General features: G+C 39.7%; 1 protein-coding gene across 40 annotated transcripts; it reads right to left on the bottom strand.

Annotated features, from left to right (window-relative positions):
* Positions 1-56,380: 56,380 nt before the first annotated feature.
* HUWE1 (HECT, UBA and WWE domain containing E3 ubiquitin protein ligase 1) lies at positions 56,381-228,121 on the bottom strand. Of its 40 annotated transcripts, none has more exons than XM_082717543.1 (86): positions 227,966-228,101; positions 227,659-227,766; positions 221,856-221,990; positions 205,226-205,319; positions 196,885-196,953; positions 190,764-190,862; positions 189,894-190,100; positions 188,569-188,721; positions 163,403-163,465; positions 161,471-161,548; positions 160,440-160,487; positions 160,287-160,355; positions 159,707-159,806; positions 158,285-158,385; positions 157,435-157,585; positions 157,172-157,299; positions 156,395-156,535; positions 156,077-156,182; positions 153,563-153,697; positions 152,958-153,059; positions 152,397-152,477; positions 136,676-136,782; positions 136,317-136,494; positions 134,629-134,720; positions 133,815-134,026; positions 127,864-127,921; positions 126,668-126,844; positions 123,319-123,564; positions 121,688-121,821; positions 120,829-120,923; positions 112,045-112,236; positions 110,456-110,672; positions 109,923-110,045; positions 108,740-108,977; positions 108,121-108,351; positions 106,296-106,418; positions 105,729-105,824; positions 105,130-105,399; positions 103,307-103,459; positions 101,761-101,888; positions 101,459-101,540; positions 100,505-100,681; positions 99,888-100,047; positions 99,241-99,599; positions 96,784-96,979; positions 94,693-94,860; positions 93,427-93,572; positions 92,941-93,007; positions 91,864-92,078; positions 88,263-88,474; positions 87,637-87,819; positions 84,379-84,551; positions 83,876-84,024; positions 83,047-83,122; positions 82,113-82,211; positions 81,391-81,524; positions 81,035-81,203; positions 79,471-79,699; positions 78,648-78,826; positions 78,277-78,366; positions 77,972-78,126; positions 76,630-76,675; positions 74,829-75,116; positions 73,568-73,859; positions 73,240-73,370; positions 72,513-72,727; positions 72,148-72,436; positions 71,907-72,009; positions 70,588-71,134; positions 69,235-69,841; positions 68,241-68,362; positions 67,977-68,133; positions 66,635-66,767; positions 66,135-66,337; positions 65,394-65,521; positions 63,982-64,078; positions 62,522-62,677; positions 61,834-62,079; positions 61,410-61,527; positions 60,628-60,768; positions 59,385-59,672; positions 59,166-59,271; positions 58,520-58,637; positions 58,033-58,214; positions 57,596-57,786; positions 56,381-57,007 (listed from the first exon to the last, which is right to left on the bottom strand). In XM_082717543.1, the coding sequence occupies exons 5-86, from the start codon at positions 196,927-196,929 to the stop codon at positions 56,905-56,907; spliced, it is 13,302 nt and encodes a 4,433-aa protein (XP_082573669.1). In that variant the 5' UTR covers positions 196,930-196,953; positions 205,226-205,319; positions 221,856-221,990; positions 227,659-227,766; positions 227,966-228,101; the 3' UTR covers positions 56,381-56,904. The 40 variants fall into 40 exon arrangements, with proteins under 40 accessions (XP_082573669.1, XP_082573633.1, XP_082573635.1 ...); XM_082717507.1 differs by lacking the exons at positions 227,659-227,766; positions 227,966-228,101 and adding exons at positions 204,105-204,263; positions 225,331-225,559; XM_082717509.1 differs by lacking the exons at positions 227,659-227,766; positions 227,966-228,101 and adding exons at positions 204,105-204,263; positions 225,095-225,271.
* Between the last annotated feature and the right edge of the window lie 60,237 nt (positions 228,122-288,358).

Here is a 288,358-nt window from a genome sequence, read left to right as displayed (position 1 = left end):
GGGTGGAGATGAGGATAGGAAGGAAGGGTAGACAAGGGAAGAAGAAATAAAAGAGCAGAGCCAACGGAAGGAGCTGCATGGCTTTAAATCTACCAGTGATTCTCACTGTTGGCCAGTCCTTGGGATCACCTGGGAGCTTCAGAAAACACTGATGCCTGGGACCCACCCCTAGAGACCTAATTTACCAGGCCTATAGGGTGGCCAGAGCAGCAGGTTCTTGAAGCTTCCCAGCTGGTTTTGAATCTCTAGCTGAGCCTGGGAACCATTGCCTAGGCAAAGCAATTTATCAGGCAGTGAGTCGGTTGAGGAGGCAGTGCTCGAAGCCTGGCTTATTAACATTAATAAGATCTAAGACCTCAAAGCCTGGCTTGATAATGGAATGTAAATAAGGTATTGAGATCTTAGCCCTAAATTCTATGGAAAGAAATGGACTAAAATGAAAGAGGTGATAATCCAGTTTCCTCAGTGCTGTTCATACTAGGCTTAGACTATTATGTTCAGTTATTGGGCTTTAACTTGAAGGGGAGACCAGCAATTTTCACACTGAATACCAGTAACCCCCTACAGAGTAATAGCATTCAGCAAACATTCACTGAGTACTTCCTTTGTGCAAGGTCTGTGCTGCAGGGAAGTGAGAGAAATGGAAAAATCACAATTCTTGTTCTCAAGAAATAGACTCACAGGCAATCCAGGCAAATACAAGACAATTAACACAATGTGCTGAGTGTCAGTGATGAATCTAAAGTGCTAGGGAACAGAGGGCAGAGAGAGGAGTCTTGGGGAGACTCGCAGAGGGGATCAGAGTGAGCTCTGTAGGAGTGCTGCCCGAGCTGAGTCTTGAAGGGTGAGTAGGAGTTGGTTGAGGGCATTGTTGGAGGTGGGGGCTGGGGAGAGCACATGCGAAGGCTTAGGCATAAGTGTGGCTGTGGAAGGGCAAACTGGTATTGTAGAAGCACCGGGAATAAATATGCGGTGGAACAGAAGCAGGGGATGAGGCTGGAAAAGTGGGCCTGTTCAGGTTTCACCCTGAAGGCATCAGGGAATCATCAAAGAGTGTGGGGGAGAACAACGAGGTCCTTATGGAGGAGAGGGCACCTAAATTAAGGCTTGAAAATGATAGAAACTCAACAGGCAGAGATGTGGGGTGGAGACTTCCCAAGCAGGGGTAGAGAGGAAGTGTGGAGGCAGGAATGAGCCTGATGTGTGTCAGGGCAGCAAGGGGACCAATAATCTGATACAAATGAATGAAACCATCTGGAGTGCTTTTTAAAAATATCCATGCCTGGGCACTGGAGCCCAGAACCCCCCAGAACCCCAGAGATTCTGATTTATGTGGTCTGGGAGTGGGACCCAGGCATCAGGCTTTTGTTCGGTTTTGTTTTTGAGATTTGTGTGGCTGTTTATTACACGGCAATGTTGACCAATACACTGTGTGAACCAGTAGATTACCCCCTTTCATTTTTTTAAAGCTTTTAATTTTAATTCCAGTATAGTTAACATACAGTGCTATATTAGTTTCAGGTGTATAATACAGTGATTCCGCAATTCTATACGCGGCTCAGTGCTCATCGTGTTAAGTGTGCTCTTTAATCCCCATCACCTATTTCCCTCATCCCTCCATCCACCTCCCCTCTGGTAACCATCGGTTTGTTCTCTGTAGTTAAGAGTCTGTTTCTTGGTCTCTATCTCTCTCTTCCCTTTGTTCATTTGTTTTGTTTCTTAAATTCCACATAGAATTGAAATAATAGGGTATTTGTCTTTCTTTGACTTATTTCACTTAGTATTATACTCTCTAGATCCATCCATGTTGCAATGGCAAGGTTTCATTCTTTCTGCTGGCTGAATAATACATTCCATTATGTGTGTGGGGTGGGGGGGTATATATACCATTTCCTTATCCATTCGTCTATTGATGGACACTTGGGCTGCTTCCAGAATTTGACTATTGTAAATAATGCTGCTATAAACATAGGGGGTACATGTATCCCTTTGCATTAGTGTTTTTGTATTCTTTGGGTAAATACCCAGTAGTGCAATTACTGGATTGTAGGGTACTTCTATTTTTAACTTTTGAGGAACCTCCATACTCCATATTTCCACAGTGGGTGCACCAGTTTGCACTCCCACCCACAGTGCACAAGGGTTCCTTGTTCTCCACACTTTGCCAACACCTGTTGTTTTTGTGTGTGTGTTTTTTTAAAGATTTTATTTATTTATTTGAGAGAGAGACAGTGAGAGCATGAGCGAGGAGAAGGTCAGAGAGTGAAGCAGACTCCCCATGGAGCTGGGAGCCTGATGTGGGACTCGATCCCAGGACTCCAGGATCATGACCTGAGCCGAAGGCAGTCGTCCAACTAACTGAGCCACCCAGGCGTCCCATGTTTTTGTGTTTTTGATTTTAGCCATTCTGACATATGTGAAGTGATAGCTCACTGTAGTTTTGATTTGCATTTTCCTGAGGATAGGTGATAGGTGATGATGAGCATTTGTTCACGTGTCTGTTGGCCATCTGGACGTCTTTGGGAAATGTCTGTTCCTGTCCTCTGCCCATTTTTCAGTTGAATTATTTGTTTTTTTGGGTGTTGATTTGTGTAAGTTCTTTATATTTTTGGATACTATCATTTACTGGATATGTCATTTGCAAATATCTTCTCCCATTCAGTAAGTTGTCTTTTAGTTTTGTTGATTGTTTCCTTTGTTGTGCAGAAGTTTTTTATTTTGGTGTAGTCCCAATAGTTTATTTTTGCTTTTGTTTCCCTGCCTAAGGAGACATTTCTAGAAAGATGGTGCTATGGCTGATGTCAGAGAAACTACTGCCTATGTTCTCTTCCAGGATTTTTATGGTTTCAGGTCTCCCATTTAGGTCTTTAATCCATTTTGAATTTATTTTTGTGTATAGTGTAAGAAAGTGGTCCAGTATCATTCTTTTGCATGTTGCTGTCCAGTTTTCCCAACACCATTTATTGAAGACACTGTCTTTTTCCCATCGTATATTCTTGCCTCCTTTGTCAAAGATTAATGGACCATATAATTGTAGGTTTATTTTTGGGTTTTCCATTCTGTTCTACTGATCTATGTGTCTATTTTTGTGTGAGCACCATACTGTTTTCATTACTACAGCTTTGTAATAGAGCTTGAAGTCTGAAATTGTGATGCCTCCAGCTTTGTGGTTTTGTTTTGTTTTTTCCAAAATTGCTTTGGCTCTTGAGGGGGTCTTCTATATTGCCATACAAATGTGAGGATTGTTTGTTTTAGTCCTGTAAAAAATGCTGTTGGTATTTTGATAGGGATTGCTTTGGGTAGTACGGACATTTTTTTTTTTAAAGATTTATTTATTTATTTATTTATTTGACAGAGAGATCACAAGTAGGCAGAGAGGCATGCAGAGAGAGAGGAGGAAGCAGGCTCCCCGCCGAGGAGAGAGCCTGATGCCGGCTCAATCCCAGGACACTGGGACCACGACCTGAGCCAAAGGCAGAGGCTTTAACCCACTGAGCCACCCAGGCGCCCTTAGTATGGACATTTTAACAGTGTTTGTTCTTCCAAGCCATGAGCATGGAATGTCTTTTCATTTCTTTGTGTTGTCTTCGGTTTCTCTTACAGTTTTCAGAATATAGGTCTTTCACCACTTTGGTTAAGTATATTGCTAGGTATTTTATTACTTTTGGTGTAATTGTAACTGGGATTGCTTTCTTAATTTCTCTTTCTACTGCTTCATTTTGGTGTGTAGAAATTGGACATATTTCTGTGCCTTGGTCTTGTATCCTGTGACTTTACTTAATTCATTTATCAGTTCTAATAGTTTTTTCATGGAGTTTCTAGGGTTTTCTATATATAGTACCATGTCATCTGCAAAGGTGGTTTTTTTTTTTTTTCAGTATTTGTTAAAAGGTCTTTCAGGTGATCCTACTATACAGCTGGGCTTGAGAACCGTAAGGGAGCTGTTCAGTATACGAATGGAAAGTGGGCTAAAGCCAGATAACAGAGACGATAAATAAGCTAATGTTTATTGAATGGTAACTGTGTGCCAGGAACTTTATGTGTATTAATCTACTAAATCCTTAGTAGAGCCCAAGAAACCTGGGTGGCTCTCAGCTTTGCCACGTCTACCTGCATGGCCTTGGACAAATTATTTAACCTCAACTGCCTGGTCCGTAAAACATCGTGAAGATGAATGTTTGTAAAGCTCTTAATACACTAAATAGGCTTTCAACAAATTTCAGTTTTCCCCTTCTCTTCTGCAAAAAAGAAAAGTATAGGTACTATTGTCCTTATGCTGCAGATGAGGAAATATTACTCTGACCAAAGTCTTATATACTAAAAGAAGTGTCAGTGTCAGGCAGTCTGCCTTCAAAGCATATCTTAGAAGGATTTGAATTTCAGGCCAAAGAACTTGGGTTTTCTTGTATAATCACCTTTATTAGTTTAGTGTATATCTGTCCAGAATATCTTTATGCATATACAAACAAGTACAAATGCATATTCCCCCCACTCTTATGAAAAAGGTAGCACACTAGATATTCAACATTGCATCTTGCTTTATTAACAAAATATCTTAGAAATCTTTACATATCACTACACAGACAGTTTCCTCATTCTTTTTTTGCAGGTTCTTAGCATTTGTGTGTGTTCATATACTATAATTTATTTAATCTTGGGTTGTTTCCAGTTTCTAACTATAAAAATGCTTTAATAAATAATCTTGTATGTGCATCATTTTGCATAGCCACGGAAATGGAATTACTGGGTCAAGGGGTATATGTGCATTTGTAATTTCAATAGATATTGCCAAATTGTCCTCCATAGGTCTTGTACTACTTAGCATTCCTACCTGCAGCATATGACAGTATGTTGGCACTTTTTTTATGAAATGAGTTTTACTAATTATTTTATTTTATTTTTTATTTTTTGGTGGTTTTTGCCAATTTTATATTTTTATTGTGTTATTTAAGTCACCATACAATACATCATTAGTTTTTTTTTAAAGATTTTATTTATTTATTTGACAGAGAGAAATCACAAGTAGATGGAGAGGCAGGCAGAGAGAGAGAGAGAGAGGGAAGCAGGCTCCCTGCTGAGCAGAGAGCCGGATGCGGGACTCGATCCCAGGACCCTGAGATCATGACCCGAGCCGAAGGCAGCGGCTTAACCCACTGAGCCACCCAGGCGCCCCTACATCATTATTTTTTGATGTAGTGTTCCAAGATTCATTGTTTACGTGTAACACCCAGTGCTCCATGCAATAGGTGACCTCCTTAATACCAACCACCAGGCACACCTATCCCCCCATCCCTTCCCTCTCACCTCTAAAATGCTCACTTTGTTTCTTGGAGTCCATAGTCTCTCATGGTTCATCTCTCCCACCAATTTCCCCTCCCCTTTCACTTTTCCTTTCCTTCTTCTAATGTCCTCCATGTTATTCCTTATGTCCTACAAGTAAGTGAAACCATATGATAATTGACTTTCTCTGCTTGACTTATTTCACTCAACATAATCTCCTCCAGTTCAACCCATGTTGATGTAAAACCTGGGTATTGCACATCCTTTCTGATGGCAGAGTAATATTCCATTGTATATATGGACCACATCTTCTTTATCCTTTTGCCTATTGAAAGGTATCTTGGCTCTTTCCAGTTTCACTATTGTGGGTATTGCTGCTATGAACATTGGGGTACATATGGCCCTTCTTTTCCCTACATCTCTATCTTTGGGGTAAATACCCAGAAGTGGAATTTCCAGGTCATAGGGAGGGTAGCTATATTTTTAATTTTTTGAGGAATCTCCACACTGTTCTCCAAAGTGGCTGCACCAACTTGCATTCCCACTGACAGTGTAAAAGGGTTCCCCTTTCTCCACATTGGTGTTTCTTGCCTTGTTGATTTTTGCCATTCTAACTGGTGTAAGGTGAGATCTCAATGTGGTTTTTATTTGAATCTCCCTGATGGCTAATGATGATGAAGATTTTTTCATGTGTCTGTTAGTCCATTTGTATGTCTTCATTAGGAGAAGTGTCTGTTCATTTCTTCTGCCCATTTTTTGACTTGATTATCTGTTTTGTGGGTCTTGAGTTTGAGAAGGTTTTTAATAGATCTTTGATATCAGCCCTTTGTCTATAGTGTCATTTGTGAATATCTTCTCCCATTCCATGTGTTGTTGCTTTGTTTTGTTGCCTGTTTCCTTTGCTGTGTAGAAACTTTTTATCTTGATGAAGTCAAAAGTTCATTTTCATTGTTGTTTCCCTTGCCTTTGGAGATGTATCTTTAAAGGAGTTGCTATGGCTGATGTCAAAGAGGTTACTGCCTATGTTCTCCTCTAGGATTTTGATAGCTTCCTGCCTCACATTGAGGTCATTTATTCATTTCAAGTTTATCTTTGTGTATGGTGTAGGAGAATGGTCCAGTTTCATTCTTCGTATATAGCTGTTCAATTTTCCCAGAACCATTTATTGAAGAGACTATCTTTTTTCCACTGGATATTTTTTCCTGATTTGTTGAAGATTATTTGACCAAGGAGTTGAGGGTTCATATCTGGACTCTCTACTCTGTTCCATTGGTCCATGTGTCTGTTTTTGTGCCAGTACCATGCTGTCTTGGAGATCATGGCTTTGTAATAGAGCTTGAAATCAGGCAATGTGATGCCCCCAGTTTTGTTTTTTCTTTTTCAACATTTTCTTGGAGATTTGGGGTCTTTTCTGGTTCCATACAGATTTTAGGATTGTTTGTTCCAGCACTTTGAAAAATGCTGATGGTATTTTGATCAGGATGATGTTGAAAATATAGATTGCTCTGGGCAGCACAGACATTTTAACAATGTTTATTTTATTTTATTTTATTTTAGAGAGAGAGCGTGGGGGAGGGAGAGGGAGAGAGAAAATCTTAAGCAGGCTCCACACCCAGCCCAGAGCCCAAGGCAGGGTTTAATCCCCGACCCTGAGATCATGACCTGAGCTGAAATCAAGAGTTGGACTTTTAACTGACTGAGCCACCCAGGCACCCCTTATTTTATTGTCTAAAATATCAAAATTATTAATGCATTTTAACTTATTTTTTACTAAGTAACTTTTTTTGAAGATTTTATTTATTCATTTGACAGATGGAGATCACAAGAAGGCAGAGAAGCAGGCAGAGAGAGGAGGAGGAAACATGCTCCCCGCTGAGCACAGAGCCGGATGCGGGGCTTGATCCCAGGACGCTGGGATCATGACCTGAGCCGAAGGCAGAGGCTTTAACCCACTGAGCCACCCAGGCACCCCTTACCAAGTAACTTTTAAAAAAGATTTTATTTATTTACTTATTTATTTATTTGAGAGAGAATAAGAGAGAGAATGAGAGGGGAGAAATCAAAGGGAGAAGCAGACTCCCCGCTGAGCAGGGAGCCTGATGAGGGACTCAGTCCTGGGACTCCAGGATCATGACCTGATCTGAAGGCAGCTGCTTAACCAATTGAGCTACCCAGGCGTCCCTACCAAGTAACTTTTTGAATCCTATTTCTTTTTTCTTCTTTCTTGTCTCTTTTTCTTCTTTTTATTTTTTTAAGATTTTATTCATTTATTTGATACAGAGAGAGATCACAAGCAGGCAGAGAGGCAGGCAGAGAAAAAGGGGGGAAGCAGGCTCCCCACCAAGCAGAGAGCCCCATGTGGGGCTCGATCCCAGGACCCTGAGATCATGACCTGAGCCGAGGGCAGAGGTTTAACCCACTGAGCCACTCAGGCGCCCTGCTGTCTCTTCTTTTTAAAAAGGATTTTTAAAAATTTATTTATTTGACAGAGATCACAAGTAGGCAGAGAGGCAGGCAGAGACAGAGAGAAGAGGAAGCAGACTCCCTGCAGAGCAGAGAGCCTGATGCGGGGCTCGATCCCAGGACCCTGAGATCATGACCCGAGCCGAAGGCAGAGAGAGTTTAACCCACTGAGCCACCCAGGTGCCCCTTAAAATCCTTTTTAAAGGGGCGCCTGGGTGGCTCAGTGGGTTAAGCCCTCTGCCTTCGGCTCGGGTTATGATCTTAGGGTCTTGGGATCGAGTGGGATTGAGCTCCACATCGGGCTCTCTGCTTAGCGGGGAGCATGCTTCCCTCTCACTCTCTGCCTGCCTCCCTGCCTACTTGTGATCTCTTGCTCTCTGTCAAATAAATAAACAAAATATTTTTTTAAAAATCCTTTAAAAAAGGATTTTAATTTTAAGTAATCTCTACATCGAACGTGGGGCTCATACTTACAACCCCGAGATCAAGAGTTGCATGCTCTATGGGCCAAGCCCATAGACAGATGCCCCTTAAAGGTCAATGAAATAGGAAAACTCCCAGTAGGACTGATCAAGGGGGGGGAGTGAAAACTCAAATTACTAACACCAGGAGTAGAAATTATGAGTAAAGGAAAAAAGAGTCTCCAGGTAAAAGTGAGGGAGAACAGAAGCCCTGATACCTCCAAAAGCCAGCTCTCGTAGTTTTGAGCTCTTTACAAAAACAGAAGAGGGAGCTATAGAGCCATAAAGTTAAAAAATTATCTTGAACCATGCTTCGCTTCTAAACATTCAAGAAATTAATTCCATTTAAGAGAATGGAGGTCAAATCCCATTTAAAGTTATTGTAAGAAGAAAGAGGATGAGGAGAAGATTAACATCCCTATAGGCAATAAGAGAATGTTAGAAAGACATACCCATAAAGCAAACGAAAACTCCATCTTAGTATTTATAAATGAGCCAAGAGATTAAGAAACGATACAAGATATGAAAGAATATCATAAATAAGAATGAGAAAGGGGCGCCTGGGTGGCTCAGTGGGTTAAAGCCTCTGCCTTTGGCTCAGGTCATGGTCCCAGGGTCCTGGGATCGAGCCCCACATCGGGCTTTCTGCTCGGCAGGGAGCCTGCTTCCTCCTCTCTCTCTCTCTCTCCCTCTCTCTCTCTCTGCCTACCTGTGATCTCTATCTGTCAAAACAAATAAATTAAAAAATCTTAAAAAAAAAGAATGAGAAAAATCCAGAAATGAGGAATTGAATTCAAGAAAGAATTAGAAACAAAATAAAATTATTTTTTTAAAAGATTTTATTTATTTGTCAGAGAGAGAGAGGGAGAGAGAGCAAGCACAGGCAGACAGAATGGCAGGCAGAGGCAGAGGGAGAAGCAGGCTCCCTGCTGAGCAAGGAGCCCGATGCGGAACTCGATCCCAGGACGCTGGGATCATGACCTGAACCGAAGGCAGTCGCTTAACCAACTGAGCCACCCAGGCGTCCCAATAAAATTATTTTTTAAAAAAGATTTTATTTATTCATTTGAGGAAGACAGAGGGAGCACAAGCAGGGGGAGAGGCAGGAGGGAGAGGGAGAAGCAGACTCCCCCCTGAGCTGGGAGCCCAATGAGGGGCTCGATCCCAATACCCTGAGATCATGACCTGAACCGAAGGCAGATACTTACCCATCTGAACCACCCAGGCGCTCCAACAAAACAAATTTATTTCAGAAATGACTAAACCAAAAGTTCCATCAGAGGAAAGAAACACAACAGATAATGGCTTAAGAGAAATACATGAAAAGGAGGAAAGTTTTATTTTGTTTTATTTTTAAGTAATCTCTTACACCAAACTGGGGCTCAAACCCACAACCCTGAGATCAAGAGTCACATGCTCCACTAACTGAGCCAGCAGGCTCTCCCCCACCCCACCTTCTTTTTAAAATTGAAAATGAGGAGTGCCACTTGGGTGGCTCTGTTGATTAAGGGTCTGACTTGGGCTCAGGTCATAATCCTAGGGTCTTGGGATCAAGCCCTGCATGAGGCTTCATGCTTAGTGGGGCATCTGCTTTAGATTCTCTTTCTCGGGCGCCTGGGTGGCTCAGTGGGTTAAGCCGCTGCCTTCGGCTCAGGTCATGATCTCAGAGTCCTGGGATCGAGTCCCGCATCGGGCTCTCTGCTCGGCAAAGAGCCTGCTTCCCTCTCTCTCTCTCTCTGGCTGCCTCTCCATCTACTTGTGATTTCTCTCTGTCAAATTAATAAATAAAATCTTAAAAAAAAAAAAGATTCTTTTTCTCGTTCTCTGCCCCTCTCCCAGCTTGTGAGTGATCTTTCTCTTAAATAAATACATCTTTGAAAAAATAAATTGAAAAGGAGACAAGTTTTTAAGATAAAAAATAAATTGAAAAGATGTTTGGTTTCAAGTTGGACATGTCAAGAACTGCAGGAAAAAAAAAAAAAAGCATCCTTACAAGAAGTATAGGAACAAACTGATGAATGTGCAAACTCATCAGAGAACTGAGGTCACAGGACAGATGGCTGTCCTGAAATCTGAAGAGAAACAAGTTGCCTGCAGGGAGACATAGGACCAGAGCTTTTGCTTACCTGACTAAGAAGCCACTAGATGCTGTATGAGCTAAAAGGAACATGAAGCTAGAAATTTAAAATTTTTTTCTTTTTAAAGATTTTATTTATTTAGTTGACACAGAGATCACAAGTAGGCAGAGAAGCAGGCAGAGAGGAGGAAGCAGGCTCCCTGCTGAGCAGAGAGCCCGACTCAAGGCTCGATCCCAGGACCCTGAGATCATGACCCGCACCAAAGGCAGAGGCTTAATCCACTGAGCCACCCAGGTGCTCCTGAAGCTAGAAATTTTGACAAATTGCTGGAGATCAGTTGGAAGGAGAATGTGAAGCTTGTGGGGTGAGTATGGGTTTTTACTTCAGGAGCTCCACTAGGGTCTCGCAGGAAGGATATAACGCAGAATTCAAAGGAATCTCCCTACCCCCAGAGCGGGAGGAGGGAGACAACAGCCACAAGACCAGACCACCTAGACTGTGTCCCTCACCTGTGGGGGGGCAATGTGAGGCTTCTAGGCTATTTGAAGATCCAAATAGCCTGGTATGAGAGCTTGTATTTCTTTGGGGAGATCTTTGTCCTAGAGTTTGTGGTCTGTGAACTCTTTGGGGTTCTATTACCCAGTATGTGAAGGCTTTGAGTACTTTGGGTCTACGTTTCTAGAGTATGAGCCCTCTGAGATATTGGGGGTTGCTGACCCACGGCATGAGGTTCTGGAGGTGTTTGGGAGTCTGTGTCATGAACGGAAGGTCACTGAGATGTTTGTACTTCTTTGTCACAGACTGTGAACTCCTGGGTATGTTTGGGGATCTGAGTTTCAGAATGTAAAGTCTCTAGGCTGTAGGTCAGGCTATGAGGCTTCTGAAACCTTTGGGGACTTGACCTCTCAATGTGTGACATCTCACACTTCCTAGTATGTGCAATCTCTGAGCTGGTTTACTTTTAACTGTAGCATGAATTCTGTGAGATCTTTGAGTCCATTTCCATTTTTGTGAGGTATTTGATACTGAGGATCAGCATCCCTCATTGTAAACATCCTTGAATGTTCTGTCCTTGAATTTAAGGCCATGTTACTATTCCAAGGTGTGTGACAGGTTTCTGAGCTGATTTAGCAACTATGTCCAAAATGCAAGATCATTGAGGTTTTTAGTGTCTCTCTGCAGGATAGTAAATGTACAAGTAACTTTGGGAATCTTTCTTACAAGTTCTGAAATCTCAAAGGCTGATGGAGGTATTTTATCATATGGTGATAGCTGTTTGGGTGTTCTGTGCATGAGGTTACGAGGTATCTGAGCTGCTTGTTGAGGGACTTTGTCCAAGTTGTGACAGCTTTAATCTATAGTCTAATCTGTAGAGTCTTTATACCATGGTGTGTGGTATCTGAGTTATTTGAGTCTTTGTTTCACAGAGTGAAATCTCTGAGCTCTTCTGTGGCCTGTGTCCCAGATGTGAGGTCTCTAAGTTGTTTGGTGCCCTGTTTTCTAGGTTGTGAATTCTTCAAGATGATTTGTTTATTTTCTGACTGGATACAAGGCCTCTGAGCTCCTTATGTTTCTACTATCCAGGATGTGGGGACTCTCAACCTTTGTGAGACTCTCCTTGATGCTAAGGATTTAATATGCTGTGGGTCTGTGTCCCTGAGTGTGGAGGCTCTGGCATTTTAAGGTTTTCATTCCTGATTACTGTTCGGAGGCATGTTTCAGGCCTCTGAGTTGATTTAATACATATATCCAGAATGTGAGGTCACTCAGCCTGTCTGGGTTTCTGTCTGAGATGATAGCACCCATGACAGTTTGTGGGTCTCTATCTCTACATGTGTGGTATCTCGTGCTGTTTGGGTGGTTTTATCATGGACTGAGATGTCTCTTCTGTAGGATCTTTTCCCAGGATGTATGGTCTCTGAACTCTTTGTAGGGTGGTGTCCCTAGGTGTTAAATTCTCTATTATGTCTTTGTGGATATGGGCCATGTACTGATAATCTTTGAGCTGATTTAAAGTTTCTTGTATGCATTCTTTCAGGGTTTCTGTGTCCCAAGGTGTAAAGTATTAAATTTGTTTGGGATCTGTGTCCATAGCATGAGTTGTATAGGCTTTTGGGGGTCTGTGCCCACCATAATGTGATGTATGAGCTTTTTGTGGGTCTGTGTTTTGGAGTATGTAGTTTTTAAGATGTTTAGGATCTGGTGTGTGGTGCCTCTGAGCTCTTTGAGGATTCATGCCTGGTGCGTGAGGAGTCTGAGGAGATTAGGTAGTCTCCTTCTAGGTTTTGAGGTCTCTGAGGTTTGGGCAGGTTTGTGTCAGGGTTTGAAGTCTCAAAACTTTTAGGGGGTATGTATCTAATGTATGAGATATCTACATTGTTTGCGGATATGTTACAGAGGATGAGATCTGTGCTATTGTGGGGTCTGTGTCCCAGGTTGTGAAATCCTTGTACTTTAGTGGGTGGTCTGTGTCCCAGGGTGTGAAGTCCCTGATTCTTTTGGAGATTTGTGTCCAATCTATGACGTACCTGAGTTTGGGGAGTTCTGTCCATGGTGGGAGGTTTCTGAGATTTTCACAGATCTGTGTCAGGATTTGAAGTCAGAATGAACTGGGGTGATGTGTCCATGGCAAGTTGTATCTCATATGTCTAGGTGTCTGTTTCATGGGTGCAAAGTCTCTAGAGTGTTTCACTCTCTGTTTTCTAGGGTGTAGTGATTATTATAGTTGGGGTACTAGAGAGAATGAGCTGAAACAACAGGAAGACATCTGAGAGTGAGACACATGAACTTAATATTGTACTCATTCCAGCCTGGGTAACAATGTCAAAGTTATTTCTATGGATGTGAATGGATGGGAAGATCACTGGAGGAAAGAAGGTCAGGAAAGTGAGAGACCAGGTCTCTATGTGAAGATGGAAGGTCACTTAAGGAGAAATGAAATCATCAATGTTCAAGGGACAGTTGACATTGGAGCTGAAATTCTAGAGATGTGAGGGTTGGTAGGTGACTTTGATAAATCAGGACTCTCATAACATGTGCATTAAAACTGAGGGGTTTTGGGGAGCACCTGGTTGGCTCAAGTTGGAAGACCATGAGACTCTTGATCTTGGGGTCATGAGTTCAAGCCCCACCTTGAGAGTAGAGATTTCTTAAATAAATATTTTTAAAAACTGAGGGGTTTGTGAGAAATTTTCCCCTATGGTGAAGAACAAGACAAAGATGTCCACTCTCACCACTTTTATTCAACATAGTACTGGAAGTCCTAGCCACCACAATCAGACGAGAAAAAGGAATAAAAGGTGTCAAAATTGGTTAGGAAGAAATAAAACTTTAATTATATTCAGATGACACGATACTATATATAGAAAACCCTAAAGACTCCACCAAAAAACTATTAGAACTGATAAATGAATTCAGTGAAGTCACAGGATACAAGACCAATGCACAGAAATCTGTTACATTTCTTCATGCTAATAATGAAGCAACAGAAAGAGAAAATAAGGGGCACCTTGGCTGGCTTATCAGTAGAGCACGTGACTCTTGATCTCAGGGTTGTGAGTTTGAGCCCCACATTCGATGTAGATATTGCTTGAAAATTAAAGAAAAATATTTTTAACGATTTTATTTATTTATTTGATGGAGATCACAAGTAGGCAGAGAGGCAGGCAGAGAGAGAAAGGGAGAAACAGACTCCCCACCCAGCAGAGAGCCCAATGCGGGGCTCAATCCCAGGACCCCAAGATCATGACCTGAGCCGAAGGCAGAGGCTTAACCCTCTGAGCCACCCAGGCACCCTGAAAATAAAAAAATCTTTAAAAAGGGGAAATTAAGGAAACAATTCCATTTCCAATTATACCAAAAATAATGAAATATCCAAGAATAAACTTAACCAAAGAGTTGGAAGACCTGTATTCTGAAAACTATAAGCACTGGAAGAACTAAACTCAGAATTAAGTCAAAGAGTTAAAAGTGGTTGTCTATAGGGATTCAGTATGGGGTGGGGAGGGGCAGGCAGAAGTCTTGCTTTTCACTCAAAGCCCCTTGGGATCATGGGACTTATTCCCATGCTTGTGAATTACTGTGATAAGTTTAAGTGTCAAAGGGTACAATCTTTCAGTTATAAGGTCAATAAGTTCCTGGGATCTAATGTACAGTGTGGTGACTATAGTTAACAATATTGTATTGTATACTGGAAAGTTGCTATGAGAATAGTGTCTTTTAAAAAAAAATTTATTTATTTGACAGAGATAGAGATCACAAATAAGCAGAAAGGCCAGCAGAGGGAGAGGGGGAAGTAGTTTCCCCACTGAGCAGAGAGCCTAATGCGGGGCTTGATCCCAGGACCCTGAGATCATGACCTGAGCTGAAGGCAGAGGCCCAACCCACTGAGCCACCCAGGTGCCCCGAGTATAGTGTCTTAATATCCTCACCATAACAACACAAGGACAACAGTAACAACAAAAAAAGTGGTAATTATGTGAGGTAAAAGAAGCATTAATTAACCTTATTGTGATAAGGTATATATGAATCAAACAGTACATATGTATCAAATCAATACATTGTATACTTTAAACTTATACAGTGTTACATGTCAATTATATCTCAATAAAGCTGGAAAAGGGTCGCCTGGGTGACTCTTGGTTTCAGCTCAGATTGTGATCTCAGAGTCTTGAGATCCAGTCCTGTGTCATTTTCCTGCTCTGCATGGAGTTTGCTTGAGTTTCTCTCCCCTCCCTCTGTTCCTCCCCCTGCACTCATTCTCTCTCTCTTTCTCTCTCAAATGAACAAATAAGCCTTTAAAAAAATAAAGCTGGAAAAAATGTCTGAAGGAAAACCCACTCTCCCAGGCCCCACCAGAGTGTTGGATCCACCCCCCATCCTTCCCTTTCTTCTTTTTTTCCTCCTCCTTCTTCCTTTTTGCTTTTTTTTTTAAAGTTTGTAATAAAATTATCATAAAGTGAGCAACTCAGGGGCAATTAGTACCTGATATTATATAGTCACTACCTCTATCTAGCTCCAAAACGTTTCCTTCATCCTCAAAAGTAAATCCTGTACCCATTAAGCAGTTTCTCCCTTATCCATCCCCTTGCTACTCCCAGACTCTGATAACCACTCATCTGTGTTCTATCTCGATGGATTTACCTGTTCTAGATTTCTATACAGTATGTGACCTTTTGTGTCAGTCTTCTTTCACATAATATAATGTTTTCAAGATTCATCCCCATTGTAGCATGTATCATGTACTTCATACCTTCTTATGACTGAATCATATTCCATTGTCTATTTATACCACATTTTGTTTATCCATTTGTCTGTTGATGGACATCTGGGCTGTTTTCCACCTTTTGGTGATTGTCAATAGTAATGCCGTGAACGTGTGTGTACATCTATTTGTTGAGTACTAGTTTTCAGTCCTTTTTTGGGTGTCTACCTAGGAGTGAAATTGATGGAATTGTGGTAGTTCTGTTTAGCTTTTTGAGGAACTTCCACACGGTTTCCACAGTGGTTGAACCATTTTTTATTTCTGTCAGCAGTGCACAAGGGTTCCAATTTCTCCACATCCTTGCCTTCACTTATTTTACTTGTTTGTATTATAGCCATCCTAGTGGGGATGGTACCTCACTGTGGGTTTGACTTGTATTTCCTTAAAGATGAATGCTGTTAAGGATCTTTTCATGTGCTTCCTGGCCATTTGTATACCTTCGGAGGAATATTTATTTAAGCTCTTTGCCCATTTTAACCAACTGAGCCACCCAGGCATCCCTCTCTTTGCCCATTTAAAAAATCAAATTGTTTTTGCTTTTGAATTGTAAGAGTTAGTTACATATTCTGAGTATATATTAGATATATGGTTAACAAATACTTTGCCCTGTTCTGTAGGTTGTCTTTTCATTGTCTTGTTAATGTCATTTGATGCACTCAAGTTTTTAATTTTGATGAACTACAATTTATCTATTTTGTCTTTTGTTTTCTGTACTTTTGGTATCATACCTAATACTTCTTTGTCAAACCTGAGATCATAAAAATTTCTAGAGCCTCTTCTTGGGGTGAGGCTTGGCTCATGGCTTTCAGGACCTAGAAAACCTCGACTTTGAGATGGACCTTGCTCCCCCTTATCTTCACTTTCTGACTCCTGCCTCACCCTGGCTCTGGGCCCCATGGAAGGAAGCCACTCTGCTGCCTGGGATCCTTGCCTGTATGCCCAATTGCCAACTGAACAAGACAACTCATGCCTGGGGACAACTTTCCACTGCCAAGATTTGGTTTGTGATCATCCATGCTGCTGCCTCTAGCTGAAGAACAGCTGCAGTGGATTGACCTAGAGTTGGTTGAAGGTATTTGCCTGGTAACACCCAGGACTAGTGTGAAACTCAAATTTTCCCAAATTCTCAAGAGCTCAGCACATTGGTTTTTCAGTAAATTAGTTCTCATCAGTTTGGTTCTAAGAGACTTGATGGTTTGGTGAATTGGCCACTTCATCTAGTTTTGTTTTTTTTTTTAAGTGTTGGGGCGCCTGGGTGACTCAGTCAGTTAAGTGTCTGCTTTGGGCTCAGGTCCTGATCTCAGGGTCCTGGGATGGAGCCTCTTGTCAGGTTCCCTGCTCAGCAGGGAATCTGCTGCTTCTTCTCCCTCTGCACCACCCCCATGCTCGTGCACTCTCTCTCTCAAATAAATAAATAAAAATCTTTAAAAAAAAGTAAAAATAAGGATACTTGGGTGGATCAGTCAGTTAAGCATCTGACTTCTGTACAGGTCATGATCCCAGGGCCCTGGGATCAAGTCCCACACTGGGCTCCTTGCAGGGAGCCTGCTTCTCCCTCTGCCTGCCACTCACCCTGCTCATGCTCTCTCTCTCTCTGATAAGTAAATAAATAAATAAAATCTTAAAAAAAATAAAAATAAAGTGTTATCTTTTGATAATAAAGAAGAAATAAGAATATAGACATGTATCGGGCACTTTGTTGGCTCAGTTGGTTAAGTAACTGACTCTTCGTTTCCCCTTAGCTCATGATCTCAGGGTTTTGAGATTGAGCCCCTTGTTGGGCTCCATGGTCAGTGTGGAGTGGTCAGGGGGAGATTCTCTCCCTCTCCCCCTGCTCACATTCTGTCTCTCAAATAAATAAATAAATTTTTTTTTTAAAAGAAGGGAATATAGACATGTATCTGCTTATTTTTGCAAAGAAGAAACACAGGAAGAACAAACCATAAATGAATGCAATTGTTCATCCCAGAGCCAGGGTGGGCATCTGGGCACTCTGAGAGGCCCTCCATTTTGGCCACTTTCAGGGCCAGGGGAAGGAGAGATTGCAGAGCAACCCTCCCTAGAGGGATTCTGGGCCTGTCCCCCAACCCAGGCCACCAGAGCCTTCTCAGCTGGACAAAACCTCCATGTTGCTGATCTGAGCTGGCATGGTTAAGGCACCAGCTCCCCAGGTGTGAGGTCCCTAGGAACCAAGGCTGGGTGCAGGGAGTGCATCCAGCATGGAACTGCCAGGTACAGGCTGGCCTGGTGCCCTGGATCTAACTGGTTCTGCGACTTCACCTTCAGTCAACTCTGTCCTGCCCTCTGTTAGGGCCATTAGCAGTGAGGCCCACAGTTGGGGACTGGGGGAGATTAGGGCCCACATCTAACACCAGGAGATCTTTTAATTCATCCAGTCAATTCCTTATTGAGCACCTTTATGTTCTAAGTGCTAGGGAAACCATGGGGAATAAAATAGGCCTAAACCTTAAAGTCCCAGGGAAGCTGCCATTTTGGCAGAGACAGCAAACAGTAAACAAGTCAGTACATTATGTCGAATGCCCTGGAGGAAATGAAGCAGGGAGGGTACTTATCAGTGATGATCAGAGAAGGCCTTTCTGAGGTGACCCATGAACTTAGACTGGAATTGTGACCTGAAGGAACCAGTTGTGCACTGATCTGGGGGAATGGGTATTCTAGGCACAGGGCAATGTAAAGGTTTTGAGTTGGAAATAAGCTTGGTTAGTGACTAGGATCCAGTAAGGGCAGAAATGCTTGGGGCTCAGGTTTTTGCCAGGCACACATTCCAGTTTGGCTCAATCGGTAACACAGAGGGAGAGGGAGAGGAGAGGCTCTCCTGAAGCTGGGCAGGTACAGATGGTGGTGGGAAGGGTCATGGGCATAGGAAGTAGGTATGGGCGTATGACATTTCAGTGACTCTGCTGGGGATGGGGTCAACATAGAATTAAGACTGAAGATGAATCAGGATTAGAATGGGGGGGGGGTCAGGGAGGGAATGTAGACAGGGAGGTAGAGTATTCCTAGACCCTTTGGGGGATACCTCACCTTCCTCACCTTTTCTTTCCTTCTTTCCTTCCCTGGGAGAAAGCCACCCCCTGCATCTGGGGAGAGCCTTGGGTACAGATGGCAGGTGCTTTTCACCCAGTGGATCACCTGTCTCCTGTAGTATGTCCTGAGGCTGCAAGATGGTGGCCTTGGTCTATGAGAGTGGGAGTGGAAAAAATTTTCGATCAGAGTCTTTTTCCTTGCTCTCTCGCTCTCTCCCCACCCTCTCTTTTCAATCAGAGGCCCAGACACATAGAAAGGAGACAGCACAGGCACAGCCCCTGAATCACCCAGAGACATCCATCTAGAGTAACCACGCATTACTCATACACACACATACACACAGCACGAACACAAATGTAAGCACACATACTCTGACATATAGCAACTGTAAAAACAGAGACACATGCAGACACAGTCACCCAGAGACACTGAGTATAGCGACTGTCAGTCTCTCACAAAGAGACACGTCACATAGAGACGCACATGCCATGCATAGACACAGCCCATGAACACAGACATGAGCAGAACCTACACAGGCTAACATACAATGATACCAAACCTGCCCTGTACAGACAGTCACACAGGTACACATTCACAAACAAAGGTACTGAGAAACAGAGGAGCATGCAGACTGAGGTCACACATACTGAGTCAGCCATAGAAATTCTCTTAAAACACATTGTCAGACACAGGCACACAGAAGAAGACATCATCATGCATAACCAATCATATCCAGTGTGTTTCTTATTGAGATATAGCAACCATCAGTGATCACTGCTTGGGTCTGTGATTTCATTAGGAGCTGGGCTGGAATGAATTAAATGAAGTAAGAGGGGGACACAGTTATGGAGCATAGAATTTATGGGTAAGTTGGGAAGTAAGGACATGAGAGAGGTGTGGAACAGTGAAAAGGTAATAGATAGAAGCAATAAATTCAAAGTGCTCATGGGGCTGAAGGGTGTCATGGTTAATTTTATAAGTCAGTTTGACTGGGCCACTGGTTGCTTCCTATTCCCATAACCTTATGCTCTGAAGGCCTAGAGGTCTTATTTCCAAAAGGCAGAATGCTTCCACCAGGAGGCACAATAATGAGTCCATTGAACCAGAAGTTGAGTCTGCCACCTGGACACTTTGGGCTTCTCATGCCTCTGAATCAACTGGTAAAGAAGGGAGTTACTGTGCTGGCTGGGATAACTGATCCTGACTACTCAGGGGAAACTGGACTGCTACTCCATGACAGAGATAAGGAAGAGTATTCTGCAATACAGAGATCCCTTAGGGCAGCTCTTAGTGTTACAGTGCCCTGATGATTAAGGTCAATGGAAGCACCCAATCAAGGTAGGACTACTAATGGCCCAGACCCTTCAGGAATGAAGGTTTGGGCCACCCCACCAGCAAAGGAGCACAACCAGCTGAGGTGCTTTCTGAGGGTAAGGGGAGGGAATATGGAATAGGTAGGTGAAGAAGGTAGCTACAAGCATGTGGCCAGTTACAGAAATGAGGACTGTAAGTTTGAGTATTTCCTCCTTATTTTGTGCTATGGACTGAATTTCTGTATCCCCTCAAAATACATATGTTGAAGTCTGTGAGATAGTAGAAAATATATACTGGTTTCTGTCCCTGGCTCCTGACACAGGCCTCCTGAAACCCTTGTAATTTCTTGGGTGATAGGAGGAGTGTCTTTTATTCCAATGAAGTGACTCTGGGTGGGGTCCTGATGGCTCCTGGATGAGGGCTGGTCACCAGAAAATCCAAACCATGATTAGAAACTTGGAATTTTCAGCCCCACCCCTTCGTTCACTTGAGAAGGGAAAAGGGATGAAAATGGAGTTAATGACCAACTGCGCCTACATGATGAAGCCCCCATAAAATCCCCAAAGTACAAGGTCTGGAGAGCTTCTGGATTGATGGACAAGGTGTGGAAGTATTGAGAAAGCGGCATATCTGTAGAGGACATGGAAGGTCAGTGCCTCTTCCCACCTACCTTGCTCTACACATCTCATCCATCTGGTAAATATAAGTAAATATTTCCCTGAGTTCTGTGAGCTACTCTAGCAAATCGAGCAGGTTGAGGATGTAGGGATTCTGGTGATGACCAAATGTGAGTTGCAGAAGACAATGTCTCAGATGGGTCAGAAAAGAAAGTTTGGGGACCTCTGTTTCAGCCATGATAAAGTAACAGGGATTAAATTTACTCTCCTGCCTTAAACAACTGAAAAACCAGATAAGTTGTATGAAACAATAGTCTCTAGACATTAGACAACAGGACACATGGGACCATGATCCCTGAGAGAAGGTAAACGATGAGTGAACCATATGACTGCCTGGAGAGAATTTCCACGTGTTTTGTGTGGCATGGTGGGGGAACTCAAAAGGAGTCTGGTGGTCTCTTTTAGTTTAGAAGACCTAGTAAGAGTTTGTGGAGATCACAACAGCTAGAATTCTCAAAACAGAGCCGAGTACTATGGAGAAGGAAGCTTCACAGAGAGAGAAAGCTCTGGAGATCTACAGAGGGCTCCTTTCAAGTCGTCAACCAAGTACTGATCAGCAAACCTATGTGAGGAAACTTCCTGAGGCCAGGAAAAGTCCACTGAAAAGGATCAGGAGGAACAATCCTCAGAGGTGGTAGTTCATCACCACACCAGTCTGAGTGGAAAAACCTATGAGGCACTGAATAGAGAACTTAGAAGGGTATTGCCTCAGTAGCAGATTAGCTCTAGACTATCAAATTAGCTCTGAAATAAAGACCATTCAGGTCTAGCTTTAAAAACTTAAAAGCAAACCTCAAAAGGATAACATTGATTAACTGTGCCCCAGAACACTCCCCTACCATCCCCCCCCCCAGTGTTTTAAGTACCCTCCCAAAAAAGTCAACATTCAACAAGGTAAAATTTACAATGTCTGGCATCCAAAAAAAGATTATCAGGCATGCAAAGCCAGAAAATACAACCCCTAATGAGAAGAAAAATAATCCCTAAAAAATGACAGATGATAGAACCAATAGACAAATAACATTAAAACAGCCATTATAAATATAATCCATATGCTCAAGAAGGTAGCAGAAAGCGTGAACATGGCCAAAATACCACACCCAAGGAAGGTCCTCCCCCACTCCCCAAAACTCAGAGCTGAGATCCAATCCTTGTTGGAGAGAATATGGCTGTGGCTCATTGAGTGGTGGAACTTGCTCAAAATCTACTTTTTGGAACTTGCCAGAAATCCACCCTCTAGGATGCCAAAGAAAGCTGTTCATGAGGAGCTGTACCATCAGAGGCACACTGCCACAAAACTGCCTGGGGGAAGGTGCCAGGGGAGGTCGTTGGTCACTCTGGGCACTGCTGGCTGCTGTGCATTGCAGGAACTGGAAAAAATGAGGAAGTTGTGAGTGCTTCAGAAGCCAGAAGCAAACTGCTGTTAACCCATCTGATGGTGGGTTTAAGATAGAAGCTGCTGGCCACTGGGTGCTTATGGTCACCATGCACTGCAGGAGCCAGGCACTGGAGAATCTAGGGATACCCTGGTGCTGGAGAAAGCTGTGTATGCTGCTGGAACCTGCTGAGTGGGCACAACAGAGTCAGGAAGCAGAACCATTTCCTTCTTGCAATGTTTCCAGTGCCCTCTACTGGCAAAACTTCAGTGCTAGCTGGCAAAGGAAAAATACTTAAACGGGCCAGATCCATTTTTCACAGAGCAGGCCTAGAGTGAATTTGAAGCCAAGATGAACAATCAGGTGGCAATCAAGGATGGATTAACAGTCCACCCCTTTGACTACTCAGCTTACATGTGTACCCCTCTACACGTATTTGAATTCTGATACAACAAAGCAATTTTATTTCTACCTATATATGGCTATCCTTCTCTTAAAGAGGAAGTTACCATTCTTTCCCCAAAATGAGACACACAGTCCCAAGGGTCACTGTATCCATTGTTGCCTATATTAATTATCCCTCAAATTTGGTCACAGTCCCACTGCTATTCTCATACTGGTAGACTAAATTGTAAGATTAACTTTCAACAACTATTTGTATATAAAATAAAAACGGGAAGGAGAGAGAAAAAGAAAATAGCTAGCATATAGAGATAAACACATAAATATAACGAGCAAAAAGAAAATAGGCAAAGCTAAAATAGCACTCATTTCTATAATTGATCATGAAGCTGTAATTCCCGTCTGTGGCTCTCCTCTTCTGCTATCAATTCCATATTTCCTCTGCCTTCTTCCAGCACCTCAGATGATCTTTTTTTAATCTGACAGAATGACCCAAACTTTCATTTCTTTTTTTTTTTTTTTAAGATTTTATTTATTTATTTGACAGAGAGATCACAAGTAGGCAGAGAGGCAGGCAGAGAGAGAGGAAGAAGCAGGCTCCCCGCTGAGCAGAGAGCCCGATGTGGGGCTCGATCCCAGGACCCTGGGATCATGACCTGAGCCGAAGGCAGCGGCTTTAACCCACTGAGCCACCCAGGCGCCCCAACTCAAACTTTCATTTCTAAAGGGTCTGAGTTCTCCATCATCCTGTCTATTGTGAGTTGCTTTACTTCTCCATGAACTTTTACTATTGGGCATGGTCGTACTAAGAGGCACCCCAGATAATCCTTTGAGTTGCAAGTATAGTCTTCCTTGCTTCCATTGTATAAGCAACCTGATTTCCCCTTGGTAATGAAAATCAATCATTCCAGCCAATGAATTAACTCTACCTCCACCCCCGCCCCGTGTTTATTTGCCTGTAGTTTCACTGTCATAGGAGTCCAAAATGTCTCAGCTTCCAATTCAGTAGAACTATTGTTGTGCCCCTGGTAGAGGCTCCTTTCATTGGCAAAGAATCATCAAAATTTAGGGGACAGTATCTCCACATGCACCCATGCCAATTTACAGAACCTTAGTCCTTTCCCATCAATGCCCTCACTTTAACAGTAGACACCCTGCAAGGCTGCAATTTCAATTTGCATTGTAATTTGGCCAATTGCATGAGACTCTGCAGTTGATTTTCAGTAATCTCAGCTCTCTGGCTACAGAAGATTAGGGTCTCCTTCAGGACACACCTAGATCTTAGGTCATTTATGTGGTGCTTGAGCTGGGAATTCAAATCTCTGAGCTCATCCTTTTCTTCCTCTACTTTGTCCAGCAATATTAGGAGCAACTGGCCAATACCATTCTATTTGTTTGTTCTCTAAAAATGTTTGAATGTATCATATACACTGTCACTGAGCTCTTTCTTATAAGAAGTTGATTAGAAGTATCCAATGGATATATTTTCTGTATCTCTATTGCCAGATCAGGCCATGTTCTATTAGTACTCTCTTTACACTGGAAATGGAGTCATTAGCATCTTTAAATTTAATCAGATTAGAGAGCCAACTCCAGAAACTCCAGAATCAATTTAGAAAACTCATCCTTAACATTCTGTTCATCTAACTCCAGTCCTGGCACCAAAATAGGTATTAGTCAGTGTTCTTCAGAGAGAACCAATAAGATATTCTTATATATAAAGAGATTTATTACAAGGAGTTGGCTCATGAGATTACGGAGGGTAAGAAGTCCCAAGATCTGCAGCCAGCAGAGATGGTGTAGCATATAGTATACAGTAGTATACTGTATACTGGTGTAGTATATAGTATAAAGTAACAGTACATAGTATAGAGAGTGAATGGTATAGTTCTAGTCCCAGTCCAAAGGCCTGAGAACCAGGAGAGCAAATGGTGTAGTTCGAGTCCGAGGCTGAGACTGAGGCTGAGGCTGAAGCAGGAGAAGACTGATGTCCTGGTTTAAAGACAGCCAGTCAGGCAGAGGAAGAGTGAATTCTCTCTCTCTCTCTCTCTTTTTTTTTTTTGCAAGAATAAGTGTTTATTGGATGAGACAGGAGAGATAAATAAGGAATCATGTTTCAAGCTTTTAAAGACCACCAAATAGTTCATTACCTCTCTGCAATTAAACCCGAGATTTGACATTTAGACAACAGTGACCATGCAGACCTACAGTCTATTAGAAACAATCAGATCTTTCAAAGAGTTTCTAGATATAGTACTACTTGGGCCTAGACTTGATTTCCCAAGTCTCTCCAGAACAGTTCTTTATGTCAGTAGATAACAAATCCCAGAGTACAAAAGCATTCTGCACATACATATAATGCACAATTTTATACATAGAAAACTAAGACATCTCGCTTGGTAAAGTTAGAACTAACTTTCAAGATGACTTTGTGAATAAGTAATTACATTAAGAAAGCAAGTGAATTCTCTTTTACTCGGCCTTTTTGTTCTGTTCAGGCCTTTAAAGGACTGGATGAAGCCCACTCACACTGGGGAGGCAATCTACTTTACTCAGTCTACCAATTCAAATCTTAATCTCATCCAGAAGTACTTTCACAGGCACGCCCAGAATAATATTTAATCAAATATCTGGGCATACCATGCCTCAGTCAGGTTGACAAATAAAATTAACCATCACAGCAACACAGATTTCCCAACTAGGAGAACTCAAAATTGCCATGATGGGAAGCAAAAATTCTGTGAGTGGGTTATTTGGTGTAATAGTGAGAGGTGCCATTCCTACTCTTCCTCCTTGATTTCAGGACCCATTTATACTGGTTATCGGAGATATTATATGGTGCTATCATATAATGGTCTCTGATTCAAAGTATATGCTCTATCCTATAAAACAGAATCTCACCTTTTCAGGGTGTTGTTTCTTAACTAGCATCATAACTGAGTCTTCAAAGGCATTCCACCTTTCAATTAGGCCAGCTGTTTCCAGATGATGTGGTATGTGGTAAGACCAGTTAATTTCATAGCCATGAACCTATGGCCACACCTCCTTTGCTGTGAAATGAGTTTCTGGATCAGATGCAATGCAATGCAAAAGAGTTCACTGATGGTGTTGGCACAAGCAATACGAATGGGAAAGGGAAACCATATCTAGAAAATGTGTCTATTCCTATGCAGATGAATCTCTGTCCTCCTTCATAATGGAAGAAGTCCAATATAATCAACCTGCCATCAGGTTGGTCCCCACAAGGAATAATGCCTTATCAGGGACTCGATTTTCATTTCTGTTTGGTGGCAGTTAGGCACTCAGAAACATCACTAACTACACCATGCTCATTAAAGGGAAGTCTATATTGTTGAGCCCAGGCATAGTTTCCATCTCCACCATTTTGTTCTGGGCTGCTATGGACTGAATTGTGTCCCTCAATATTTATATGTTGAAACCCTAACCTGCAGTTGTGATGGTATTTGGAGACGGAGCCTTTGGAAGATGATTAAGTCATGAGGGTGGAACCCTCATGTAGGATTAGTGTCCTTGTAAAAAGAGACATGAAAGAACCTTGTCTCTCTGTTACACGAGGACACAGCAAGAAGATGGCTGTGTGCACGGAGAGAGATCTCAGCAGGAACGAAATCTGCCCACGCTCAGATTTTGGAACTTCTCCAGCCTCCAGAAGTGTGAGAAATAAATTTCTGTTGTTTAAGCTACCCAGTCTATGATGTTTTGTTATTATAGCCTGAGAAGACTAGTACACAGGCCCATTGTTTCTTTTACCAAACACTGGAGTGGCTGGTAAAAGAAGTTGACTGATGTGCACAGAGCAAGTCTCCTCTGCAGTAAATGCCTTTTGGTGGGTATTCACATGGGATACACATATCCTCACTGTGTCCATTCAGATGTTCATCCACCTCTCTCATTCCTCGACTTCTTGGTCACTAATATTACAGTACTATCCTTTCCAACTCCCTGATCACATGCATCAGTGTAGATCCATACTTCTGGCTCTTTCTTGCTCCAGACGCAGTAGACAATGAAATATACTGCTTTGTGTTTGGCTCACTAGAGAGGATTTTCCTTCACCACTAACATTCACAGTCACCTCTGAGTAGAGCTGTAATGCACATCTCCACTTTCAAATGTTATCAACATATCATGCAGGCCCATATATAAACCAGGCTTGAGTCTTGTCTTTTTCAGTCAACTCATCAACTCATCATAAGAAATGTCCCGTGATACCATAGACATGGACTGAAGGAGAGGAGGCAGTATTACAGGATTTCAGGTGTCAAAAGAGTCTGAGCCACTTGCTCATACAATTTTCTTGGACCTTCCAGACTTGCTCAAGTTGTTGTTGTTGTTGTTGTTTTTATGCGATAATAAATTGCTGCTATGCATGTCTAACCATATGACTATGTGGGTCAGACAAAACAACCAAGTGGGAATCTCAAAATATATGGCCACCTGATATCTAATTACCGGTTAGGTGTTTGTTCTATGTCAAGGTCTAGTAGTATGCCAGAAGCTGTTTCTCAAAAGGAGAATAGTTATCTGCAAAAGAGGGTACAGACTTGCTCTAAAATCCTAGCGGCTTACACTGATTCTCTCATTGGTGCTTGCCAGAACCTTTATACAGCATTCTTATTTGTCAAGTGCCAGTGGATCTGCTGGATCATAAGGTCCCAGTTAAAGAGTAGCTTGTACTGAAGTCTGAATATGCCTAGCTTTGGCTAGTTCTGGTCCTATTGGAAACTGGAAACCTTGTGGGTTCAAAGTCGCACACTCAAATGTTGCTTCCAAAATCCAAAGAAGCCTACCAAGGTGTCTAAGTCTGTTTGGGCTACTATAACAAAACATCACAGACTGCATGATTTCTATACAACATATATTCCTCACACTTCTGAAGCCTGGAAGTCCAAGATCACAGCACTGGCATTTCTGATGAGTGGTAAGGACCTCCTTCCCCGACAGCTTTCTTCTCACTGTAACCTCATGTAGTAGAAGGTGGGATGGAGCTCTGTTGGGGTCATTCTTACCAACGCATCTAAGATACTTGATACTTCCTTTTCACCAGATCTAATCAGCCTTTCATCAATATTGAAGCCCAGTGTGATGTTTTATTGAGTGTCAAGATGGTTAGGATCTCTGCAGACTATACATGGCAGAGACCAGGAGATTTGGTGTATACCTGAAGCAACACTTTCAAGTTATTCTGTTGATCTTTTTTTTCTTTAAGTAACCTCTACTCCCAACATGGGGTTTAAACTCACAACCTTGAGATCAAGAGTTAAATTCTCTACCAACTGAGCCAGCTAGGTGCCCCCAAATTGTATTGGTGTTCTTGGCAGTTAAAGCAAATGGCATCTCGTAGTCCTTGAAGTTTATTTTTTAGAAAAAAAGCCATTGGCCAGGCCAATACCTGCATACCAAGTTCCAGGAATTAAGCGAATTGTTCCAGTAAATATACTGTATCTGGAACAGCATCTACAACTAGAATCACCACCTGATTGAATTCATGATAGTCTGCAGTCATTATCCAAGATTCAGCTGACTTCTGCATAGGGCATACTGGCAAGTTAAAGGGAAATATGGTAAATATCACTCTTTTTTTTTGTCTTTTATGATGACATTAATCTCTGCATTCTCCTGGGCATGTATTATCATTGGTTACTAACTTTGAAGATAGAAGAAGTTCACTTTCACTTAGCCCCCTTCTTAACATAATGCCCTTCATTATTATTAGTAAACTGATGTGGGGATTGTGCCAGTTTCTAAGTATATTTATTCCAATAATAAACTTAGGAACTGGGGAAATAACCACAAGGTGGGTTACTAGTCCAACTGGGCTCAATGGGAATAAGATCTGAGGTAAAATTCTATAATTTGGCCACCACTTTGTAAAGCAAAAGTAGAGCCCCCACTTTGACTGTTGGGTCACAGTGGCATTTTGGGTCCCCAGGAATTAATGTTAATTCAGAGCCAGTACCTAGGAATCCTCATAAAGTCTCGGTATTTCCTTTTCCTCAACGAGCACTCAATCTATTAAAAGGGCCACAGGTCCCTTTGGGGAAGGCTTGGAGGAAGATTTGCAATATGTTTTTGCAGCAATGATGCATGCTCCTTCCTCAAGGGAACCTGGTTTCCCCTTTAATCAAAGGTCTGTAGGTCTACAAATTGATCTCAGACTAGAAAAAGCAAGAGGCTGACTCTCCACTATGATGACTTGAGTCAGATTTCTGGTTACTAGATCTAGAACTTTCCTTATCATATAGATTAGCAATATTGCAGTAGACTATTCATTTATTTCATCCCTAGGGATATCGTGATTACTACCCTTTATGGTAGATGTCCCCATCTTGTCTTTTGCAGTTAAGTGTTGCCACTTGGCCTCAGCTTCTCTGGGAATCCGTCATCCTCATTGAAAACAGGGAGCCTTTTGTTTCCCTTGCCTTTGGAGACATGTCTTGAAAGAAGTTGCTGTGGTTGATGTCGAAGAGGTTACTGCCTATGTTCTCCTCTAGGATTTTTTTTTTAAGATTTTATTTATTTATTTGACAGACATAGATCACAAGTAGGCAGAGAGGCAGGCAGAGAGAGAGAGAGAGAGGAGGAAGCAGGCTCCCTGCCGAGCAGAGAGCCCGATGCGCGGCTCGATCCCAGGACCCTGGGATCATGACCCGAGCCGAAGGCAGAGGCCTTAACCCACTGAGCCACCCAGGCGCCCCTCCTCTAGGATTTTGATGGATTCCTGCTTCACATTGAGGTCTTTCATCCAGTTAGAGTTTATCTTTGTGTATGGTGTAAGAGAATGGTCCAGTTTCATTCTTCTGTATATAGTTGTCCAATTTTCCCAGCACCATTTATTGAAGAGACTGTCTTTCTTCCATTGGATATTCTCTTCTGCTTTGTTGAAGATTAGTCGACCATAGAGTTGAGAGTCCATATCTGGGCTCTTTATTCTGTTCCATTGGTCTATGTGTGTGGTTTTGTGCCAGTACCATGCTGTCTTGGAGATCACAGCTTTGTAATATAGCTTGAAATCAGGCAATGTGATGCCCCCAGATTTGTTTTTCTTTTTCAACATTTCCTTGGTGATTCGGGGTCTTTTCTGGTTCCATACAAATTTTAGGATTGTTTATTCCAGCACTTTGAAAAATGTTGATGGTATTTTGATCAGGATGGCATTAAAAGTATAGATTGCTCTGGGCAGCATAGACATTTTAATGATGTTTATTCTTCTGATCCATGAGCATGGAATGTTTTTTCCATCTTCTTTTGTCTTCTGTTGATGGGTGTTAAGGAGGGCACAGATTGCATGGAGCACTGGGTGTTATACACAAACCATGAATCATGGAACACTACATCAAAAACTAATGATGTACTGTATGGTGACTAAGATAACACAATAAAAAAATGTGTTCAACCATTGTTTGATGAACAGTATGTTTCCTGGTAGAAGATACTCCAGAACAGCCCCATGTCTTAACTCTTTTCTGTAAATGCTCGTAGAGGGACAGTGTTTCACACAATAGATGTATTGCTGCAAACTTATATCTGTAAATAAAATTTGAATAGTATTTAGCAAAAAAAAAAATAATAATAAAGAAAGAAAAAGAAAAAGAAAAAAAAAAAAGAAAAGAAAAGAAAACAGGGAGCCTGTCTTAGTGTGTTCAGGCAGCCCTAACAGAGTATAATAGACTGAGTGGTTTATAAGAAACAAATATTTACTTCTCTCAGTTCCAGAGGCTGGGAAGTCCAAGATCAAGGCACTTGCAAATTTAGTGTCTGTTGAGACCTGCTTCCTCGTTCATAGATGGCTGTCTTCTTACTGTGTCCTCACATGGTGGAAGGGGCAGAGCCTTTATCATAAAGGCACCGATTCCATTCTTGAGGGCTCCATCCTTGTGACCTAATCACCTCCCAAAGGCCCCACCTCCAAATACCATCACACTGGGGGTTATGTTTCAACATATGAATTGGGGGGACACATTCAGGATATAGCATCTAGCCCTGACCCCCCAAAACTCATGTCCTTCTCACATGCAAAATATACTCATTCCAGCCCAACAATCCCCAAAGTCTTGATTTGTTCCAGCATCATCTCTAAAATCTAAAATCTGAAATCTTTTTTTAAAAAGATTTTACTTATCTATTTGTCAGAGAGAGACACAGTGAGAGAGGGAACACAATCAGGGGGACTAGGAGAGGGAAAGCAGGCTTCCCACTGAGCAGGGAGCCCAATGCAGGGCTTGATCCCAGGACCCTTGGACCATGACCTGAGCTTAAGGCAGACACTTAATGACTGAGCCACACAGGCACCCCTAAAATCTAAAAACTTATCTAAGTATTATCTAAATCAGATGTCAACCACGAGAGACTGTGGACTCTGGGAAAAAAACTGAGGATTTCGAGGGGAAGGGATGGAGTGCCCGGGTGATGGGTATTGAGGAGGGTGCGTGTTGTGATAAGCACTGGATGTTATACACAACTAATGAATCATTGAACACTACATCAAAAGCTAATCATGTACTATACACTGGCTACCTGAACATAATTTAAAAAATAAGCTATGAGTGAGACTCAATATATGGTTCATCCTGAGGCAAATTGCTCTCCAGCTGTGAACCCAAGTCATGTACTTTCAAATAGAATGTCAGCACAGGCATAGGGCAGACATTCCCATTCCAAAAGGGAGAAATTGGAGAGAAGGAAAAAGTGATAGGGTCCAGGCAAGTCCAAACCCAAGGGGGCAAATTCCATTAGACCGTAAGGCTCTTTGGCTGGACATTCTACCCTGCAGGTCCGCTGGGATGGATGTCTCACGACTGGAGTCAGTGTGTCTCCAGACACACTGGAGAGAGGCACATGGTGGCAGGATTACACCACAGTTTTGCTGGTCATGGATTGGGCCCCTTAGGCTTTTAGGTAGCTGGCCCCCAAGCAGTGTCCCCAGGGTTCTTTTACTCTGGCTCTATCATCAGAGAAGCAGGCCTGATGATCTCTGGATTGCCATCAGTGTCATTCTTCTCCTGAGGTCATACCTGGCCTGCAAAGGGAAACAACCACAGAGGTTCCAAGGTGCAGGTGCTCCTCTCATTAATGGATTTCTTAATGTCTTAATGTGAAGGAGGTGTCTTCTGAGCCTTTTAATGGAACATGGTTGGGGATTGTGTACAGGTCATACATTATAAATTCTGTTCAGCATTCCTATCATCCTAAGCTTTTGTATTCCCTCTTCCATATCGTGCCAGGGCACCTCTGGCATCTCAGCTTCATTAATGTGGGCCATAAATAAGTTCCAGTTTCAGTCAACAAGGAAAGCTCTTAGACGCGGTTCCATGGTGTAAAGTTGAGCGCTCTGGACTCTGAAAGCTCTTAGAGCCACATTCAGCTATACGTACTGACACATTAAATCCAAAATTTCTGGTAAGTGTACCTATATCACTGAATTTTGCCTTCCTTCATCTAACACCCTTAGAATCTGCTTCTGCACAGATTTCCCAGGTTTCTGCCAATATATATTAGCAAAGTCTTACAATTCTTTTGGTATATAAGCTGTTTCTTCCTTGGTCATAGTGTGTACTTGTTCCCCTGGAACATGCTGAGATTTAAGTGAAGTTACAGTTCTATCAACAGTAGGGGGTGGTTATGTTTGGTCTTGAGGAGAATAATCATCTGCTTTCAAGGCATTTGGGCCAGGTGAGTTTATTACAGTGTTTTCAAGGAGAGAAAGGCTAAACTCAGACACTGAAGGGCAAGGTATTTCCATTAGTAAGGGAGGCTCAGAGTGACTTTGTAGTTTAAGACTGTCAATTTCATCTGGAGCCAAACTGATGTTACCATTTCAAGTTTGAGGATCCCATTCTTTACCAGACTTTTACCAACTTTCACATGAGAAACTTGTCAAGACTGTGAATTCAATTCAAAGACTGTCATTACAATTCAACAACCCATATGATTAAGTATTGTACTTGATTTTCAGCAACATTATCCCTGTAGCTACAATAAATAAGAACATCTTTTATGCATCATGAAAGCTCTCTTGTTCTTAGACTGTGGCTTGAGCTGAGAAATTAATGGACATAAGCTTGTCATTTTCTCTTTGTAAGTGCTCAGTACACTCAAAATAATCCATCTCACATCACAGTCTTTATAGCCATGATTATTGCCATAATGGTCAAGTGCAACAGCCTTTTAAGCTTCCAAGGACATGCTTCAGTTGGTATTTCAACACAGTCAACCATAGGTTGATTAATTGTGATGCCACCATATGCCATGGATTATAAGCATCCATTTCTCATTGGCAAAGACTGTGCTCAAGCACAGAGGTGTGAACAAATCAAACCAAAGGTCTCATTTCTTCAGGTCTATTTTCTGGGACCACTCTTTTTTTTTTTTTTAAGATTTTATTTATTTATTTGACAGAGATCACAAGTAGGCAGAGATGCAGGCAGAAAGAGAGGAAGGGAAGCAGGCTCCCTGCTGAGCAGAGAGCCCCATGTGGGGCTCCATCCCAGGACCCTGAGATCATGACCTGAGCCTAGGCGCCCCTCCTGGGATCACTCTTGGTGACAATTCTGTATCAGCCTGAGTCCTATCTGGAGAGAGGAATGACACAGTAATTTGAACAGAGAAGGTTAATATAAGGTATTACGTATGAGAGGGGATTGGAATAATGAAAGGTTGGCTAGGAAGATGTAAAGAGAAATCCAAAGAACATAGAAATAACAGATATAGGGACGCCTGGGTGGCTCAGTTAGTTAAGCAGCTGCCTTCGGCTCGGGTCATGATCCCGGCGTCCTGGGATCGAGTCCCACATCGGGCTCCTTGCTTGGCAGGGAGCCTGCCTCTCCCTCTGTCTCTGCCTGCCATTCTGTCTGCCTGTGCTTGCTCTCTCTCCCTCTCTCTCTGACAAATAAATAAATAAAATATTAAAAAAAAAAAGAGAAATAACAGATATAAGAAGTAGTCACTATCTCCAGGCTGAGATACAATGCTCTGGGGCTGACATGCAGATTTTGTTGGAGAAGCATGACCGTAGCTCATTGAATAGCAGAGAAATCACTGTGGTGCTACACTAGTGGAACTTTCTGGAAACCTTTTCTTTGGAACTTGCCAGAAATCTGCCTGCTGTGGGATTCACTGAGCACTATTGCTCTATGCTCTGAAGGAGCCAGGCCCTGGGAAGGCTGCAGGATCCAGAAGCACTCAGCTAGCCACCAAAGTGCCTGAGGGTGAGTGCTAGGGGGAGGGAAAAGCTACTAATCACCGGGTGCTATTGGCTGCCATGCACTGCAAGAACCAGGCCCTGGAAAAGTTGTGAGCACTGCAGGAGTCTGATACCAGAAAAAGCCATGCAGAAGGAGCCTGCCAAGCAAGCACGCAGGAATCAGGAAGGAAGCCTCTTTTCCTCTTGCAATATCTCTCCAGCCCCCTCTACTGAAAAATCTTCAGTGCCAGATGGCAAAGGAAAAAAAGTTAAAATATGCTCCACTATCACAGAGCAGGCAGAAAGGGTGAGTTTGAAGTTGAGAAGCAATAAATTGACAACCAGCACACCAGGGACCAAAGAATAAATCATAATAAAAATTAGAAAGTATTTTGAATGGAATTGAAATGAAAGCAATAATTTATCAAAATTTATGGAATGTAGCAAAATCAGTGCTTAAGAAATTTACAGTGTTAAATGCTTATATTAAAAAAGAATGGGTCTCAAACCAATGACCTCAGCTTAAGAAATTATGATAAAAAGAGGAAAGTAAACTCAAAATAAGTAGAAGAAAGGAAATAACAAAGATAAGAGCAGGAATCACTGAAGTAGAAAACAAAAACAATAGAGAAAATAAAAGAAACCAATAGCTGGCTCTTTGGGAGGATCAATAAAACTGATAAACCTCTAGCCAGAATAAGGAGGGAAAAGAGAGAGAAGACCCAGATGACTAATATCAGGAATAATATATGGGACAATGCTATAAATCCTACAGAAATTGACATAATAATAAAGGGATGTTATAAAGAGTTTTATGCCCACAAATTTGGCAATTTAGATAAGATCGACACATTCCTTAAAAGATACAAGCTATCAAACTCACTCCAAAAGAAATACAGCCTGAATAACTATATATCTTTAAATAAATTTATTTCATAGTTAAAAACATTTCCATAAAGAAAATTCAAGATAGCTTCACTGGGCATTCCATTTGACCAAACAGTTAGGGAAGAAATAATAGTGATTGTACACAAACTTTCCAGAAGATAGAAGTGGAATGTATTAATTTTCTATTGTTACGTACAAAACTACTATAAACTTAATGGCTTCAATCAATATTTATTTATTATTTCAGTTTCTGTATGTCAGAAGTCCAGCATGACATGACTGGACTCTCTGCTCAAGGTGTAACAAAGCTGTAATCAAGATGCTTGCCATGCTAAGTTCTTTTTTTTTTTTTTTAAGATTTTATTTATTTATTTGACAGACAGAGATCACAAGTAGGCAGAGAGGCAGGCAGAGAGAGAGGAGGAAGCAGGCTCCCTGCTGAGCAGAGAGCCCAATGCGGGGCTCGATCCCAGGATCCTGAGATCATGACCTGAACTGAAGGCAGCGGCTTAACCCACTGAGCCACCCAGGCGCCCCCATGCTAAGTTCTTATCTGGAGGAACTTATCTGGGGAAAAACGTTTCCAAGCTCATTCTTGTTGGCAAAATTGAGTTCTTTGCAGTTGTGGGACAGAGGATCCCACTTTCTTGTGGGCAATCAACCCTTGTCTCCTAGAGGTCACCCTGTCTTTTGCCATGTGCCCCCCCCCCCGGTCTTTGAGCCACAAACAGTGTGGCAGATGCTTCTAGTGCTTTGGATTTTGGACAGTTACATCTTCAAAATCCCTTCACAATAGTAACTGGATTCATGTTTAATTAAGTAAGTAGGAGAAGGTATGTGTATACCAGGGCTGAGAATCTTGGGGACCATCTTAGAATTCTACCTACCACAAGGAGGAAACACTTCCCAACATATTCCATGAGTTCAGCATTACTCTGATCCTGATATCTAAACCAGACAGAAATCTCAGCAAGTTATTTCATGGATATCAACAAACTGATAGTAAAATGTATAATGGAGAGGCAAAAGACCCAGAGCAGCCAACACAATATTGAAGGAGAACAGAGTAGGAAGGCTGATATAACCCAAGACTTACTATAAAACTACAGTATTTAATACAGTGTGGTATTGCCAAAAGAATAGACCTTGATCAATGGAACAGAAGAGAGAGCTCAGAAATATACCCACATAAATATAGCTAACTGATTTTTTTTTTTTAGCAGGAGGGGCAGAGAGAAAGAGAGAGAGAGAGAGAGAATCATAAGCAGGCTCCATGTCCAGCATGTAGCCCAACATGAGGGTTGATCCCACAATCTTGAGAACATGACCTGAGCTAAAGTCAAGAGTTGGACACTTACATGACTGAGCCACCCAGACACCCCAAGTCAACTGATCTTTGACAAAGGAGCAAATGTAATACAATGGGACAAAGATAATCTTTTCAACAAGTGCTGCCACCTGTCAGGATAGCTACTATTAAAAAAAAAGAAAAGGTGGGGGAAAACATGTCTGACTCAGTTAGGGGAGCATGTAACTCTTGGCTTCAGGGTCATAGGTTCAAGCCCACATTGGGTGTAGAGATAACTTAAAAAACAAACAAACAAAAGTGTTGGCGAGGATATGGAGAAATTAGAACACTTGCACACCTGTGGTGGGAACGCAAAATGGTGCGTCCACTACAGAAAACATTCTTGGGGTTCCTCAAAAAATTCTAAAAATAGAATTATCATATGATCCAGAAATTCTACTTTTGGTTATATATATAAAATAATTGAAGTCAGGATTTCAAATCAGATCTCAAAAGCACTCCTATGTTCATTGTAGCAATATTCACAATTGCGGAGATATGGAAATGACCTAAACATCGATTAATTAATGAACAGATAAAGAAAATGTGGTATACACATATTTTGGACTACTATTCAACCTTTAAAAAGAAGGAAATTCTGCAGTATGAGACAATGAGGATAAAACTTGATGACAAAATGCTCAGTGAAATAATCCAGTCACAGAAAGACAAATATTGCATGATTCCACCCATATGAAGTATCCAAAATAGTCAAATTCATAGAATCAAAGAATACGATGGTGGTTGTCAGGGGCTGGAGTAAGAGGGTAATGGGGAGTTACAAATCAATGGGCATAAAGCCTCAGTCAAATAAGATGAATAAACTCTAGAGAGTTGCTGTACAATACTGTACCTATATAGTCAACAATAACACATTGTGTATTTAAAAAGTTGTTAACAGGGTAGATCTCATGTAAGTGTTTGTATCTCTCTCTCTCTCTCTCTCTCACACACACACACACACACACACACAAATGGTGCTGAAACAACTGGACACCCACATGCCAAAAAAAAAAAAAGAATCTAGACACCAACTTTATGACCTTCACAAAAATTAATTCAGAAAGGGTCACAGTCCCAAATGTAAAATGCAAAACTATAAAACTAGAAGATACCAAAGGAGAAAATCAAGGTGATCTTGGAATTGGCAATGATCGGTGAAAGAAAGAATTGATTAGTTGGACTTTGTTAAAATTAAAAAAATTCTGCTCTGTGAAAGACACTGTCAGGAGAATAAAAAGACCCACCACAAACTGAGAGAAAATATTTGAAAATGGCATATTTGATTGGGGACTGTTATCCAAAATATATAAAGAATTCTTAAAACTCAATAGTAAGAAAATTAACTCCCAATATAAAAACGGGCCAAAAGTCTCAATGGACAGATATACAGGTGGAAAATAAGCATATGAAAAGATGCTCCACATGCTGTGTCATTAGAGAAATGCAAATGTAAACAATACTACTACATACCTATCAGAATCGCCAAAATTCAGACTGCTGACACCACTAAATGTTGATTAGGCTCTGGAGCAAAAGGAACTCTTATGCATTGCTGGTGGGAATGCAAAGTGGTACAGCCACTTTGGAAGACAGTTTGACAGTTCCTTATAAAACTAAACACATTTCTTACCATACCATCCATCAATCATGCTCCTTGGAATTTACCCAAAAGAATTATGTCCACACAAAAATCTGCACATGGGTATTTATAGCAACTTTATTTATAATTGCCAAAACTTGAAAGCAACCAAGATGCCCTTCAGTAGGTGAATGGATAAATAAACCATGGTGTATCGAGACAATGGAATATAATTCAGTGCTAAGTAGAAAGGAGTTCTCAATTCATGAAAAGGTATGGAATAACCTTAAGTGAACCTGATTTGAAAAGGCTATATATCATATGGTTCCAACTATATGACATTCCAGAAAAGGCAAAACTATGGAGACAGTAAAAAGATCAATGGTTGCCAGGGGTTGGGGGAAGGCAGGAAGGGATGAAGAGGCAGAGCACAGAGGATGTTTAGGGTACTAAAACTACTCTTTATGATTTATGTAATGGATAAATGTCCTTAAACATTTGTTCAAACCTATAGAATATACAGCACCACAAGTAAACTCTAAAGTAAACTATGGGATTTGGGTGATTATGATGTGTTAATGTAGGTTCATCAGTTGTAACAAATGTACCACTCTGGTGCAAGATTTTGATAATGGGGGAGTGTATGTATGTGTAGGGGCAGGGGGCATAGGGGAAGTATCTGTACCTTCTGCTCAATTTTATTTGAATCTACAACTACTGTAAAAATAAAGTCTTTGTAAAAACACAAAGATATGAGAAAAGAAAACTACAGATCAGATCCCTCATAAACATAGATACGTAAGTTTTAAACAGAATATGAGCAAATCAAATCCATCTCAATATATAAAAAGGATAATACATCATGACCATGTAGGGTTTAATTCTAAGAATACAAGTGTTGGTTTAACACTTGAAAACCAATCAATGTAATTCATCATATTAATGGACTAATAAAGAAAAACCATATGATCACTCAATCAACACTAGTAAAACATTTGACAAGATCCAACATCCATTTGTGATTTTAAAAAAGAAAAAACAAAATATAATTTCTTTGAAAATTAGGAATTTGGGGGCTTCTTCAACCTGATAAAAAGCATCTACATAAAAACTACATCTAATTTCATTCTTTTTTTTCCATCTAATTTCATTCTTTTTTTTTAACATGAATTCTTTTTTTGAAGATTTTTATTTATTTGAGAGAGAGCAAAAGAGTGACCGAGTGGGAGGGAGAAGCAGACTCCCCAAGGAGCAGGGAGCCGAGGGGCTTGATCACAGGACCCTGGGATCATGACCTGAGCTGAAGGCAGACAATTAACCAAATGATCCACCCAGGGACCCCATCTAATTTAATCCTTAAAGGTAAAAGACAAAGGTGCCTGTGTGGCTCAGTTTGTTGGGTGTCCCACTCTTGATTTCAGTTCAGGTCATGGTCTCAGGGTCGTGAGATTAAGCCTCGACTTGGGCTCTGCACTCATCAGGGGCTTAAGATTCTCTCTGCCCCTCTCTGCTTCCTTCTGTCTCAAGTAAATAAATCTTTTTTAAAAACCTGTTTTTATTTGCACACAACATGACTACCTATGTAGAAAATCCTATGAAATCTACAAAAACAAACCAAACCCATACTAGAACTAATAAATAAATTTAGCTAGATCATAGGACACATCTTTAATAGAAAAAATTAATTGTATTTCTATATACTGTGAATGGTCAGAAATTGAAGTAAAAAACACAATACCATGAAAAAGTGAAATATTGGGGGGTGGATTTAGCAAAAGATTTGCAAGAGCTTTACACTGAAAAGACTAAATATCACAGAGAGAAATTAAAGACAATCATAAATGGACAGATATATCATGTTAATGGATTGAAATACTCAATATTGCTGCGATGTCAGCTCTCATCAAATACATCTATAGATGCAATGAAATCCTAATCAAAATACCTGGAAGGTTTTTTCTTCTGGAGTGGGGAGGGTAAAAATTGACAAGCTTATTATAAAATTCATATGGAATGTTAAGTATCTAGAAAAGCCAAAATAATGTTATAAGAGGAGAACAAAGTTGGAGGGCCTAACACTACCTGATTTCAAGGCTTATCTGAAAACTATAGTAATCAAAACAGCATGGTATTGGAATCAAGATAGACAAATAGATCTCTGGAACAGTGTAGAGAGTCAAGGAATAGAAGAAGTTTAAACGGGGGCACCTGGGTGGCTCAGTGGGTTAAAGCCTCTGCCTTCAGCTCAGGTCATGATCCTGGGGTCCTGGAATCGAGCCCCACATTGGGCTCTCTGCTCAGCGGGAAGCCTGCTTCCCTTCCTCTCTCTCTGCCTACTTGTGATCTCTGTCTGTCAGATAAATAAAAAATCTTTTTTAAAAAAGAAGAAGCTCAAATGGCATAATGAAGGTGGATTACAACATGTGTAACTAATCACCCACTGATTTAAATAGTCTTTGTTCCTTTCCTGCAATATATTTATGCCCATGCAATTCTGTACATTGGCAAGTATGTCTGTAGTGTTAAAATGGTCAGTGTGGTCAAATCCTGGAATTGGCATTTGACTGAAGGTAGGGGCTTTTGGCCAGTTTGTTTTTTTCATAACTGCATATGCAGTGTCTTGTGCAGTGCCAGGTATCTAGGAGGTGCCTAATTAATTTTTTGTAAACTGATGAAACCCACAAGAGTCATACCTAGAGGCATGATCTCTAAAATGCTGGCAGAACCACAGCTATGCACTCTTGAAGATACAGCCCCATTTAAAAAATATTTATTTATATAAAAATTTATTTATATATATATAATATATATTTAATGTAAAATATATTTTATATATTTATACTTATATATATATTATTTATATAAAATATATATTTTATTCATCTTGGGGAGAGAGAGAGAGAACACGGAGAGGGAGAGGGAGAAGCAGATTCCCTGCTGAGCAGAGATCCTGGGATCATGACCTGAGCCAAAGGCAGAAACTCAACCAACTGAGCCACACAGGCTCCCTGAATGAGCTGATGTTTAGCCAGTGCTTCCTATGGGCCAGGTGCTGTGCTGAGCCCCAGCTAAGTATTGCTTTATTTTATGCTCCACCAAATATAAATGATTAGGATTTGTGTTTTGCAGATAAGAAAACTGAGAAAGAGGGAGGTTTGGTACTTTGTTCAAGGTCACCTAGCCAGTAAGTGCCAGAATTTGCACCCAGGCCAGTTTGTCTAATTTCAGAACCTATAGGCCTGACTACTATGCAAGAGTCACACAGAATCCCAGAGAGACCCAGGGATACACACGGACAATTTTTGGCCATAAGAAAGCTATTTCCAAACTCAGAGACAATCTCATGCAGTCATGTGTTCACACAGTTACACACACACACACACACACACACACACACACTCACACACATTCTCCCAGAAACACAGACATACTCAAGTGATGGCCCCTCTTCCATGTCAAATATGGACATTCCCACTGTTGAAAAAAGGAAACCACAGGACCAAAATGGAGTCATTTATGCTAGGCCAAGTCACCCAACTGGGGCTTAATCCCTAACCTAATTTTAGTTTCAACCTCCCCTCAGACATGTAGTCTTAACCAGCCAGTCAGGAATTTTCTGGTCAGCACCAATAAGATAATCTGTCCCATGGGCCCTCTCTAACTTCAAAAGGAAAATGAGGTAATCCACTTAATAAGACCCCTTTTCCCACAAAGGATGTCACCTCACCCCAAATAATCCCCTTTTTTCTTTACGACCTCCTTGTCCTGCTTTTAAAAACTTTCACCTTTCTGTAGCCCTCTGGAGCTCCTCTCTACTTGCTAGATGGGATGCTGCCTAATTCATGAATGGATTAATAAGGCCAATTAGATCTTTAAAATGTACCTGGTTGAACTTTTATTTAACAGAAATGGTGGCAGAATCAGGATCCAAAGAGAACTTCTGACAGCATTTGGGGACAATGAGAAACAGGTGCGGTGCCTGTGAACCCTTAAGTTCTCTGTGATTCTCCCTGTTTCCGAGGGCCATTGGTAAGTTTCTTTCAGTTCTGAGACCCCCTTTCTTAGTGTTGAGCTCCCAATATTAAGTGGCTTTCCACAGTTCCCTATTTTGCTTGAAAAACCTTAATCCTTTCCCTAATCCCCAGATTGCACTTTCGGAGCTGTTGTTGGTTACTAGGTTGAACTGGACTGGGTCTGGCTTAAAAACTAGACGAGGGTCCAGGATTGGACTGGGTCTGATTTAAGCTGAGCGGTCTGGTATGAGGCATCAGGTCAGTAAAATTTTATTTTATTTAAAATTTTATTTTAAATGAAATTTATTTTAAATAAATAAAATAAAAATTATTTTAAATAAAGCCTAGGGGCACCTGGGTGGCTCCGTCAGTTAAGCGTCTGACTTCGGTTGAGCCCCATGTCAGGCTCTGTGCTCAGCAGGAAGTCTGCTTCTCCCTCTTCCTCTGCCTCTCCCCCCGCTTGCTTTTTTCTCTGATAAATAAATTTTTAAAATCTTAAAAATACCCCACACAAATGTTGATGGGCATGGGTCAAGCATTTAAAGACTGTTGGAGCACTTGCCACCTCAAGAAAACTGCCAGAACAGGACAGAGTGACATTTGCCAACCTTAAGAAAATTTCTGTGCAACAAGAGCCCACAATTCCCAATCCCATGGCATGTCCCTCTTACGTACTGGTTTGGTTCTGAGAAGCCCAAGGTCTAGCTAAAAGAAATAAGATCCTTTAGGGGCGCCTGGGTGGCTCAGTGGGCTAAAGCCTCTGCCTTCGGCTCAGGTCATGATCCCAGGGTCCTGGGATCCAGCCCCGCATCGAGCCCCGCATCGGGCTCTCTGCTCAGCAGGGAGCCTGCTTCCTCCTCTCTCTCTTTCCGCCTCTCTGCCTACTTGTGATCTCTGTCTGTCAAATAAATAAATAAAAATCTTAAAAAAAAAAAAAAAGAAAGAAGATCCTTTAAATTCAAAGAGTTGAGTGCTCCACCTTCGGGAACACCTGCTTAGGTCTAAAAATTATAATCCCTGAGGTTGCAAATAGATACCTAGTAAAAGAGCAAGATCTTCCTAAAAGCTCTCTAGAATTACAACAGCCATTATGGGGAATGTTCCAATTAGACAAGACTGTTCATTTATGATGTGCCCTTGAAGGCAAGTGATCCCAAATTAAACACAGAGAATGAGATACCTATTTTAATTGGTAGGCAGAAGTTTCCAAAAGACTTTAAGATTCCAAAAGAGCTTCATTAAGAGATTCATCATAGAAGGGTAATGAAAAATTTAGGGCACAAGAGGATATGTAAAACAAAGCATGGTCAGACTGAAGTGACCCCCTTCTGCTCCCCTCTGTCCTTCTTTACTGGAGCACTCACATTTTACTAATTCACTGTCTGAACTGCCTATCCACTCTGTAGAGACTATTAAACAGTTATCCTTTAAAATAAAAACTACCTGAGGTTGCAGACCAACATCCTCAGTCATCTTTTACTTTGGTCAAAGACTGCATTAAGGACCATAGTTAAAGAATTTCCTAAACCTAGGGAGGAAACACCAAAGTTTTTTGAAGAATATTTAGTCATTATTGGAGCCCGTGACTCCAGGCTGCCAGATCCTCATCTGCTTGGACACACGTTGGCAGGACCTGGTAAAGCCCCAACATGGACACAGGAAGCAAGATGTCAAAATCCCGAGGATGACGTTCAAGATCCTCGACCTTCAACATCTCAGGGACCAAAAGAAGCTCACAAAAAGCACCTGAACCCTTACAAACCACTCCTAGGGTCTTCCTCACCCACACTGGTTTGGTCTACTATACAAACTTGCAAACAAAACAAAACAAAAACCCCAAGATGAATCTGTGGCAGACTTTAAATCCTGCTTAGAAGCCCTCCTTCTACAGCATTTGGGGTTCTGTACAATAAATAAGGTCACCCAATCTGCTCTAGCTGCTTTATTTGTAAACAGATTATCTCCTGAAATTGGTGGATTAACAAAAAGATAGAAAACAGGATGGGAGGCCACTGAACTGATCGAACTCATGACCACAGCTGAGCATTCTGGAAGAACCCTGGAATGAGACCACAAACAATAAGTTGCCAAGGTATTAGCCTTACAGTTACAACAGCTCCAAGGCCAGAGACCTAAAATAGCCCCTGGGCCTTGCAAACGGCACCATTTTAGGGGTTTAACATCAACACACTGGCTCAAGGATCTATGTCTCAGCTGTAATCACCTGGGACACTAGAAAAGAGATTGTCCTCAAAGGTTCTACAAAAATTTTATTTGACATGTCCTTGTATTTACTTCCCAAGGAGGGTCCCCATATGTGCTCCTCCCACAGTTGATGGGACATCGAGGGGTTCTCTGATAAATTATTACCAGTAATCCTCTTAAACAGTCAAGGGGGAATTAAAATTAAAAGTGATGTAAGATCTTGCCAAATTAGAGTTGATACCAGAGCTATGCTTTCTTTTTTTCTTTTTCTTTTCTTTTTTTTCCCCCAGAGCTACATTTTCTACCTTAAGCCTCACTGTCACAAGGACAAATCCCTTGGAGTAATAAGGAGGTTTCCATAGTGAGGGTATCTAATAAAATTCAGAGAGAGTTCATATTTCAACCAGTACAAATGACTCTGGGACCTTTCACTGAAAAAGATTCCTTTTTGGTACGATATACAGCCTTAGTCAACCTATTAGGTAGAGATCTCCTAAGTTAAAAAGGCTAATACATTTTTGCCTCCAATGGAGACCTCACCTTGGAATTTCCCGACCAACTCCAACCTGATCTTTTATATTCCTTACAATCTGTCCTTGATGTAGAAGAGGAAGAAGTCTAACAAAAGTCCCCTAATTTAATAGAGGTACCCCCAAATTTGTGGGCTACTTCTAATACTGACACTGGGAGAATAGAAAGTGCAGAGCCTATAAAAACTCAAATACAGGGGTGTCTGGGTGGCTCAATCAGTTAAGCATCTGCCTTCAGCACAGGTCATGATCCCAGGGTCTTGGGATTGAGTCCTGAATCAGGCTCCCTGCTCCACCGCGAGCCTGCTTCTCCCTCTCCCTCTGCCACTCCCCATGCTTGTGCTCTCTTTCTCTCTCAAATAAATAAATGAAATCTTAAAAAAAAAAACTCAAATAGACAAAACTAAGCCTCTTCCTAAATTGCCTCAATAGCCACTAAAGTCTGAGGCCAAATAAGGCTTTGCACCCACAGTGTAAGACCTACTCACTCAGGGGCTAATCATTCCCTGTATCAGCCTCTGTAACACGTCCACAGGGCCCTAAACCTAGTGGGTGGGGATAGTGATTTGTCCAGGATTTGAGAGCTATTAATAAGATAGTTATTCCCCAGTTTCATTCTTCTGCATGTGGCTTTCCAATTTTCCCAACACCGTTTGTTGAAGAGACTATCTTTTTTCCATCGGACATTCTTTCCTGCTTTGTCAAAGATTAGTTGACCATAGAGTTGAGCGTCCATTTCTGGGCTGTTCCATTCATCTCTGTTTCTGTTTTTGTGCCAGTATTTCCCAGTTGTCCCAACCTGAACACCTTTCTGTCCTAAGTCCCACCAGACTCAAAAGGCTCACTGCTGTAGACCTGCGTTCTTTCAGCAACCCAGGAGACCCCAAAAGCCACTATCTGTTTGCCTTTACTTGGAAGAGTCGACAATATACCTGGACAGTTATGCCTTAAGGACTCACTGAGGCCTCTTCTTATTTCTCCCAGGTGCTCCACCAGGATTTAAGGACCTTCCAATCCCCTAGGAAATCGAGCCTTTTATGATATGTGGATGATTTCTTGCTGTGCTCAATTATCAGAGGCATCCATAAAATATTCCATTTATTATGCTACAACAGTTAGCTGCAAAGGGACATAAAGTCTCTAAGGAAAAATGGCAATTGTCTTTAAATTCTGTTCATTACCTAGGTCATAATCTAAGCGCTGGGGGAATTCAGCTATTTCCAAAAAGAATTAAACTAACCCGGGGATTTCCTAAGCCTACAGGCAACAGCTTCATGGGTTTCTGGGCTTGACTGGCAATTGCAGACTGTGGGCTCCTAATTTTTCCCTGTTAGCTTCTCCACTGTACGAACTTACGAACATTTCTGTCCGGGAGCCCATTCCTTGGGAAGAGAAATGTGAGCAGGCCTTCAAAAGCCCAAAGTAAGTACTACAAGAACTGCCTACCTTAGGGCTACCTGACTACTCAAAAGTTTTCTCCTTATTTGTACAAGAAAGGGGTGGATAATCAAGCCCTGGGAATGCTCATGCAAGAATGTGGTAATGAACATATGCCTATTGCTTATTATAGCACATAACTTGGTTCACTTGCTTGTGCCTATTCCAGCAGTCTCTTTTTTATTTCTTTCAAGATTTTTATTTAAATTCTAATTCGTTAACTCTCCCAGTCTTAAGGCTATAGCCACAGATGCAAAGTTAATAGAAGCCTCCGCAGATCTAACTCTAGAAAATAGTGTCTATTTACAAACTCCTCATTGTGTCCCAAGTTTTCTTAACTGAATTGACTAAACCATCTTCTCTGCCAGCAGACAAACCTCCTGCCTTCTGCTTTCACTACCTCATCTACAGCTTAAAACACTGAAATATCCGTAATGCTGCAACATTACTACCCCTGCACAATGAAGGTGAGCCCCATGGCGATGAGGAGGTAACATCCCATTTCATGACACTTCGCCCTGACTCATGAGACACCCCTTTAACTCATCCTGATTTAATCTTGTCTGTTGACAGGTCGTACTGTAGACATGAACAAGGCAATCTCCAAGCTGGTTATACTATTGCTATCCAATATGAACTATTATCCAATATGAACTATCCAATATGAACTACTCAACCCAACGGGCAGAGCTCTGTGCCCTTACCAAGGCTTGCAAGTCATCAGGACAAACTGTACTGATGGCCAGCAATTTCTTTGGGGTTGTCCATGATTTGGGAATGCTATGGAAACAAAGGAGTTCTCTTACATCCTCTGGGACCCCAGTCAAAAACGGATAGCAAGTAAATGACCTTCTTACTGATATTTGCTACCTTCTGAAATTGCTGTCATTAAAATGGAGGCTCACACTAAAAGGACTGAACCTGAGTATCAGGGGAATGCCCTGGCTGACTCCCATGCAAAGGCTATTTCAGTCCATGCTCCTTCTGCCAGACTCTTTCCAGGCATGCCCTCCATGCCAGACTTTTGCCATCCTGATTTCCTTACAACATGGCAGCAGTTAGAAGCAAAGAATTTAAGATGGGCAAACAATGGTTGTAAATTAAATGAACAGTCAGAGCTATGGGAAACCCCAGATGGCTACTTGGTTCTTCCCAGCTCCCTGGCAAACCCCATTTTTCAGTTTTTACATTCCTTCACCTACTGTGGTGCATTTGAGATAATTCAAATCATAAATAGACACCAGCGGGGAGATTTCTGTGAAATTGCAAAAAAAAAAAAATTTACCACCAATGTCTTATTTGTCAGGTCCATAATCTTGGAAAAACTGTTTTTGTTCCCTTACTCTGGACCCTTTGAACACCTGCAGCAGGATGTCATTCAACAGTCACTTAGTATGATGTATCAATATGTTCTTGTTACTTTATGTATGTTTTTCAAATGGACCGAAGTGTTCCCTGGCCCAGTGCTGATGCCCTCACAGTGGCAAAGAAACTATTAAATGCATTTTCCACTTGGGTTATACTTTCCATGATCTCCAGTGATGGAGGCCCCCACTTTGTTGGGCCAACCATAAAGCTTTAACACAGAACCCCACAAACCTCTTGGAATTATCACTGTCCTATTACCCTCAATCATCAGGCAAGGTCGGGAGAACTAATGAGATCCTCAAACTTAAAATCTCTAAACTTGCTGGAACTAGCAGACTCTCTTGGCCTTAGGTACCATCTTTGGTCTTGCTGATCCTTCATAGTACCCCCTTTGGAAATCATAAACTCATTCCATACGAGCTAGTCACCAGTAGACCAATGTCTGTTGACACAAACCTGCTGATCCCTTAGCTCAAATGAGTATGATCAGCTACTGTAAGTTCTTAATGTCTTATGTTCAAGCCTATCAACAGGTTCAAGAAGCTTTCCCATATTCCAATTCAAAGGATCCTATTAGTTTACAGCATTGTGACTGTGTAATCTGGAACTGTCATCAGAGTAATACAGCCACTCAACCTCACTGGAAAGGCCCTTACTAAGTGCTCCTGACCACTGGCACTGCTGCAGAACTAGAAGGCATTGAGCCTTGGGTACACATCTCACAGCTACACCTGACAGCTAATCCTGGGCAGACACTGGAGGTCTCCAATTCAAACTGACAAGAAAGAGAAGTAGCTGACATTGGGGTAGATTGCTCCTGCTCAAGATAACAAATTGAAAAATAAGGAAAAACAAGCAAACAAACAAGCAAAAAAAGAAAAATGAGTGCGCGCGAGAGAGACAGAGAGAGGTAGATCAGATCAGACCTCATCTTTAAAACATGAAGCCCTTTCTCCTTTATTCCCTTTCCTTTATTGGCATTGGCCTGGAAACATAATGCCTTTCCCTGTATCTCCTAGGTCATTGCTAAGAGGACGGAAGCCTTTCAGATTGCTGTATTTGTCATCCAACATAGCAATCTACCTATGATGTTAGAGACCCCCTCATCCTCCCTGTGACCAGTTTCTCCTCCTAACGTCCCTTCAACTACAGTCGACTTCTCCCCACCCTTAGAAGTCTCTTACTGAGTTCAACTCTTATGGCCAGAACACCCAGTGCCTTGTTTTTACATCTCTCTAATTATAACTGTACATACCCAATTTGACAAAACTACCTACATAATTCTTAGTCCATTTGCACTCCCACATTCCCATGATTATCTAGATCAGATCTGCCCTCTACTCAGTGAGATCTCCCCAGCAGCACCCATCTTTGCTAGGCATTTAGAAGGACTATTTCAGGCTCAGGGATTCTGTTTCCATATGCACTGAAAACCTGACTGACCACTGGCTTGAATGAATAAGTGTAGCATTCCTGTGTATTAACAGGGCCAGCCTGATGGGAATGGTCTGTGCCCTGACAGGGTTTGTCCTTGTCTGTTTCATTCTTCATAGGTCTGTGAATGCCTAGATGGCCAGTACATAACCTGGCAATGCCTTTTAGGTTATCTACCGGTGCTCCTAACTTTCCCCAAAGGAACTAAGACACCTCATTGGTCAATTCCCCTGTATTTACAATCATTGAGTTAGAAAGGACTTCCCAGGAGCCTCTCATGACTCAGAATTCACTGAACCAGGGCCCCACTTCCCTGGCTAGGAATAAATGTAAATGAAGATATGATCACAAACTCCTCCTTAACTCTTCAAGGTATTGCAGATTCTGTTGCTAAGACAATTGTCGCCCCCGAAAGATCCGTAGGCTCTCTGGCCAAAGTAGTTCTTAATAATAAGGGTAGGCCTTGACTATCTTTTAGCTGGGTAAGGAGATGATTGTGCTATGGCCAACACCACCTGCTGAACTTGGATTAACACTTCTGGGGAAGTTGACAGCTTATAAAGGAGACTCCTTTAGCAGGATCTTTTTTGACTTCTTTGATTTTGATTGGTTTGCATCTTGGGGACCATCGCTCCAAAGTGCATTCCAAACACTGGAAATTATTCTGGTCATTATAATCACCATAATCTCCCTGTTGCATTATATTCTTTCAAGAGCTGTAAATGTGTGTTAGTAGCGCTCACCACCAAGCAAACGATCTCCCTAGGACTGGAGTGTCAGAAAAGGAACTAAGAGAATGAGCAACTTAAAGATTGTGACCCTGAAACCATGATTTGTGAATATCACAAAGGTTAAAGCCTGTGGATACCACACAAAAAGAGCAAGAAAAACAGCAAGACCTTTAGAGTGGTAGCTGGGAGTAGTGCTAATGCCTTCAATTTTGATCACATCTCTAAATTAAGACAAGAGTCTGATCAAAAGGGGGGGATTATTAAAAAGAAAATCACAGGTCCCACATGGGGTGAGTTATGTGAGATCAAGTCTCCAAGCTTGGGTTTAATCCCAAACCTGATTGTAGTTTCAACCTCTTCCAGACATGTAGTCTTAACCAGCCAGTCAGGAAATTTCTGGTCAGCACTAATAAATTAATCTGTCCCATTTGGGTCCTTCCTCTCTATCCGCAAAAGGAAAATGAGGTAATCCACTTAATAAGGCTCCTTTTCCCACAAAGGATGTCACCTCACCCCAGATAATCTATGACCTCCTTGTCCTGACTTCAAAGAACATTTCCCTTTCTGTAGCCCTTTGGAGCCCCCTTCTAATTGCAAGATGGGACGCTGTCTGATTCATGAATGGATTAATAAGGCCAATTAAGATCTTTAAAATTTATTCAGTTAGTTTTCGTTATTGAACAACACAATCACCATAACTCAAGGCAGCAGATCCGGGCCACACGGGGTCACACAGTCACACACCCACTTCTGGAACCACAGACGCACAGGTAACCCCCACAAACCCATTCGGTTATGCACAGTCAGCAATGCACATAGTCATCCGATCACTTGCAGTAGGACTGCACACAATCTCCCCAGCACCGAACAATGCCTCTTCCCCTAGGTAGCGCAGTGACACAAACCCAGATTCAAAGCCACTGATTTTCCAGGAAGTGGAGCGGGGAGGCCGTTCCGGGGTGGGGTCTCAAGCTTAGTCATTTCTGGCAGGCCTTGGGGTTGCAGGGCAGAGCAAGCCTGGGCTCCACGTCCCGTTCTGCTATTGGCTGGAGGCCCGTGCCGGGGTGGGGCTTGCCCCCAGCCTTCTCCCTCAGCGGCTGAGGAGCCAGTCGGCTTGGGGAGGGTAACCAACTCGGGGACGGTGCCTAACCGTCCTGGTTTGCCGGGGAGGTGGGACTTGCAGCACTAAAACCCGGGAAGTTCACGGCAAACCATGAGGAGCTGGGCGAGGCTTCTCTGCAGTGGGCATGTCGGGCGGGATGGGACGTCTCCAGTTCCTAAGTGTCGCTCTCGGCCCGCAAGAACGACACGGAGACACGCGTGGAGGCAAACTTCTTTAATGGCTTCTTTTTATCTTCTTCCCCCTCTGGCGCAGCACAGCACGCAGCTCCTGCCGCCCCCTCGGGCGCCGCCGCCGCCTCCAGGGCCGCGCACCGCCCCTCCGCCGCCGCCGCCATGGTCCGGGCTGCGGCCCCCTCCAGCCGGCGCGGCTCGGCGCCGCCTGGCTCCCGGCGGGCCCCGCCTCTACAAGTACATTCAAGCATATATACACCGGCAGCTTAGCCCGCCTAGCCAATCACCGCAGTGCTCATGCACCTCCCGCGTGAGTGGACCTAAATGAACAGCCAATCATATTCAGTCCCTTACAGCTCTTATAGTAGGCCTCCTGTACTGGCTCCCGACACCTAAGGCTTGCGTCTGGGAGGGGAAGGAGCGGGGTGTGCCCACTAGAAATAGGCTACTTATTTTCAGTTGTAGAAATACTCGCCCAGGGTGAAAAACAGACAAGGAAATCACCACCACCACCACCACCACCATCATCATCATCCAGAGGAGGCTCTGGCTCATCTTAGGCCCTCATTCCCCCTTTCCCTTTAACAATGCTTTGTTTCACCCAAGCCTACAGTAAACCCATTAAGGACTCTTTTCAAAGTGCCCTCCGTAACTTGTGAACTGCCTGAAAAGAGAGCCTCCGCAGCCTCCTTAGGCTTCCTGGGACTCCCTGCTGGCCCCTCGCATCTACTCTTCACAAGCAGTAGAGAGGTCTGCGTCCCATCTCTTCTGTGCAATGCCCTTTGGTAGTTCCCACCTTACTCAGAGTAGAAGCCCGAGATCTGACTCCTGCTTATCTCTCTGACCTCAACAACCAAGGACACTTACCTCTCTAGAACCACACTGGTCCTCCTTCTGGATGCCATGCGAATTCCCACTTTGGAGCCCTTACACTAGCTGTTCCCTCTGCCTGGAACACTATTCCTTGAGATCTTCTGATGACTTATACCCTCCCTTCTTCCAAGCCCACCTTCTAAGCTTAAATATCATCTTTTCAGAGAGGCCATCCTTTGGCCACCCCCAGTTAAAATAACCTCCCCTTCAACTCTCTTTTTCTGTGTATTTTTCTTTTTCTTCTTTTTTTTAAAAAGATATTTTATTTATTTATTTGAGAGAGAGACAGTGAGAGAGAGTATGAGCGAGGAAAAGGTCAGAGAGAGAAGCAGACTCCCCATGGAGCTGGGAGCCTGATGTGGGACTCGATTCTGGGACTCCAGGATCATTACCTGAGCCGAAAGCAGTCGCTTAACCAACTGAGCCACCCAGGCACCCTCTGTGTATTTTTCTTCAGAAAAGAGAATATGTCACTCACTCCCTGACATATTTATTGTCTGCCTTCCCCCAGAAAAATGTCAGCTTCTTAGTGGCAGGAATTTATATTGTCTGATGTGTTCACCCGTGCCTCCCTAGCCTGACACAGTACATGCTCAACAAATGTTCATTCAATGAACAAAGCCAGATGATATGAGTGTAATAAGGAGTGGTAGAGACTGTGGGACCTGTGAAAATATGTTCACCTCAGACCATTCACATTCACACACACCCACACACATCCTCATACATATACCAGGTTGTTGTCTGCAAGCCAAAGAGTTTGGGCTGCCAGTTTCCATCTGAATTTATAAATAGTAAAAAGCATTAACAGGAATATAGGATACATGCCAGTTAGCACCTTACTGTGTATGGTTCCTCATAGTGTCAGTGTCCCAGCAACCAAAGATCAGGAGCATGAACCTGCCCTGAGTCAAGAAAGTTGGCAGTGAGGGGGAACACACAGCATGGGGGACTGTGGGGTATTGCAGTAAAAGTTGTATCATAGGATTTGAGCTTGTTAAGTGATTTGGGGACAATTCAAAGTGAAGTTTTACTCTAGATTGAATACTATCCAGAAGTGGGGGTAATTTTGTGATTGGGTATGCTAACACATCTTCCCTATAGAGAGGACAGACTAGGATAGGGGATGTTCAGTTAATTTCTGTGGTTTAGACAGTGTCTCTGATGTTTTGTCTGTGTTCAGACATGATTTTGAGGTGGTCTCAATTTTGTCTTAATCCACCACAGTTACAGAGTGACCTTCTCTGATGTTGATACTCTGTGAAATTGTTTATGTTCAACAGAAGAACACCAAAGCCTAACTGAATGCTAGACCAGCTCCCAGAAGTCAGCGGCTGCTTTTCTCTTTTTCAGTAGACATTACAAAACTACACATCAGAAAAGTGGTGCCAATTTCTCAGCAGTGCCTATTTCTTCACATTCTCTGATACCTGTGCTCACAGACACACACATTTTAATCCCAGTTAGTTATATTAGTTTTAGGTGTTATATTGGTTATATTATATTTAGGTGTTATATTAGTTTTAGGTGTACAATATAGTGATTCAAAATTCCGTACATCACCTGGCTCTCTTCACAAGTGCACTCCTTAATCCCCATCACTTGTTTAAACTATCCCCACACCTTCCCTCTGGTAACCATCATATATTTCAATTTGGTAAGTGGTTTCCACTGGGCTTTTAATGGATTTTTGATTATTACAGAGGTAATAATTATCACAGAGGTAAGCATTTTTATATACTTATTGTTCATTTATATTTCTTCTTTTGTGAATCATCTTTTCATATCGTTGCATGTTTTTCTGTTGGGGAGTTTGTTTCTTAGTGATTCATAAGTTTAAAAAATATATATATATATTTAAAAAATATATGTATATACATATAAAGTATTAACCCATTGCCTGTTAGGGACATTTTCCCCCCTGGAATTATCATTGTTTTTTTTAATTATGTTCACGGTGTTGCCAACATTTTAGTAGTCAAATGTATCATTATGATATATATTCCATTATGATGTCTTTGTAGATTTTAGCCTAAGGTTTTCTATATCCCAGATCAGTTATTATTTGCCCATATCCTCATTTTGTGCTTTAAAATATCAGTTCATAGTTTTCACTCTTGAATTTATTTCGTGTGAAGTGCAGGGCAAAATTTATATTTATATTTTATAAATTTAAAATTTTATAAATTCGTATTTTTTTACCCTCCCAATACTCAGGCAAGTTTCCTAACCTTAACATTGACAAAACTATTCTTTCCACAACTAACTCTTGGTGCCTCATTTTTTTTTTTTTACAGACCACAACATGCTGAATATTCACCTCACCGCTAAGGCCATTCTGTCAGGTCTATTTGAACTCCCATCTTGTTTAGCATGTCAGTTTGTCTCCCACAGTCTCAAAGCCAGCTATACTTGCATTTTTATGCAAATGTACATCTCTTCATTTGTCTTTTATGCTTCTCATGAGTTTCCATTCATTTTTCTTTCACGAGTCCTAAACACTCCTTCTTAAGGCCATTCTTTGGTATTTTGTTACTGTTGTGAAGATAATCTATTTCCTGTTCGTTTTCTAACTGGTTATTGCTTGTATTTGAGAACATGTTTAATCTTGCTACCCCTGCCTGCTAAGTCTCTGTGTACCCATGCCCCCATAGTTTCCTAACACCTGCCTCCTTCTCTTCACACAGAGCCTTCTCAGTATTGTCAGTCCATGTAAGTGCTCAATGGAATTTTGCTTATTAGGGGTGATAATTATTTCTCCAGCCTAGACAGACACATATCTCAAAGAACCATACATTCCAGTTATTCAGTTTATCCCTGTGGCCCAGCATAATTATTAATAGTACCCTTTTTATTCTTAAATTTTCCAACTTTGGATGATAAATTACATGGTCACTCTAATAAAAAAAGGGACTATTTTAATAAGGAGGTAACCCATGGTAATCATAATGATCAGTGGAGGGAATTACTTGAGGGCATAAAGGGACATGTTCAATCATGTCATGCAAGCAGCCTTCATGTAGAATTAGGCCTGTTATTGATTCCCCTGCTACCTACCTCAAATTTATTGTGAAATTTAATAAGTCATATATCTCAAAGATTATGAAATGTCATTGTTATAAAGTATCATAGTATACAGCATTATAAGAAACGCCCATGTGTCTAGCACCACCCAACCTAAGAAATAAACATTACCAAGGTAGTTGAAACTGTGTGATTACCTCTTCCAAACTGCATCTGCTTGTCTACCACAGATTATCCTGAACATTGTGCAGTACTCTGTCATACTCATGCATGGATTTTCACTCTTCATACATATGGACGGTTTTTCATGCTATTGATACATACATGCTATATGTTTTGTTTTGTGACTAGATTCTAAGCAGGCCTTGTCTTTGAGATTATGCATGTTGATATACATTTTTACTGCTACACAGGATTCCATTGTATTATTTATTCACACTTGTTGGGACAATGTCTACATGAGTTTTTTTTTTTTCATTGTAACCAGTCCTCTTGCTGGCCTCTTTTAAGTGCTACTAACTTTTGGTTCTCTTTGGCTAGCAGTTTCTCCTCAGTAGTTGTACCTTATTTTCTACTTTACTGAAGTGATTAGAACTGACATACGAGTGTTATTAGTGGTAATTGGCCACCTTATGCTTCCTGTGTGATGTTGGCTGTTGGTCTGGGCCAACCTTACCAGGGTGGTGTCTTTAAGTTACCAGTAATAATTATTGTTAGCAAATGCCTTGCATCAATTGACAGAATTTTTCTTATTTGACTTTGAGGTGATGATTATTACACCATAGACACATCCCAAAGGCAAGTCATGCTTAGATACGTTAAATATTTGTAGGATGCCACTGAATTAGATTCACTTTTCTTCAGGGTTATTCCATCTGTGCTCCCAGCTTCCACACCCAACTCCTGAACCCTATGCCTCCCAAATTTAAATGTCAGAGGTTTCTTTCTACTTTGGTTTTTCGAGGAATCCATTCTTAAGCTTATCAATTGCACTGTATTTCTGCTTATTCATTTCAAAGCTCTGCTGGACTCCCAGCCTCATCTCAGGCCATCAACCTTTGCTCAAGCTGTGTCATCACCCTCCTCTCCTTAATCTTAACTCCCAGCCAGGATTCAACTCATGAGTGCCTGACAATGGAAAGCCTTCCCTGACCTTCCAGGCTAGGTCAAGGACTTCTGCTCTGGGAACCTAGGGACCCCTTCCCTCCATCTGTCACAGAACTACTCAGTCTCCTTCCCCCTTGACCAGAAATTCAATAGCAGGGACAGAGTCAGTTCATCTGTCTTCTCAGTTTTCAGCAGAATGAGGCACAGGCAAGTGTGAATATTTTAAAAAAGGGAGAAAATGTCTAGCAGCCATTTGCATCAGGACCAAGGGGATAAGGGGCTAGGTTAAGGAGAAAATCTTTACAAAATAGAGCCTCAGAAAATGAGAAAACACACACAAAGCAAGCATCACTTGGGGTTATTTTTCTAACTAAACCTTTATTATTTTCTTTGAAAGCTGGAACCATCAAAGTCCTTGGATCAGCTTTAACTGCTGGATGGAGTAAAAACCAAGAGACTACTCTACTGGGTGATCTGTGAACAGATCGGCAGATGATGAAACAAAACCAAAATGGATGGGAAGATTGTTCTGGAGAGCTGGTCCAATTACTTGCTTACTGAAATTTGTTAGAAAACCTAAAACATCAAATGAAATAAAAATTCTAAACTGAGCTCTACACTTGAGGCCGTTATAAAGGCTCATCACATAGAACTGTCGGTTGGGTTGAGTTCTCAGAATGTTTCTTACAACTTGCTGGTTTGTTCCCCTCAAGCAAGGTGATGCTTTGTCCTTGGCTGCAAATTTTAACACCATCACTGCCCTCAAGTGCAGATCCCATTCTAAAAAACAGGCTCCCCTCAATTCCTGGTGGTTGCCAATCTCTCCTGACAATGGGGAAACCGACTTTGAAGAAGGAAGACGCACCAGTGGTGGTGGCAAAGATGGTTTTCTGGAGAGTCCATTTGCATCTTTTCTCTAGATGTCTAGCATGTGTTCAAGAGTTATTTCCTTTAAGTTTGAAAAAAACTCCGTTGTGAAAAGTGAGTTATGAAGAGTGCTCTTTATTTGAAACCTCCACAACACAGACGCCAATCTTGTCTCGCATTGAATCATTAGCTGTGCACATCAACACATTCCAAGCACAAATTAAGAAATGCAAACAGAACAAAAAAATATATATATATATAATTTTTCCCCTATCCAAAGGTTTCAAGTCTCAATGCAGCAAATCCTTCTGAACACAGAATCTGAGGAGCACACTGTTCAAACAGCTGGGACCAATAGGTCCCTGCAAAGGCTATTGCCTTTTTAACACATGGGCTGGGGATCATGGACGGCATGGAACAGGGAAGAGGAAGTGAGGGAGAGGGAGAGAGAATGAGCAGGAGAGGGGGAATGGGTATGTGCTGGGGAAGATGGGGAAGCTGGGACACACACATGGTGAGTTGGTGGATTTCATTTATTGGTTTTTGACATTTTCTTTCTGGTTCTTTTTTGTTTTTCTTTCCCCCCAATTCCCAGGTCCAACATGGTAGAAAAACCCCACAGTGGTGGGCGGGGCCTTATTAGGCCAGCCCAAAGCCTTCAGAGCACTCCTGGATGGCCAATAGTAGCATGTGGCGGAGCTTCTCAAAGCTCTCATAGGCAGGCAGGTCCAGCTGATTAAAACTAGAGAAAGAAAAAAATATCAGTTTGTGACAAAAGATAGTCATGATCCCTATGTTCCCATGGTGCCCACTGACCTCTCCTCCCTGATGGAAACTTTTCCTCTCTTGCAGACTTGAAATCTTGTCCTAGGCCTCGTCCTCCCTCTTCTAATCTGGCCCCAATACTGCCCATCAGTTTCCCAAAGCATAAATCTGACTCTGTCAGTCCTTAAACACCATAGTCTCACTTATGGGTTAATGTGCAAGCTCCAAAGAGGCATTTGGAGTCACTGGTGATCCAACCTCTGGTGATCAACATCTTTAAGCATTCTGTTCCCTCTTAACTCCTTGTTCCAGCTCAGCCCTGGAGTACACTGTGCTCTCATGTGGCAGTGCTCACCCACAATGTCTCCCCAGCCTCACTGTGAATTTGGGCCAGCTTCTCATCTCAAATGTCACCTTTTCCACAAAACTACCAAATTATGCACTACTCCAGATCTAGTACAGCTGAGGCCAGATTGGGGTTCCTGCCCTTGGTTAGGGGTCTAGAAGCAACAAACAGGAAAGCTCAGTCTGAATGCTAAAAAGAAGAACAACCCCTTCTTCTTACCATGTGTGAGCTGAAGGCAGGCGATCTGTGGACCTGTCATCTCGATGGATCTGAAACTTCTGAATGCCATTCATGCCTTCAAGGGCAGCAAAGCCTTGCAAGGGCACCTTGGAAGTACCCGTGACAAACTGAAGGAACTTGGCACGGTCAGCTTGGTCAAAAGAACGCAATGCTCTCCAGAACCACTGGATCTATGGGAAAGGACACAAGAAGTCAGTGTGAGGGGGTTGGAATCTTGAATCTTAGGCAAGTCCAGTTCTTTCATTCCATAAGATGGGCAGGAACATCCCCTGAAAACACGTATTGGAAGGATGAAGAGTTAGGTGTAAGTACGCTGTCACCTATATCCCTTTGCCCCCTAACAGTGCTGAATTATGTGGTGTCATACCAACTAGCACTGCTTAGGGACATGGGGAAGGATGCCAGCAGCAGCTCACCTGAATAGAGTTGGACTGGTACTTGTGGTATTCAGTGTTGGATTTCAAATCATCAATGTCAATTGTGGGCAGTCCTGATATGAGGAGCTCTAACTCCTGCTCAGTGAAGATAGAAATGAGGCGCTTTGGAATGATTTCATAGAAGCCTTCTAAGAAAGCTGCCAGCTGTTTACGGATGGCTCCTGGGGAGAGAACCAACAAGCCATGAGGCGTCTAAACTCACACAACTGTTAAGAGGTCAGAGATCCTCAGTCTAGCTCTACAGCAACAAGGATACTGAATGGTTTGCCTGTTTCACCTAACACTGCTTCTGGCCCTTGAATGGAGGTGGATGAAGGGAAGTATTTTTTGGTCAGATGTTTGTAGACTCTTTGTGCCAGGCACTTGTGGCTGGCACAGGGAAAGAGAAAAAACAGTATCTGTGAAATGACTGAGACCTGACCTCTTCCGTATGAACGATAAAGAGTCTAAGGGACATTTCCCCTACCTGTCATCCTCATCTGGCACACCAGGTGTACATATTCCTTTTTATTCTCTTCTGTTACCAAGATATTGGCCCCATTGGGTTTGAGGTCACGAACTTCACAGACTCCAAACTCTTGGACCTAGAATACCCAAAATACCAATCATTCATGTCAGGCTTGGTCTAGGATGGGATTTATATAAATACCTAGGATTACTTGAACTCTTTGACATGTCCTGGGCAGAAAGACAAAAACAAGGTCATAAAAAAGTGTCCTTTATCATGAGCGCATAACTTTGCAATAGGGAAAAGCCATGGTTAACATGTGTAACATGACATAGCACAATCTTTACGGAAAACAATTTGGAGGAAGAGTAACCTTAAAAATTACTGTTTTTCACTTAAATCTGTTATAATGAGCTACTTTTGGGAATGAAGAATACTATACTGAACAGTTTAAAAAAAAATAAAAAGGAAACTAGGAAACACCCTGGATTGTTTTTACAAAATCCTGGTTTTTCTGTTTGTGATGTCTCATGCAAATATCCACTGCTCACTGCTAGATGGGGAATGGGGCATGAGACTTTATCCACTGCCAGTTCAAGGGTGGTCCCCCAATGGGTTTCCTGGACTAGATAAGATGTGCTGCAGTCAAGATTTCTCGACCTACCTCAGTGCTGAAGGTGAGGTCATAACCTAGTGTGGAGACATCATTTTCCAGCAGATAAACCAGGCCCTGGTAGAAGTGGTAATCTTCACTCTCCATATCCGTGTATCTAGAAAAACACAATTAGAGTCATAGGTTAGGGTGGAGGAGAGAAGTACGGGGGTGGGACACAAGAAAAGGACCTGTCAAGTGAGAATGTGGATCCTGTGCCACATTCCTCACCTGACAGACTTGCCCAAGATGTGTTTGTAGAAGGACCGAGTAAAATAGCACTCCAGGAGGCGGTTGTCATATACAGCTTTGGCCACAATGCGTCCAACAAACTTGAAGTAGCTGAGGTGGTTGGGGTTGCAGTGGGAAGATGGGTTGATGGTGTAGGTGACCCGATCACCGGGTGAGGTACGGAACAAGGCATACATAGGGTTAAACATCTCCCGAGAGATGATCATATACCACTCCCGCAGGAGCCCTCCAGCATCCTGCCCTTCTTCTCCTTCAAACACTATATACCTGCATAAGAGACCAGAAACAGATGTGCAGAAAGCCCAGCACAAATCCATTCATTTATGTAGCATGACCCGAGTGAGTGAGTGAGTGAGTGAAGCAGTGGCTGGGGAGTGCAGGATCAGAGAACAGAGGTGAATGCAGAGTACCAGGAAAGCCCAGAGGAACGGTGGGGATCTGGGACAAGAAAGCATCATAGAAAAGATATCCTGAATTATCACTAAAAGCTTATCAATATTCCAGAAAACAGCAACAGGAAAGGTACAGAGGCCAAATGAGGGCCTCACTTAGGGGAAGCAGGGAGAGGAGTTGACAAGTGGTGTCAGAGAGGCCTGAGCTCAGTCTGATGTCTGTAAGGATTTGGTGGTGGAGGAGCTGGGCCCAGTCTGTCTCAGAAGCCTGACTTCCTATGTGGTAACATGGATGGTGAGCCCATGCCATGAGGTAGAGGAGGAATCAGGTTCCTGAGCTCAGGAGCACCAAATTACACCAACAGGTTTATCATCTCACTGGCTTCCATGACACATATTATTATAAACTGCTGATCTCCTCTAGGCAGCTCAGAGTTACCAGTGAGTGATTACCAATTTCGTGAGGGGCCATTTATGCAAGTGTGGTCTCTCCCAAGCCTGAATAGCATTTGCTTAGCAGGCTTCCCATTCCTAGTATAACAGAAAACTCTCTGCGAAGTCATCGGGTCTATCTTTGTAAATTCCAAAGACTCTTCTCCCTGGGAATTGGTGGGTAGCTCAGCTCAAGGGCCAGCTAGCTAATAGAAGATCAGTCTCATGAGACCAGGCTGAGGAGAGCGGAGACAGCTCAGTGAGATTTTCTATACAGGGTTCCTATCTGGAATTCCTCTGGAGTTCCCCTGCACATCTGGCACTGGAGTAAGCCTTCACTACCACGTAGGAAGATCCTCCACCCTCCCATCCTGTCTTTTCTCGTTCTGGGCTCTTACAATCGATTCTTCATTTCTTCAGGGGATTTCCGGTGTAGTTCACGATAGGAGTCTTCAAACACATGATCACGGCGGACATGCACGGCCATGTCTTCTTTCCGGAGTCCCTCATCCAAACGTTCCAGCTCTTGGCGAAAATATCTTGGGAGGTAGGGAAGGAAGGAATATAGGATTGGGTGTGGCAGACCAAGTTTCTGTTTGCTTGATTAGAATGAAGACCTATAATGATGCTTCTCCCATCTTCTACTAAACATCTGCTCCCCAGGGGAAGGTGAAAAGTACTCAGTAGTTGGGATAAGTGGGTCATTCATTACCAACACCAAATTTTCCTATCTCTACTGCATAAAGTCCCACAGAGATTGTGGCACAGCAGGCAGTACGTGTAGGTGCACAGAAAAGACAAGGGTAAGGATGACGGGAGTGCTGTGGGGCCCCCACTGCCCCCAAGCCCTGCTGTAAGTGTATTGTGGCTACCCACACCTCTTGTATGACCCCAAAGAATGGAATGGAACTTTAGAAGTCATGTGATTAAAAAAGAAAGGACTGCATTTCTCTGATGAAGAATGGAGACAGAAATGGAGAAGGAGAGGGAGTATTTAGGTATGATGACGGTCAGTGGCACAGATGAACCTCCTCCCTCCTGCCTAGCACCATTCCAAGGGCTGCCACCAAGGGAAACTTCTTTTCCCTGGAAACACTCCTTCAGGAGGAATTTTGGCCTCTTTCTGGGAAGAGAGATACCACTTGAAAAGTTTCCAACCCATAGCCTCCAGGACACATACTTGCGCTTGACATCAAAGTCGAGGACACGAATGTAGTCTACCAGGACAGCAAAAGGCCCATCAGCAAGGTGGGTGGTGGACTGCCGTAGGATCTGGTTTAACACAGTGCGATGAGTCTCTGAGGGGAGGAAGGACACCAAGAATCAGCACATCTTGGCTCCCAGAAGGCTATATTACTGCCAACCAGACAGCAACTCTCTGTGTTTCAGGGAAAAAAGACCATGTGGCATAAAAGGCTTTTCAAACCCAGGCCCTATATCACTAGCTTCATTCTTTCCCTTTCTCTCTCCTCTCCCCACCACACACTTATTCATAACATGCACTCTCACCGCCTCTCCCCTATGAAAACAGCTATGAATAAAGTGTATGAAGTGACCCTGTAAAAAATGAAGCCTTCTTTTATGGGCCTAAGAGTTCCCTGTACCTGCAAAGCGAAGGAACTTCTGTGTGTCAGGGGGCAGGCTTGAGGAGATGTGCATAGACGAGGGCTCCCTGGAGAAGAATGGGTCAAGGGAGGAAGGAGTAGCTGGGGTCAGGGGGGCAGGGGAGAGTGGAGGTGGCTCGTCCTTGATGTGTGCCAGCTGGCTCTCACGGGTGTCTCTAATGGGAGGCTTGCTCTCCCGCTCTGTGGCATGGACCAGAAAGAAGGCCTCGACGGCAGGCTGTAGCACTGGGGGGTAGGAATGACAGGGAAACGTTATTTTACTTTAGAAACTTCAACATATAAACCTCTTTTTCTTCATAATCAAATTACAGAGGCACAATATGTTAGAAAAAATAATGAAAACTTATAGGAGAAATACAATGTAGCAAAGAAAAATGAAGCCACAGAGAAAGTCCGAGCTTCCCTGAAACTTAAAAAAGGCAACCAGTTATAAAGATTCCCCTGATCTAAAAAGTGAAAAGATACAGCTACTAAAAGAAAGAGCCAATCTTTTTTTGGATACTGAAGTGAGAGAAAAAACACCCCTCCTTTGAATTCTCATTACAGAGACATTGAGAGAGAGAGAGAGAGAGAGAGATATGATCTGGAAGGAAGAAAACTGAGTGGGCAGAAAGGGCCCGAGAGCAGATCAGCAGGGTGGGACCTTGGCCCAAAGGCCACAACTCACCTAGCACCGCATGTTGGTCATGGGATTCCTCTAGTTCCTTTAAACATTCTCCCAGCATGTCCCACAGTTCATCCAAGCTCAGCTGCTCACTGAGCAGGGGTAACTCAGGTGGCCTCTCCTCCTTTTCCTTCTCCCCTTGTGGGGTTCCATCTGAGCCTATAGGCCACAGAAAGGAGAGAGAGAAAGCTTTGAGGTTTTTCCTTTCATTTAGCTTTTTCCCAGATCAAATGTGCAGGCCATTAATCCAGATTTCCAATGCCAGATCAAGCAGACTGGCCCACTGGCTACTAAGTAATACTGAGCAGTATCTGAAAGCAAGCTCCAGTCCTACACTAGATGACATTTAAATTTAAATCAATTACAATTAATACAATAAAAATTTTGGTTCCACAGCTGCAGAAGCCACATTTTAAGTGCTCCATAGGCACATGTGGCCAGTGACTACTATAGACAGAGCTGGTTTACTCACTGCCTCATTAGCTTTCAAAGAATCTATGGATTATTAAATGATTTAATGCATTTCAAAAACGGATGTCCTGTGACAACCCTATTCCACAGAAATGTGTTTAGGAGGGCATCGGAAAGTATTCTACGTACAATTAACTTTTGAGAAATGCTGCTACTAATGCACCCGCAATGTGCCAGGTTCTGTTTTAAGTGCTATATATATGGGTGTGTGTTCACTTGTTCAATCTTAACTATGAACATCCCTGTTTTTTTTTTTTTTTTTTAAAGATTTTATTTATTTATTTGACAGAGAGAAATCACAAGTAGGCAGAGAGGCCGGCAGAGAGAGAGAGAGGAGGAAGCAGGCTCCCTGCTGAGCAGAGAGCCCGATGTGGGACTCGATCCCAGGACCCTGAGATCATGACCTGAGCCGAAGGCAGCGGCTTAACCACTGAGCCACCCAGGCGCCCTAAAAATTTTTTTTTTTTTTTTTACAGAGAGAAATCACAAGTAGACGGAGAGGCAGGCAGAGAGAGAGAGAGAGAGAGAGAGAGGGAAGCAGGCTCCCTGCTGAGCAGAGAGCCCGATGCGGGACTCGATCCCAGGACCCTGAGATCATGACCTGAGCCGAAGGCAGCGGCTTAACCCACTGAACCACCCAGGCGCCCAACATCCCTGTTTTAAACAAGGAAACTGAAGCTAAGAGAGGTTTGCTTCATGTCCCAGAGCTAGCAAATGGCAGAGCCACCACTCAAACATATGCTGTCTCCATGTCTAACATTATCACATCATAGTTTCTTTACTACAGGAATTGTAGTGTATGCTATAAATCTCCAGAAAGGGTGAGGTGGTGACAGTTAGTGATCTTGGTTGGTAAATGCCTAGTAACATTTACAAAAGCCAGCGTTCACTGAAACAAACTGGAAAACACTGAGCTCATGTATATAGAGAACAGGGGATGCAGCAGACTGGCTTTCTCTTCTGTTGTACTGGAAACAGGAAGTAGTACTGACCAATGGACTGAGTATCCTGAGCACTGGGAGATGGCTGGTCCACATCCATGGGTGACTCCTCCCTCCGGACAGAGGCCTCCGACTGGCTTGACTCCGACTGGATAAAAGGGAGACAAAGTCACATAAAAGGGTGCAACTCTGCTTTCCTCAGGGAGAGGCTAGAGGCTGGCTCTACCCATTCTCATACATCATAAGTTTGGAAAGCTTAGAAGATAAAGCTTCCTTTATCTGGTCAAAAAACTCTGTAGCTTTCTAGAACAAAAGAATGGCCTTCCCACCTCCTTTGCCGTCCTCCACCCTGAGCTAGTAAACTTTTCCAAAAAGCTCCCTGGATGCCTGCATTGCCTCCACTGTACTCCAGACCTATGTCCAGTTAGTTATGTCTAGTTAGACACCAGACCTGAAGACTTCTTCTGAGAATAGATTGCATGCGTGTGCGTGTGCGCGGCGCGCGCGCACACACACACACACACACACACACACACCCTCAGGTGAGCACACTGTAGGTTTGGCTCTCTGTTTCTGTTTGCTCAGAAAAGGAGAAATAAGGGACAACCTTTGATGGGTGGGAGTATTCACAAAGCCAACATCTGTCCTTTTGGGTATGGGAAAGATGGCGCAGAAAATACTCCAGAATAATAGTTGTTTTCCCTTTCTACTGTGTTGGGAGTCACAGCCCTCAAATTCTACGATGTTCTCAGCATGCTCAATGAAATCACACTGTGTTAAATAGAAGTAATATGCAAAGAAAAACCAGGCCTCAGGATACCTTTATTTCTTGGATCTTGGGAAGGTGACTTGCATGTTGCAAGGACAGGAAAACAATGAGAGTGCCACAGCATATAGACATGATGCTAGGCTTTTCCCGCAGCCACTCTGTGCTGGGATCCCAACAATGAGTTTGCTATCTAGGAACCTGAAGGTTTCTTCCTAAAAGTGCCTAAGTGCCTAGGTGCCATGATACCAAGAGAGTGTGGAGAACAGAAGCAGAGGCCAGGGTAGATAGACCAGCCATAGCCTAGAAGAGGCTGCATGGGATGTATACCAAGCCTGGGGGCATTACAAGGGCAGGATTCCTGATGTACTTGCATTATTCCATGAGACTGAAAAACCTTTATCCCACACCCCCTCAGAACCCAGACACTAAGCATTATGCAGTTTGCAAAAGCGCCACTGTTGACTGGATAGCTGGGAGTGGGGTATGATGGCCAAGCTTTAAGTCACATCAATCCAAAACAATGAACAAACAGTAGAGAAAACATCAATAAGAAAGTAACCCTGTTGTCCGGAAGCATTCATACAGCAAACTTAATGCAAAAGCATACAAGGTAAGGGCAGTGAAACCCCACTGATAATGTGGTGGGGAAGGGGAGAGAGACAAATGAATGAGGGGCCACAGGCATCATGCTAACCGTTGCTGCTTGTTGCTGTCTCCGCGCCCTTTGACCCTCACGTACCATTTGTATAATGGCATCAGCCTCAGCCTCCAGCTGCCGAACAGCTGCCTGGATGCTGCTAGCTGAGCCTAAACCGGAAGAACCTGGGAGAAAGAAAAAAAAAAAAAAAGGCAAGATATAAAAAGTAGAAATGAGGGAATGCCCAATATTCTCTCTCCCATCTCCTGGGCTGCCACAGGGCATCTTGCTGAAGTCTTTGAGCTTTAGCTCAGGCAGCTTCAGAGTGCTCTTCACCAGGCACTAAGAACTACCATTACAAGTAAGGGCAGGGGACATGGTGCTAGGCAGATGGATAGTGGCAGGTGTAGAGGGTTCTGTGGGACAGGAGAAAAAGAGATAGGATTTGGCAGGCCACAGCTGAGGCAACATGGCTGCAATGTTTTAGTCAGGAGTGATCAAAGAAGCAGAAAGGAGACACACTCAGTGCCTTAAATCTTGCTCAACAAAAGAGCTGCCCCCAGTTTCTTTGCCGGATTTCCACTCTCCCTTAATTCTCACTTGCCCTAATGAATTTCCTATGCAGAAAGCTTGAGTGACATATAGAACGCAGCCATCAACAGCCTAGGAAAGGATCATCACTTCCTTTGTTGAAAAGGTTAAGCAGGATGGAAACATGACATTAAGTCCTGCCCTCCAGGGACTCTTGAGTTTGCCACCACCAACCCTGCCCCTCAACTGGACACTCCAGTTTCATACCTAGCCTGCCTGTCTGCTTGGCTTTCTTGTTAGCTCGGCGTGTGTCGTCCCGGAGCTGGATGATGACCTGCAGTACCCTCAAGAAGAACTTCTGGGTAGACGTCTTGGATGTCAACATGGACATAGAAGGCAGCTGGAGCTCCCGGCCACCCAGAGGTCGCTTCTGAGATGCCACAATTACCACATTCTCAGCCATGTCAAACCTGGATGGTGTAGAGGTGGCTTGCGTATACTGACAGCATCAAAGCATAAACATCCAGAGCGAGCAGGGCTTTTTGGTGTCAACCAGAGGGTTAAAGAATCTCAGAAGGAAATCCCCAAAGTGGGAAAAAATAAGGTAAAGCATGTATAGGACAGATAAGAAAATCTGCCCAAAGAGGGGAAACAACACCGCCAACAACAACACCACCAACAACACCACCACCAGGAAACCAACAAGAGCCACCTTTTAGAATACCCCAGATTCCAGCCCCACAGCCAAATGGGTGGCAACCACCCACCTGCTCTGCATTTTGCCTTTTAGCTTGGTGGTCTGTGGCTGCTCCTCAGGCAGGCCATCAGGAGAGAGGGTCTCACACTGGGCTCGTCGCTGCTGTTCTAGGTTGTATTCCCGTAACTCAGCCAAAAGGGTACCTGGTCAGGCAGAGGAGCCAGCAAGTGTTCAGAGACTCCCCTAGTGAAGCAGCTGAAAGCCAAACTTTTCCAAGAAACCTGCCCAGGCTGTCTTCTTTGCTCAGCTGCAGAGAATCTGGAGTGAACAGGAATTCTGCTGTTCACCTTACTACGTATGTTCATGATCAGCCATTCAGAGACTAGCAATATACCCTGCCTCAGGAATCTGTTCAATCTACACAAAATGCAGCTCAGTGCAGAGGGGGAAAAGTATCAGTTTCTGAGGTGATCTCAAGCAAATTGCTTAAACTCCTCTCCAAGTTCACGAATCTATCTTGATAACGAGACTAACACTGACTAACCTCACAAGGCAGTTTTGAATATTAGGAGATAATAGCAGTAGAGTAGGTGGGACACTGCCTGGCCCATGGGTATTGAATGGTACGACTCAAGGAAATCAGAGACTGGCCAAATTCCTTCTGGAAGAACCTTATAGTTCTCATGTAACAAATACTCTGGGTTATACAGTCTAACCAATACCCATGTCACCTCTGCTCTAGGCACATTTGTGAGAAGGAGATAACTAAGCAGGTAGCTGAGATCTAGGGCGATCCATGATTGGGTTGGGGGTGGGAGAGAGCAAAGAGACTCTCTATGCTTAAAGAAAATCTGGCTCTACTCCTCAATTCAATCAGTTTATCACCCTGGGTTTTAGTTTTCTTCTTGATTAACAACAGGGAGACTGAAACTAGACAATTTACAAGTGTTTTTAGAACTTCTGTACCCTCACAACTGCACAAAGGCAGGGGATATCTACCACTTGGACTCTCAATTCTTGAGCCTAAGTGAAGTGCAGGTGTATCTCTGAGGTGGGAAGCTGCCTTAGCAGGCTTATCACAGGGCTCTTGTAAGTGCCCAGAATGGAGAAGCAAAAGAGCACTGCTGGTCCTATATGTACTCATTTTCCTTTACTAAGCACTGATTACAAGGCATGTGCCAGGCACTGGGAATGTAGAGAGAAGCCCAGCCCTGTTCTCCCTGAACAATAAGTAGAGGGAAACAGATGACAACCCAGTATTATCAGTGCTGCAACAGAGGAGAGGACAGGGGCTGTGCTATAGAAGCACAGAGGAGTTTGATTCAACCTGGAGATCCAGGAAGGCTTCCATAAAGATGTGACCCCTCATTGGAAAGCTTTAGAAAGACAAGATGCTTTACTCTGGTTATTACCTATCTGTTTACAAAGAGTATAACCCAGATGGCGAGCTCCATTCAGTAGCAGCTTGAGAACAGTGTCCCGGGTTGCAGGGTCCCCCCGAGAGAGCTGCAGTAACACATTTGCTGCATCCTCTAGACCTTCTTCAGAACAAGAGTGGGATGTCAACACCTGGGGGAAAGAAAAAGGGTAAGCCTCAACTTGAGTATGAAAACTTTATCTATTCCCATCCACCATTTTCCCCTCAATCTTAGGAATTCAGAAGAGCTTGGACTCACCTCCACAGAGAGCTGTAGCTGGTTTTCAGTGAGGCCAGAAGATACCATCTTAAAGTCTGCACTGCTGCTGCCCCCATCACCCATCTTTGCTGGAGATTTGCTGACCTTAGTAGTTGTAGAAGCTTTGAGGAATCAGATGGAACACTGTAAGCCTCTAATAAAACTCTCTGAAAAACAATCTGAGGAGTATGAAGTGGTGGGGGGGTGGGAGGTTGGGGTACTAGGTGGTGGGTATTATAGAGGGCACGGATTGCATGGAGCACTGGGTGTGGTGAAAAAATAATAAAAACTGTTATGCTGAAAATAAATAAATTTAATTAAAAAAAAAAAAAACTCACATGACAGAACCAGATAATCACTGAACTGTCCAGAGCTTCACTATGGTAAAGTAGTACAAATGAAAAGCCACCCACCAAAGCTAAATCCAAATGACCTGGGATGTCAAGGACTCTCATGACCTACCTTTTAAAGTGACAAAGAATCTCAAACATTTCTCAATTGTTTCCCTACCATCAGAGCCCCCTCTTCAAAACTTTTTTTCCAGTAATTCTTACCAGTCTGCTATAGGGCTCATTCCTTTTACTTCCTAGGATAGCCTGGCTATTCTACCCTTATTCACACGGTATCCTGTTGGCTCTTAAAACTTTTTCCTGAGATTGGTTCCCTCAACCAGGATGAAAAGGCTGGGAGTTCTTTGAAAATAGGGACTTTCTCTCTCTCTCTCCTCCTCCTTTTGGTGCTTAGCCTAGGGAAGCCACATTCAGTGAATGCCCGCTGGTCTTCAGGAGTGTCTGTGTGGGTAGGTGGATGAGTGTGGGGAAGAGAATGATGGAGAGAGAAAACTGGGACTGAGGGGGGCAAAAATGAACACATTTGGCTCTCGCAAACACAAACCAAGCCGAATGCTATCATTAGGGAGTAATACCTGGATGGGGGAGTGGAGGGTGAGGTGGGTGTCCATACCCCAAAGCTCCCAGCCTACATCCACACTTACTTGAAACAGTAGTGGTAGCAGTCGTGGGGGTAGTCACCGTGGTCGAAGCAGCTACGGCAATGGTGGATATAGCCGTGGCAGCAACCAGAGCTGGAGCAGAAGTGACAGGGGTGGTTGCAGCAGGGGGAGTGGGCGTGCTGGAGGCAGCAGTGGTAGTGGTGGTAGATGTGGTTGAGGTGGCAACAGTGGTGGAGGAAGCACTGCTGCCAGAATTAGCCTGTGTTTCCGATACTTTGTTTTCTGGGAGAGCAATTGAGATGAGAGAAAGGAGTCTGAGGAGTTTCTCAGTTAAGAGAGAACTCCGGCGGATGACTGGGTGTGACAACATGTTCATGAGCTGCCCCAGTGGAGAGGCCTCGAGGCTGTATGGGGAGGTTTCCCCCTCACCACCAGCGCTCACTGGCACTGACTTCACGGAGTTCTTGCCTTTCCGGCTGACATTCATGTTGTCCAGTTTTACCAATAAGTCCCAGAAGTCTGTGCAAATGCCACTGCTGGTGGACTGTGAAGAGCATGGGCTGCAGGCCTGCTTATTACTGCCCCTCTCCCGATCGCTCTCACAGTTTGTTTCTTTGGTCCGCTGCTGTGTAAAGTGGCTGGGAAATACCTGCCGGCAAAAGGAGGACAGGCTTGGTCTAAGGGTCTACACAGAAAATACATCTTCCTGACAAGGAGAGACAACTGATTCCTAGACACACCATTCTTCTGAATAGCTTTGGTGACATGGGAGAAAGATCATATACGAGTTTTATCTAACTGATGGTGAAGTGGCCTAGAGAAGAAAACAAGGGGTTTGTAGGGAGATGATTAGCTAACCTCTGAGCATCTGTCTCTGTACTTAAGAAATGGGGAGCATAATCATGCTCTATCAAAAAAACGGCCAAGATTAAAGGAGATAATGTATTTTTGCATAGTGCCTGGTACGAGGTAGACCCTCAAAAATGGCAGCAATGATTATTAAAAATAAGACTGAACAGGGGCACCTGGGTGGCTTAGTTGCTTAAGTGTCTGCCTTCGGCTGAGGTCATGATCCTGGAGTCCTGGGAGCGAGCCCCACATCAGGCTCCCTGCTCAGTGCGCCGTCTGCTTCTCCCTGTCCCCTCCCCCACTTGTGCTCTCTCTAATAAATAAAAACTTTTTTTTTTTTTTTTTTTTTTTTAAAAAGGAGCAGGTTCTAGGTCCAGGTCCATCACTTACTAGCCACATGACAAAGCCATTAAAAATTTCTGTACCCTAGCTTCTTCATTTGTAGAATGGGGATCATACAGACCACTGAGAGTTTTGATAACCAAATGCACAAAAATTATAAAAAGTGAAAGTAAGAACCCCAAGGGTTGGGTTCAAGCTCCTCACCTTGGCCAATTGAATGAGTGTGTCCAAAACATGTCTGCAGACAACAGGAGCAGCCTGGGGGTGGATGTGGACGGTGGAGCCACTGCTTGCATGCTTCTCAGTGTGTTTGCGACCCCCTGAACGCTGGATCTGGAATATATTAGTCCTGCAGCCTAGGGCTGCATCCATGGATACTGAGAGCCAGGAAAGCTGGTTGGAACTCTTAGACTCCATCTTGTGTAGCAGGTCCAGTGGCCGGTTCTCATGACTGCTCGACCCACAGCTTTTGCTTGACTTTTTGCCCTTCTCCTCACTTGAGGAGAGCTTCGGTGTTTCAATGCATAGCTCACTCTCACTGCTGCGCTGCAAAATGGAGAGCAGACTGCGGATGACCCAGTGGCGGGTCTGGGCATGGTAGCAGAGATTTCTCAGTACTCGGTGTAGACGGCTAGTATTAAGCTTTGGCTCATCCACGAAAAGCAGGACCAGGAGACAGGATAGGGCTTCATGGTCCAGAAGTAGCCGTCCTCGGAGGCGGAGGAGAGTGTCCACATTACTGCCAGAAGGCCTGGAACAGAGCATGGTTTCTAGGTAACACTTCAGCTAGAGCTTGGGGATTAGGTATAGCCCAAGGGAAGGGGAATGAGCTGCATACTTCCAAGGAGGCATAAGGGAAGAGTGTCTAGTCTAAGTGTTCTTAACAGTAAGAAGAGCTGCCCTCTTGTGTATCTACTGGGTACCAAGTACTCTATAATCCATACCAACTGGTATGGGGCTGCTGAAAAGACCAAAGAACTGTCCATTTTTGAGATGATGAACAAGAGGCTCAAACAGGTTGACTGATTGCCCTACAACAGTGTCCATATTAACAATTGGTGAAGTCAGACTACACTTAAGGTCTTAAAAAACAAACAATAATGCTTATTTCCTACCTTCTCTAGCCTATAAAGGATTTGCCTGCCTCACTGGGACTGATCACTCCCTTTATATTTTGGCATGCTGGGTGCAGTCTGCTTCAGCCTGGGTAGTAATGAACTCTTCTTCCACAGCCTAGATGTTACAAGCTCTCGGCAAGTGGCTTTCCTTACTATAACCACAGCTAGCACCTGCTGCCAGTCTGCCTTACTTTGTGATTATGGTCTATGGTAGCTACACCACCCCAAAGCTGTGTCTTTCTGAGGGGGAGTCCAAAGATCTGGCTCCCCTACTCATTCAAGGCAATATCCCAGAGAGATCATCCAGTCTCTCCACCTATAAATTAAGGAAGTTGGACTAGCGACAGAAGTGAGAGGTGGTATGGCAATAAAACAATAAAAAATAAATAAAAAAAAATAAGGTACCTGTTATGGCTGCTGCTACCCCCCATCTGGAAGGTGCCACCTCTCTGCACAGCAAGGCGAGTGTACTGGACTCCACGGTTGCCACTGAGGCGACTGGTGAAAGCTGGAAGGAAAGAAAAAGGAAAATGAAACTGGGGAGGTGGTTGGTGAGCTGGGTCCAATAAGAGAAAAGGGGAACAACAGAGCCTCATGTGGCCAAAACCAAACATTTCAGAGCCCTCCCACTTGCCTCCCTCTGTACCGGGGCTTCGGAGGATGGCAGAGAGTGCAGAGGTGCTGCTGTGGCCAAAGAGCCGCTCATGCATGAGTTGTCGCTGCCGGGCTTCCTGCTCTCGCCTCAGGGCTTGAGCCTCAGCAGCAATGTCAGGTGGCATCACAGCCAACACACTGTCCTCCATGTCCTCCAGGACACTACGGCGCAGGTCTGAGGGCAGGGTCTGGATGAAGGTCACAGGGTCCATGGGGGTGTCTGAACTGGCATTCTGTGCCAGTTCCCGTCGCTGCTGCTCAGCTCTCTGCTGTGCCAGCACCTACGGAGCAGAAGAGGTCAATGGGGGCATACCCATAGCTAGGCAGCCTAGCCCCACCAGCTCCCTGCTCACATACTTCCTCTTGGATGGCTGGAGGCAGGGCAGCCAGGAACTCAGGGCTCACTTCAGTCACACCAGGATTGCCCACCACTGCAGGAGCTGAACTATTTGCTGAAGGGGCAGTCCGAGTTGGTGGACGGATACCCAGCTGGTTCTGCAGGACTTCTCGGCGGATGTCATCAGGCAGAGCAGCCAGAAAAGAGGGGTCCACACCTTCGGGTAGACTGATACCTGAGGGGAGGCACAAAATGTGAAAGGACTCCCATTTCTACCAACGCTTAAAATGTACTCGGAGTAAAGAGACCCATGGCCTTATTTAACCTCAATGCATGCAAAGGACAGAGGACACAAAGAGGGCCCCTTCACCTTCCCTAGGCTCAGTAAAGCTCTTATTATGTGCCATAGTCTTCGTGTATGCTGTCACTGAATCTTCACCAAGACCCTACCACGTAGCTATTATCAACCCCCCTTAGTACTGATAAGGATCAGAGAAGTTAAGCAATGGTTCCAAGTTCTGAAGGTAGGTGACTACAGAGGGGGTAACCTGAGCTAAGATCTGTTTGACTCCAAAGCCTGGGCTCATTCCATCATGCAGCACCAGCACTCCCTTACTGCTGGACCTCCTCCCATAGGTATGCCACCTTCCATGTGGGTGGAACAATTTAACTGGCAGGAATTTCCACGCCAAAGGCTCCTAGAAGCCTACATAACCCTAGGATGGCCTAAGCACACATGGAGCTCACCTGCAAGGGGATCTTCTTCTTCACTGCTTGTTGAAGGGAGTGGCTCTTCTAGGATTCCCCGGGAATCTGCTCCAGAAATGGCCACAGCAGAATCTCTGGTGGAAGAACTCTCAGAGGATGCAGGGGGAGAGCTAAAGAAAATAATTTTCAGGTTGTTCTTGGTATTAATGTTTCCCCATTTATAAAATACTCCCATAACACCCCACTCTCATAGAAGCCAGGATGATTTCCCCAGTGCACCAAGCATGTGCAAGAGTTAACAAATATGCATGTGGCTTGAAATATCCACCAGCACATTCTGCTTTCCTCTTGTTCACACAATGCTTACCTGTCCTCAGGGGGCTGGGTAGGTTCCCCTGATGCATCGCCCCTGCCTTGCACTTCTGTCACAACAGGTGGGGCATCCCCAGGAGTGGAGCTGCCTGCTGTGGGTTGCTCAGAACTGCCAGCTGCTGAGGTGTCACCCACAGCCTCCTCCAGGGTACAGGAAGCTAGGCTACTGGTGTCCATAGGAGAGCCTTCCAGTTGACTGCTGACAGCTGTCAGTGCATCAGAATCTTCAGCTCTCTCTGGGGAAAGAGAGGCTAGGAGGAAGTCACATGGAGAGGTTAGATCTCTGCCTAGAAGAGGGGGCCGAATTAAGATGCAGCCAGATTAGACTTCTCACTTCTCTACTGTCTTGCTCGCCTGACATTCCCCTCAGTCTCATATACTTTATAAAGCTCAGCTCAATTCCTCAATTCCTCAAGATGTTCCTGGTATGCCTGTGAAACACCTTTCCCTAGGTACCCCAGGTAAGGAAGGGAGTCTGTCACTTTCAGATTCCATGCAGGCACCACTTGTACATGCATGTTGATTTTGTTTACCTAAAGAAGGGTCCTTGAAATAAAAAACTCTTATGCCTTAAAGTTTTTCCAGAGCCTATCACAGGCAGCATGGTGCAGAGCAGAAATAGCAAACAAGTCTCAATTTACCCTGTTGGAACACTGCTGTGAAGAATTTTGAGGCCCCACTGCAAACCACTGGGAAATAGGGGCATGAGATGAACAGTGTTTGCCAGGATGGGAGAGATGTGTGTGTGTGGGGGGGTGGGTGATGTGCTTGCCATGCCTAAAGGATGCTGAAGGAGAGCAAGCTTTAAAGTCACAGATCTGGATTTTTCTCAGCTCAATCACTTATTGAATGGTCTTGGGCTAATAATCTCATGTGGGTTTCAGTTTACTCACAGAGATAATACTATCTACTTTGGAGGGTTGTTTCTGTTTGGACGTTGGCCAGTCAGGAGTCCCAGGAAGGTTGCTTTTAAAGAAGTAACAGGCTTGCCATGATAGCCCAGGAAAAGTGATCACCTCAATAAACTGTTTGCATTATCACCTGTATCATTCGACACTCAGATACATGATCTTGAGTCCACAGAGAAGAAACCTCAACTTTAGCTAAGAAAGAAAATATGCAAGCTAAGATCCTACTCTCTGAGGACCCGAACTTCTACTATTTCTTTAAGGACAGTAAAAAACTCCAAAGATGTCCATTTTCCCTCCTGTTAAATCACCCTTCACTCCTTACCCAAACCTTGAAATTCTACTCACTTATAGTAGGAGCTGGGGACAACTCCATCTGAGTTGTTTCTGCTTCTCCACTTGGCCTTGTGGGACCCAATTCCTCTGACTCTACAGGCATCAATAGCTGTGCAGAGCTACCCCCTTCTCCAGCAGGGGATTGCAGCTCTTGAGCAATCTCTCCCAAGGCTGGTGGGGGTGGGAGTGTTTGTTGCTGTTGTGAAGGCTGCAGAGTGACAAGGGTGTCCTTGGACTCAGATGTAGCTGCATCAGTTGAAGATGGGGTTGTTGGGTAGCTGTCAGGCATAGGAGTCCCATCTTTCTCGGAAAGAATAACAATGCAGGTGTTAAAGGACAATCAGCCAAGAAACCAGGACGCCACTCAATCAGCACATGTGGCCTGACAAGTATCCCACCCCAGTCAGTAATGTATGAATATCTCCCCCCCCCCCTCGCCCCCAAGTGTTCCTCAGAACAGCTTGTGGATCATTTGGTATACCCAGGATGAGGGCTAAGGCACAGTGTTATCTTAGTCTCAAGAACTGAAGATATGAATCTTTACAGATCCTAAGAATTAAATCCTTTCTATGCCCTGGGTGGAAGGGGAAAGAGTTCAAAGTCACTTTATGATGATACTTGCCTCACCCTAAATATCACTTATTCCCTTCGACCTCCCTTTCCTTAAGAGTCCTGATTATCCCAGGAATATCTGTATCTCTGATGGAGGCAACAGTGCCAAGACTAAGTATGAATATGCCCACACCAGGGAAAGTAGTAAGTTGTATAGTTATCTTCTAATTGGGGCCTAAAATCCCTACCCCACAACAATACAACTTACTACCTCACCCCGGCATGAGCAGAATCCTCTAGCAAGGGTAGCAGACAAAAGGCCATTTTACCTGGTAACAGACCTTTTCAAAGACCTTTTGCTAGATTAAAGGCACCAGGACACCTACCACCCACTTTAAATGCTTAGAAAAAAAACAACAACAAAAAACTGTGTAGGCTTTAGTATCTCATTTTGCAATTCAAATGCCAAAGGAGACAAAAGGCACAGGGAAGCAGAAGAAAGTTCTGAAGAAATGGGGGTGGGGGACATGGACAAGTTATCAGAACCATGAAATAGCTGCTGACATTAAGATTAGAAGGAGGAATACAAAACATATAGTAGTAATACCAGTTAGCCCACAGATGCCAAAAACAGATTGCTCAGGATAACATCCCTAGACTTTTAGATTCCGAAGACTCACAAAGTTTATATAAAAAGGAGAAAATAGAAAGAGACTAACATAGGGTTACCAAACGTAGGTTAGTTTAGCCAAATAAGAAAGAATCCTGTCAATAACACTTAATAAAATATTTTGATACCAAAGAACTAAGAAGGACATAATCTCTATAAAAACCAGTTCTTTAAATTGAATAAATTCAGCTTTCTGAAAAACTCATTAAACCCTCTTTATTTTGTTCATTTCCACAGAGGGCTGGCATTTGGGAACCACCGCCATCAGATATTCTCATGAAGCACCACACCACGGTGGTCACCAAAGGCAATAGGACACATGGCCTTGCTACACATGCCAGAATGCAGCACAGCATGATCAGAGTGAGAACCTGAACAGAGCACGTTGGAGGGGAAGTGTACCACCGTGGGAAAGACAGTAGACTGTATAGTTATCTCCAAGATGGGGTATGACCCTAAAACTATACAATCTACTACCTCATCCCACAGAGCACCAGTGTTCATCTTCAGCCCACTCTGGGCCAGCTACTTGAAAGGGTCAGGAAAAAGAACGAACCAATTAGCAGGAACGTGAAAAAGGGGAAGAGTTACCTGAGAGGTTCTGTTCAGTGGAGTCATTGGTCTTAGATGCAGTACACTGGAAAGAGAGGGGACAGACCAATGTGGGACTTCCGTAAGCATGTAAGACAGTGGAAAACTGTAATAGCTACCCCTGCCCACATAAGCCACCTAGGAGTTCAAGAACCTGGATGAAAGATGAGCATTTTAAAGTGCAATATATCTCTAATACATACTTGTGCTGAAAGATGGCTTGGGAACAAGGGGAAATAGCCAGGAGGCTGACTGAATAATGAGCTGGGCTGGGCACAGAACGTGGCCTAAATACAACCATGAGACCAGCAAGAATTCCTTAAAGTTTCATCACTATGTATTTCCCTTCCTTGGCTCGTTTTGTTCACTCCAGCTTTGTTTGTTTGATTTTAAAGATTTTATTCATTCATCTACTTGAGAATGAAGAGAGAGAGCGCGTGAGTGGGGTTTGGGAAGGAAGGGGCACAGAAGTGGGAGGGAGAGGAACAAGCAGACTCCACCCTGAACCTTCCATCCTATGATCCTGAGACCATGACCTGAGCCAAAACCAAGAGCTGGATGCTTAATCGACTGAGCCACCCAGGCACCCCAACTGTCCACTCCAGCTTTTAAAATCACATGTCAGGCTTGCTTATTTTCTACCCATTTGTTATATCAAGTTTATTATCCTAACTGAGTATTTTTAAAATCCTTCATTTGATATCCTAACTGCCGAGTTTTATTATTTCTATATATTTCATATATTTTAAAGCCAGTATTATTCAACATCCCAGAAATTTCAAAAGAGGTAGTTTCTTTCTAAACCAAAGTCATGCTAGAGGTTTTGCAAATTGAAAATCAAGCCTTAGAAAATGACATGTGGTGCTGGGGTTTAGGGCATGAGTATTTCCTGACTGAAGCCTAAGCCTAACTTATCCAAATGATGGAATGGGGTCATCTTGGTAAGGAAGGTCTCCCCACACTTGGTCAGTCAATCCACTGAGTGAACTGCAACTGAATCACTAAGAGCATGGGCATAATCGAAATCATTCTTCTTGTCTAGTTGCAGTCACTGAAGGTAGAGACTACACAGTGTCACTGGTAAGTTAGGAGCCACTCTGGTTCTTGCTCCAGTTTTCCCCAGCAGAGACACTGGAGAAATAGTTTTTCCTCAGGGTTTGAAATTCTTTCCTCTAAAAAAAACCCCATGTGAATGTAGGGTGCATTTGGAAGGAATCATTTCTCAGGTTCAATGTGAACATCTCAGGATTCTTCAATCACTGGTGCTACGTATATGCCAAAACCATTTGAAAGTAAAGTATGACAGAGCCAAAGATGAATCCTTCCCGCCCTTGAAAATCACCTGTGCACCCTGATCCCTGTTTTCCTTATCTTCTTTGCTTTTGTCAGTTATCTTTGTTTCTTCCTCAGCCAGTTGTTTTCTGCGTTTTTCCCGCCTCTCTTCCAGCTCCTCATCCCTCAGGAATTCCAGGTGATTGACAATGGGCACTTTAACAACTGGATCAAAGAAGCAAAGATCAGAAGTTGCTCAGTGGAGGCAGCCAAGAGGCAGAGCCTGTGGCCAGAGAATGAGGGCAGCAATTCCCACGCACTCATTCCCAGCTGTGGAAGGCTCACTACTGCCCAGATAACCAAGCTGTCACATACCTGAAACACAGTCATGCATGCTCTCAGCATCGAGAACTTTGCATTCCTCTGTCCAGCGGGTCAAGGCTGTGGGGATGCTGGATAGGGTCCCTGTAGGGGCAAAAGAGTGAGATTCTTGGCCTGGTCCTATGTCACCTGATCCCCAAATCGCCACATTTCTCTAACAGGACCCAAAGTCTATCACAACATTTGGCACATCACCAGTGTCCAGAGATAGTAAAGATTTTGTTGACCTTGGCTAAACTATCAAGTGGTTCTGGATCCGATAAAATGTGGTTACTTTAGGCAGGGCAGATACTGTTCTGCCTTCCCTCAGCAAGAAAAAAGCAGAATGTAAAAACTGTACTCTTCCTTTCACCACACAAACTTGCCTGCTTGGCTGGTTGCTGTGCTCTGGTCATGGAAGAAGTCATCCAGCAGTTCATCATCAGATCTGGCAATGATGTGGACATCATCATTGCCTACCAGGAGGCGGGCTCGGCCACGGCTTTGTAGGGGAAGGCTGCTGCTCAGCTGAAGGATGTCAGCAGCAGCAGAAGGACCAAGCAACCTGTAGTGTGATGGTGGGGTACCATGGTCACTGTAATTCATAGGGGTCCTGCAATCTGTTATTGCGAGATCCTTTCTGTACCCTCTTGGAAATGCTTAACACTATTATGGACCTGATCATATTGAGTATAAATCTTTTTTTAAAAACTTTTATTTAGTAATCTCAACACCTGACATGGGGCTCTAACTCATGATCCCAAGATCAAGAACTGCCTGCTCCTCTGGGTGAGCTGGTCAGATACCCCACTAAGCATAAATCTTAGTTACTTTTCGAACTATCAGTCTGCCAACTTTATTTGGGCTGAGGTTGGATATTTGTTCCTGACAGAGTGTGTGTCATTGATAATACCATGCACCGCACCCTCTCTCTCTTGTGTACCCACTGTAGCCTGTACATTGACCATTATGATACCTATGTCCTTTTCTCTCACTCTGATATTGTTTCTTCCACTAAACTCTAAGACTGAGGGCAGAAATCTTGTCCTGTCTATATTGAAAGTGTTAAGTGCTTGGCACATGAGATGTTTCATCGATTGCTGAACATATGCATAGGAGGACACTTAAGCAAAAAGAGTTGTTACATAATTTAGTACTCCCCCAAAAGCTGCACATACAATCCTAAGAAATGGGACAAATGTAACTTACCTCTGGAGTATAAGAGGAGGGTTGGGCTGGCGATTCCCAGGGTAATGAACGTGAATGGTATGGCCTGTATTGGCCGTCAGCTGCCTTAGGGTCCTCTGACTGCGCCCGATGCCCTGGGTGAGACGCGTTGTGGAAGAGCCACTGCCCAGCGTCAGAGAACTGTGGTCTGCATGGCGTACCATCAGTGGGTGAGTGGTAGGGATATTTCCTGGGGATGGGGGGATGTCTGCTGCAAGGACAATATGTAAAGGGATCAGTGCCAAAAAAAATCTCTTCCATGGTTGTTCCAACAGAACCATGTCTCCTGGGCCTTACTTCCTCACACGGAAACCTGAGCTTTGTCCTTTCTCCCTCATTCCCACACCTCATTTATAATCACTGACACTACCATAGCTTATGCCACAATCTCTTATCTAGATATAGCAACAGTCTCCTAAATAGTACCTTCTCCCAATCCATTCTTCACACTATAGCCACAGTGATGCTTCTAGGCCCCTGAGAAACATGCTACTCCCTTCACCTAGAGGACTCCTATTCCCCTTCTTCACCTGCTCTTTTGTTCTTGGCCCAGATGTCACTTCCTCTGATTCTACAGATTGGCTTAATAATCCTTTTCTCTGGGCTTTCTTACCATACTACAACGTAATGCCTCCTAACTTGTAATTCCTAATAGACCATAAACTCCTTTCATGGAAAAGGACTGCTTTCTTTTTCACTGCTGTATCCTGAGTACCTAGGAAGCAGTAGGCACTCCTCAAATATTTAATTTGCTAAATGAAGGGAGGCTCAACAAACGGGAGACTGATGGAAATCACAAAAATGCAAAGAAAATCACAGAATAGAAGGCATCTTGAAAATTATGTAGTACAACCCATTTTTTTTTTCTTTTAGAACTTTTCATTTACAGGTGACAAACTGAGGCTCAAAGAGGTAAGAGACTACTTGGCCAAGACAACAGACCAGAACAGTTCAGTATTTTCTGCTATATCATGCTTGTGATTTGGGGTCAAGACCTGCCTTCTCAGGACAGCTTGATTCTAAGAGCTAGATGCTAAAAGCGAACTTTGTCGTTGATGGGGGAGAAGGAAAGAGATTCACTCTCTCCTCCGTAAAGATGCATCCTTGATGACCAGAGTGAATGTGCTCAAATATACTCCCCAATGCCAAGCTCAAAGGTGTTCATCCAAACTCTCAAGATCCAGGGTTACAGACATAAGAATTATTGATTGCCCTGTCACTGTAGCATGCACATGGGTGCCTGATGCAGTCAGCCTTGGTCTCATTTAAAAAAAAAAAATTCAAGCAAATCATCAAGTTGTCCAGGCTCTAAAATGGCTGCCTGTTTACTGAGGTGGAGAGAACAAAAGCAGCCTCTCACAATTCCTTCTTCTAAGTACACATTTATTGAGAGAGATGGATTCAGATATCCCTTGCCCCAGGAAGTCAGCATAGGAAAAGAAGTGCTGTATCAGATTGATAGCTGCTCTGGTTCACTGCTTGGCTTACCCTAGAGAAGGGTATACGAATCAAGAGGTAAAAACCCAGCTGAGCCCTTGTATCTTACTAGCACTGGAGAACATGTTGTCAAACTCAATGATGAGATCATCCTCCCGGTCAAAGCGCTCAAATCGGACCAAGGGAGAAGCGTTCATATCAGGGTAATCCTCATCCAATTCCATTTCAGAGCCATCGTCGTCATCGTCTTCATCTCCCTCTTCACCTTCATCATCCTCCTTAAGGGGAAAATAGGAGATGGAGAATTGCTGGAGGTAAGGGTTTTCTGAAGTCTGGTGTCATGGCCACATTTGCACATGAGGGAGGGAGGCGCTGAGGCTAGCAACCCAGACTGTTGGTTTTCTCCAGCTCTGTGTTCCCATGGAAGAGGTTGTCTGAACCAGCCCAAACACAGTCCCCCCTCACCTGATCATCTTCCTCATCTTCCTCCTCCTCCTCCTCTTCATCCTGACTATCATCCTCATCCTCGTTACTGCCACTGCTGTCCTCTTCCTGAGTGTGCTCCTCCTCATCCTCAGGGTCCAGGATATTCATGGAATCTAAAACAAAGGGAGCACATTGGAGGACTATACTGAGTAGCTAGCAAACAGGCTACTGTGCAGGCCGGCAGACTGAGTGGGAAGGCGATGGGGTATCTGACTCTAGGAGAGGAAGAACCAGATCTGGGGTGATGTACAGACTTAGTGAGCCAGCCCTGATTTCCTGAGAGTGCCAATCAATGCATCAACACGCTGAGCAGGGTGGCTGAATGTGGAGGCTGGCTATAGGGTGGTACTTCAGGAGCCATGGTCTAGGACTTGGCCAAGTCTGCTGGTGCCCCTTTGCCTTTCCAGTCCTACTTTGCTACTGACTGCATCCTGTTGGTTAAGAGGGAATCTGGAGCGATGATAGCAGGTGGGTGAGAAGAAAGCGAACCAAGTAAGAAGTGACAAACTTTTGGGCAAGCAGTAGTAACATGTTATTTGAAAAACTGGCTGAGGATAAAGTGGATGGTGTATGTCAGCGCATGCAGACAGATGCTTCCTTATTCTGCACATGTGGGCAGCTGCCTCCAGGAAAACCCTAGTGTAGTGTCTGTCAGACGTGCAGGGCAAGAAGGGAGGCCTTTCTGGCCTCGGCACTCTCACCTTCTCGGTTGGCCTGCAAGGTGGAAGCTTGGCTGAGGTTGGAAGGAGCTTCATCCATCAGCACGTCCTCTTGTGATTCATCCTCTCCACTTCTGCTCACTGAAGGTTACAGAGCAGAGCCTTCACTGAACAACAGAGGACTTCCCTTTCCAGATTGGGTGCGCCTAAAGTAGCTATGTACACCCAGCAGATATCCATTTTTTTTTTTTTTTTTGGATGAGGGAGAAGACCTAGGTTCTCTGCTGTTGACTAGCTAGGTGAGCTTGGCCAGTCACTTTACCTGTCTGAGTCTCAGTTTCCTCATCTGTAAAATGGGATGATCACATCTGCCCTGCCAATCCCACTAATTGTGAAACCACAGAGGATAATGGGTGTGAAAGTCTTGTCAAATTTAAAAATAGAGGTCTACTTCCATTTATCCTTTGATTTCCTTTATCAATAAAATAAAAACAAGTAACACATAGACCCTTGGAGCCAGGTGACAGTAGGGTACTTTCGCCATTTTCCCTTTGAGTTGTAAAAAGGGCCACCCTTAGGGAATGATCACTCTTTTTACACTACTGAGACTCAGAGGCGGAAAGCCCCTGGATTTTGCTGAAGAACTGAAAGGAAAGCATTTTCTCACCCTACAGCCTCTAAAGCCTCCTCTCTAGGCTTCCATGAATAACACTCTTGATGTGCCTCATGTATCATCTATATTGATGGCCACCCCCTCCACCTCCCCCACACAGGCAACGCTTCAGACCTGCCACCACAGGTCTGTAGATGGTTTGTGAATTTCTCATCTGTAAGACCATCAACATCAAGACAAGCAGCAATCTAGGCTGGCTATGAGCCCTTAGGCAGAGCTGAGCAAGCAGATGATGAGAAAAAGGGTCCTCCCAAGAGAGACTGAGGCAAAGGAAGAGGCTATACTCAGTTCTGGGGCTCTCACCTATAATTGTACTGTTCCCAGATCCGCCATCCCTCTCAAGCAACTCATCTATCAGGTCCTCCAGCTCATTCTCAACCTGGAGAGAAATAGAACATATATATGGATGCACACAAGTCTATCATTGAGCTAGCACGGAAACCCTAAAAAAAGCCAGCAAGGGAGTATATATTTCTAGGATAACATGTGACAGAACATGTTGCATAAACACCACACATTTGGTGCTAAGAGCACAGAAACTACTATGTGCTGCCAATCCGCACTCAGATTGTCCTTCAAATGGATTCATCCCAGTTATCTCAGATCTGGTTAGTTGTTTTACTATCCAGGAATACATGCAGATCTCCTCAGAGCTAGCAGCTTAGGACTGTAAGGCCCCATTTCTTACCACTGCTACTCGCTCCAGAAATTACATTGCCTTCTTTAGGGTCTTTAGAAAATAGCTGGTTTGAATGCTCCAGTGAGACCAGGTGCTATAGGCACAACAGTGATGTTAAGGAGTTTCCATTAATGGCCAGAGCCAAATAAATCAAATACCTTGGGCCCAAAGGGCTCAGGCCAGTTTTCTGCATCCACATTTCACCTGTGCTTAAGTTTTCCTCTTGGGATCTATTCTGTTTCATAGTACATGGATGGCATTCTGGCCCTGCCCCCACCCCTCATTTAATACAATTCAAACACATTTACTGATCTACTACTAAGAGTATCATCTGTGTTCCTCTGCAAAACAGACAGCATTGAGGCAAAGATCTAAAGTACTCACCCACCCACACCGCCTGGGGGTTTGGTTCATCGCCGCAATAGGGGTATGCTGGGTGATCTGCCTCCCTACCTGCATCTCTTGTGAACTGAGCACCTCAGGCTGCCCAGCAATCACCACTGAGTCGGTTTCAGCCTCCCCATCCATGATATCCCCATCTGCCACCTCTGTCTGAGTGACATCATGATCCTCCTCCTGCACTTCTGCTTCCCCAGGCTCGCCTGAAACAATCAACCAACCAGCAAAATAATCAAAGGGTGTCTATCTGCAGGGCACCATGAGGCAAGCATGAAGACAATAAGGTCCCTTCCCTGGGCAAGTTTACAAGTTCTCAGAGAATAAATGAATGGGTGACAAAGGAAAAGACAAGGCTACGTGTGAGGAGAGCCAAATAAGGCTGCAATTTGAAGGAATTCTTTGTGGGGCGGATTCCCACACCACTATGACAGATCTCTGGAAGGCCAGCAAGTTCCCAGGGAAACAACACCAAGCCAGAACAGTTGTGATGCAATGCACCCATAAAATAGCTATGCCCACCCAGCCAGCTCTTCAGTCCATTGGCTCTGATTCCCTACCTGGGTCCTGCTGGTTGCTATTGGAGTCCTGAGCAGCTCCTTGGGCATCCTGCTCAGACTTGCTCTTGCTAGAAGCACTCTTGCTGCCAAAAAGGCTACTGGGCTGGTTAACAATCCGGGAAAGTGTTTCCAAAGGCTTCAAAGCAGCGTTGACTGTGTTGGCCATGTTTGGACTGAGATAAAGGAAGATACAGAGATGGACTTAGCACAGAAACTCACACTAAGGAGGAACCAAGACTCATCAGAGTACAGCTGATTCCAGGGATGAGGCATGGAGGGTACAAGGTGAGTCTGGGACATCTTGTTGTGCCAGAGGCTTTAAAAAATTAATGGGGTCATCATTACCACAGGTCAAATTTGAAACACTGAAATATCAACAATAATGATGGCAATAGTATTACAGTAAATGTAAAAAGAATCTGCAGCCATAGGGATACAAACAGGCAGGATAAAGTCAGAAATCATCACTTTTCAGACAACAATGAAAGTGATCCAGGCAAAGATCACCAATAAATGCTAAAACTATGGAGTTAAAAATCCTCAGGGCATAGGATATTCATATAATCTTCATGTGAACTCAAAGAATCACCCCATAGAAAACTTATTAAGTACAAAGGGAAAAGCTAACCTTTAACTGTGATCAAACCTAGCATTACCAATAATGGACAAATTAGTATTATGTATCTCCTGGTGTGATGCACCAATAAGGGCAAACATCACCTATATACTATTCATGCAGGAAAGTTTAACCTAAACCTGAATATAAGGAAGCAATTAGACAAATCCAGATTATGGAATATTCTACATTTGTCTTTCTGGATCCTTCAAAACAGTCAAATGTCATAACAAGAGATATGGGAAAATCAAATGCAATTAGTGATGTTCATTGGATCCTGGACAAAAACCACTCTCCCCTCAAGGTGTAATACTTGGAATAATTGGGGATATCGGAGTACGAAATACATATTGAGTACTATTATATCAATGGTAAAATTTCTTAGATGTGATGATATTCTAGCCATGTAAAAGAATGTTTATTTTTAGGAGAAACATGCTAAAACATTCAGAGGTTAAAACATCATGTTGTCTGCAATGAACTTCAAATGATTCAGCTTCTAAATGGGGGAACTCAAACAGGACAGAAATGATAACCACTGGTTAATCCAGATGAGACATACGGTGCTCATTACACTCCTGAGTTTGAAATTTTTAAACGTTTTAAGAAAACTGATGAGGGGCACCTGGGTGGCTCAGTGGGTTAGGCCTCCGCCTTTGTCTCAGGTCGTGATCTCAGGGTCCTGGGATTGAGCCCCACATTGGGCTCTTTGCTCGGTGGGGAGCCTGCTTCCCCCTCTGTCTCTGCCTGCCTCTCTACCTATTTGTGATCTCTGTCTGTCAAATAAATAAATAAAATCTTAAAAAAAAGATTAATTTGTATCAAAACGACAAAGAAGTCAGTCTGAGGAGGCCCCATGGGCCAAAGATATAATGAGAAAGAATGACAGCAGTGGTCCAAATAATTCAATTACTGATTTAAAAAAATCAGTGAAAACAGAAAATTGAAAGCCAGAGAAAAGTTGCATTTGGGGTGGTGATTAAGTCTACTGATTACTCTAAAAATTGGTGACTTAAGAAAAAAAAAAAAAGTTTTTCCTGCCTTTTCAGTAGGAACTGTATTTCAGGGTAACCAGACCACAAAAATGCCAGCTAACAGTGTAGAAGGAATGACAGAATTGAGAAAGTTATCACTGATAATCCTCAAAGAAATTAGAACAGGAAAGGATTATCACTTACTGTTAAGATCATTAATTAGGTATATGGCTGACAGGAAACCAAACATTTATACAGTGCCAAAATACTAACATAGATTACTTTATAGTAAGAAGGTGGAAAATACAACAGTACAATGACAATTATCACTCTAGTAGTCAGTTTTGTCATGATTTTTTTTTAAAGATTTTATTTATTTATTTGTCAAAGAGAGAGTGAGCACAAGCAGACAGAGTGGAAGGCAGAGTCAGAGGGAGAAGCAGACTCCCTGCGGAGCAAGGAGCCCGATGCGGGACTCGATCCCAGGACGCTGGGATCATGACCTGAGCCGAAGGCAGCTGCTCAACCAACTGAGCCACCCAGGCGTCCCTGTCATGATTTTTGATAGTTCAAAGAGATGTGTTGCCCCATGATAGAATATGAGATATACATCACTTAAGATATAGCCTAACCAATAACTTTAAATTGCTCCATTAAGCTTCTAGCTCTATTTAGAAGTTTACAGAAAACAGGAAGTAAAGGAATTGCAATGGGCCAAATCTAGAAGGCAAGACATTCTGCAGGACGGCAGGCCTGACCACCTCAACAAGTTAGTGTCACTAACAGAAATAAAATGAAGATTAAAAAAATTAAGGTTCTGGGACGCCTGGGTGGCTCAGTTGGTTAAGCAGCTGCCTTCAGCTCAGGTCATGATCCCAACGTCCTGGGATCGAGTCCCACATCGGGCTCCTTGCTTGGCAGGGAGCCTGCTTCTCCCTCTGACTCTGCCTTCCACTCTGTCTGCCTATGCTTGCTCTCGCTCGCTCTCTCTCTGACAAATAAATAAATAAAATCTTAAAAAAAAAAAAAATTAAGGTTCTGTGTTAGAATAACAGAGATTCAGAGGACATAATCAGAAGTAATGCAAGATCTGTAACTAGATTCTGGTTTGCACAAAAATTTTTGAATATGGATTTGGGCATTATATATAAAGGATGAAAATTTACTTACACCGAAAGGTAGACATAGTAACTGAAAAAAACCAAAAAACCCCCCAACCCAACCCAGGTTACACAACAACATATGTAACATCATTTTAGTAAAAAATACATTTTGTATGCATGTGAAGAAAACCACTGAGAGATATGTGGTAGGTAACAGTGATATCTGAGTGGCTCATCTGTAGTTCTCATGATACACATATAATTTTACAATAATAGGTTATTTTTAATTAAGGTGGGGGAAGCTTGGGAAAAAAATTATTCATACAGTCTAACTCTGGAGTTTGCAGGACATGAGAAAACTAAGGCCTGAAGAAAGGCAAAGTGTCTTGCTTAACCACGATATTAAGAACTCAGGTTCCCACCTATATCCAAATCATTCCTATCACATTGGTGGCTCACTACTCATCTGACGAAGATACAGGAAATACAAACAAATGAAGAAATAAAAGCAGCATGACTAAAGAGAGGGCAAAAGCCTGCCACTGGGGTTCAGGAATAACTTTACCTAGACAGGTCCAGACTGTGAGGCACTCTTGCCAGGTCATTAACCAGTCCCTTCTTTAGGAAGAGTCGAATGATGTTGTTCATGCCATTGTGCTGGGTCTTGGCTGTGGCACTGCTGTAGAAGCTGGAGGTGGAGGGGCAGGACTCCATGATAGTACTGATGATACACATCACTGCCTGAAGCCTGGGAAAGAAGTGTGACACCTCTATCATATGAATACTGCCTGTTATTGGTGTCTTCACTAACTCACCTCAGATAACCCTCCTGTGCCCTCAGTATTTCCTTGTGGAAGTAACATTGAAAAAGGTGAGAGCTCACTCCCTGAGTGGTAGCACTTAGTTTTCTTTACACATAATTTAAAAAGTGAGACTGAATAGCCTGTTGAACATCAAGACCTCAGAAATATAATGAAAACATCCCTTTGTTTTTTTCTCTAAGCTGTATCCTCTTCCAAATGTAATCAATACTCTAGGTATCTGGAAGCACTAGAACTACTTGAGAGGACAAGAGGATATACAGTGCCAGTGGGACCAGAACTCTTGTTCAAGTGCAAGGAATCCCATGGACAAGGAATGCAGTAAGGGGATGCTATTGGTTACTAGCACTACATCAGGCATGGATTTTACCTGGCATGTTTCTCTGTACTCTCAGCCATAGCCAGTGCCCGTCCCAGGGCTGCCTTTACTTCATTCACAAGGGCCACTTGGGCATCTGTGCCACTCCCTGCAGCAGCCAGGCTTGCGAGGAATAAGCGGGCCAGGGCAGGTGTGTCCTTGTCTTCCGCATTTTGGGTATGTGGGAGGAGGTGGTCCAGAACAAAAGCTAGCACACTGCAGTCCTGAAAAGTCATTAACCATGACGTTTACTCACAAGCATAATTATGCCATATTATTTGCATATCAACAAGGTACATATACAGAGATTTGATCCTTCAAGTCATCCTGTCAATTATCAGGTCTACTTTACAGATGAGAAGACCAAGGGTTGAAGGTACATGCTAAGCGAGTAGCAAATCCAGATTTTATGCTTTTAAATCTCATTCATTTCTCATTACACAGTTTAAGCACCTTTACTTACATGTCACTTGGCATTTCTCAAACACTTTTATGTGTGATTATTTGGCAGAACTGTTCATAGTAAACCTATAGAACAGTTAAGCCAAGTTCAATATCTTCCCCGTCTGACAGATGGGTAATCTGAGGCCCAAAGAAACATGGCCTGCACAAAAAACTTAGCCCATGGAAAGGATTCAAATCCTGATTCATAATTGAGTGCTACAATTCCTTCAGTATTCTATTAAATTGTAATATTTACCGATACCTACAACATGCTAAGGAACGTGGGCTAAAAAGTGGCAGGAGTTCGAACAGTAGTCACAGATATGGATATGCAAACATATTTAATGAAGAGTTACATAAAATAGCAAAAAAGGTCCAACAAGGGAAGGAAACGGAGACTTGTTCCTTCTTTCTAACAATCATTTCTGCCCTGGTAATTCCTTACATTAGAAAGGAACTTAAAGTTCTGTTGTCATTCAAGCAGATTTTGGATCAAAATACATAAATGATTTCATAATTAGAAAGAGATGATGGTTGCACAAACACTTAATGTACTAAATGCAACTCAACTATACACTTAAATGCTTAATTTTATGTAAAATTTGCCTCAATAAAAAAAAAGCACTGAAGAATTGTAAAGTCTAGATAATTAAGTAAGGTAGCCTAGTTAAGATGGAACTTGTTAGAAATAAAAAATTCCCAGTAGTGAATACAATACAAAATTTTATAAATATGTTATGTGACATTATTACTAAAAACTGGAATAAAAGCTTTGCAATTTGGGAAAGCAGTGTGATGCAGTAAAGAGACTTGGATTTGTAATCAGAGACCTGGGTTCCAATTCTAATCCTGCTCCTCTGCAGCTGACCTTGAGCAAGCTAACCTTTCTGAGCCTTCTCTACTTCTCTGTTAAGGGTGGCAATACCAATCACCTTCCAGTCCTGAGGGAAGGATCATCAATAGCATTTATAAAGCACCTAGGAGTACCCAGTACCACAAGGTCACGTGACATGTATTAAACACATGCTCAATAAATTTACAATTAAATGTCTTATTCCACCAGTAACTACAACTGACGTAGTGATTAAAAACTTTCAAATAAAATGCCTAATGTATGTTTAATACACGTAACTCCACAAAAATACTTGTATCCAGAATATGTGAAGAATTCAATAGAAAACAAGAATACAAGACTTGGACACATCACAGGAGAATATCCAAATGGCCAATAAAGACAAGGATATTTTAACCACAATGCAATACCACTACAAATCCACTCGATCAGCTAAAATGAAAAATGAGAAAAATACCAAGTGTTGGCAAGGAGGTGAAACAACCTGAACTCCCATATACCATGCTTGGTGATATAATTGACACAACCACTCTGGAAACTTTTGGCACCATTTGCTAAAGCTAAAGAGACCAGCAATTCTATTTCTAGGCATATACCACCTAACAGAAACAACACTTGTACAGTTTGATCCTTGAACAGCATGGGTTTGAACTGTGTGGGCCCACTTATATGCACCTTTTTTTTTTTTTAAAGTGGAATAAATTTAAAAGTGTAAATATATTTCTTCTTACGATTTTCTTAATCATATTTTCTTTTCTCTAATACATATAGCCATACAAAGTACATGTTCACTGACTGTTTATGATATTGGGTAAGGCTTCTGGTCAACAGCAGGCTACCAGTAAAGTTTCTGAGGAGTCAAAAGTTATATGCGGATTTTCAACTGCATACATGGAGTGGGGGAAGGGTGTGTTGGCACCCTTAACACTTGTGTGTTGTTCAAGGGCCAACTGTGTATGTTCACCAAGACATGTTTAAGAATGGACTGTAGCAACACTACTTTTAATACCTCTAAATGGAAAACCACCTAATTGTCTCTCAGCACTGGAACGGATAAGATTGTGTTACATTTACACAAGGGAACTCTATATAGCGAATAAACTACAACCACACAGAAAAATCAATTTTGCGAACACATTAAACAAAAAAGAATCTAAACACAAAGGAGTATGTACTATAAGATTCCATGTATATGAAGTTGCAAAACTAACCTGTGGCAATAGAACTCAAGATAATGGTGACCTTATAGAAGCTTAAAGGGGAGGGGGAAATGTACAAAGGAATGAAGGGGTAAGCTTTTATGGAATTTGTAACATTTTAATTTGGGTAATGGTCACCTAAGAAAAAGTGACGAATTATTCAGGAACTGTGTATCTTTGTATGTATTTTAAAAACTTGGATTAAAGCCAAAATAGCTTAAAAAATGGCAGCTGCTTTCTTATTCTTTGCCTGCAACATTAATGTCCCCATTCTACTCTCAAAACCTTTACTACTTACTAACCATAAAGTTACAATATGACAACCCAAAACAAGATCCACTTTATGAAAAAAAATTCCCTGGGCACCCCTTTTACATATATGGAAACATCATCTAGTTTCTTAGAGTGCCCTCTCACTTGAAAAATAACTTAAAGATAATTCTGTATCAGGACACACAAAATATGACTTCATTTTTTTCCAAGCTCTGAAAGACATTTAGACTTTCCTTATATTCCATAGTACCAATACTATTAACCACATCAGGTGTCTTAGCACAGGTGCTGAGTACAATTGGAAGATAAACACCCATATTCTTGTTTATTTGGCTTATTCTACAGTCCCCTTAGATACCCTTATGCAGACAAACTACCTTTTCCCTTCAAACCATTTTCTTCTACTAACATAAAAAAAAATGGAAAATCATAAAACATCAAGTCCTTGATTTTGTTTTCTTCCAATTCTTGTCTATTTCTACCTTTAAAATATCTCTTCAACTCACCTATTTTTTCCTGCGACTTCACCAAGATGCTGTATTACCTAGATTGCTATCTAGATCAGATTTTTAACTGGTCTGACTCCAAACCTTGCCTTTTGTAGCTGCCATACTGCAGACCAAGTAGTTTTCTACAAAACAAATTAACAAATGGCACCAACTCACTCCCTGTAATGAGCCTGATAGCACCACATCACTGGAAAATGTCTAACTTCTTCATTGTATCTTAAGAGGCCTCTGCCTTGCAACACTGGGCTAGCATGCATAGGTTCCCAGCAAAGAGTGAGACACATCTGTATCCAAATGTTAACAGTATAAAGCCTCAGACGTACTGGAAATATTACCTCTTTAATCAGCTCAGACTGGCCCACAGTGTAGCTGTAGTTGGCAATCAGGGTAGCAATACCAACATAGGACCTCACCAACTCTGCCAGAAGACGAAGAATAGTGGAGGTGGGCATTAAAGGTTTGCTGCCTTTGCCTTTCTGCTTGCCTTCCTCAGAAGCCCGGTCCCCTTCTTTATCTTTCTTCCCATCCCGAGACTCCTCTGGAGTTGATGCTGTTGAGAAAGAGCCAAACTCTGGTTCAATTTCACATTGAAATATTGGCAAACATCAAGTCTCAAGTGCAAGGAGAATACTCCTCCTCCTCCACTTTAGGACAATGGTACAAACTGAAAGTCCCCCTCACAATGCAGCGGAAGGACAGATAGCTAAGATGACAGGTACAGCAGGGAGGCTATTCACGTATCTTCTGTCACTCCCCTTCTTTTACACATAGTTTTATGCTCCAGAAATACTGTATACTCCAAAGATGCCTTATACATCTTTTTACCTTTTCCTTCCCACATGTCTCCCTGGCATGCATTTACTTATCTAGCTTAGCTCAAAAGCTGATCTCCTCTATAAATGCTTTCCTGTCTCATCCAGGAATACTGAGAGGCTATTAATCACATGCCCTCTATATTTTATCCCAGCAGTTATATCAAGTACAATGTCTCCTTGCTTAGATCTCAAAGATCTTCTCTATCCAAGGAGCAGCAGCTCTCCTTAAAACTGCTTCCACATGACAATGCTAGAAGGCAAGAATCCACCACATAAACCTTAAGAGCTAGAATTGTGTCACTGGCACCAAAGCTCTATAAGCCAGCATGAAAGCCAACAAAAGAAATATATGGGGTGGTTTAAAGAGTACCTCTAAAGGATCGTACCATAGCAACCATTACTTGGTTATGTCAGTTTTATTAATTTTAACATATAGATACCTTTATTTACAGAATACTGAGCTCACCCTTGGGAAAAGTTCATTTAGATAAGTAAATGCGACAATTATGCCTATATTCCCATACCTCCTGCCCAAGACACCCAACCCAGTTTCTTTGTCCTCTCTAGAAATAAGAACAAGAGAAAGTAAACCATTACCTTCTCCTTGGGATGTCCCAGATGTGGATGTCTCAGTGGAGGCACCATCTGCAGCAAAGACCTGACTCTATAGAAGAATATTCATGAGCCATTATTAATTTCAAAGACAATTATCCCTAAATGGTAGGATCCCTTCCCAGGGTACTCATTGTAAATGCTACAGATTATCTTTAGCCGATCTTTTAACCACCTTTACCTGCTATATACTATAATCTGTGGGAATCAATCATTATAAACAGTGACTGGGAGATTGGGGAGCGAGGACAGGGAAAAATGAGAATGAAAAATCAATTTAAGGAAATGTTTCCAATCCAAACAGAGACAAATCCCAGGGACACCCTAAATTTATTTTCATTTTTAGGCAACAGATAATTGACAGGTATATCAAAATCAGTACCTTTGAAATTTCCCAAGCATAACCCTAAATATGGAGAACACATAGGTATTGGAAAGGGAAAAGGAAATAGGAGGTTGGAATTGACTTACATTAATGGAAAAACCTGACTGTGTATCAAAGTCACTGCTCTGACGAGTAAGTGACCGGTACTGCTGGTATACATCATCACCCATGTCTTGTAGGAGTTGGCCAACCTCTTGGGTCATACCCCCAGGTTTAGGGTCAGATTTCTCTGCTAGAAAAGCAAACAAAAACAAAACTCACCTGTAACTGTGCAACGTCAATGCCTATTTGGCAGCTTGGTCAATTTTGCTCCAACTTACCGTGACTATTTATATGGTGGTATTGCCAAGCTTTCACTTAAGAGGAGAAATGTAGTATAATCAAAAGAGCATGGATGAAAGGCTCATTCTTTCACTAACTAGTTTTGTGACCACAGGCAATCTACTTGGTCTGTTCAACTTTCCTCAGCTGTCATTGAGCTTAAATGAACATAGGCAGTATTATGCCTAATGTAACGGGGGTCAATAAATGTTTGCCCTGGTTATATAGCTAAATTATTTTTGGGGGTTGGGGAAGATAGGAGGTGGAGTAAAGGTTCTATGGTTGTAGAAGGAACAAGGAGCTCTTTACAGATCAGAGTGCTGAATGGATGAAAAGCATCAAAGACTCAGATTTTCTTGACATAGTAAAGACTATATTCATCAATTTTTGGCAATTCTGTGAGACCTATCAAAGAAATATGTCCCAAATAAAATCCAGAAGGATATGACTGAATGAAAGCTGAGATTCCAAGTAATTCATTCATGACTTTCCCAGTACTTACAAGGAGCACCTTAGCTAGGAATAAAGGTGGATTGAGATGGTGCTCTCAAAGGTCAGGAAGCCTAACTACACCTTCTAATACTGATCCCAGTTTTTTGGGAGATAAAGATGTTTTTGTTTCTGAGAATGAAAATATTAGAGACTCCTTGGTATTTATTTTTCTGTCCACAAGATACTATCTCCTCTTTAATCTTTTTTTATTCTTTCCTCTGTATGGGATGGACTCTTGTATGTCAGCATTCTCCTCATCTCCTCTTAAATGATAATTTAAGACTTACTTTAGAAACCACCTGTTCTAAGAAACTTTCCTACAGGCCCCAACCCCCACCAAGTCAGGTGCCTTGCTCTAGGATTCACCACTACTTTGCCATCTGTCATAATGTATGACCACTAGTTTTTTCAGAAAAGGACATATGTTTTATTCATCTTGATTCCCAGTACATGGGAACATAGTGAGCGCTCATTAAGACTAAGTTGGTTGAAATATCCAGGCAAAGTGCCCAGACTTCTGAGGTACGGTAGCTACATACCTTCCTCTGGAGCATGGTATGCAGCCAGGGCATTCAGCATATCATAGATCACCTCCTTGATAGTATCAGGAATGACAGGCAGAGGCGAGGGCTTCAAAGGGGTTGTCTTTACCAGCTGTACAGCATTAGGACCTTTAATTCTAAGATTCTCAAATTCATCATCTGAAGCTAAGCCAAAGTGAGACAGAGAAAAATCAGTCAACAGTGAACCAGTACCTACACTTGGTTGGGGATAAAGACTCAGAAGGGGGCTTGTATAACCTGTAAGCTTGGGACAGGTGGCCATTTACAAATAACGTTCAAGTAGCCTATTAGAAAATCTGGCTTTTACTTTCTCTAAATCTCACAGGATTTATTAGAGCAGTACAAAATAGTAAATAGAATACAGGCAAAAAAGAGTACGCCTTTTTTGCCTGGTGCCTAGATGGCTCAGTCGGTTAAGTGTCTGACTCTTGATTTTAGCTCAGGTCATGATCTCGGGGTCATGAGATTGAGCCTCACATAATCAGGCTCCATGCTCAGCTGGCAATCTGCTTCTCAGCACCACCCCCCACCCCCGCCATGCAAATGAACAAACAAATAAATCTTTAAAGAAAAAAAAAAGAATACAGTCTTTGTAATTGGGGAGACTTCGTTCTGAAATCTAGTTCTATTAGAGGATAATGGCCAAATTACTTCAATAAACCTGAATTAAAAAATTTTTTTTAATTCCTAAAATTTTAGGTTTAAATGAGATTGCACATGAGAAATGCTCAGCACAGAGAGCCAGGTACATATCTGAGGCTCCCAAGATAAAAGAGTCCCCTTCCCAACCTACTTTTTATTTTATTTTTTAAAATTTTTTTATTTTTTATTTTTAAAGATTTTTTTAAAATTTATTTATCAGAGAGAGAGGGAGAAAGCGAGCACAGGTAGACAGAATGGCAGGCAGAGGCAGAGGGAGAAGCAGGCTCCCTGCTGAGCAAGGAGCCCGATGTGGGACTCGATCCCAGGACGCTGGGATCACGACCTGAGCCGAAGGCAGCTGCTTAACCAACTGAGCCACCCAGGCACCCCTACCTTTTTTTTTTTTTAAAGATTTTATTTATTTATTTGTCAGAGAGAGAGTGAGAGCGAGCACAGGCAGACAGAGTGGAAGGCAGAGGCAGAGGGAGAAGCAGGCTCCCTGCGGAGCAAGGAGCCCGATGTGGGACTCGATCCCAGGACGCTGGGATCATGACCTGAGCCAAAGGCAGCTGCTTAACCAACTGAGCCACCCAGGCGTCCCCATCCCCTACCTTTTATTTTAAAAAGAAAACCCACAACCCTACAGAAAAGTTTAAAGGTTAGAATAAATAATACCCATACTTTTCATCTAGAATCAACATTTGTCTATCCATAAATATATTTACCTGCACTTAAGATTGGGGATATTTTCCTACATAACCACAATACCATCATAACACCCAAGACATTTAATAAAGATATAATTATCTGACTACACATAGTCAGTATTCAAATTTCTCTCAATCTCTTTATTGGGTCCAGAATCCCATCAAGGTCGGTAGTTCTTTCTAGTTTCCTTTTACCACCTAGAGTAATCTTGCATTTTTTTCCCTTTAGAACATTAACAGAACATTAATACTTTTGAAGAGTCTAGGTTGGCTGCCTTACAGAATATCTCACAATTTGCATTTAGTTGTTTCCTTGTAATTGAATATAGGTTGGACATTTTGAGCAAGAACACACTGATACTGCATACTCCCTACTGCATCAGGTGAGTCGTCACATGTCTACCTGTCCATCAATTACCACTCTCTCTGTAAACCATTCACAGTGTATAGAAGCTCTGTTGTCACACCAAGACAAATTCTTTGAAGGCAAGGACTAAACTGAATGAGACCTTGCTTTCTCTGGCAGGGGATTACCACAGGGCAAGTAAGAGGCTACTGAAGTACCTCTGAATTGGCCCACATGACCGATCAGTTAATGTCCCAACACTTGCCTACCAAAGAGGCTTTCCAAGTTACAGGTCTCTTCACAGAAAATCTCAGGGTTTATACTAGGCCATAGACTTCAATATCTCAAAGGCCAGGGTAAGGGGAAACTCACCAGTTCCTGACCCTCGAGGGGCTGGAAGGGCAATGCGGATACAGCAGTTGGCTACTTCTGTGAAAATGTCTGGATTGCGGCACGCAGCTGGCCCAAGGACACGAAGGATGTAGTTGATCTCCCGAGAACCAAGGCTGCCAGATACAACACCAGAGGTAGTGCTACCAGCTCCACTTGTAGCTGCTGAGCGAACCACCTTGTAAAGAGAAGAAACACTGCTGATAAGACCACTTTTCAAAAATACAATTGCATTCAAAAAAGAGTTACCAAGGTTTTTTAAATACTATCCAAACTCTGCCTCAAGACAGTAGATGACAGCTTTAGATTTTTGAGAAAAGATGCACTTGGTCTTTTAAGTCCCACTCCTTCCTGATTATAAAAAAAAGTTACAGTATTCAGCATATCCCAAAACTATCAATTATTACACCAGATGGCATGTGATCTTCATAGAAATTGGCAAATATATCTAGACCACTGATCATCCATATAAATTATAGCTCTCATATGTAAGTGCCAGCTCCTAGCCTTCCCAAATGCTGTCCCAATTTTAAGCCAGAATGGTTCAAATTCTAAAAATATGCAATACTGTATCTTGGTGTTTAAGAACAAAATTAGACGTTTTCTTTATGTCTCAATCATCAGTCTCAGATAGCCACAGGAAATATCAAACTATTTACAGACCGTTTGCTCTGATACTACAGGGCTTACACATCATACTTTTCGTCTTCTTATAAAAGGACTCATCAATCAATAGAAAAGACAGGAAAGAATAAAGAAAATAACTCCACTGTATTTTCCATTATTTATTCCTTTGTCAACTGTTCACAAACATCTTTTGGAATCTTAATGCTTTTCTTACCAAATCAGTCATGCTCTTTAAGTTTAACTTATTAACCCCTTTATCTTGCCTGTAAGGCTACAATAATAAACTCTCATTTTTTAAATACAAAGAAGTGTAATTTCATTATAAAGAATATGCTATAATTTATCCAGTCCTCTGCTGGACATCTGATCTCATTTCTAGTTATTACAACCAATTCTACAGTGAACAATCTATATGTACCTTGGCATACTTGACTTTAACTATCAAATAAATTCTTAGCCACAGAATTTCTAGGTCAAAGGATATCTTAAACTGACAGTACCAAATTGCCCTCCAATGTGGCTGCACTAATTTCCACTCCTACCAAAAGTAAGAGTATGCCTGGTTGTCCACACCCACACCTGCAATGGTTATTATCAAGCATTTACATTTCGCCAACTTGGTATGTTAAAACTGCCACTGATCTTCCTTTGCTCCCTACCCCCCCAAATACAATTAAGCTTAGAAAGTTCTCTCATCCAACAAGAACCTGATTTTTTTCCCCTAGCATTTTTCAAGTTTATAAACTTTAAACAATTTGCTTTTAAGTCAGAATTCTACCTGTATATAGCTGTTCATTCCCTCTTAGGCTTTTTCTTGCCCTTGGAATAATGTATATGCAGCTTTTAATAGCATTTTTTCTTTTGATTTTGCTCACATCAGATTAAATTTAAAAAGGCCGGTTAAAGAACTGAAGAATTTGAGATATATACTCATACACATGTGGAAGTATAAAGTGGTACCCCTTTCCTGGCAAGTTAAAAAATATTTATACATTTTGACCCGATTTCTAGGAATCCCTAAGAAAAACAAAGCTAAATGCAACAAAGCTATGCACAAAAATGCATATTGCAGCACTACTTATAAATGTGGTAATCAGTGTCCCAACAGAAAAAAATGGAAGTCAAGTAACATTCACATGACTGCTGACAAAGAATAAGGAGGAGGAAATAAGACATTTGTCTTCCCTACTTTTCCACTTTCTTAATGTTGTTGTTAAAAATACTTTCATTTTTTCTAATTGTTTTGTCATTTCTTCCACTGCTTTATATGTTTCCTAAAATGAACATATATGCCTCAGTTTTCTGATTTTACAATGGGTATCTATAAGGAGCTTATTAAAATGTCTGGTATATCATAAGTATTCCCAAAACTTTACTACTTTTACAACCCCAAAATACAGTGTTTGGAAAATAGGCTCATAGGTGAACACATGATAAATACTCCTATAATGTAATTAAGACATGAACTTGGTGGAAGGTATCCCATTCCTCATTAACAGTTTTTGGTTTGAAAAACCTATATATATATTGCCAGAGAGAACTTTACAGGTAAGATTTATTAACTATAGTAAATTTAAGGATAGAAAATGTTATGTTCTACTTTTTAAAAAATGTCATCCAATGGGACAATCTACCACACCTAAGCAAGCACCAGATCACATATTTGGTAAAGTTTGCCAGACAAAGCACATAGTCTATGTATCTAACTATATATATATCTTATGAAGAACCAGAAATGTATCTGTTCTGAGACCAAGGAGAACAAAGGTTTGATACAGAGCTAAAACAGCTTCTGCCACCACAAAGACTCACCTTTTCCATGGTATGACGGAGGGTGCAGGGGTCCTCAATGATGTGTCTTAAGAGAAGGGTGACCAAGGGAGTAAACCCATTGAAGCCTGAGCTCTGGGTCAAATTCAAGATCATGCGGGTACTCTTCAACTCTGCAAACATCATGGCATATTTGTGGTCTCGGGTGAGCCTCAGACAGAGGCGAAGGGTGGCATGCAAAGTGTCTGGGTCCACAGGGACTCCTAGCATGCTCACGCAGGCCCGGATTAAAACAGTCACCATATCTTCTGTCAGGCCTTGGATTAGGATCTCTCCAATTTTTGTTTCTTCCAGGCTTGTCTCCTTTTCAGTATTTGTACCTTCTAGGGCCAAAGGAGTATCTACAAATAAGAAAGTAAGAGTTCAGACAGTTTAACTTGACATTTCCTCCTCCATCTCTCCCTCAGAGCCAGGTCAAGCACCTGGGTCCTTATTAAGAGAAACATACAAAACACCAATTCCAAGACCAGATGAAAGGGCATATAAAAAGGACTGTTGATCTTTAAGTCATCAAACAATCTGATGGATAAGAAAATCACTCATGATGAAGCTGGCCAAAATTAAAGCCATAAAGACATGCTAAGCTTTATATAACATATCCTGAAAGACTCAAAACTAAAAGTCCATACCATTGGCTTTATTTTCTTTACGTTTGATATCCATTTCTTTGCTTTCTTCCAGTGTCTTCTCTAGCTCCTGTCCATTGCTATTTTTCGAGTTTTTATTTAGCCGTGGTACTCTCAGGAGAGTCAACATCACAGGGCGCCGGTTCCCTGTTTCCTCATTAACCTAGAATTTCAAGGAGACAAAGAATATCTCTACAAAAAAAAAAACCTGTAAGAGGGGTTTTGGAACTCCCAGGCAAAATCCTGTAATAGGAAGGAACCCTGGCAATTTTCCCATCCCTATCATTTACAGAGAGAAAAAGCCTAAGGTCCCCAGAAGGAAAGTAGCATACATAAGGCCATAAAACAAACTGGAAACTTTCCAACAGAGCAGATACCATCACTAACACTTAAAATCATTTCTGGATGGGACAGTATCAAACTGCCACAGACTGACTCATGGTCTCACTAATGACTTTAGGAAGACTCCATTCTCTGTAAATTACATCCAATTTAGTAGTGGTAACAGTGCTTCTTAGAACACATGAAGACTGCTGGTTCAGGAAGAAGCAAGCCAAAAAGCACACCCAGTACCTTCCCCTCGTTTCAGTAAAAGTTTATGGCACTGAGTAAGCATGTACCTGCACCATTGTAGTGAACTGGACTGTGTATCTTCTTCGGCCTGCAGTGAAACGCACACTTGTCTCTCCAGATTTCCAGGCAGAATCAATTGTGCTGTTGTTGCTTGCACTGTAACTACACCAACGCCCAGAGCGGTCATCAAACCAGCGCCAGTTGTTGTTGTTGGACTGTAGATACTAAATTTAAGAACACAAAGTTTAACTGTATTTCCTACAAGGTTCATTGTTAGAAGAAATAGTAACTTCATCTGTTCACTGCTAAACCTAACCCAGGAAAAAGAACTAACACCCAACATTTAATGAAATTTTGAGAGCCAAGAGAGAGATTTTTGTATGCATTAACCCTCAAGTTCCTAAGCCCCTTCAGTGGCACAAAACCCTCTATACCTTTGTTTTGCAATTCTCAGCTTTCCTTTTGTTTCCAATTGTTTTTCTACAAATAGGAAACATTCTGGATGGGCAGGAACAAAAATTTCTGTTTCTGAGAAGGCACTGAGATAATGTGACAGATACAGTTTTCATATAAAGATCCATGTGGCTTGGGGCACCTGGTGGTTTAGTCGTTTAAGTGCCTTACTCTTGGTCTGCTTAAGAGTCTCTCTCTGCCCCTCTTACAAAAAAAATAATAAATAAAATCTTTTTTTTTTTTTTTAAAGAGCATTTGGTTTTTGAAGGAATTGGTGTATAAAAGCCACTCTCTCTTCCTTTGGAGATAGCAAATTCCTTTAATATTTACTTCCAGGGTAGTTTTTGGGCCCTTTTGCAAGCAGCCCCATAGAAAAATAATTCTAAATGACCATGCAGAAGAGAAATCTAGAATTACTCTGATTCCTTAAGACATTTATGTCTTCATCAGGGAGCTTTCTCCTGATTCTTTACCACTCTCCCATATTCTCTCCTGGTCTATTCTTGCCTTGAGAAGCTAAGTAGTTTTACCAACCATGTATTATATACCTTAGTCATTTGGGCTCTTCTTTTAGAGGAGATGGCGGTCTTTTCATAGAAATCTATCAGGAGCAACACTGGGGTGATCCACCTAAAAAAGAAATAATTTACTCTAGGAAAGCTAGAAACTTGCATAATACAGAAAACTTACTTGATTTCACATTAGGGACCGCAACTATTTTCAAACCACAGGAAGTACTCAAGATTTGTCCTATACAGGCTCTAGGAAAGTGCCTGATTCAGGCCCTACACTTTAGGGCCCAAGTATAAGGGGAACACAAGTGAAACCAGGTGAGATAAAAGTCACTCACTTTGGGGTCTGGACCTCCTTTTGCTCCTTTGCAGCCTGTAGGCAGGGCTGAACTACTTCCAAGAGTTTGATTAGGACATTGAGGATGCCACTTGATTCAACCACCCAGGCACAAGGTAGCTTCAACTCCTAATTGATCAAAGAAAAAACATAAATCCCAACTTCTTTTCAGTATGAAGGATTAGCACAGTACTGGAAGAGCATTAAGATAACTAGATGAATTCAAATTCCACCTCCACCACCAACCAGCTGTGTGATCTGAGAGGAGTTACTTAAATTCTCTAGGCCTTCAGTGTCTAGACCCTCAGGGGTCACAGGAAATAATTATTTCTACCTCCAATGTTAATTATGGTGATTAAATGAAGTGTGTGTGTACGTTTGCTCACTCTCTCTAATGCCCAACACGGTGCCTGGTACATCAGCATCTACTTAATACAGAAGCTGTTATTAGTATCACTGATATCGTTAAGGATTGTCATCTAGGTTACACAGTCTTAATTATGTTGAAGTTAAAAAGCTTCTGTTATAGAGAACCTTTACATTCCAAGAAGATGGAATAATTAAATGCAGCAATGATTAGTACAGTTCCCCTATAGGGCCTACACTACAGTATTTCCTTTATAGGGGCTGCACTAGAAGAAATTTAAATGTCCAACAACAGGCAATTATTTAACTAAACTAGGGGACATCCCAAAGATGGAATGTATACATGGCTTGGGAAAACATTCATAATATAGTACTGAGAATACAGGATACAAAAGTTTCTAAATAGTCTAATTGTTTAAATGCACAGGAAAAGGATTAGAAGAAAATGTAAGACCAGTCCTCTGATTTTTAAAAGGGAGGGGATTCATAAGTGATTCTCTCCACATTATGTTACTGGGGACCCCAACAATCAGTACTTTGCAATCTTTCCCAGAAGTATCTGTTCACAAGTGCCATAGTAAGAATTAAGTTCAGGCTTTACTATTAAACATGAGCTACAAATGAAGAGTCACTTGTTCAAGGTCAGTTGCCTCCTAATTCTTGTATTGGCTGGAAAAAGAACATGTCCTGGCCAAACCACTCTTCTGCCTAAAATAATCTGGTGACTGACCAGGTATGAGGAAGAATCAGATTCTTTCTGATGCTTTATATCCAATTTCCACACCCGATCCCACTCCTTGGCTGCCAGTGAGGTTTCTTCAGAGAGGCCCAAATTATCCCATAACTATACTATGATGGTCATTCTAAAAACCTTTTAACTACCACTCCCCTAAATCCTCTATGACACAATTAATTAATAATTGTTCTGAGAAGTCTTTTCCTCATTATATCCAGAAGTGATGCATTAGCCCTTCTCCTGAACTCAGAGAAAATTATGTTATTTATGTAGCACAAAACATTGCATTTTATACTTAATTACATGTCTTACAGCCTATCAGAAACTGTGGGCTCATGAAATGCAGAGATCATGCCTTATATTTCCACTATCTTCAAGGTCTCAAATGGTACAGGTGTTATAATTCTTTAATGAATCACAGGAACCAAAAAAATCTAAATCTTACCTCAAAAAGCAGTGTTAAAAGCAAGATTCTAGTAGCCAAATTGGAGGCCTGGGGCAGGGTGGCCATCTGACTGATCCACTCTGACACAGTTTTTGTGTCACTTGTTGTCAGGGGAAGAGCAGCTTTGATCAATACATCAGCAGCTTCCCATACCTATAAAAGCAGAGAAATGGCCAAGTCAGGTAACTGTAGACAGAGTATAATAAGGTTTGTCTAAACATTTTCAAACTTGTAAAACACTCCCTCTATTCCCCAACACATGTGCTGAAGGAGGGTGAGTAAATAGTAAAACATTTACTATATGGACTTGTGTCTGTATCAAAAGATGTATGCTACGAAAGGAGCACCTCTAAAAGATGATTTCTTAGGCTAGATTACAAGAAGCTAAGAAGCTGGTAAATTAAAGGAAATTAATATTTAAAAAATTTCTAGGGAGAATAAATTTCTAATACATAGTCAACACCACAAAGCTTCTACCAACTTATACTTCCACCAGTAATCTTTTACTACATCTGTCCCAGAATTATCATTAAGAACAAAAATAAACCAGAATGTTAGAAATGTTGGTCTTGCTTTAATTTGCATGTTAAATTTCTTATAAATCTGACATAATTGCTCTTTCCTAAGTTTCAGTTTTCTTAAAATCATTTCTGTAAGCTCTTTATATAAAGATAACTAAACCTGGGTCTTATCTTGTATAGAAAAAAAGGTTTATCCAGTTTGCTTTTTTTTTTTTTAAAAAAGATTTTACTTATTCATTTGACAGACATAGAAGCAGGCTCCCTGCTGAGCAGAGAGCCCGATGTGGGGCTCGATCCCAGGACCCTGGGACCACGACCTGAGCCGAAGGCAGAGGCTTTAAACCTCACCACCCAGGTGCCCTGGCCTTTTACTTTTGTGACATTTCCATACACTAAAGTTATGCTTCCATACATCACTTTGATTTTTTCCTCTGCTTCTTGACTTCAAAAAATATGCCATAGATTTCAATGATTTAAAAACATGAACTGTAGGGGCGCCTGGGTCGCTCAGTCAGTTAAGCATCTGACTCTTGATTTTGGTCCTGAGACTGAGCCCTGCGTCGGGCTCTGTGCTCAGTGTGGAGTCTGCTTGAGATTCATTCTCTCCCCGCCTCCTTCTGCCTCTGCTCCTCATATGCATTCTCTAAATAAACAAAAATCTTAAAAAAAAAAAAACAAACCCATGGAGTAAAAAAAAAAATTAGTAATGTATACAATTAGTGTATATTAATTTCATAATGAGGAAAACAGTTTAAAAAAATACAAATACCAGAAATACCAGGTCACGGCTATTCATTATGATGAGAACTTTTTTTGCTGATGTGGTTGTTGCATAGGAGAGGGAAAATGAAACATTTATTCACTGTTAGTCCATGGGACCTAACTCGGCTCAAGAGTAAGAAACATTTGGGACATTTTAGATGAATTTCAGAACAGATGCCTAGAAAAAGAGAGCCTTGTTTCTTCCTTTCAAAGACATTTTTTATGAAGTAGCTTATTAACTTTTTGCAAGGAACATACAAGAAAGAGCAAGATTACCAAATCTAAAGAGTTCAAAGAGAATATATCTGTACTGGATTAAAACAAACCAAAACAAACATACAAAAAAAAAAAAAAGCTTCATTTAAAAAAAAATCAGAGTTTGATGACAGCAGAATAACCACTTTATGCACTTAAAAAAAAAAACTTTTAAACTATATTCAATAAAGCCAGCATGTACTACATCATTAGTTTTTGATATAGTGTTCAACAATTCATTAGTTGGATATAACACTCTCCTCTTCTGGCTCCTGGAGAACTGACCTGATTGACTACTTGCTTCAGAATCATGTCTCGATAGTCAGCTCCATTACGTTTGATCGCGGTCATGATCAGATCACAAACCCGGTACACTGTGTCTGGCAGCTCATCAAGAAGGTGAAAGCAACCTGGCAACATGGTATCTGTGAAAGTGTGGAGCTCATCTTGTTCCAATGGATCAGCATCCTGGAACTTCTCTAGACATTTTGCTTCTTCCTCTTCCTGCTTTTCCCGAGCTTTCCGTTCCTCCTCTTCCTTCCGACAAGCAACTTCCTGGAGGCAGGGAAAGAAATGATTGCATATGGAAGAGTTTAAGAAAAACAGGGAACACTCTAAGAATGCACTGCCCTACCATACTGAAAACCCACTACCTTCTTCTCAGGCAGGTGATACATTCTTCAAGGTGTGGTAATCATTCATGAGGGCAACCTCAGGTCAATACAGTTTATCAATGATGGAGGTAAGTGTTATCAGTAATGGCATAGTTGGGATGAATGAATATCTCCATGTCCTTCTTTAGATATTAATTCCTCAATTATCTTTCCATAAAAATACTAAGATTAATGTGTCAGACCCTTTTGGATGTCATGTTTCCTAGTTACCTCAGGTGACTCCGCTCTTTGATCCATTGGGATATCCTGTCCCAGAGACATGGCAATTGCTCTCATCATCTGGTCCTCTTCAGACATACTCAGATCCTACAGAGAAACAACAGGAAATCCAACAACAAAGCACATACCAACTTACAGGGAATCAGACATCCTGTGCTCCATATGTTGCTCTGTAACAGTCAAACCCAACTAGGCTTACTTGGCCATTATAGTAACAGAGAGGGAAAATCACAATGAAGTTAAGCATAGGAAGGTGGTTTCAATGTGACCACTTATTCTGCAGCTCAGAAAAGGGAGTTTCTTCTATTGCTTTCTGACTGGGTAATTTAACAGTTCTTCTACAAAAAAAAAAAAGTTCAGTAATTTGCACAGCTGGAAGATAGGAAGCTTCTGCTCTGATTACATTCTAGAACCAAGAGTTATCACAAAAATGAAAATATTGGCATGCAGAATTCTGAAAATGAAAAGTAGTTTTCAAAGGGAAGGCCAACAGAAGAAAAAAAACAGATCAGCAGCCAAACCAATGCCTACAAAATTAGATCCCCCAAGCCAACTTACCCTAACAACTCCTCCCATGATTGGGGGAGGGTGGGTTAGAAGGTACTCTGTGGCCTGCTCCATGGTGCTGGTGTTCAACAGGGCCTCCATGGCATGTTCCCTTGTGAAGCCCATGTCCATGAGCTACGAAAAGAATGCAGGATCTCAGAAATGTCAGTAAAAGAGAAATCCAAATGCATTTTAAAAAGGCAGAAACTGGGTGGCTCAGTGAGTTAAAGCGTCTGCCTTCGGCTCAGGTCATGATCCCGGGGTTCTGGGATTGAGCCCCGCGTCGGGGCTCTGCGCTCGGTGGGGAGCCTGCTTCCTCCTCTCTCTCTGCCTGCCTCTCTGCCTACTTGTAATCTCTGTCTGTCAAATAAATAAATAAAATCTTTAAAAAAAAAAAAAAAGGGCAGAAACCAGGTGCCTGGGTGGCTCAGCTGGTTAAGTGACTGTCTTCAGCGCCGGTCATGGTCCCGGAGTCCCAGGATTGAGTCCTGCATTGGTCTCCCAGCTCCATGGGGAGTCTGCTTCTCCCTCTGACCTTCTCCCCTCTCACGCTCTCTCTTAAGGTCTCTCTCAAATAAACACATAAAATCTTAAAAAAACCCTTTCAAGATGGAAAGGAGTTTTTCTAACTTCATATGAACTGAGAACTAAGCTCAAAGAGTTAGGTAAATGAACAATCCTTTCCATCTGGTGCTTCCACAATATTCGAACATTAGAGCTATACAATGGGGCAGGAAGCCAAGGTGAGTTTCAATTCTGTCCTCAAAGAAAATGGAGCTAGATGGTTATTATAATTAATAGGATCACCGTAATCCAAAGACTGAGATTTACACATAGAAGCAAAAATTGGGCCCCATTTTTCTGGAAAACAAACTGGAAACAGAACAAGAGCCTGAGAAACTGACCTAAGAATTTTATTACTAGGAAATAATCATGAGATGTACAGAAAGATCTGTACAAAAAGAAACTATACACGACAGTTTTACAAAACCAGATAAGAAAATTAACATCCAGTAATAAAATAACAAATTAAAAAAATATTTTCTTAATGATAGCACAATTCTATACTATATGTTAATTATGTAAAAATTAGGCATAAAACTAAGTGATGAGAAACTATCTTGTGTTGTTATAAATGACTTTTTAAAAATATTTTGTTGTATTTCCAGATTTTCTTAAAGGGAGCCTTTTATTGGTTATAATAAAAATGTGGCATGTATATGTAGAAGACATATTTGAAGACTACCCTAGATATAAAAAGAACATACATACACACACACAAATTACCAGGTTAAATGCTCTGTGAGACTGAAAGGTCAGGATCAAAGGGCCTCCCCCAACCTCCGCTTCTGGATTCCAATTTTCAAAATGTGGTTTATATATTTATTTGAAAAAACTAGTATGTTCTGTAGGTAAGGTTGCAGAGAGCTCTTGTTGGAGATACCCTTAATCCTTTCCTCTACAGAGAAATCAGAAAGTAGCTGAGGACAGTTCGCCTCCAAAGAACAAGACAGCCACAGCCTACTGAGTGGCTACTATACTATACTATAAAAGAGTTTTAATACTAAACAACATGCTTGGGAGGACACAAATCTTACACTGGTTAGCAGCACTGAAACCATACCTATACCTTGGCTTTTCAGGAGAAAAAAGAAAAGCTAAGAGGGAACAAATTTAAAGCTATCTCCTGGCTAAGAGGACCAAGCACTTTGTGGCACGTAAATTAGAAAACCCACAACCCACTTAGTGGCATGTGAACTTAGAATATACTTGTGGGTTTGTGTGGTTTTTATTGGCAGCAAAGTCTTGGCCATGGAGTGGGAACCTAGGACCCTACCTGTTGCAGTTGCTGCTGGTTGACTTGAGGTTCCCGGCGGGAGCCACCTTCCTCTTGCCCTGTGTCCTCTTCTCCTCGAGATCCCTCCTTCTCTTTGCTCAGTCTCTCACGAATCACAGGTTCTCCTCGGAGAATATGGCATAGGATGGCCAACATGGACTCAGCCATTCGCCCGCCATATACCTTTAGGGGTTTCCGGTTCCACAGGTTCTTGATGCAAGTAAAGGCTGCCTAGAAGTCATTTGAAAAGCTGTGTGAAGATCATTTTGTCTTAATTCAAAGTCACTGGAGGAATAAATCTAAGACCTATGGGACAGTCTTTCCCTGAAAGGTCAGTGTCAACAATAAAACCCTAGGTCAGTGCTGTGGAGGGCTAAAGAAGCACAGAGAAGGGGCATTTTAATCCAACCTAAAATATCAATCTCAAGTTTACAGTTCAAATATTTACACTATAGGAAATTCTCCAGTGGTCTATATCCCTTTCTGTAAGGTAGCCCTATCTGGGAGTAGGATCCAATGGTTCTCCAAGAATCAAGTTATTTCATTAAGGAGGACATAAAGGAGAGCTAACCAGTCAGCATGAGAAATCCCTCTTCGTTTCAGAATGCTTAATACTCACTTTCTGAGTTACCACAAGGAAGCGGAGGGCACTGAATTGTGGGAAGTTCTGGACACCTCCAGGCAATTTGGCAGGCAGCGAATGTGGAGATTCAAGCACCGTGGTGGGATTCACCATCTTCTCCACTAGCATTAGCCAGGCATCTAGGAATTCTCCTGTGCCATCAGGTAAATCTGAATGTTCTAATCCCTCAGCAACAGGAACTTTGCCTCCCATTGATAGGGCCCAATTGAAAGTTCTAAAATTCAAATAACAGAGAATATGGAGACAAAATATTAGTACTTTAGATGGGGGGCATTCAGAAGGTTCCCAGTATCTATACTGCCACTACACATCTCTCTTCTTGCAGTTACAGCTGATAATCTGTCCAATATTTATTAGCTTTATCTTTTTTGAGGGGAGGATTTATTTGAGATTTATTGGGGTATTACTGACATATAACAGATATAAGTTTAAGGTATACAATGTGATGATTTGATACACATATAGTATGCAAAATGATTACCACTTTTAGCTTTACTTTTTAAAGCCAAAATGAATAAACAAACAAAAAACCCAAAGTGGTTGTTACCAGAGGGGAGCATAGGGGATAGGGGGATAGTTGAAATAGGTAAAGGGGATTAAGAGGTACAAATTTAGTTATAAAATAAACAAATCATAGAAATGAAAAGTATAGCATAGGGAATAGAGATAATAATATTGTAGTAACTATATGGTAAAAGATGTAACTATACTTATTGTGATGAGCACTGCATAATGTACAAATTGTCAAATCACAATGTTGTACACCTGCAACAAGTATAACACTGTATGTCAACTATACTTCATGAAACAAGTGAAACTTTGCTTAGAATCTTTAGACCAAGAGAAGCAGAAAAATTATTGGAGAAACAAAAGGAAAGAGTAAGTCTACTAGAAAAATATGTACATCTGGCACTAAAAACCAGATGAAGAAAAGCAGAGACTCTTACAAACATCTCTAGGAAAGGCTGAATCCCACCCTCCAAGGAAGACTGAGACAAATATGGCTAATTCCCCGAATGTAAAAGGTTACAACTAATGGCTATCTTTTTGTGTATCCTGTGGTTACAGGACAGGTGATTTAGAAAGTGGTGCGCTGCTAAGGCACAAAGAAAGACCAAACTCCGAGAAATGCTTCTCTGTGAAGGAACTTGATTCTTACTCAAAAAGAGCATTGTGGCCTCCAGAGCAGAGAAATTTCTGTAGCATGAGGTGGTAGGGATACTTCCTCTCATCAAACAGCATTGGGGATGTAAAACCAACTGAACAGATGAAGAATGTCAGCCTGAAAGGGGGAAAAAGCAAAATTTTAGCTTTCTCTGAGGCAGTCACAGAAGCGCTGGGAAATTCATGTAGCTGCCTAGAGTAAAATTTAACATTGTACAAGTGACTGAGAGACTGACTGGAATTCAGGTGGGTGGCTGGCTAGTCTGGTTATTAAAACTTCTAAGGCAAAAAAGGTGACAGTCCTCACCTACTAAAAAATACAAGGTTACTGAAATACACTTTGATCATAAATGCTTAAAAAATCTCTATATTCTAGACTAAAAAGCACCAATATAAGTACATTAAACTGCATGTGGGCTACATATCTAGAGTTAACAGGGAACCTTTCAAGTCCTCTAGTTCAGTGGCTCACTCTCCATTGAAGTACAAAAGGAACCAATTAGATTCTGTATCTCAAGTAGAACTCACCTGAAGCGAGGAGTAGGTGTATATGGTGGAGGCTGCCAAGATAAGCCCTTTGTGAGGAGCTTAGTGAGGGCTGAGGCTGTGGATCGAGCAGCAGGTGTCGGTGCTGTGGTGGTGCTGGCAGCATGATGGCTCCTTCTCTGGCGGACAGGAGACCCCACACAAAGTTTAACAAGGAGTCCAAATAGTTCAGCAAGCGCTCGGCCTAATCTGGAGGATGCTGGAAACCAAAAGTCAGAATAAGGCATGAGAGTATGCTCAGAATGGTTTCATTATAACTAACCAACAACACCTGGGAAACACCTGGACTTATTTCTACATTTAATAATCCAAAAAGGATGTTCCACAGAGAATAAATGCCTCTTTTAAAGGCAGGAGACAGAGAAGTATACTGGAACTTGATACATAACAAATGTGAAAGACGAATAAGATAAACACGCTGTTTAAAGAGGTACAGAGTTAAAATCACCTTTGTAGAAAAAGCAACAGATCAATATGAATCAGTTAAGCAAATGATACATCTACTGGGTTACAGAATCACTTAAAATGCCCACAATACTTTAAAAACAGCAAAACTGTTAATAGAATTATCATATATATCGTCTGATCACAACATTAAATATATGATCCCCAAAGGAAAAAAGATCGCTAGGAAAAGCATAAAAATTTTATAAGTGGCTTTCTTAACATTAATTAATTTATAGAGAGACTATGTGCACGCACGAGTGGGAAGGGGCAGAAAGAGATAGAGAAGCCTGATGTGAGGAGCTTGATGTAGGGATTGATCTTACAATTCGAGCTGAAATCAAGAGTCAGACACTCAACCAACTGAGCCACCCAGGTGCCCCACCAAAGGCCATTTTCTGCTTGCTTTGGGGCAGAGCTCCAGATTCCCAGGAGTTAGGTCTTCACCTTCCTCTAAATTAAAGTGTCAGAAAGTGACAAATATCAAGGAACATACAAAACACGTTCTCCAAACAATGATACTACATTAAAGGGCAAAAGAAGACAAGGACATATCAGTGAACATCCTTAATGCAGTCTTATATCACGTTAATGTCTCCACAGAGCTGCCAAAATGACATTAGTAAAACATGAATCAGCCATGTCATTTGCCAGCTATATTTAATGAATAGAGAAAGGAAAAGAACACTGGGTGTAGTAGCCTAACAGGTAACAGGAAAGCAGAAGAGTTTAATACCACAGAAACCAAGAAGAGTGTTTTGAGGTGATGGGCCGACTATCATGCTGCAGACAAGTTAGAAGGGGACTGAAGAGTATCCAATGGACGTAGCAACAGGTCACCAGTGAGTTATTTCAGTGGAACGGTAAGAGCAGGAATCATTTGCAGTAGTTGAGGAATGAGTAGCAAGGAAGGAATTTTAAAACATGACTTTCAGGAAGTCAGTCTCTTATCCCTGTATCCCTAGCAGTTAGTACAGAGCCTATCATATAGATACCACCTGAAAATGAGCCACCAAGGTTTCCAAGTTCCTTAAAGGAAACAACAGAGCCATACCAACTGAATTTGTCTAAAACTGGTTAAGGCTCTGAAAGCCAGAAAAGGCAGTAGAATGAGGAAAATCACTCACCTGACAATAAAGGCTTGATTTGCTTGATTCTGGCAGCCATAGCAGGTGTGATTTTAGATTTGCCTTTAGAGTCTGAAGCAGTAGGTTCATCTGTCTCCATGGGAGCCAGTGTGTCACCATCAAGCCCAATGCCTTCTAATAAGCCCTGGGTAGAAGCATCCATACTTGCAGCTGTTCCATCCTGCTCACCATCTGTAGACATAAGAGACGAGCAATAAGACCATGTTGTGTCATCACTTACCTTGTTCCCTGTCCTGAACAGTCACAAGAAAGAGCTACAACATATGGTGCTTGTTACTCTTTAAATGTCCATAACTTCCTAAATCTGAAAAGGAAAAATCAAACCAAAATATAACTACTGATACCTTCCTCTCCTTTGAGACCTTCTAGTTAGCCAATACTAACATCTTCCAGCAAGAGCATATGAACTGTTTTAACCCAGGGCTACCTTGCAAAACTATAGGCACTATATGACATAGGGAGCACCATTCACATAGCTTACAGTGTGTACCCTGCCCCCCCCAACCCAATGCTGTCAAGGTGAATACCCTGTTAATATTTTATGGCTTGTCAATAATAAACTCAAATTAAACATCACAGATGGCCACTGGAGAAATATATTTTATGACATTTAAGATTTTTGTATATGAATGTGAGATACATCTATTTTTTTGGTGGACATATGCATGCTTTTATATCTAATAATCAGGTTAGACAAACCTTTAATAAAACACACCACACCAAGTGGTCTTTGTAATATTCTAAAAAAAAAAAACTATGTGGAAATGGAGTCATCTTTGTTAAATTAAATGTGTAAAAGAAATTGCTAGAAAAAATATATCCAGATTGTTAGGTGAAGCAATTCTTTGACACCAAATCTAATTTTGTTCATATTTCTTAGTAAATTACTTCTTTCCTTGATTCAAATTTATTGCATTTTGACTAAATCTGAGGTTCTAATTTTTGGTTTGGTCCATTTTCTCCAAATTTACATGGGCCAAAGGTTTGTGTTTATTTTACTGATTCTCTCTCCTCTCCCATAATAACCAGATGTTATATAAATCCTTTGTCTGGTCCTTAAGCATTTCCCCTATGTTTAATAACCCAAGTACAATTTTTAAGCATATCCTAACAGTTTTTACACATAGAATTGTCTTGTTTCCTTAATAGTTTATTAAATTTATTTCTTCCCTGATACAGAATATAAGGGAAAAACTTTCTAGAAAAGTTTTTATTAATTTTAAGTTTGTTGCATTAGAGTCTGAAAATTGTGTATAGTTTCTGCTTACTGCAATTTCCTACTTTACTGTGATATAACATAAAAGCCATTTTCTAAAATACCACTGTACAGGGGTGCCTTGCTGGCTCAGCTGGAAGAGCATGTGACTGTTGAGTTTGAGCTCATGCTGGGGGTAGAAATTACTTAATATATGTGCTGCTGAAGCAAGCACTGGGGGTAGAAATTACTTAAATAAAAAAATACCCACTGTACGAAGAGGAGCTTGGGAAGATGGCAGAGTAGGAGGACCCTGAGCTTACCCTGTCCTACATTTACAACTAGATAGCATTCACATCCAAGTCATTAAACTGAAGAGCTATCTGAAGCCTGGCAGAACAAACTCCACAACTAAATATAGGGAAGCAGCTGCATCTGAAAGTTTAGGAAGGTCAGTAAGACAAAGGGAGTCTGCCCACTGAAGGGAGGGAGCTGGGTGCACAGCAAGGACAGAGAAAAGGGCACTCACACCAGGAAGCTCGCATGGAGAGAGTAATTCCCATTACGTCTAGCTTTAAAAACCAGAGTGGCTGAATTCTGGGAGTTTATAAAGCCACTGGGACTTGGGAGTCTGGAGCTTTAAAAGTTGGAGGACTCAGCAATGGGCCAACTATCACTGGGTCACCACCCTTAGAGAGACAGCAGTCTGTATCAAGTAGTAACATGAAGGGCACCCGGGAGACAGATCTGTTCAGACTGATTTAGGAGCATGTTGGAGGATTTCTCTGAAAAGAAGAGAGCTGGTGGGAGCCATTCCCCACCCCCACCCCCGGCTCTAACACAGAGCAACTTGCAGGAAGTGAGGCTGTACAGACAACTGCTACCTAACTAGATAGCAGTGTGTCACAGCCAAGAGGTGTCCTGAGCACTCACCTACTCAGGGCAAATTCTGTTAAATTTGCACATACCCCACCTTGGCATCTCCCTAGCCACTTCGTGCTTTGAGGAACCTGGCATAGGACTAGTGGTCTAGTACACAATTTCCCAACACTGCCTTCCAGCTTTCAAGTTCACTAGTGGACACACCCTTCAAGAGCCAGCCTGCCTAGGTCCCACTAACACCACAGAGACCAAGAACAGCCCACAAAAGGCTGAGAGTGTCAGTGCAAATGGCTACATGAACAGGAAAGGAACTTAGACAAAACCCCAAGACATAAGCACCACATACATGATAATCTCCTGAAGTACTATGTTCTGGTGATCAGAGCACACTGCAGTCCAGGGAATTCTAGGACTGCTTCTTCATAAAGTCACTACTTTCAAGAGCAGAAGACAGAGCTGACTTTCTTAACACAGAGAAATGGACACAGAGAGGCAGACAAAATAGAGACAGAGAGAAATTTATCCCAAATGAAAGATTAGCATAAAGCCACAACCAAAAATCCAAGTGAAATGGCTATAAGAAACATGCCCGATAGAGAATTTAAGGCAATGATCATAAGGATACTCACTGGACTTGAGAAAAGAGTGGAAGGCATGAGTAAGACCCCTGACACAGAGGTAAGAAACAACATAGGAGACATAAAGCATTCAATAAATGCGATAAGAAACATGCTTGATGGAACAAACAACAGTATGGAAGAAGCAGAGGAATGAACTAGTGACCTAGAAGACAAGAGCAATGGAAAGTAATCAAGCTGAAAAAAAAAAAAAAACAGAGAAGACTTAGGCAATATGAAAATAGATTTAGAGAACTCAGCAAGGCCACCAAACATAACATCTATACTACAGGAGGCCCAGAAGAAGAGAGAGAGAAAGAGAGAAGGGGGCAGAAAAATTTATTTGAAGAAGTAATAGCTAGAAACTTCTCTAATGTGGGGAAAGAAACAGTCATTAAGATCCAGGAGGCACAGAGAACCCCCAACAAAATCAATAAAAGCATATCAACATCAAGACATACTGTAATTAAAATTGCAGAATATGATAAGAGAAAAAAAAATTAGAAGCAGCAAGATGAAAGTCATTAACTTACAAGGGAAAACCCAGAAGGCAAGCAGGAGATTTTTCAGCAGAAACTTGGCAAGCCAGAATGAAGTGGCATGATATAGTCAAAGTGCTGAATGGGAAAAATCTATAGCAGGAATACTCTATCCAGACAGGCTATCACTCAGTTTGAAGAAGAGATGAATAGTTTCCTAAACAAAAACTAAAGGAGTTCATGATCCCTAAACCAGCCCCCTAAAATATTAAAGAGGACTCTATGAGTGGAAAGACCAAAAGTGACAGTATCAAGGAACTCGCCAAAAAAGGGATATAAAATATAGTAACACATAGAAAATGTGGAAAGAAGAGAAGAATGCGTTCAAATTTAAAACAACCATCAACTTAATATAAACTGCTATATATAAAAGATGTTATATGCAAATAGAATGGTAACCATATTATCAAAAGCCACCTGTAAATATGCCAAGAATAAAGAGAAAGAAATCCAAATATATTACTAAAGAAAATCAGCAAACCACAAAAGAAAAGAAAGAGAAAAGAAAGGATCAGAGAAAATCTCCAGAATCAACCACAAAACCAGTAATAAAATGGCAATACCTACCTCCTTCTTACCTACCTATGTGTAATTACACATTAACTGTAAATGGACTAAACACTCCAATCAAAAGATAGGGTGACAGAATGGATAAAATAGGAAGACCCATCTATATGCTGCCTATAAGAGACTCATTTTAGACCTAAAGACAACTGCAAATGGAACACGAGGGGATGGAGAAATATTTATCATGCAAATGGCTATCAAAGGAAAGCTGGAGTAGCAATACTTATATTGGACAAAATAGACTTTAAAGCAAAGACTGTAACATGAGACAAACACAGATGCTACATAATAATAAAGGGGACAATTCAACAAGAAACTCTTAACAACTGTAAATACTTATGATATACCCACGTAAGAGCACCCAAATACACAGATAATTCCCAAAATAAAGGAACTGATCAATGGTAATATAATAATAGTAGGGGACTTTAAAACCCCACTCACATCAACGGTTCATCTAAACAGAAAATCAACAAGAAAACAATGGCTTTCAATGAAACACTGAATCAGATGGATTTAATGGATAGATTCTGAACATTCCATCCTAAAACGAAAGAGAATACACATTCTTTTCAATTATACATGGAACAGTTTATAGAATAGATCACATATTAGTCCAGAAAACTAGCCTGAATAAATTCAAGAAGGCTGAAGTCATACCATGTATATCTTTTCAGACCACAATGCTATTGACACTAGACGTCAACCACAGGATAAAATCTGGAAAGATCACAAATACATGGAGGTTAAAGAACATGCTACTCAACAACGAATAAGTCAACCAGGAAATCAAAGAAGAAATAAAAAAGTACATGGGAACGAATGACAACACAATGGTCCAAAATCTTTGGGATTCAGCAAAAGCAGTTCTAAGAGAGAAGTATATAGCAATACAAGCCTACCTCAAAAGCAAGAGAAGTCTCGAACAACCTAACCTCACACCAAAAAGAGCTAGAAAAAGAGCAAACAAGACCTAAAACCAGCAGAAGGAAGGAACTAATAAAGATCAGAATAGAAATTAATACTACAGAACTAAAACAACAGTTCAATGATACCATGAGTTAGATCTTTAATCCTATCAGACTTGTTAAAAAAAAGACTCAAATAAATAAAATCACAAATGAGAGAAGAGAAATAAACCCAAGAAATACAAAAAATCACGAGAAGATGAAAAACGCTATGCCAACAAACTGGACAACCCAGAAGAAGTGTATGAATTCCTAGAAACATATGAATTACCAAAACTGAAACAGAAGGAAACAGAAGATTTCTGATAACCAGCAAAGAAACTGAATAAGTAATCAAAAAACTCCCAACAAACAGGAGTCCAGGACTGGACGGTGCACAGTTGAATTCTACCAAACTTTTAAAGAAGAGTTAATACTTATTCTCCTCAAACTATTCTAAGATACAGAAAAAAGGGAAAACTTCCCAATTTATTCTATGAGGACAGCATTATCCTGATTCCAAACCAGACAAAAACTCTACTAAAAAAGAGAACTACATGCCAAAATCCTTGATGAATAGAGATGCAAAAATTCTCAATAAAATACTAGCAATCCAATTCAACAATACATTAAAAAAAAATCATTTGCCAGGATCAAATGGGATTTACTCCTGGGCTGCACGTGTGGTTCAACATTCACAAATTCAGTCAGTGTGATACATGAGATCAGTAAGAGAAGGTAAGAGCATATGATCATTTTAATAAATGAAGAAAAAGCACTTGACAAGTACAATACCCATTCATGATAACCCTCAAGGGGTACCTGTGTGACTCAGCTGTTTAACTGTCCGACTCTTGATTTCATCTCAGGTAATGAATTCCCGTCCTGAAAACAAGCCCTGAATTGGGCTCCATGCTGGGGGAAGGAAGGTATGCTTGAAGTTCTCTTCCTTTGCCCCACCCTGCAGCTCAGGCGCTCTCGAAATAAATAAATAAAGAATAAAGAATATCCCATGGGAAAAAGACCATCTCTTCAACAAATGCTAATGGGAAAACTGGACAACAATATGTAGAAGAATGAAACTGGACCATTTTCTTACACCATACACAAAAATAAATTCAAAATGGATTAAAGACCTAAATGTGAGACCTGAATATATAAAAATCCTAGAACAGAACACAGTAACCTCTATGACATCAGCCATAGCAATTTTTTTCCAGACAGATCTCTGAAGACAAGGGAAACAAAATAAAAATTAAACTATTGGGGCTGTATCAAAATAAAAAGCTTCTGCACAGTGAAGGAAATAATCAACAAAACTGAAAGGCAACCTACAGAACAGGTGAAGGTATTTGAAAATGACATGTCTGATAAAGGGTTAATATCCAAAATAATACAACTCAATACCCCCAAAACACATAATCCAACTATAAAATGGGCAGAAGACACTTCTCCAAAGAAGATATACAGATGGCCAAAAGATACAAGCAAAGGTGTTTATCTTTATTGACCAACAAAGAAATGCAAATCAAACAAATATACAAATAATAAACAAAAGGTGTTGTTGAGGATGTGCAGAAAAAGGAACACTCAAGCATTGCTGGTGGGAATATAAACTGGTGCAGCCAACTGTGGGGACCAGTATGGAGGTTCCTCAGAAAGTTAAAAAAAAGGTAAGATCCAGCAATTGCACTAGTAGGTATTTATCCAAAGAATACAAAAACACTAATTCAAAAGGATACATGTCCCCTATGTTTATAGCATCATTATTTACAACAGCCAAGATATGGACTGATAAATGGATAAAGAAGTGGTAGCATGTACATACAACGGAATATCATTCAACCATAATAAAGAATGAAATGTCATTTTCAAGGACAAGGATAGACCTAGAGAGTATAATGCTGTGCAAAGTAAGTCAGAGAAAGACAAACACAATGTGATTTTGCTCCTATGTGGAATTTAAGAGAACAAACAAGCAAAGGGGGAAAATGAGAGAGTGACAAACCAAGAAACAAATTCTTTTTTTTTTTTTTTAAAAGATTTTATTTATTTATTTGACAGACAGAGAGATCACAAGTAGACGAAGAGGCAGGCAGAGAGAGAGAGAGGGAAGCAGGCTTCAAGATATGTCTCCAAAGGCAAAGGAAACAAAAGCGAAAATAAACTTTTGGGACTTCATCAAAATCAAAAGCTTCTGCACAGCAAAGGAAACAGTCAACAAAACAAAGAGGCAACCCATGGAATGGGAGAAGATATTTGCAAATGACAGTACAGACAAAAGGTTGATATCCAGGATCTATAATGAACTCCTCAAACTCAACATACACGACAGGCAAACATATCAAAAAATGGGTAGAAGGTATGAACAGACACTTCTCCAATCAAGACATACAAATGGCTATCAGACACATGAAAAAATGTTCATCATCACTAGCCCTCAGGGAGATTCAAATTAAAACCACATTGAGATATCACCTTACACCAGTTAGAATGGCCAAAATTAACAAAACGGGAAACAACATGTGTTGGAGAGGATGTGGAGAAAGGGGAACCCTCTTCCACTGTTGGTGGGAATGCAAGTTGGTGCAGCCTCTTTGGAGAACAGTGTGGAGATTCCTCAAGAAATTAAAAATAGAACTTCCCTATGACCCTGCCATTGCACTACTGGGTATTTACCCCAAAGATACAGATGTTGTGAAAAGAAGGGCCATCTGTACCCCAATGTTTATAGCAGCAATGGCCACGGTCGCCAAACTATGGAAAGAACCAAGATGCCCTTCAACGGACGAATTGATAAGGAAGATGTGGTCCATATACACTATGGAGTATTATGCCTTCATCAGAAAGGACGAATACCCAACTTTTGTAGCAACATGGATGGGACTGGAAGAGATTATGCTGAGTGAAATAAGTCAAGCAGAGAGAGTCAATTATCATATGGTCTCACTTATTTGTGGAGCATAACAAATAGCATGGAGGACAAGGGGTATGAGAGGAGAATGGAGTTGGGAGAAATTGGAAGGGGAGGTAAACCATGAGAGTCTATGGACTCTGAAAAACAATCTGAGGAGTTTGAAGTGGCGGGGGGTAGGAGGTTGGGGTACCGGGTGGTGGGTATTATGGAGGGCACGGATTGCATGGAGCACCAGGTGTGGTGAAAAAATAATGAATACTGTTTTTCTGAAAATAAATAAATTAATTTATTAAAAAAAAAATAAAAAAAAGTAAAGTGCTCCACAGCCACTTAAAACAATCATTTGCCATTTTTAAAAAAAAAAAAAGATTTTATTTATTTATTTGTCAGAGAGAGAGCGAGCGAGAGCGAGCACAGGCAGACAGAGTGGAAGGCAGAGTCAGAGGGAGAAGCAGGCTCCCTGCGGAGCAAGGAGCCCGATGCAAGACTTGATCCCAGGATGCTGGGATCATGACCTGAGCCGAAGGCAGCTGCTTAACCAACTGAGCCACCCAGGCATCCCCTCATTTGCCATTTTTAAGAGTGAAATTAAACTTCTGAAAAATAAGCATACAAAAAATAGGGGCCCGCCATAACTTTCAGTACAGTAATTTCTAGGATTTAATTTTTTATTTGCATAAACTATATAAAAATATACTCCTATTTCAAAATAGTACATTAGAAAACAATAGGGAATGGTTAATTCACAGACCCTTTACATGGCACTTAATGTTAAGTAAAAAGAGATCTATAAAATATTAACTCTAAGATAATCACAACTATGCTAAGATGTATCCCTAGGGGTAAAGATTAGATAAACTGTTTATTTGTGGTACAAATGTTAAGTGATTCTTTTTATTGCAACTTGTAATTTTTACCATTGTATATACACATTTTACAGAGAAACTGACTGAAAATAATTTAATTTTAAAATAAAAACGAAAGGAAAAAATTGAGGGCTAAAGACAATACAGCTAACTCAGTTTCACAATAGACTTATAAAGACACTGAAACAAAACTAAGAGAATTAATGACTAAGATTTTAGTTTCTTGGAGTTACCTGATCTTTTTCCGCCCTGGGTCGTACCTGCCTTCTCATCCTTTGGAACCAGTTTCTGCATGTCTGCCTGGCCAAATTCACACCCAGATGGTAAGCTGCAATAAGACAAACCATGAGTAAAAAGAACCCTGATAGCTCATTTCTTACGTTCTGCTTGGTCCCTCATCTGCTTGGCTGACAGGTAAGTGAACCTAACAAAACATGTACAATGATCAAATTCCTGAGGTAGTTCTCAACAAGATTTCCAACCCAACTTTAGATTTGGCTAACAAATTTTAAATACCTATCATGCTGACTCAGAATAATCAGGACATAAGATCAAAGATGCAGAAAATAACCCATTTGTAAGCATGTCCCTAGGCTAGTAAATGGGAAGGACAATAGTGTGGAGTGAATGTTTGTGTCCCCTCAATATTCGTTTGTTGAAATCCTAATGACCAATGTGATAATATTAGTAGGTAAGGCCTTTGGGAAGTGCTTACGTCTTGAGGGCAGAACCTCAAGAATGGGACTACCGCCTCATAAAAGATGCTCCAGAAACATTCCTAGTCCCTTCCACTATGTGAGGATACAATGCAAAGTCTGCAACCCAGAAAAGGACCCTCACCCAACCACACTAGCAACATAGTCTCAGACCTCCAGCTTCCAGAACTATGAGCAATAAATTTCTGTTTATAAGGATCTAGTCTGTGGTATTTTGTGATTGCAGACTGAATGGATTAAGTTAGACAAAGAACCCTCTGAACTCTTTACTAACAGCTTTCTGCTCTTGACCAAAGCAATCCTCCAGGATCACTGAACTTAAGTTTCTCTATTAAGAAAGACAACAGAGATAATAATGAGATGCCCCCTCCCTTACCTGTTTGGCGTACACAGGGAGAGAAGGACAGTGCTTTCCCACACCAGGGAACAGTATAATTGGCTCAGCTTGCTCAGAACACTCAGACCCAACTGAGAGCCCCACTGGTTTACGGAGATGGAACGAATTTCACTCTGCAAACAAAGTAAACAGAAGCTATCTTTGGGATGCCCTCTGTAACATTTACAGTCTGTATCTAACATCCCTTCTCAATTTCTTCTCATTGCTTTTTGTAAATCAAGAGGCGATGGTCACAGGCAACTCTTTTTAAAGAAACAGTTTCTCAGATTCAATGACAGCCTTCTAATTCTGTTAGGTTGTGCTGTGGGACTTGCTATTTCCCTCTTACTTCTTAACTTCAATTAATATTTGGATTTATGTAATTCCTTGAAGTGAACATTTCAACTTAAATTTTATTTAATAAAAAGTCATAAAACTCAATTCCAAACCTTTGTCACGTAATTATTTCCTCAATAGTTTATATCCATGCTTTTCAATTGATTTGATACAAAGAATATACTCCTGCTCAACAGCATAAAACAAGGGTGCTAAAACATTACATCATTTAATCTTTAGAATCGATTACTTGAGAACTGAAAGTTGTAAAACCATGAGCACACACAAACCACCCCCCTTTTCTGGAACCACAGGAGGAACCTCACATGGATTACAGGCATAGGGTTTGATATTCAGGTAATCTTTACTAATCTCTCTTAATTACCATTGACTTAAACACGCTATGGTCAAATTTCCTTCTTGCCATCCCATTATCAGGCCTACATGCATCTGTACAAAGATTAGGAAGTAATAAGGCCAGATGAGCACCCAACTGAAGCTTGTCCACTAAAAAGGGGACTATAAATCCCAGTTGGCCTATGTAGCTGCTAAGATCTATTAATGCCTGTTATTTTTTTTTAAAAGATTTTATTTGCTTATTTGAGAGTGAGTGAGAGAGAACAGAGGGAGAGTGAGAGAGAGAAGCAGACTTCTCTGATGTGGGGCTCGATTCCAGGACCCTAACACCATGACTTGAGCTGAAGGCAGGTGCTTAACCGATTGAGTCACCCAGATGCCCCATTAATGCCTATTATTTATAGTAACTTAATAAAACATGAGCAATGATCAAATTCCTGAGGTAGCACTCAACAAAAAGTTTCCAACTCAACTTTTACTCTCAAGAAAGTCTAATTCACAAGGGGCGCTTGGGTGGCTTAGTGGTTTAAGCCTCTGCCTTCGGCTCAGGTCATGATCTCAGGGTCCTGGGATCAAGCCCCATGTTGGGCTCTCTGCTCAGCAGGGAGCCTGCTTCCCCCTCTCTCTCTGCCTGCCTCTCTGCCTACTTGTGATCTCTATCAAGTAAATAAATGAAAATCTTAAAAAAAAAAAAAAAAAAAAAAAAAAAGAAAGTCTAATTCACAAATTATATGGTCACCCAAATTCTAATAAAAAAAAGGGAAAATAAACTAGACAGCATCTTGAAGCATAAACTTGCATCCCCCACCAAAAAAAAAAAATCTGTTCTTTTAGCAGCTAGCCCAGGTAGAACTGTTTCTAAGCAGAGTAAGATGCCCAGTATGTGACCTATGTACTTCACTGGCTTTAAACTAGCTTGTTCGCCCCCCAATTCTTACCTGTCCAACTCTGCAAGTATGAACAAACATCATGATGTAGGCATGGGCAGCAGTGAGCGCATGGAGTAGAGGTGTGGCCTGAGCCGAAAGGGTAGCATCAGCAACGTTGCCAGCACAAGCCAGTTCTCGCAACAACACTGAGCCTCCAGGAGATTCAATTGGGCGGTGTAAGGGCTCCAAGGATGAAAGGATGGAGTCCAGCTGAAGGAGACCCTCTTGAAGGACTTTGGGTTCATGGGACAGTGTCTGAAACAAGAATAATAATTAAAGTATTAATATACAATGAACTTCATATACACCACATCTTTAATAGTCACAATGGAAGAAGTAGAAGACAAGTGTCACAAATTTTGAACCTGGCCATGGTATCCCACCTGGTTAAATGGTAGAGCCAAAATATGAATGCAGATATGATATACCTCAATGCCTCCTTTTAGAGCAACACTTTACCTCTCTCAAATGAGAGGCTTTCAAATGTGGTAAGTCAATCATATTTAAAAGCTTGTGATGGCCAAACTGAAAATACTATTATAGCAATGACTCTATACTATAAGATTAATTATAAATTTTGCTCAACAAGGAGCAATATTAGGCAAGTTTTCAAAGTATGGAAGTGACCAGTATTACTACTGTTTTTTTCTTCCTAAAATAAAAGAGATGATTCTAGAATAGGAATGAGGTAGGCAATCTCCTTTTTTATGAGACAACTCAAGGATTATAGGACACGGCCCTTGTAATTGCTTTTCAAATCTGCAGAAAATCTCACAGTAAAATACTATCACTTGCCATTCAAAGATAGGATAACTTATGTGCCTTTACTGTGGCTTTAGATAAATCTATGAATTCTCACATAGTATCTTAGAGGTAGGATAATGATGGAGCACAGCCTCTTTACCTCTCTCCTATAAACAGCACTTAATATTGCAAAGAGTAAAGCAAAATAAAACATTACGGATATGTCACAATTACGGACTTTACAAATCCAAACGCAACTGTATTACTGATTTTTACCAGAAATTTCTTATCACTGCACAATCCAGCTAATGAAGGAGCTTCACAGATTTAATGCAATCCTTATAAAATCATCAATGGGTGGGGAGGGCAGAAATAGAAATCTCTTAAAATTTGTAGAATAATCTCAAGGGACCCCAAATAGATGTAACTACCTTGAAAAAGAACAAAGTTGGAGGTCTCACACTTCTTGATTTCCAAGCTTATCACAAAGATAAATAAAAAAAATGTGGTACTGGCATAAAGAAATGCATCAGGATCAAAAGAATATAATAAAGCCCCCAAATAAACCCTCACATCTGTGGTCAAAATATTTTTGACAAGGGTGTCAAAACACAGGTGCAGTAGGGAAAGAACAATCTTTTCAACAAATGGTGTTGGGAAAACTGGATATCCACATGCAAAAGAATGAAGCTGGACCTTACCTTATACCATATAAAAACCATTATTCTAAATAGATCAAAGACCTAAATAAAAGAGTCAAAACTATAAAAGCATGTAGAAGAAGCCATAGGGTAAAAGCTGCAGGATCTTGGATTTGGGAGTGACTTCTTAGATTTGATACCAAAAGCACAGCAACAGCATAAAAAAGATAAAATGGACTTCATCAGAATTAAAACCTTTTGTTCATCAAAACTATTAACAGAGATAAAGGCAAACCAGACAAGAGAGGAAAATACTGCAAATCATTTATCTGATAAGGAATTAATATCCAGAATATAGAAAGGACCCCTATAACTCAACAACAACAAAAAACAAACCCTACTAAAAAATGGGCAAAGGACTTGAATAGACATCTCTCCAAAGATACACAAATAGCCAGTAAGCACATAAAAAGATGCTCAACATCACCAATCATTAGAAGATGCAAACTGAGATCATGCGATCTCAATTCACACCTATTAGGTTGGCTACTATCAACAACAGGGAAAAAAAAAGGAAAAGAAAAAGTAAGTAAGTGTTGGTGAGGATGCAGAGAAATTGGAACCGTAGTACACTGCTGGATGGAATGATGTGAAAATCCTGGAGCTGCTATGGAAAACAGTATGGTGGTTCCCTGAAAAATTAAAAATAGGTACCATATAATCCAGCAATCCTACTTCTGAGTATACAACTAAGAGAACTGAAAGAAGTCTTGGGTATGATCATACTTTTATATGGAATCTAAATAAGTCAAATACATAGGACCAGAGAGCAGAATGATGGTTGCCAGGGGCTGGGGGGAAATGTGCAGATGTTGGTCAAAGGGCAAACTTTCAGTTATGAGTAAACTGTGGGGATATAATATATATCTTGGTGTCTATAGTTAATAATGTTGTATACTTGACATCTGCTGACAGTAGATCCTTAAGTGCTTTTACTGTACAAACACACACACACACACACAGTAGTCTTAAGTAAGTATTTTCACACCTGTGTTCATAGCAGCACTATTCAAAAATAATCAAGAGGTGGAAGCAACCCAATGGTCTATCAGTGAATGGATGGATAAACAAAATGTGGCTTATACATACAACAGCATCATAAAAAGGAAGGAAATTCTGACATATCCTACAACATGGGTGAATCTTCAAGACATTATGCTAAGCAAAATAAGCCAATCACAGAGAGACAAATACCTTATGAATTACATTTACATGAGGTACCTGGAACAGTCAAAGTCAGAGACAGAAAGTAGAACAATGTTTACCAGGGGTTGGGAGGGAGAGAGGAGTGTGGAGTTGTTGTTTAATGAGTACAGAATTTCAGTTTTGCAAGGTGAAAAACTTTTGGAGATCAGTTGTACAACAATGTATATGTACTAAAGACTACTGAACTATACACCTAAAAATGGTTAAAAAGGTAAACATCATGTGATGTGCATTTTACTACTACTTAAAGTAAATAAAGCACTTAATTTTTGGGCAAAATTTGAGCAATAAACTATAGGTCACTTATGGTTAAAATGCATGACTATCAAGCTTGAAAAAGGAAAAAAGCTATATGACTAAACAATACGAGATTGTGTTAAAAAGCATCCATGAGAAAGGATGACACAAGAATAATAAACCCAGTTCCAAAACTTTCTTCATCTACCATCCCCTCCAATAAACTCAAATACTGGAACTATATACCAAACCTAAGAATAATGAACAAATAATTTAACTTTTCAATGAGAAATAATGTGACATACTACTTATTAGTCACAAAATTCACTTGATTCACTTGTAATACATAGCCACAAATTTCTTATTTTTTAGTTGAAAGTAAAGGGAGACCAAAGTAAAAACATGTATACAGAAGTATTACAAAATTGATTTCTGAAAAGAAATGAAGATATTTGGCCAGAAGCTCTTACCAATATGGATTTGCAGACACCTGCAACAGCCTGACAGGCTGCAGATGTGGGAAAGTCAATGGGCAGATTGGGAAGGCCCAAAATGGTAACCAAAGGCAAGAGTCCTTTCTGATTCACAAATTCCTGGCAGTGGTCATCTGTTGTATTGTTGCTCAGAATAGATTCCACAAATTTCATCTAGGTAATGAAAATTTAAAAAATTAAGTTAGAGTCTGACATCTGGAACTAAAAGGCAAACCTGGAGTAAGGACAGGGGTTGCCTTGCAGTCATAAAATCAGTATTTTCTAGAATACCAAAACCTTAAATAAATAGGGAGAGAGATAGCATATGGACCCTAAACATCCAAAAAACAAAAACGAAACCTCCAAAAAATACCACACAGGAATAATTACTTCTTCCCAATCTACCTTTCTGGCCACACCTAAAGTCATGTAATTTGAGAGGATAAATGTTTTGCTCAGGGCCACATCTATGAATTAGTGGGCAAAATCATATCTGATCTCTTAATGTGCTTCTTACATGATACTATGTTGCCTCTCCCCGTAAATAAAAATAGATACTCTTTCTCAATGTGTTCACAATGCAAATGAAAACCAGAACTCTAAAAAAGAGTGACTTGGACCAAACAAAGCATTTTTTTAAGGGAAGAATGTAAAATGTGGGCAAGAAACACACAGGCATAAGGAACCATCTCTGGAAGTCTTGGAAGTGCTTAGTGGGCTAGAACAATTGCTAAGTGGGCCCTTATAGGTAAACAACTCTGGGAAAATTCAAAATCTTCCCTTTTCTCCTGTGAAACACATGGTAAGTTGAAAGAAATGGTCATATTACTATTTTTTTTAATATAAAGGAGAAGTTAACAGGAAAAATAGCAAGTAATGGGGAAAATTTATGTTGGACACATTCAAAGAAAATAATACTGGATTGTCCTAAACAGCCCACTCTCCTGTTTAAATTCCAATGGCAAATAGTAACAATGAACAAAAAACTGAGAGTATTTAGAAGAAGGAAGAGTGTTGTCCAACTGTTGGCAAACCAGTCTTACAGAACAAGGTTTGCACATCTTTTCCCACTGATCTACACTTTAAGGGCCCCAATGAAAATAAATGTGGAAATCACTAGACTATCTGGTAATCCCACACATTTTCCAGAAAAACACACACCTTTACTCAGTTTACCCTACCATGAATCTTACCACATTAAGGATGTAATCCATGAGGGGAATAGGAATACGTTCCTCTGTACCAACAACCCTGTTAAGGGAGAAAAGAGTGAGTTACACAAATTCACAATACCAGTGCAAGAGAACGAAGTGAGGAAAGGGAAATAGCATGAAATTCTAGGTCCTTTCTCTAAGTCAGACTTCTAGACTTCAGTACCGTATAGGAAAAAAAAAAGCTGAAATCAATACTGAAACTAGTTTTTCTAGCCCGAGTAGGTTGAGAGCACAAAAGGAAAAACCAAGTCTTCACAAACTCAGCATATGCACATATCTCAAAAGAAACTATCTTAGGCAAACTATCATAGAAGGAATTCATCAATATGAAAATACAAAAAAAAAAAAGCCAGTTTGATTAAGACTATTGAAACATCTGCTTGAAGACAAGAGCTAGACAAAGAAACAAATACAATAAACATCTTACCATGTTCTTACATCAGGTTTAAAGTTATAATAGAGAGCAGGAAATGGAATTTAATTTTGTTCAAAATTCCATGCTTAGACTGACAAACAATTCAGAACAAGTTAATCAAAGATGAAGCCGGGGCGCCTGGGTGGCTCAGTGGGTTAAAGCCTCTGCCTTCGGCTCAGGTCATGATCCCAGGGTCCTGGGATCGAGCCCCGCATCGGGCTCTCTGCTCAGTAGGGAGCCTGCTTCCTCCTCTCTCTCTCTCTCTCTGCCTGCCTCTGCCTACTTGTGATCTCTGTCTGTCAAATAAATAAATAAAATCTTAAAAAAAAAAAAGATGAAGCCAACACCCAAAGCCTCCTTTCTTAGCAATTTATATTTGTATCACAACAGTCCCTGAACTATCAAAAAACTGTGATCAGGTCATTTGCTTCGGATACTTCAATGCTGCAGTTAATGCCACAGCTGCAGAAAATGCAGCACTTAGCTCAATCTTGGCTTTTGCAAGAAATAAACAGAAAATCCACAAAAATATATTAAAATGAAACAAAATCTACCTCAAGGTAAACCCTAGAAAGGGATAAAACTTGAGTCTAATAGGGAGCATTCTGGATACAGGCTCTTGAAGACATTTGGGGGGGGGGGAAGGGGCAGAAATAAAAGGGAGAAGTAGGGGAATAGAGAAAGCAAGAGAATTTGCAAGAAGTTAACAGTTCTTGTCCTTGAGCAAGACAAGATGTAAATAAAGATTTGTCAAGCATGAGGGCACTGAAAGCAAAATGGAGACTAGACCTAGTGGAGAGGCATCAGAAATGGTTTCAGTGATGAAATATCCAGAGCTAGGGTTTGGCAAGGATATTGTGAACACTCTCAATGAAGAATTTAGGGAAGAGCTCTGTACAAAGGCAGGACCTATAAGCCACGAGTGGAATGATTCCATGGCAAGACTGCAACCTTTCCTTGACCGTAAAGCTCCTTCTCAGAACCACTGCGGCATTCCCTGCTACTTGTACCAATCATCTACCCCAGCTTCATTGCACCTTCTGGAAAAGAACCAATAAATCCATCTCTACAGCTAAAGAGTACAGGTGTGGCTCTAGCCCAAATTAAATACTTGTCCCTTTGTAGAAACCGAAGGTAATGACAAAGAGCCAAAGTAATATCATGAAATGGGACCAAGGTACTTCCTTCATTTGCTTAGGGAAATAGAAGTTAGGGAAAATAAAAAAAAATAAATCAACACGTGGTTCTTAATCCAAATCTAGGAACAAATTTGTTCAATAATCACTTTTTCATTATCCTCCTCTTTGGGCCTCCAGGCTCAGAACATCATACAGGAACAGTACATATGATAAATTCTCCCTAGTAGAAATCCCTCTATTAACTGGTTTTAAGAAGAATTTTAATCTTAACCTCATATGAAACTTTGACCCATACCATCTATGAAGCAGTTAAGTCTGCACGCCTACAATGAATAAAACAATTTACCTTAACTGTCAAATTAAAAACTTCCTGTCTCCCCTTTGAATAAAGCACACATATTCCCAAACTCAATTTTACATGTGTATTTATGGTACTGGAGCCCTTAATCAGAAGTACAGAAAAGGGACGCCTGGGTGGCTCAGTCGGTTAAAGCTGCTGCCTTTGACTCAGGTCATGATCCCAGGGTCCTGAGACCAAGTCCTGCATTGGGCTCCTTGCTCAGTGGGGAGCCTGCTTCTCTCTCTGTCTCTGCCTCCTTGTGCGCATGCTCTCTCCCTTTCTCTCACAAATAAATAAATAAAATCTAAAAAAAAAAAAAAAGCACAGAAGAAAAATTCCAATTGTGTGTCATACTACAGTGTATAGAACAACAGGTCTCAGGGAATTATTTGGGGTGGGGTGGGGTGAATCATCTCTTTCTTCCAGCTCTTGAGGAGACACAGCTGCCTTTGGCAAAGAAGTCCTCCCAGTGAGCTACAATTAAGGAAACAGCTGCTTTTCTAATTGGCTGCCTTTAAAGCCCAGACACTTGCTATTCAAGTTCCAGAGACGACATGGATTTATATATCTCATTTCTTTCAAGTTGTTCAGGATAGGCAGTTAAGTTAGGCAAAGTAAATGGAATCCACCACAAAATAAACCATGGTGCCTTCACTAAAAGCCCTGGTTACTCATTGGCAAGTATATTCATCCCCAGCAGTATCAGTTTTACTGACATGAGAACAGTTTAGAAGGCAGAAGAAAGAGGCCAAAACACAAGTATTTAGAATTACTTGTGAATGTCTTTGGATGTAGACCAAACTGTCATGTATCTGGGGTAGACTGTAGTGCCTAAATTTCCTTATTCCAGATTGAGCACAAAACCACATGTCTCAAGATCAAATACAAACAGCATTTTCAAATGCAAGCTGCTGATTTTAGAAAAAATAAAGAAAAAAATATTATTTTATCCTGGAAAAACCTAGAAAACTCAAAAATCCATCCACAGGAGTGGATTCATTCAATGAAACACTACTCAGCAATGAAAAGAAACCAACTTGGAGATGCAACAATGAGATTCCTTTCTCATGAATTTCAAAAACACGCTGAACAACAGAAGCCAGATATAAGAAAGCCAGATACAAGAAAGTACATACATCAGGTATGCTACACATATGAGACTCCATATACTGTTTTTATAGAATATTCTAGAATATACAAATTTATTCAGTGATGATTAAAATAAGTAGGGGCGCCTGGCTGGCACAATAAATTAAGTGTCCGACTCTTGGTTTTGGCTCAGGTTGTGATCTCAGGGTTGAGATAATGCCCCACAGTTGGGCTCCACATTAAGTGGGGAATCTACTTGAGGATTCTCTCCCTCTGCCCATGCCCTGGCAATGTACGCTCTCTCTAAAATAAATAAATTAAAAAAAAAATAAGTAGCTGTCCTGCTTTAGGGTAGAAAAATTGGAATCTTAAGATCTGTGCAGTTTACAGAAATTAAACCTTAATTAAAAAACAGGAAAAAATTTATTCATGTGTTTATTTAAGGCACTGGACAACAGATGAGGACATGTGAGACTGGAATTTGTTTGAGAGTCCCACTGAAGAATTCTGCATTGGGGGTGAGTTGGGGGACACAAATAAGACTTCTGGAGAGAAGGGATGGCACACACTATAAATTTTTCTAAGCCTCTTCCCATACTGGCAGAAAGTACATAGTAACTCCCACCATAACAACTACCTGGGATAGGGAGATAAAAGAACTCCCTTTAATATATTATGGCTTTCGAGATGAAGGTTGAGTTTAGTCAGTTTCTTACTTTTCCTTCCAGCCTTAATAATCCAGAGTAACCCAATTGAGACTTCTGAAGGTGGCAGAACTGGGAAAGTATACATGTGTCAACATTTGTGAGACTCTTAGATACGTTATGTGAATGAGGTAGTGATAAACACCCAGACCACACAGAGTATAGCAAAACATCAATACCATGGAATAGCAATTGCTAGAGTCCTCTATAGCTTTAGAAGCTACATATGACTAACACTATGGTAGACTATTAATGCTATGCATGCCTGTATTTTTACTATTTCTTCTCATTCATGTTTCATTAGGATCCACCTCTCTTGGCATTTAAAACTCAGGAAATCCTTCATCTAATGCTCTAGAGTCATTCCATCAAAGCACCAAATGAACATTTACTGGCCAATTATCCGCTATATACAAAGTAATTAGGATACACTGTAAAATGAGACATTGTCCCTTCCCTGGAGGAGCACACAGATTAATGGGAGAAACCATTAGAAAATATGAATAATTCCAACAAACTTTGGGAAGAACACAAAAGACTGACTTCCCATTCGGAGGTAAAAGGAAAAGCTCCTTTAAGAATGTGACGTTTGAACTGGCTAAGCAGGAATTTAGTAGATAGAAAAGAAGGAGATAAGATAATTTGGGGTGGGGTGGGGACAAATATAAATAGTACACAGTGACATATATCCCATGAAAAGCACGGAGTGAAAAAATACAAGGGTGTGTGAAAACATCAATTTACTATGATAGCTTAAAATGTGGGCACATTTTATTCTAAGGTATTCTGGTAGAGAAAAAGTTTTATGCAGATGAACACGTGCAACCTCACTCAAAACCACCCTCCCACTCCTCAAGTTTAAGAAATCCTTCCCTTGTCTTGTAGTCAGGAAAGGAAACAGTATCTCTCTCTCTGGCAGGGTGGCTGACAATCAAGGGTGTGGCAAGTAAGCACAGATTCTGACTCCTCTGCATATAAAATCTTGTTTTCTTTCAGGTCTCTTCCAAAAGAGAATGTTTTAATCAAAATTAGAAGATGCTGCTAGAATGAAGTTGCCATCTCAGACAAGGGTAAGACACATGTGCCCAACAAACTTAGTAGTTAATGAATCTCCTCCAAAAAACAACAACCCCCCCCAAAACCAAAACCCAAACAAACCTCATACCAACAGGCTCATCACTTCCTAGAGCTCCAAGAGGGCACACCAGTTTTGTTGTCCAGGACTTTCCTCCTTCTGTGTATTCTGCCATAATTTTCTCTTAAGTTCCAAACTGTCATTCAAGACCAGCCCAAGCCCATTCATATCCACACTTAAAACATTTCCTGTTTTTCTCAGAACTAGGTATCTATAAACCAGAAGAGCACTTATTAAATGGATAAATGCATGACAGCTCAGAGGTATCACACCCTCTTCTGGCATGAATATGATTAAGAGTTACAGCTACGGGGGCACCTGGGTGGCTCAGTGGGTTAGAGCCTCTGCCTTCAGCTCCCGTTGTTGATCCCAGGGGACTGGGATAAAGCCCCGCATTGGGCTCTCTGCTCAGCGGGGAGCCTGCTTCCCTTCCTCTCTCTCTCTGCCTAATAAATTTTTTTTAAAAAGTTACAGCTACAAGTTACATTTCACCCCTTGCATGCGACAATATAAGCTCAAAGAGCCTGGTAGACTATGCACCACCAGCCAGCAAGCAGTCTTTAAGCCCATCCCCAACTCACCATTCAGGTAGTCAATTTTTATGTAAAACAAAACAGAAATAAGAAGGAAAATCTACCGTGCCTGGTTATAATAATATCGTATATTCCAAAGACTTATGATTTATCTAAAATAAACAGATAGTAATCAAACAAAAGCAAAGATCAACCAACAACAAATCTCTGTAATTTTTAAGGACTTTGGAGACAGGCTTCAAAAGTGCAATGTTTCATTATGTGCTCACTTATGCAAACAATCAAACAATGATGCAAATACCAAATCAACAATGGGGAAAAAGTCCTCTGAGAAAAACCCATAAACTTGATATAGTGGATTCAATTCCATGAACAAATTTTAAAGAAAGACACCTTGCTAAGGCAATCCATACAATTAATTATGAAAGCCTAAATGATGCACAATGGTCAAAGAAAGAAAAAACTAGACTCTCAGGGCTGGAAGAATCCTGTAATGAACCAACTCCCTCATGTTATGGATGAAAATGACATGCCTAAGATCACAAGGCTAGGAAACCTGTCTTGTCAATACTTACTGCTGATTAGGCTCTGTTTCATTCTGTTGGGTAGAATTAAAGCTCTGCATGGCCTGTACTTCTTCCTCCTCCTCATCTTCACTAGAGGCCTCTTCTGCAGCATGATTAGACCTTGGAGGAGGAGCAGCTGCAGTTCCATCAGCCTTCTGGATTGATGGCTTCTGACAGATGTATTTAGGGTCTCTTCCAAGATTACAGATTTCTTCAAGTAACTGTAAGACACAGAAAATAGGATTATTTATTAGTAAATAAGAAACGGGGGACAACTAACACTTTTAGAGCATTTTTTATCTGTTATACACAGAAGTACCAAAACATTTTATATAAATGTATGTATGTAAAATATATCACTTATGAAATATAGTCATCAATCCCATTTTACAAATAAGGGAACTGAAGTTCTGAAGTTAAATAACTTGTTAACACAGATGTTAAGTGATCGAATGACTAATCTGACTTCATGTCTCAATTCACAATAACTAGGAACTCCTACATCATACAGGCAACTGGCAGGGATACTAAATGTGAAAAAAATATCAAGAAACAAAGATTAGAAAAAGTAACATGCTTTTACAAATGAAGTTAAATCCTGGCAACTTGTTAATATCTTATGGAAGAACATAATACTTAAGTGACTTTTGGGGGAGGGTCCGGGACAAAGGACAAACCCAAGGACATGGAGAAAATAAGGCAGATATAATCCTCTTTTAGGCCTAGCCCAAGAATCCAGATGACCTCCAGCAGGCCAAGTTTTTTTCTTAAAACCCCCTTAACTGCTCTCTCATGCTCATGGTTAGTCTTAATCACTTCCTACCTTGATGATCGCCGTTGTTGCATCTGTTTTGAGGGTGGGCTGATGTCTCATGAGCTCATCAACAGCACTCCCCAGGTTAGATGCAGTATCCCCTTAAAGCAAAAATGAACTGTTAGAAAGACTGAAAGAATAGAATTTGAGCTATCTTCTTTGCCAATGAGGAGGAAAGAAGAAACTGAGTTGGTGGTTGTGATTTTTCTAATGCCACATTTTCTCAAATGAATTCACACCAACTTCTGAAAGTAAATCATTGGGGAGGAAGAAAAAAACCCCATCAGTCTACTGAGCATATTTAAAAATAACCACGTACATTACATTCTACCCTTGCAATCTCTACTACCAAGGTCTGAAGTAGCAAAGAGAGAGAGAAAAGAAAGAAGCATAAAATCATTAATCCTCGGCTGCCCCAATAGAGAATGACAATGGCAGCTCGAAAGACAAAGTACACTTATGAAAACTGGATTCTTTCTAGAACCCTACCTCCTCACTATTCCTCAATAATATGGTCTCAAATACACTGGAAAGGAAATCTATTCATTTGTGACTATTCTGGGGACTTAGATTAGAATAGAAGTCTACTAAGATCAACACCTCAGGACTTTGTATCTCCTATTGCTAGATAGTAGATCTGGAAATATACTGCCCCAAATACCCGTCTCTCACTAGCACCATGACAGCAGATCTAACAATGAACTTTGATAGTCTGAGGAACACTACCTCTTATTTGCACATCCAAAGGTCACTGGAAGGAAGTCCTCAGCCTCTCTCAAGTTCTGGCCACTGAGGTGTCCAAGTGGCACAGAAATGATGACAGGTGGAAATTTCCCAAGGAGACCTTTCCCTCTTGTGCCAGACCCCAAGCCCTAGGTGACCTTGCCCCCAAGATCTCCACTGGATAATTCCTGCTCCTCTGGGTAATCCCACTGAGGGAGCAGTGCAGTGTAGGTCCTGCCTCCTGGTAGTCCACCTGGGAATTCAGGGCTGCCCCTCCTGCCCTAACCCAAGAAGAGGGGGGCAGCTTCTGTGAGTCACTCCACAGTTCAACTTCTGACCCGCCCAAATGCTACAGCCAACTGGAACATGAGGGCATGGTCTGGAGGGATCACCTGAAGATCTGGAGCCACTTAGGCCACCTAGGAACGTGATTTGGACCATTTGGTGGCCCAGGAAGGGAAAAGGTTTTCCCAACACTTGTACAAATTTGGATTAAAACTTTGAACTTCTGAACACACACACACACACTGAACTGCTGAGAAACATGAAAATATGAGCAGAAGATAAAGGTGAAGTATTCTTTTTTTTTTTTTTTGAAGATTTCATTTTAAAATTTATTTGACAGAGAGATTACAAGTAGGCAGAGAGAGGGGGAAGCAGGCTCCCCACTGAGCAGAGAGAGCCCAATGTGGGGCTTGATCCCAGGACCCTGGGATCAAGACCTGAGCCAAAGGCAGAGGCTTAACTCACTGAGCCACCCAGGTGCCCCTGAAGTATTCTTTTCTACCTGCTATACAATGTACATAGTGATATAGTAATAACTATATTGATAATTCCCATTAAGCTTAGAACACCTAGCCAGAGAAATGTGAGGTCAAAAAAGGGTTTTCTTCTCAAACTGGTGGCTCAATAATCACCTAAAATCTTAGCACAACAACAAACCAATTATTGTAAGATAAATCCTGGTGACTTACCAAGAGGATCAGAACTCCTCCTCCTTCGCATGGCTGGGAGGTAATCTGGAGACAAAAGAACTTTGAAAAGACGTTCAAAAGGCTGACACTGCACAAATGACTGAAGACCTCGGGCATTCAAGCAGAGTGCACTGAATACATTTGGGAGGGAGCCAAGGACTTCACGGGTAGCAGGAACCTAGAGAGAAGATCAAGTGAATTTGAAGACCTCTAAAAGCATTCAGGTATAGATGCCACGAACCTCTGACCAGGCTATTGCACAGAGAGGTAATAGGGGAGGGGTATATTGTGGGAAGGTGCATATCATGCGGAAGGGTATGCAAAGAGCATTCTTTACAGAGAGAGAGTAAAGGACTCACATCTTTGATAAGCAGTGCATGAAGCATGACATCTGTTAATCCATTGTCCTGGAGTGAGGAGAGAAGTGATGGTTCTTGAAATACAAACACAGTCACCACTTCAGTAGCTAAAAAAGATGAGAAATAGGAAAAACTCAGATATTGTTAACAGGTATTAACAATAAAACTCCAAAGGCTTAAAAAAACATACCCAATGTACAATAATTTAAATACTTACACTTACTCTGAAACGAAAGCTCCTAATACTGCTCCATCAGAAGATCACTATTAAGAATTAGGTGAAAAACCTTCAAGATTTTTATGGGCAATGTATAGGTATAATGATAATTAATAATACCATACTGAACACTGAAAAATATACCAAGAAATTTTAGGTGCTTTCCTCACATAAAAAAGGTAACTATGTGAGATGATTTGTTAATTAGCTTGATTATAGAAATCATTTCACTACATATACCAGATCATGTTCTACATCTTAAACATATATAATTCAAGAAATACATATAAATGAAAAACATATTAAGATTTTAGGAGCACATTTTTATACCACTGAGGTTACACTGCTATATAACCTGTTTCTTTTAAATTATAATATACGCCATATATTCTCCTTTTTCTTTCCCTGTCATTACACTACACTTCATTCAAATGAATGGCTGCATACCACTCCACTAAATACATGAACCACTGCGGATATAAACCAGACCACGATTATGAGAACTAACAAATCTAAAAATGCAACCTTTGCTTAAAATGCAGGGAAAATATCTAAGATAGGGGGGTGGTTTCCGGACTGAAGTAAACAGCTGATGGAATGGACAAAATGTCTTCTCAAAAGCCTTTTAGCAATTTTAAAATACCATTAGCAATGTTAAGAGTTCTTAGGTATGTAATCTGCCCAACTTTTGACAATATTGTATTTAACATGGGCTGTATAGATGGTCAGCAGTGCTCAAGAAAAAATTAATGCATTCATTAAAGGTAACCAAAAGCAAAGCTAGAAATAATAGAAAAAAACAGCATTTAGTGAACTGCAAGCCAATAGGACGAATAATTAAAACCTGCAACTAACCCTCTGAAAAGACTGAAAAAGCTTACAAGCTTATGTGAAATCCAAGAAAAGCTGGCAGTATATCAGCAGTTAAAAAAGGAGATCTGACCAGATTTAGAATAAAATTCTTTTACAAACTGTATGCTTACAAGTGAAATGTAATGCTTTTGTAAGAAAATGTGATAAAAAATCGACTCTCAAGAAGTGATAGCAACGCAGCCTAGCCCATTAACCATTTTTAAAAGTAAAAATACCAAGTAACAGGCACCAAACCAACAGTTTCATTATTTTTAAAAAAGATTTTATTTATTCATTTGTCAGATAGAGAGAGAGTGTGCATACAAGCGGGGCGCGCGGGAGAGGCAGGCAGAGGGGGAAGCAGCCTCTCCGTTGAACAAGGAGCCCAATGTGGGACTCGATCCCAGGACCCTGGGATCACAACCTTAGCTGAAGGCAGATGCTTAACAGACTGAACCACCCAACTGTCCCAAAAGTAACAATTTTAGATGTGAGATTATTAAACCTTCTAGGAGCAATTAAGACAAGGCTTCCCAACTCATTTTATGAGATTTAAAAATTTTGACTTTAAAACCTGACAAAGGGGTGCATCTACTCCAAATGTCATTGAGATGGGCAAATATATGACAATTACTGGGGACCAACAGTTGTCAATGACCTTTGGGACTTCTGATGGGACTACAAACTTATGGAAACTATAAGTCATTTTTTGGGTTCCTACTGATATGTAATAGAATCTTCCACAGACTTTTTCTTAAAACAAATGTCTAAATTAACAGAAGTTACTAAAATTGAGTATTCATAAACTAAAATTAGTGTTCTACTAGACGTTACTAAGAAATCAAATCTGTTATTTTACCATAGTCTTAACTATAATGCTATGTCAGAATGCTACTGTGCAATGGGACAGTTTAAACCCTCTTTTAAAATTAACAGATGACCAAATATTAGAATTTTTTAAAAAGGAAACACAAAAACCAACTGGCTCCATGTGGAACCTAGCAACTGACTACTAAGTTAACTCTTAAAAAATTAATGATAGGGAGGAGTCAAGATGGCAGACAAGTAGTAGGTTGAGATGAGATCAGGTAGCAGATCAGCTAGAGAGTTTATCAAACCACTCCGAACACCTACAAATCCAAAGGAGATCAAAGAGAAGAGCAATAATACTAGAAACAGAAAATCGACCACTTTCTGAAAGGAAGGACCTGTGGAGAATTGAATTTAAAGCGATGGGAAGATAGACCACGGGGAAAAGGGCTGGCTCCCGGCAAGCGGCAGAGCAACAGAGCAAAAATGAGATCTTTTAAAAAAAGTCAGCTCCACTGAGGGACATCCCTCCAGAGGCTAAGCCAGGTGAAGCCCACGTGGGGACAATGTGGCCTCAGGCCCCGTGGGGTCACAAAAGGATTGGCGTTGTCTTGAGTGTTGCAGAGCTTGCAGTTATTAGAGCAGGGAAGCCAGCTAGAGACAGAGACGAGGAGTGAGCTCTCAACTTGAGGTTACCTTAAACTGTGATCCGTGGCAAAGTCAAGACACTGCTCTTTGAGCAGGGACCCCACAAGATCTGGGGAGACCCTCCCTGGAAGAGCTCAGGGATTTGCTTGGGTTTGGAGACTCCAGCTGGGGCTGTGTGCCAGAGACAGAGATGCTTGGTCACAGGCTGGGTGAGCTTGGAGCACGGCCAGGGGTCAGAGAGATGGGAGTGACTGAGTGCTTTTCTCTGAGGGTGCACTGAGCAATGGGGCCCCGAGTACTCGGCTCCTCAGGGCTAGAGACTGGGAGGCAGCCATTTTCATTCCCGTCCTCCGAAACTCTATGGAAAGCATTCAGGGAACAAAAGCTCCCGAAAGTGAACCAGAGAGGATTACTTAGCCAGGCCCCTGGTAAGGGCCTTGCAATTCCGCCTAAGACAAAGACACTTGAGAGTTAATACAACAGGCCCCTCCCCCAGAAGATCATAAGGAATCCAGCCAAGACCAAGTTCACTTACCAAGGAGAACAGCAGAATTCCAGAGGAGGAGAAAGCAGCATGGAATTCATAGATTTCTCCCCATGCTTCTTTAGTTTTGCAAAGTTAATTTTTTTTACTTTTATTTTTTCTTATGCTAAAATTTAATTAACTTATACTTTCCTCTTTTAAGATTTCTTAACTAGTTTATCTTAACAACACCTTTCACAAAAAAGTATTTTTGAACCTTCATTATTATAGTTATATTTTATCCTTCATTGTATCTCACTTTATTTTTTGTATATACATGGATTTTTTTCTTCTAAAAAATTGGGAATACAACTTCTTCTACTTTATCAAAATATACCCTAAATCTAGCACAGGGCTTTTGTTCTAGTATCCAGACTAAGCAAATTCTCTCCAGGTTCTTTTCCTTAATTCTCCCAAACAACTTATCTTATCAACTCCTTTCTTAGAAATTTTTTTAAAAAATTGTCATATTTATAGTCATATTCCATTCCTTCATTGTGTTTACCCTTATTGTACGTATGTGTGTGTGTGTGTGTATATATATATATATATATATATATATATATATATAATTTTTCATTCTTTAAGATTTTGGGAGGTAGTTTCTTCTAAGAGACCAAAATACTCCCAAAAATAAGTGGGTGACTCTGTTCTATTCATCAGTTTAATATATATTATTTTCTTTTTTATTTTTTTCTTTATTTTTTTTCTCTGAACTTCTCTGTACCCCCTTTCTTTCCCCACGATATGGGGTCTCTTCTGATTGGATTAAAGCACATTTTCCTGGGGTCTTTGCCACACTTTTAGTATTTTATTCTCTCCTTCACATATTCTTATCTGGATAAAATAACAAGGCAGAAAAACTCACCACAAAAAAAAGAACAAGAGGCAGTACTGGAAGGCTAAGGACCTTATCAATACGGACATTGGTAATATGTCAGATCTAGAGTTCAGAATGACGATTCTCAAGGTGCTAGCTGGGCTCGAAAAAGGCATGGAAGATATTAGAGAAATCCTGTCTGGAGAAATAAAAGGCCTTTCTGGAGAAATAAAAGAACTAAAATCTAACTAAGCTGAAATAAAAAAAGCTAATAATGAGGTGCAATAAAAAATGGAGGCTCTTACTGCTAGGAGGCAGAAGAGAGAATTAGTGATATATAGTGATATATAATATAGACATATATTATATATTATAATTTATATGTATATTAATGTATATAATGTACATATATATTATACGATATATATAATTCTCTGTCATTTGGTCTTATATATCACTATTGTATTATTGTATTATTGTCAATGTGTTTCAATGTGTGAATGACAAACAACTACTGGACCATGAGGGGAGAATTCAAAAGATGAGTGGTAACATAAGACAAAACAAAATCAGAATAACTGGAATTCCAGAAGAAGAAGAGAGAGGGGAGCATAAGGTATATTGGAGAGAATTATTGTAGAGAATTTCCCTAATATGGCAAAGGGAACAAGCATCAAAATCCAGGAGGTGCAGAGAACCCCCCTCAAAATCAGTAAGAATAGGTCCACACCCCAACATCTTGTAGTAAAATTTACAAGTCTTAGCGACAAAGAGAAAATCCTGAAAGCAGCCCGGGACAAGAGGTCTGTGACATACAGTGGTGAAAATATTAGACTGGCAGCATACTTATCCACAAAGACCTGGCAGGCCAGAAAGAACTGGCATGATATATTCAGAGCGCTAAACAAGAAAAATATACAGCCAAGAATACAATATGCAGCTAGGCTATCATTGAAAATAGAAGGGGAGATAAAAAGCTTCCAGGACAAACAAAATCTGAAAGAATTTGTAAACACCAAACCAGCTCTACAGGAAATATTGAAAGGGGTCCTCTAAGCAAAGAGAGAGCCTAAAAGTAGTAGACCAGAAAGGAACAGAGACAATATATAGTAATAGTCACCTTACGGGCAATACAATAGAACTAAATTTATCTCTCAATGTAAATGGGCTAAATGCCCCAATCAAAAGACACAGGGTATCAGAACGGATAAAAAAACAAAACCCATCAATATGTTGCCTATAAGAAACTCATTTTATTTTATTTTTTTTTTTTTTTTAAAGATTTTATTTATTTATTTGACAGAGAGAGATTACAAGTAGGCAGAGAGGCAGGCAGAGAGAGGAAGGGAAGCAGGCCCCCTGCTGAGCAGAGAGCCCGATGTGGGACTTGATCCCAGGACCCTGAGATCATGACCTGAGCCGAAGGCAGCGGCTTAACCCACTGAGCCACCCAGGCGCCCAGAAACTCATTTTAGACCTGAAGACACCTCCATATTTAAAGTGAGGGGGTGGAAAACAATTTACCATGCTAATGGAAATCAGAAGAAAGCTGGGGTGGCAATCCTTATATCAGATCAATTGGGTGTTAAGCCAAAAACTATAATAAGAGATGAGGAGAGACACTGTATCATACTCAAAGGGTCTGTCCAACAAGAAGATATAACAGTTTTAAATATCTATGCCCCTAAGATGGGAGCAGCCAACTGTATAAACTAATTAATAACAAAATTAAAGAAACACATTGACAACAATACAATAATAGTAGAGGAATTTAACACCCCCCTTCACTGAAATGGACAGATCATCCAAAAAAAAGATCAACAAGGAAATAAAGGCCTTAAATGAAACACTGGATCAGATGGATATCACAGATATATTCAGAGCATTCCATTCCAATGCAATAGAATACACATTCTTCTCTAGTGCACATGGAACATTCTCCAGAATAGATCACATCCTGGGTCATAAATCAGGTCTCAACCAGTATCAAAAGATTAGGATCATTCTGCATATTTTCAGACCACAATGTTCTGAAGCTAGAACTGAATCACAAGAAGAAATTTGCAAAGAATCCAAATACATGAAGACTAAAGAGCATCCTACAAGGAATGAATGGGGTTAACCAGGAAATTAAATAAGAATTGAAAATATTCATGGAAACAAATACTAATGAAAACACAACGGTTCAAAATCTGTGGGATGCAGCAAAAGCAGTCCTGGATGCAGCAAAGGCAGTCCTGCAAGGAAATTAGACAGTGATACAAGCCTTTCTCAAGAAACAAGAAAGGTCTCAAATATACAACCTAACCTAACACCTAAGGGAGCTGGAGAAAGAACAACAAAGAAAGCCTAAACACAGCAGGAGAAGAGCAAGAATAAAGATCAGAGCAGAAATCAATGAAATAGAAAGCAAAAAAACAACAGAATACATCAATGAAACTAGGAGTTGGTTCTTTGAAAGAATTAGTAAGACTGATAACCCCCTGGCCAGACTTATCAAAAAGAAAAAAAAAAGGACCCAAACAAATAAAATCATGAACAAAAGAGAAGAGATCACAAACACCACCAAAGAAATAAAATTATAAGAACATATTATGAGCAACTATACACTGGCAAATTTGACAATCTGGAAGAAATAGATGCATTCCTAGAGACATATAAACTACCACAACGGAACCAGGAAGAAATAGAAAACCTGAAGAGAGACCCATAACCAGTAAGGAGATTGAAGCAGTCATCAAAAATCTCCCAAAAAACAAGAGCCCAGGGCCAGACAGTTTCCCAGGGGAATTCTACCAAACATTTAAAGAATTAATTCGTATTCTCCTGAAACTGTTCCAAAAAATAGAAATGGAAGGAAAACTTCTAAACTCATTTTATGAGGCCAGCATTACCTTGATCCCAAAACCAAAGGTCCCATCAAAAAAGAGAATGACAGACCAATATCCTTGATAAACACAGATGCAAAAATTCTCACCAAAATACTAGCCAATAGGATCCAACAGTACATTAAAAGGATCATTCACCACGACCATGTGGGATTTATTCCAGGGCTGCAAGTTTGGATCAACATCCACACATCAATCAATGTGATACAATACATTAATAAAAGAAAGAACAAGAACCATATGATACTCTCAATAGATGCTTAAAAAGCATTTGACAAAGTACAGCATCCTTTCTTGATCAAAACTCTTCAAAGTGTAAGGATAGAGGGTACATACCTCGATATCATCAAAACCTTCTATGAAAAAACCACCACGAATATCATTATCAATGGAGAAAAACTGAGAGCTTTTCCACTAAAGTCAGGAACATGGCAGGGATGTCCATTATCACCACTACTATTCAACATAGTACCAGAAGTCCTAGCCTCAGCAATCAGACAACAAAAAGAAATTAAAGGCATCCAATTCAGCAAAGAAGAAGTCAAACTATCACTCTTTGCAGATGATATGATACTATATTTAGATGATATGATACTATATGTGGAAAACCCAAGAGACTCCACTCTAAATCTGCTAGAACTTGTACAGGAATTCAGTAAAGTGTCAGGATATAAAATCAATGCACAGAACTCAGTTGCATTTCTATACACCAACAAGACAGAAGAAAGAGAAATTAAGGAGTCAATCCCATTTATAATTGCACCCCAAACCACAAGATATCTAGGAATAAACCTAACCAAAGAGGCAAAGAATCTATACTCAGATTATGAGACTGATGCGCTGCCTACTGCGCTAAGAAGGCACTGCAAAGAATCTATACTCAGAAAACTATAAGTACTCATGAAAGAAGCTGAGGAAGACACAAAGAAATGGGAAAATGTTCCATGCTCATGGATTGGAAGAACAAATATTGTGAAAATGTCTATGCTACCTAAAGCAATCTACACGTTTAATGCAATCCCTATCAAAACCCATCCATTTTTTTTTCAAAGAAATGGAACAAATAATCCTAAAATTTATATGGAATCAGAAAAGACCTCGAATAGCCAGAGGAATATTGAAAAAGAAAGCCAAAGTTGGTGGCATCACAATTCCGGACTTCAAGCTCTACTACAAAGCTGTCATCATCAAGACAGTATGGTACTGGCATAAAAACAGACACAAAGACCAATGGAACAGAATAGAGAGCCCAGAAATAGACCATCAACTCTATAGTCAACTAATCTTTGACAAAGCAGGAAAGAATGTCCAATGGAAAAAAAAAAAAGACCGTCTCTTCAACAAATGGTGCTAGGAAAATTGGACAGCCACATGCAGAAAAATGAAACTGGACCATTTCCTTACACCACACATGAAAATAGACTCAAAATACATGAAGGACCTCAATGTCAGAAAGGAATCCATCAAAATCCTTGAGGAGAACACAGGCAGCAACCTCTTTGACCTCAGCTGTAGCAACTTCTTCCTAGGAACATCGCCAAAGGCAAGGGAAGCAAGGGCAAAAATGAACTATTGGGACTTCATCAAAATCAAAAGCTTTTGCACAGCAAAGGAAACAGTCAATAAAACCAAAACACAACTGACAGAATGGGAGAAGATATTTGCAAATGACTTATCAGATAAAGGGCTTACTAACCTGTATAAAGAACTTAAGGAACTCAACACCCAAAGAACAAATAATCCAATCAAGAAATGGGCAGAGGACATGAACAGACATTTCTGCAATGAAGACATCCAGATGGCCAACAAACACATGAAAAAGTGCTCACCATCACTCGGTGTCAGGGAAATACAAATCAAAACCACAATGAGATACCACCTCACAGCTGTCAGAATGGCTAAAATTAACAAGTCGGGAAATGACAGATGCTGGCGAGGATGTGGAGGAATGGGAACCCTCCTACACTGCTGGTGGGAATGCAAGCTGGTGCAAGCAGTCTGGAAAACAGCATGGAAGTTCTTCAAAAAGCTGAAAATAGAGCTACCCTATGACTACCCTATAGTGCAATTGTACTACTGGGTATTTAACCTATACAAATGTAGTGATCCGAAGGGGCATGTGCACCCAAATGTTTATAGCATCAATGTCTACAACAGCCAAACTATGGAGAGAACCCAGATGTCCCTCAACAGATGAATGGATAAAGATGATGTAGTGTATATATATACAAATGAATACTATGCAGCCATCAAAAGAAATGAAATCTTGACATTTGCAATGACATGGATGGAACTAGGGGTTATTATGGTTAGCGAAATAAGCCAATCAATTATCATATGATCTCCCTGATATGAGGAAGTTGAGAGGCAATGTGGGGGTTTGGGGGGTGGGAAAAGAATAAATGAAACAAGATGGGATCAGGAGGGAGACAAACCGTAAGAGACTCTTCATCTTGCAAAGCAAAACTGAGGGTTGCCAGGCGGAGGAGGGTAGGGAGAGGGTGGTAGGGTTATGGACAATGTGGAAGGTATGTGCTATGGTGAGTGCTGTGAAGTGTGTAAATCTGGCAATTCACAGACCTGTATCCCTGGGGCTAATAATACATTATATGTTAATAAAAAAATAAAAAATTATTTTGAAAAGTTAATGACAAAAACCACATTACAGAACCTACAAAATCCATAAAACAGCAATAATGTGTTAAGACAAAGGGTCCCTTAAGGAAATAGAAATTTACAAAGTTTGTAAAAACTGTTTAAAATTTGATACTGCCATAGGCATCTTGAAAGGTTATACAAAGAAATTCTCTCAGATAGTGACATGAAATCAACATGGCAGGCGTATAGCTATACAGTAGGATTTCTGAGAGAGAATATAGAAGTTAAAAGGAACCAAAGGAATTTTCCTGAAGTAAGAAAAATTATCAGTTTTTTAAAAAGGCCTAACCAATTGCTATGAGAGAATACTGAAAAGAAAGAGAACCAAGTATGTCCTGGTGAAATTTGTAAATTCCTAGAGTAAAGAGAAAATGAGGTTACTTACAAAAGAACAAGAACCAGTTTAACATCGTTATTATCTTCAAGGCATAACATTAGAAGACAATAGAGAAATGTCCACAAAACTGTGAAAGAAAAAGAAGTGTAACACTTTAAAAATTACCCAAAGATGTACTCTAACAAAACTAAAACATGAATCAGAAAAGGAAAGTCAAAAAAGTACAAAAAAAAAAATGATGAGAAAGGGGTGACATGAAGGCAGGTTGAAGACCTTATGTTGTTGTTCCAGTCTGGCAGAAGACAGAGTAAGAAATTTTTTAAGTTTAGATGTCAATAAAATATAAAAATAACCATTACAAAAAAGGAGTAAGAAAACTAGTGTAAGATTCAGAATATGAAAAAAATTAACATAAGACACAAGACTTTAGTAGAAAGAAAAATATTGGTGATCACAAAAAATACATCAACATAGAAAATTCTTCCTTTTAAGATAAAAAGGCACAATATTTTAATAAATCATTCTGCTGAAAAGAACTAAAAGCTGGATTAAACACCTGAAATATCTTTTTAAATGTGAAGGGCAGACAAAGTAAACTATAGTTAAAGGTCCAAAATAAGTGAAAATGTGGACTCACAGCCTCCGGCTTTTGTCTTAAAAACACAGGGACATAGTGAATAGGAAATCCAGTAGAAAGGGAGTCCATTTATTATAGAAGGCAGTTAACACTAATCACATGTGATGGAACCTGCTGGAAAGTTGGTGCTTTCCAACCCATGATCAGGTTACTCCTGATAAAGGATGGGTCAAGAGTCAGCCCAACTAGAAAGCAGACCACAGTCATTCTGGCACTGGAGGACACCTCAATAAAGGTATGAACACTGTTTATATTTTTATAGATTCCCGGGTCTTAGGTCAATGGGCTCAAGTTACCACATTCAGTATCGTGCTCTATTAGGCTTCCTACATTGCGAATATATTGCTGCTCAGATATCACGTATTACAATTAAAGTCTGTTGTCTCAACTCATACCAAGGCAGCCACACAGGAAACTCATTTTCACGCCATAGCTGACTAATTTGTTCACACTTCTCAAATAAGCTCAGATATTACTCCCTGACTCAGCTCAATGAGACCTCCAGTGATTGCAGTCTCCAGATCCTTAAAGCTGGGCTCTGTGCCATAGTATCCAATGCTACTGGCCATGGCCCAAACTCTAGCATACCAGTGTGATCTGTGCATTCTGTCTTCCATTAGCATCATGGTCAATGGGAATCCATACAGAGGAGCAAACACTCCCTCTCTGAATGGCAAATTCATTTTATTGAGCCACTGCCCCAATCTGGGGATATAAGGTACTATTCCCTCACAAAGATTTAATGTTATACAACCATGTTCTTGGTTTATCCTTCCTGCCACGCTACTGCTGGCAGTTAATATAGGTCTCACTAAATGTTAGTCCCCTTTTAGCTTCCAAATAACACTGACTCTCATGGAGGTACACATTTTATTCATTCAATCTGGGCACTGGCAATAAAAACAAGGCATCATCTGGAACTTTTGATTTGTCTTATCGTCTGCAGACTGCAGACTTAACACAAAAACATAATAGCCTACTTAAGGGCATGCTCTTAAATTTTAAAAAAAAAGGACAAAAGGTCCTTTAAAAGGACAAAAGGTCTCCTAAATGGGTCTCTCTCTTAACCACTTTATCTTAGTTATCCTGAACTCTCAACCTTTTAAGTCACATGCCATCCTAACAAAATATAACAACGACCTTCCTATTCTTCTAGTTATGAAACGAATGCCTGCCATGTATGAATCTATAATACCCAAAGAGAGTCTCTTCTCACTTAAAGACACTGCCCCCTTTTTGTACTTGGTGCAACCTATGCTAGATTGGTACCTCCATTTAGAGTGGGTTACAGAATGGGGTCCACTGAAAATTGAGGTCTTTTGCCCTTTCAGACTATTCTGTATGCCACAAAGGTGGTCTCTGCTAAAGTCTTTTCCCAATATAATAGTTTTAAAGGTTCACTAACTGGAGTTCCCTCTTTGTAAGAAATGGAAGTCTTGCCTGTTCCCACACCTACAATTTTATGCTTCTTCTAAAACGGAAAGGAAGATCGTAAATTAGTTCTCAGTACTAACATTCTTAAATATGGATGCTAGCTCTGGATCCACCCTATTACAGCCCTAATTACAGAGCTAATGAAAGGAAAGCCACTACAGGACCTGGGATAACAATGCCTGTGACTTCCATAAATAAATGGACACCTCCATCATGCCAAGCCTATAGATCTCAACAGGTCTGAAAATATTATGGAACACTCTGGTTCTGGTTGGCCTAGCAATGCCAGATTTGGCTCATGGCCTGCATCTGGGAGTCTACAATTCCAACTCAGTGCCAAACTCCTTGGACTCCTTTATGTCCATGTTGTGACCTCGACTGTTTGGGGATATTCAATCAGTCCACAATTCCCTGTAAGGAATTACTCTGTAACTCCTAGAGACGAAGGAATACTGAAAATCACTTCTGTAATTATTTCTCAAATGTATGAAACCTTCCATCAAAGTTATGGGGTTAGGTCAGGACTCCCATGAACCCAGTATCCTAGAGGATGATGTTAGCACAATCGGTGGTCCCAGCCTCCGTGGTAACAGCCCCAAATGTTTAACTGCCCCTATAATGGGTGGCCACATCACTCATCACAATTCCAATGGCCCCATCAGCTGACTTTCTTTAATCTGACAGTCTCACAATTCACTTTCCATTATTCCACCATCACTGCATCAACACTGCCCATCTTCCTCAACCTGAAAGACAATATTTATATAATAGTAACAGAGAATGTCACCTGAGCACTAAAACTCTAGCAATGTTAACAGGTGCCCAGGTTCAGGCAATTAGTTATACAAACAACTCTTATTCCCTGAAAGGTCTTCAACATTCATACTATCTGTCACCCCCCTGATTAAGCAGTCCATAACAACCATCATGGTGTTGACATTAGCTAATCTAGGAACAGAGCACAAGCTCAGGGAATATGGACTTAAACAGGAAGTTAAGAGAAGAAAAGGTAGCTGGGGAACTTAGGAATATAGTTGGGTATAAAAGTAGGGCAGAAGAGTCAGAGATTGAATTTGGGAAGAGTCAGAATCCTTATTTGGTTGGTTTTAGCACAGAATTGTTGCAGCTGGACAGCACAACCTCACCAGGTATTTCCTTACTGACTTCTTCATGCACTTCCTAGCCTTCCCCACCAATCCAGAGTCTAGACCATGATGCCCTTCTTGTTGAGACTGTTTTGCCCTCGCATGTCTGCCGTGATATAATTTGGCCACTAGAAACTCCACCCTCCAGCCCCCTTGGGCTACTGGATCTCCTAGGACACAACTCCTATTCAGCAAGGTCATACACTCTACTCCACCAACTGCTCCCTTCTAGTCCATACACCCTGACCTGTGTCCTATGGGTATTTAGTATCCAGGTACCCTAGATCAAACCAGAATGTCTAGTTCGTTGATCAATTCTTGCCACAAAAGGGAGCACTGGGCCACCTTTTTAACTTTTATACTGGGCTGCATCACCATCTTTGGTATAATGGGCACAAGATTAGGTGTTTTTAATTCTGTGACATAGACGCATCTTAACAGAGGCTACCCAAACAATGGCACAACTCCTAGCCAATCATATAAACCAAAGAGCTCAAGCCTTAGAAGCCCTTAATGAGGGACAAAGCAGTCTAGCTGCTATAATTAGTAAAAAGATTGGGGGTGCCTGAGTGGCTCAGTTGGTTAAGCGTCTAACTCTTGGTTTCGGCTCAGGTCACGATCTTGGGAGCCATGGGATCAAGCCTGCATTGGGCTCCGCACCCAGTGCAGAGTCAGCTTGAGATCTGTTCCCCCTTCCCTCCCCATTCCAGCTTCCACTTGAGCAAGAGTGTGCACTCTCTCTCTCTCTAAAATAAATAAATAAACTCTTAAAACAGATGAGTATTAAACTATTGTCACTTTAAGGCAGCGTTTGTGCCTTAGGGGACTTCCTTCTGCAGGTGGGTCAAAAATACAAGTAAGGTATCCAGAAGAATTAAAATAAAAGAACAAGGGGCGTGTGGGTGGCTCAGTGGGTTAAAGCCTCCACCTTCAGCTCAGGTCATGATCCCAGGGTTCTGGAATTGAGCCCTGCATCGGGCTCTCTGCTCAGCAGGGAGCCTGCTTCCTTCCCTCTCTGCCTGCTTCTCTGCCTACTTGTGATCTCTATCAAATAAATAAATAAAATCTTAAACACAACAACAACAACAACAACAGCAACAAAATAAATAGCCAACTACATTAAAAAAAATGTGCCAGCAGATTCTTAGACCCCCATTAATTTCTTTTCCTGGCTGTCTCCTGGCTAGAGCGAAAGGCTCTACACTATCATTTATGGAGCTGTAATAATAATTGCTGGCCTAATTATTTTGAGTTGGCTTTGCAAATTTGGTCCCTCTCAAATACAAGTTATTTACAGGAAACCAGGAAAGTTATCATGCTAATTTAAATAGCAGGGATGAAGTATAAGACTCTAGAGAAGAATTCTGACCTCCACTATGTTTGCTTTAGTGCTCTAAATATCATTTCTGGCTTCTTGTGTCATTCTGAAGGCTTACCTGCTACCTGCCTCCACCCCATAAGCATACATGTCCTCTTGCTGCCTCCTTTAAACTTTCCCTTTGCAAGATGCCTGTGTACTTGCTTTTCTCTGTTTTGGGGCTTTCTCCCAGAGAGAGCCATCCTTCTTCCCTGCACCGTAACTTGGGACTTCTCCACCTGTATAAGAAATCTTTGATTTTACTAAAGAACTACTTCCATGAGTTCTGCCATATGAACCTAACCTTGGGAGGGTGTCTCTCCATGTCAAGATGGAGTTGCTATAGTACAAGGGAATACTTCCTCACCCTGATAAAGAGGAATAAGACCTTCTGCTAACCTCAGATTTAATGGTGAAATACTGAATGCTCCCCTCCCTTGAGTTCAGGAATAAAGCGAAAAGGCCCATTCTCACCACTTCTATTTGGCATTATATTGGAAATCTTTGCCAATGCAGTTAGACATAAAAAGCAAAATGATTATTAAAAAAAGAACTGCTTGTAGATGAGAAACCTATATAGAGTATCTTAAGAAATTAACAAAGCAATTATGAACTTCTAAGTGAATTTAGCAAGGTCACAGGATACAAACTTAAAATATAAAACCCCAATTTGTTTTAGGCAAGGGACCACGTACCTAAATTGTAGTAGCCAAAACTACTACCTCCAGATACCCCAAAGTGTGCTACTGGTACAAGGAGGTTTTGTTTATTTCTACACTTCCCACTACATTCCTTTAGTTTTAAGGAGAATTCTAGACACTGATGTATCTCAATGTCCTGAATATGTATGGCACCCAAAAAATGAAAAAAAAAAAAAATGAAGTTTTAACAATAGCAATACACAGAATACTGCCAAAATAAAGTTGCACAGGCATTTTTACAAATAATTACAAAAGAACCACAGCTTCCCCAACTGAATTTTCTACAGTGAGAAACTATTTTCTATACTACAGTTTGTGGGAGGTCTGTCATTCAATTCTAAGAATGGAAACCATTCTGACTGAATTTTCCAGACCAAGATGAGGGACCAACCATTGAATTAAGACATGCTTCTTATCATACTTGCAATGTTAAGTACAACACAAAGTACAATATTACTTATCACAAATGATTTATAATATACTTCTTATAGAAAGTATATTTGATATTCAAAAAATGGGTATTTGAATATCTGACCTTTCTCTATTTCTGACCTTTCTCTATTTCATCATCAACTAGAAAGATACATAACACAGTGGACAAATGTGGACAGTAATATCCTATAAGGATATAACATACACAGAGAACTCTGCCAGGTTATTCCAGCGTGGTATAACCAACTATAATACCACTTACCGAGGAGGAAGAGTGATGGGCCATAGTATTCTGCATTACTGATGATGTGCTTCAGGGAGGTAGGGAGAGAACCATCCATCACTAAGAGAAAAGAAAAGTGAACATCAAAGAGAATATGATCATCATAGAAGTAGTCTGATAGGTAGAGATGATAGAACAATGCATTATATATACCACCACTGTGGTAAACGTGGTAAACATCCTGTGTTGATTCCAGTCTAATGGTTTCTACTTAGTTCCTCCTATATTATTTATTCCTTGTCCATGAAATAGCCTCTTAACAGTGGGTCAAAGAACAAAAGAATACAGACATAAACAAAGTGGAGTAGCAGACTGGAAGTGAGCACAGAGTCAAAAGTTGAAGAAGGAAAAAAATAGGTCAATCATTATGAAAATAGCTAGAGAATCCTTAGGTCTAGGAAAAGTGACACTAAAAGACTAAAAGCATGGCATGCCTTTTCTTAAGCCTGTCTTATAAAACAAGAGTAGCATCAGTATCGAAAGAACTACATCTTTGGAAAGAGTCAGATATCCTTCAAGAAAGAATCTAAAATCAAATACCATGTCGTATGCCATCTGAGAAAGCTGGGTCTTGAATGGCCTTCTTGAGGAAATTCAACATGGATTTGAGAAGTGCTGCTCTTTGTGGAATACACTGGACTCCTGGCAAGAGAGAAAGATGGAGGATTATACTGAGTTCACCATCAGACCACAATAAGTAGGCACATAAAACAAATTTTTAAGAGAAGCATATACACTATATCAACACCAGCAGATATTCGAAATGAGATCTCTGGATGTTGGGAAGAGTACATACTTATTAAGCTTTAAAAATGGGAAAATAAATCACCAAGGGCTACACAAAACTAATACTAAAAGGAAAAGACAAGTAAAAAGATTAACTCTGGGATCCTCAGTTTCTGTTTTAGATATTATCTGCTGACATGGGTGCTTTGATAAAATAATCAACATGTGAACAGTTGGAAAACTATGAAATGCTATGAAATAAATGTTAATATGAGAAAATGGATACCAGAAAGGCAAAGTAACATGCATAGTCCTAAGAAACAAACCTCCAAATGTATCACTAAAGCTGTTCCCAAAGTACCTCCTTGACTAGTTTAGTAATACATTGTGGAAGACTGTGTATCTACTTGTCTACCCACCAGGACGGGGGCCAGGGCCAGAGCCAGAGGAGATGCTAGTGCTGCTGCTAGAACTGGATGCCCTTAATTCAACATCTAGCCGGTGCTCCACAGGGATGGATGAGCCTGGACTACTTTCCATAGTCACATCTGTAACTAAAGTAAAAGTTATGATAAAGAAACTTGTTAGAATAAAGCACCGCCAAAAGAATGAAAAAATTTTTCCCATTAAGGTGAGATAAATGATACAAAAAATGGTGACAGATATCGAAACTCAAAATAAAAATGTAAGCTTTCCACAAATAGAAGAATATTTAACAGCACTAGTTATTTAAGAAATGCAAGTTAAAAACAATCCTTCAAAAGAAATCCCCTTCAATATTTCTCACCCACCAAATGTGGGAGGAGAAACAATGGTAAGTAAAACATGCAATTTCACACACTACTAGTGGGTAGCAGACTATGGGTAAAGCTTTTTCTAATTTTAATGAAGTACAAAATACATAATTACTTCTTATAATTTAAAAAATATAATACAGTTTCTACAGTATTAAACCACTGTTTACACTGGAAATACTTTCTTCCAACCTTTTTATACATACACAAACATACATACTTGTGCCTACTTATATAAAGGCAGCACACACTCATAGTTTTGTAACCCTTTTATAGAATATAAAGTTTCCTCTACAAATACATCAGAATCATCTGGATTAGTTATTAAAAATGTGGATTTCCTGGGATGCCTGAGTGTCTCAGTTGTTTAAGAGTCCAACTCTTGTTTTCAGCTCAGGTCACAATCTTCAGGGTTATGGTGTCATGCCCCAAGTAGGGCTCTGCACTCTGCAGGGAGCCTGCTTGAGATTCTCTCTCCCTCTCCTGTCCCCACCCACCAACTTATACATACTCTCTCTAAATAAATAAAATCTTTAAAAAATTTTTTTAAAGTGTGGATCTTTCTGGTCTACACTTGCACACTTCTGAATCAAACATTGCAGATGAGATCTATAACTTTTTAAAAATTTTATTTGTTTTATTTGAGAGAGAGAACACAAGTGCACAAGTCAGGGTGTGGGGGGAGGGAGAGAGAATCTCAAGCAGACTCCACAATGAGCACAGAACCTGATGTGGGCCTAAATCTCAGGATACTGAGATCATGACCTGAACTGAAATTAAGAGTTGGACGCTTAACCAACTGAGCCACCCAGGTGCCCCTGAGATCTACATCTTCAGCAAGCACTTTAATTTATTCTTATGCATATTCAAATTTGGTAACACCTGATTTATAATAAATAATGAGGCTTTTAAATAGTCTTTTATTTAGTAGATGTCACATTTTAATCAACACTCTGGGATCTCACCCATTAACTCAAATGCCAGTTTGCCCACAATAAACCAGAGACAGAAACTGGGTAAAGGGGGCGCCTGGGTGGCTCAGTGGGTTAAGCCGCTGGCTTCGGCTCAGGTCATGATCTCGGGGTCCTGGGATCGAGTCCCACATCGGGCTCTCTGCTCAGCAGGGAGCCTGCTTCCTTCTCTCTCTCTCTCTCTCTCTGCCTGCCTCTCAGTGTACTTGTAATTTCTCTCTGTCAAAGAAATAAATAAATAAAATCTTTTAAAAAAAAAAAGAAAAAAAAGAAACTGGGTAAAGGAGTTTCTAGGGGCAACAATGCATGTAAATAACTGTGTTCAGGAAAGATAACAGAAAACAAGGAACAGTATCCTATGGGTACTGAGTGTTAAGAATGAAACCATTATGAATTCTGGTACCTTTATCATAAGCATGATAACAGATTCATGTAATGACATCCTGGGTCATTAAGGTAAGAATCTGAATTCTAAGAAAGCTGTTTTGGGGAATGGTTTTTTGCTTTTATTACTATTACTATGAATTATGCATGGGGGGGCAGGGAGAGTGTTAAAAAAAAAAGGACACACATGATGATACACCCAAAGATTAAGAATATCTGGTTATCTAGCTTTTTGGCTTTATGGTTTAAAATATGTTCCCTATTCAACAACTTCTTCACCTCTCCTGTTCCTTCTCAAAATAACCCGACAGTTTCCATTTTAGGGTCTAATTCTCCTTATCTTTCTCAAACACATTATTTAAACACCTACGATTTATCAGGCACTGCTGAAGATAGAGCAGTGAACAAAACAGTACCCTGATCTCATGGAGCTTACATTTTAGTGGGAATAGGAAGATAATGAACCAATACTTAGAAAGCAGCTATTAAGCCTTGAAATAAAACAGATTAACATCCCATAGAGTGACTGTAGTGCTCTACTGCAGCTCTACCATCTGCTTCACTTTCCACTGCTATTCCCAACAACTTGTGCCTCCTCCTTTTATAATTATCCTCACGAAAAATACACAAATTACTTATGTAGAAAAATACTGTTTTGTTGCTGAAAATACACACTCAAGTCACTTGTGCACTTTGGAATTTATGAGGAGGAAGAATGAAAATTGGGGCTGGATGATAAGAAAATGCCAAGCACAAAAATACTGACTTAGTAACTGTTAATTACCATCCATATCAGTTTCCATTTCTTCTCCTTCTTGTGTAGTACTGGGTCTCTGGATCTTTGGCTTGATCACAAATGGACATTCTTTCCGACACAAATCTACTTCATGCTACAATCAAGGGAAAAGTAGTAAGAAAATCCTACATATATACCAGGAGTTAAAAATAATTATAATGAAAGAATGTCACAGGCAGATTATAAAATTGGTTTCTAAAAACAGAAAAGGGCTAAGATGGCTCTTTAGAGTTATTAGGATACTTCCTAGGTTCATCTTTTACTGGCTGGGTATGTCTAGGCCAAGTACTCCTTGTATAATAATACCTCGAGTCTATAAATGAAGATAGAAAGTCCACTATGGGATTGAAAAGCTGCCATGTCCAGGTTGGTGATAAGGTCAACCACTCTAACAGCTCTGGTGACAAATGTTATCTGGTCTTGTTCATCACCAAGAAACTTTATAACCTATTGAGGAGAGAAAAATAAAAGAAAAAGCCAATCAAAAGAAGAGACACAAAACTGTGAATAATGTATTCTTTTGGAAACGTGCAGTCTAGGGTCTCAAGGAGGCAAATACTGTGTGGGAGGAAAATAGGTGTTTGTCAAATGTTAGCTCTATTACTTCTGGGACTCAACTTCCTGAGGTAATGGGGACATGAAAAGTAATTTTAAGTTTAAATAAAATATTCACGGAGAAAAAAGCTGGTGTCCAGTGCCAAGCACAAAGTAAAACCAATGTACCTTAATAGCACAATTTACAAAGTACCTTTACATATTTTTTCTTTGGAGTAACAGCTTAAGGTCATGGTAAGATATGGCTAGTCATGACTAGTACCTGGAGAGTACCTGGAGCCTCCTGACTCTCAGACCAAGCTACACTATGATCAATTCTTAATAATTAAGCTGCACTTAAAAGCTGTTAATGAGATAGATAACTAGAATACCAAACTAGAAAAATTAAGAACATTTTCTGGGTAAGCTTCCTTATGCTATCTGCTCTCACCGTTCCAAACCTGTAACTCTACACCTGCTCTTAGTTGATTTCCCCACAGATGTATTAAAAAAAAAAATACCCCAAAAACAAACAAAAAAACAAGGCACCTTCAATAAGGCTTCCATCATTCCACAGGAGACCAAGGCTTCACCACCAGCATCGTAGCTGGCCAGATGGTATAAAAAAGAGAAGAGAGCAGTGGCAAACTGGTGAGGGTATGGATCCATGGAAGGATCTATATGGGAAGTTGGGAGAGACAGAAAAAAAGCAAGCTCAGAATATGATGTTAAGAGGGCAAGATGTTAAACAAAGACTGATAAAATCAAGGATGAAGTTTCTGCTAGCTTAAAGAATAATCATCAAAACTTACCAATCATGGCTTGGATACAGTTCCGCACAAGTACAGGCAAAAATCCATGGTAAGAGGCAGTTCCAGTACAGTCAATAATACTGCTGAGTTTGGGAGTTCTCTCCAAATGGACAATTGATGTTAATGTTCGTAAAGAAGCAGCTTTAATCTCCTACGAAAACAGAAGGTAAACATGTGATATATTAAATAAGTTGATGACTGGGGGCACCTGGGTGGCTCAGTCAGGTAAGCATCTGACTCGTGATTTCCACTCGGGTTATGATCTCATGGCTGTGAGATTGAGTCCTGTGCTCAGTACAGAGTCAGCTTGAGATCCTCTCCCTCCACCTCTTCCCCCACACACTCTAAAATAAATAAATAAAATAAATCTTAAATAAAAAAAGGTAGATGATTGAACCATGTTGCTAATATCCAGAACTCAAAATTAAGGTCATTCTACTGTTAAAGGCTTGGGGTAGATGGAGGTCTGTTGAGAATAACATTGAAAATCCAGCCCTTAATTTTGTAGCTAAATATCCAAAGAGGAAGATGTAACACAACTAAACTCCCCTTCTGGAACTCATTCTAAACCCCTGGGAGAGGGCGCCTGGGTGGCTCAGCAGGTTAAAGCCTCTGCCTTCGGCCCAGGTCATGATCCCAGGGTCCTGGGATCGAGCCCCACATCAGGCTCTCTGCTCAGTGCAGAGCCTGCTTCTCTCTCTCTCTCTGCCTGCCTCTCTGCCTACTTGTGTTCTCTGTCAAATAAATAAATAAAATCTTAAAAAAAAAAAAAAAACCCTGGGAGAAACCAAAAGGAAAATAAACAAAATACACACGAGCCTGACATACACATTAGAATATTAATACTTACCATAAGCTGCTTATCTGTTATCTGAAGGACATCTACCAACTCCTCTATCAACCCATTATATAAGATACTGTTTGCTGACTCCTGCAAGGCATTGGAATACACTGCAAAAGGAGAAATAAACACTTTAGGCAAGAAGGCAGTGGTCAAGCCACTGCCCAATGACAAACCTTTGGCACCTACTGATTCTGGGAAAAGAGTTCCTTCCAACCAGCATTGGAGGGCAGAATCACTGAATTTTGGAAGATTGATCAAATAGGGTGATAAGCCTTAAATATCCTCCAAATTGACAGATTCTCCTATTATTAGTACTGGTAGTCATGAGCAAGGATTTTTGGGAATGGAAGTATGAAGAGAAAGTGAAGAGCTAATTTTTTATAGTATCACTACTTGATAGAGCAACTATTATGCCTTTCGTGTAGACTTCACACGAAGACTAGTCTCTTCATGTGATACTTCTGTTTTTTCATTGGAAACACTTATATAGGCTGTAAAGAACAGAATTTTGGACTACCGCAGACTAAGTCAGAAACTTGTAAATGACACTGTGGAGTAAAAGTTGAGAATGTGTATAATCCACTTTCAATGAATCCCACACAGACGTAATAGTAGACACCGTCTCCTGAAGTGCAACTAATGGATTCAAACACATTCATTTAGTTAAACAAACATGTATCCATTAATGTGCCAGAAGTTATGCGAGGTGTGAGTACAAAAAGAAGAGTATGAATTTCACTTCAAGAACTCATAGTTTAAAAGAGGAGAAAAACAAATAACATAACAAAAGCTGGTAATATTAACAGCAGCTACCATTTCATACCTTCTAAGTGCCTAGCCTGTGCTAGGTGCTTTATAGGTTTTCATTTAATCCTTGTATCAGTCTATAAGGTAAGCGCTATCCCAATATTAAATGAAGAAACAGGCCAAAAGCATAAACATGTAGCACTAATCATCTGCAGAATCCGGATGAGAGCCCAGGACTGATTCCAAAACCAATGTCCTTTCCATTCTACCACTCTGAAGTAAAAGTAAAATGCACAGTATTGACTTCTTAATTAATATCTTCTAACTTCAAAATTGTACTACTGACAGGACAGAAGAGGAAGATGAAATGGCAAAAGGACGAATAGGGGCTAGGAGAGAGGACTACCTGAACATCCATCTAAAAGAAAAAGGGCCAAAATCCAGACTAAACCCAGGCAATACATTTGTTAAGTATTATACTGCTTTCTAATACAACATTAACAAGCTCAAGAATGATGAATATAGTGAACATTAGAAATGCAGGCAATTTTACAAATTAATTTGCCACCTAGATAACTACAATTAAGCCTCACAGCAACAAAGACACAGATGAAGCTCAAAGGAAATCATGTCTAAACTGCCTAATCAGGGCCTGTTATTTATAGTGTTATAGTCTCTTACCTAGTATAGATATTGCATGCAGCCTGGCTTGAACAGCCTGCAATCGTTTCCTGTGATTAGAAAAGCCATGGGCCAGCCGTATGTGTGTAAATAACAGCATCTGTGTAGGAATAGAAGACCTAAATCAGGAAACCAATGAAAATGGAGAATGTACTTTCTAATGGCTAAATCTTACCTACTGGGGTATTTGGTAAAATGGTATAGTGATAGTTCTTGGCAACAAGCTGAAGACATTCACAAGAGTTCTGATTGTTATTAATCAAATATTTTATCACCATAAGAATGGCCAGAAAAAACACAACTAAATGTTTTCTCTTTCATATGTAAAGTGTTGATACTAACACTCCATTTTGCATGATGAGTAAAGCAGCTTATGTGTTTCTCAATTCTCATAAAAACCTAACTAGGAAGTGAGCAGGTGCTGGCCTCATAAAAGATGAGGAAACTAAGGCTCAGAGGCTAATTTACCCATGATCTGACTCCTTCCTTTCTGATATGCTGTCTCCCAGCCCAATAAGTACCATTAATCTACATGGATGACAATCCACACCCTTTAGATAAATATTAGGACCTATCATACCTGCTTGTCCTTAGGAATGCTATACATTTTGGTAAGCGATTCCATGATTTCGGAAGGGCTTTCTGAAATCTACATTAGAAAAAAAAAACTGGTTAGGAACAAAAAGTAAACTGAATGTTAGGAAACTGGCCAACAGTCAAAGATTCCTCTTACCTTGTCAAGTTGCTCTATGTGAATATAATGTAGTGTGTTACTAGTTGTCTGAAATTAAAAAGATAGAGTTGTCAGAAGTCAATGTTAATACCTTAGCTTCCCGTTCCATAAGACTAAAAGAGAGCTGTCTGAATACTAAGATGTCACCCTAGGTTGAAGCCAAACTGAATGCTCTTAAAATTAAGGTAACTTTAGAGTCCCCCAAAATACCCATTTTATATACAGAATATTCTCAAAAAAGCTTCTTTGAAGACAACAGTATCAAAATATAATGCACACAGTCAGACATAATATTCTTCCTTATCCCTTTTAAAAGTTTTATTTTTTAATTGAAGTATAATTAACATACACTGTTGTATTTGTTTCAAGTGTACAGTATAATGATCCAGCACTTCCACACATTACTCAGTGCTCATCATGGTAAGGGTTACTTTTAATTCCCTTTATTATTTAACTCCCCCACCCACCTCCACTCCAGCAACCACCAATTTGTTCTCTGTATTGTCTGTTTTGTCTCTTTTCTCTCTCTTACCCTTTTTTTAAACCTAGCTTAATTCCCACAGCCTCTGTATTCATAGCAAAGACCAAATCCATGAAAATGGCTTCCACTCTAAATATGCACTACAGCCGTTTTCACGGCACCATTGATCTAGAAATTATGCTACAGGTAGAAAAAAATCTATTCACTAAGCTACTTATAAACAAAACTGAATTTTAGTACCTCCTCAAAGAATATGGAATGACTAGATAATTGAAGCAGGACCTTGTAAGCAATATACAGGCTTCTTACAAACTGGCTAAGTAGAGAAAAATGCACCAAGTTATGGCAATGCCTCACAGGGGAGTCCTGTCTTTCAGCAGCTCCAACATAAGTAAACTTATCAGAGCAGGGCATACAATGAATAGTTATTTCTGAGAAGGTACTAGCTATGTTTAATTTGGGAGGGCAGCAATTTAACTGAGGAGTCCCAGAAGTCAACCCCAGTTACAGTACATCATAGACTCTATCAGAACAAGTCAATGAGACTCACCCTTTTCTCGATTTTGACCTCGGCCCCAGGGTCTGCATAGAATTCAAAGTGTAGTGTAGTTGCACTGGGTGGGTATTTCTGTGTATAAAGCACATGAAAGAATCAGATAATGTCTTCTCCTCAAATCTTCCTCCAAAGTCCTAACCACCTGTCCAACTCACTGTAGCAGCAGAATGAGCAGTGTAGTCAGCAGCTACAGTGCCTTCACCCCTCATCTTAGCAGAGCTCAGATAGCTTATAACACAAAATCAGGATGATGGCGACCAGAGCTCCAAAAGCCTTCACATTTCTTACTTAGAAGTTATCAGCCGCCCTTTATTTCAAGAGATTAATTCTGACTGTGGCTATTCTCAAGAGGAAAAGGAGAGGCAAGTCTGCCAAGCAATAATGAATAAGAATCCAAGAAAGGATGGAGAACAAATACAAGGGTCTAAGTACCAACTTGGGAGTGGAAAAGAACATTTTTATGGAAACTTTAGTGTATATCACCACCGTTTGAAATATTTTTTCAAACTGTGCCTTCTTAATTCTTTAAATACCCTTTCATACCATTCTACACCACTTCCCATGGTCTCAAAATGCTTTTCTGCATAGGTGAATACCAAGTCAATATAAATCAGACCATGACAAAAATCCACTTTAACTCTGAAAAGCAAAAACAAAATTAAGATGACAACAGCATGCCCATTAAAATGAATCCTTAAAAGAAACCAGTAGCAGTGGTTGCCTCTGAAATGGAGAATTATATAAATTTTTAAAATCGAAAGAATTACAGTATACAATTATTTTAAAATTGCATGTATATATGTATTTTTAAAAACATGCATATGTATTACTCCCTTTTAAAATACACATATTTTTCAAAGTCTCACTGATATACCAAATATCAATAAATAAAAGGATGTGTGATTTCTTAACACAGACTGGGCCCCAGACAGACAGCATACAAACAGTACAGTGTTATCACACTGTTTTGACAAAGGGTAAAGAACAAGCTTGATATACAAAAGGAGGCTCAGAATTAACCAAATTTAAGATGAAAGTTATTTTCTCTTAATTAGAATTCCAAGCTGAATACTCTTTAAGATTTATGTAGCTTTAATAAATAGATAACACTAACCTCCGTATTACCCAATATTCATTCATATAACACACACTAAAGAAAGTATACCGAAAGTATACCAACTAAGGCAGGAAAGTAATTTATTTTAATTTGTAGTTTTCTTCGACCAGAAAAAAAAACCCATCTTCCCAGGGGGGAAAAGCTTGCTAAGATAAATTCACTAAATTTCATTACAGCTATTTGTCCTGTGCATGACAAACTGACAAATTTTCCAACATCTGTTGGAAAATATAATTGCTTCTTGGCACAGAACCGTTTTTAACAAATCCAATTGTGCCTTGTGGTTCCAAAACAACCTATCAAAGCAGAAGGGAGGATGCCCTAACCTTTTATCCAAAGCATGGATGAAAGGTATAAGGACAGAACATGAAGAGTAAACATTTAAAACACACAGAACATTTTAAGTTCTCAATAATCTTCATGGCAGGACTATTCCCCAAGCATCCATTCTTAAAAACCATGCTATACTGCCCAGAGTTCCAATAGTTCCAGTAAGAGAATGCAAACAAATACACTTTCTGGGATTTTTCAACACTTTTAAACCTATTTACCAAATACAGCTTTCTACTCAAGAGCTGGGTATGAACATACACTGTGTTTCTGAGATTCTTCCTACTGTCAGCACACTGAGGGCCCAAGCATTTCTAGATGAGGTGTGTTATGTCTCAATTGAGCTCAGGTTCCTCAAAGGTCCTGATTTGAAGCGGCAACTTAATATACCATATATTTGAGCCTTACCATAAAGTAAGGCTCAAAAAGAGACCACACATAACTCTGCCAAAAGACACCAATACCCCAGAATTACTTACCATCATATGCAAGTCTCTACAACATTCTGCAAGTCCAAAGCCGTTCTCCTTTCCACCCCAACTCTTAAAAAAGGAAAAAGACAGTGTTAAAATAGTGCTTAAAGTTAGCCCTGTGTATAAAATATTTAAGAGTATGCGGCTGCCTGGAATACGGTGTTGAGAAGACATCCACTGTGAAAGTCCAACAGAGGGAGCAAATAGAAGCAAGGACTTAAGACCCAAGGCAAGATGGTCTGCCTAAAGGGGATTTCTCCAATGAGATAAATTTCACTTTCTGTAAGGATGCTACTGGGAAGAACATAAGCAACTATTGCACTGTAAATGCCTGTTGTCATACTTGCTGACAGGTCAGTTTTATCCCATCAGGCCTTCAGTACTCCATTATGCTTTCCATGCTCTCAGCTTGTATCACCTTCTTCACTACAGTGAGGAATCACATGCTCTACAGTCCCACTTTTTAAAAAAGATTTTATTTATTTTTTTGACACAGAGAGAGAGAGATCACGAGTAGAGAGGCAGACAGAGAGAGAGGAGGAAGCAGGCTCCCTGCTGCAGAGAGAAGCCGACACGGGGCTCAATCCCAAGACCCTGAGATCATGACATGAGCTGGAGGCAGAGGCTTAACCCACTGACCCACCCAGGCACCCCATAAGGTCCCATTTTTAAACATGAACCAAGCTGCAAAGGAGAAGACTCTACTAAGCTCTGCCACCACAAAGTCTAAAAACTCATCAACACTAGCCTCTAAGGTAATGGGGGAGAATGACTAAATTGTGCACTATTAACTGGCCTTCAAACCCAAACCTCCAGCCATATATTCTTGCTTAATAAACTCGCTTGCATTTTCAACAGTGCTTAAGATATCAAACATTTTTGCTTGATTTGGAATGCTCCCAAGGGTGGGGTGAACATTTGTTGAAAACATTAAATAGCAAATGCATTAATACCTGCTTCATGGGACAAGGCAAACAATTGCGTTCAACAACAGACAAACTGAAAAGCTTGAGGGGAAAAGGCTAGGGTGTGAGATGCTTCAGAGAATAAGGGCTTGGAAAAGTTTCACAGACTCCTGGGAATCTAGGAGGCCACATGTATGTCCAAGGTTAAGCACATTCTCAGGAAAGTCCCGAGAAAGCCCTAAGTTCTACATGCCTGGGTGGTCATCAGGCTCCGTTCAAGTCACAAGTGAAGGCTAAGGCAGAGTTTGTAAACATCCTGGTTAAGCAGTGAAGATATGAGTATTGCCATTGAACATACTAACATATACACAGAACCTACCTGTGCAGGGAAGTATGTATTTTTTTTGTTCAGGAGTTTAAGGCAAATCACTAGCTAACCACTAATCTAAGAGCATAGATTCTGATGATCACATAATTATGAAATCAGGTCAGGAAAGTCTAAAGAAACAACAACAAACCATAACAACAAACCCTGGTGAAGGGTGAGAATTTGATTTCCAACGTTGCCACATTATAGTATTAAAAATGTCCACCATTCAACAACAACAAAAAAAAACTATGAGGTATACAAAGAAACAAGACTATGAAACACACAAAGGAAAAAGAAATTACAGCAACATGAGCATAAGCAGTGATGTCAGCATTATGGCCAAATAAGACATATCTCACTGCCCCTATGCAACACCTGGCATCCACCCATGAACAAAAGTGCCTTTGTTGGAGTTGGGGAACCTAGCCCCATAAACCCAAGGATGGGGGTGGTGGAGAGTCTCATCCAATTGCCTACTGGGTAATAGACTTAAAAGACCTTGGTCCCAGCTACATACCCTGCAGTGGCCTATGAACCAGCTACTGACACTCTGAGGAGCCCCAGGAGAACATGGTCTTAAAGAATCACCCATGGGTGAAGGTATGATTTGTGGGATTATGACTGAATGCCTCTAAGTCAGGATCCCACCCAGGCGGAATAATAATACAGCAGGGTCATGGGGCCTCAGCTGGCCTCAGCCAGCCAGTTCCCCACCGTCCCTGCCACCTGTTGGGGCCAGGGTCCGGTGCGTATAGCTGCTCATCCCAGGAAATGGGATATGGCCAGAAAGAGGGCTGCCCCCTTGCTGTCACACAATGCACATTTGTGGGAACCTGGAGCTAAACCATTCATAGATGACCTGCTTCTGGGTCGGGAGAGCAGAATCCTCACTGTGATCTATTGAAAGTCAACCCTGACACAAGGGTTTGTGAAAATTAACAAAAAAAATAAACAAACAAATGATCACCCATGGATGATAAAGTTCAAAGGACAAAAATATTAAAAAATAGTAAGAGCTAAAATAATTTATTAATGAATATACAATTTGAGAAGAGGTAAACTGAACATTAAAAACATAAAATAAGGTTGGAAGTTAAAGGGTAGAGTATTTGTGTGTGACCAAAGTTGTTATCAGTTTAAAAAAAACTTATCTATGTTTTATGTAAAGCTCATGGTAACCACAAAACAAAAACCTAGATTAGATAGAAAAAAGATAAACAAAAAGGAATCAAAGCATACTACTATGGGAAACCATCAATTCACAAAGAAAGGCAGGGAGAGAGGAATAAAGGACAGGAAAATACAGAACAGCCAGAAAACAGTAAGATGGCATTACTAAGTCCTCCCCTATCAATAATTACTCTAAATGCAGATGTATTGATTTTCCAATTAAAAGGCACGGTATGGCTGGCTGGATTAAAAAAACAAAACCGAATCAAGAAATGGGCAGAAGACATGAAGAGACATTTCTCCAAAGATGACATCCAAAAGACACAAGAAAAAGTATTCAACATCATTTGGCATCAGGGGAATACAAATCAAAACCACAATGAGATACCACCTCATATCAGTCAGAATGGCTAAAATTAACAAATCAGGAAACAACAGACGTTGGCAAGAATGTGGAGAAAGGGAACCCTTCTAGCTGGTGCAGCCACTCTGGAAAACAGTATGGAGGTTCCTCCAAAAGTTGAAAATAAAATAAAGCTACCCTACAACCCAGCAATTGCACTACTGGATATTTACCCCAAAGATACAAATGTAGTGATCTGAAGGGTCACCTGCACCCCAATGTTTATAGCATCAATGTTGCTAAATTATGGAAAGAGCCCAGATGTCCACTGACAGATGAATGGATAAAGATGTGGTATATAACTACACACACACACACACACACACACACAGAGGAATATTATGCAGCCATCAAAAATGAAATCTTGCCATTTGCAACAACATGGATGAACTAGAGGGTATTATACTAAATGAAATAAGTCAATCAGAGAAAGACAATTATCATATGATCTCACTGACACGTGGAATTTAAGAAACAAGGCAGAGGATCAGAGGGGAAGAGAGAAAAAATGAAACGACAAACGCAGAGAGGGAGACAAAGCATAAGGGCTCTTATGGAGGTTGCTGGAGTAGAGAGGGGCTGCTGGAGTAGAGAGGGGTGGAGGGTTGGGCTAAGTGGGTGATGGACACTGGGGAGGGTATCTGTTGAAAAGAGCACTGGATATTATATAAGATTGATGAATTACAGACCTGTACCCCCGAAACAAATAACATATATGTTAATTAATTGAATTTAAATAAAATTTAAACAAAGTCTCAGCAGCTTACAAGGGACTTACTCCGGCTTTAAGGATACATGCAGAGTCAAAGTGAAGGAATGAAAAAGATATTCTATGCAGCAGAAACAGAAGGAGAGCATGGGTTGCTGTACTTGTATCAGACAAAATACTTTTACTAAAAACCTATAACAAGAGACAAAGAGGGGCACCTGGGTGGCTCAGTGGGTTAAGCCTCTGCCTTTGGCTCGGGTCGTGATCCCAGGGTTCTGGGATCGAGCCCTGCATCGGGGCGTGATCCCAGGGTTCTGGGATGGAGCCCTGCATCGGGCTCTCTGCTCAGCAGGGAGCCTGCTTCCCCCTCTCTCTCTGCCTGCCTCTCTGCCTACTTGTGATCTCTCTCTGTGTCAAATAAATAAACAAGATCTTAAAAAAAAAAAAGACAAAGAAGGTCATTATATAATAATAAAGGGGTTAATTCAAAGAGTATATAGCAATTGTAAATTATATACATACAATACTGGAGCACCCAAATACATTAAAAGCAAATACTAACAGATCTGAAGGGAGAAACAGATTAATAACAGATGATAGGGGATGTCAATACTCTACTTTTTTCGCCAATGGATAAACTGTCCCAACAGAATATAAGGAAACGTTGAATTTAAACTATACCTTTTAAAAAAAGTTTTTATTTAAATTCCAGTTAATACAGTGTGATAGTTTCAGGTGTACAGTATAATGATTCAACACTTTCATTCAACAGCCAGTCAGTGCTCATCACAAGTGTATTGCTTAATCCCTATTACCTATTTAACCCAACCCCCCAATATCTACACCCTGTAACCATCAGTTTGTTCTCTATAGAGGTTTGCCTATCTTTTCCCTTTGCTTGTTTTGTTTCTTAAATTCCACATATACTGAAATCCTATGATATTGGTCTTTCTCTGATTTTTCACTTAGCGTAATACTTTCTAGAAAGCTCCATCCATATTATTGAAATGGCAACCTACCAGGAATATACAGAACATTTGACTGAATAGCAGAATACACACTCTTCTCAACTGCACATAGAACATTCTTCCACATAGATTACATATAAGTTACAAAATAAGTCTTAGCAAATTGAAGAGACTGAAATTACACCAAGTATCTTTCCTAACCACAATGGTATAAAACTAGAAATCAATTAACAGGAGGAAAACTGGAAAATTCACAATATGTGGAAAGTAAACAATACACTTGTGAAGAACCAATGACTCAAAAAAAAAAAAAAGTCAAAAAGAAGTCAAAAGGGAAATTTAAAAATACCAGGTCAAAAGACAATGGAAGCCTATCAAAACTTATCAAAACTCTTCTACCAAAAGTAGAAGAGAGAAGTTTATAGGGATAAATGACTACAGTAAAAAACAAGAAAGATCTCAAATACACAACCTAACTTTATAACTCAAGGATACAAAAGAACCAACAAATCCTGAAGTTAGTAGAAGGCAGGGAAATAATAATGATCACAGCAGAAATAAATGAAATAGAGACTCCCCCAAAAAACCAAAACAAAATACCCAAGGGTTTTTTTGAACAGATAAATGAAATAGATGAAATTCTAGATAGACTAAGAAAATAGGAGTGAAAACTTACATCAGAAATGAGGAGGCATTACAAATGATACCATATAGATAGAAAAGATTAAGATAGAAAGGATAAGTGAAATTACTTCACCTGTAAGTGGAATTTAAAAAAGGAGAGAGACACAAACCAAGTCTTCATTATAGAGAACTGATGGTTACTGGTTGGGAGGTGGGGAGAGAGATGGGTGAAATAGGTCGTGGGGTGTAAGAGTACACTTATGATGAGCACTGAGTAATGTTAAGAGTTGTTGGGGCGCCTGGGTGGCTCAGTGGACTAAAGCCTCTGCCTTCAGCTCGCGTCATGATCCCAGGGTCCTGGGATCAAGCCTCACGTCAGGCTCTCTGCTGAGAGGGGAACCTGCTTCCCTTCCTCTCTCTCTCTGCCTGCCTTTCTGCCTACTTGTGATCTCTTTCAAATAAATAAATAATCTTAAAAATTTTTTTATAAGAGTTGTTGAATCACTATACTGTATTCCCGAAACTAATAAAACACTGTATGTTAACTATACTCGAATTAGAATTTAAAAACTTAGTAAAAAGAAAAAACTATATATTTACAAATTGCCAACATATTGCATGATCTGTAAGAATTGGAAAATTTCTTAAAAACAGAACTTACCAATAGTGGATAATGAAGAAACAGAAAATCAGAAGAAACCGATAATGAGTAAAGAAGATTAAATCAGTAATCAAAACATACCCAATACAGAAAAGCCTAGGACCAGATGGTTTTTCTGGTATATATTCATCAAACATTTAAAGAATTAACACCAATCCTTCTCAATTTCTTACCAAAAAATTGAAGAGGCCAGACTTCCAAACTCATTTTAAGAAGCCAAAATTACCCTGATAGCGAAGCCAGATAAGGACACTACAAGAAAACAGGCTATCATCCCTGATAAATGAAGACATAAAAACTGTCATCAAAATACTAGCACACCACATTGAAATAGTACATTAAAATGATCATATACAATTATCAAGTAGGATTAATTTTTGGGATGCAATGACTGTTCATCATATACATGCCAATAAATGACATACCACATTAAGAGAATAAAAGACAAAAATCCAAGATGTCAATAGATGCTGAAAAAAAATGACAAAAAGTCAATATTCTTTCATGATAAAAAGTAAAAAACGAGGTAATAAAGGCCATATGTGACAAGTTTATAGCTAACATCATACTCAAATGGTAAGAAGATGAAGGCTCTCACTCTAAGATCCTGAACAAGACAAGGGTGCCCACTCTTAACACTCCTATTCAATTATAGTACTAGAAATCCCAGCCAGAACAATTAGGTAAGAAAAGAAATAAAAGGCATCCATTTCAGAAAACAAGAAGTAAAACTGTCTCCATTTATAAGTGATATCTTATGCATTAAAAAACCCTTAAAAACCACACAAAAAAACCCATTAGAATAAATTCAGCAAAGCTGCAGGATATAAATCAATGTACAGAAATCAGCCACATTTCTATACATTAACAATAAACTATATGAAAACGAAATTTCTAAGAAAACAATCCCTGGGCACCTGAGTGGCTCAGCTAGTTAAACATCTTTAATTTCTTCTTTAATTTCAGCTCAAGTCATGATCTCAGGGTTGTGAGACTGAACCCCAGGGTGGGCTCTGTGCTGGGTGTTTAGCCTGCTTGGGATTCTTGGGTTTCTCTCCTTCTCCCTCTGCCCTTCCTTGCCCCACTCCTGCTCACTCTCCACCCCACCCCCAAAAAAGGTTAAAAAGAAAACAATCCCATTTATAGTAGCACCAGAAACAGCAATAAATTTAAGCAAGGTGAAAGACCTGTACATTGAAAACTATGAAACACTGATGAAAGAAATTAAAGACACAAATGGAAAGATATCCTGTGTTCATGAATCACAAGAATGTTAAAAAGTCCACAGAATCCAGGGGCCATCTACAGATGCATGTAATTGCTATTTAAAATTCCAATGACATTTTTTCAGAGAAATAGAAAAAAAAATCCTCAAATTTACATGGAGCCACAAAAGACCCTAAATAGCTAACACAATTTTGAGAAGGAACCGCAAAGCTAGTGGTATCATGCTAGCTTTCAAACATTACAAAGCTAGAGCAATAAAACAGCATGGTATTGACATAAACACAGACAAATACACCAACAGAACAGAAACAAGAGCCCAGAAATAAACCCTCATATATATGGTCAACTAATATTTGACAGGGATCCAAGAATAATCAATGGGGGAAAAGACAGACTCTTTGCTAAATGGTGCTGGGAAAACTGGTTAACAAAATGCAGAAAAATGAAAGTGTACTCCTTTCTTTTTACCCCTCAAAAAAATAAACCTGAAATGGATTAAAGACATCAACATGAGACCTGAAACTGTAAAACTACTAGAAGAAAACAGTAAAACCTACCTGACACTGGTCTTGACAATTACTTTTTTTGGATACCATTAGTACAAGCAACAAAGGCAAAAAACAAGGGAGAGAACACTAAAAGAATTCATTACAACTCAGCAATACACAAAAAATGATTTAAAAAAGGGCAGAGGGTTTAAGTACACATTTTCCCAAAAAAGACCTACAAATGACCAACAGGTATATGAAACAGTGTTCAGTAACACTATTTATCAGGGAATGCAAATCATAACCACAATAAGATACTTCCATACCTGTTAGAATCTAGACTACTATCCAAAAGACAAGAGATTAACAAGTATTGGTTAAGATTTGGAGAAAAGGAGACCCTTTTGTACTGTTGGTGGGGATGTAAATTGGTACCGCTACTATGAAAAAAGCTATCCTCAAAAAATTAAAAATAGAACTACTATATGACCCAGCAATCCCAATTCTGGGTATATATCCAAAGGAAATGATATCAAAACATCAAAGAGGTATTTGCCCTCTCCTATTAACTGGAACATTATTCACACTAGAGAACGTATGGTGACAAACTAAGTGTTCATCTATGGATGAATGGATAAAGAATATGACACACATACACAGGAGTATTATTCTGTCAAGTCAGATACAGAAAGACAATTACTGTATCATATCACTTATATGTGGAATTTAAAAAGCTGAACTCACAGAAACAGAATGGTGGTTGCCAGGGGCTAGGGCCTGGGGCAAATGGAAAGATGTTGGTCAAAGGGTACAAACTTCCAGTTTTATGGTAAAACCTAGGAATCCAATGTATAGCATGGTGACTATAGTTAATACTGTATTATATATTTATCAGTTGCTCAGAGTAAATATTAAATGTTCTCCCCCCAAAAAAGGAATAACTATGTGAGGTGATAATCCTAGTATGGTAATCACTTTGTAACATTCAAGTGTATCAAATCAATATGCTGTAAACCTTAAATTTACACATTATAGATCAAATATATTTCAATAAAGTTAGAGAAAAACCCAAAAACTGTTTGTAAATCCAGATACTCAACTTACTAGGCAAAGATAATTTTAGATATGCTCAAAGGGCTAAAGGAAATCATACACAAAGAACTAAAGGAAGCCATGAGAATATTTCATCAAATATCAACAAAGAGGTTATAAAAAAGGAAGCAAACAAATAACAACATTGTAAAGGACAGAAACAAAAATGAAAATATTCACTTTTTGAGTGTTTCACCAGCAGATGTAAGCAGGGAGACTAACCTAATTAAATACATAGAACATCAGGTGGTAGGTAATTATGTGTTATAAAGAAAAAAAAAGCAAAGAGGGTGACAAAGAGTACACAGGGTGTTCCAATTTTAAAACAGGATGTTAGGAAAGACCTTGCAGAGATAGTGGTAAAGATGAAGGAGCAAGCCATAGATTGGGAACATAGCTGTGTAGAGATCCTGCAGGAAGAGTGTACCTAGCACTGTCCAGGAAAGGAAAGGGGCCAGGTACATGGAATAGACCGAGCCTGGGGGAAACAAATGGCAGAAGTCAGAAGTTTGATACTGTACACATTACAACTGATGTATCTATTATATACCCAGTAAAGATTTTTTTTTTAATTAAGATTTTTTTTTAAATTTATTTAATAGACAGAGATCACAAGTAGGCAGAGAAGCAGGCAGAGAGAGAGGAGGAAGCAGGCTCCCAGCTGAGAAGAGAGCCTGATGCGGGCCTCGATCCCAGGACCCTGGGATCGTAACCTGAGCCGAAGGCAGAGGCTTTAACCCACTGAGCCACCCAGGTGCCTATCCCAGTAAAGATTTTTGAGTCAGCAATTATACAAGAAAGCCAAGGGTGGATACCTGAGCCACTCTAACACTCAGAGGCTGAGTGCAGGAGGAGGTACTCGCCAAGAGACACAGAAGGGCAGTTCTGGAAACTCAGGAGGACCAGGAGGTGGTTTTGAAGCCAAGACCTCCACCTAATCTTTAAAATTTTCATTACATTTTCTATTTTCTTTACATTTTCTATTTTCCTACAAAGTACTAAAACAAACATTATTTTTTAAATCTTTAAGTCAACACATTTATTAATTTTTATTTTAATTCCAGTACAGTTAACATACAGTATTAATTTACTTTCAGGTATATAATACAGTGATTCAACAACTTCATGTATTATTATGTTCTCATCAAGAAGTATAGTCTTTAAAAAAAAAAAAGATTTTATTTATTTGACAGAGATCACAAGGGTGTGTGTGTGTGTGGGGGGGGAAGCAGACTCCCTGCTGAGCAGAGAGCTGGATGCGGGCTTGATCCCAGGACCCTGAGATCATGACCTGAGCTGAAGGCAGAGGCTTTAACCCACTGAGCCACACAGGCACCCCGAAGATGTGTACTCTTAATCCCCTTCACCTATTTCACCCACCTCCCCTCAGGCTATGAACTGTTTGGTTTTTGATTTGTCTTTTTTCCTTTGTTCATTTGTTTCTTAAATTCCACGTGAGTGAAATCAAATGGTATCTGTTTTTCTCTGACTTATTTTGCTTAGCATTATACTCTCTAGCTCCATCCATGTTGTTACAAATGGCAAGATTTCATTCTTTTTATGGCTGAATATCCTTCCACTGTTTATCCATTCATTCATGGGACATGTGCTGCTTCCAAAGTTTGGCTACTGTAAATAATGCTGCAATTAACGTAAGAGTGCATATAACCTCTCAAATTAGTGTTTTGTATTCTTTGGGTAAATACCCTGTTATGTGATTACTGGATCATATGGTAGTTCTATTTTAAAAATTACATTTTCAAAGAAATATTTAATGCTGTGGGAAAATACTCACCATGGGTTATGTGGAGGGAAAAGCAGGATATGGAACACAATGCTATTGTTTATTTTTTGTACATGATGGTGACTGAGGACTGTTATTTCTTCTTCACAATTTTATGTACTTTCAATACTAAACATGTATTACTTTTTGTAAAAATTCTGAGACAAGTATATTTGCAAATAAATATTGGAAGGTGAAAAAATATCAATAAATTTGAAGCTAGGTTAATGGATATTACCCACTTGGAAGAGCAGAAAGAAGGAATATCAAAAGTAAGTCAAAGAGATATGTGGGACTCCATCAAGTATACCAATGTATGCATAATGAGAGTCCCAGAAAGAGGGTCGAAAGGGGAAGAGAGAAATTATTTATGGAAATAATTGCTAAAATCACCTCAAATTTCACCAAAGACGTGATCTACAAATCCAATTCAGGGGGAGCTTGAAGCAGCAAGAGCAAAAGAAACTGTCATGTACAAGTGATCCTCAGTAAGATCAATAGCTGATTTTTTTCATCAGAAACCATGGAGGTCAGAGTACATGGAGGAAGAGATATTCCAAGTGCTAGAAGAAGAGAACTGCCAATCAAAAATTTTGGATCTAACAAGATGGGATTGGGAGGGAGACTCTTAATCTTACAAAACAAACTGCTGGGGGGAGGGGGGTTGGGAGAAGGGGGGGTGGGGTTATGGACATTGGGGAGGGTATGTGCTTTGGTGAGTGCTGTGAAGTGGGTAAACCTGGCGATTCACAGACCTGTACCCCTGGGGATAAAAATACATGTTTATAAAAAAATAAAAAATTAAAAAAAAATTCTGGATCTGACACAATTATCCTTCAAAAATGTAGGAGAAATTAAGAATTCCAGATAAAAGCGGAGGGACCTTGTTGCTGGTACACATGATTCTAGAAATGCTAATTGGAGTCCTTCAGGTTGAAATGAAAGGGCACAAGACAGTAACCTGAATCCATGTGAAGAAATAAAAACACCAGTAATGTAACTACATAGGTAAATTATAAAAGTCAGTATTAACATATTTTTAAGTTTATAACCCCTCGTTTTCTGTGTTTTAAAAGACAACTATATAAAACAGTAATTAAAAATTTATGCTGATGAGCACACAATGTATGAAGATATAATTTGTGGCAACACAAAACGGGGAAACAGAGCTATACAGGACCAAATTTTTTGTGTACTATTAAAACTAAGTATTAATTCAAACTAACTCTTCATTACTCAAGTGTTAGTCTAATCCAAAAGGAAAATGTTTATAACTAGACAAAAAAACAAGGATAGAAGACTTGAACATTAAATTAACTACACCTAACAGATAAATGTATGTAACAATCCATCCAATGGGAATACATTCTTCTTATTTTTTAAGATTTTATTTATTTATTTGACAGAAATCACAAGTAGGCAGAGAGAGGAGGAAGCAAGCTCCCTGTCAAGCAGAGAGCCCGATGCGGGGCTCAATCCCAGAACCCTGGTTTCATGACCTGAGCAGAAGACAGAGGCTTTAACCCACTGAACCACCCAGGCGCCCCTACATTCTTCTAAAGTACATATAAAACATTCTCCCAGATAGACCACGTTAGGCAACAAACCAAACTTTAAGAAATTAAGAAAGAGGGGCGCCTGGGTGGCTCAGTGGGTTGAGCCGCTGCCTTCGGCTCAGGTCATGATCTCAGGGTCCTGGGATCAAGCCCCGCATCGGGCTCTCTGCTCGGTGGGGAGCCTGCTTCCTCCTCTCTCTCTGCCTACTTGTGATCTCTCTCTGTCAAATAAATAAATAAATAAATAAATAAATAAATAAATAAATAAATAAATAAATGAAAGAAATTAAGAAAGAATAAAATCGGGGCGCCTGGGTGGCTCAGTTGGTTAAGCAACTGCCTTCAGCTCAGGTCATGGTCCCGGAATCCTGGGATCGAGTCCCGCATCAGGCTCCCTGCTCCATGGGGAGTCTGCTCCCTCTGACCTCCCCTCTCATGCTCTGTCTCTCTCTCAAATAAGTAAATAAAATCTTTAAGAAAAAAAGAATAAAATCATACAAAGGCATCATTTCCAAGTTAGAAATCCCAAACAGACGGAAATCTGAAAAATTCACAAATACGTAAAAATTAAACAACGCACTCTTAAGAACCAATGAGTAAAAGAAGAAATCATAAGGGAAATTAGAAAATTCCCCAAGATGAATGAGAATAATATGACATACTAAAACTTAATAGGATTTGCTGAAAGCAGTGCTTATAGGAAAATTCACAGCTGTAATTGCCTACCTTTAAAAAAAGAAAGATCTAAAATCAGTAACCTAACTTTCTACCTTAAGGAACTACAGAAAAAAGAGCAAACCAAACCGAAAGCAAACAAAAAGAAGGAAATGGCAAAAATTATAGCAGAGATAAATGAAACAGAAATCAAGTGAACCAATTTTGGTTCTTTGAAAAAAAATCACCAGAAATAGACATGCTTTTAGACTGACCAAAAAAAATATATGTTCTTGCTCTCTCTTGCTCTTTTTCAAATATACATATAGATAGGAGGAACCAGTGAAAAGGTAAAGATTTAAGGCAGCTGGCTATTATCATCATCTTCAACAGTAAGAATAAGATACTCAATTTTTTAAATCTTTATCTCAAAATTGAGTTTAGGTATAAAATTGAGAAAATGATGCTTATAGCATCTTTCTGATGATTACATGAGATAAGAATGTATAAATTACAAGGTCCAACATTCATTAAGAATTTGATAAAGGCATCGGTTATCAAATATTGATGCATTAAAGACAGTCATCGTGGCATTATTTACAACAGAAAAATACTGAAAAATTACCCAAACAATGAGAAATGTTCTGTTAATGGAGATAATCATATGCTGGTGTTGAGAGTACTTAAAATATTCACTTACAGAAGGTATAAAACCATTATTTTTATATCTATTTCTTCTCTGATGGTATTGGTTTCATTCCCCAAATGACTGCCCACCCGAAACAACTGAGAACACGTAGTTATACTTTCTTTGAATGCTTTTAGCTTCATGGTTTTAACACTCAACTTTTTAATACATCTTAATTTTACTTTGAGGCAGTATCTACCTTAATTGCCCCACAAATAGTTAGCCAGTTGTTATATTATTTATTGAATAGCTACTTTTTCTGCTAATGGGAAATGTTGTCGTTACTATAAATTCAAGTCCTATGTGTTGGATCTGTTTGTATAAATATTCAACTGAATTCCACTGTTACTACCATGCCACCTTAATTCATACAGCTTTACTTAAAAAGTTTAATACCCAATAAGAAAAATACTTTGTCATTACATTTTCTACTTTTTTGGCTATTCCCAGGACTTCTAGTAAAAAAACATTTAATTTGCTGATAACAATGAGGATTTGGTGCCACACAGAAAAGACAGAGAGAATGAGACCCAGGATCAAACCAAAGATCTGAATTTGCAAGGCAGGGTAAGTTTGAAAGGGTATACACCTTCACATTGTTCCTCTTGTTTCTTCTGTTGTCACAACTAATTGCTTTAGCATACTTATATGTGTCACGGCAAAATCTTTCCTTGTTTTTTGTAATCTGATAAAAATAGAGCACCAATGACTAGAAAGTTGTGCTAAGCTGGAATCCTTAAAAAACCATGTGCCAAACCAAACCTGATTCATGAAACTGTGTGACCCAGTGCCATTTATGATATTACACATGAAGAAACATTTCTTAGAAAATTATGTAAAGTTAATAGGGGAAAAACAATGCTAATACATTAAACTTATATAAAATTATATATACCATGTGTTCAGCTATGTAAAGAAATACGCATAAAACAAAGACTATGAAAATCTACCAAAATGCTAAGAATAGCACATGGTCATGATAAATTATCTTTTGTACATTTCTAAATATTTAAAAATACTGACCACATATTTTTATTATGGGGAAAAGTTTCTTTTGCAGCCAGCAAGGTAAATCTATGGAATGTTTGAGATTCTAGGGTATTTATTAGACTACTCAGAGTAACTAGTTCTTTGTCCTTTTTATTATGCACATATATCTGCTTTCTCAACTATGTGAGCTTTATAAAGAAAAGAACATGTTTTGTATTACATCCAGCAGAGGGTTGGTTACATACCTCTTAAATGGTATCAACTGGAAGGTTTGGGTGTGGATTTAAGAGTCAGTCTCAGGCTGACACACCTGTATTTTTATTCCAAACTATGCTATATAACCCCTACCACAGTAACAACAAATAATACATTTCACAGTTCATCAGAGGCTAAGAGCCCACAGGTTATTCCCCAAAATAATGTAACTTCTGAATTTCATTATGCTCACCTACCCATAGTGTTACCATGATCCTAGCAATTAAGCAGACACCCAATAAATAACTATTTTACCAACCATGCCATAGAGGCACATTTGACACCGCCTCACTAGATGGGATTTGCTAAAGAGTAAGTATTCAGACATCAGGAAAAAGGCTTGATATTCTTTGAGATGCGGCTGTAAGAATTCAGTAAGATTTTATAACTTTACACAATAGGATAGACTAGACCAGGGTTTTCAAAGTGTGGTCCCTGGACCAGTTGTCTTAATCTCACCTAGAAATTTGTAAACAATGGACATCGGGGTGCCTTGGTGGTTCAGTTGGTTAAATGTCTGTCTTCAGCTCAGATCATGATCCTGGGGTCCTGGGATGGAGCCCCACGTCGGGCTCCCTGCTCAGCCGGGAGTCTGCTTCTCCTTCTCCCTGCCCTCCCCACTTGTGTTCACTAGCTCTAACAAATGAATAAAAATTTTTAAAAAAACAACAACAATGCACATTATCGGGCCTTGTTCTGGGCCTACTGAATCATAAACAGGAGGGGGAGACCAATAATAAAATTACTTGATACAAGCTCAAGTTTGAGAACCAGTGTACTAGACCTTCACAAAACCAACTGGCTCAAAACAGATGAGTGGTCTCGAGATAGAGCCCTGTTATCTGACTCCCTGCTTAGCTGGGAGTATGCTTCTCTCCCTCCCTCTGCCCTTCCCCTCTTTGTGTTCTCTCAAATAAATAAAATCTTTAAAAATAAAAACAACATTTTAAAGGATTTTATTTGACACAGAGAGAGAGCTAGCACAAGCAGGGGGAACGGCATGCAGAGGGAAAGGGAGAAGCAGGCTCCCCCATTGAGCAGGGAACTGGATGCGGGGGCTTGATCCTAGAACCCTGGGATCATGACCTGAGCCAAAGCCAGCCACTAAACTGACTGAACCACCCAAAAACCCCAAATAAACTCTTTTAAAAAAACTTATCAAACTCAACACCCAAAGAACAAAAAAATCTAATCAAGAAATGGACAGAAGACATGGACAGACATTTCTCCAAAGAAGACATACATATAGCTAACAGACATATGATAAAGTGCTCTATATCACCTGGCATTAGGGAAATACAAATCAAAACCACAGTGAGATACCACCTTACACCTGTCAGAATGGCTCAAATGAACAACTAAGGAAACAGATGTTGGCAAGGATGTGGAGAAAGGGGAACCCTCTTACACTGTTGGTGGTAATGCAAATTGGTGCAGCTACTCTGGAAACCAGTACGGAGGTTCCTCAGTAGGTTGAAAATAGAGCTACCCTATGACCCAGCTATTGCACTAGTAGGTACTTCCCCAAAGGACACAACGTTATAATCTGAAGGGGTACCTGAGCCCCAATGTTTATAGCAGCAATGTCTACAATAGCCAAGCTATGGAAAGAGCCCAAATGTCCATCAACAGATGAATGGATAAAGAAAATGTAGTGTGTGTGTATATATAAAAAATATATAATGGAATATTACTTAGCCATCAAAAAGAACGAAATCTTGCCATTTGCAAGATGCGGATGAACTAGAGGGTATTGTGCTAAGTGAAGTAAGTCAGTCACAGAAAGATAACCACCTTATGATTTCACTCACACGTGGAAGGGAAGGAAAAATAAAATAAGATAAAAAGAGAGGAAGGCAAACCATAACAGACTCAACTACAGGAAACAAACTGAGGGCTGCTGCAGGGGAGGTCAGTGGAAGGATGGGGTAATTGGGTGATCGGCATTAGGCACCTGAAGTATTGGGCACTGGGTATTATATGCAATTGATGAATCACTAAATTCTACCCCTGAAACTAATAATACACTATATGTTAACTAAATTGAATTTAAATAAATTTAAAACAACCACAACAGTAACAACAAAAATCAACTAGCTTTCAACAATTCATTAAGTCTTCTTGGAGAACTTCCTCTATATTTGCAGTTAACGAACCACTATTCATATTCACAACTGGCCCACATCACTGGGTTAAGGGAGTCACCAAAAAAACTATCATGAGAAAAGATACCACATACAAAGTCATTTTTTCATAAAGATCAAAACATGATGTTCAACATTTCGTCTAGAAGCCATCTGCCTTCTTTTGAACCATTTTTGAAAACAGTATGTACATAAACACAATAAACAAAGAGAACACAAGGATTTTGGGGAAAATACTTTTAAAAGAGACAAAGAGCTAATAACTCCAACAGAACTTTGGTAGAAAAACACTAAACCTAGAGAAAAATGGGCATATGAACAGATAATCCCACAAGAGCAAATTCTTATAGCCAAACATGAAAAGATGGTCAAATTCACTACTCATTGAGTAAGGGCCAATTAAAGTAACATGGAGATTACTGGGACTCTTACAAAGAATCAAAATTATCAGTAAGTAAGGACATATATAAAACTGCTTAATGTAGCAATCATTGTTCATAACAGGAAAGAATAGAATATGCATTAATAGGGAAACAGTTGAATAAATTATGGAACAAACTATGGAATATTAGGTAGCCATTAAAAGAGACATAGTTATATAAGTGATTTAGTGAATTTTTAACAAACCATTAAATAAGAAAACTGAGATGCAAAATTATCCTGCCTTTATAATTCAAAGATAAAAATATGCTAAACATTGTCAATATAATGAGAAGATAAAAATACATACATATTTTTATATGTACAGGATACATTTTAGGTTGTAGGAAGATGACCCAAGAGAAAAACACACTACACCAAATAAACTGCATGGCAATATGTACTTATGCAAAATAATGTATATATAGTTTTAAAAGAAAGTAAATATAAAAGGGACTTATTTAGTTTATGTGCTGACAACCATCTTCAATGATAGTGTCCATTTATTATGTACTTTCAACATGCTCAGCATTAAACCTAGGAATTTTATTTAAGACCTCATTTAGTTTATACCTCAAAACTATGAGGCAGATACCATAATCCCCAATTTACAGATATATAGAGATTAATCTGATCTGTTGACAGAACTAGGTCCTTCTAAACCCAAGTTCTTAACCACAGGCAAGTGAATACATGTAGTTGTTGCACAGGGCATTGATAAAAGAAAGAATTCAGATTCAGGAAGCAATCTAAAAAATGAAAAGGCACAAACCAAAATGTCTATCAAAGACCACTATTAGAAGAACTGTCACATTTCAAAAGAAGACATAGGAGAAAGCAACCCGTGTCAACAACTTACATTACAAATTACATAGTGTAAATTGAGAAAAATTAAGTTTAAAAATTTTAACAGTAGTTTGAGTAATGGTAGCTACTATTACTGAATACCTAGCATATTATATCTTAACCCTCGAAAACATTAAGATGCTCTTATTTGTAATAACAAAGCCATCAAGCACATAATATAACAAAAGCCACACCCATCAAGATTCTAAATTGTCTGGGACTCAAAAGTTAACCTTCCATCTATAGTCTTTACGTTTAGCACAATTCAGAGGAAAAAGGGGGCACACATCTATCATACGGTACAAGGAGCCCAAAACACAACAGAACATACAGCAGTCCCGCCTTATCTGAAGTTTCACTTTCTATGGTTTCAGCTACCCACAGTCAAAAGCAGTCTGAAAGATGATGATCCTCCTGATATACCATCAGATGGTCAACTACATCACAATGTCTAGTCATTCACCTCACTTATCATATAGGCGTTTTATCATAAGATGAAGAGTGAATGCAGTAACAGTATTTTCAGAGAAACCATATTCATGTAACTCTTGTTACAGTATATTTTTATAACTGTTCAATTAGTTATTATTATTCATCTCTTACTGTGACTAATTTACAGACTAAAAACATAGTAGGAGCGCCTGGGTGGCTCGGTGGGTTAAATCCTCTGCCTTTGTCTCAGGTCGTGATCCCAGGGTCCTGGGATCGAGCCCCGCATCGGGCTCTCTGCTCAGTGGGGAGCCTGCTTCCTCCTCTCTCTCTGCCTACTTTGTGATCTCTCTCTGTTAAATAAATAAATAAAATCTTAAAAAAAAAAAACCATAGTATATACAGGGTTCAGTACTATTTCTGGTTTCAGGCATCCACTGGGGGTCCTGGAATGTATCCCCTGTGGATAGGGTGGGGGAGACTACTGTAACAGCAATCATTTAAGCAATCCTTCCTGGTGATAGAATGATCCAAGGGAAGAAAAGAACAAGATAACCCCAAACTACCCAAAAACTACAGCAAAAAAATTCCACACTTTGCATATGTGTGCCATGTAAAAGTATAGTATGCATCTTAACTTTTACTTTCTAAATGGTCAGAACAGTTAAATATAGTAGTATTAGTTTTACAGATAATCAGCCTCTAAGTGGGGTGCTATGATCTGACAAGATATTAATTCTGATAAGTGCTGTTATGGCTCTACACAAAATACTAAATTAACTAGAGTACTCTTCTTCCATCTATAAACGTAAAGCTTGTTCTGAAATCTGAAAACCATTCAATATGGTACATCCCCAGAAAGGGTATAACTCGTATAAGCAGACAGATCAGGTTTCAAACCCCAAATCACTGTCTGATTATGGGAATTATAAGCAAATCCTTTCAGCTTGCTTTAACTTCATACTCTTCACCTGTAAAATGAGTGTAAGAATTCATACTCCCAGAGTATTAAGAGGATTACATATAGTAGGCATTAAATTAGGTAACAACTATAGCACAAACAATGGAATGTTACAGTCATTAAAGATAGATCTACATTATGGACATTGGGGAGGGTATGTGTTTTGGTGAGTGCTGTGAAGTGTGTAAACCTGGTGATTCACAGACCTGTACCCCTGGGGATAAAAATATATGTTTATAAAAAATAAAAAATTATATTAAAAAAAAAAAGGAGGTAAACAAGAAACTAGCAAAGATTGAGTGTTAGGTATTGTTCCCCTCCTTTTTTTTTTTTTTTAATTATGTTATGTTAGTTACCATACAATACATCATTAGTTTTTGGAAAAAAAAAAAAAAAAAAAAAAAAAGATAGATCTACAAAGTTATTACAAATTCTCACATTTAATTATAAAATATATAGTATATTATAGCTATAAAACATTTAAAGCAAAGAATATAAAAAGTGAAACTGACCCATCATCTTTTCCCCCAATTCAATTCCCTATCTAAGCTTACAATTAAGATATGTAACTCTTTCTTCACTTTATTAATATAGTTTTACTTTTGGACTTTTAAAAAACCATAAATGGGGATCTTCAACTAACTTTTCTTGCTAAGAGATCCTTTCCTTGAGGAGCTCTATTAGGGTCACATATAGGCTCATGCCTTGTTAAATATGATGTTTTAAAAATTTTTTTCCAAACAATGGTGCAGTGAGAATACTTAAGCATAATTTTTGAGCATATCTGAATATGTTCCTAACAAAATTTCCTTAAAATAGAACTACTGAATGAAATAAAATATATATATTTTAAAATTAAAGGTGTGGCTAAATAACCTTACAAAAGGGCATTTTTACACCAACAGTTTATAAGTACCTAAGTACCTGTTTCCCCACAACCTAGCCAATTGTAGATAATGCTGGCAATCAAATGGTAAAAAATGATCTCACATAATGTACATTTCCCCCATTATTACTGGTGTACTCTTTTCATGTTTTCTTGACAGTTTAAAAGTGATTTCATATTCATTTATGAATTATCTGTCCATATACTTTTGCATGTTTTTCTACTGGGTTATTTACATTTTTAATGATTTGTAAAAGCTTTACATAATGTGTTACTCCTTTGTTGTACACAGTCAAATACTTTTTCCCAGGTTAAGAAAGAAGTCATCTGCCCTTTACTTATAACTATTTTATCATACAGAAGTCTTACTATTTTCACATAAAATCTGTCAATTTTTAAAATGGCTTATAGGTTTCCTGACTTAGGAAATCCTTCCTCATGAAAGATGTTAAAGAGTTGCCTATATTTACTTCTAAATAGATTTGTAGGATTTGTGTGAATAGTGTAAAGAAATGATCTAAACACATTTTTCTCTTGAATTGTCCCACTTTTCTTTATAAACAACATGGGGCTTACTATTTTATTCTGCAGACATATTTGTCTGTTCCTATACCAATTAAAAAACTTAAAACATACTGAATATATGTTTTGCTTGCAATCACTCTTTTGCTTCCACCAGTTATCTGTATGTGTACCAAATCAGGCGTTTATCTCTAAACTCATTTATGTCAGTTGTATACAAGGAAGTTAAAACACTACACAGAACAATGATTTAAACTGTAAAGGAAACTATATTAAAACTAATCCAAATATTTGGCAAAAGCTAAAAGGTAAGATTTTTAAAAGTGTCAAATTAGGAAAAAGAGATTCAGGGGTAAATTATAAAAATTTCTAATTCTGCATTCAGGTTCCTTTACAAAGAAGTCTTTACACTGTTGCTCTACTTTAAAATCAGAGATGATCGTTGTAGTTTATGTAAGTAAGAGAACAGACTATTTCTCACTCAAAGTAGTGTCTATGGCCTTACATTAGAAGGAGGAAAAGGAATTGCCATTTTTGTTTCAGTTTTTAAAAAATTGTATGCACTGGGGCACCTAAGTGGCTAGTCAGTTAAGCCTCAGGCTCTTGATTTTGGCTCAGATCATGATCTTGGCATCATGGGATTAAACTCCCCTGCACTGGGCTCTATGCTCAGTCTAGAGTCCACTTGACATTCTCTCTCCTTCTGCCCCCTTCACAGCCCCCTTCCCCGCTCACTCTCCTCTCTAAAAATAAAATCTTTTTAAAAAAGTGGTATGTAGGGGCACCTGAGTGGCTCAGTGGGTTAAGCCTCTGCCTTTGGCTCAGGTCATGATCCTATGGTCCTGGGATCAAGCCCCGCATTGGGCTCTCCGCTCAGAAGCCTGCCTCCCCTGCCCTGCACCTGCCTCTCTGCCTACTTGTGATGTCTGTCAAATAAATAAAAATTTTTAAAAAAGTGTTATGTATTAATGACATTTTTAACAAAGATCTGCTTTAACATTTTAACAATAACTAACCTAACAACTATTGACCCTAATCTGATCAAAGAGCTTCTTCTATACTGCATCTTCCCATGCAAAAAAATGGTTGTCTCTGCTCACAAATTTAGATCTTTTAAATTTGTAGATAAAGGTTTAGTTTTGTTCTAACAGATCTTAAATACTGCTGATTAAGTTTATTTTCTTTTACTTACTTATGTAAACCATCTGATTATTGCCCATTCACATTCCTTTCTCCTTGCCAAAGACAACACTTTTCACTTCTGATATCTGTAATTTTTTTCAAAACTTTACATTGCTGTGTGTGTACATTTTTAAGTTTCAGAAATGGTACTGACCAATAAACATTTTTCATCACCCCCCAGCATTATTTTTAAAAGCTACTGATGTTGCTACATGTATTATTTGGTTCACTGCTTCTAACTGCTACATATTCCATAATATGCATGTACCACATTTTCCGGTACCCAATCTACTAATTGCCACAATGATGCAATATTTTCCCAGATGTTACCTTAAGGAATACTGTGATACCACCTTTGGGATATATACCCAGGAGTAAGAGTCAAGGGTTCCCATAGCCTCACGTGCCTGCTAACACTTAACCAATACACAGTTTTCTAATTTCTATTCATGACAGTTTTATAAGCTGTTTATAATTAATTTTATAATTTAAAAAAGTTTAATAGCTTTATAAACTAATAAGTTTCGTAAGTATTCCTGTAATTACTAATGAGTTTCAACACTGAATTATCTATGCATAGCCTTTGTTTATCCTTGTTAATTTGGAGGTGTCCCTTAAATATACTACACTAACACAGGCCCTTGACAATACTTTAAAAAAAATTGTTAATTTATTTTTGGTGGGGAGGGGGAGGAACAGAGGGAGAGAGGCACTCATGCAGATACCGAGCCCAAGTGCAGAGCCTGCAATCATGACCTGATCCCATGACCCTGGATCATGACCTGAACCAAACCCAAGAGTCAGATGTTCAACTGAATGAGCCACTGCAGCACCCCGCCCCCACTTGATAGTCTTAGAACATGGCTAACCACTTTCGATCTATCACTTACTACTCTGTTAAATTTTATCTTTGGCAGTGCTGCTTAATGTTGTACACAGGCCAGCTGATATTGCACCAATTGTTTGAATGTGGTATTGGTCCATGACAAAATGAGTTTGCACCAGAAATGTTAGTCAACCATATCAGTAAGTACACTGTTTATTTCAACTAATGTTTTTCTTGTTCAAAGAAGCAGTACGCTGATTTACATTCCAATTTAAGTACCAGTAGGGAGTTATGTTTTTCACTGAAAGGGAAATCTTAATTTTGTATTATCAAACTCAAATTTTTACAGTTAAGATTTATGCTTTAAGAGTTCCTTCCCTACTAGTAAATCACACTATAACGTTCTACATTACCTTCTCCTTAAATTATGGCTTTATCCAGTATGGCTTATTTTAATACACTTGTTGATACCATGAATGGGGTCTTTTTTCTAATCATCTTACTGGTTATTACCAATGTATGGAAGAAATGTTTGTTTCTGTATAGTGATTATTTACTGGCTAATTTTATTAGTTCTAATAATTTTATACCACCTCCGCAGAAAACCAAAAGCCTCAATCCTATCACCTTCAAATAGTATCAAGTTTTCTTTTTTTCTTTCTTTTTTTTTTTTTTACGACTTTGTTTGACAAAGAACATGCGCAAGCAGGGGGAGAGGCAGAGGGAGAAGGCAGCTCCCTGCAGAGTAGGGATCCCAATACCACAGAATCATGACCTGAGCCAAAGGCAGACACGTAACTGACTGAGCCAGCCAGGGCCACCAGTTGTCTATTTTAATATGTATCCTTCATTTCCTTCTTTTCTCTTGTATTTGTTAGGACTTCTACTATAAATTTAAGTGGCAAAAAGTAATAGTATTTTTATGTGACTCTCGACTCAACAACAATGCTTCAGTTTTTCCATTATGACTTCTGGTAGATGATTTATATAAAGTTTGTCTTCCTAGCTTTCTAAGAGTCTGTATTAGTTTTAATTAACATGCTGAATTTTATCAAATGCTTTTGAAGCTTCTATTGAAATATGGCTTCTTTCTCTTACTGTTAAGTTGGGAGCCAATACTGAACTGTCTTACATTTGTTAATAACATGAGAAAATTGTGTTAAGAAAACAGGCTGCACATCTGTATATACATATTTGCAAATACAAGAAGAAAATTTGCTCAAATTTTGAAGGGAGCTCCATCTGCATGAATTAAAAGTGATTAATATTCTCATTTTTCTATACGTCCTAGAATTTTCATAATACATGTCACACATCATTATTCAAAAATGATTTTTAAGGAAGGGTGCCTGGGTGGTAGAGTCTAACTCTTGGTTTCAGCTCAGGTCATGATCTCAGGTTGTGAGACTGAGCCCTGTGTTGGGCTCCCACTCAGCATGGAGTTGGCTTAAGACTCACTCTTCCTCTGTCTCTACCCCTCTACCCCCACCCCGACTCTGTCTCCTTCTCTAAAATAAATAAATAAATCTTTAAAAAAAAAAAAAGATTTTTAAGGAATCATGTACCTAAAAATAGCCTGAAAATTAAGTTTTATTATTTATGAGGTAATCATTAATTGGCTTTTAAGAAGTCAGCCTTACCAATTTTTTAAGATTTTATTTATTTGACAGAAAGAGAGAGAGCACAAGCAGGGAGTGGTAGGCAGAGGAAAGGGAGAAGAAAGAGCATGATATGGGGCTTGATCCCATGACCTGAACTGAAGGCAGTCACTTAACTGACTGAGCCACGCAGGTGCCCCTCAATTTTCTTATAAGCAAGCTTTCTAGCAAAGCCTTCTACCTCTCTCAAACCTTAAGTACATATGATCAATTTGTGTCTCTAACACTAGACAATAGTTTGGTTGAGTTGAACTTTTATATGAGAGGGTTTTTTCTTTTGCCTTCAATTCTAATTACTACCATCACAAACCAATTACTGAGCATAGCACTAAGTAACCTACATTTTATTTTATTCTGAAACACTTTTAAGGTAGATATACTAAATTCTATGAGAAAACTGGTTTCAGAGCTAATAAGCAGGGACAAGACTCAAATCCAGATTGTACCATAGTACAATTCCTAAGTAGAATCTGATTATGAACTTTCTTTCTAGAAAAGTTGTTGTCATTTTGGAACAAAGAGTGATTCTGCTTTATGAGTAGGAATTCATGAAATCCCTCAAAATTGCTTTGTAACAAATGAAAATACTTCTTAGGTTTTGGGGGTTACTTAGTTAAGGGGGCCCCCATAATTCTATTCAATTAGGCCAATAAACTTAGGGATTACTATCCATTTTGACAATATAAAAAACACCTCTGAAAATGAACTATACGGTCTGATTTCTGTGCCCTTCCAACTCTTTACCCATGACTCACCTCTGCTAAGTGTTGCAGCCGGGTTAGCAGTGGGGTTCTCTTGTCAGATCCAAGGCGTGTGATATAGTTTGATCTTTTGCTAAATACATACAGAAGATTAAGGACTGCCAGCACCACTTGCATATCAGAGGAAGCCAATAAAGTTGTCAAATGCTACAGGGAACAAAAAGGGCAAGTTCATGGTACTGGGCACACTAGGCCTTGAAAACTTAAAATGCTTATGTAGTAATAGATTTGTTTATATATACAAAGCTATCAAGAAGTTTAACAGTACAAAAAAACCATTTATAAATATTTGAGCACCTACAACATGCAACCTTGTCCATAAGCAGCTTATAATCTAGCAGTAAGCCAGAAAGTCCAACAAAAGTTTTTTTAAAAAGTGAGCAACAGCTCAAAATTGCACAGGTATCCCCACAGAGGATTACAAGAGACAAAAGTGATATTTTAATATATAGTGGAACTCAAGAACATTAAGTCTCTAAGCAGACTGTAAGTACTGTGAAAGAAAGATAATTATATTGTTCCTCTGTATCCTTTGAGACAAACATAAAACAGGGTCCTCCATACAGAAGCTAAAGATATCAACAACAGCTAGTGGCGTTTATGACTGTTACAGTATAGTGTATGTAACAGTAACCCAAGAGTGACTACTTATTTTTTTTAAAATAAAATCAAGGTTCATCAATATATTGAAGCATTTGGTCAGTGTTAAAATCATTATGTCATTTAGAGGGCAAAAAACTTAGGTATTTCTGGTTGCTGATAATCCTGAAGGCTATGGATTTCCTTTTGCAATTAATCTATTTTATCTTTAAGAGACTGCTTATCTGTTTCTCACTTAAAACTGTGGGTGCTACACTTTAGTTGAGTTATTCCACTCTTCCCAAGCCATTTCCTTTCAATTATTACCCTATTTCTTTACCAAAGACCTGGGGAAATTAACACTAACAGGGCACTTAGGCAATGAGTAATGTATCAAGGAAATAAAACTATTTCTAATAGTTTAAGTGACTTGGGCCTGCTCTAATAACCTGGAACAAAGATCAATTTTTTTTGGAAATTCCCAAGAATACATCAATACATGTATTACATTCTCACTAATTTCTTGAATCTGGAAAGGTAGAGTGAAGGTAAAGAACCTTCCCAACAACCTATGAAGGGTATCTATATCCAAGAAACATCATTATTGTCTTTTACACTGAAAACCCTAGACCTCCATAATGAAAAGGAAAGAAGCAATTATCAGAAAGAAATAGCAATTTATCTCTGGACATGAACAATTCTACTTGAGAAGAGACCACACAGGCTTGAACCTCTCCTACCTCTATGGAACTGTACAGATGCCGGGAAAAGCTGTACTCAATGAGCAAGGCTGTGAAGTTCAACACAGCCAAGAGAAGCATTTTCAGTTGTTCTCTTTCCGGCCTATCACATACGAGCATCCACGACATATTCTCCACTGTTTGTCCAGCATCTGCCAGGATTCCATCAAAGCGGTCCAACAGATCCACCCAGTGGTATAACTCACACTGGAGAAGGGAAGAGAAAGAGGAACATCAAAGAATAAAGTACTAAGTACTTTGTGGGTGCTTTGCTACAATGGACTGCTGAGCAAGACACCTAGACAAGTTCACTTCCTACCTCTGCTTCTCTTTAACCCCCCCACCTCAGTACAGAAACCCGTATGAGAAATATCATACTCTGAGGCATATAAACCTGAGTTCATTATTATATCCATCAAAGTACACATGTACTAACACCAGTAGACACCTTAATTAGGTCTTCAGAGAGAGAATTCTGGCTACATTCTGAGGTCTACGAACACAATGACTCTCCCTGCCAGAACCCATTTTATCAGAAGTGTTCATTTTTAGAGTTCTCTAAAGAAGACTCTTTTAACTATCTCAAACTTATATTGTCAATCAAACTGATGGAATCCTGTGGTTGAAATTCTTTATCAATACCTGTGTAAACATTCTTCATCCTCAGCTAGCAAAATTTTCTTTCACAATTTCCTTGGTGTTCACAAGCTAAAAGCTACTGGTCTAGAGCTGTACTAGACATACAGAAGATAATCATTAAGTAACTGATGAATGATGCTACCTCATTGTGGCTTCTCTTCCCATACAGAGAATACAAAAAGATGTAATAGTCCAGGGAGCCCTGTCTTTTGGGAGCATGGGTTCACATACCTTCCCAATGTTCCATGTTTTGATCTGCTGCAGTTCCAAGAGGAGTTGCTCATCATTACAAACTTTGAGTTTGTCTATTAAGGCTCTGCAGTCTGCAGGCTGAGGAAAACAGGTATTCACAAAGAGTGTTTTGGAGGATGAGGGGTACACAAAAACAAAGAATAGGAAAAGGAATCTTTAGGCCAACACACTTAGCAATTTAACGTTTTAAAGAATATACAACATTAGAAAATGGGAAATTTGCCAATCACTTGGGATTAAAGGGAAATATTACAATAAAACAATTCATCTGTGCATTTTTAACTTGGATAAACTTGTACACGTAGACAATCTACTTGGAAGGGTACACACAACAGAAATAAAGGAAATGAGCTAGACACCAATAAAAACAAAATGAAGAATCTGTACCACAGTTGAAAGTTAACTAGAATGCCTGATAAGAAATGTTGAATCGGGAACACTGAAAAGCCCTAGTGAATTCACAGTTAAAGGTGAAAATTAACACTGGCTGTATTTTTCTGCAACATTAAACCCTCTAACTGTAGAAGGCAAAGACCTTCTAACTTTGTAAAACTGGGACTTCATCCTTACTGGATTCCCATTGCCATATATTCCTGCTCTCTTTCTACTGATGAAAGGGCCTGTTTTTCCAGTAACAAGGTGTGGACTGAAAGCTTATAGTAAAGTTTCTGAAAGTGGAGGAGGAAGAAGGCTAGGGACTGGGACAGAGATGTCTTCTATTAATGGATGGCAACTGGAAATGATTACACTTGCTTTTTTTTTTTTCCCTGTAAAGCAATATGGTATCCTGGAAATGGGCCTAGATTTGCAATCAAACAAAACTGGGTTCATTTATTATCTTGATGTTTAATAAGCTGTTTGATCATGAGCTACTCCAATCTCTCAACCAGTTTTCTTACCAGGAAAAGAGACCTAATAATTACCTTGGTAACGTGAGAATCAAATGTTTGCCACCTACCTGCTTTAGCACTTACTTCATACAACAGGAGCTTAAATATTGAGAAACAGCATATCACTACAAAGAGTATGAACTTTGGAATTAGATAGTTGGTAAGCTACCTCTTTGAATCTTAGTATCCTCTTCTGCAAAATGAACCACCACCACCTATTTATCCAGCAATATTGTTGTGATATATAACTAGAGGTATTTTCAGTATCCAAAACAGAACAGGGAAAAACAGGAGTTTAAAGGTTTTCTTGAAGCTAAGTCCCCAACCTTTTCTTTCCTCTGAGGAAGCATTATTAAGAGCTACCTCAAATTTCTGTGGTAATTAAATGCATAGAAAATACTTGGCATAAAATACTTCCATAACCAGGCCTGTACTTTTTTCTCCTCTCTTTGAAGTCATATAGATGGAGGGAGAGATGATGGAGCAAGAGAAACATAACATGTGAGTCTGTACCACCTACTCATGTAGTTCACTTGTGCCTTCTGGACCTACTCAGGCTTAGTATCAATTATACCACTTCAATATCTAACAGAATGCAGTTATGCAGATCCAATTTTTTGATTCTGTGAGTTAGATTACACCCAATTCATGATGAACATTTGAATCCTATTATCACTTGGTATCTCATAATCAGGCATTCAGTCTTTATCAAGTTTCAGTTGCAAGCCAGAAGTTGCTTTTCTGAATGTTAGAATAGTTGTTGGCAGAAAACAGCCTTGCCAAAATTCTAGGAATCTCAGCTGTACTTCTCCTATCATAGCTTGCCAGAGGCATCTTTAGCTGATACGAAAGTCAGACATCTTATTCTACTAGGTCAAAATGTCCACGTAGTAGGGCAGCTTATATCATGACCTGAACCTTTCCGAGCCTTTTCTAGATCCAGACATCACTATCACTTTAGAGGTTATCCAGTAAATAATCAAAAGAGCAAGTCCAAATTTGATGTATGCTGGCTCCACAATCCAAAGAGGCACCTACCTCATATGTTGTTCCTCTGTCTCATGGTATATGGTACAAGGTACAGCAATTCATCTCTCACTTTAGAAAGGGAATCTTCCCAGACTTCTGGACCCCTAGAAACTTTCCTGATGTAGAAGACCCTCACGCTTCAAAGGGAAGTCAGTCTCTGTCACACATATGCCTAAGGCATCTAAGGTACTTGTGTTTCCTACTCACAAGGTTCAGTCAGCATCAATTTAATATAGCAGTATCATGTTCTGTTTTATCAGCAGTATCAAGGTCCCTCTGGATTTTATAGTTTCCAGAATGCTCCAGGGACAAAAGTCTATCTTTACCATCTTGTTCCTGCTATATAAATGCAACTGATTGTTATTTTCCTTCTCCTGGTAATGCAAAAGAAAGCACTTGCCAGTTCAATGGATGCATACTGATTGCCAAGGTTCACATTGATTTCTTCCAGTAAAGGTATCAAATCTAGGGGAAAACGCTTTTGCACAGTTGCTGATATACAAAGTGATCAATAAATGTCCTTCTTGTGTAGCCAATACGGAAAACTGTGGAGATTCCTCAAAAAACTTAAAAACAGAACTACCATATGATCTAGCAGTTCCACTTCTGGGTGTTTAACCCAAGAAAAGAAAACAGTAATTTGAAAGGATATATGCACCCCCATTGTCACTGTAACATTATTTACAACAGCCAAGATACAGAAATAGCCTAAATCCATTGACAGATGAATGGATAAAGATACGGTATACATATACAGTGAAATACTATTCATCCATAAAAAAGAATGAATTCTTGCCATTTGTGACAACATGGATGAACATTGAGGGCATTATGCTAAATGAAATAAGTTAGAGAAAGACAAAACACCATATAATCTCAACTTCTACACAGGATTTAAAAAACAAAAAACAAGTTTAAGACTCAAGCTCATAGATACGAGAACAGACTGTTGACTGCAATAGATGGACAGGTGGGAAAATGGGTAAAGGGGGTCAAAAGGTTAAAAAATTTTTTTCTAATGCTCTTCTTAAAAATAATATCTAGTATTAACCACAATACAGACAACTAGGTATGCTGCTCAAGTAAAGTAGGCATCTTCAAGCCTTAAAAATGTATAGGGTGGGAGGTGGCGGCGGCTGGGTGGTTTGGTTGGTTAAGTGTCTGCCTTCTGCTCAGGTCATGAACTCAGGACCCCTCATGGAGCTCTCTGCTCAGCAGGGAGTCTGCTCCTTCCTCTCCCTCTGTACTTACTCTCTCTCCCTCTCACTCAAGCTCTCGCTCAAGTAAATAAATAAAATCTTTAAGAAAAAAATATATAGGCAGTGATCTAAAAATTCCAATTCCAGGACTTTAAGTAATTTGCTTGGAGCTATCAAATGTTTTGAGCCAGGATATGTGTGTATATGTGTCACCCCAAGAACAAATCTGTAAGAATCCACTAGGTAAAAGAAGAAAAAATTTAATTTGCATTTCCCTGATTATCTACAAGGTTAAATTATTCTGAAAGTTTACTGAATTTGTTCTTTTCTGAAATGACCTATGTCCACTTTGTCATTGGGATATTCATCTCTCCTACTGATATAGCTACTACAGATATCAACTACAGTTCACTGCAGAACAACATGGGGGTTAGAGGCGTGGACTACCCCCCATGCAGTAGAAAACCCAAGTAGAACTTTTGACTCCCTAAAACCTTAACTACTAACAGCCTACTGTTGACTTTCAGAAGCATTACTGGTAACACAAACACTCAACACGTATTTTTTATGGTATGTTTATTATATACTATATTCTCATAATAAACTAGAAAATAAAATGTTATGATTTTTAGGAAAAGAGTAAGGAATATATATTTATAATACTGTATTTACTGAAAAATATCCATACAGAAGGAGAACTTTGCAGTTCAAACCCATATTGTTCAAGGGTCAACTGTGTATTAGGTTATTATAAGTATTTTCTGCAGCTCGTCATGTGCCTTTTTACTTTTGATATACTACTTAATGCTTGTTATTTTTTTCCCCTTTCTTTCAATGCTTGGAAGGGCCAACCCAATCAAAAACCAAGTAAATATTCATTTACATTTCACCTGTAATTTATTTCTTTTAAAAATATTTGACTTTTATCTAGAATTTCTTTCATTATAATAGTACCCCCACTCAAAAGTCATAAACAATTTTCCTGACACGGCTTCTTGACTAATATTGTCCTTCCCTATCAACCAATAATTCCTATAATTATCATATGTTAAGTTCTTATGCACATGCACACTAGCATGCTTTCCTAGGTTATCTTCTTACACCAATGCCACTGCTTTATTTTTTAAAAAAGATTGCATTTATTTGACAGAGAGTGAGCGAGTGAGCACAAGCAGGAGGAGCAGGAAAGGGAGAAGCAGTCCCCACTGAGCAGGGAGTCCAATGTTGGGCTTGATACCAAGACCATGGAATCATGACTGGAGCCAAAGGCAGACACTTAACCAAAAAAACCACCAGGTGCCTTGATGCCAGTGTTTTAATTTGTGTAGTTTTTTTTTTTTTTAAGATTTTATTTACTTATTTGACAGAGAAAGAGATCACAAGTAGGCAGAGAGGCAGGCAGGAAGAGAGAGAGATCACAAGCAAGCAGAGAGGCAGGTAGAGAGAGAGAGGGAGGCAGGCTCCTTGCCAAGCAGAGAGCCTGATGCAGGGCTTGATCCCAGGATCCTGAGATCATGACCCAAGCTGAAGGCAGAGGCTTAACCCACTGCGCCACCCAGGCACCCTGTAATTTGTGTAGTTTCTTAAGGCAAGTTTTCTTTTTGTTCTTTAGTTTCAAAATAATGAGTATATAACTGTCAAAAATTCAAGATGCCAAAACACATTAAAAACTAAATCAAAAGGAAAGTATCTTCAATAGATATGAAAGTGAACATACTTGATATATACAGCACTCAATAAGAAACAACCTGAATATTCCAATGTCAAATACAAAATGACCAGCATGAGCAGACAACCAATATAAGGCCAATAAATTTGAAAATATACCTAATTAAAGCATGAGAATTAAAACCATGAAATATTTTCCACTTATTAACAAAAATCTAAAAGATAATCTGTATTGTTGATGAGGATATGGGAAGATAGCATTTCTCACATTCATTAGTATAATGCTTAACAAAAAAAGGGCAGGAGAATGTCCATGCAATTATCTTTAAAAAAAAAACTAGAAGAAATATAGCAAAATGTTAATAGTGATATCCATGGTGATACTTGCCAGGTAGTTACAGTTTTTAAAAACCAAGTGGCCTGTATTTAGAAAACGAACTAATTATGTGCCAGGTACCTTGGCTAAGCATCTGCCTCACACCAAGAAGAGAAAAATTATCAACCAAGTTTTACAGCTGTGAAAACCAGGCCACACATTGGGGAGGGTATGTGTTTTGGTGAGTGCTGTGAAGTGTGTAAACCTGGTGATTCACAGACCTGTACCCCTGGGGATAAAAATATATGTTTATAAAAAATAAAAAATTATATTAAAAAAAAAAAGAAAACCAGGCCACAAAAATCTAGTGATTTAAACTCATGTCTAATTTCAAAGCTCGTGGTCCTTGAACTACAGCATAATGGGATCTATAGGAGTCTTAACAAAGCAATACTTTCTTAATCTCAAAATGCAGTTTAAGCCAGCTGACAGAATACTGGACTAAAAGCTGGGATTTCTACTGCTGACACAGGAACAACTGACATGGTCACCCAATACACAGGTTAATACAGGTTAAGTTGAACTGTATGAATAAGAATCCATAATTTAAAAATCTACTTAAGAAAGGTGTTACCACTTTAATTTTCAAGAAAATAAAATTGAAAAAGACCCCACAAGTACAGAGAGAATCTGAATCCACATCCGCTCTTTCCATTATACCATACTGCCTTCCAATGCATAGGACAGCAGCCAGGGAGCCCACTTTATGTACATAAAGCCACAAACAGTTTAGTGTTCATTTCCAGTGGCGTCTAGCCTGTTCACTTTTTTAATCAAGGTAAGTTCAAAAGTAAATATGACTGTTTCAAGACACCTTGCTATTTTACTGCACTCTGTATATATAAGTGGTGACATATTTTGAAGATCACTACGGTTGAACTGACCGCTATGACTTTTTTCTGAAATGAAAAAAATAGAGCATACTTCTGGATACTTACAGCCTCAGTAGGTGTCTTTTTCAGTTTAGTCCTGTCTACTTTCATGTTTTCAATTTTCCGTTTTACGACCTGAAAAAAGAAATTCCCCCAAAAAGTGAGAACTTAAAGTAGCAATCTTGAGCACTACATGAATGACATAAACAAGACAGAATGAAGAACATGCAAAATGCTTAAAGCAAAAACTCTGGAGTTATGACGCCATGCCAACTCAGACGCACAGCTATGAGGTAGGGAAGAAAAAGGAATCTCTCCAGACAAAATTGGCCCACATCCATATGTTGCATAAGACTGTAATCAATTTAAGCCAAAATTAAAACCCTTTTCTTAAAACCTCTCAAACTCATAATTGAAACTAAAAGATCACACTGTTTAACACACCTCAGGATGGAAAAAATTCACCATATCCTTGCAGTTTTCTGGAAAATTTAGCAATTCCACTTCTGGGAATTTATCCAAAGAAAATCATAAGGATGTACACAAATATTTAACCACAGGACTCTATACTGTATGACCATATGTAATAGTGAAAAATTGGAAATGACCAAACGTCCAAAAAAGGATTGGTTTAAAATATTACACAACTGTTATAAACATTGCACACAATTATATAACAAAAAGATGTTCATTGTGAAATAAAAAGGTTATAAAACAAACAGTATAAACCTATGTCTAAACTGCTTAGAAGGGGTATGCATCAAAATGTTAACTCACTAACCAAAATGATTATGTATACCCACATCTGTATCTTCTACTGTTTTAACCGATAAAAATATATTAGTTGTGTTATAAGGACAAAGGCAACACAACATCTTTATTTTTAAATTAGAAAATGAGGTGTAAGACTCCCACTACAAATGTTCTAAGCACAGAACACAATCATTTTTACTAAACCCATTTAATTTAGAAGGCACAAAAGTGGGCAACCCACAGTATAAACCTACATGATCCTTCATGGCAGACAGATCCCTCAAGATGCTCTGACCAAGGGACAGGAAGAAATACAGGTTTCTCCCATTAGCAACAAGGACACCCGGACAGAAGTAGAGGTGAACTGATAGCTATTTACATACCAAGGATTCTCCTACTAATAATGTATTTGCTACACAGCAGTAACTGAATGTCAGTATGTTATGACAGCTGTCATAAGAAAAAGCTAACCAAGCACAAGTGTAAATTTCAGGTGGCTTTTGGCCTAGATTAGTCCAACATACTCAGTATTGTGAAAATAAAGTATATTTGCCTACATGGTTGGCATCTATTTAACCAATGGGCACTCAGGAAGAACTGGTGAAACATCCAGAGTATATTCTAAAATGCTTTTGGAGAGATTAAAAAAAAAAGTTTTCCCTCTATGGTTCACATGTTAGGATATGAGATTCCAGATTACTTTTTAAAAAATTACCTCTTCATATAAAAGAAAATGAACAAAATGCCTGCTGCCTACAACTTCCAAATATCTAAAACAAGACCAATGTTATTCTGGCAATGATCTCATTCATTTAGTGGAAACTGTAAGTGAGCTACTTGTATTCAGTTGTGGCTTTTTCCTCACAAAACTCACACTCACACATTACCTAAAACAAGCAGCTATCACACTACTGTGGTTGCAGTCATTTGCTGGGAGGCTTTGAGACTACCTCTACTGCAGGAAGTAGCAGCCAGCCCCAACACCATATACCCCAAATCACTGAATGCCTTCCTTCCAAAATTAGGAACAAGGTAAGGATGTCCATTTCCACCACTTTCATTCAACAAAGTGCTGGAAGTTCTAGCCATTTTAATAAGGTAAGAAAACAAAATAACAGGTATACAGATCAGAAAGGAAAAACAAAACTCCCTAATTGCAGATGACAAAGGATTATCTAGTGGAAAATCCCCCAAATGTACCCCCCCAAAACCCCTCCCAGAACTAAAAAATGATCTCAGTAAAGTTTCAGGATCCAAGATAAACATACACAAATCAATCCATTTCCATATACTGGCAATGAACACATAAACTCCCCCACTCACAATTGCTAAAACAAATCTTGAAATACTTAGGTATAAATCAGGACTTGTATGTTCAAAACTACAAAATGCTGATTTAAAAAAATCAAAGCTAAATATATGAAGAGATAAACTATGTTCATAGATTAAGAGGACTTGACACAGCAAAGAATTCAATTCCCCTCAAGATTCATATGCAGGTTTAATGCAGATCCTGTCCAAAGCCTAGCAAGAATTTTCCTGTAAATAAAGAGATTATTCTAAAACGTATATGGGGTGCCTGGGTGGCACAGTCAATTCAGTGTCTGACTCTTGGCTTCAGCTCAGGTTGTGATCTCAGGGTCGTGGGATGAAGCCCCACATCAGGCTCCACACTCAGCACAGAGTCTTCTTAAGACTCTCTCCCTCTGCCCCCCCCCACTAAAATAAATAAATCTTCAAAATGTATATGGAAAGACAAAGGAACTGCAATAGCTAAAATAATTCTGAAAAAGAGGGAGGAATCACTCTATCCAATTTCATGACCTACATATGTAATTTCTCGATATGTAATCAAGATGGTCTATGTAGTACTGGAGGTGGGATAGACACATGTATGATTCAGAATAGAGACTCAAGAAACAGACTCCTACAGATATGCCAGACTGATTTTTTTCTTTTCTTTTCTTTTTTTAGAGAGAGCGAACACAGGGGGAGAAAGAAAGAAGAAATCTTAAAAAGGCTCCATGCCCAGCACAGAGCCCAAACATGGAGCTCAATCTCAAGACCCTGAGACTGTGACCTGAGCCAAAATCAAGAGTCAGGCGCTTAACTAAGTGAGCCACCCAGGCATCCCTACCCAAATGATTTTTGACAAAGTTGAAAAAGCAATTCAAACAATAGTTTCATCAACAAATGGTGCCAGAGAAATAGATATCTTTAGGCAAAAGATGAACTTTGGCCTAAGAAAGCCTCATACTTTACATAAAAATTAATTCAGAATTAATCATGTGAGAATGTGGAGAAAAATGAACCCCTGTACACTGCTGGAGTGAATGTAAATTGGTGCAGCCAATATGGGAAAACACTATGGCGATTCCTCAAAGTATTTAAAATATGATCCAGCAATTCCATTTCTGGGTATTTAGCAAAAGGAAATGAAAACACTAAGTTGAAAAGATCTATGCATCCCCAGGTTTACTGCATTATTTACAACAGCCAAAATACAGAAGCAATCTAATTATCCACTGATGGATGAGTGGACACACACACACACACAGGAATATTAACTGTAAGAAAGAAGGAAATCTTGTCATTTGTCACAAATTGCTGCACCCTGAGGGCACTATGCTAAGTGAAGTAAGTCAGAGGAAGACAAATACTGCATGGTCTCACATACAGAATCTCAATAAACGAAAATAACAAAGAAGTCCCAAAACACTGAACTCACAGAACAGATTGGTAGATGCCAGAAGTAGGTAGGGGTGAGTGAAATGGCTAAAGGTGGTCAAAATGTACAAACTTTTAGTTATAGAACAAATAGGTTATGGGGATATAATTACATATTTGAAAATTCCTAAGAGAGTGACCTTTAAAGTTTCCATCTTAAGAAAAAAATTCTAACTAGACTTACTATGATCATTTCACAATAGATACAGTATCAAATCACTGTTGTATACCTGAAACCATTATAAGTCATGTTATCTCAATTTAAAAAATTCAAAGTTAAAAAAAGGATCACAGACTTAAATGTAAAAGTATAAAACTCACTGGGAGAAAATATCTGCAAGCTATATATAGTATCTAGAATATATAAAGAACCTCAGTATTCAACAATAAAAAACCATACTATCCTCCAAAACAAGTGCACTAATTAACTTGCATTAATAAACAACTCGAACTCTTTTACTGACTTAAGAAAGTGTAGATGAGGTACTGGCAAATCTTCACACATGTCTCACTTTAACTACAGCTGTTTTGACTTGGAAAATTCTGTACCAGTTAAGGATCTGGGCTGAGAACAACAGACTCTGATCAAAGCAGAAAAGTGATTTACTAGAAGGATAACAGCTTAGGGAATCAATAGGAAGTATTACAGAACCACATTCAGAAAACAGGAGGAACCAAGGAAGCTATGCTGCCTTGAACTACAGCCAAGAAACTCCCACAGCTTAGTTGGGGGTGCCTCTACTGCCAATACCAGACTCTAGATGCCCGGAAGGTACTGTTGGTGGCAGAATGATTTCTGAACAGTGTCAGGTTATTTGCATCAGCGGCTCTAGACACAAAAAGTGTGAGCATCTAATCGGTCAAGTGTAGGTCCTAAGCCCAAGGCTTAGCTGTCAAGGTTCAAGGAGAGCAAATACATTTGGCTTTTTCCATTTCCAGTGTTTGGGCTCCAAACTTTTCATAAACAGACTGAGATGAGAGGCACCCAATTAAATAACCAAGCCAAAACAAATGAATGAACACACACGTTCCCCTAACAAGTGCAATGTTAACCTGGTTTCTATAATTTTGTTGCAAGAAACATCTATAGTTTTAAAAGGTTATTACTGTCCATGAGACATCAATTAAGAAAATTCAAGTTTTTTTGTTCCTAATTAGTCTCTTTCTAAGCTGGCTTTGCAGTGGGAAGGAAAGAATTTTTTGGGCACTCACTACAAGCTGGACAATGAGCTTGTGTTTCCTAAAGCATTTTAGAGCATTCTGCTCCATGAAGGAAGACAAGGTTCCAGCAATTTGGGAAATGTTAAAAAATGGAATCTGTCTTCCTTTAGGATGGTCATGTAGCTGACTGACATTACTAACAGCTCCAAGAAATCTTGGGTAGAAGAAACTTATTAGGGCACAAAACCATTTTTTCCCCGTGTTATTTACTAAAAGCCTACCCCTTTAAGTATCCCAAAAAACAAACTTTGAGACATGCTGCCCAAAGGGCTTCATATTATAGTCTTTCATACAATCCTCACCACTCAAGCCAAGTTTTGTCCCCATTTACAGATAGAAAACTGAGGCTCAGAGAAATTAAGTACCTTATGCCTAGTTAGTAAATGCCGGCACCAAGATCTAAATCCAGGCCTTTTTGGTTCCAAAGTCCATGCTTTCATAACATGCTTTTTACTTTACTAGTTTTATTATAATAAATCCCTGTAGATGAAAATATAGATTTGTGACAGACTCTTCTACACTATTGGATCCTATGTTCAAAAAATTATTGCAAAAGAGAAAGCGGGGGCACAAGGTAAGAAGCTGAGATACCGTCAAATCACACTAATGATCAGAACAGTAACCAGGGAATGAGTTATACCTAATGTTTAGAAGTTAAATGGGTAAAAATCCCATTATATAAAAAAGCCTCTAACAAAAAGAAGGCAATTCTAGACAAATCCCTGGAAATGGCCTACTGCCTTTGTTGGGTCGGACCAGAACTCTAAGCACCAAATAATCTTTACATGTAGTAAAAATTTCTTCCTAAACCTAGGTTAAAAAAATCAGCTTTAAGGAAATTAATGAATTACTATGAACCACCACCCATAGCTATACGTTAATTAAATACTTCTATTTAATTAACCACTTTTCCCCCTTCCTCCTTTCCCCCAAACTTCATTTACCTTTGAGGTTTGAATCTTGGTTTTGTGGGTTTAAATAAGACAAGTGTGTTCATTTAAAATATATTAAGGGGAAGTCGCTCTTCAAAGGGTAGCTCACTTTGTAGTATCATCTTCAGTTGATCAAATTTAGAATGACTTTCAATACTGAATCAGCTTAAGGGCAGAAGACACCTGTAGTTCCCAAATCTGGCTCAATAGGAGTGTAGCAGCAGTCTAGCCTTACAATTCCAAGTATGGTTGAAGGATCAGCAGCACTGACATCACCTGGGAATTATGAAAAATGCAGAATCTCAGGCCCACCCAGACCTGAGGAATCAATCTGTATTTTAATAAGATCTTCAGGTTATTACCTTAAGTCTGAGAAGCACCAATTCAGAATACAGGCTCAAAATAAGGAATCCCAGGTTAGGGTTCCTGCTATATCATTTACTCACTGTATGAGCAGCCTCTGTGTACTCCTGTTTCCTCAACTGTGAAATAGGGATAACTGATCTCTCCACTTCCACATTTTCTTTCATCCAATCCATTCTCCAGAGAGCAGCAAAAGTAATCTTCTTAAAACATAAATCAGCTCACGGTTACTTCCTTGCTTAAAACCTTTCAACAGATTTCCTAGAACTCTATCCAAACTCTAATCATGACTCACAGGGCCCTGGCATGATTTAGCTACTGGAACTCTCTCCAATCTCCTCTCTGCACAATTACTTTAGTCTTTCCCTTTACTTTCTAGAATGCTCTAAGTTCCTTCTGTCCTCCAGACCTTTACAAGTGCTATCCCCACTGGAAAGCTTCTACTTCACACTCCTATTTCCTCCCATAGCTAGTTCCATTTGAGAACTGACTTTAAGACCCCAAGTGGCTTCCGAAGGTAACTCACCTAAAGCTAGTCTTATTTTTCTAACAAGCACTACCCTGCTTGTTTCTCTCATAGCCAATATCAATGTAACTACTTTGATTTTCTACAGTATTAAGCTCTCAGCATCTAGCACAAGCATCTACCACATGATATAGGTAGGCAAATATCTTCATGAAAGAAGTATGAACTGAGAATAAAAATCTGTGATTGTCAGCATATAGACAGTATTTGAAGCCATTGGTCTAGAGATGATGACTTACAAAGGAAGGAAGGAAAGAGACCCAGAACTGAGTTCCCACTTGATCTAACATTTAAAGGTAAGAAAAAGGAGAACCCAGAAAAGGAGAGCTTGCTGATGTAGAAGTAAAACCAGTTTATCATGGTATCATGAAAGACAAAAGATGGTAAAACTGATCAAATGTGTCCAATGTTAAGATGAGTCATGCCCAGAAAAATGTACACTGAAATTGGGAATAGAGATAATTTGACCACCAACAGTTTCAGTGAGGTGATGGGAAGGGAAGCCATGGAGTGAGTCAGGGAATCAATGGAAAATGAGGCAATACAGATGGCATGTGTAGAAAACTCTTCTGAAAATGTTGTCTGTAGATATAAGCAGAGAATTACAGGTTCACTGAATGGCAGAGGGGAAGAGGAGATAACAGAAAGAAAATTCCTAAGAAAGCTGAGGGTAGGGGACCCTTTAACCTCTATTTCACCTTAATATAATGAACACTCATGTAGGTTGTTGTTGTTGTTTTTGTTTAAAAAATTTATTAATTTACCTGACAGAGATCACAAGTAGGCAGAGGGGCAGGCAGAGGGTGGGGGGAAGCAGGCCCCCCGCCAAGCAGAGAGCCCAATTCGGGACTCGATCCCAGGACCTCGAGATCATGACCCGAGTTGAAGGCAAAGGCTCAACCCACTGAGCCACCCAGGCGCCCCTGTGGGTTTTGAAAGCTCAAATACTAACCAGAATTAGGACAATCCTCTCCCTAATCTCTTAAAACTTGACTGAGTGTCCTCTGTATGTGCTTACATTGTACCCTGTACCTATCACTTCCCTGAGAACTAATGAGAAAATGCTTGCCACAGGGTAAGGAAGTTTAAAACAAGCATACACACAAAACCCCACAAACCTGGGAAGGGAAAAAATATACACTATCAGTGGTTGCCTCTAGGTGGCAGGATAACACAGTTTTAATTTATGCTTCATGCTTTTCAGGTTCTTTCAAACTTTCTATAATCATACATCCATTTATGAGAATTTTCCTTTTGTGCAATTTTTCTTTAGGGTAGAAAAGAGTGACCCCTAATCCAAATGGCATGCATCAAATTAAGAACGCAACATCTAAACAAATGCCTTGTAGTAGTGGCTGCTAAAGTGCTCTTGGAGCTTCTGAAGTTTAGCACATAGCACGGACTCAGTATTTACTAATTTATTATTGGTAGGTTAAGAAATGCTGCAAACACATATAGGAGTGTGGATGAATCAAAGTCAGCCTAAAATTCCCACTGAAATCATGGAAAAGCAATTTGGCTGTTTTTAACCCAATGAGCCACCCAGGTGCCCCAATTTGGCCGTTTTTACATAAAAAGGTTTTCAGAGCACACTAGACTCCAAAATGCCACAAGGCAAAAAGCCTCTGCCTCTATGAAGTCTCTCAGAGAAAATTCAGGTGAGAACTGCCCAGACCATCCATTATCTCAGGAAGCAGCAAACAATCTTAAAACCCACTCTGTTATATACTATTTGATTAGAGACACAGACATCACATTAACTGATTTCTTAAAGGGAACACATTTCCATCCAGCCTAGTTTCTGATTGTTTACATTAATATCAATCCAACAAATATTCAGAGAACCCATTTGTCATTATAATAACAACGGCTAGTATTTACTTACCACCTAATTATGCATTATCTCTAATCCTTGAAGATGAAGACTGTTTCCAGCTTACTAAGTCCAAGAGTAGCCACATACCCAGTAAGTGGTAAACCTGAACAAAACCAAATTTGCTCCATGATTCCACAGTACACAAAATGTCTATAAGCACAGTCCACCCTGCCACACCCCCCTCCTACAGACACCAATATCCTTATCATTGAGCCATATAAAATATGACCCTGAGGACGGCTGACCTAGATTTTCTTGGGCACTGATAGTAAAATGCAATAATAAAGCAACCCCCAAAAAACAGCCATTATTCACCCAAGCCAAATCTGGGAATAATCTGCAGAATTACCTTGATAGAGCCTCCTTCAAAATCTGTAAACACTATACCTAAGGTAAGTGTGTATCCTTGCTCTCCTTGCTCTGCAGTATATTCAAAGAAAATCTCTTACAGGGATACCAAGAAGGAGGAATCTGAAACCTCTAACACTGACTCTGGAGGTAAGAATGATGTTTAAGAACACATCCTCTATATATGATCTATCTACAGCCCTGGGAAGGTGCACATCCAGGAGTTACTCTTTAAGTCATTACTCCCAATTACTTAAGAGAGATAAACTGGCATCAGAAGAATCAGGCAACAAAATAGTTGTAGATCAGTTTTGCCAGTAGAAAGGAAAGGGCAGCATGCCAAGTAGCCCCTTATAAGCATTCCGAACAACAACAACAACAAAAAACAAGCAGCAATGTCTACATGGAAATTATGCAAATTAAGGAGGAGAGGAAGAGATTCCTTGTCTACACATTTTCAACTGGTGCTCTGGAATAATCCTCATCTACCCTCAAAGACTGATCTGTCTCCCATCTCCTTCCTTCCTTGTAGCTGGATTTGGTGCAAAAAATCAACTGTAACAATGGTTATTCCCTATGTCATCACATCCAATTTCAAAGATGCAATTGCCTTTTCAGTCTCGCCCACCTCTAACAGAAAATGAAGATATCAGCCTTTAAACTAAACTAATACTCTTTATTCAAACTAATGTCAAGAACTTAACCACAGAAAAGCTATCACTTTCTAATAGGTGATAAAGAGGGCCTCAGGCAACATTTAGTGAGTTCAGGAAAAACATATTGCCAGAAAAATCAACCTACTTAAAAATTACCTTCAAAATAATTTACTTAAAAATTAAATTCAGAGGGCGCCTGGGTGGCTCAGTGGGTTAAGCCGCTGCCTTCGGCTCAGGTCATGATCTCAGGGTCCTGGGATCGAGTCCCGCATCGGGCTCTCTGCTCAGCAGGGAGCCTGCTTCCTCCTCTCTCTCTCTCTGCCTACTTGTAATCTCTCTCTGTCAAATAAATAAATAAAATCTTTAAAAAAAAATTAAATTCAGAGTTCTCAACCCTGACTATGCAAAGTCAAAAACTAAAAATGTCTGGTTATACAAATATCTGACTTAGTAAATATGAGGTGGGAACTTTTTTCTTCAAACTGTATAGGTGATACAGCTGCACAGCCAGATTTAAAAGCCACTTTATTAGATATTAATTATCCTTTGCCTATTTGTGACTCACTGAGGAATTTTCTTTAAGAGACTGGGGGAGGGGGGGTGCCTGGGTGGCTCAGTCAGTTAAGCGGCTACCTTTGGATCAGGTCATGATCCCAGCAGGGTCCTAGGATCAAGCCCCGGGCTTCTCCCTCTCCCTCTACCTGTTGCTCTCCCCGCTTGTGCATCTGTGTCGTCAAATAAATGAAATCTTAAAAAAGAGAACGGGGATAGAATGGTTATAAATAAAGCAAGAATAGCCATGTGTCGATAACTGTTGAGGCTAGGTATCAGGTACATTGGGGTTCCAATATACTATCCTCTAACTTTTGTATAGGTTTGAAAATATCATAAATTAAAATATTTTAAATTAAGACTTTATCCTGCCAGATCCTTCCATTCCATCCTTCACATTACTACCAGAACAATTCCCCTCAAACTCAAAATCTACCTACATTATCAAGTGCAAACTCCTTACCTAATCCAGCATCCAAGACCTCTAGGACCTGGTACCTGTTCACCTCTCTTACCAGGGCCACAGCATTACATAATATTCCCCTTGGCTCCCCACATAGTTTAACCACATGAGGCTTTTACAGTTCCCCTAACACTCAAGACTTCAAATACTTTGACTCAGATTGCGCTTTCTGCTAAAATGGCTGTTCTCGGCATATCCCCTGGAGCTGAGCTTAAATGTCACCTCAATGAGGCCTTTTCAGATATCCTCTCCCTCAGAGAAAAATCGATCACTCCCTCCTTTGTGCCCCCTCCAACTGTGTCCTGCATATACCCTCAATCAACATACTTCTTTATTTACCTGTCAGTCTCAACACTAGGGTGAGTTCTGCATAAGTGGGACTGTGTCTATTTATCTTTGCATTCCTGTCACCAGCACAGGAACTGTCACTTAGTAGATGAATCAATGACTATCCAGTAAACATTTAAAGAAGCTTAAAAATCCAAGTCACAGACTCTTGGTGAAATTTCCAACTGACAAAACCAATTTATAAAATTCATTCAATCTGCACTTTTCCAATCAACATATAGGTATGGACACACTAAATGCAGGGCATTGCAAAGGGTGCTATGAGATAGCCAGGTATTCAGAAACATAAATTAGAGGAAAAAGGAAAACTAGAAGCAATGATAGTATAAAAGCTATGAAAAGTCAGTACACAAAACATAATCAAATTACAGTACACAATCAAATTACAACTTCCTAGTGGCCTAAGCAAAGCTGCAAACGCAATTACAAGAGATCAACAAAATACATACAATAAATCCTTATAGAACACCAAACATAATCCTCTTGCTTTTTAAAAAATTTTGGATTTTTAGAGATTCAAGTTGCATACAACAGAGTACACTGTTAGCAAAACTGAAACAATTAGCCCAGTTTCACTTTTTGGGCATAGTGCTTTAGTCTAGAAAAATATATACATAGATAGCAATTTGGACATCATTTTAAAGCAGGTGAAGAAATCTTTATGGATTTCTTGTCCTATACTGAGGGATTTCCATAAAAATTCTGAAGTTCTACGGAAAATTTTTGCATATGTTGGAATTTTTCTGAAAAGACAGTTGATAGCTTTCAGTGGCTTCTTAAAGTGATCCATGACCTGCAACAGTAGGAACCATCACCCCACAAGATATCCAAGACTGCTTAGTACTTAAGTGACTACAATGTTTTCACTTTCACTTATGAAACACAGGCATATGGTATTTCCCCTAAAGTCACATGATAGGCTACTGTCAAATATAATAAAGATAGTACAGGAAACCAAAGAAACAGAATTCCAACCCTTTTGCATTATTCAGCTCCAGTTATCTCATATCCCTGGGTTTAAGAAGAAATACGCAGCATCTCTCAAGATTGAACCTCTGTATAGGAGAGAATCCTGTGTTCCTGGATAAAATCCTCTAGTCCGTATCCCAAAGAAAGGCAGAAAAGGCCCAAACCTTCTATAAAAAGCCTAGATTAAGTGTATTTCTAAATAAAAGCTAGTTTCTTTTTTAAAGATTTTATTTATTTATTTATTTGACAGAGAGAGAGAGAGAGAGAGAGAGAGAGAGACAGCGAGAGAGGGAACACAAGCAGGGGGAGTGGGAGAAGAGGAAGGAGCAGGGAGCCCGATGCGGGGCTCGATCCCAGGACCTTAGGATCACGACCTGAGCTGAAGGTAGACGCTTAAACCACTGAGCCACCCAAGCACCCTAAAAGCTAGGTTTTAATGCCTTAAAATATTCTGACGAAAGATATATCTGTATGGGGAGAAGATAAGAGACATTAGTAATGTATTTACTTGCACTGTATATTGTGGATAATTTATTTTAAAGGCAGAGATTGAGGAATACAACTGGAAGAAAGTCAAAATGAAGTAGAGGACAACAGCATAGTGGAAAGGCTTGGGAGTTGGGACGCAAATGGGCTTAAATTCCATTTATTAGCTGTATGATCTTAGACAAGTTACTATGCCTCACTGAGTCAGTAACCTCCATAAAATAAACAATACAGTCCACCTCAAGGGACTGTGTCTGGCAATGAGTAAGCCATATTATTATTTGTTCTATTTCTTTTAGCTCCAGATTAATTTAAGGGCAGCATTCTTATGCCGGATATTACACACACACACACACACACACACACACACACCCAAAGCAAACAAGAGCTGGTCTTTTCAAACTTTCTACATGTTATCTGAATATGAAAGAACATAAAGCATGTATTGAAACTGTTAGCTTTAAGTAATGACATGAAGCAAAAAGTCAAACTCAACTTTGATGATGAGACTAGGAAGTTCTGGATCTCCTTCTCAAGTAAGTTATAGTTCTCCAAAGGTTAAACAGGCCACTAAATACTGTCTGGGCCATACAACTTAAGAATCAGAGATTTAAAGTGGATCTGAGCTATTCTGACCTGGTTCAAATGAATCTGGAATGCAGAGACACCAAGATTCTTCTACATGATTTAAATAACAGTAGTAATTATGGCAATTATCAACATGGCAGCAAATTCCTTTCAACATGAAGTAACTCCAACTTCACAGGTTTATTATGAGGCAAAAATTAATTCATTGACAAGACTACTTTAAAGCAATGCTTTTACAAAAAAGTATATCCCAGGGGCACCTGGGTGGCTAAGTGGGTTAAGCCTCTGCCTTCAGCTCAGGTCATGATCTCAGGGTTCTGAGATCGAGCCCCACATCGGGCTCTATGCTCAGCGGGAGCCTGCTTCCCCCTCCCTCTCTCTGCCTGCCTCTCTGCCTACTTGTGATCTCTCTCTGTCCAATAAATAAATCTTTAAAAAAAAAATTTAAAAAAAAGTATGTCCCAACATATAAACAAAACTGGCTCTATAAATTTAACAGCACCACACACACACACAGCCCTTCCAATGTTCTTTAAATAAACCGAATAATGTGAACAATCTGTTCCTTTAAAACATTTATATCTATAACATGAAAGATGTTTGCTGAAAATTAAAGAACAGTATGCATAGATACTATAGTTCCCTGCCACCAACTGACTTTGTGACCTTAGGACAATCTGAGCTTCAAACATGTAAAATGAAAATAAAAGAACTAAAATCTCTCAAAGCACTGTCTCTAACACTTTGCCTCCAGTTGAAGACAAATGTTAAGTATTAAACGTGAACTACTGGAATTATTCTCAAAAACTAAAGACCAAAAAGTAACCAAGTCTGTTTTCTACTTGGCACAAATTCCAACTTCTGTTTTAACAAACTACATTTTTCCAAATAATTCAGTTTTAAGCTGATCTTATGTTTAAAAATCAAATAGTCCTTCCTAAAACAGGACTACTGGTTAACCATATAGACAAAAATAAAAGCACACACCTACTTCACACCATTACTTAAACATAAAAAGCTAAACTATAAAAGTATTTGAAAATAATGCAGTTAAATATTCTTGTAATCTTGTTAAAGAAAAGATCTTCCAAGAAAGATACACAATCTAGAAACCATAAAGGAAATAAAAAGGGAAGATTTGGCTACACAAAAATTCCAAACCATAAACACAGAAAATATTTTTAAAAGGATACAGAAAGAGCTGGTTATTTCTAATACACAAACAACTCTCAAAACTCAGTAAAACAAATAATCTGATTGAAAACCAAGTAAAAGACCACAAACTTGCAATCTGCATAAGATACTAACATTTGCTCATCCTCTCTAATAATACAAAAATTCCAGTCAAAGCAAGGAGATGCTATTTCTCATTCATCAGACTGGCTAAAATTGAAAAGATTATTTTGTATTGGCAGATATAGGTAGAGAAAAGGGCACTGACAGACACTGCTGGTGTGAATGGCAATTCAATATAGCCTTTCTGGAGGTCGCTTTGGCAGTATCCATAAAAAATTTAAATGGCACCACCCTTTGACCCAGAAAGAACTCTACTTCTAAGGATCAACAAATAGGGAATGATTAAATTATAGGACATCCATGCTTTGAAATGCAAAGCACCATTAAAAAGAATGGAGTTGAGCTATATGTTTTAACATACAAAAATATACATAGGACATCAACGGAGAAGCACAGTATTTAAATGCTAAAAGATATAGAAGAATATATACAAACTGTCAACAGACTTTTGAAATGTGGTACCAATAAAACAAGACTATCATCTAGGGAGGGGAGAGACTAATTTTTAACAAAAATGTTTATTTTGTTTGAATCTTTAACAGGAAACACTTCCATAATTTAAAACAATAGAAAAGGGATATATAGATGGGCTCAGGAGAAAAAAAAGATGGGTTTATAAAACAACACTTTAATTTCAAAGTTTTATGAACAGGAAATTCAGTCCTAGCTACAGGCTTATGGCATCCATAAATATGCACAAAAACACATGGCCAAATTGAAATGTCCCATGAAAGAGCTCAAAATTGACCCCATGTTGAAAAGTAACAGCCCTAGTCAAAAGGTCTTTCTGGGGGGGACTTCTCATTTACCTTTCTACTCTTTCTACTCCCCCAAAGCTTCCCCATTTTGGGGGGTAACTTCTTATTCTGTGCTTCTGTGGGTGACATCTGCTGGCACATTTAGAAACAGATTATAGTATAGCATACTGAAAATCCTGGACTAGGTTAACCTGGATTCAATGCCCAACTCTACCACTAACCAGCAACCTTTGTTATCTTGGACAAATCATTTCCCCTAATCCAGGCCTATAAAGTAAAAGGAGTTTGATACAGTAATATCAAATACAGACTCTTATTCAGCTATTCTGTTGCACATGGAGAAGAGTGCCATTTTAAAGCCACTGGTTATTTGTTTTGCTAGAGGCAGAGATTTGAATTAACTGTGCAGGCAGTGTGACTTTACTTTTAAAAAGCAAAAATCTATGTAAGATCTATGTAAAAGGTTGTCTTCAAGTGGTATCTACATCCCTCCGGATTATACTCTTTTTTTTTTTTTAAAGATTTTATTTATTTATTTGACAGACAGAGTTCACAAGTAGGCAGAGAGGCAGGCAGAGAGAGAGGAGGAAGCAGGCTCCCTGCTGAGCAGAGAGCCCGATATGGGACTCGATCCCAAGACCCTGAGATCATGACCTGAGCCGAAGGCAGCGGCTTAACCCACTGAGCCACCCAGGCGCCCCTCCGGATTATACTCTTAAGGATGGTCTTGCCAAGACACTCAAGGAAATGTAAATAGCAGGGAAATGGAGCCCCAGATTAGGTCAAAAGACTACAAGGCACCATAGATTGGAGGAGTCAAGCCAGCCCCTACAAAATACAGAAGTAGATATAGATGTAAGGAGAGAGCCACCTATAGCAATGATACTGGATCTGTCCAGATTTAAGCTCTTCTCTAACACTAACCTATCAAGGCTTACCCTGAGAAGCTATCATACTGTAAATCACATGGATCATACACTAAACTCACCATTGTGAATAATGTAGGACAGTGCTTGTAAAGGGCAATTTGATAGTAAGTATCCAAAGCCTTTTATATTTTTGCATTCCAGTTCTAGAAATTTCTTAAGGAAGTAAACATAATGTCACAAAGACATCTCACTCAGATGTTCTTAAGCTTCTTTCCTTTATTCAATACTTACTTACCAAATGGCCTACTGTGTGCTAGGAAGCATTCTTTAAATATCATGGAAAACTAGGACTTATAGGTCTGAAAATAGGAAACTGGTTAATAAATGATAAATTATGTACATCACAGAAAATAATAGAGCCATGAGAAGTATTATGTTGTCATAATACATTATGACAGGGAACAGAGATCAATATAGTGGTAACAACAATTTAAAAATACCATTTTTATATTGGTTTGGAGAAACAGCTTTAAAAAAAAGGACAATTTAGGGACAACTGAGGAAATGTGACTACAGACTAGCTATTTAGATATTAAGGTAATGAACAAATTTCCTAGGTGTGATAAACAGTATTGTAGATATTGTAGGTCCTTCTTAAGACATGCAGGCCGAAGGACTTAAGGATGAAATGTCACTTTTTTTTAAAGATGAAATGTCACTGTTACTTCATATGCTTCAGAAAAATTAAACACATATATGTACACATAAATCAAATATGGCAAATTTTAACTATTATTGGATATAGCCAGTGATATACAGATGCTTAATGTGCTATTCTTTCAGCATTTTTATGTTTGAAAATTTTCACAATAAAAAGCTGGAGGGAAGGTTATGAATTACATTTTTAAAGAGTAAAGTTTTGGGGAGAGAAAGTATGCTTATGCTACACAGGGATAAAGAAAAGCCTTGGAAGAATATATTGTGTACCAGCATACTAACAGTATTTATCTGAATGGCAGGAGATTTCTGTGCTTATTTGTGTATGTTTTCAAAAATAAACCATATAAACTGCTATAATCCTGAGAAACATTACTTAAAAATAAAGGCAGGAAGACATTTTCAAACAAGAACTACAATAAAATGAACAAATGACTAAAGGCCCACTCCCAAAGCATTCTTATTAAATGATTTTACAAACTAAATAAGTATGTAAACAATTCCACACAAGTAATAAATTGCTGTGTGAACATCACAGTTTTTAAATTTCTACTTACATGAGTAATTTATACCGTTCTCACAATATGAAAATTCAAGCAATTCATGGTAAAGATCGAGTGGGAAGGGGAATACCGAGTTAAAGTACTTAAGAATTTCCCCTCCGGCGCCTGGGTGGCTCAGTGGGTTTAGCCTCTGCCTTCGGCTCAGGTCATGATCTCAGGGTCCTGGGATCGAGGCCCACATCGAGCTCTCTGCTCAGCAGGGAGTCTGCTTCTCCCTCTCTCTGCCTACTTGTGATCTCTCTCTCTATTTCAAATAAATAAATAAAAATCTTAAAAAAAAAAAAGAATTTCCCCTCAAATCATACCCCCCCACTAAAAGATTGGAGGCAAAAATAAATGTTCAAGTTATCAGTTCATGAGGAGAGGCGGATAGGCGAAGGGTTTTGTTTTATTATTCTCTGTATTCTTTAGTGTATTTTAAGTTTCTCAGAAAAAGAAATGCAATTACAGAAAAAGCAAAAGGTCCTCTTGACCACTCCTTCCAAAAAATCAGTTTACCCTAGTTTTTAATATATAAATAGCAACATATAGTACATACTTATCTTACAGCTTGCCAAGTATCTTCACATAAATAGCTGTATTAACTTAAACCACTTGTGGGCAGTATTCTAAGACCATACTCTTCCCTGTATTTTTGCCATAACCTGTACCTAATTATGTTTTGCCAATCTAATGGTTAAAAAATATCTCATTTTAATTTGCATTTCTAGTATTTAGTTTGAGTATCTTTTCTTGTTACCAGACAGTTTTAGTTCCTATTCTGGGAAAAGCCTGTCCTTAATTTTCTACTGCTTTTATTTTTAAAATGTTACTCTTATCATTAAGACAGGAACACACCAACCAAAATGTTAATGATGACTGAATAATTTTTGTGGGAGTATGAATCTTTTCCCAAAATAAGAACACATTTTCTAGTTCTTCCTAAATTAATTCAGTAACAGAAACTAGAAAATTATAAAAGTGGGTGAAAAAAAGACTTTCAGATGCAAGTAGTACTTTTAGGATACCCTATTATAGGAGCACATAACACCCTAGAGGAACTCATAAAATCCAGCTTAAAGAAATAAACACACCTAAAGCACAAGTCTTGTTAAGAAATGAAATACTGGTTGAGGCTACTGATTCATTTGGGATACATTAACTAACTTCATTTTTAGAAAGCATATTTTGAGATCATGATGTACTTTTCATGTATCTTGTTTAAGCCCAACAAAATTCTGGGTTACATTCGCTGAAGCCCTCCTATAAACTGCTATTGCACATTTTGTTCACTCCTCCTCATTGTACTAATCCCTCTGACTATGATTTATAAGTCTCCCTCCCCTAGGAGACCATGCTACCCTCCACTCCCTAGTTGCTTATCTTGGAATTTACAGTATCTGGCATTATTGAGTATGTCCTCAAATATTTGTTGAGAGAATGAGTTATCATCCTTATTTAAAGGATGAGGAAACTAGCTCAGTGATGAAATAATTTGCCCCAAGTAACATAGCTATTAAGTATTTATTTTACATAAATTACAATGGCCATAACTTTGTAGTATACTGTATAATTTAAACATTTTTAAGTAATGTATCATCTCACTTTAATGCCCACAGCAACTTATTTATGAAGTAGGCTTTTTGATTACCATTTCATAGGTGAGAATGAAATATGGGGCACACACAAATCCTAGTTTATAAGAAGTTCAGCTGTCTCTTTACATACTTCATAAATCACTAATTGGATATAGGACCCTCTATCTTTATGTAGCAAACATCTTGGGGAATGATGATGGGGGAGGGAGAAGACAAAAGGAAGACAGTTAAAGCAACAGGACAGAGACTGAAAATCAGTTTATAGGTCCATCTGAGGACCATAAACCGATATTGTAGTGTCAACCACATGTGCCACTCTGAAATCCGACCTTGGCCCAAAGGTTTTTCTTGATATTACCCTCTATTCACAGAAGACAACTGCAGGCTTTCACACAGATCAGCAGTCTCAAAGGCTGGGGATACAGAGCTAAGGAGAGCTTTGAAAAACAATAAGGTTACATCACACATGGACAAAGCAGGTGGAAAAGTGACAACATAAAGGAAAATGCTAAGGAACTTTAAACATTACCTCAGTCCTTAAATGGATTGTGAGTTTCTCAAGTGAAGAAACCAACTCTCATTTATTTTATGTCCCTAGCTCCTTGAACTTAAGAACACTCAGTAAATGGTTACTGAACTAAAAAGAGCTTAAGATGCGAGGGAAAAAGATGTATTAATTTTTAAAAAATGGCTTTAAAATTTATTGAGCACTTACTATGTGCCATGTGTTATACTTCTGATAATATATAAAATGTTAAAAGGGTAATATTTACCTCTTTTCTAATCTGCTAGATACGGTGCTACTCAAGTATATTAACAGTGGTGATACTGATGACGATTAGGAAGACTCATTATGGGTTAAGGTTACTAAGGTTACAGCAGAACCTTGAACAGAACAAAGTTGAACAGTAGGGGGCTATGTAGATGTAAGGAGATCAAGGCAACCAACGTATTACACATCACCACAGAAGTAGATACGACCCTTTAGAGGGTATGAACATGACTCCTAATGCTTGGCAAAGAGAAAAACCACTCTGGTAACACCCACTTATCTTGGGCCAGACAAAGTCTGCCCCAAAATGACCAAAATATAAACCCTTTTCTTCCCCACCACTGATGATCCTAACACAGAGCTGAAGGGTCCAGATAGGCTTTGCTAACTGGCCATCAATTCACCACTGTGACTGCCCATCTCTGAGCTGTTGAAGGGGTTATGTGAAATTGTTAAAGAAATGACCATCTGCTGACCACATAGAGTATACTAACAACCTAAATTACCCCACTTAACCCCACAAATAAAGCGTTTTCCCCAGATGAAACAATGGATAGGTTAACTTGCCCAATATGACAGAACTATAAAAAAATTAAAATTCAGCATTTATCCTACCCTTCTTGTACAAATTATATCACTGAGTAACCTTAAAAAATTATTCCACCTAATACACAAAAACAAAATGACAGAGCTAGAACATCACCATTTTGATATTTCCAATAAACTAATCCATCTAAGCTTTAGGCAGAAATGGCTGTTAATATAAAAAAAATACAAGACGTCATTACAACTTAATGAATGTTGTGCATAAATACACCACCGCCAATTCTTGCCAAAGGACATGAACCTGAATTTATAAAAGCCTCTGGATCCACTGTAAATTTGCAGGAAATACAGAGGACAGACAAATGTAATAACTGTATTGAGTGTGCAATAAAGAAATTCAGTCTGTGGGAAACTCCACAGGTCAAACGGCCTAAGTTATTCAACAGATACAGTATAAGGAAAAGAAAGAAAGAAAGGAAAGTTATAGGTATTTAAAATACATCAAGTTTTAAAAAGGAGACAAAGCAAATTATCCTGTTCAGGGGTGCACACTTGGATGATAAAAGCAGAACAATACAAGAGATTATTATAAAGTCAGAAAAGGAGACACTTTCTGGAGAGGGAAGATGCTGTGACTGGGATGAGCACATGAAAAGACTTATGGTTTAACAGGCAAAGTCCTATTTCTTGAGTTGGGTAATGGTGACAAAAGTGTTTGCCTTAGTTTATTAAACTGTAAACTTGTTTATGGGTGGTTTGCTTTATCTGTATTCTATTTCTTACAATAAAAGGAAACCACTATATTCACATTAAAGCTGCTTATGTATGGTACGATTCTATTTGTATGAGATGCCTAGACTAGGCAAATCATAGAAATATAAAGTAATTAGTGGTTGCCAAAGGCTGGGGTGGTTGGGAGAGAGAAGGGGAGTCACTATTAATGGGAACTGGGTTTCCTTAGGGGTGATGAAAATGTTTAAAAAATGATGTGGTAATGGCTGTACAACTGTGAACACATCAAAAATCACTGTATGCAGGGCACCTGGGTGGCTCAGTGGGTTAAAGCCTCTGCCTTCAGCTCAGGTCATAATCCCAGGGTCCTGGGATCGAGCCCCGCATCAGGCTCTCTGTTCAGCAGGGAGCCTGCTTCCTCTTCTCTCTCTCTGCCTGCCTCTCTGCCTACTTGTGATCTCTGTCAAATTAATAAATAAAATCTTTAAAAAAAAATCACTGTATGCTTCAAGTGGGCAAATCATATGGCATGGGGATTGTATCTCAATAAAACTGTTTTTAAAAAGTCTAAGACAAAGCAAATTATCCTGTTAAGCCAAGACACATGTTTAAAACAAAGCCTGGGGTGGAGCCCAAGAACTTGCACTTCTGACAAGTTCCCAGATGCTGCTGCTGCTGTCGATCTGGGGGCCACATTTTGAGAACCAATGCACCAAGGGATTTCAAAACTGCTTATATCTCAAAGTAGTACTAAACAGCACTGGAAAGTGAAGTGTTTTACTCAGGGACTGAGAAAACAGTCCAGGAAAAAAAAAAAGTTAACACTCTGCAAAGCACTGTTCTATTCCAACTGATTCCCTGACCATCAACATCTGCATCTCCTAGGAACTTGCTGGAAATGCAAATTCTCAGGCCCCTTCCAGACCTATAGGATAGGAAGCTCTGGGGTTGGAGCTCAGCAATTTGTTTGAGCAAGCCCTCTAGGTGATTCTGACATTCCCAAAAGTTTCAGAGCTATTGTTCTAAGCACTTTATATGCATTAACTCAGCTAAACTCCAAAACCCTATGAAGTAGGTAATACTATTAGCATTTTACAGATTAAGAACTGTGGCACAGAGGTTAAATAATTTGCACAAGATGACAAATGGTAAAAAATGAAGTCAGAACTTGAGCCTAGAGAGGCTGGTTCCAGAGTCCATGCTCTTAATCACTATGATGAAATATCTTTCCACCCACAAGAACTCAACTGGCAGAATGCAATAATGAAGAATTAGTGGAAGAAAAAAATACAAAGACCAGGAGAAATATGTCCCACTAAAAACACAGGCAAATAATCACAGCAAATAATGTTGTCATTAAAAAAGCAATCTTCCAGGGGCGACTGGGTGGCTCAGTGGGTTAAAGCCTCTGCCTTCAGCTCAGGTCATGATCCCAGAATCCTGGGATCGAGCCCCTGCACGGGCTCTCTGCTCAGCAAGGAGCCTGCTTCCTCCTCTCTCTCTGCCTGCTTGTGATCTCAATCAAATAAATAAATAAAATCTTTTTTTTTTTTTTAAAAAGCAATCTTCCAAAAGCATTCCAAAACATAAGCAGCCATCAAATACAATATATCCCAGTATTTCCAGAACAATGATCTCAGATATCTAATTATAAGGATTTAAAATCTGGATTACGCTAAAGATGGCACATAAATTCAAGGCAGTTATGTTCACATTTACCAATCTTTAAAATCTAAATGATTATATACTACAAGGTCATTCCAGAATAATTTGAATCTCCCTATTCCTAGTCCCTTTTAGTCACTGTACAGTCAGAATGTAGGGGTTGAAAAAGAACTTTCACATTCCTCTAGTCCAATCAGCAATCCAGGCTGAACCATCTACAATAATGATCTTCTTATATTATCTTCTGATATTCATTAAGAACCTAAAAAACAAATCCCAACTTTCTGTAAAATCACATCCTGGGATCAATCCCATGTCACCACTGTAATTTTTAAAGCCAAATGATTAAAAACTTTTTAAGGGCATTAAAATGTGAAAATGTTCAATATTAACAGCCAAAACAAAACCTACAGTTGTTTTAGTCACAGAGAGCCACTCTTTCACACTATCTGAAAACATTTCTATAACCAGAAGACCAAGCTGGTTAACAAGTACATCAAGTTTTAGCAACTCAACCCCTATGACACATCAAATGAGAGAGCTTCCAAAGAATCTTCTGAGCTGAATTATCCCTGACATTAACATGTAAACATCTGGTAACCAGTCATTGAGGAAACAAGTCAGAGAACAACAATACAGCAAAACACCCAGAGCCCAAGCACTTGGGACTATCAACCTTATAGATAGTGAGACCACTGTAAAGCAGCGCAATATGGTTACAGCTACACAGCAAATTTTAACAATTTAACAGCAGGAAAGGTAACCTGGAATGTGGAGGGCAAACATTTTCAAAGCAACCAAGTTTGGTATTTCAATAATACTTTGAACCCATGGCTAAAAACACAACAAAAAGAGAAAAAACCAACAGCATTTCCATTATAAACTTGTAGCTATTAAGAACCCTGGAAACAATTCAAATATTGAAATGCCTACTGCATAAAACTCTGTTCCAAAAATCTAGTTATCCCAGATTCAAAACTCCGGATTAGAAGGTGTAAGTGACCTTGTTCAAACTTCTAGTAACTATAGAAAACTGAAGACAGGAGTAAATATCTAACCATGATATCCAACACACTCAAAATTTTTTTGTTAAATGAATGGACTTCACTGGAATTCCCAAGAAATCACTTCTTTAAATAGTCACTTTTCAACCAGCGATCTGATTTCGCCATAATGAATAAAGAACTGAAAAGCCTGAACTCATGATCCATAGCACTGGTGATTCAAAATCATACTTTTATCTAAATACCTCAAAAACTTTCATTCATGATCTCTACCCTCTCTGCCCTTCAACTTGGAATCACTCTCATTTTAAAGGTAGGCTCAAGTGGCCTTTCTCTGCCAATATTTGTGCTTATGTCCAACTTCCATCCCCAGGTTTTGACTATGCAAGGGACAGATAGATCCCAAGATAACCAATTCTACACCGGGAAAGAAATGAACAGTTTAAAGGAATTTGTGCTGTCGATCACCATTTCCAAAATAAATAAAATGAAAACTAACAACAGAAAAACTATGGTTGCATATTAATAGCTGAAAATCAGGATGCAAGCAGAAGCTCTCAAAAACTGGTTAGTACTGCCATTTCAAAAACTATTATTAGAGCCAAAGAACTCATCACTAAGTCTTAACAGCTTAGAAGTTATGGGTCAGAGCAGCTGAGATACCAACATCAAAAGAATAAAAAGCAACATTGTAAGATAGTATAAAAATAACTAAACCACCTAAGGAAATTGAAACCATGAAAAATCCCAAAGGCACACTTAAGTCATTATCTAGGAAACATTAGCTTCTTCCATAAGGAGGCCTACTTTTCATGTGGAGCAGTAAGCAGGGCCAAGACATGGAACCAAGGTCAGGTATCAATTAAATCAGACTCTGCCACAGAAAAGGGAATCCATGACTAGTTATTTTGGGATAGTGCCTAGGCCAGCAGTATCAACTCCAACTAGGATACAGGAGATTACTGCTTTTGTTCCATTATAATGGGGGTCCTCCAAGGTCTTTAACTTAATAAGAACGTGTTAGATACCACTGCTGGGATACAATCACCAAATGTGAGGGAAGTTGCACAACAATTTCTTCAAAATATCAGAAGAAAAAAAGGTAGAGAGTCTGCAGATTAAAGTAGATTTAAGAAATATACATCTCCACCTTTGTGATAAATGGATTTTCTTTGGACCCTAATTCAAACTAAAATATGAACATTAGCTTCATATTTGATATCTTCAAAAATCACTGTTAATTTTTTGAGTTGTGATAATAGTTTTTGAGGTTATGTTAAAAGAGCCTTTCTCTTTCAGGCATATAAATATTTTTCAAGTAAAAATATGACAGCAGGGATTTATTTCAAAATAATAGATGGGGACAGTAGGTATAAGTACAGATGAAGCAGAATGGCTACAAGCTGGTAACTGTTAAAACTGGTGATAGATACACAGAGGGATCATTATACTACCTGATTTCTGTATGTTTGATTTTTCATAACTCTTTGATAAAGAATTGATTAGACATAATATCTTACAACTTTTTTTGAATGGAGCTTTAAGTGATTTAAAAATCACACACAGACGGACTTCATTTAAACAATAACGAGAGAAGCAGCCAATGCCACATCAGATCCAAACAATGAAAGAAACCAAAGTAGCTCAATTACAGAATGGAAATATATACCCCCCACCTCCACTCCATGAAGTAAAATATAAATACTACCCAAAGATCTACAAAAACTAACCTAAAATCACAGCCAATCATACTCATCCTGGTGGGAAATCTCAAACTTCTCCAACAGCTTCCTGAACCTTCTGACGAAGTTGGTCTGCTAGTTCCTCTGGAGTACTAACCCACTCAGGTCAGACTACTGGAGGACCTACCAAAAAAAAAGGGTGGGGAGAAAGAGATAACACATTTATTAGGGTGTAGGGGAGTTAACCATTATATCAATGTTCAAACATGATCACAGTTATTATTTCTTAAGCAATAGCCCACACATACCAATTTTTATTTTTAAGGACCTGCTTTAAGCAGCAACAAGAATTCAGAATCAACAGCCAACACTCTGAAAACTCAACTCAGTTCTCAACCCAAATGAAATGATAGGGGATAGTAATTACAATTTTATATCCTCACTATAAACTGATACTAAGGCAATATTAAATTTATTATTTTCTTGTGGAAAAAAATCTGCACTCATAAAAACTACTCTTCACCTTCACACATGCTTTTTGGGCATACTGGGAGACAACTGATAAACACCTGGGAAACAGGTTGAACTTTACCACTGAAGCTTAGACAAAGCTTCTGACTGCTATTGCCACTCCTTCCTCTCTCTCTCTCCTTAGAGATCTACTAGAATAAATTATACCTTTTAGGTCACACCTAGATTTATTTATTTCCAGATTTATTCTAGTCCTGAATGACAAGAATCAAATTAAGATTTAGTTAATTACTGATTCATTGCTTGACCCACTGTAAAAAACTCCAAGGCAGTATCTCAAAACAGAAAGTGATCTCCTGTCCGCCAATGAAAAAGAGAATATTCTATTACCTCCAAAGCACCTTAAATTGAACAAAGCAAACCCTAAAGCTCAAAACTAGTGTCTACACAGTTAATTACCAGATGGTTCCCATGGTAGATCTTTAATCCTACATAAACTTTTCACCATCATGTTCCTGTTTCAAGCCCCATCACCTGCCCAAGGTTAAGAGTAATAGATGAAAGTGTTCAGTTTAATATTGGTCTAATCAAAATATTAACAGTAAGAAAAACTACGTCCAAATCGAATACACTCACTTCTATTTAAAAAGAATGCTGGAAAATATAAAATGGCAAAACACAACAGGAGGTAGTGCATTAAAGAACTGGTAGTAATTCATTATGGGAAATAAGCTTGGTATTCCAAACAACTTTCCTAAATTCTCTCAGATAGGAATTACCCTGTGCAGGTATAGCCAAATAGCAGATCCCCACACTGATCTGAGGAACCAAAGAAAGGAAGCTGGGGAAAAGCAGTATGAACACTTGAAAACTAGCTGGCAGAAGTTCCTTGATTACTGTGAAAAGCATAGCAACAAATTTCATCTTTGAGTGTATAACAGAACAAACTCTTTTTGAAGCAGTGGAAAGAGGGACTGGGCAAGGGATGAGGCATTCTTTCTAAAAGGCAGAACACCTGGGTGTGGTTCTTGACAGGAACCTTATGGCCAGTGGTTATTTCAAGCTAGTGACTTTGCAATTAAATTCCTAGACTAGTAGATTAAGAGAGGTGGAAATCACAATCAAACACCAAGAACCACGGGAAATAAAGGATTTGGCCCATGAGTAGGAAAAAACTACAAAAATGACGGGGCTGGCCTAGAAAGATACTGAAAACGTACAATTAGAGGAATAAAAAATCTTCTTCTTTTCCAGATCATAAAACTATCATATGACACAGATCAGTCTTCCAACCTATTCTCACACCTAGAAAAAGTAACCACAATTTATTGTGTACTCCCATAAGCTGGGCACTTTACAAATTGTCGAATTCTAGTAACTGTAAGTGTTACTATCTATTGTACAGATGAGAAAACTGAGAATCTGAAAATTTGCCCAAAGTTCGACGTGAACACAAAGCACACAGTTATTTCTACCATACCAGGGTGCCTCCCTTGAATGGACAATGTTGAGGTCTCCTCAATCTACTCAACATTGGGGTTAACAGAAAACAATGCCGACAAGCAATCTACAAAGAAAACAAATGATAGGGAATCATCCATAGTAATGGTGGAATGGGGGAAGGGAAGAGAAAAAAGTAGAACAGGGCAGTGACTGAGGGTCAGAAAATAATCAAAGCTATTTTATTTTCTAGCACATGGAGGAGGGGAAACGTAGTGGAGCCTGACAGGAGGGTATCTTCTCTCTAGCGGATTCATCTCTTGAAAAAAGAACACGGGGGTGGGAAGATAATTAAATGAGACGCATGTTAAGATATGGTTAGTAGCAAAGACAGAGGTCCACAGACCTAGAGGACTCAAGAACTCAGAGCAAGGCAGGGAAAAGGGGAGGTTCCCGAGCTTGCAAAGAGGGATGGCAGGGGACAGAGAAGGACAAAAAGTTGGTTTACTGGAGGATTATCTTCTACAGCCTTTTCTTTACTTTTTTTTTTTTTTTGAAGAGGGGTGTTATGAGGAAGGAAAGGCTAAGAGCCCCAAGAACAAGAGGTCTGCAATCATCCAGTCACCAACCCATTCATTGTTCCATCTAAGAGCGGTCGAGCAGTCTGCAAAGATGCAGAAATCTGTCCTGTACGAATCAGGGTCATACAAGCATGAAGACCCGAGGAAATGGAAGGCTACCATATAATTCCATCCACAAAGATGGGAGTAAATGCACGGAACGTGAAAGGCTCTACTCAAGTCTTGCGTCAAGGGGACCAATAGAAGAGGGAGACAGTCCTGGTTAAGGGGCTTGGACTAAGCTCTTCCTTAGAAGGGCTGGGGTGGGGGTTACAGGGAAAAGCTTTGTCTCCTCTTATTAAATACGAGCACTAAATATCCATGTGGATGAGGTCAGAATTAGGGGAAAAGGGGGAGGAGTACGTCAGAGACACCGAAGCTTGACCCCTAAATCTTAGTTAAAAGACCAAAGCAGTTGGACAACTGGAGCCCACCTCAACTCAAGAAAAATTAGATTCGTTTGGGCTGCGGAAGGGGCGGAGAACAGAGGCAGGCCTGAAAAAAGGTAGTAGGGAGACAACCAGTCGTCATTGATTGGTCCCCTTTCCCCCACCGCCCAATCTAACCCCCAGCCCCACTCTCTAACTCACTCCAGGACTCCCGCCCCCCACCCTTCCCAACCCGCCCACTGCGGTGGCAACAACGGAGGCGTTGACCGATTGGTGGGGCAAAGGCGGGCCCACACGCGACGGAGGCCCGGGAAATGGTGTCGCCTCGCACAGAGACGGCGTGGTCTTTGCCTCAGGTTCGGCTTACCAGCACCTCAGTGTTTCGCCAACAGTCACCTCCTTAACGTTGGGTGCTTGGGAAGCGTCACAAACGCGGATAGCCAACACCTCAGTCTCCGGTCCTGGCCGGACAGACATCAGCTTCCGCCGCCATCTTAACAGCAGGCGGACCGACCCTAGTCACTGCCCCCCCCTACCCCAAGCTACCTCCGCCACCTCCAACGGATCCCACGAGGACGTAACCCCGCTCGCGCGAGAACTCACCGGCTAAGAACAGCACGAGTCGAAGACGCTGCTGCCGCCTCCGCGGCTGCTGCAGTCCGTAGCTGAACCGCGGCCGCCTCCGCGCGATCCCGCGAGAACCTCTTACCGGACGGGAAAAGCCTGAGCCCAGCCCTTCCCAGACCCCTCCTCCCACCAAAGCCGAAGTCGCTACGGATCCGCTCTCACCCTACGCGAAGCGAAAAGCAAATGACGCACAACCCCACGAAGCACTGAGGGGCGGAGCCAATCTGCCGCCGCCGGCTCCCGCATGCGCCGAGAAAACTATCGCGATATTACGCTTTAGTCTCTGCGAGACCTTCGAATTCACCGCAGGATGCCGCCCGCGCCTCGCCTTTAGGAAACACGAGATCTCGCGAGACCTAGCGCACGCTCCTAAAAAGGAGAGAGGCGGGGTTTCAATGAAAATGACTGGGAGTTTTTCGGGGGAAGGGAGGAACCTCCCGTCCTGCAGGGATCTCGCCTACCACGAGGTTTCCGACCCACTGCGGAGCTGGCTGCCAAACATCGCGATGACACAGCTCAGCGCCAAATCTCGGCCATGTCCTGAAAACTGCCTCCGCCCCCGATCTAAGGTGTCTAGAGCCTAGTGCTTGAGGAAAATTTAAAAAGTCAACCTGTTTATTCTCACGCTTCCGGGCAGAGCTGTACCAATTAGCCAAACTCCATTCTGGAAGAGGAGCAATGGGTCCCCCATTGTTACCTGCCACCAGTAATCACATATTATCCTGGACTAACACATAAAAGACGTTCAGTCTCACAAAAAGCTCGCAAATGCAAATGAAAACAATGACATAACATTTTTGGCCCATTAGATCGGGGAAAAATTTTTTTAAGACATAATATCCTCTTTCCCTCGCCGCACTGCAGGTTAACCTGAATCCATTTTAACGTAACGAAAGGCTCATATCGTTAGTTCCAGCACTAAAGCCACTAATTTTTAACTCCGGACGCTTTACTTTGGCTTAACCAAAAGATCATAAAGTGTTTTTCGCCAAACAAAGGAGTATGCCCTCAAAGGAAAATTCAAGCTTGGGGGGGGGGGCGTGCTTGCAGTTTTTAATATGGCAGTTTTTCCACGTCTAGCCAACAATGTTTCTCCAATAAATCTTGGATCCAATCTGGCTCGATTTGTGGGCTTTTCTCTTCTAATGCATTGTTTTGTCCATTCTCATTTAAATATTGTTCCTTTGGAGTGCATTTTAATAGATGGTAGTACAAATACTCCCATCTTATCTTTTAAAATATTTTCTCGGTTATTCTTAGCCATCTTTTTTTCTGGATGAACTTTAGAATCACATTAAGTTCCAAAAACTTGGCATATTTATTGACATTCCATCAATTGTATAAATCGACATAGGAAAAATGGTCATCACTACAAAATTGAACCTTCTTATCAAGAAGCATGGTATCCCTTCTCCGTGTATGCAAACATTCTTTTATTATATATCTCAATAAAGTTTTGTAGTTTACTTCTAGGGTTTTTGTTTTTCATTTTTCTTGCTACTGCGAATGGGGTTATTATATTAAATTTTTGAAATGCTTATCGCTTATAGATATTTGATATTTGCGTACTTTTGTAATCCGACAAATAAAAAATATGTTCAATTTCACTAGTAATCAGAAAAATGCAAATGAAAACAATGACATACCATTTTTTGCACTTCAAATTGGCCCAAATTACAAAGATTGATAATTATTCATGTTGGCACATCTGTGGAAAAATGGGCAATGTTGCACAACATTGGAGAGTGTAAAACAGTATAGCCTTTTGCGAAGGCAATTTGGACAAATCTATCAAAATTCCAAATGCATATACACTTTGAGAGTAGCGATTACTCTTCTAAGAATTTCTCCTACGGAAATACTCATACATGTGCATGAAATGTATATATACAAACCCATTCATTATAGCATTGCTTGTAATAGCCCCCTCCCCCCTTCAAAGGGAAACAAGCTAATGTATATCAATCGGGAAATGGTTAAATCAACTGTAGTACAATCGTACAATGCAGCTGTTTACAAATGAGATAAATTCAGATTCCCTGATATAGGAAGATCTACAAGACATATTAAGTTTTTAAAAAGCAATTAGTCGAAATGAATGTGCGTGTGTGTGTGTGTGTGTAGTACCATTTAGATACCAAAACATACATATACAACACCTAGTAGTTACCCGCGAAGCCTGCCTGCCTGCCCCTCACCTTCCCCCTCCTCTGAGGCCGCCTTCCGAGAGCCTGTGAGAGAAACGCCGAAGGCCCGGCCTCTACTCCCTCTCTAGGGCCACTTGGCCACGACTAATGCCGGTACCTCGCATCCCCACTGTCAGCACTGTCAGCCGCTCTCCCGCCGCGCTGCCTGCCGCTGCCCTGCTGCCCCTGAAGATGCAGCTAGCTTTCTGCTGGCGCCGGCTGAGGCCTGGGGGAGGGGAGAGAAGGCGGGGTTGAGGGAGGGTTGGGGCAGGCCACCGGGCCCCTTCACCAGCCTCTCGGGCTGGCTCCCCAAGGCCGCCACCTCCGCCACTCCGCGCAGGGTCCCGTGGGAACAACCCTCCGCAAGGAGCAGAGAACCGCCTCGCGAGCAGAGCGCGCCCCCCAACCCGGGGGAAGACGCTCACCTCGGTGGCAGTAGCTCCGCGGGGCCCGCAGAAGGGTGCCAGGTCCTCGGCCCTGCTTCAGCCCCGCTTCAGCCCTGCTCCCCTCGCTCGCCCTCCGCGGAAAACCTACCCCTCCGGCTCTCCCCACACCCGATCTGAGGCTCCACCCCCTCGCTTGAGAAGCCCCGCCCCTGCCCCTCCGGCGGGCACTCCCTCCGCGGTGGAGCAGAGTCCCCTTTAGGGGACTGCGCCTGAGCTCTTCGCGGTCCAACAAACCCAATGGTAGAGGATAGTAGGGTCGCTAGGGAATTGGATTTGATTCGTGGTACGATGGGAGCCACTGAAGGGTGACGTGATTTGATTTGATTTGATTTACCTTTAAAAATTAATCTCTCCAGCTGCCTTGTGAAGAATGGGGGCGAGAGGGCAAGCAGGGACACGGTGTGGAGTGCTGGAGACGACGGGGACGCCCACTACAGTGAATCCCCCCGGCAAACCCTTAGAACACTTTCTCCAGGCACATAGTAAGCTCTCAATAAACATTCTCTTTATTGTTCCTCTTGGTATTATTTGGGGTGGTAGTGCGATTGGCAGAGTTTATAAAGGATTTGCACCTGTGAATGCATAGGAATAAAAATAATTTTATAGGAGATACCCCTATTAACCATGCGTCATCTGGGTTGCAGAATGAGGTTAGAGGGTGAGAGGAGAGGGGAGCTTTGAATTGCAACTTTCGGTAAGGTTTGAGTTTGGTTGTTTTTGTTTGTTTGTTTGTTTTCAGAAAAGCATGTATTAACTCAGTATTTTTAAGTATATACACAAAAGCACTGTCCAAAATACTCTTGAGACGTAGAAGAAATAAAAACTGTAATTCCAGTTTTAATTCTAACCTTACAGAACAGTGGTTCATGCCCGGAAATGAGTATCTGATGAATGGATCCACTGCCCGCCAAATATATATTTATACAAAAATTTTGTGTATGAGCTCGGCTTTATGGAGGCCCCTTTTGAGAGAGATGGATCCATATTTTTACAGTACTATTTTTAGTAGGTGACTGTTACTCCATTAATGTTAATTATTTAACCAAGATCCCATGTTTAGGACTTTTTTTTTTTGTTAAAAGAAATACAGACATGAACTTTGATGTAACTATATATACGCATATTTCTAAGATGTCTCTCAGGAAATTTGTAGAAATGGAAAAGATAGCGTCAAGATGTCACTGCTCCTAAAAAGTACATGACAGGTTTTCCAGAACAGTTGTAAAACTATTCAGTCCCATCAGAAATATATAAAAATTCCAGTTTATTTGGATATTCTAATATCTTCACCAATAGTGCTATTACAGTCCTCAAAAAACTTTTTAGGACACCTGGGTGGCTCAGTTGATTAAGGGTCTGCCTTCTGCTCAGGTCATGATCCCAGGGTGCTGGGATCACGTCCAGCATCCGGATCCCTGCTCAGCCAGGAGCCTGCTTCTCCCTCTGCCTGCTCTGCCTGCTGCTCCCCCTGCTTGTGCTCTCTCTCTGACAAATAAATAAAATCTTTAAAAAAAACTTTTTAATTTAGTAAACCCTTTGACTCTAATTCTAATCTCTCACAGCATCTGCATTAGTTCTAATAATCTATTGGCTCTGTACCTAGTCCTAACCCCTACATTTCTACTGTTAATTCTTAGGCCCCATGATGTCTAGTTTTTCAACTCCTAATTCTAAAATCCCACATACCCCACAATCTTCATTATAATTTCAATCTGTAGGAGTCTTCAGTTTACTTGCCAATTCCAGTCCTTTTATAGTCTTAATTCCAACCAACATCCCCCTACAGACACAGGCACGTGCATGTGCGACACACACACACACACACACACACACACACACTTCTATTTCTTATTGTAGAATATTCAGAAAATATATGAAAGCATAAGGAAAATACCAAAAGATAAAAAACCTGTAACCCCACCACTTAGAAACACTAATAATGCCTTTTATAATGCATTATATAATATTTATAGTTTTAAACAAAAATCTTATCTAACCTCGTAAATATTTGCTAAGTAATTAAATATTTGTCTATAACATTTTATCTTATAACATCATCTTAATGGCAACATGAAACATTCCTTTCTTTAACATGTAATTAGCTTTGTTTTTCTTCTTTTCATTTTAAAAAGGTTTTCCTAATTACACACAAATGAGTACATTTTTGCAAAAACACTTACCACAGATGCATTTAAAGTTCCTCTTACATTCACACACTCCTATAGAAATACATAGCATTTTGTGTTGTTTACTTTTTAAAGATGTAAAGGGCATCCTATTTTATGTACTGTTCTGTTAATTGCTTTATTCTCTTTCCATGCTTGAAGATCTTTCCATGTTAGTATCTATAAATCTATGTCATTTGTTTTATGTACTGTATAGTATTCCATTGACTGAGTATACTATAGTTAAGTCTTGCTATAGCCACCTATTGATGAATATATATTATTTTCAATCTTTTACTATTAGAGTGTTCTTTTTTCTTACTATTAACAGTGTTGCAGTGAAAATCCTTGTACATTTTTTGTGCATATGCTAAAATATTTTTGTAAGACAAATATGGAAAAATGAAATAGGTAGCTCAAAGAAAGAAATTTCAATATTTAATGCCAAACTGTCTTGTAGAATGATTCAGTTTATACCTTCACCAGCAGTGAATAAGAATAACGATCTCCCTTGGGGCGCCTGGTGGCTCAGTGGGTTAAAACCTCTGCATTTGGCTCTGGTCATGATACTGGGGTCCTGGGACTGAGCCCCGAATTTTATCAGGCTCTCTGCTCGCTGGGGAGCCTGCTTCCTCCTCTTTCTCTGCCTGCCGCTCTGCCTACTTGTGATCTCTGTCAAAAAACAAATAAAATCTAAAAAAAAAAAAAAAAGAATAGCCATCTCCCTAAATTTTATCCACACTATCAATCAATTGTTTCTTAAAATTTCTTATTTAAATTCAATTTATGTAACATATAGTGTATTATTAGTTTCAGGAGTAGAATTTAGTGATTCTTCAGTTGCATATAACACCCAGTGGTCATTATATCAAGTGCCCTCCTTAATGCCCATCACCCAATTACCCCAGTCCCTCACCTCCCTCTCCTTCAGCAACACTCAGTTAGTTTACTTTTTTTTTTAAGAATTTATTTATTTGACAGAGAGAGAGAGAGAGCACAAGCAGGGGGAGCAGCAGAGGGAGAGGGAGACGCAGGCCCCCCACTGAGCAAGGAGTCCATGTAGGACTCAATCCCAGGAACCCAAGATCATGACCCAAGCCAAAGGCGCATGCTTAATCGACTGAGCCACCCAGGCACCCCTCAGTTTGTTTCTAATAGTTGAAAGTCTCCTCTGGTTTGCCTCCCTCTCTGTTTTTATCTTATTTTATTTTTCCTTCCCTCCCCCTATGTTCATGGTACACACACACAGACACACACACATAGAGGAAGATTACTCAGCCATCAAAAAGAATGAAATCTTGCCATTTGCAATGACATGGATGGAACTAGAGGGCATTACGTTGAGTGAAATAAGTCAGTTGGAGAAAGATAAATACCATATGATTTCACTCATATGTGGAATTTAAGAAACAAAACAGATTAACCAATTGTTTGAATAGTTTGCCAATGTGATGGGTGAAAAATGTCTCATCATTTGCATTTCCCTGATTGTTAGTGAGGTTAAGGGACAGTTTCATATGTTTGTTGGCTATCGCTTCTGTTTTTTTTGTGACTTGCCTATTCATATCTTTTATCTGTTTTTGAATCAGCTTGTTGGCTTCTTGTTATTGAATTATGTAGTCTGGATATAAGTCTTTGTTACACGTGTAGGAGATGTTTTGCAGACTTCTGCTTATTTTTAAATTTTGCTCATGGGGTATAAACTGTTTTAGATGTTGATGTATTCAGATTTACCAATTATTTCTTTTATGGCTTTTGCATTTTGAATTTGTGTAAGAAGGCCTTTCTACTCCAAGGTTAGGAACATTGTTCTGTATTTCCTCGTATTATTTTAGAATTGTTTATGTTTGGCTCTTTAATTTTCTGGAATTTTTTGTAGACATTTTTCTAAGTTGTTAAATATTCTTACAATATTATGCTTAATAGATGACTATTATTCCCTTGTAATACCAATTACTTATTAGTATTTTTCATTTGGACTTAAACATATATTCAACAGATCATTCTTTCCCTATATGAAAAATGAAATTCCTAAGTATGTATATGGGTCTGGACATAAATCATCAGTTCAATAGTCCTAAAATCCATACCAGCATCAATACCACATATTTTTAACACTTGAGTTTTACATTATTATTTCATATCTGCAAGGGTAAGACCTTCTCTCTTTTTTTCCCACAAATCTCTTAACTATTTCTGTGCATTTTCTTTCCCAGATGAATTTGAAAATTAGCTTGTAAAGTTCTATAAGAATTTCTATTGGGGTTTTGCTTGCATAAGTTTATTTCATCAAGTGGGTATAGGATATTATATTTGACAAACCAGTCTTCTATTGCTGTATAATCATGTCGTTTCTTTCTTTCTTTTTTTCTTATGTTCAGTTAACCACCATATAGTACATTGATCACCAAGACAGCATGGTATTGGTGCAAAAACAAATGCATAGATCAGTGAAACAAAATAGAGACTCCAGAAATGGACCCTCAACTCTATGGTCAACTAATCTTTCACAAATCAGGAAAAAGTCATGTTGTTTCTAATTGTCCAGTGTTATAAGCAGTTCTGTAAAGGATATTCAGAAAAAATCTTTGCTCACCACTATGATTATCCAACTGCAATAAGTTTCAAAAAGACAAAGCACATCCACATTTTAGGGGCCCAGTGTACTTTAGGAAAGATTTTACCAATTTACATATCCTTTGGGAGTATGGGTGAGTCATTTTTCTATCCATGACCGGGTCATTAAAGGATTTTGAACCTTTGAAAATTTGATAGGCTACATATCTCATTGTTTAATGGATGTAAAGTATTTTATATTTTTTAAAAGATTTTATCTATTCACTTGCACATTTATTTATCTATTTATAGCCCAAGCAGAGGGAGCAGCAGGCAGAGGGAGAAGCAGGCTCCTTGCTGAGCAAGGAGCTCCACACAGGACTCAATCCCAAGACTCTGGGATCATGACCTGAGCTGAAGGCAGCTGCTTAACCAACTGAGCCACCCAGGTGCCCCAAGTATTTTGTATTTTCTATTTTCCCACAATAGATCACAAATTAAGCAGTTTAAAACAATACCTTCTTGTCTTACAGTTCAGTATGTAAGAAGTCTTGGTGGGTTTAACTGAGTTCTTGCTTAGGTCTGTACAATACCAAAATCAAGGTGTCCCAAGACTTGGCTTTTATCTGGAGGCTCTGGGGAAGAATTCATTTCCATATTCATTATTTTTAATTTTTTTAAATTTATTTTCAGTGTAACAGTATTCATTGTTTTTGCACCACACCCAGTGCTCCATGCAATCCGTGCCCTCTATAATACTCACCACCTGGTACCCCAACCTCCCACCCCCCCACCACTTCAAACCCCTCAGATTTTTTTTCAGAGTCCATAGTCTCTCATGATTCACCTCTCCTTCCAATTTACCCCAACTCCCTTCTCCTCTCTAACACCCCCTTGTCCTCCATGATATTTGTTATGCTCCACAAATAAGTGAAACCATATGATAATTGACTCTCTGCTTGACTTATTTCACTCAGCATAATCTCTTCCAGTCCCATCCATGTTGCTACAAAAGTTGGGTATTCATCCTTTCTGATGGAGGCATAATACTCCATAGTGTATATGGACCACATCTTCCTTATCCATTTGTCCAGTGAAGGGCATCTTGGTTCTTTCCACAGTACACAAAGATAAACTCAAAATGGATAAAAGACCTCAGTGTGAGACAGGAATCCATCAGAATCCTAGAGGAGAACATAGGCAGTAACCTCTTCGTTATCAGCCACAGCAACTTCTTTCAAGATATGTCTCCAAAGGCAAAGGAAACAGAAACAAAGATGAACTTTTGGGACTTCATCAAAATCAAAAGCTTCTGCATAGCAAAGGAAACAGTCAACAAAACAAAGAGGCAACCCATGGAATGGGAGAAGATATTTGCAAATGACAGTACAGACAAAAGGTTGATATCCAGGATCTATAATGAATTCCTCAAACTCAACACACGCAAAACAGACAATCATATAAAAAAAAGGGCAGAAGATATGAACAGACACTTCTCCAATCAAGACATACAAATGGCTATCAGACACATGAAAAAATGTTCATCATCATTAGCCATCAGGGAGATTCAAATTAAAACCACACTGAGATAGCACCTCACACCAGTTAGAATGGCCAAAATTAACAAGACAGGAAACAACATGTGTTGGAAGGGATGTGGAGAAAGGGGAACCCTCTTACACTGTTGGTGGGAATGCAAGTTGGTGCAGCCACTTTGGAGAACAGTGTGGAGATTCCTCAAGAAATTAAAAATAGAGCTTCCCTATGACCCTGTAATTGCACTCCTGGGTATTTACCCCAAAGATACAGATGTAGTGAAAAGAAGGGCCATCTGTACTCTACCTTATTCTTTTAAACTAATTCTAGAGCTGGCATTTATACAAAGTGCCTGGCCCATCACCACCTTCCTTCTTAATTTAAATATCACTTCAGAGAAGCCTTCCCTGACCTCCCCCCCAAACTGGATCAGGACACCCTGTAATACACTTTCGTGATACTCAGCTATTTTCCTCCCTAGGTACCCAAGACAACTGTATAGTTGTGTGATTAATGGCTGTTCCTTCTCCCTGCCCCCCTATACATACACCCTATACTAAACAGTAAACTTCTTGAGAGCAGGGCCCATATCTTTTTTGTTTTATTTGTACCTCAGTACCTAGTGTAGTGTCTGGCAATTGTATCTTTTCAATAAATATTTTTTGAAAGACTGAATGAATTAAAAAACCCTATCAGGCAAGTATTATGATTATACCCATTTTAATCATCCTATATGAAATCCCTTGAGGATCCTCAGAAATAAATGGATGAGATAACAATCAATTATGGGTTTCTTAATATGTCAATATACCTTATTTTTAAATTATTTGCAAGGGATGGGTGCTTCTTTGGATTGTTGCTGAGTTTTCATTATTTTAGATTACTAAAATGAACATCCTTATAAATAGCTTTGCACATGTATGTACTCCTTTAAGACAAATGCCTGAAAATGGAATTGTTGCAGTGGGTATGCACATATTACAATTGGATAGACATTGCCAAATCTTCCTCCAAAAGAGATTATACACATTTATATTCCTAGTACCAGAGCATGAGAATGTCCTCCCCCCCATACTCTTGCCAAAGCTGTGTAATTCCCTTCATTTTATATTTGCTAATTTGGTACAAAGTGATATGTCATTGCTTTCATTTTCATATTTTTTGACATTTTGGTGAAATCAAGCACCTTTTAATTTGTTTCTTAGACGTATGAATTCTTTTTTCGAATATGTAGCCTGTTTGTGTTGCTTGCCCAGGTTTTCATTGAATTTAGTATTTTCTTATTGATTTGGAATAGCTCTATTTATGTTGTGGATAACAACACTTTGGCTTTCTGTCACATATTTTTCTTAGTTTTTTATTTGTCTTTTACCCTTGTAAATTTCTTAGACTATACACATTTAAAATATTTTATACAATCAAATTACTGATTATTCCATTTATAATAGTTGGCTTCTGTGCTGTACGTGGAAAAGCTTTCCCTACCTCAAGATTTTAAAACTCTTAGGGTATCTGCGTGTCTCAGTTGGTCAAGCGTCTGCCTTTGGCTTAGGTCATGATCCCAGGTTTCTGGGATCAAACCCTGCATCGGGCTCCCTGCTCAGTGGAGAGCCTGCTTCTCCCTCTCCTTCTGCCTGCCACTCTGCCTACTTGTGCTCTCTATGTCTCTGTCAAATAAATAAATAAAATCTTTAAAAAAAAAGATTATAAAAGTCTTTATGTTTTTTAGCACCTTTATGGTTTTAATTTTTGCCTTTAAATACTTGTCCAATATGGGTTTTATTTTGATGTACAATATAAATATAGGTTTCCAACTTTAATTTTTCCCAATAGCTATCCAGTTATTTCTATATAATTGCTGAATAGTCAATATTTTACTCATTCATTTGAAATCATACTAATCTCCTGGATATTTTGGATTCCATTTCCAGAATCTTCTGTTCCAATGGGTAATGATTAAGAGTGCAAGCTTTGGAGCCAGGCTACCTGGTTTTGTACACTGCTCTGCCATTTATAGCTTGTACATCTGTGAAATGGGAATAATAGTATCCATGTCATAGGTTGTGATTACAGAAGTTTGTTTATGTACAATAATTGGAACAGTCCCTGGCACATAAGAAGTACTACTATTTTTGTAATATTTATTATTGTAGATTTTTATTATTGTTTTACCATTTTCATAGCTATATGATTGCATCATCTGCATGTAATATTTTGGTCACCTTGTTGTAGAAAAACTTCTAAGCAACTTGAATAATTTGCCGGTGGCCTATAACAACGCTATTTATCCTTATATTTCACCTGAATTAGGCAGCTCAACTCTAGGCAGTTAGGGAGGGAGAGGAGAAGAAAGGAGAGGGGATGAATAAAACCAACTTTATTCAGAGATGACAACCCCAAATAACACACACACATGCACACACACACTTAGAACTAATAAGTGAATTTTTGTAGAATACAAGGTCAACACACAGAAATCAATCACATTTCTACATAGTAGTGATAAAAAATACTATTTATAATAGCTCCAGAAAATGAAATACTTGGGGGGAAATCTAACAAAACATGTGAAGGATCTGTATGCTTAAGTTTATAAAATTATGATGAAAGAAATTTCCAAAGGCCTAAATAACTGGACAAATATATCATGTTTATGGAGTGGAACACTCAAAATATTAAAGATGTCAGTTCTCCCTAAATTAATCTATAGATTTAATGCATCCCCTATCAAAATCTCAGATTTTTTGTAAATACATATGTGTTGAATCTAAAATTCATACAGAAAGGCAAAGGAAGTAGAATACCCAAAATGATTTTGAAAAGATTAATAAGGTTGGAGGAGTCACACAACCTGATTTTAAGCCTTACTATATAGGCACAGTAATCAAAATAGTGTGGTATTGGTGAAGGGATAGACATATAGACCAATGCAACATAATAGAGAATGCAGAAACAGACCCACACAATTATGGTCAATTGGTTTGTGACAAAGATACAAAGAATTCAATGGGAAAATGATAGTCTTTTCAGTAAATGATATTAGGACAACTGGACATCAATATATAAAAAATGAATTTTGATTAAAACTTCACACTTAATACAAAAATTGACTCAAAATGGATCACAGAACTAAATGTAAATCATAAAACAATAAGATTTTTCAAGGAAAATATAAGGAAACATCTGGAACTTTCTTAGATTGCTGGTGAGAATGAAAAATGTGATAGCCACCCTAGAAAACAGGCAGCTTCTTGTAAAGTTAAATATTCACTTACCATATGACCCAGCAATCCCAAGCCTAGGTACTTGTCTTAGAGAAGTAAAAACCTATGCTCATACAAAATCTGTACATAAATGCTTTAAAAGTGTTCTACATATAATCACCAAAACTTGGAAAGCACCCAAATATCCTTTAAGGGATGAATGGATAAATAAGCTGTGATATGGCCATCCAATGGACTACTACTCTGCAGTGAAAAGGAATGAATATGCAACAGCTTGGATGAATCTCAGAACCATTGCGCTGAATGAAAGAAGATGATTTCATGATTTCATGTTTGCTTCCATTTATATGACATTTTTGAAAGGACAAAAATATAGTGATTGAGAACAGATCAATGGTTAGGAGTGGGGAGAGGGTGTGAGGTCAAAGCAATAGCATGATGGAGTTCCTATGGGATGATGAAACTATTTTGTATCCTTACTATGGTGGTGGTTATATGAATTTCTGCATTTGTTAAAATTCATGGAACTATAAACACATAAAAAATCAAATTTACTGTGTGTTAATTTAAAATTAAAAACAAAAAATGATGCTAATTTTGGAATGATACCTGCTACGTCTGGTGGGTCAGTACACAACATAACTTCATTTAACCATTTTTTATCCTTATAATTTCTTCTGGGAATTCTAAGGTCACCATAAAATATCCTAAATACAGACAAGCCTCTGTACCCAAGCTGTTAACCCTGTTATATCCTTCAAGGTGCATCAGTTAGAATTCTTTCAGTTGCAATTAACAGCAAAAACAACACACAGTGGATCAACCAATAAGGCCATTTTATTATCTCCCAGACATATAGGGATTCAAGAGTAGGTAATTCATCAGCTTAGCAACATCATTAAGAATGCAGTGTCCCTCCATCCTGTTCCACTCTCCTCAGCCTATTGGTCCTTCACTTTATGACCCCAAGATGGCTGCAGCTACTCAGGCATCACATGGTCATATACTAACATCAAGAGGCTAGAAAAAAGATCATAACTGTCTTTTGTCCCTTACTAAGACCAAACTTTTCCCAGGTGTCCCAGTAGACATCCCCTCGTATCTTAATGGCCAGAGATCATGTTTCTTGTCTACGCCCAAATCAATCATTTGGCAAGATAAGTAGAATTATCATGGTGAGTCAGGTCAGACCAATGCTATTCACAATTTGGTTCCTGGGCTGGTGCTGGTCTACAAAATGTTGGTTATTAGTCTAGGACAACTAAGTGCAGAAATTGAGATTACACATGTAGAAACTTTTAAAAACAAGTCGACTGAGTAATTTGATGTCTTTTGAATATAATAAAAATTGGGGGCTGGCATTTTGTAGGTCTTCATTTGAGATCCCAGCTCCCATGAAATCTAGGGTTGTCCTACACTTGATCTTAGCCAAAAGGCCAAGAAGCAATCAGGGTTGTCCTAAATATGAACAGAAATCAAGGTATATTAGGGAGGAAGAAACTGAAAGATGGCAGTTGGGTAGGGTACCAACAATGTCGGCCAAGAAAAAAAAAATGGTGGGAATGATAGAATTCCTAAAATCCCTGGAAAATTCCAAAGTATGTAGCAATACCGGCCTACCTCAAGAAGCAAGAACAATCTCAAATAAATAACCTAACCTAACACCTAAAGGAGCTAGAAGATGAAGCTTAAAGCCAACAGAAGGTGAATAATAAAGATTAAAGAAGAAATAAATGATATAGATACTAAAAAAAAAAAAATCCAAAAGAACAGATCAATGAAACCAAGAGCTGGTTCTTTGAAAAAATTAGTAAAGTTGATAAGACCCTAGCCAGACTTATCTAAAAAGAAAAAAAAAGAGAGAGAGAAAAGACCCAAATAAATAAAATCATGAATGAGAGGGGAGAAATAACAACACATAGAAATAATAATAAGAGAATACTATGAAAAACTATATGCCAACAAATTGGACAACCTGGGAGAAATGGATAAACTCCCAGAAACATATAAACTACCAAAACTGATACAGGAAGAAATACAAACTGGAACAAATAACCAGCAAAGAAGTTGAATCAGTAATCAGATCTCCCAAAAAACAAAAGTCCAGGGCCAGATGGCCCCACGGGGAATTCTACCAAACTTTTAAAGAAGAGTTAATACCTATTCTTCTCAAACTATTCCAAAATATAGAAAAGGAAGGAAAAATTCCAAACCCATTCTATGAGGCCAGCATTACCCTGATTCCAGAACTGGATGAAGACTCTACTAAAAAAAGAGAACGACAGGCCAATATCCCTGATGAACATAGATGTAAAAATTCTCAGTAAAATACTAGCAAATTGAATCCAACAGTACATTAAAAGAATCATTCACCACAACCAAGTGGGACTTCTACCTGGGCTACAAGGATGGTTCAGCATTTGCAAATCAATTAACGTGATACACCACATTAATAAGAGAAAAGATAAGAACAATACGATCTTCTCAGTAGATGTAGAAAAAACATTCGACAAAGTACGACATCCAGTCATGATAAAAGCCCTCAACAAAGTAGGTTTAGAGGGAACGCACCTCAACATAATAAAGGCCATACATGAAAAACCCACAGCTAATATTCACAGTGTTGAAAAACTGAGAGCTTTTCCTCTATGGTCAGGAACAAGACAGGGATGTCCGCTCCCCCCATGCTTATTTAACATGGGACTGGAAGTCCTAGCCACAGCAGTCAGACAACCAAACAAAAGTCATCCAAATCAGTATGGAAGAGGTGAAACTTTCACTATTTGCAGATGACATGATACTCTATTTAGAATACCCAAAAGACTCCACTAAAAAATTGCGAGGACTGATACATGAATTCAGTAAAGTATGGGAGACAAAATCAACATACAGAAATCTGTTGCATTTCTATGCACCAATAATGAAGCAGCAGAGAGAGAAATTAAGGAATCAGTCTGATTTACAATTGCACAAAAAACATAAGATATCTAGGAATAAAACTAACCAAAGATGTAAAAGATTTGTACTCTGAAAGGTATAAAACACTGATGAAAGAAATTGAAGATGACACAAGGAAATGGAAAGACATTTCATGCTCATGGATTAGAAGAACAAATATTGTTAAAATGCCTCGACTCCCCAAAGCAATCTACACATTTAATGCAAAACCTATCAAAATACAAACTGTGGGGCACCTGGGTGGCTCAGTGGGTTAAAGCCTCTGCCTTCAGCTCAGGTCATGATCCCAGAGTCCTGGGCTCGAGCCCCACATGGGGCTCTCTGCCTAGCAGGAAGCATGTTTCCTTTCCTCTCTCTCTGCCAGCCTCTCTGCCTACTTGTGGTCTCTGTCTGTCAAATAAATAAATAAAATCTTAAAAAAAAATACAAACAGCATTTTTCACAGAGCTAGAACAAAACAATCCTAAAATTGCTTTTGTGGTGTATGGAGCCACAAAAGACCCCAAATAGCCAAATCAATCTTCAAAAAGAAAAGCAAAGCAGGAGGCATCCCAATTCTGGACTTCAAGTTATATTGCAAAACTGTAGTGATCCAGGGGCACCTGGGTGGCTCAGTTGGTTGGGCTCAGGTCATGATCCTGAAGTCCTGAGATCGAGTCCTGCGTTGGGCTCCCTGCTGGGCGGGCTTCTCCCACTGACTTCTCCTTTCATGCTCTCTCTCATTCTCTATCTCTCTCAAATAAATAAATAAATAAAATCTTTAAAAAACCCTGTAGTGATCAAGACTGTATGGCACTGACGCAAAAGTAGACACTTAGTTCAATAGAACAGAAAAGAATGAAGAAATGAGCCCACAACTATAATGGTCAATAAATTATCAACGAAACAGAAAGGAATACGCAATGGGAAAAAAAATATCTTCCACAAATGGTGTTGGGAAAACTCGACAGCAACTTTCAAACGAATGAAATCCACTTTCTTACACCAAAATGGATTAAACACCTTAATCTGAAACAGGAAATAAGTAAAATGCTAGAAGACAACACAGGCAGTAACCTCTTTGACATCAGCCATAGCAGCTTCTTGCTAGATACTAGATATGTCTCTGGGGGCAAGGGAAATAAAAGCAAAAATAAACTATTGGGACTACATCAAAATAGAGTTTCCGCACGTTGAGGGAAACAATCAAGAAAACTAAAAAGCATGGGGCGCCTGGGTGGCTCAGTCAGTTAAGCGTCTGCCTTGGGCTCAGATCATGATCCTGGGGTCCTGGTATTGAGCCCTACATGGTGGTGGGGGGGAGCAGGAAGCCTGCTTCTCCCTCTTCCACTCTCCCTGCTTGTGTTCCCTCTTTCACTGTCTCTCTCTTTGTCAAATAAATAGAATTGTTAAAAAAAAAAAAAAAAGAAAAACAACTAAGAAGCAACCTACAGAATGGGGAAGATATTTCCAAATGATGTATCTGATAAAGGGTTAGTATCCAAAATATATAAGGGACTTATACAACTCACACCCAAAAAACAAATAATCCAGTTTAAAAATGAGCAGAAGACACAAAGAGACATTTTCCCAGAGAAGACCCACAGATAACCAACAGACACATCACTTATCATCAAGGAAACACAAATCAAAACTACATACCCCCTCACACCAATCAGAATGGCTAAAATTAACAATATAAAAAACAGCAGGTGTTGGCGAGGATGTAGATAAAGGGGAACCCTCTTACACTTCTGGTGGGAATGCAACTGGTGTAGCCACTTTGGAAAACAGTATAGAGGCTCCAAGAAGTTAAAAGTAGAACTACCCTACGATCCAACGATTGCACTACTGTATATTTACCCAAAGGATACAAAAATACTGATTTGAAGGGATATATGTACCCTAATGTTTATAGCAGCATTATCAACAATAACCAAATTATGGAAAGAGTCCAAATGTCCATTGACTAATGCTGGATATAGAAGATGTAATGTATATATACATATATAAAAAATATTTTATATGTATAATATTTTATATATATAAACTATATGTATATGTATAATAGAATATTAACTCAACCATAAAAAGAATAAAATCTTGCCATTTGCAATCGTATGAATGAAGTTAGAGAGTATATACGCTAAGTGAAATAAGTCAGTCAGAAAGACAAATTCACTCAAATGCAAAATTTGAGAAACAAACAAACATAAGAGGCACAAAAGAGAGGAAAACCAAGAAACAGACACTCAACTATAAAGAACTAGTGATTACCAGAGGGAAGATGGTTTGGGGGGGGTGGATAAAACAGGTGATGGGGGGGACGCCTGGGTGGCTCAGTTGGTTGGACGACTGCCTTCGGCTCAGGTCATGATCCTGGAGTCCCGGGATCGAGTCCTGAATCGGGCTCCCAGCTCCATGGGGAGTCTGCTTCTCTCTCTGACCTTCTCCTTGTTCATGCTCTCTCTCACTGTCTCTCTCTTGAGTAAATAAATAAAATCGTTAAAAAACAAAACAAACAAACAAACAAAAAACAGGTGATGGGGATTAAGGAGGGATCTTGTGATGAGCACCGGGTGTTGTATGGAAGTGTTGAATCACTAAATTGTACACCTGAAACTAATATTATACTGTATGTTAACTAAATGGAATTTAAATCAAAACTTGGAGATAGAGAGTAGAAGGAAGTTGGGGGGAATTGGAAGGGGAGGTGAACCATGAGAGACTATGGACTCTGAAAAACAATCTGAGGGTTTTGAAGGGGCCGGGGGTGGGAGGTCAGGGTACCAGGTGGTGGGTATTATAGAGGGCACAGATTGCATGGAGCACTAGGTGTGGTGCAAAAATAATGAATACTGTTATGCTGAAAATAAATAAAAAATAAATTTATAAAAAAAAAACTTGAGGGGAAAAAACCCTGGAAAATTCCAGACAAAAACATAATTTGGGTTCACTACTGTGGAACAGGCTCTTCTTTTGGCTTCACCTGTACAATCACCTGCAGTGCTACCACTCCCAGTGGGTCAAGTCTCAAGCAGGCAGGTGGAGTTGCACTTCCTTTGAGAAGCCACACCTCAAAACCTGTTTTCCAGCTGGCCCAACATTACCTGTATTTTTTCAGATACCAGAGACTCCTCCTTAGGAGGTTATAATTGGCCTACATCTGCGATTCTTGCTCACAACAACAAAAACAAAAGAGCAAAAAAATCCTCTAGACCTGCCAAATGAGACACATCCGGTCAACTGGCCACCGTGACTGAATCTGTAGCCTGGGACAGAGCCTTTAAAACTTTTTTTTAGCTCAATTTAACAGAGCAAGGAACAGATTTGACATCACAATTCAGTACATGCATGCAAACACACAGACATCTGGAACTACTGTTTCACAAAACGGTATTTACTCTGTGCAGTACACTGTTGTTTTAAAAATTGTATTCATTTTTTCATTAAAAAGTGCTGATCTTTTCCCACTAAATTAATTGGGTAGCCTACCAATGACTTACAACCTGCAGTTTGGAAAGAAGTGCCCTTAAGGTTGGAGACGTGATGGTTCTTAATTCCAGAGACTTTTAGAGAGGCCATATGTGGGATGTTGTGGCTCCCTCTATATCTACTAGCAACGCTTGAGCCCTAACCAAGGACAATGCTTCAGCAACCTTATCTTTTTCCTCATAAGCTTCTCTGACCTCAGAGCTCTGGGCTCCTAAATCAGCTGCCTTAGCAGTGAGAAGGCCAGAGGCCTTCCAGGCTGTTCATGGAGACAGAGTTGCCCTAGCAACACTTGGCTGTAATTGACTCCCGCTGTCACCTGCTCCAGCCTAGACTGCTTCTCCACACTGCCGGCTCTGGCCCCCTTTTCTCCTGCCTTTCATAACAATTTTTCCATCCTCATTACATAGACAGATGTATTCTCATCCCTCCCCCTCCTAATGGATGGTCAGATTCTTGGCACACTCTGACATGATTAAACACTCCCGGAGATGGGTGATTTGCATTTTTTTTTTCCAGATCACAAACAACCGCTAATGCTGGTCAATTTAAATCAGAGATTACAAACCCAAATGTACGCAGGGGATAGGCAGGTCATGCAAAAGGCTAGCTGGGCACTGCTTCCCTTCCTAAAAGAAGGAGTGGCTACTCTGTCCATCTGATTTTGCCATACAGAAATGCACATTCACGTGGCTGGAATCTTCCAACTTTTCCGGAGATCCATAGAATCTGTTTGTTTGTTTGTTTGTTTTTTGGTATGGACTCTAACAATTTTTATATGCTGACAAGTAATTTTAAAAATATCTTTTTAAATTCTTATGGGTCAAATCAAGCACATCTGTAGACTGGATCTGTTCAGCTGGCTACCATTTTGCAAGCTCTATTTTAAGCTCTCTTTTAGCCTCTGTCTTTCATTTGGATTTGATGTCTTCTGCTATCTGGGGCAAAAAAAAAAAAAATCCAAAACAAAACCAAAAACAAACAAACAAAAATCCACGAATAACTGGGCTTAAATTAGGTCTAACTTTCTCTCCCTCCCATATGGGAGGCAAGACTCTTAAGGGATGTTCATGGAGCAAAACCAGTACGTTCCAGAGTTTCTACTGGACACTGTAGCACTCATTTCTACATACTACTGCACTCTGGTTTGTTCCAGTCATGGAGTGATATGTAAGGCTAGCCACCGGAATGAGCACTGGGGAAGCAGTCCTTCTCTTGGTTCTTCCCCTTTCACCATATTTATTAATTATGTGATGTTTCCCTCTCTAGTATTCCCATCTGTACATGAACTGGAAATTTCTGCCCTTTTGGAAGTGTTGGGAAGAGAGCTTTCTAGTCTCCATTGTGTGCTACCCTACCTCTTTCACTTACCACCTTCTCCCCACAGTGACTGATTGGTAAGACTCCAAAATTTAATTGAGGGCTTATTGCTCAGCCCCTGCTGAGCCCCTGCCCTTCATGTGGGCAAGCCCCACTAAGGCCAGCTTAGCAGGAGTAAGATTCTGCTGTACAGACCCATCTATTCCTTCAGGAAGGTGCGAAAATCCAGGTTTGGGATGAAATTCTCCAAACTAGTCTTGTCAACAATAAACCTCAATTTTTGGATCCCTCTTTGACTCCTGTGTCTACTTCTTAATTAGTTTGGAATTCAAGGGAGACAGTGATGTGATTGCAGGACCTTTAGCGAGACCCCATGGTGTATGGGTGGAGAAACCTTGAGAAACAAATACAATGACTGGCATTTGAGATCTACAATAACATTTGAGGGAGGCAGTTTTCTTTGTGGGAGTGTGGTGGCCAGTATACACAGATGTTGCAACCGGTTTTCTCTTTCTTTCTTTCTTTCTTTCTTTCTTTCTTTCTTTCTTTCTTTCTTCTTTCTTTCTCTTTTTCTTTCTTTCTCTCTCTCTCTCTCTCTTCCTTCCTGCCTCCCTCCCTCTCTCTCTCTTTCTTTCTTTTTTTTCCCCTTTCTTTCTTTCTCCCATAAGGGCAGCCCTGGAAAGCGCTGGCCATGTGCATCATTGACTTTGGGAGTTTGTAACAGTTTACATTATTGGTGTCTGCAGGCATGCAACGATTTTAATAGACAGCGCAGGGCCCAGAGGTTTTTGACCTTACAACTGTGGCTGGTGTCTAAAGGCAGGTGGAACCAAGTGGACCCTAGTAAGAACAGACTGTGTTTGCTTTTGTGGCTGAGACAGGGATTAGAGTTTCAGAAAAAGAATATTTTGGTCTTGGTTAGGTTTGCCTTAAAACAGCTTTTTATTTTTTATTGAAGTATAGTTGACACACAATGTTACATTAGTTTCATGTTAAGCACAGCTTTAATAATCAGGCTTTTCAGTATCAGAAGAGTGAAAATTTTTTGCTCCCTTTTTCCTTTTTCTCAGTCAAGACTACAATCTGGGGCTTTAAGCTGAAAAAGTAGCTAAATTCCATCTGAACCACAAAGTACTAAAGAATGAGATTATGTATGTTATATTTAGTAGGTTGTATTCTATCAATTCTGTCTGTCTATCTTGATTTGAATTGCATCTTGTTACAGAGGCAAGGAAAAAACTCTGGAGGAGCTGCCTTCTTGAATTTTTGTGGCACATCCACAGATTCCTAGACTCATTCCACACACCCCCCCGCCACTACCACCACCTCCGCATGGTATCAGGTTGGCACTGAACTTATTAATTACATGAACCATGATTATAACTTTAGATTTTAAAGACTCAGACTCTTGGCTTTACCTAGGAAGGCAGGTTATTTTTTTTTTAATCAAGGTACACATAGAGAAATGGGAGTCCTCATCATATATAGGACATAGCATCTTCTTGTTTAGAGGGGAAGAAACAAGTCTTTTTTAAAAATTTAATTTAATTTTTCCAGTGTTCCAAAATTCATTGTTTATGTACCACACCCAGTGCTCTATGCAAGTCTCAAAATTATTAAAGTTCCAAAGACTAGGCAAAAGAACTTTAAAGATCATATTTTCTAAGAATAGGGTTTGCTTACAAAATCAAAGAGGTATTGGATTTCTTTCAAAATAATGCTTTACGCTTATTCATGTGTGAGTGATATGATATGATTTCTAAGATTTCTTCAAAATACTCAAGAAAAAAGTATGAAAAGATGAATTAAAATTGACAAAGTGTTAATAATTCTTGAAGTTGAACTAGCAACTAGATGTAACTAGAAAACAGGGAGATACTTTAATTGTTACTAGGTCAAAGATGTTTCCTGAGTTCCGGAAAGACCAAAGAGAGATAGACAGAGAAGAAAAAACACGCGGGAATTACTCTACCAGCAAGAGTCCAGATCTACAATGCTACGGGCAAGTATTTGCATATAAAGGTGTTCTCTGAAAGCTGACCTACCTTAAAGACCTCAGCTTAATAGGCAAAATGCCCCTCCCTAAGATATTTACAGTATAATCCCTAGAAATTGTGAATATGATGTATTACATGACAAGGGGAAATTTGCAGACATAATTAAGGGTACAGACTTTAAGATAGGAGTTTACTCTGGATTTTCCAGGTAGACACATTCTGATAGCATGAGCTCTTAAAATCAGAAAACCTACTTCTGCTGGCAGCAGGAAAGATATGGTAGAAGGAGAAGTCAGAGGAATTCCAAATGTAAGATGAAAGGGCCCATGTGTAAGGGCAGAAACAGGCCTTTAAAAACTAAGAGCCATTGCTAGCTCAGTGCCAACAAGGAAACTAGGTCCTCAGGTCTATTAGTGGAAAGAACTAGATTTTGACAACAACCTGAATGAGGTTGGAAGTAGATTACTTCCAGAGTCTCCCAGTAAGAGCCCAGCTGGCTGATACCTTGACTCTGGCCTTGTGAAATCCTGAGCAGAGAAACCAGTTGAACCAATCTGGACTGCTGATCTACAGAAGAGTGAGACACTAAATTTGTAAAATTAAGCCTTGAAGTTTGTGGTAATTTGTTACAACAGCAGTAGAAAACTACTATAAATCATAATATTAAGTGGGTATAAAAATTTGCATTTCCTATCCTCCATTGCAGCTAGGTGTGGCTAAATATTAGCCAATGTGATGTGACTGGAAATGATGTGTACAACTTTTGCATAGATCTCTTAAGTTGAGAGCTTTTCCTTTCTTCATCCTACTGGCTAAAATGTGAGCCATTTTGTACCATATGGATGGGAGCACCATTCTGCTTGATGAGGAGGAGACTGAGTCTCTGAATAACCTTATAGAACAGCTACCACACTAGTCCTGGACTGTTTTCTTCTGGTCTGTTACATTCAAGGGAAATACGTTTCTGTTTTATTTAAGACTTTGTCAATTTGGGTGTCTCTTACAAGAAGCTGAATCCATATCTTAACTAATATAGCCACATACACTTTAGAGAAGGAAAGATAACCAGCCTAAGAAGCAGATTAAAACATGAAAAATTTAGCTGAGCTTCTGGATCAAGATGGGGACTTGGGCATTTGCTAAAACCTGCCCTCAGCCCTGTTTCAGATACCTAGAAGTCTAGTGTAAAATGTTCCCAGTTTCCTATTGTGAAAAATCTCAAACGTGTAGAAAAGTGCAATGAATAGAATAGAATAGTGCAATGAATATCATTATGCCCACCACTCAGTTTCAACTGTTAACATTTTGCCATATTTGCTGTATCTATCATTGTGTATCTAATTTTTTGAATCATTTGAAAGTGAGTTGAGTTACATTATTCCTAAAAACTTCAATGTGCATCTTGAAAGATCATTCTTCTACCTAATTCCAAAACCTTTATCACATCTAAGGAAATTAGCAATAATTTTCTCACAGTAATATTTTAATATAATCTAGTAATATCAAGTCCATATTAAGATTTTCCTAGTTGGGGCGCCTGGGTGGCTCAGTGGGTTAAGCCTCTGCCTTCAGCTCAGGTCACATCTCAGGGTTCTGGGATCAAGCCCCACATTGGGCTCTCTGCTCAGCAGGGAGCCTGCTTCCCATCTCTCTCTGCCTGCCTCTCTGTCTCCTTGTGACCTCTCTCTCTCTGTCAAATAAACAAATAAAATCTTAAAAAAAAATATTTCCCTAGTTGTCCCCAAAATGTCCTTCCATAACTGGAATACTTTATTTCTTAAAAACAGACAAACAGACTCCTACTTACGCACTAAACATAATTGAATGGATATTCACTTACATTGCTATTTCTTATTCAAACTCTACCAAAATTACAATTAAGGAATATAAAAAAAGTAAACCAGAAAGACAGCAGTAAACAAGAGATCAACAAAATTTTTAAAGATGGAAAGCTGCTGAAAAATTGTAACTGACTAAGCAAAGATGAGAAAGTTGAAATCTACGTGGTTATATAAAAGACAAAACAAAACAAACCCATATACAGGGGAATGTTTATAAAATTTACCACTTCACGGGGCACCTGGGTGGCTCAGTGGGTTAAAGCCTCTGCCTTTGGCTCAGGTCATGATCCCAGGGTCCTGGAATCCAGCCCTGCACCAGGCTTTCTGCTCAGTGGGGATCCTCCTTCCCCCACGCCCGCCTGCCTCTCTGCCTACCTGTGATCTCTCTCTCTCTCTCTGTTAAATGAATAAATAAAATCTTAAAAAAAATTTACCACTTCACGTATATAGAAAGAAAAAATAAATATATTATCATTTCACCATAACATCTATTTATACTTCCTCGTGTAAGAAAGATATTGTATTGGTTTTACAACTTAAAGCACTTCAAATTTATTATTTGAGTGATTTGTCCCCCATATTTACAGCAAGAATTGGACCATATAGGGTTATTTCTAGTACAATTTATATTTGTGTATTTTCTTATATCTGTGTATTCTTTAAAGCATCATACCTTTTGATTTTACCTAGACCCAACTGTATCCATTTAGCTTTCATTATCACTTCCTTTTGGGTTCTCCAATTGTCACTATAGCAGCTCTCCTTAGATGATGACCACATTGTTGTTTTTAATGATATCCTGCTACCTCTCAGTGAGTCCTTGATTTCGGACAATAAAAAGAGATCATGGGATCATCTTGAATTCTCCTGCACCAAATAAGGAATCAAGAAGTCTTGAATCCTTTTAATGGAAAGCAGTTTTCAACATCAGATCTGGATTATTGTTGGAGCAGAGTATACTGCTTCTCATTGCTATTGAATTCTCATTGCTATTGAATGGATAATAACACCAGGAAAGAAGCTAATTAAAACATAGAGCATCTAAAAGAATAACATAAGAAGATAAGAGTAAGGCATGTGTTCAAGCAGATTATTCCAGTTCCATAAAATTATTACCTGGTTTCATGAGATCTTATTAGTATATTTAACCTACTTTCTCTAACCGTGCTATACTATTCCAAATGCTGCCATAAAAACAGTGAATTAAAGTTACATTTCTCCCTAAATTTAGCAATCTCCATAACTTTGAACTTTCTGACTCTTTTATCAAACACCCAGAAAATGGTTCTGAAATATTCAGGGCTGCATGATCCAAAGTGTCAGTATCATTTGGTCACTTCTTGATTGTAGGAGAAAAAGAAAGCCTCTCTCCAAATGAACACTAAATAAAACACAAGCATAAAGAGACACAGTGTCTCAAGAAATCTCATACTATTATTTGGCCAGGACAATGAGGTAGCCCAGAGATTTATTTGAAACTGGGATTTATTTGAAACTGTCCTTTAGCTTCCCATTGGGGAATTTTTTTGTCCTTTATTGCAAATATCTTAATATAGTTTTCATAGCTTTTTTAAAAACCAGGATCCAGTCAAGTTTCAGGCATTGCATGTAATGTCTTTTTTAGTTTGCTTGAATTTGAGATAGTAGTCCTGCATTTTTATAAACTATTTTTAATGTTAAAAAAATGAACAGGGTCCCTGAGACAGTTGGTTAAACCCCAAACTCTTGATTTCAGCTCAGGTCATGGTCTCAGAGTTGTCAGATAGAGCCCCACATAGGACTCTGTACTCCTTGGGGAGTCTGCTTGAGATTCTTTCCCTCTCCCTTTACCCCTCCCCCCACTCTCTCTCTCAATTAAATAAATAAACCTAAAAAAGTTTAAAAAATGGATGGCTGAAGTAGAAAACTAACAAAAAAGGAGTACTTCTGGGGTAAGAAACAGAGATAGCCCTGTCTAAACACAGGAGTCTTTAAAAGTGGAAGAAGAGTAGGTCTGAGAGATTCAGTGTGAGAAGGACTTGAACCATATAGGTGACTTTGAAGGTGGAGGAGGGCCACAAACCAAGGAATGTAGTCAGCTTCAGTTTGTAGCAGGCAAGAAAATGAGGACCTTTGTTCAACAACTGCAAAAAACTGAATTCTGCCAACAGCTCAGATGAGATCCTCAGGAGCTTCCAGACAGGGGCAGGCCTGGTGACACTTAATTATCGCCAGTGAGACCCACATGGGACGTCTGACTTTCAGAACTGTAAGAGAATACATGTGTGTTTTAAACCACTAAGTTTGTGGAAATTTGTTTCCACAGCAATAGAAAATTTCTGCAGCAAGATTCTGAACCATGTTCAGAGCCATGCTTACTGCATGTAACCGCTCAGTGTGGAGGCTGGGTCACCAAACAAAGCCCATCCTTAGGGAAATGTGGAATGCCAAGAGCATTGGGTTCATAATGGGAATTAAGTGGTTTACAATAGAGAGGAGGTTGAGGAAAGGAGCCACAAAGATGACCTAAGGACTGGAGTGCTACCGCAAAAAATCTTTCAACTTTTCAAGCAGACAAGATTGTCTCAAATGCCACTCTCTGAGAGAGGTAACAGCAACCGTGCAGGGAACTCCACCCTCCCCCACAGGGTAAACTGAGTGCCATCATTAATCTCTTGATAAATCCCAGTAGATATCAACCTTTTGTCTGTACTGTCATTTGCAAATATCTTCTCCCATTCCGTGGGTTGCCTCTTTGTTTTGTTGACTGTTTCCTTTGCTGTGCAGAAGCTTTTGATTTTGATGAAGTCCCAAAAGTTCATTTTCGCTTTTGTTTCCTTTGCCTTTGGAGACCTATCTTGAAAGAAGTTGCTGTGGCTGATAACGAAGAGGTTAATGCCTATGTTCTCCTCTATGATTCTGATGGATTCCTGTCTCACATTGAGGTCTTTAAATGACAGTACAGACAAAAGGTTGATATCCAGGATCTATAAAGAACTCCTCAAACTCAACATACACAAAACAATCATATCAAAAAATGGGCAGAAGATATGAACAGACACTTTTCCAATGAAGACATACAAATGGCTATCAGACACATGAAAAAATGTTCATCATCACTAGCCATCAGGGAGATTCAAATTAAAACCACATTGAGATACCACCTTACACCAGTTAAAATGGCCAAAATTAGCAAGATAGGAAACAACATGTGTTGGAGAAGATGTGGAGAAAGAGGAACCCTCTTCCACTGTTGGTGGGAATGCAAGTTGGTGCAGCCACTTTGGAAAACAGAGTGGAGATTCCTCAAGAAATTAAAAATAGAGCTTCCCTATAACCCTGCAATTGCACTACTGAATATATTTGGTGATAGAGCTTTTAAAAAGGAAATTAAATTAAAATGAGGCCGTTAGGATTGACTCTAATCCAATCTGACTGATGTTCTTACAAATTGAGGAGATTAAGATGCATAAAGAGATACCAGGAGTGCAGGACACAGAGGGATTACCTGGGATAGAGGCAGCAAGAGGGTGTCTATGCGCAAGCCAAGAAGAGAACTCAGGGGAAACCAACCTTGCTGGCACCTTGGTCATGAACTTCTAGCCTCTAGAATTGTGAGAAAAAAAAATTCTGCTGTGTAAGCCACTTAGTTTGAAGTATTTTATTATGGTGGCCTAAAGCAGACTAATACATGCCTTTTCCCATGTTCTTTCAGAAGTATAGATGTCACCTGAGGTGTTCTTAAAAATAGCACTGATGTTAGCATGGAGGACATGGGAGTTAGAGGGGAGAAGGGAGTTGGGAGAAATTGGAAGGGGAGGTGAATCATGAGAGACTGTGGACTCTGAAAAACAATCTGAGGGGTTTGAAGTGGTGGGGGGTTGGGGGATTGGGGTACCAGGTGGTGGGTATTATAGAGGGCACGGATTGCATGGAGCACAGGGTGTGGTGAAAAAATAAGGAATATTGTTATGCTGAAAATAAATAAATTTAATTAAAAAAAATAGCACTGACGTTAAGTCCTGCACCCCAGAGATTCTTATCCAACTGGTCTGGGTGGTGGCCTGGGTCTCAAGTGATTCTAAATTACATCCAAGGTTGAGAGCTACTGGGAAAGGAGGTCAACCAGTAGTTGTGTGGCTCAGCTCCCGAAGATGATTGAGACCAGGGCTTCTCACCAACTAAGTAGCAGAATGGTGGGAATCCAGCCACCCCACAAAACTTTCAGGGAAATTTGGTCTTATTACTGGGAAGTTGGGCCCTATGGGCTGTTCAGTGCGAATTGCTTTCTCAGTGTTAGGTGATCCTACTAAGCTTTTCATTATGTATATACACGTTAGTTTTAGACCCTAGTTTTTAGGGTCTAGGAATAAATAGCGCTATATCAACAGAAAAGGGGAACAGATTCTTTCAGCTTCCAGTAGGAACCTGAAAGAAAGCCACACCCAGTACCTTTCTCACAAATTTAAATTCCTGGCCCTGAAGTGTGTGGTTACTCACAAAGTTTAGAATTTCCTGTTTGAGGTGGCTAATTTACGTGTTAACTGACAGTCACATCATGCTTTCAGATTAGTTGGAGACACTGTCCTCCACTGTGGTCATGTGTCTATCTGCTGTGCCACTGCATAGCCACAATTTACACATGGAATGTTCCAGCACCCCTTTTCTTTAAAGAAAAAAATTAAATTTAGTTTTAATTTACATATAATAAAAATTTATTATTGGTGTACATTTCTATGATTTTAGACAGAGCCTAGAATCATAACCACCACCACAATCAAGCTACAGAGCAGTTCCATCATTCCCCCAAATTCCCTTCCCAGCTCTTATGTTCTTGACATGCAGAAACCCTCCATCCATTCCCTCAAGGCCCAGATGCTTAGTGTTTGTGGATAGTTTTGGTGCAACACCTAATGAGGCAGCTTTTGACCCTCCTGAAGTGGGCACGGCAGGTGGAGGTAAATGGGAAAGGTGGATCCTGGCAGTCATGAAAGGAGGGATCGCGCCATTGTCTTCCCAGACAGACTGACATGGCTGAAAATAAAATTTCCAGAAAAGTGTTCCAGCCCTGTTTTGGTCAGGCTTTAGGACATTGTTAGTGCCTTATCATTTAGGGCTGGATTCTACCCCAGAGCTTAGAAAGGGAACCAATCACTCGCTAGATTTCAAATGTACCAATATAAACTTTGAAAACCTTCCTGCCAACACACACTGGTGAAGCAGGCTCAGTACCAGGCAGTTATTGCATCATCTCAAAAGAAACATTCTTATAGTCAATTACACTCATTGCGTTTGAAGATTTAGTTCCTGCCAAAGCACAATTTAAATCCCCATTTCAAAATAATTTGTTCACAGAGATAAGGTCTATTATACAAAAGATGTCATGAAACTGTTTCAAGAGGCATTTGAAAGTCTTTTGACAGGACAGAATGTCTTTAAAAGGGGCTTTCCAGCATTGCTCAGAGCATATGTGCCCACTGATACTAAACTAGATACTGTGGGACAATAGTGGGTAGCCTTACTGTTTCTAATTTTGGTATCTATAACAAAATGGAAATCTGCAAAGAATCCCCTTCAACTCTCCCTGGGGACAAAGAGAGCCTTTTGGGACTTCTTGGAACTAGGACAAATTCCTGAAGGAGATACAGCTGTGTAATAGTCCAGATCCTTGATTGCAAGCAACAGAATTGGATTCTGGATGATTTAGGTAGAAAAAGAATTCATTAAAGGATATTGGGCATCTCCTAGAATGAGCAGGCAGGCTGGAGAAGCAGGTTTACAGGAAGGAACGACACTCAAGCCACGCCGCAGAACTGGTCTGGTGAGGAGCCCACTGCAGCACCTCTGAGCACGCCACTCTGTAGCTTTCACCACTGTTTCCCTGCAGGGAGCTCTTGCTGAGAATGCTAGTGCTGCCTGAGAGAGAAAGAGACTCAGTCTCCAAGTCTCTAATTCCTAAGACAAAGTCTAGGGTGACTGGTCTAGGTTATGTGCGAACACCCTAGCTGCAAGGGAGAGTAGATGTGGCTTTCTTAAGCCTATGGAGGAAGGCTCTGCCTCCTTCCAAGAATCACAAGATGGGGAAGTCCCTAACCAGAGGAAGTGGGTTGAAATGTACACTCAAAAAGAGTAGCAAAAGGCCCAGCACACGCTGACGGTTGGGGGCTGCCTAGTGTCATGTGGCACCAAGTTAGTCATTGCTACCTCATTTGGGGGTAGAGTAGAGAAAGACAGACTGGGCTGACCCTGAGCTGAGGAAAGTGATTAAAAAAGAAACAAAGGTTCTATTTCTCTCAGGGCCTTAATATTTTGCTTCAAGATTGGAGGGAATGAGAACTGCCTAATGGCTGGTGTTAGGGACAGTACCGGGAGTTTCAGTGCCCTATACAAGGCAGAGAAAGCAATTTGTGTTGTCCTTAGAAGGTAACTTCCTTGTCTAGAGACCATGGCATGATAACTTTGGTGATCTGGGAGCAAGTGGGTGGTGATGGTGGGTGGACGGAGAGAATTTAAAGTGCTTTTCTCAGCAAGTCATTGCCTTTGATGCCTTGATGGGATGCACCTGAACGCACATGGGGACAAAATTAGGCAACAGAATACATTTTCTGATTGTAGCCATTTGGTTCCAAAGATAAGAAATCTATTTATAAAAATATTAGGGAGTTTTTGCTCTGAAAAATGAAAAAAATTCTCAGAAGTGATAAGGCCCTGAGTCCTACTGTGAAACTTGGGGTTGCCCTGTGAACCATCACTAGACAACTACTTCCTAACATGTGGAAAGGTAGCTTGAGTCCCTCTACTGTGTTCAAAGTTTAGTTAGAAAATGGGTCAAGACCAGATAAAGTGATCTACCAAATGAAGTTACTGCTTATAAAGGAATTGGTTAGAAAACCTACCTCCATATACCCCAGCGTAGACAGGGGAAAATCTCCTTGTATCCAGAACAGAAAGCAGGAACTAATACTTTGAGGGATTCAACTTTGTCTGAAATTGAGGGAAACAGAACCTAAAATATCAGAATGAGGGAACTGGGTGGTGAATTTGACTGGGGAGATGGAGATAGCCACCTATTAGGCTGTCCACCCACCTACACGTCTGGGGAATCCTGTGTGGCACCCAACCAATCTATATATGGGTCATCTGGAGGTAAGTGGGCAAAAAGCAGACAGTGCTAGTTGTTTGCCTGAATTCATTTCTCCCCTTTCTTCCTTGCTGACACAGTCCTGAAGTGGTCATGTCCTTTAGGGAAAGAATCTTACCCCAGTCCTCTGTTATGGTGGTGACGAAATCCTCAATAGTCAAAGTCAACTGAGGGTTTTGGAGGGAAGGGGGTGAGGGGCTGGGTGAGTATTAAGGAAGGCACATATTGCATGGAGCACTGTGTGTGGTGCATAAACAGTGAATATTGGAACACTGAAGAAAAATTAAATTAAACTAAATTTTAAAAAAAGAAAAAAATAGTCAGAATAATTGGCTCATTCTCCTTGTCAGTAATTGGGTTAGGTATGGACATGTGACCTAGGATCTGAGGAGATCATGTCCTAGGATCTGAGGGAAAGTATGCTGGGGGGTTTTGGGAAATGGTTTTCCTCAGTAATAAGAGGAGCTATATAGAAGGAAACTCCTCTTTTCTTAACAAGATGTTTCTGTGCATGCAATGCTGGAACTGCAACAACCATCTTGCAACCAGGAAGAAAGATCTGCTGTCAGGAGAGGAAGACAGAAAGAGGAATGGAAGACCCTGTGCCTTTGATGATGTTATTTGATTACTAATTCAATCAATTCTGAAACCACCAGACAGGAATTTTTGAATCAGTTTTAGAAAATAACACATTCCCAGGAGTGCAATGGCAGGGTCATATGGAAGTTCTATTTTTAATTTATTGAGGAATCTCCACACTGTTCTCCAAAGAGGGTGCACCAACTTGCATTCCCACCAACAGTGGAAGAGGGTTCCCCTTTCTCTACATCCTCTCCAACACATGTTGTTTCCTGTTTTGTTAATTTTGGCCATTCTAACTGATGTAAGTGATATCTCAATGTGGTTTTAATTTGAATCTCCCTGAGGGCTAGTGATGATGAACATTTTTTCATGTGTCTGATAGCCATTTGTATGTCTTGATTGGAGAAGTGTCTGTTCATATCTTCTGCCCATTTTTTGATATGATTGTCTGTTTTGTGTGTGTTGAGTTTGAGGAGTTCATTATAGATCCTGGATATCAACCTTTTGTCTGTACTGTCATTTGCAAATATCTTCTCCCATTCCGTGGGTTGCCTCTTTGTTTTGTTGACTGTTTCCTTTGCTGTGCAGAAGCTTTTGATTTTGATGAAGTCCCAAAAGTTTATTTTCTCTTTTGTTTCCTTTGCCTTTGGAGACATATCTTGAAAGGAGTTGCTGTGGCTGATATCGAAGACATTACTGCCTAAGTTCTCCTCTATAATTCTGATGGATTCCTGTCTCACGTTGAGGTCTTTTATCCATTTTGAGTTTATCTTTGTGTACGGTGTAAGAGAATGGTCGAGTTTCATTCTTCTACATACAGCTGTCCAGTTTTCCCAGCACCATTTATTGAAGACACTGTCTTTTTTCCACTGTATATTTTTTCCTGTTTTGTTGAAGATTAATTGACCATAGAGTTGAGGGTCCATATGACCCTGCCATTGCACTCCTGGGTATTTGCCCCAAAGATACAGATGTCGTGAAAAGAAGGGCCATCTGTACCCCAATGTTTATAGCAGCAATGACCACGGTCACCAAATTGTGGAAAGAACCAAGATGCCCTTCAACGGACGAATGGATAAGGAAGATGTGGTCCATATACACTATGGAGTATTATGCCTCCATCAGAAAGGATGAATACCCAACTTTTGTAGCAACATGGATGGGACTGGAAGAGATTATGCTGAGTGAAATAAGTCAAGCAGAGAGAGTCAATTATCATATGGTTTCACTTATTTGTGGAGCATAACAAATATCATGGAGGACAAGGGGTGTTAGAGAGGAGAAGGGAGTTGGGGTAAATTGGAAGGAGAGGTGAATCTTGAGAGACTATGGACTCTGAAAAACAATCTGAGTGGTTTGAAGTGATGGGGGGGTGGAAGGTTGGGGTACCGGGTGGTGGGTATTACAGAGGGCATGGATTGCATGGAGCACTGGGTGTGGTGAAAAAATAATGAATACTGTTTTTCTGAAAATAAATAAATCAATTTAATAAAAAAATAGAAATAAAAAAAGATAAAGAAATAACACATTCCTTTTTCTCTTGGAGAGGGCTGTGGGATGGGGAGTGAATTTTCCTTGTGGAAACACAAAGACTTTTATGGGCAGCATAGCGTAGTAGGTAGTAGTGTGAGCTCAAATTATGACATAAGTGCGTGCACGCACACACACACACACGTGCACATTATGGCAAGAAGTCCTTCCCGGGGTGCAAGCTGAGACCTTGAAAAAATGAAAACATTTACCCATCCTTTAAAGTAATAGAGAACATAAATAATAAAAACCCTATAGCAAAAAAAAAAAAAAAAGAAAGAAAGAAAGAAAGAAAAGAAAAATGAAATGAAGTAATAGAGACTGGCCACTGGGTGTAGTTACATAGCCTGAGGAGGGCTTGAGAAGACATGGTCAATGGATGAGGGGTATGGTCATGAGAAACACTGATTTGGACCAGGGAACCAAACACGGAACCATGGCCAGGGCCTAAGTCTCAAGGGTATCCATCCTATGAATGGAAACACCACCTTCTGTTTTGAGATCTTTTCCTCTAGCCATCTGCATGACAGAACAGTTGCTCTACCTATATACCCCAGGACCTAACCTTCTCACTGCTCTCTTGTGACATGAATGGAAACAAGATTTTGTCTGTGCCTCAAGACCGTATATCACAATCATCTAGCCAATGCGCTAGCACATGCTGTAGCACATGAAAGGATGGTTTCAGATCACCCTGGACATCTATTGTACTATGTTGAGGAGGAACTCCTATCATCTATAATACACTTTGAGACAAGGAATGGGACATGGGAGTACATCAGAGGGATAGAGGGCACAGACACTGTTACACCCATAAGAACTGAAATAATATGCCTGGGTACCAACTTTATTACAAAAACAGTGGTAACATGGCTACCAGAATTATATAGCTCGACTTTACTATAATTGTTGCATATAGATTATGGCCAAAAAATTTTAGAAAAATTTTAATTTCAATTCCATTTAGTTAACATATAGTGTATTATTATTTTCATGGGTAGAATTTGGTGATGCATCCGTTGCATATAAGACCCAGTGCTCATTACATTAAGTGCCCTCCTTAATGGTCATCACCCAGTTACCTAATCCCCTGCTACATCTCCTCTAGCAACCCTCAGTTTGTTTCCCAGAGTTAAAAGTGTCTTATGGTTTGTGTCCCTCTCTGTTTTTATCTTACTTTATTTTTTCTTTCCTTCTCTTATATTCATCTGTTTGGTTTCTTAAATGCACATATGAGTGAAATCATAAAGGTATTTACCTTTCTCTGAATTATTTCACTTAGCATAATACCCTCTAGTTCCATCCATGGCATTACAAAAGGCAAGATTTCATTCTTTTTAATAGCTGAGTAATATTCCATTGAATATATGTACCATTTCTTCTTATTTTTTTTTATTTTTTATAAACATATATTTTTATCCCCAGGGGTACAGGTCTGTGAATCACCAGGTTTACACACTTCACAGCACTCACCAAAGCACATACCCTCCCCAATGTCCATAATCCCACCCCCTTCTCCCAACCCCCCTCCCCCCAGCAACCCTCAGTTTGTTTTGTGAGATTAAGAGTCACTTATGGTTTGTCTCCCACCCAATCCCATCTTGTTTCATTGATTCTTCTTCTACCCACTTAAGCCCCCATGTTGCATCACCACTTCCTCACATCAGAGAGATCATATAATAGTTGTCTTTCCCTGCTTGACTTATTTCGCTAAGCATGATATGCTCTAGTTCCATCCATGTTGTTGCAAATGGCAAGATTTCATTTCTTTTGATGGCTGCATAGTATGCCATCGTGTATATATACCAGATCTTCTTTTTTTTTTTTAAGATTTTATTTATTTATTTGACAGAGAGATCACAAGTAGGTAGAGAGAGAGAGGAGGGAGCAGACTCCCTGCTGAGCAGAGAACCTGATGCGGGGCTCGATGCCAGGAGCCTGAGATCATGACCTGAGCTTAAGGCAGAGGCTTAACCCACTGAGCCACCCAGGCGCCCCATATACCAGATCTTCTTGATCCATTCATCTGTTGATGGACATCTAGGTTCTTTCCATAGTTTGGCTATTGTGGACATTGCTGCTATAAACATTCAGGTGCACGTGCCCCTTTGGATCACTACGTTTGTATCTTTAGGGTAAATACCCAGTAGTGCAATTGCTAGGTCATAGGGCAGTTCTATTGTCAACATTTTGAGGAACCTCCATGTTGTTTTCCAGAGTGGTTGCACCAGCTTGCATTCCCACCAACAGGGTAGGAGGGTTCCCCTTTCTCCGCATCCTCACCAGCATCTGTCATTTCCTGACTTGTTGATTTTAGCCATTCTGACTGGTGTGAGGTGATATCTCATTGTGGTTTTGATTTGTATTTCCCTGATGCCAAGTGATATGGAGCACTTTTTCATGGGTTTGTTGGCCATCTGGATGTCTTCTTTGCAGAAATGTCTGTTCATGTCCTCTGCCCATTTCTTGATTGGATTATTTGTTCTTTGGGTGTTGAGTTTGCTAAGTTCTTTATAGATTTTGGACACTAGTCCTTTATCTGATATGTTGTTTGCAAGTATCTTCTCCCATTCGGTCAGTTGTCTTTTGATTTTGTTAATGTTTCCTTTGCTGTGCAAAAGCTTTTAATCTTGATGAAATCCCAATAGTTCATTTTTGTCCTTGCTTCCCTTGCCTTTGGCGTTGTTCCTAGGAAGATGTTGCTGCGGCTGAGGTCGAAGAGGTTGCTGCCTGTGTTCTCCTCAAGGATTTTGATGGATTCCTTTCTCACATTGAGGTCCTTCATCCATTTTGAGTCTATTTTTGTGTGTGGTGTAAGGGAATGGTCCAATTTCATTTTTCTGCATGTGGCTGTCCAATTTTCCCAACACCATTTATTGAAGAGGCTGTCTTTTTTCCATTGGACATTCTTTCCTGCTTTGTCGAAGATTAGTTGACTGTAGAGTTGAGGGTCTATTTCTGGGCTCTCTATTCTGTTCCATTGATCTATGTGTCTGTTTTTGTGCCAGTACCATGCTGTCTTGATGATGACAGCTTTGTAATAGAGCTTGAAGTCTGGAATTGTGATGCCACCAACGTTGGCTTTCTTTTTCAATATCCCTTTGGCTATTCGAGGTCTTTTCTGGTTCCATATAAATTTTAGAATTATTTGTTGCATTTATTTGAAAAAGATGGATGGTACTTTGATAGGAATTGCATTAAATGTGTAGATTGCTTTAGGTAGCATAGACATTTTCACAATATTTATTCTTCCAATCCAGGAGCATGGAACATTATTCCATTTCTTTGTGTCTTCCTCAATTTCTTTCATGAGTACTTTATAGTTTTCTGAGTATAGATTCTGTGCCTCTTTGGTTAGGTTTATTCCTAGGTATCTTATGGTTTTGGGTGCAATTGTAAATGGGATTGACTCCTAATTTCTCTGTCTTGTTGTTGGTGTAGAGAAATGCAACTGATTTCTGTGCATTGATTTTATATCCTGACACTTTACTGAATTCCTGGACAAGTTCTAGCAGTTTTGGAGTGGAGTCTTTTGGGTTTTCCACATATAGTATCATATTATCTGCGAAGAGTGATAATTTGACTTCTTCTTTGCCGATTTGGATGCCTTTAATTTCCTTTTGTTGTCTGATTGCTGAGGCTAGGACCTCTAGTACGATGTTGAATAGCAATGGTGATAATGGACATCCCTGCCGTGTTCCTGACCTTAGCGGAAAAGCTTTCAGTTTTTCTCCTTTGAGAATGATATTTGCGGTGGGTTTTTCATAGATGGCTTTGACGCTATTGAGGTATGTAACCTCTATCCCAACACTTTGAAGAGTTTTGATCAGGAAGGGATGCTGTACTTTGTCAAATGCTTTTTCAGCATCTATTGAGAGTATCATATGCTTCTTGTTCTTTCTTTTATTGATGTGTTGTATCACATTGACTGATTTGCGGATGTTGAACCAACCTTGCAGCCCTGGAACAAATCCCACTTGGTCGTGGTGAATAATCCTTTTAATGTACTGTTGAATCCTATTGGCTAGTATTTTGGTGAGAATTTTCTCATCTGTGTTTCTGTGTTCATCAAGGATATTGGTCTATAGCTCTCTTTTTTGATGGGATCCATGTCTGGTTTGGGATCAAGGTGATGCTGGCCTCATAAAATGAGTTTGGAAGTTTTCCTTCCATTTCTATTTTTGGGAACAGTTTCAGGAGAATGGGAATTAGTTCTTCTTTAAATGTTTGGTAGAACTCCCCCGGGAAGCTGTCTGGCCCTGGGCTTTTGTTTGTTTGGAGATTTTTAATGACTGTTTCAATCTCCTTACTGGTTATGGGTCTGTTCAGGCTTTCTATTTCTTCCTGGTTCAGTTGTGGTAGTTTATATGTTTCTAGGAATGCATCCATTTCTTCCAGATTGTCAAATTTGTTGGCGTAGAGTTGCTCATCGTATGTTCTTATAATAGTTTGTATTTCTTTGGTGTTAGTTGTGATCTCTCCTCTTTCATTCATATTATTTATTTGGGTCCTTTCTCTTTTCTTTTTGATAAGTCGGGGCAGGGGTTTATCAATTTTATTAATTCTTTCAAAGAACCTACTTTTATTAATTCTTTCAAAGGCTCCTACTTTCGTTGATTTGCTCTATTGTCTTTTCGGTTTCTATTTCATTGATTTCTGCTCTGATCTTTATGATTTCTCTTCTCCTGCTGGGCTTAGGGTTTCTTTCTTGTTCTTTCTCCAGCTCCTTTAGATGTAGGGTTAGGTTGTGTACCTGAGACCTTTCTTGTTTCTTGAGAAAGGCTTGTACCGCTATATATTTTCCTCCTTTGTTGTGTCCCACAGATTTTGAACCGTTGTATTTTCATTATCATTTGTTTCCATGATTTTTTTCAATTCTTTTTTAATTTCCTGGTTGACCCATTCATTCTTTAGAAGGATGCTGTTTAGTCTCCATGTATTTGGGTTCTTTCCTAACTTCCTCTTGTGGTTGAGTTCTAGCTTCAGAGCATTGTGGTCTGAAAATATGCAGGGAATGATCCCAATCTTTTGATACCGGTTGAGTCCTGATTTAGGACCAAGGATGTGATCTATTCTGGAGAATGTTCCATGTGCACTAGAGAAGAATGTGTATTCTGTTGCTTTGGGATGAAATGTTCTGAATATATCTGTGATGTCCATCTGGTCCAGTGTGTCATTTAAGGCCTTTATTTCCTTGCTGATCTTTTGCTTGGATGATCTGTCCATTTCAGTGAGGGGAGTGTTAAAGTCCCCTACTATTATTGTATTGTTGTTGATGTGTTTCTTTGATTTTGTTATTAATTGGTTTATATAGTTGGCTGCTCCCACGTTGGGGGCATAGATATTTAAAATTGTTAGATCTTCTTGTTGGACAGACCCTTTGAGTATGATATAGTGTCATTCCTCATCTCTTATTATAGTCTTTGGCTTAAAATCTAATTGATCTGATATAAGGATTGCAACTCCTGCTTTCTTCTGACGTCCATTAGCATGGTAAATTCTTTTCCACCCCCTCACTTTAAATCTGGAGGTGTCTTCGGGCTTAAAATGAGTTTCTTGGAGGCAATATATAGATGGGGTTTGTTTTTTTATCCATTCTTATACCCTGTGTCTTTTTATTGGGGCATTTAGCCCATTAACATTCAGGGTAACTATTGAGCGATATGAATTTAGTGCCATTGTATTGCCTGTAAGGTGACTGTTACTGTATATTGTCTCTGTTCCTTTTTGATCTACCACTTGTCGGCTCTCTCTTTGCTTAGAGGACCCCTTTCAATATTTCCTGTAGAGCTGGTTTGGTGTTTGCCAATTCTTTCAGTTTTTGTTTGTCCTGGAAGCTTTTAATATCTCCTTCTCTTTTCAATGATAGCCTAGCTGGATATAGTATTCTGGGCTGCATGTTTTTCTCGTTTAGTGCTCTGAAGATATCATGCCACCTCTTTCTGGCCTGCCAGGTCTCTGTGGATAAGTCAGCTGCCAATCTAATATTTTTACCATTGTATGTTACAGACTTCTTTTCCCGGGCTGCTTTCAGGATTTTCTCTTTGTCACTGAGACTTGTAAATTTTACTATTAGGTGACGGGGTGTGGGCCTATTCTTATTGATTTTGAGGGGCGTTCTCTGAACCTCCTGAATTTTGATGCTCGTTCCCTTTGCCATATTGGGGAAATTCTCCCCAATTATTCTCTCCAGTATACCTTCTGCTCCCCTCTCTCTTTCTTCTTCTTCTGGAACCCAGTTATTCTAATGTTGTTTCATCTTATTGTGTCACTTATCTCTCGAATTCTCCCCTCGTGGTCCAGTAGCTGTTTGTCCCTCCTTTGCTCAGCTTCTTTATTCTCTGTCATTTTGTCTTCTATATCACTAATTCTTTCTTCTGCCTCATTTATTGTAGCAGTGAGAGCCTCCATTTTTGATTGCACCTCATTAATAGCTTTTTTGATTTCAACTTGGTTAGATTTTAGTTCTTTTATTTCTCCAGAAAGGGCTTTTATATCTCCTGAGAGGGTTTCTCTAATATCTTCCATGCCTTTTTCGAGCCCGGCTAGAACCTTGAGAATTGTCATTCTGAACTCTAGATCTGACATATTACCAATGTCTGTATTGATTAGGTCCCTAGCCTTCGGTACTGCCTCTTGTTCTTTTTTTTGTGGTGAATTTTTCTGTCTTGTCATTTTGTCCAGATAAGAGTATATGAAGGAGTAAGTAAAATACTAAAAGGGTGGCAACAACCCCAGGAAAATATGCTTTAACCAAATCAGAAGAGATCCTAAATCGTGAGGGGGGATTAAGGGGATAAAAGAGGTTCAAAACGAAAGAAAGAAAAAAAAAAGAAAAGAAAAGAATTAAAAGAAGAAAATGAATAAAGAAAAACATAAAAAAGAAAAAAAATATATATCAGATAAACTAGTTAAAAAACGTTAAAAAAGAATAGGGTAAACGTTAAAAAAAATTTAGTAGAAGAAGAGAAAATAAATGAAAAAGAAAAAAAAATTAAATTAACTGCAAGACTAAAAAAATCACAGGGAGAAAGCTATGAGTTCCGTGCTTTGATTTCTCCTCCTCTGGAATTCTGCTGCTCTCCTTGGTATTGAAACCGCACTCCTTGGTAGGTGAACTTGGTCTTGGCTGGATTTCTTGTTGATCTTCTGGGGGAGAGGCCTGGTATAGTGATTCTCAAGTGTCTTTGCCCCAGGTGGAATTGCACCGCCCTTACCAGGGGCTGAGTAATCCTCTCGGGTTTGCTTTCAGGAGCTTTTTTTCCCTGAGCGCTTTCCATAGATTTCCGGAGGATGGGAATACAAATGGCGGCCTCCTGGTCTCTGGCCCGGAAGAGCCGAGAGCCCTCCTCAGTGTGTCCTCAGAGAACAGCGTCCAGTTACTCCCGTCTGCCTGACCTCCAGTCCCGCTCCGAGCTCACTGAGCCTGGGACCGGTTCAAGGTAACCCCAGCTGTGATCTTACTGTCAGCTCTGTCTCTGTAGCCGGCTTTCCCGTTCCAATACCCGCAAGCTCTGTGACACTCAGACACCCCTGATCCTTCTGTGACCCTGGGGGACCTGAGGCCACGCTGACCCCGCGTGGGCTTGGCCCTGGTTTAGCCTCTGGAGCAATGACCCTCAACGGAACAGACTTTTAAAAGTCCTGATTTTGTGCTCCATTGCTCTGCTGCCTGCCGGGAGCAGGCCTCTCCCCCCTGGGTCTATCTTCCCGTTGCTTTGGATTCACTTGTCCGCCAGTCCTACCTTTCAGAAAGTGGTTGTTTTTCTGTTTCCAGAATTGCTGTTCTTCTTCTCTTCAATCTGCCGATGGATTTGCAGGTGTTTGCAATCTTTAGATAAGCTATCTAGGTGATCTTCTGCTAGCTGAAGTAGTCTCAGCCTGCTACTTCTCTGCCATCTTGACTCTTCCCGCTCTGTTGCTAGGACTTCTAATACTATTCATCATCACTAGCCGTCAGGGAAATTCAAATTAAAACCACATTGAGATATCACCTTACAGCAGTTAGATTGGCCAAAATTAACAAAACAGGAAACAACATGTGTTGGAGGGGATGTGGAGAAAGGGGAACCCTCTTACACTGTTGGTGGGAATGCAGGTTGGTGCAGCCTCTTTGGGGAACATGTGGAGATTCCTCAAGAAATTAAAAATAGAACTTCCCTATGACCCTGCCTTTGCACTCCTGGGTATTTACCCCAAAGATACATATGTAGTGAAATGAAGGGCCATCTGTACCCCAATGTTTCTAGCAGCAATGGCCATGGTCGCCACACTGTGGATAGAACCAAGATGCCCTTCAACGGATGAATGTATAAGGAAGATGTGGTCCATATACACTATGGAGTATTTTGCCTCCATCAGAAAGGATGAATACCCAACTTTTGTAGCAACATGTATGGGACTGGAAGAGATTATGCTGAGTGAAATAAGTCAAGCAGAAAGAATCATTTATCTTATTATCATATGATTTCACTTACTTGTGCAGTATAAAGAATAACACAGAGGACATTAGAAGAAAGAAAGGAAAAATGAATTGGGGCAAATTGAATGGGGGAGATGAAGCATGAGAGTCTGTGGACTCTGAGAAACAAACAGGGTTTTGGAGGGGAGGGAGGCCAGGGTTTGGGTGAGCCTGGTGGTGGGTCTTAAGGAGGGCATGTATCGCATAGAGCACTGGGTGTGGTGTGTAAACAATGAATCTTGGAACACTGAAAAAATAAAATAAAAAAATAAATTAGTAAAGGTCCAGAACAGCTGAACTATGGAAAGAGCCCAGATGTCAATGGACAGATAAATGGATAATGAAAAGCTGGTATATATTATATATGGATAACAAAGGAATATTACACGGTCATCAAAAAATGAAATCTTGCCATTTGCAAGGAAATGAATGGATCTTGAGGGTATTATGTTATGTGAAATAAGTCAATCAATGAAAGTCAATTATAGGATTTCACTGATATGTAGTATTTAAGAAACAAGGCAGAGGATCATAGGAGAAGAGAGGAGAAAATGAAATAAGGTGAAACCAAAGAGGGAGACAAACCATAAGAGACCCATAATCTCAGGAAACATAGTGAGGGTTGCTGGACGGGAGGGAGGTGGGGTAATGGAGAGGCTGATAGTGATAGACACTGTGGATAGACACAGTGATAGACACTGGGGAGGATATGTGCTGTGGTGAGCTCTGTGTGTTGTGTAAGACTGATGGATCACAGATCTGTACCACTGAAACAAATAATACATTATATGTTAATAACTAAAAATAAATAAAATAAATAAATAAATCCTAAAAAAAATTAAAAAAAAAAAAAAACACAGCTAACATCATCCTAAATGGGGAAAAACTTTTCCCCATCCTAAGTGGGGAAATCCCCTCGGTTTTCCCCCTAAGGTCACAAACAAGATCCAGATGTCTACTCTCGCCACTTTTATTCAGCATAGTACTGGAAATCCTAGCCACAGCAATCAGACAATCAAAAGAAATAAAAGACATCCAAATCAGTAAAGAAGGAGTAAAACTTTCACTATTTGTATATGATATTATACTATATTAAAAACCTGAAAAATTGCACCAGAAAACTGCTAGAACTGATACAGGAATTCAGTACAGTTACTGGTTACAAAATCAATGTATAGAAATCTGTTCTATTTCTATGCATCAATAATGAACCAGCAGAAAGAGAAATTAAGAATCCCATTTACAATTGCATCAAAAATAATACAATTCCCTTCTTACTTTTTTTTCTAAAGTTTTTTCCTACTCCTCTAGTTTCTAGGTAAAGATTTTATAGAAATATTCAGATATTATATATTTTGTAATTAAATTTTATATGAAATAAAGTTATTAAATCTTTGAAAAAAATAATACAATCCCTAGGACTAGGACCTAACCAAAGAGGTGAAAAACCTGTACTCTGAAAACTATTCACAGACCTGTACCCCTGGGGATAAAAATATATGTTTATAAAAAATAAAAAATTAAAAAAAATTATGAAACATGAATGAAAGAAATTGACGATGACACAAAGAAGGGGAAAGACATTCAATGTTCACAGCTTGGAAGAACAAATATTGTTAAAATGTTTATACTCCCCAAAGCAATCTACACATTTAATGCAAAACCTATCAAAATACAAACAGCATTTTTTACAGAGCTAGAACAATCCTAAAATTTGTATGGAACCACAAAAGACCCCGAATAGCCAAAGCAATCTTCAAAAAGAAAAGCCAAGCTAGAGTCATCACAATTCTGGACTTCAAGTTCTATTACAAAGTTGTAGTAATCAAAACATTATGGTACTGGCGCAAAAGTAAACACATAGATCAATGAAACAGAATAGATAACCCAGAAATGAACCCACAACTGTATGGTCAATTAATCTTTGACAAAGCAGGAAGGAATATTCAATGGAAAAAAGACCACCTCTTCAACAAATTGTATTGGGAAAACTACATAACAATTCCACCACTTTAAAAAAAAAAGATATTATTTATTTATTTATTTGACAGAGAGAGAGAGAGAGGGAGGGATATTGATCACAAGTAGGCAGAGAGGCAGGCAGAGGGAGAGGGGGAGGCAGGCTCCCTGCTGAGCAGAGAGCCCAATGCGGGGCTTGATCCCAGGGCCTTGAGACCATGACCTGACCCGAAGGCAGAGGCTTAACCCACTGAGCCACCCAGGCATCCCTCCACCACTTTCTTATGCCATACACAAAAATAAATTCAAAATGGATTAAAAACTTAAATGTGAGACATGAAACCATAAAAATCCCAAAGAAGAACACACACAATAACTTCTCTGATATTTGCTGTGTAGCAAATCTTTTGAGACATGTTTCCTGAGGCATGGGAAACAAAAGCAAAAATAAACTATTGGGACTACATCAAAATAAAGAGTTTTTGCACTGGGTGTGGTGCAAAAACAATGAATACTGTTACGCTGAAAAGAAATAAAAGAAATGAAAAAAAGAGTTTCTGCACAGTGAAGAAAACAATCAACAAAACTAAAATGCAACCTATGGGGATGGGAGAAGATATTTGCACATGACAGGGGTTAGCATCCAAAATATATAAAGAATTGACACAACACCCCAAAAACAAATAATCCAGTTATAAAATGGGAAGAAGTCTTGAATAGACATTTCTCCAAGGTCGCACAGATGGCCAAGAGGCAGATGAAAAGATGCTCAGCATCACTTATCATTAGGGAAATGCAAATTAAAACTGCAATGTGATATCCCATCACACCTGTCAGAATGGTAAAATCAACAACACAGGAAGAAACAGGCAGTGGGGAGAATGTAGAAAAAAGGAACACTCATGCACAGTTGGTGGGAATGCAAGCTGAAGCAGTCACTGTGGAAAACAGTATAGAGTTTCCTCAAAATGTTAAAAATAGAACTATCTTATGATCCAGCACATGCATTACTTGGTATTTACCCAAAGAATACAAGAACACTATTTCAAGGTGATACATACACCTTTATGTTTATAGCAGCATTATTTACAATAGCCAAGATATGGAAGCAGCCCAAGCATCCAGTGATTGATGAATAGATAAAGAAGATGTGATATGTATATCAGAATATTACACAGCCATGAGCAAGTATGAAATCTTGCTATTTGCAAGGGTATGCATGGAGCTAGAGAGTATTATCTTAAATGAAATAAGTCAGAGAAAGACAAATACTATATGATTTCACTAATATATGGCATTGAAGAAACAAATAATCCAAGGGGAAAAATAAGAGAGAGAGAGAGACAGACAGACAGACAGACAGACTGTGGACTATGAGAAACAAACTGAGGGTTTTGGAGGGGAGGGATGTGGGGGGTTTTGAGGGCCTGGTGGTGGGTATTAGGGAGGGCACATACTGCATGGAGCACTGGGTGTGGTGCATAAACAATCTTGGAACACTGAAAAAATAAAATACAATTTTAAAAAAGAAAAAAATAAAGAGATCAAAAGATCAAAAGAAGAATAATGTTTTGTGGCATGTGAAAATCGTATGAAATTTAAATTAAGTCTCCAAAGAATGCCCAGTTTCAACTTGGAGATGTAGAAGAGCTAGAAAGATGTCACTCCTGCCCTCATAAGAAAAATACTGGAAAGCCTATGTATTAATGACTTTTCAAGACTCCTTCAGAGAACTGAGGTCTCAAACCAAATGTCCTAGAGATGGCTGCCTGCAGGGAAACACAGAACCTGTGAATTTGCTTTCCTGGAGCAGATACTTCTTGATGTCATATAAACCAGTAAGAACAGTAAAGTAGAAATTTTGATGAACTGCTGGAGGCAATTTCTGGACTGTGAACTAGCATGAGAGTATTGGTCTCCTGGGAGAGAAAATGGCATTTTTGCTGTATTTTCCTCCAGGAATTCCCCCACCCTACGCTCTAACAATGGGGAGAATATAAAGAAAGTGCTCTCTTCTCTCTGGCTCTCTCTCTCTTTCTCTCTGGTGGTGGCTGGGAAAGGGGGAACAGCAGCCACTTCAAAATCTGAAATCCACCCAGGCTCCTTCCACTATCTCCTATATGGAACAAACAGCTTAATCTGCAATGGGAAGGGATCCTATGGAAGACCTTGATAGGGGAATCACAACTGAGACTTTTAAGTGTTTGAAATTAATCTGTGCCCCTTTCACCAAGCACTGAGCTCCTCTTGAGTAGCACATCTTGGTTTGCTCTGGTGGAGACTGAATAGCTGACCTTGGGAATACAACATCCTTAGGTATACAACCTAAGCTGCTTGTCATTAATTTTTTCTGATCTACCAAGTGATAAAATTGGTGTCCTCACAGATATTTCATAATGAAAGGGAAGTAAATTCAAGAATGCACTCAAAAAATTCCTAGAGGCCCAAGTAGGTTGCATGAATAGGTGTCTTACATTGTCTGGATCCCATACCTAAAGGATGATGAAGAATTACCTATGGCCAGATTATAAAGGAATTTAAAAAAAAAAACCTATTTGGCCTAGTTTACAGATTGTTCCACAATCTTTAATTTACTGTTGCCAGATAGAAGTAGATTGCTACAGTGTTATAGTTTCACTCATGGACAGCTTCGAAGGACAGTGGTGAAGGGATATCTTATCAGTGAGCAGAACTTTAAGTAATAAAACTGGTTTTCCCCTTTTCCATGAAAGAGAAACAGTCAGAGGTTTGGATCTACACCAAATGATAGGCAATTTCTAATGGTTTGGTCGGAGGATCTGAAACTAGAAAAGAACATGTTTGGAGGTATAATAGCATAGAGATCTAAGGAAGACTCACATACACAGAACTCTCAAAATTGTTCCAGATTTTGAGACTGTTTTTATAGTTCTAGAATATTCATCATAGCTCTCAACTACAGAAGCAGCTCTCAATAATCGGGTGAACAAGATGAACCATCCTATTAACATCAGTCATCCTCCTTTCCCAGCCACTGCAGGGCTTGTTAAATGAACTCATGAACAAAAGTCTAACTTCCTGGGGTGCCTGGGTGGCTCAGTGGGTTAAAGCCTCTGTCTTTGGCTCGGGTCATGATCCCAGGGTCCTGGGATCGAGCCCCACATCGGGCTCTCTGCTCAGCCGGGAGCCTGCTTCCTCCTCTCTCTCTGCCTGCCTCTCTGCTTGCTTGTGATCTCTGTATGTCAAATAAATAAATTAAAAAACAAAAAACAAGTCTACCCTTCTACACGTTAAACAAATTAATAGCAAGGCACGAGACTAATTGCAATTAAAATAGTTAATTCATTGCTTCTTTAAAAAAAAAGAAGTCCAACTTCCTTCTCCTAAGTCTGAATTGGTCTTTGCTGAATGACCATGTTGTTAATGCTGATTGCTTGTCATGAGCTTCTAATGAGGGATTATGGCTTGAGAGGACAAACCAGCTACACAGTGGCATGTTGATTACAGTAGACCCCTTTTCTCATTGAACAGGCAGTGATCTGTTGTCTCTGTAATGTCTGTAATGTTCTGGAAACAGATTTACCTTCTTTGTTCACCATACTTGTATCCATGGGTTTATTGAATGCCTCATCCACCATTATGATATCTACATAGAACACTGTTACTGTTCTGACCAAGAAACTTGTCCTACAGAGGAAAATGTCAGGCAAGGAACTGATGTTCAGAGGTCACCATTTTTCCCATCACCTAAAACCGACTAGCTTTAGAGGATGGGGAGGACAGTTGTGCCTCAGTTGGGAGGCAGCACCTTATTAACACAGAGTGCCATTCTACAGTAACTAATAAACATTTGGTGCTTTTATCTCATAGCCAGAACACATGGATCAAGGAACCAAGGGATGAAAAGAGGAGTGATCCTTCTTACCATTACACTTAATGCATCATTTGTAAAAATGTTGCTTCCTGTCTCTGTGATTCTGAACTCTACCAGTTTAGAAGTTTTTAAAACTGAAGACAGGCAGCCATCAAAAGAAATGAAATCTTGCCATTTGCGACAACATGGATGGAACTAGAGCGTATCATGCTTAGCGAAATAAGTCAAGCAGAGAAAGACAACTATCATATGATCTCCCTGATATGAGGAAGTGGTGATGCAACATGGGGGCTTAAGTGGGTAGGAGAAGAATCAATGAAACAAGATGGGATTGGGATGGAGACAAACCATAAGTGACTCTTAATCTCACAAAACAAACTGAGGGTTGCTGGGGGAAGGGGGTTTGGGAGAAGGGGGTGGGATTATGGACATTGGGGAGGGTATGTGCTTTGGTGAGTGCTGTGAAGTGTGTAAACCTGGTGATTCACAGACCTGTACTCCTGGGGATAAAAATATATGTTTATAAAAAATAAAAAATTAAACAAAAAAACTGAAGACAGGAATGCTTCCCCTGAAGTATACTTGAAAACAGCCACCTTGTCATTTCAAGCTTCTCATGCTGCTAGAGAGATAGGCCAGAAAAAGGGAGGAAATTACTGATTAGGCTGAAATGACCAACTCTATCAAGGGGAAATCGGGTTCCTAGAGCCCAATGGGACAAGGGTGAGTATGATGGCCCTCCTTGGTGGATCTTCTGGGACACTTTCTGCTACTACTATGTTGAAAAGTAGAAGCTAGTGGAAAACTAAAGCAACTCCATATAGGCAGGCCTACCAACAGCTCAAAATGTAGAACGGGTAATAGGGAAGGCAAGTCATAAATACCAAACACAGCCTCCTGACCAGTTGTAGAAATGAATATTTACACTTTAATTTAAATATTTTACTTCATTTGTTACACATACATGTGTCTATATTTATATATGTTTAAATTTTTTTTCTTTTACTCTCCTCTATTGTTCTATGTAGAAGTGATGGATGTGATGGTGAACATTATCATTTAGTCCATAGATTACAGAACATTAGGATCAAGGTGGAGTGGAGAAAGAAAGTCATCCTGCAGAGATCCTGGACTTGGATCTGGGTGTAGCAACTGATGAAACTTCTTTTGACTCTCTAGGGGAATGGGGTGAGTGTGTTTCAGTTGTACATGGAATAGGTACATTACGTAAGGGGGCATTTTTGAAATTGTAAGTATAGAAGGTGGCTATTGGGCAGATGAGGAATGGCCTATGGTGTACAGCTATTGTTTCTTTTCTGCACAGTATACTTCTTTTAGTAATAACTCCTTTTTTTTCCTGGATAGGAGAGCTATCCTATCCCAATAAATACATACACTTTTGACTAAACTACACATTAAGTCTTATTTCCCATGGTGAAGTCTTGAACATGTGACCTAATTAAGGCCAATAAGCCTCTCTCAGCAACTTTGAAACTTGAGTGTAATCACAAAAATAGGAAAAAATTACTGTAGGAGCAGATTCATCTCAACAATGGCATCCTGTCCATTAGAACTGATTTCCTAGATTCTAAAAGTTGTCTTGGTTCTTGTACTTTCTGAGGTTCAGTTTTTCAGCTTTTCTTTGATTATGTGAGTTATCTCATTCTTCTTCCAGTAAATTCCCTTTTTTTCTTTTGTTAAAGTATATCAGGCTTGTTTCCTTGCAGTCAAGGGACTCTAACCATTATCCCATTATATAATGCTGAATGAAAAAGATAGGTCACAAAGCAGTATGAGGGGGAATAGATCAAGATGGAGAATTAAGTACATGCTCCAGGATCTTGCTCCTGCTCTAAATATTTGGAAAAGACATACATGATATATTTCTAAAAGAAACAAATATAGTGCTTGAAAACTGGAAGATGGTCCCCCAGGAGAGCTAGTATTTTGAGGAATCTGTGAAAGAGAGAAGGCAAATGTGATTGGAAAAACATGGAGGACATTAGAAAGAAAGGAAAAGTGAAGGGGGGGGATATCGGAGGTGGAGAAGAAATATGAGAGACTGTGGACTCTGAGAAACAAACGAGGATTTTAGAGGGTAGGGCAGTTGGGGGATGGGTGAGACTGATGGTGGGCATTAAGGAAGGCACATATTGCATGGAGCACTGGGTGTTATATGTAAACAATGAGTCTTGGAACACTACATCAAAAACTAATGATGTATTGTACAGTGACTAAAATAACATAATAAAAAAAAAGGAAAAACAAAGGAAATGAAATCCTTGAATTACACAAACAGGCAAAAAATGCTACAAAAGTTAGAGACGTCTTGGAGAAGGGGATGTTCCAAGCTTAGAGATAATAGAAACATTAGAAGAAGAGAGTCAAGGGTGATTGCTTGAAGGATGAAACAAAGGAATCTTTGTGAATAGAAGCCCTTGGGTGCAGAGCCAAGGTTGTACCCAGGCAGCTGAAGCCTCCTGGAAGGCAAAGCATTTTCCTATCCCCAGAAGACCACCTAGGAGAGCACTCTTTCCATTAGCATGTTGACTATACCCTGACTCCAACCCCTGGCAGGCTTTGGTCAACACAGTGTAGCACTCATGCAAAGTTAAGAGAAAATGTTTGAAACAGCGTATAGTATTATTTTATTGATTTGATCATTGTGAAAAAGAAAAAGAAAACCTCACCAAACCTATTTGTGGAGATTATCTATACATTTTATATGCATAACAAAGGGTCTGAAAGAATACACAGCAACCTGTTAATAATGGTTACTCCTTAGAGGTGAACAGAAAACGACTACTTTTTTTAAAATTTATTTTTTATTTATTTTCAGCATAACAGTATTCATTATTTTTGCACCACACCCAGTGCTCCATGCAATCCATGCCCTCTATAGTACCCACCACCTGGTACCCCAACATCCCACCCCCCGCCCCTTCAAAACTCTCAGATTGTTTTTCAGAGTCCATAGTCTCTCATAGTTCACCTCCCCTTCCAATTTCCCCCAACTCCCTTCCCCTCTCTAACTCCCCATGTCCTCCATGCTATTTGTTATGCTCCACAAATAAGTGAAACCATATGATAATTGACTCTCTCTACTTGACTTATTTCACTCAGCATAATCTCTTCCAGTCCCATCCATGTTGCTACAAAAGTTGGGTATTCATCCTTTCTGATGGAGGCATACTACTCCATAGTGTATATGGACCACATCTTCCTTATCCATTCATCCATTGAAGGGCATCTTGGTTCTTTCCACAGTTTGGCAACCGTGGCCATTGCTGCTATAAACATTGGGGTACAGATGGCCCTTCTTTTCACATCTGTATCTTTGGGGCAAATACCCAGGAGTGCAATGGCAGGGTCATAGGGAAGCTCTATTTTTAATTTCTTGAGGAATCTCCACACTGTTCTCCAAAGAGGCTGCACCAACTTGCATTCCCACCAACAGTGGAAGAGGGTTCCCCTTTCTCCACATCCCCTCCAACATATGTTGTTTCTTGACTTGCTAATTTTGGCCATTCTAACTGGTGTAAGGTCAGGAACACAACAAGGATGCCCACTCTCACCACTCTTGTTCAACATAGTATTAGAAGTCCTAGCAACAGCAATCAGACAACAAAGAGAAATAAAAAGGTATCCAAATTGGCAATGAAGAAGTTAAACTCTCTCTCTTTGCAGATGACATGATTCTTTATATGGAAAACCCAAAAGACTCCACCCCCAAACTACTAGAACTCATACAGCAATTCAGCAACGTGGCAGGATACAAAGTCAATGCACAGAAGTCAGTGGCTTTCTTATACACTAACAATGAAAATACAGAAAGGAAAATTAGGAATCTATTCCATTTACTATAGCACCAAGAACAATAAGATACCTGCAAATAAACCTAACCAAAGAGGTAAAGGATCTGTACTTGAGGAACTACAGAACACTCATGAAAGAAACTGAAGAAGACACAAAAAGATGGGAGACCATTCCATGCTCTTGGATTGGAAGAATAAACACTGTTAAAATGTCTCCACATCCTCTCCACATGTTGTTTCCTGTCTTGTTAGTTTTGGCCATTCTAACTGGTGTATGGTGGTATCTTAATGTGGTTTTTTTTTTTTTTTAAAGATTTTATTTATTTATTTGACAGAGAGAAATCACAAGTAGATGGAGAGGCAGGCAGAGAGAGAGAGAGGGAAGCAGGCTCTCCGCTGAGCAGAGAGCCCGATGCGGGACTCGATCCCAGGACTCTGAGATCATGACCTGAGCCGAAGGCAGCGACTTAACCCACTGAGCCACCCAGGCGCCCCTCTTAATGTGGTTTTGATGTGAATCTCCCTGATTGCTAGTGATGATGTACATTTTTTTCATGTGTCTTTTAGCCATTTCTACGTCTTCTTTGGAGAAGTGTCTGTTCATGTCGTCTGCCCATTTTTTGATACAACTATCTGTTTTTTGAGTGTTGAACTTGAGGAGTTCTTCATAGATCTTGGATATCAACTCTTTGTCTGTAGTGTCATTTGCGAATATCTTCTCCCATTCTGTGGGTTGCCTCTTTGTTTTGTGACTGTTTCCTTTGTTATGCAGAAGATTTTGATCTTGATGAAATCCCCAAAGTTCAGTTTCACTTTTGTTTCCCTTGCCTTTGGAGACATGTCTTGAAAGAAGCTGCTGTGGCCAATGTCTGAGAGGTTGCTGCCTATGTTCTCCTCTAGGATTCTGATGGACTCCTGCCTCACATTGAGGTCTTTTATCCATTTCGAGTTTACCTTTGTGGATGTTGTAAGAGAATGGTTAAGTTTCATTCTTCTATATATAGCTGTCTAATTTTCTCAGCACCATTTATTGAAGAGATTTTCTTTTTTCCACTATGTACTTTTCCCCTGCTTTGTCGAAGATGAGTTGACCATAGAGTTGTGGGTCCATATCTGGGCTCTCTACTTGGTTCCACTGGTCTATGTCTCTGTTTTTGTGCAAGTACCATGCTGTCTTGGTGATCACAGCTTTGTAGTAAAGCTTGAAATCAGGCAACGTGATGCCGCCAGTTTTGTTTTCCTTTTTCAACATTTCCTTAGAAATTCAGGGTCCTTTCTGGTTCCATACAAAGTTTAGGATTGTTTGTTACAGCACTTTGAAAAACGTCGGTGGAATTTTGATTGGGATGGCATTGAAAGTATAGATCACTCTAGGCAGTATAGACATTTTAACAATGTTTATTCTTCCTATCCATGAGCATGGAATGTTCTTTTTGTGTCTTCTTCAATTTCTTTCATGAGTGTTCTGTAGTTCCTTGAGTACAGATCCTTTACCTCTTTGGTTAGGTTTATTCCCAGGTATCTCATGGTTCTTGATGCTAATGTGAGTGAAATCGATTTTCTAATTTCTCTTTCTATATTTTCTTTCTGTATTTTATATTCTTTCTTTCTATATTTTATGTTCTCTTTCTATATTTTCATTGTCAGTGTATAAGAAAGCAACTGTTTTCTGTGCATTAATTTTGTATCCTGCCACATTACTGAATGGCTGTACAAGTTCTAGTAATTGTGGGTTCTAGTAATTTTTGTGTTTTCCATAAATTATCATGTCATCTGCTAAGAGAGAGTTTGACTTCTTTGCCACTCTGAATACTTTCAAATTGAATACTTTTCTTTCTTTCATTCATCTCTCTGAACCCATTCCATTCTCCTGCTTGTTTCTGCAAATCAGATTCTTCCTCTCTCTTAGGAACACACTGCTGCACCAGAATTTGAACTTGCAGGTTTATGATATGGTGATTCCCACCCTGACTCTAAATAACCTTTTGACTCAAATGTCCAGAGCTATCTCCCTCACCAGTCTCTCAGCATCCATTTCCAGTTCTGTGAATAAACGGACTCGCTCAGTTTGTGGGTATCTATCTAGCGCTGGTCCATAGAGCCATGGACAGGTATTTGGGGACATTCTCCATGTTCTGTGTGCAAGGAAGCTTTTCTACAAAGCAGGATTGGGCATGGAGGAAATAAATGTGTATACCTTCTGAGTCCCTGAATATTTGGGAGAGTGTCTTTTTTTCTGCCTTCATACAAGTGATAGTTTGGTGAAATAATAGAGTTCTTGTGTCACAACTTCGGTTTCCCCTAAAACTCTATATAGATAATACTCTGTTGTCTTCTCACACTTTATGGTGTGTATATATGCTGCTGAAGTGAGCACTCACATTTTATGGTGTGGAAGAGAAATATGATAGTGACCTGACTTTTTTTCACTTTGTGGTTAACCTGCTCTTTCCTCTCTAGATTTTCATAGGATTTCATTCCTTCCTCATGATATTCTTTTGTGTTGATTTTCTTTTGACTCATTATCATCATCTTTTTAATTTTTAGGTTATAAAAGAATTTCTTTAGCCTTTGTCTCAATAACTGACTTTTTGCTGTAATATCCAAAGTACTGTTCACTATCACTACTGTGTTTTCAAATACAGCAATCAGGTTTTTCATCTGAAATTAAGCTTGGATTGCTCCCTCTTCAGAAATGGAATGTCCTCTCAAATCTCTCTGAGAATACTAATCTGTAGTTTTCTAAAGTTATCACCTATTTATTACATTGAGTCTATTTCAAAGGTAAACATTTCCTCCGAATGGTCTTCTCCCTTAAATTTTTTAATCTTTTCATAAGCTCAATACTTATATTTGACTGCTAATTCTGAAGAGGTGGCCTATGTTTTTCTATTCCTGACATTTGAGACAGATTTTCTCTGAGATGGTATTCTAAACAAAGAAAAAAAATGAAATCTTATATTTTCTGTAGTTTTATTTTGCTGTATTGGGGGAATTCAATTGGGACATGAAGAGTATGAAATGAACTACCAAAAAGGTCAGGGAAGTTAAGTATTTTGTCAGATGATTAGTTTTTTCTCCTAGCTACTCTATGGGCCAGAACTATGGTGTATAGTGCCCAATGTATCTCTTAACTTGGATTTTTTCCCTAGAGTGACCTTTTAGTCTACTCTTAGGTTCCTGCTCTCTGAGATTTAGAGCTCTTATATTGGGTCCTAAATCTAATTGCCCATGGAAAATATGCCCACAGTGCAAGGAAGTGCCAATGACAATTGTGATTATCATTGTGATAATTGCTAGAAGGGGCACAACACCCTTTCTCTAACTGGTTCAACTACCTTTTTAAGAATCTTGCTATGGAACACTTCCTGCTTTCCTTACCATTTGCAGCAAATGAAGACTGGTGTCAGACTTGAGCCACTTGGTCCACATATGAGATGCTGAAACAGTTATCAGTCCCTTGGTTTTCTCCCTGGTGTCTGTCTTGTGGCCTCCTTCTGTTTCCACTCTCAGCTGCTGACTTTGCACATTTCCAAAGCTCTTCTGGGGGGCGGGGGTGGATATCCGTCTTACTTCTTACATAAGCCCCTACTTTGATGAGTTAAATCGTGGGTCACTCACCTCTTTTATCTGACTATCTTGTAGAAGTTTTTCTGTTCTACTTGTTGTTCAGTTATAAAGAGTTTTTCTTATCTTTATAGCTCTTAGGTTGTTTCAGTTGAATTAAACACATGTGCTGAAATCATTATCTTTTATGCATTCTGAAGTGCTTAGGGATGAAGTGTATTGATGTCTCTAACACTTGTAAATGCATCAAAAAGTAATATGAGTTGCTAAGCATGTGACAAAACAAATTTAGCTAAATATTATTTATAGAATCTAGATGGTGGGTATATGAATGTTCACTGTACCATTTTCATAATTTTTCTGTATACTTGAAAGAACTACAATAAATGTTGAAGAATCATTATTTTCTTTCTTTAAATTTAATTTTATTTTTTCAGTGTTCCAAGATTCATTGTTTATGCACCACACCCAGTGCTCCCAAACTGTGAAAGAGCCAAGATGCCCTTCAACAGATGAATGGATAAAGAATCGTTATTTTCAAACTAGAAATAGATTGATTGATTGATATTTTTTATTGACATATAATGTATTATTTGCTTCAGGGTTACAGGTTTGTGAATCATCAGTCTTACAAAATTCACAGCACTCACCATAGCACATACCCCCCCCAATGCCCATAACCCAGACACCCTATTTCTCCCCCACCACTCCCTAGCAACCCTCAGTTTGTTTAGAATTGATATTTAAACTCTGTTTCATTGTTTGGAGATCATCTTCAAGTAATTTTCACAAGGTACTGGTGATATATATTTTCTAAGTCTATGATTATCTTTTGCCTTCTGAAGGACTTTTCTTCTTGTGTTATGCACTCTCCTGCAGAATAATATTTTTCTTTCAACTGGATTATTGATATACTCTAGTTTTTCTAACTCTAAAGTCCTCTTAACCAGGTAATTTTCCATATTAGAGCTTATTCCACCTGGCATCTTCACAGATACATCCCCAGAGCCTAGATAATACCTAACCTATGTTAGTCATTCAGCAACCATTTGCAGAGTAAATGAATGAATATTTCTGTTCTCCTTCAAAGCCACTCTTCTCAAACTTATTGTTTATACTCTTTATGGCTACTACCTCTTTACTTCCCTTTACTCATCAGCCCATTCAAACTTGTCTTCCAACCTCATAATCCAGTTGAAATATATCAATATGAAAAGTAAACTCCATGTTGCCAAATCCAGTAGCCACCTTGCTGAATTCTAATTCCTGCTTTCATCGCAGACATTTCATATTTAACATGTTCAAAACAAAAATGCTTTATCCTTTCCTCTCCCCTTGAAAACCAGCTCTACCTCAGTCTCCTCCATCTCTGAAAATTCCAGATATTGAATGGTTTCTGCTTGATTCCTTTCTTTTCCTCATTTCCCATTCCCAATGGGGATAGCAATAGCAAGTTTCAGTAGCAAGTCCACCTAATTCTCTTTCCAACATATATCTCCAATCTGTCTGTTTCTGATTCCATTGCTATCACTTTAGTCCAAGCTACCATCTCTGTCCTGAACAATGCAACAGTTTCCTACTAAGTATCCATGCTTTATCTTTGCCTCCATATAAACTGAGCTTTACAGAGCAACCAGAATAAACATTTAAAACTAATTTCTGGACTCCCAGTTCTCCCAGGTAGAATAATCCCATTCTCCCTAGGTCTTGTCTCATACAACTAATAAGCTCTGGACATACACGAAAAACAAGCATATGAAGACTCTGACGGTGGAAGGAAGATAAACTGCCTAGGGGCATTAGGACTTGAGGAACAACACAGCAGTGAATTCCTTTAGTTTCCTTAGTGCGTCTTCTATATTCTGATTGGATAGAGTGCTGCAGAAGCCTCCAACCCTGAACTGCTTTAAGAAAAGCTTCAAGGAAAGGACCAGGAAAATAGTGGCCTAAGAGCAGAAAACGTTTTGGCTTTTGTTATCAACCGAAGTCCCCTCAGGGGTCTTCAGATATCAAAAAATAGGAAAGAAAAGTTCTTTGTATTTTTATCAGGAAGGGAAATCTCTCCAAGAAGCCTCAGAGCAGACTTCTCATGTGCCATTGGCCAGATAAGGGTCACATACCTACTCCTTAGTTGTGAAGGAGGCTGAGAAAGTGAATGTTTAGTTCTCTGGGTTTTTGTGATGAGAGGGCATCTCTGTCAGCAAAGAAAGGGGCTTGTGATGATTTGGAGTGGGAAACCAACAGTACTTGTCATGCCTTCTAAATTAGGTTCTCACACAGTATTCTAAATCATGGCACTCTCTCAGTTTTAAAGTATTTTTTCAGTTATTGAAGAGACTGTCTTTTTTCCATTGGATATTTTTTCCTGATTTGTCAAAGATTAGTAATCAGAGGGAGAGACGAACCATGAGAAACTGTGGACTCTGAGAAACAAACTGAGGGTTTTGGAGGGGAGGGAGGTGGGGGGATGGGTGAGCCTGGTGGTGAGTATTAAGGAGGGCACGTATTTCATGGAGCAGTGGGTGTGGTACATAAACTATGAATATTGGAACACTGAAAAAATTAAAATGAAATGAAATAAAATAAAATGAAATAAAAAGATTAGTTGACCTAGAGTTGAGAGTCAATTTTTGGAATTCTGTTCCATTGGTCTATGGGTCTGTTTTTGTGTCAATACCATGCTGTCTTGGTGATCACAGCTTTGAATTATAGCTTGAAGTCAGGCAATGTGATACTTCCAGCTTGGGTTTTCTTTTTCATCCTTCCCTTGGCAATTTGGGGTCTTTTCTGGTTCCATGCAAATTTTAGGATTTTTTGTTCCAGCTCTTTTAAAAATGCCAATGGTAATTTTAATAGGGATGGCATTGAAATTGTAAGTAGCTCTGGGGATGATAGACATTTTAACAATATTTATTCTTCCAATTAATGAGCTTGGAATATTTTTCCATCTTTTTGTGTCCTCCTTAATTTCTTTCACAAGTGTTCTGTAGTTTCTAGAGTATAGAACCTTTGCCTCTTTAGTTAGGTTTATTCCTTGGTATCTTATGGTTTTTGTTGCTCTGGTGAATGGAATTGATTCCTTAAACATTGGTGCTGGGAAAATTGGATAACTATGTATAAAAGAATGAAACTGGACCATTCTCTTATACCATTCACAAAGATAAACTCAAAATGGATGAAAGACCTCAATGTGAGAAAGGAATCCATCAAAATCCTGGAGGAGAACATAAGCAGTTGCCTCTTCAACATTGGTCACTGTAACTTCTTTCAAGAAAAATCTCCAGCTTGCTGATTGTGGACATTGCTGCTATGAGAATTGGGGTAGATATGGCCCTTCTTTTCACTACATCTGTATCTTTGGGGTAATGGTACACAAACAATGAATCTTGGAACACTGAAAAAATAAAATAAAAAATAAAAAGCAGAATAAAAATGACATGTCTCCAAAGGCCAGTGAAGCAAAAATGAAAATGAACTTTTGGGAGTTCATTAAGAAAAAAAGCTTCTTCACAGCAAAGGAAACAGTCAATAAAGAGGCAACCGACAGAATGGGAGAAGACACTTGCAAATGACACTAAAAATAAAGGGCTGGTATCCAAGATCCATAAAGAACTTTTCAAACTCAACACTTGAAAAACTAATAACCCAGTCAAAAAATGGGCAGAAAACATGAACACTTTTCTTTTCCTTTAAAAAAAATTTATTTATTTGACAGAGAGAGAGAGAGAGATAACAAGTAGGCAGAGAGGCAGACACAGAGGCAGGCAGAGAGAGAGGGGGAAGCAGGCTCCCCATCAAGCAGAGAGCCCGATGCAGGGCTCCATCCCAGGATCCTGAGATCATGGCCTGAGCTGAAGGCAGAGGCTTAACCCACTGAGGCACCCTGGCGCCCTGACATGAACACTTTTCTAAAGCAGACATACAAATGGCTAACAGGCACATGAAAAAATGTTCAACATCATTAACCATCAGGGAAATACAAATCAAAACCACAATGAGATACTATCTTACACCAGTTAGAATGGCAAAAATTAACAAAACAGGAAACAAAAAATATTGACCAGATGTGGAGAAAGTGGAAACCTCTTACACTGTTGGTGGAAATGCAAGTTGGTACAGCCACTCTGGAAAATATTATGGAGGGTCCTCAAGATGTTAAGAAGAGAGCTATCCTAGGACCCAACAATTGCACTCTAGGTATTTACCCCAAAGATACACATGTAGTGAAAAAAAAGGGTTACATGCACCCCAATGTTTACAGCAGCAATATTCACAATAGCTAAACTGTGGAAGGAGCTGAGATGCCCTTCAACAGATGAATGGATAAAGAAGATGTGGCACATATACACAATGGAATATTACTCAGCCATTAGAAACAATACTTGCATCAACATGGATGGGCCTGGAGGATATTATGCTGACTGAAATAAGTCAAGCAGAGAAAGTCATTATCATATGGTTTCATTTACTTGTGGAACATAAAGAACAACATGGAGGATATTAGGAGAAGGAGGGGAAAAGTGAAGTGGGGGGAAATTGGAGGGGGAGACAAACCATAAGAGACTGTGGACTCTGAGAAACAAACTGAGGGTTTTGGAGGGGAGGGAGGTGGGAGGATGGGTGAGCCTGGTAGTGAGTATTAAGGAGAGCATGTATTGCATGGATCACTGGTTGTGGTGCATAAACAATGAATCTTGGAACACTAAAAAAATAAAATTAAATTTAAAAAGAGAATGAATTGGAAAGTATTCCTTCCTCTTCTATTTTTTATTTTATTTTATCTATGTATCCATCCTTCCACCAATAACATATCTTGCTAACTGTAGCTATCTATGTATTGTCTTGAAATTAAGTGAAGTGGAACCTCCTACTTTGTTACTTTTTTCCCAAAATGGTTTTAACTATTGTAGTTCCTTTGCCTTTCCTTATATAAGTTTTAGAATAATCTTGTTTACATGTACAAAAAAATCTTTCTGGGATTTTGATAAGAATTTCATTATGTACCCCAATTTTGGGAAAATTGACGTCCACATTAAATCTTTCACAGTATTCTCACCACTTATGTAGTTCTTAAAATCTCTTTCAATGATGTTCTGTAGCTTTCAGTGTACTAGCCTTACACTCTTGTTAAACTTTTTTTCTAAGTGTTTTATATTTTTTGATGCTTTCAAAACTGGAATTACTTTCTTAATCTTATTTTTGAATTATTTATTGCCAGTATATGTAAAAACAATGGATTTTTATATATAAATCTAGTATCCTGTGACTTTGGAAAACTCCCTTATTAGATCTAATGATTTTAATAGATTATTTAGAATTTTCTGTATACAAGGTCATGTCATCTGTGAATGCACGTTGTTTAGCGTCTTTCTTTTCAACCTGAATGCACTTTGTTTCTTTTGCTACCTAATTACACTTGTTAGAAACTTCAGTACAATGTTGAGCAGAAGTGGCAAGAGTAGTCATGTGTGTCTTCTTTCTTAGAAGACCATAATGTATCACCATTATGTATAATCACCATTATGTATGATAGTAGATGTAGGTTTTTCATAATGGTCTTTATCAGGTTAAAGAAGTTCCATTTTATTCCTAGTTTGCTGAGTGTTTTTATTATGAAAGGGTATTTTATTTTGTCAAATGATTTTATGTGTCTATTGTGTTGACCATATGATTTTTGTCCTTTATTGCTTGATTTTTGTATATTAAACCTACCTTGCATTCCTGGGCTAAATCCCACTTGGTCATGGTTTATAATCCTTTTTATTTGCTGCTAAATTCGGTTTGCTAGTATTTTTTTGAGGAGTTTTGCATCTATATCCTCCACACCCAATGTGGAGCCCAATGCGGGGCTTGAACTCATGACCCTGAGATCAAGACCTGAGCTGAGATCAAGTCAGATGCTTAGCTGACTGAGCCACCCAGGTGCCTCTGCATTTATATTCTTAAAGGATATCAACCTATAGTTTTCTTTCCTGGTGATGTCATTGGTTTTCACATCAGGCCTCATACAAGAAGTGTAACCTCTTCTTTTTATTCTGAAAGAGTTTGTAATGTATTGGTGCTAATTCTTTCAGTGTTTGATAGAATTTACCAGTGAAGCCATCTGTTCCTGGACTTTTCTTTATGTGAAGTGTTTTGATCACTAATACAATCTTTTTACTTGTTATATTTTATTCATATTTTCTCTCTTTGTAAAGATTTATTTGTTTATTTTAGAGAGAGAGGGAGAGAGAGTGTGAATAGGGGAAGGGGCAGAGGGAGAGGGAAAATCCTCAGGCTGGCTCCCCACTGAGGAAGAGCCCAACTTGGGGCACCATCCCAGGACCCTGAGATCATGACTTGAGCTGAAATCAAAATTTGGCTGCTTAACCAACTGAGCCAAACAGGCACTCCCATGTTTTCTCTCTTCTTCAGTAAGTTTCAGTAGTTGTTGTTTTTCCACAAATTTTCCCATTTTATATAGGTTATTAAATTTATTGGCAAGTATCCATAGTATCAATTTATAATCCTTTTTTATAATTGCTAGTAATGTCATCTCTTTATTCCCAATTTTAGTTATTTGAATCTTCTCTTTTTTTGTCAGTTTAGCTACAGGTTTGTCAATATTGTGGATCTTTTCAAGGAACCAATTATTGATATTCTCTATTGTTTTTCTAGTATCTATTTCATTTATTTCCACTGTAGTTTTTGTTATATCATTCTTTCTGCTTGCTTTGGGTTTAGTTTGCTCTTTTTAGTTTCGTAAACTGGAAGGTTAGGTTATTGATTTGAGATCTCTCTGTTTTCTAAAATATAGGCATTTAGAACTATATATCTCCTTGTAAGCACTATTTTAGCTGCATTCTGTAAGTTTTGGTTTGTGTTTTCATTTTCATTCTTCTCAAAATATTTTCTAATTTCCTTTATGGTTACTTCTCTGAACCATCAGTTACATAGGAATGTATGGTTTAATTTCAATATATTTATGAATTTTCAACTTTCCTTCTGATACTGATTTCTAATTTAATTCCATTATGGTTGGAAACATACTTCAACATTTTAAATTCCTTGAGGCCTATTTTATGGCCTAGAATATGATCTACCTTGGAGAATGTTCCATGTACACGTGAGATGAATGTGTATTTTGCTGTTTTTAGTAGAATGTTATACAGATGTCTTTATTTCTCTTTATGCCAATTTGTTGTTAGTGTATAGAAACACTACTGATTTCTGTGTATTAATTTTGTATCTTGAAACTTTGATGAATTAATTTATGACTTCTAGTAATATTTTGGTGGAGTCTTTAGGGTTTTCTATAGGTAGTATCATGTCATCTGCAAATGGGGACAGTTTAACTTCTTTTTTACCAATATGAATGCCTCTACTTTTTTTTCTTGTTTGATTGGCATGGCTAGGACTTCCAATATTATGTTGAAAAAAAGCAGTGAGAATGGATATTCTTATCTTGTTTTTAATTTTAGAGGAAAAGATTTCAGCTTTTCTTCACTGAGTAAGATGTTAGCTGTGGATTTTTCATACATGGTCTTTATTATGATGTGGTATGTTCCTTCCTTGTTGAGAGTTTTTATGATTGTACATCGAATTTTGTCAAATTCTTTTTCTGTATCTATTGACATGATCATATAATTTTTATCTTTGTTTGTTGGTGTGATGCATTACTTCGATTGATTTGTGAATATTGAACCATCCTTGCATCTCCAGAATAAATTCCACTCAATTGTTGTCAATGACTTTTTAATGTATTGCTCAATGCAGTGTTCTAGCACTTTGTTCAGTATTATTGTATCTATGCTCATTAGGGATATTGGGGAGTAGTTTATTTGTGGTCTTTGTCTAATTTTTGTATTAGTATTATGCTGGCCTCATAGCATGTATTTGGAAGCTTCCTTTCCTATTTCTTTCTTTTTTTTTTTTTGCAATTGTTTGAGTTTGGGTAAATAACTCTTTCTTAGATGTTTGGTAGAATTCACCTGTGAATCCATTTGGTCCTGGAATTTTATTTTTCATAGCTTTTTAAAATTAGATTGATTTATTTATTTTCAAAAAACAGTATTCATTATTTTTTCACCACACCCAGTGCTCCATGCAATCCATGCCCTCTCTAATACCCACCACCTGGTACCCCAACCTCCCACCCACCGCCACTTCAAACCCATCAGATTGTTTTCAGAGTCCATAGTCTCTCATGATTCACCTCCCCTTCCAATTTCCCCCAACTCCCTTCTCCTCTCTATCTCCCCATGTCCTCCATGCTATTTGTTATGCTCCACAAATAAGTGAAACCATATAATAATTGACTCTCTCTGCTTGACTTATTTCACTCAGGATAATCTCTTCCAGTCCCGTCCATGTTGCTACAAAAGTTGGGTATTCATCCTTTCTGATGGAGGCATAATACTCCATAGTATATATGGACC

This window comes from Mustela nivalis, assembly GCF_964662115.1.
Source record: "Mustela nivalis genome assembly, chromosome: X".
Classification (NCBI taxonomy): Eukaryota; Metazoa; Chordata; class Mammalia; order Carnivora; family Mustelidae; genus Mustela; species Mustela nivalis.
This window is presented reverse-complemented; position numbering and strand designations above follow the sequence as displayed.

Bases quoted from the DNA above. Each gene is read 5' to 3' on its own strand.
- HUWE1 (XM_082717517.1), bottom strand. From the start codon at position 196,929: ATGAAAGTAGACAGGACTAAACTGAAAAAGACACCTACTGAGGCT. The intron at 106,419-108,120 runs GTAGGGTCCTAG...TTCTTTTCGTAG, and splicing joins ACCAGCAGCAACTGCAACAG to CTCATGGACATGGGCTTCAC. The intron at 88,475-91,863 runs GTAATATTTCCA...ATGACTTTTCAG, and splicing joins AGTCTGAGCTGATTAAAGAG to GACTGCAGTGTGCTAGCTTT.